This window comes from Ornithodoros turicata, chromosome 10, assembly GCF_037126465.1.
Source record: "Ornithodoros turicata isolate Travis chromosome 10, ASM3712646v1, whole genome shotgun sequence".
Classification (NCBI taxonomy): domain Eukaryota; kingdom Metazoa; phylum Arthropoda; class Arachnida; order Ixodida; family Argasidae; genus Ornithodoros; species Ornithodoros turicata.
In genome coordinates this window covers 35,233,244-35,521,601 of record NC_088210.1, presented here as the reverse complement: position 1 = coordinate 35,521,601, position 288,358 = coordinate 35,233,244, and the positions used below count along the sequence as shown (strand labels likewise).

The 288,358-nt window shown below is 45.8% G+C and overlaps 7 protein-coding genes across 14 annotated transcripts; 1 reads left to right on the top strand and 6 right to left on the bottom strand.

Annotated features, from left to right (window-relative positions):
• Positions 1-10,026: 10,026 nt before the first annotated feature.
• LOC135370045 (acetylcholine receptor subunit alpha-like 1) lies at positions 10,027-14,335 on the bottom strand. The gene is made up of 5 exons (XM_064603721.1): positions 14,005-14,335; positions 13,458-13,502; positions 13,041-13,150; positions 12,060-12,984; positions 10,027-10,871 (listed from the first exon to the last, which is right to left on the bottom strand). The coding sequence occupies exons 1-5, from the start codon at positions 14,215-14,217 to the stop codon at positions 10,686-10,688; spliced, it is 1,479 nt and encodes a 492-aa protein (XP_064459791.1). The 5' UTR covers positions 14,218-14,335; the 3' UTR covers positions 10,027-10,685.
• A 3,134-nt stretch (positions 14,336-17,469) lies between these two features.
• On the bottom strand, positions 17,470-24,244 carry LOC135370044 (acetylcholine receptor subunit beta-like 1). Its single transcript, XM_064603720.1, has 6 exons — positions 23,854-24,244; positions 21,457-21,593; positions 20,249-20,293; positions 20,066-20,175; positions 18,972-19,989; positions 17,470-18,916 (listed from the first exon to the last, which is right to left on the bottom strand). Exons 1-6 carry the CDS (start codon positions 23,918-23,920, stop codon positions 18,746-18,748), a joined length of 1,548 nt encoding a protein of 515 aa, XP_064459790.1. The 5' UTR covers positions 23,921-24,244; the 3' UTR covers positions 17,470-18,745.
• Positions 24,245-45,029: 20,785 nt separating this feature from the next.
• LOC135370043 (regulator of nonsense transcripts 1-like) lies at positions 45,030-55,990 on the bottom strand. The gene is made up of 19 exons (XM_064603719.1): positions 55,642-55,990; positions 55,080-55,210; positions 53,269-53,358; positions 51,270-51,692; positions 51,034-51,206; positions 50,882-50,980; positions 50,487-50,803; positions 50,287-50,433; positions 49,510-49,598; positions 49,341-49,455; positions 49,122-49,265; positions 48,718-49,049; positions 48,309-48,651; positions 48,128-48,259; positions 46,418-46,508; positions 46,161-46,358; positions 45,889-46,007; positions 45,599-45,833; positions 45,030-45,537 (listed from the first exon to the last, which is right to left on the bottom strand). Exons 1-18 carry the CDS (start codon positions 55,822-55,824, stop codon positions 45,630-45,632), a joined length of 3,330 nt encoding a protein of 1,109 aa, XP_064459789.1. The 5' UTR covers positions 55,825-55,990; the 3' UTR covers positions 45,030-45,537; positions 45,599-45,629.
• A 781-nt stretch (positions 55,991-56,771) lies between these two features.
• Positions 56,772-69,188, top strand: LOC135370042 (E3 ubiquitin-protein ligase RNF34-like). Its single transcript, XM_064603718.1, has 6 exons — positions 56,772-57,006; positions 58,753-58,873; positions 60,140-60,418; positions 66,293-66,370; positions 67,317-67,515; positions 68,256-69,188. Exons 2-6 carry the CDS (start codon positions 58,760-58,762, stop codon positions 68,426-68,428), a joined length of 843 nt encoding a protein of 280 aa, XP_064459788.1. The 5' UTR covers positions 56,772-57,006; positions 58,753-58,759; the 3' UTR covers positions 68,429-69,188.
• Positions 69,189-75,916: 6,728 nt separating this feature from the next.
• On the bottom strand, positions 75,917-98,874 carry LOC135370040 (uncharacterized). Of its 6 annotated transcripts, none has more exons than XM_064603712.1 (3): positions 98,355-98,874; positions 96,222-96,351; positions 75,917-77,611 (listed from the first exon to the last, which is right to left on the bottom strand). In XM_064603712.1, the coding sequence occupies exons 2-3, from the start codon at positions 96,276-96,278 to the stop codon at positions 76,808-76,810; spliced, it is 861 nt and encodes a 286-aa protein (XP_064459782.1). In that variant the 5' UTR covers positions 96,279-96,351; positions 98,355-98,874; the 3' UTR covers positions 75,917-76,807. The 6 variants fall into 6 exon arrangements, with proteins under 6 accessions (XP_064459782.1, XP_064459781.1, XP_064459786.1 ...); XM_064603711.1 differs by lacking the exon at positions 98,355-98,874 and adding an exon at positions 97,420-98,098; XM_064603716.1 differs by lacking the exon at positions 96,222-96,351 and having other exon boundaries at positions 98,355-98,871.
• A 12,175-nt stretch (positions 98,875-111,049) lies between these two features.
• Positions 111,050-262,468, bottom strand: LOC135370038 (metabotropic glutamate receptor 2-like). 3 transcript variants are annotated; one of them, XM_064603708.1, is made up of 10 exons: positions 262,380-262,468; positions 261,279-261,693; positions 179,953-180,110; positions 155,009-155,179; positions 146,042-146,186; positions 142,787-143,060; positions 135,030-135,295; positions 133,694-133,977; positions 132,200-133,151; positions 111,050-112,560 (listed from the first exon to the last, which is right to left on the bottom strand). In XM_064603708.1, the coding sequence occupies exons 1-10, from the start codon at positions 262,395-262,397 to the stop codon at positions 112,436-112,438; spliced, it is 2,808 nt and encodes a 935-aa protein (XP_064459778.1). In that variant the 5' UTR covers positions 262,398-262,468; the 3' UTR covers positions 111,050-112,435. The 3 variants fall into 3 exon arrangements, with proteins under 3 accessions (XP_064459778.1, XP_064459779.1, XP_064459777.1); XM_064603709.1 differs by having other exon boundaries at positions 262,396-262,468; XM_064603707.1 differs by lacking the exon at positions 262,380-262,468 and adding an exon at positions 261,797-261,976.
• Positions 262,469-279,382: 16,914 nt separating this feature from the next.
• LOC135370037 (myeloid differentiation primary response protein MyD88-like) lies at positions 279,383-287,352 on the bottom strand. Its single transcript, XM_064603706.1, has 7 exons — positions 287,206-287,352; positions 284,029-284,398; positions 283,489-283,536; positions 283,387-283,410; positions 282,223-282,397; positions 281,783-281,874; positions 279,383-281,424 (listed from the first exon to the last, which is right to left on the bottom strand). The coding sequence occupies exons 2-7, from the start codon at positions 284,366-284,368 to the stop codon at positions 281,075-281,077; spliced, it is 1,029 nt and encodes a 342-aa protein (XP_064459776.1). The 5' UTR covers positions 284,369-284,398; positions 287,206-287,352; the 3' UTR covers positions 279,383-281,074.
• Positions 287,353-288,358: the final 1,006 nt, after the last annotated feature.

The following is a 288,358-nucleotide window of genomic DNA, read 5'->3' as shown; positions in this document are numbered from 1 at the left end:
GTATCAGAATGTTTATCCAAAGATTTAGAGGACAAGAGAGAAGAATATTTGACGGAAAGTTTTAATTGTTAGAGTAAACTTGGTGTGTTCATTAGCAGTCGCCTCAGGGAGCATCGCAAATTATGACCCTTCCAAGAGTTGTGCCAAACAATGTTCACCTGTCACCGTATTGATGAAACCAATTATTATTTACCTTCTGGCAGTGTTGCAAGGAGACCATACCTAGTCGGTGAGCGTAAGGAGCTCTTCTGGGAATCATTGGCATCATATTTAAAGCAACAGCATGCGTGGATGGGAAAAAGCTTACGACTCAGGTGAACACACATCACACACACATAAATGGTATGATAATGTCATTCACACAGCTCCATTGCTGTTGTGGAAGGGATGAGAAAGAGATACTGATGGAAAAGTGTCCTATTAGAGCTCATCCATCAGTCCAGTGCTGGAGAGGAACTTAGCAACAACTCGTAGGCCTTGCATCTGATGTGAGGGGTCCGATCATGGCCCGAGAATTTTGGCTACGCTGAACTGGCGTTGGTGGACGCGTTGCGGAGCAGTTTCCATGAGGGCGCGCAGAGACAGATATGGTTCAGTGGTTTATCCAGAATCCCAAGCACGGAGGGGTGTTGGCAAAATTTGGGGGGTGTCATTAATGAATCATGATCTCCTTTTATGCAAGCTAGCCACATACGGTATTTGTGACTCCCTAATTCGCTTTTTTGAATCGTACTTACGTAATCGCATAAAATCTGTTTGTGTCCATGGGGTACACTCAAATGTGTACTTCCCTACATCTGGGGTTCCCCAGGGGTCCAATCTTGGACCGTTGCTCTTCAACATTTTTGTTAATGACATTGTATCATGTGTTGAGCACTCCACGCTACTGCAGTATGCTGACGATCTTAAATTGATGAAAGTGATATTTAGTCCCTCTGATTGTGTTCTGTTACGAGAGGATGTGTCTCATATCACTACTTGGTTTTCTGTCAATAAGCTTAAAATTAACAGTACAAAGACTAAGGTCGTCTCATTCACTCGTAAAAAGAACGTTAGTATCTTTTCGTACTTGTGCGATGGTGTGATATGCCGAGTGAATACAATCTGTGATCTCGGTGTGACTTTTGACTCCAAACTGCATCTCCGCGAATATGTCAATGCGGCAAGGGCTTCCGCACTACGCGTTCTGGGCCTTTTAACCTATAAATGTAAAGTTTTTGATTCACCCACTGTCTTTATAACGCTGTACAATTCTTATGTCCTCCCAAGACTCGAGTATGCGTCGGTTGTGCGGAATGCTCTGTGCATCACTGATGGATGTGAATCGCCTTGAAGCTGTCCAGAAAAGAGCTCTTTACGTCCTTCACTACTTTTTTCTACGGCGCATCCCGGCCTTCAAATTATATGACTACTATGGTTTGTTGAAGCATTTCAACTTACGCCCACTGCATGCACGACGCAATATTGCTGATGCTTTGTTTACTTATAAATGTGTACATTCATCTATTGATTCTTCATTTCTCTTAAGTCGTCTGAGTTTTTGTCTTCCTCGAGCTGCGTTCCGCAATCCGCCTTCATTTCATGTAAAGAGTTTCTGTCCTTATGATCCTATTGCACGTTGCCAAACGTTGCTGAATTCAGTTTCAATGTCATGTGACATCTTCTCTCCTTCCTTTGTGTCCTTTAAGAGAGACATTACTATGTGCCTATCGTAGCAACTACTACTTTGATAATCTTTCATGTCTGTTTTTGGCTTTCTCATATAGTTTCTATGTAGGTTTCCTTTTTATTGTTCGCATCTTCTTTAGTTTTGTTCAATTACCTTGCTTTCTTGTACAGTATTTTGTATCTCATTTTAACATGTGTGATGTTGTGTGCGCCAATACTAAGGCCTATGAGGCTGTTCTTGGGCACCAATAAAACAACAATAAATAAATAAATTATAGTTACGTCTTTACAGCTTAACATATCATTACCGACATGTGTCTAAAGCTGACAGCGCAAGGGAAGTTAGAGGGTGTCACTGAACATTTGGGGGTGTAGGGGGGGTCTGGACAAAATCACTGACGATCGTACTATCCGCAGACCAGGATGATGTGATTGAGGTCACCGCGCACACCAGACGTGGAATAGAGGTTGGATGCGCCGACACCGAAGAGATGTTTGAAAGCCGGTGTAAAAGACTGTGGCAAAGGAATGTGGCCTTCGGTGGGACAATGTGGAGTCAACGAAGTAAAGCAGATAGTGGGTGGTGATGTCATGTTGTTCACCTCAGTTGTGAAAATATGCTTGGATTTTTAACATTATACTTCGTCACTCAAGTTCTTGTTCCATTATTGAGCTGTGACCGGACAGATGGCATGTCGACTGGAAAACCCGAAGCTCCATCCTATGCACCTCATATTTTTTCTCGGATAAAAAGACTAAAATGAAGGTTACCGAATCATGGCTAATACACCAATTGAAACTAGTTTCTTGAGCTCCCCTTCTGTTCTACGGCGTGTTTCTCGTTGAACACGTAGCTTTATGCAGATTGCATTTCACGGGAACACTCGTGTACTTTACTCAAATATTGTTGTCCCACCCTTGGTAAGTTCCACTAGCGTGGCTGGAAATATGATTCCATTATTTTACTATTTTCCAAATGGGGGATTCTTGCTGCCTTTTTCTACACCCCTAAAAGCAGACACGGAAATTAAAGATGTCATTCTTGAGCAATTGGAGTGACTCTGTTCTGCATCCATTCGTTTCCCAAGAAATAACCCATTCTCGTTTTTATTAAATCTTCCGAGAAACACTAACAATCGAAAGTTTCCCGCACACGGTTGCGTGGAAGAACACGTCTCTCTCTTTTTCTTTCGAGCAAACTTCTCCACAACTGAAAACGAAAACGCTCGGATGTCTCGAAACGTACATTGATATAAAAAGTAAATATTTTTATTAGTGAAGCTACTATATCTTGAACGTTGTCTGCGAAGGCCAAAAATAATATCGTGGAAGATTCCAAGATAAACGGCAGCTGCGACAAGTCTTCCAGAGATCGGCTTTTCATACGCTTTTAATTTACAACTTCCTTTTTACAGCTTCTTGTTTAAAACTTATGAACTAAGTCCTTTTCCTCGTATGTTTTTTTTTCGTTATATTAGAGGAGCGCAGAATCGATGGGCTTCTTCTTTCATATTAAACTCGCTTCGATGTTCGTCGACTAATGCGGGTCAATCAATATCTTTGCTTACACTGGACGTCGACAGCCGCCGAAAGATGTCGGGAAAGGTGAGTAATAAAAAGAAAGGGGAAAACAACGAGGTTTCATGCTACGTCCTATCTTATATCTTAGTGACAAGAACGACCATGAGACACATGCATGACCGCAGTGCCGGTGAGCGTAGAAATGAGCGACATTCCACGAAGGCTGCCTCAGATGGAGAGTTTCAACTCGAAACAATGAGAATTTACGTGGGGAAGTCTCATGCTGCATGGGTTCACTACATGGCAAAGCGGAATCCACTTGTAATGGCATCTTTATTGCATGATGATGAAGTGATGTCTTCTTCATTGCCGCCTCGAACCGGACTCTCTCTCAAAACAACAACTTTATTACAAAATGGGGAGTTTCATCGACAGGGGCGCTGGTGGTCATGCGGGGGAATGAAATAATAAGCCCCTTTCAGAATGAGGATTCAAGTCTAGCTCGTTAATGGATCCGGAGAGGTTGGTAGTGTGGGCAATGGAGAAGAATATGCATCGCAGTGACTGCCGCGGGGAGAGTCAACTTGCCTCAATTCGATCAACTAATGCGCCATCTTGACGAGAGGTATGTCGCGAAATGCGAGCGCTGGATCAACTCTGCTCAGCATGGCTGGGGGGAGAATGTCCACAGCCCGAGGAGTCACGAGGCGTCCAAGTACGGACCGACGATTTCCTCTCAGCAGCGCCCGTCGCCGAGGTGCTGCTTCTGCGGCGCTGTCGGCCTGTTCGTTCCCTTCGACACCGCAATGGGCTCAAGATCTGCGCTGCAAGCAATTCAAAATCCTGCCATCCGAGGTGCACCGTTGGTTATGGAACCTTGTCTACGAAGCAGGGCACAGGCTGGTTCTCCAATCAAAATTGCTTCATCCCTGGCCGAATCCAGCCCACCAACGCGGTAGCTCTTTTGACACTTTTGGGCACCATAGGACTTGGAACCTTATCGTGAAGGGACTCATTATTTCATTCCTCACATCACCACCAGCAATGGGGTAGAGAACTCCCCATTCATCATCTCACAATAAAGTTGTTATTCTAAACCAAATGGGAATTTCACTCATTTAACAAATGGGGATAACCTGCGTCTATAGGCAACCTAGGCAAGTGGGCAGACCCCCCAAACGAGTCCATACACCTTGGAGTTGAACACATGGTAGTGACCGCTTCCCCCCTCCTCCAGAAACATCGAGTTTTTAAAGTGAATATTGATTTTAATGAAAGCCAATCCATCGACTTAAGTGAGCCCTGAGGTTGTGTGTATTTGTTTTCTTTCTCTTGTTTAAAGAATATAGCAAATCGGCCTACGCCTAACCAACCTTTCCTCCCTTTCCTTTTTCAATAAACATATCCCCACCCAATTGTGGGTGTAGCTTCCGTCAAATAGACATCAAAGTCGTTCAAGACGCAGAAAGGAAGGAGATTAGCCCATCATCGAAGCAGCACTCGCAAGCCCAGTGAATCTTATGCGTTCTTTGAATAGAGACCTTCTGAATGATGTCTGTTTTCAAAGGAAAGCAGTTATCTGTAAAAATGCTTCCAGTATCTCTCGCCATAACTGAGAGTGAATCCATCCATTGCCTGAAAAAGTTTCCAACAACATTTTCGTCATCAAGATCAAGATGAACGCTATAGTCGGACGTGGATTTCAACCAGCGTGCACCTTACATGCGCGGACACGATATTTGCCAAAATGATCGCTCCATAGTCTCTATTCGAAAAAAGCATAAAGATTCCGTGCTAGCACTGCGAAGCAACTGCAGCCATGAGAGAAGACCTTTAACTTGTTGGAAAACACGACCCCAACCGGAAAAGGAAAGGCATTCTCTGCTAGGAAAGAGCTTTCTTCTTCCAATCTCAACATTCTGCGCGCCTTGTAGAGAACCACATTTACCGATTCAATTAATCGACAAAATTACCCCCGTCACGTGTCCTGCTATTGGGATTGCCCTCTAGACATAGTAGAACAAGAGTGGGGGTGTCATTCAGCTGTGTCGTTTGTCCTTTCTACTCAATGCTTCACTTGGAGCTTATCATGTCACACTGTTGTCATTCTGTTGCTGCTGAACGTTTGAAAGATATTCCTTTCTTGTAGATATTTTGATACTCCGATGCTAGCCTTATGTTTTCAATCAAGTTGAGCGATGCGAGATTTCCATTCAAATTTGAAACAGAAGAAATGCACCTGTGCTGCTCGTGCTTCGAGAGAAAACAACTTGAAAAATTGTCCTCTTTTTATTAGCTTTCCATCAATGACAATTGTTTGGCCATAAGATTCATTGGTGTTCATTAGGCTCTTGAGGGAAAACGTAATTAAGATAAACGGAAAGAGTATCTGGGAATATTTCCCGCGTCACAACAAGGTGTACTCAAAGTAGTTGTCCTTCTTTCTCTTTTTTCTACTCACATGTAGGGTGAATAGATACGTTACTCCGGCCGGACAGAACATCAATCACCTCAGTTATTAATTAATTAACTCAATCAACTTTCTGAGAGAAACCCGAAAGAGAGCATTATTGAGACTCCGACCAGGGAATAACAGAAAGGGGATCGCTCTCTTCTTCTTCTCTAACTGGGCGTTTGCTGGAGCTATGTGGTGACTTCATATGTCGCCTGTCGATCGTCCTCATCGACTCCGTCAGCATCGCCATCCTCTCATTTTTGCCCAATAGCAATGGGGTAGCATTCTGCTCAATGAGCGGAAGTCATCCCCATATCATCATCATCATGTATCTCTCATATGTCGCCTCCAGCTCCATTTCTCGTAGGTGATGATATCCACAGAAATGTCTTTAGCATGTGTCACTCTTGAGTGAACGACACGTGACACTTTTGCTTTGGGTCTCATGTTTTTGAGTCCAGGTTTAGGAGCGATGCCACTTTCTTTAAGAAAAACGAACAGGGCTTTCTCCGCTTTCTTTCTCAATTTTGAGGGGGCGCGAGTCGAGCTTGCTTAGGGCAGCTTCCAGTCACTCGGTGTTGCATCGGATGATTACGTGAAGTGTACCTTCCCGCGTCTTACATGTTGGCGATGCTGATCTCCTCATTTGGTAAAGAGTCGCATGAGTTGTCCCAGGCGAATTCTGTGGACGGTTGTTTGGATTGACCTACGTTGATTTCTAGGGATGGTACCATTTAGTTCTGGATCGATGTGGAGTCAGACAGTCTGAGGTTTCTTTTCCACTGAATAACCTAGAGTGATGTACAGCGGGGTTCAGAGCACTGCATGTGTCAGTCCAATTTTTTACTGCTAATGCCTTGAGGTGTCTTGTCTTTCAGGACATCGCCCGTTCTCCTATAGCGACTCTTCTACGTTGAGCACGAAGATGCTCGAATTCTGTATCGACCCTGGAATATCTAGCAGGAATATTTACAGGCTTACTGGATTGGTTTAAATTTTTCGTCGAAATCCGTCAGGAATCCGCTGTTTTCCAGAGACTTGGTGTTAAGGTGTCTCAAGACTTTCCAGTTGAACTGTCCTCTTGGAGTTGGTTGAGAAGCTCGTTCATCTGTCACTGCCCTTTGTGTCCACTGTAGCTGATTTGATATTCCATGGGTAACTAACATCCATGCAGCTGCTGTACGTTGGGCCGCGAAGGTATGTTGGAGAACCGTCGATTTGCGAACAATTTGCGAAGAAAGGAGCGCTAACTATTTCTTACTCGTTGTGGCTGGAAAATTTCTACGTTTGCTGAGTTATACAGCATTATGCCATCAAATTGACCTAGGGCACATATTTACGTAGACTGTTGCATTCAGGAGACCATTCGCAAAGTTGAGTGACAATTGCAGTCCTGGGGAGTAAATGTCGGGACTAAATGTCGGGACTAAAATAAATGGGCAGTAATTGCAGTCTAGGGGAGTAGAAGACTCCCCGTTTTACTCCTTTTTTTCTTAGAGTGTGGGTGCTTTTGCTGGAGCCCTGGTCTTGCGAGGTCGTTCAGCCTTTGATGCTTCCGGCATAACGCATCTTTCGGGGTATCTGCTTCTGTCCTTCGGTTTATTGAGCACCCGAAGGGCAATCTGTAGGTGGTCGCTGGGGTTGTTCCTTCTGCTCAAGTCTCTTCGCTTCTGGGAACGTCACTGTGGGAGGAGAACCGGGCACAGATGGGCTGCTGTGAACGAAACCCTCACAGTGCCTCTGATCCTGCTTCTTTTCAAAGCGTCCATTCGTTTTTAGTCACACTGCATACATGGTATAGTCAAAACTTTTAATGCATCCACTATGATGCAGAAAAAAAGAAAAAGTGGTGATATTCTTCATCGGCCACCGCTGGGAGACGTTTGTCAAGGACGCATCGTTTATGTGATAACTTTCTTTCTCCCTAGTTTGACCAAAGTGTACCAACATGGACTCACATATGACAATGTATAGCAGGTTAGGACGCCCAAGTGAAATCCGTTTCAACTAAAATGCCATAAAACGGGGTCACGTAAACATCCTCGTGATTTCCTCAGCAAATGGAATTCGTTCCCCTCTGTGCTCAACTGGGACATAGAGAGACCGCCTTGTTACTCCAATATCAGAACTCACCGAAACGGCGTCCTTGTTCACTTTGTCATCACTTGCACTTTAAGGGCGACTTGATTCAAGAAAAGTCATTTTTCGTTTCTCGTGTTCGTAGATGAAATCTTGGTGAGCGCACTTTGAATGAATCATTTCAGAACACTCAATAATAAGGCAGACGCGTCATAAGTGTAATTATCGCCTTCTTCGACTGCGCCTCACTTAAAGGCCGTTTAATAAATATAGTTTCTGTTGCGTGCGACAAAGTAATTGGTGAAATGGAATCAATTGTGCGAGAAAAGACACTTTTTATTCATCTATTTCGCCTCATGGTACGAGAGACGGCCTAAAAAAACTGCCGAAATTATTTGCGATAGATAGATATAAAGCCTAGCTCCAAAGGACTTGTCCTCTTCGCGGATCATTGTGAGGCGGGCAATACACAGGTCGGAAATCCGTTTTAAAGCAACTCATCCAGAAAACATTAAGGAAGGAGAAAAAACAACATCCAAATTTAATTTTCCCCATCAAATGTCGTACTAATAAGAGGTACCCACGATGCGTGTCAAAATTCGTCTTAGATAAGGGGCATTCCACGCCGGCTGTCGGCACAGTCAAGTCGGCCGTCGTGGCGATAGTAGGCCGCCGCTTGAGGTTAGCGCAACTGTGACTGTACAGATGGAGAGAGGACTCGAACCAAGCACCTTCAGCACGACCTTGGCTACCCCCAACGAGCGGGATGTCTCTCCTACAATACAGTTTGCGTGCTGAATATAGTGTGGCGACGTTATTACAAATAACCAGCGCTCAAGGTGAAAGAGGAAAACTACGACGTTAGCTCGAGCAGGACGAGTTGTTGATGTTGATGTTGGCGAAAAAGGAGAGAACGTACCCGTAATTTTTCGAGAAAGGTCCCGACGCAGCCATCATTAAATTAAGCGGAGAAGAGAGACAGCAACTACCCTTATTTGCTGAAAATGGGAGGAGTTATGCTTGTCCCAGATGGACTCCTCCCCCTATTTTGAAGAAAACATGACGGTATGGTGGTTGGCTAAGAGTTGTGTTGTAACAGAGGGATCCCCTTTCCTTCCAAAAACATTCCTAATTTTCGGATGACAGGATCTGTAGGAATCCCCTTTTGTGAGTGTGTACGCCGCTAGCATGCTTAGCTTGAGAGCCAAATGAGCGGACAACACCTTACTGATATTTCAAAATGTGACGCAACATGCACGAAAGAAGAAACCAATTTTGACGTAAAAGAGAGAGAAATGCTCGGTCGTATAGATGACGGGGGTTTTTGAATGGAGTTTGTACTTGTGGCGCGTTCTACGTGAAAAACATTGCAAAATTCGGGTAAACACGTAGATACGATCACTGATCGAACAAATCAGTTGCAATGCGACGGATGTTTTCACCAATCCGAGCCAAGATCAGAGGGATCTGTTTGTTGGAAATGAAAGACTCACGTCTGGAAATACATACAGTGAACCCTCGTTATTATGACCATTTTGGCCATAACGCGGAATTGTCATATTAACGGGGGGATTTGCGGAGGTTTTACTGCATTGTTTCCCAGGGTCGTAAAGCGTCTATGTCAGATTATCGAGGGTTCAATGTAGATGGAGTGAAGGCAAAATCGGAAGGAATGACCACCTTCATTCTTGTGAGTGGCAATCATCACTGAAGGCCATTCATACAGGTAGGACGACAAGTTCGCAGAAGAGCCGGCCGTATGTAATGTTAACTCAACGCGATAGAGGATGAAATGTGAGCCGAGTGAATAAATAACATTCATATACGGCCCGGAATTTCAAGTATATTTTCGCTCTGCATTTGCGTTCGTCGGCGGAATCCAACTATATATCGCCTGTCGCGATGATGCCATTCGGTCTTTCATGTCTTTGATCGTCCCAGTACTACGGGTTAGGTTTTTTTGTTCTGTTTCAATTTATCGTTTAGAACTGTACTTTCGGAGAGTGTTGGTGAAGAAAGGAAGCGCAAGAATTTGGCTTATCCGTATTCGCAAGCTGTTAATACATGTACTATAGGACGTCTGCACAGAGGAGTAATTGCAATTTTAATTACGAGTCAGAGGGGGATTTAGTTCCCTCTGACGAGCACAGTTTACGGCTCGTAAAATGCATTTAACGAGAAAAACAAAAGAGCACCACAAACACCGAATTTCTTTTTTGGAACAGGTAGCGCATTATACACTGCGCATTTCTTTTATCGTCCTCGACGTAGATTTAACCGTGTAAAAGAAGCAAGTATGACTGTAAGAGACTATACATGTATTAAATGTTACACTCGATTCAATGGATAGAAAGTGTAGCTGCCTTTGAAGGGCTGTCCCCAGCTGCAAAATAAAGGACATTATATTCTGCGGAGTTGAAACCTTATATCAACCATGCTACGTTCGATGGGATAAATTTCAAAGTGCGTCACCTTTGATAATCTTCCTTTATCATACAGGAACACTTATTGTCTTTCCATGCGTATCGTCTTTCTGTCATAGTTCAAGTCGGTGAATTTGAAATGAAAGAAAGCACGCCAGGTCAGGGATCAATCCAACTTTCGGCTATTACCCACGGTGAATGACCACTCCTCCCGTTTTTAACCAATCAAGGATGGATGTCATTCGGGATGGTGACTGGCTAAGAGCGAGCCCACCTCTATGCAAGCTGTTTCACCCACCTGTGCTTTAAGAATGCAAGCTGTGCAGCAAACAATATTCCCCTGAATTATGTATAGTAAGCGCACTTTTTTTTTAACGACGGTCGGCGACTGAGAACCGTCTGGAAGTACTCTGGAAGCTAGTGTCTCGTAGTCGGGGATTTCTGCAGCAGAAGAAGAAGAAGTCAAAAACACTCTTTGAAAGTGCAGCCGATGTGACGGGAGAAGTTGCCCTGAGAAACGGTCGCGTACGGTATACCATTTAGGGCGAATGAACGAAGGATTCGCGACCGATCTGCGACATTTGGACATCGATGGGAACCCGGTCATCGTAGAGGGACGGGGCCTGAAGGATGATTCCGCAGGTTCCCACAAGGCAGGCCAGGGTGAAGATCCAGAGGAAGAGGCGATCGAGGACCATGGACACGTACTTCCAGTCCTCACAATCCTACACAGAAAGGATTCAATTCTTATAGCTGGGCGCGTGTTTTAGGAACGGCCAAAACATTTTTATTCGCTGTCCATCACGTAACATACCAAAGTGTCCCATGTACCGTAAGACTAAGGAGGATTCCGCTCTTTAAATTGGGAGACAGAATTCCGTAACATATGCAGTGAACCCTCGTTAATATGACCCCCGATAATCTGACATACGCGCTTTACGATCATACTCTTGGGGAACAATGCTGTGAAACCTCTGCAAATCCCCCCGTTAATATGACAATTCCGCATTATGACCAAAATTTTCGGGAACGACCATGGTCATAGTAACGAGGGTTCACCGTACATGGACAGATATATCGACTGGCGACGGTTTACATGAAGGCGTCATAGCGCTCTGCAGGATTCAGTTGACTGATCATCGACCTCATCTTTGCTGCCGAGATACTTTACACAAAACTTTCTCATCGCAAATGCTTTTGCCGGCACGTCATTCTTTTCCTAATCGAAACTTCTCTCACGGTGTATTATAGCCTCGGTCGGGAGTTTGCCTCCGCTGTGTGTAACTCTATTTCTAGTACTCAGTCTGATTATCTCGAAAATGTACGAAGGAAACTCGTTAAAATTATTTATGATAGGTTTTCGCGTAGGTTGTGGTACTATGAATATTACCATCTTCTGTGAAAACTTGGTACGCTATCCCTAAGCAAGCGCCGGTATCTATACTTCTTTCATAATAATGCATTCTTGATGCACCTTACTATTAGTTTTCATGTTCCATCTACTCGTTCTAGATTTCCCACCTTCTATAGGCATATCTGTACGTCTCTCACCCATAGTCCGCATGCGGTGCCTTTATAATGATTTCAAGTGTAGAGAAGTAGATATTTTTTGCGATTATCATTCTTTCACTCGCTTACTTTCCGTGGTTTGTTAGTCTCATCGTCCAATAATCTTCATTGTAGCACTATTAATAATAGGTTTAACTGTTTGCGTGTTTACTGTTTCTAGTGCAGCCCTCTGGGCGTGGAAATATGCACCGCTAGCTATTCTTCTTCTTCCTTCGTCTGAGGCGAGAGAGAATGAGGCATATGGGAAGTTTACATTACGGAGTTGAGCGGGCATTTTTCGTCTCAACTCCGAGCGACTTATCTTTTCTTCCAAGGCGATATAGACAAAGAGAAAATGAACTCACGCTTTCATCTTCGTCTTCTTTCCGAATATGTTCAGCAATGAAGAGAATACTCTCAATCGCCTTCTGCATCTCCGGCGCATATTGACGAGGAGCGCCGGATCCCAGCAGATCCCCCGTGGACACTTCAGGACGCATCCTCCCCAATTGAAGTGGATCCAACTTTGGTACTTGGTCTTCGTCCTCTGTCGTCTTGTAGGCAGGTCTCCGCATAAGCAGAAGTCTTGGCATCACATGTATGAACACTCGTCTCACCCAGGGTGCCATCTTGTGAGTGGATGGCGACCGGAAGTGAACATTCAAAACACCAACGGTCACAGATATGGACAAGGTGACTAGGATCATCGTAAAGAGGAGATACTTTCCCAGTAAGGGAACTGCCAAGGACGTAGGTGGGATAATCTCGGCGAGGAGGAGAAAGAACACGGTCAGGGACACTAGGATGGAGATGCATAAGGTGATTTTCTCTCCAGAGTCGGAGGGTAAGTAGAAGACTAGGACAGTCAGGAAGGAGATACCCACACAAGGGATGATAAGATTCACAGTGTAGAAAAGAGTCTTTCGGCGCATGGTGATGTTGAAAGTGATGTCCGGAAAGGGTTCTTCGCAGCAATCGTAGAATTCATTGTTGTACTTTGCGGGTACCAAAAGAATGTCCCACTCGACGCTCTTGTAGAATTCGCTCATGTCGATGCCCGTTTCAACAACAGTAGAACCCGGATGTTGTTTCACGTGGACCAGGTCCACTTCCATCCCGTCGTAAGTCCACGAGCCAAATTTCATGAGACAGTTTTGTTCATCAAAAGGAAAGTATTCCACGTCTATCTCGCAGGTGCTCTTGTAAAGCGCGGGCGGTTTCCAGATCACTTTGCCAGTCGAATACACGGTCGCTTTGTTCATCAGGATCACTTCGTAATTGCCGTCGGCGCTGCATAGAAAATATTCACTGGCTAGCTAGCATTTTTCAACTTGTTTCACGCTTACTTATTGAAGAGGACGATGTCTGGCAACCAGAGACTCTCTGCGGGTACATGAATCATGTCCACACCGCCATACTCTTCGGGGTTCCACTTGAGCTTGTAATCTTCCCATTCCTATCAACAGCAATTAAAACGGGCGCTTAGAATCGCTTCCTCCATAAGCACGAAATGATATGTCGTTCAGATTCCTCGCTTATGTTTCAAGATTTAGTGGAAAACGTTACATAATTGGAGTTTTGTTCCATCCACGAGAAAAAAAATGCCCAAAAACAACCGACGGCAAAGTTCTCTTCTGTGAATTGCACCGAAGGTTAACATTTTACGGGCAATATTTTCCTCGAAGCCTCGAAGCTTCGAGGAAAATATTGCGGCGGGAAATGTTTCAAAATTTTACTCCTAATTACTGTATCAGAAAACTCACTTGCTCGAGCCAGATGTTTGTAGTCATCACCTGATGCTTGAGGTTCTGAAAGAACGAAACTCGTCTTGGAATGAACGGAATTCTACAAAACTATTCAAGAACAACGTGTCTGCTGTCCCTTTTGGGCGCCATTTTAAGTCCGTCAAGAGGCCTTCGAGCAACAGAGAAAACTTTTCACTTAGACGCATTCAAGAAACGGCCCTCATCATAGTTGTTATATCCTAGTAAAGAAAACTCACAGATATAATAATTGCCCTTTGAAACATACGCTACTCTCCTCACGTGAAATTATGTATTTTTCTCGTTGGTCCATTAAAATTTCTAAATCAAAAAGTGCTCAGTGTCACAGGGGTTCTGAATACGGCATGACTCCCCTGAATGCCTATATAATGTACGACAGGACGTGGACATAAATATCTCGTTCAACTCTGTAGGCACAGCAATAAGTATCTATATTTTGGAGGTTGATATATGCGACCTATAAAACAAATCTCGTCACTCTCGATACGGTGTATTTGGAAAGAGCATTTGCATGCATGGGACTTACGATGTCGATGAGCTGGGACAGCTTGAGACCAACTACGATAGTGACCTTATGGGAGTGATTGCCCACAGGGCGAATGAGTCGGTTGTAGTCACTCAAGAGATCATCGTGGAGCCTCTTGGCATCCCGAGATGCCGTCGCCGTGCACAACGACAGCACGAGAAGCCAGAGCTCCTCCCTGCGCCTGCGCGGAAGATGTTCTTCTGACAGCGCCATCCGGAACGCTCAAGAATGGAGCCGATATGGACTTGGAATTAGGTTAGGTTACGATGGTGGTGATATGTGCATTCACAGTGAACCGATGTTGAACCGATGTTGAACCGGAGCGAACGAGTGAGTCTGGGAAGAGGATGGAGAGCGATCGCAGCGCCTCCGTCCATGCAGGGATCGAAGTTCTTTGGAGAGAAATATTCTGCAGGATGAGTCGTTGATTTACGATGCAGAAATCCCAACCGTTACGACTGTGTGACACTCTCGGAAGAGTAAACTTCAAGATTTCGTAGCAGCGATATGATAGTCCAAGTCATTCTCGTTTAACCAATGATGGCAATGAGTCCGAGGCCGTGTTATACATTATTCACTGGGCGCTTTGGAAGTGGTTATTACAGCACAGTGCAGGCAAGCTGGTGGAAAATTTTACATAGTTGAAGATGCTAAGAAGAACAATTCCTGCTCGCTCACAACTTCTTCACGGTGCAGGCTTCGTCTAGAGCGCATGCTGTCTTTCAGTTTGAGTCTCTGAACGTCTTCCAGTCCACGGTTGGGTGTCTAGCTGTCAAAAAATAGCTATAAAATTACGAGAAAAAAAAAAGGGTTCCAGTTAGCGATCACGAAAAATGATGACAAGAAAAGCTTACTTACAAAGATTTCCGCAGTTTATTTTTAATCCCAAGCGGCGATTATCGAAATACTACCGCATCTTGAAGAAACTTTATACCTATGTCTGTCTTGGCATACTATTTAATTAAGAAACTACTCTAAAATATAAGGAGGGAAAGGTCTCGGAATTTCTCTCTTTCAGGATAAATGGCGTGTCTTGAGAAATCACTCGCTCAAAATATTCGTTTCGTATGTGAAGCAGAAGTATCACTTTTGCCAAGTGACAACATTGTTCCTCTCCTCATTACAGCGTTGACTGGGAGCGGGGTAGGCCTTGAGAGAATACATGGCAGAACAAGTTTCATTTATAAATAATTGTCTGGGAAAAATTTCTTTTGGTCTGTGACTTTGATAAGAAAACGTCGCTTTGAGTCACGGCGTTATTCGAAGCTTTATAAAGGCAAAATAATTAACGTAAAGCTGTCTTCCAAGTATGGAGGTCGACAGGGATATCACTAGATATGGGGTTTTTAAAATGTTTCCTTCACCAATAACGGTATCTTCTTCCGAACAACCAAAGTCAACGGTTCTCATCAAAAAGACAAGAAGAACAGTAAATTATTCTCCGGAAAACCCGTTCACTTTGAAACCTCCCTGACCATCCATCTTGACATCGTTAGATGCACTGCGCAGCGTTCCTTCTTCTTTTTTTTTTCTTATTTACTTATCCCGTTCGGAGTACGCGCATCAGTGGACACCAATCCTCCGGAGACGCTTTTCTTCCATTTTACACTCTACGTTTTTATTTATTTACTCATCAATCGCGCAGCTAGAAAGTCAAAGTGTCCCTCCAGTTTAAAAAGTGCACGGATACGCATGAAGACAGAAAAAAGTAGCAAACGACAGAACGTCACACACGTAGCAGACGCATAACTTGTTTTTTTTTTCTTCTTCTTTTAGTTGAAAAAAAGCCAAAAGTGAGGATCCTTTTGTGTTCAGAAAGGATTGAGGGGGAGAAGGTGGTGACGCGTAAGAGCGGCTATAAATTTCAAGCTTTATGCCCGAAATGAGCGCTTGGCTAGGCTTGGCTTGGCTCAGCTTAGCGAGGTGCAGGAGGACGCGGGTCAAAGAATATCGTCGAAAGAGAAAAAGGAACGGATGAAATGGCGAGAGTTGAAAAGAGAGTCGCTCGTTTCTGCTCAAGTGTCAGGTCAAAGAGAAAAGTTTCGATAGATGTTTTAGAAACTGCGGACGAAAGAACAGTTGCAAATTTCCTATACATACAACAACTGCTGACTTTCTTGTCAAGGGAAGGCGTTCAAGACTGCGGGTAGGGATGTTTGTATCATCGTCGTTATGCAGCTCAAGTACATTACGGTCCTGATTGTCACGTGTTAACGTCACGAAGCAACTGTGACCATATACAGACTTGCAGCAGGAATAGATATCATAAACTCCTCCTAAAATATCGTGTAGGAATTTTTCGTGTTCAGCTCATATTGATGGCCTTTCTGTGATGAACAGGGGGACTCGCGCCGAAGATCTCTCAATGGAACAAATCACGGGAGGATTTCCGGCACTGTGTACAAAGCCCACGAAACACTTCCATGAATTAATCTTTCTTTCTTTCTTTCTAGTCGTCCGTTAGCCAGCGTGAGTTGGTGTTGAAGCACACGAAGAAAGGCTTTTACGTTACTCAATGTGGTTCCTCCTTTAGTATGAACCAACTAGCCACCTGGTTCTTTTTCTTCCTTCTTCTTTACTGCAATCCTCATAATTTAAGCTCAACTGCCAACATAACGGGAGAGAGAGAAACTCTACTGCATTTCATGAGATTCCTGGAAATGAGTAGTACCAGGTTCCATTCACACATTACGTAGGAAATCGGGCGGCAATTTCTGATGCGCTACTCGACGTTAAATCTTGCTCTACGTTAAGACCAAAGATGGTCGATGAAACTGAAGAAAAGAAGACCAGATATGACTTCTATCGAAAGCGCTTTTGAGCTGTGCAGCCGATAAGGTAGCAATCAAGCCTCAGAGTTTCACAGCCGGGATTTCTCGGGACGGCGATTTCATCACATAGGTGATAGCGCCGAATTTGTGAAACCACATCATTCGTCCTCGGAAGTTTATTTTACGGAAAGCAGATTGTATGAGGGATAAAACTGTCCTTGACACACTCAAAAAGCAGAACTTGACCACACAGCCAACCACCATCCCGAAGGACAACGTTCCGACCCCTGATTGGTTAGAAACGGGTTACTCATGCGTACACTTTCCACAAATCAGGAGTGATTCTATGCAATGATTGGCCTTCACCGTGCTACGTGGTGAAGACTAGGCTCTAAATATAGAGCTTCACCGCAAAACACATTCCTAGCCAACCATCATCCCGAATGACAACGTTCTCTCCCTTGATTTGATAAAAACGGGGGGCGTACGCCATTTTTGTGTCAGTTATGAACTGCACCATGCCACAAAAATGGCGTTCCCCCCGTTTTCAGCAAATCGGGGGAAAGAACGCTGGTTAAGAGCGTGCTATGTGATGAAGGTCATTTTTAAGAGTGTAGGATGATTCAGTGATGGTGGCGTAGCTGAAAGAGTTTTTAAAGCGCCTAGGATAGCTTTGATGAGAGAGGAGAACAAATGAAGATTGGCGTCAAACGCCTTTTATTGTCACGTCTTAAAAAGGAGTTGTAACCGACCCCGTACGTGCTGTGTAACAAGATTTTCAAAAGAACCTGCAGCGGTAGAAATTCACTACGTTGAGCATACCTTTCTTTTAACAAACTACCACGTTTAATATAACATCCAGATAATACCTTTGTCGACTCTTATGCGATCAGTACATTCCATTTATTGGATTTCGCTCACTACTTATTTCTTGGCGAGACCAGCTCTCTAATGATGACCCGATATGCAGTTAAGAAAATTCTCACTGGGAATTACGGGACATCGCATGAGCATCGACCAGGAGCATTTTCTTTTTGTCTCATGGAAACTCCCCAACAAAAAAACAGGATGTCACACTGCTATCTTTCGAAAAACATGTATTCGTGTATATGTTTATATATTTAGTACATAGTATACTTTTTCCTTTATTGTACCCTTTGATATTAGTTGTATTAACGCTACCATAGTTTGTGAAGACGTTCCTTTGCAGAGCAAAAAAACAAAAGAAAAACTTTTTGTGTCACCAAAGTTCGTCTCCAAGTTGGGAGTCCGTTTCTTTCTGTCTTTTGTTGAGCACTAGAAGACACTGAAACACACAAAGAATACTCCGGCTTTAGTATAGATGCTCGTGTCGTGGCCAAGAAGGAAAACCATGCACCGTCCACAGTTGAACGTGGGCTTCACCCCGGGAGTTTACTTTGACAACGGACTTGATTAACGCAGCTGTCTTTATGGAGATATTTCCAATCACGATATTGTCCTTTGCGAAATAAAACAAAAAATTCCTTTTTAAGAAGGCCTTAATTGAGGCTCCCAATGCTATTGCAATTATTGCTGCCTTTCTTTTTGGAGATAAATAACGGAAACGGGGTTCCCTGTAGCGGTGCACGGAAGAGGGAAAGGGATTTCTGCCACGCATACGATGACGTCACGAGGAGCCAGCGTACGACACGACGTCTTGATTTCGTTACCCCAGCAACGAACTTGATGAAAAGAGATCAATGTGGTCTCTCTACCCGTGTGATTATGAAGCTAGCGTATAAAAGAAAAGGTGACGAGCGCTGGCTCCTAGAGTGTTGACAAGAGGCCGTTGCCTTGCATAGGGCCTTCACGCACTGTGTGAAGCGGCCAGAAAAGCCGAAGCCCAGAAAGTGAAACAGACGACAGGAAGAGGCTTCGTGTCGTCCGTTCTCGTTGGCTGAACCATCGACCGCCGTTCGGACAAGGAAGAAGCACCATGCGGAGAGGATTCACATGTTTTTCCCTCGGTGGAAGGCAATGACCTTGTCCTGGTCCACGTACTGGAATATGTGGGGTGCATCCAGAAGGATACCAATGGTGCCCGCCGTCGTCACGGCGAAGAAGATATAAAGCTGCAGTCGGTCTATTACCATGGCAACGTACTTCCAGTCTTCTCGGATCTGCAGACAAGATAAGTTATCTGTTACAAGATAAGCCGAGAGAAAGGGGGTGTACCTGAATGTACTCATCCTCGCAGCGCAGATGCTCGGCAATGAACTCTATCGCTTCCGTGGCCCTATACGCTTCAGGGCTAAGGTAGAGGACATCCGTGCTGTCCGAGTCTCTCCGATGCTGTTGTTTCCTCGTACAGTTAGGATGATGAACATCTGCCAGTTCCAGGAACTCTGCCGGTGTCTTGGGACTTGCCTTGGGCTTATGATCCGCCGCGGGTGGCGGTGGCGGTGGTGGTGAATGGTGATGCGGGTGGTAGTGGTGAAGTCCGAGTCCCGGCATCTCCATCATCCATCGCAAGCGTGTCTTCTTGGGACGTTTCATGAGCAAGGCCGCCGGCAGGTACTTGAGGAAGAGCACCCTGATCCAGTTGGGCATTCGGTGCGTGCGCGGGCCCCGGAAGTTCCAGTTAATGATGATGACAGTCACCAGAATGGACATGGTGTTCATTAGGAAGGTGAAGAGCAGGTACTTGGCGATGAGGGGCAGCACAAGCGACGTTGGAGGAAGGATCTTGGAGACGAGTAAAAGGAAGACGACGAGTGAGAGCAAGATGGAGATGCCCAGTGTTACTTTCTCGCCAGCCTCAGCTGGGAGGTAAAAGACGAGGATGCAGAGGAAGGAGATGAGCACCGTCGGCAGGATGAGATTCACCGTGTAGAAGAGGGTCTTACGTCGGATCGTGATGTAGAAGGAGATGTCTGTCTCCGTCGGTCGGTTCTGTTTACTGTTGTTATGTACGTTGAGGAAAGCCGGCACCTCTACGATGTCCCAGGTACCGCTTTTCCAGTAGTCGGACAAATCCACCCAGGGATTCTCATTATAGAGCTTTAAGGACACTTGGTCACCGTTAAACGTCCACGAGCCGAATTTCATGACGCATTTCTGCTGATCGAAGGGAAAGTACGTCACATCGATGGTACAGGAGCTTTGGTAGATGGCCGGAGGCACCCACATCACTTGACCACTCGGGTAGATGAGCACATTTGACTTGTAACGCACCTCGTAGTTGCCATCAGCACTGCGATTCACCACACACACTTTCTTCCTTTTTATCAACTATTCATCACTCACTCGAAAAACAAAGTTATACTTACTTGTTGAAAAGTACTATATCAGGCTTCCAAACCTTGTCAGGCGGTAACCGTAATACAGAAATTCCACCATAATCTGCTTCATCCCACTTGAGCTGATAATCCGTCCATACCTGCAATTGACAAAGTTCCTTCCGAGTGGTCTTTCATCTCGGACACGTGATCATCATTTCCGGACAGACTCACCAGCTGCAACCATACATTGGACGTCATGATCTGATTTTTTTCGTTCTGAAAAAAAAAAAAAAAATCCTAATGTGGGAAACACTCATAATACTAGGGTCGGCTGTGCACGCAAACAAAAAGAGAATGAAATTACATTTTAATGGCTACGAGAGCGTAGATTTACTTTTTAAACGCGTGGTCACCATTTACGTTTATCCCACCGGCGGTCTATTCTTGAACGACGACCTCGTCTTTAAATTTTGTGTCAGTTCCAATTTCAACTGGACAAGAGCCGATGGACACATCTTGTCAAGTCCAGGTACTCAGTCGCGTGTTTGCCAAACCAGAACACTGTCAATGGCTCGTCCACCTATGCGGGCTTGTAAGCGACATTCACTTTCTCAGCCCACTGGCATTCTTGGCATGTATCATGTCTTGGTTTATACCTTTGAGCCGACCCTGTGACATCTTCCGACCATTGGATTAGGAACCATATTTCAACCGCTAATTTTAGACTTATCTATCGTTTTCGCTCTCAAGTGCACCTGTGACTCGCTCCGTTCATGATGAGCTCATTGGCCACATTGGAGTGAGCATACACAGTTCCTCCGTGACCATTCAGGACTTAAAGGGAAAAAAGCTTGACGGTTGGTTCTCCTCCTCCCTCGTGTTTGTTTGATCATTTCATTAAACACTTGACATGTGTGTAGTTTACTCCTCTCGTCCTGTCTTGCTTCCTCCTAAATATGGACATCCCACATTACCCCAGATACGTTACGTAAAAGACGGTTCTTTGCACCCATGTGAACCTGCATTGAACGTTTCACAGCGAAGAGGGAGAAAATGAAATACTGAAACTCATACGGATGTGACATCACAGCCCTTGCCGGAGACAGCGCACGAGAAGTCCAATGGGAATGGAGGTAACACTGTGACGTCTGCGGTTTGCTCGGGAGTGTGTTCCAGGGCTTGTATCTCGCTAAATACGACACGTAGAAGAATAATTGTTTTTTTCCTCGGCATTCTGGCGTGCAGTAGAACCATAATGTAATGAACCACATCTACCGAAAGTGTCCCTTCCGTTACCTCAGCCAGCGTAGTAAATATTTCGTTCTACGGGGACTTTGCATGGGGGTGTTTCCCAAATGTGAACCCCCATGACCTCAGCTTGCTCAGCTCATTGGCCACACAGAACATGCCTAGGTATGATCAAAGGACGGTGAACTTACCACGTTGATCAGCTGCACAAATGATAACCCAAATTCAACTTCTACTGTCATGTTCATTATTTCTACGGGCCGGATAAGCTTGTTGTAGTCCCGAAACAAGTCCCGCACCAGGCGTTCCTCGTCCTCGGAGGCCAATACTGAAACAAGAAAAGTCATTAATACGCAGTGGCGGTCCTCCTTGAGACGTCTGGAATAACGATTCTCCAATTCGCGATTTTGCCACCAATACTTTGGAGTAATGGTATCGATTCCTTGCAAGTGTTATTAGGCTCGTCCATTTACACTGTGATGGGAGTGCTACGAAACACCTGAACGTCTTACTCAGAAGACGTTACCGTACCTTTACAGTCTCTGGTCGAAAATCGCGTCAAGTGCTCCAACGTCAATTCTCGCCTTTCTTAATCAGCAAGTACTTTGACGGGAAGCCCTTGGTTGCTGAACAACGTTTGTTTTCGAACATTATAGGACGACTTTTCGGCTTTGCTCTCCTAGTGACGAGCTCCAACACCGGCCGACTAAGCAAGGACGGCTGGATCGTGAGTGGTGGCGATACAACTGCTTGTCGTAGTCGGCCAACGTCACGTCTATCGATGGAGGATAAACAACGCTTTCGGAGCTATCTAGACGAGCGGCCGTAGTCATGGAAACGAGACATGTTTCTTTTTTGAAATTGCCAGATGACAGACGACGCGGTTCAAGTAACCAACGAGGGTTCACCAAGAAACCTTTTTATTACAGAGCTTCTACTAATACTGTAAGAAATATTTCCCTACTGCTGTTACGGCTCTCTTTTTGCTTATGTGTGTGGGTTTTTCCTCGGTTTTCCTTAGAAGTCAGCTTGTGTGAGCCCCTTCACTCCAACAAAGATAGCAGTCACATTTGCGTGCGAGAAATGAATAAATAAAACGGTCGGAAACCCCAGTTTGTGTCGTTGCGACTTTGGTAGTTTAGAAAAAGTATCGAAAGAAGAAAGCGACGATGACGCCAAGAGTAAAGCGCCACGCTCTATTTGTGCTCTCGTAAATTGTGAGTTTGAAGGTTAACGCATTTAAATATATTTATTTATACATTTTAAGTCCATCGAATTAACGGAAAACTGTGCCACGTTGCGGAAGAAAACTTTATATTCTACTTAGCAAATACAATTAGTTTGAATGAGCTACAGCAACGTTGATCAATAGTGAATTCATTGTCAACTACGTTAACACCGTATAATAGCCGTCGTTCAAATAAACGAAAATACATTTGCTCAAGTAAACAACGAGGGTTTTTTAAGCCCATTACATCAGAAAGGAGGAATTTTGGGAGATAATCGCCAGTTCTAGTTAAAAGGGAGGTTTTTCGATTTTTTACCGCATAAATGTAGCATGATTTTGTTTAGACCATTCGAAGGCGATGACTGTTGTGGTTCAGTTATTTACTTCTCGCGTTATGTTTGCAACACAATTCGCTGTACGAGACAATCCTTCGTCAAGCATCGAAACTAAAACGACAAGAATAAAATAGCGATTAGGCGAAATATCCTGAGAGAAATACAATAGCAGTAGTTGTAAATGGTTTCATATGGCGCTCTCATCCTTGATTATCCAAGTTATATAGTCCAATATAGTTATCCACAGGCTTTCTCATTTGTTTTTCTCACGAAAATAATACGCTGCAATACAATTAAAGGTATCTTTAAAAAATGAACCTTGATTCTCGCACAAAACTCGTCACCCAGGAAAGGAAAAAAGGTGCAGCAACAACTCCTAGCAGACTCTGTTGGATGTCGAGCAAAAACAATTGGCTTTCCGCAAAAGAATGCATCCATTAAATTTATCCACGATCTTTCTGAGTTATTTATGCGATAATAAAACTATCCGCGCTGTAAAAGAAAATGTCCTCCGTTGAGCGTCCCGGACTGGCGGAAGAACGTAAACAGTACCCGCGTACTAGTAAGCGAGCAAGCAACACTGCGGGCCGACGACCATGCCGCAGAGAGCTCCCTCCACTCTACAAGGGACAAGATGGCGTCCTTGACGTAGCCCCGCTTAACCCTGTAGGACACTGGTCGAATGATCAAGACCACTGTGACTAACAGACCGTACTATTTGAAGCAGAAACACAAAACCCAATCGCGTTTGCAGCCGACAGAAATTGACGGTGGATTCAACTGAGCGAGCGGGAGACGATGTTAGGCCTAACCAACAGAGGATGAGAGCCGGCATTGCTCATACAGGCTGCTTGGGTTACACAGGCTGTGAATTGTTCTATCGTTGAATCCATATTGGGCTGTGTACGTGGGTGACAGCCATGGCTTAATTATAGTGACGAACATAGCCAAGTACGAGCAACAAGCTTATGTAGCTTTTTCCCTCTTGACGGGGAAAGACAATAAGGTCTATAAAGGAAAGTTACCTGTCTGTATGGCGACGACTAGCCAGAGGGCCAGCAGTCCGAGGCGTGTCCAGGGCCAAGCGGTCATGGCTCGCCGGGGGAGCCAGGCGTTGAGGGCATCTGTCAGGGACACTAGGCTTGTCTTCGAGGGGTTTGTCCGGGGGGTTGGCGCGGGGGGCGGCAAGGGGGCCGCCTGGCCCCCATGGCCTCAGGGCGACCGGCCGGCCCCACGCATGAGCGTACACAGCCCTTGACTTGGTCCCGGCGATGACCTCGGAGGAGTCCGCCCGCCCGCTCGGGGAGAGAGAGCCGCCAAAAAACGCGACGAAGAAGCCGCCGCCGCTGCGCGCGCAACTCCCATCGACCGGACTCAGCGCCGCGGCTCGGATGCTTCTTATCGAGACTTCGGAAGGGAAGCTTCTATCATAGGGGAAAACCTTTGTTAGAAGACGCGTTAAAATCTTTACGGTCAAGGTCTCCAGAGTCAAAATGCTACTCAGGCTGACCCACACATAATGCCACTTGTTTGTCCAAAAAGAGAGATCTACGAAACTCACATCTCCTTTCGTATATAGATTCGATGTCAGCACCGCGAAGCAACTTTGTAAGGAGGAGCTTCAGACAGCATGATCGCCCTTGGTAATTTAGTTAAACCAAAAGAAGGACTCAATTTTGAAAAGTCATTCTACTGATCACAAAAGACGTCTTTTTGACGAAAGTTTTTGTATCTTCCTTCTTCTCTTTTTCTTTATTTAATTTTTGTTTGCGCGAGGGTGTTTTAATTTCTTATCCAGTTGAGTTCGTTTTGAATGGTGGTGGCCAGAGCTGTCCCGATGTCAGAAGCTCTGTAAACAACGAAAAGAAAGTGCACTGCCGAGATCGTAAATTGAAATTCTCTTAATTCCCGCTTTATACTGTCCAACCAACCTCGGCGCCCTCTCTGGCGAGGACGCCCGGGGCGGCTGCCCCTCTCGCACCGGAACGGCTCCGGTGGTAGTGCTGAAAGAGCTCGCCGTCGTCGGCCTCGCGACTAACGCTTTCGGAGGAATGTGCGTCCTGGACTGACTTCTAAGGGCCGACATGTACGTCTGAGGAAAACCCAGGAAAAAGCCCAAACAGCACAGCCGGCGCCGCGAATTGCCAGATGATCGAACACATGACGTCTGCGAGAGAGGTCATTATGTCAATGCAGTGAAAGCACGCTTTACAGGAGACTGCCCAAGTGGCGGAGCAAGATTTTCCTCATTTCCAAAACGAGTTGTTTTTGGAAACGCTCGCCCTGTATGAGAAGGGAAATTGGCATGACTAAACGAAGAAACAATGAATGTGGGACAAACGGGCCGTTGTATCAATGAACGTCTTAGGTAGCATGAGCTGAACGCTAACAAAAGCCCTAGTGAGCTCACTTACGAGTGCAATGATTAAGTGCGCTCTCTTACGCTGAGGAGCAAATGGAAAAGTACTGTTAAACTTAGTTGGTCGGAGGAATTGTGTCAGCACACCCTCTCTCCCCTTGGAGATTTTTTTTAGATTGGTTTGCTGTCAATTAACTTTCGCTTTTCCTTCGTGTCTCTGGGATTTAATAATTAGTGGCGTCGCGACCCAAACAATGATCATGAGCGACGGGATTAATTTCGTATTTACGTCTAACATCCTCGAAGACGGCGCCAATGAGAAGGTGTCAAAATAATAGGTTGTACCTGTCCATCACAGAGACCCTTGGAATGTTTGCAGACCTCCCCAACAACTCCTGATACAGGCTTGCTATTTCATCCGTAATGACGTTCAGCTGTGATGACGTAAATGCAGTAATAACCTCGCCGCCTGTGCTTGAGATTCTAGATAAACCACTGAGTGTTAGAACCGCCGAGTGATGCCAAAATATATATACAAATATTCTCAAGTTGATTATGAAAAAGCAAGTAAGAAAGTATTATCTGAAGAAAAAAAAAAGGTGAGAAACGAAAAACAGGCTCGGAGCAAGATGGCAGCTTCATGTAACCTGTCGAGGAAGGTGTTAAAAGCGGCTATAGGAAGACGCTTTAATTCCCATCACTTTACCTAAGGTCAGTCAGTGTTGCTCTTGCTGGCTCGTAGACCGGGCATTGCATTCCATCTGCTGCAGAGGTTCGAGGCAAAGACGCTTCCTGGCCGGCTTTTGTCGATGTCGTGTGGGTGTCGAGGTCTATGGGACTCCCGTTTCCATCTATAGTTTGCGAATTTTCTGAGTAATATCTTCGGCGTCTGACTTGGAAAAAGGGATTGCAGACAACTTGCTTTTGCTTTGCTATCGTGTCAGTCAATTCATTTCGTGATATTTCGCAGTATGAGGGGACCCACTGCAGAGAGATTGAGCCGCAGAGGTGAAGGTTTTTGCAATATTGCACACGAGCAGGTCGACGGGGCTCTGTTTTCTGATTGTTGCTAGGGCTGCCTTTGAGTCTGTATAAATGACCCACTTGTTTGCAGCAGAACGGCCAATGTGCCGAGAAATTTGAGGATGTCGTGCAATTCTGCTTCGGTAGAGTTCTGCGATGTCTTCTACAATAAAGGCGCTGGATGCTCTACCATGAGCAGAGGGGCGATCCGTGTATACGTCAGGGCATTTTTCTTCGAGGTACGTGTTTTGAGGTCTCTTCTTTTTTCCCAGTCTTTAGGATATCTATGCTGGTCAGCGGTGCTGTGAGAAGCCTTGTGTTGGCTGTGAGCTGCACGCTTTGTAGAGGAACCATTTGTGACGATTCTTTCAACCTGCGGGTACGTCTAGATAGGAGCAGGTGTCTCCTGTTTTCGCAGCACATGGGAACCTCTTACAAAAGAGGAGCGCTGTCCTGGGCACATTCACAGGCTCTGAGGATACGCTCTTGGGTTTGGGAGAGGTGGTGTAGGTCATTAATCCATACTGTACGGAGCCAAGTGCTTTTCCGTTGCCTTTATGGTGACCAGCAAGCATCACGTTGTGTATCTCCTTGTGGTGTCTTTTACTTGCTCTGCACAAGTAAGACTGCTGTCCACCACGCGGACTCGTTCTATCGGCTGTCTGTAGATGGTGAGGCCAAAGTTGTTTTCCGGGTAAATAGACTGTGTCTTTTTTTTTTTTTTTTTCGATTGGCAGGTCCGTTTTTCCAGAAAGATGGCTGGCAATCGCCAGTATAGCATTGTCTGGGGTTCGTCGGCATATATCGTGAACCTGACTCGTTGCGGGAGAAATACCGCTAATTCAGCGATCAAGAGGTTAAAGGGACGGTTGCATCCACAAAGCCATCTATGAAACCACTGCCATCTAGCCACTGTGCTCGGCATCGGCCAACAGTCTACTTGGCTAATTCTTTCACCCAAAATGTGCTTAAATATTAACAAAACAAATTTTAAAGATCAGCACTGCCTCCAGCGACGTGACGTCACTCCATAAGCGAAGGAGTGAGAGGAGGAAAGACGGCATTCCTTTTCTCAAAGGCGTGTCATCATTGTCCTCCGGTTACAGAATGACGTTTTCTCGTTTTTCCAGAGAGGGAATTCCGGCACACTCTCAACATCTTGTCATGTATTCCGTCGAATAACAGTGAAACTGCACGTCACTGTTTCGCCTTAGATTTTTGATACCGTGGTCAGCGAGGAATTAAATGACATTATAGTTTCGACTGGAACCTTTAAACAAAGCATCCCTTTAGGACAGCACCTTGCTGGAGAGATACTTTCTTTGTTTGTTTCGCCGGGACATTACAGGCAGGTCCTTCTTGCACGCTGTAGATTCAACTTTGTCGTTTTCCCTTCCAGGCCGTTTGCCCCGCTGTCTCTCCTCGTTTCTGCATCGACTTGGCCTCAGAGATGTGCCGAACTCGTTACTTGGTAACGGTTACTTTTTTTGGTAACCAAGTAACGATTTAGTTACTTTTTAAAAAATGGTAATAGTAACAGAATCAGTTACAAAAATACCGACCATCACTCAATTGTGCTAATGCTACAAAAAACGCGTTTCGATTTCTAGCATTTCTTGTCTTCTGAGCGCCCTAAATTATGACGCCTCTGTTTTCGGGAACCGTTGGTGATCGGTGTCTTTTCATAATCTCCGATCACACCACTTCGGCAATAGACGTCTTCACGCGAAAGAGAACCAAGATCACTGATGTAAATTTCGAGTATCAGCTTCTTCTCAAGTGCAATTCCTCATTAATAATGAGTTGAAGGCAAGTGACGGCATGTTTGTTGGCTCCTTTAACTATGCGGCGGTAACGTAAAAGTAACTCGTTACCTGTGAGTAACGAGAACTCGTTACTTTTGCATGTTGGTAACGAGTAACGTATTTAGTTACTTTTTCTAGGGGTGTGCGAATCCGAATATTTTAAGTCGAATCGAATATCGAATCAAATGGGGGCAAAAATTCCGAATACCGAATCGAATATTCGTGCACAATTTACAATATGTGACTTTCACACTAAAAGTTTCCATTTTGTGGCCCATCGCTTGAGTGTAATTTTTCTGGCATTAACTGTCACTGAGAGACATGCAATTCTTCTGTTTAAAGCCCCTACTCTTTAATTTTACATCAGAGTGCTTCCTGCTTTTCATGTGAGCCTACACTTGCTGAAGTACTGGAGTGGTTACCTCCATTTCAAAATTTTATGTCCGGTAGTACCATGTTATACGGATGAGGCTGTAATTGTTTCAGACAACCACAGGCCATTTGTGAAACAAACGAATTGGCATCCTGCCTCAGCTTTGCCATGAACACCCATAGTTTCTTTGCTCTCACCCGAGGAAGTTGCACTGCTGAAATTTTAAACATAAAGGACATCTGTAAAACACCCTTATTGTTTGTGGGCTGTAGTCATTACTCAAGAGTAACCTCACAAACATCAAATTACAGTCCCCCGTTGGCGCCACCCCTTCCACAGACGATGTCTATAAAACTAAGTTTAGATAACGTTATCTTAAACTAAACACCGTCCGACCTGTGTTGATCTTCCAGCAAGGGCAATTTCGTAAAGGAGGCTTCACCTCATGCACGGAAGCATCAGGTGAAGCCCACTTTCGGGTTGTGTCGTTCGTATTCGTGGAATAGTCGAATATTCGAAAAATCTAATATTGGATATTCGATTCGCGAATCGAATAGTTCGAGCGTTTGATATTCGATTCGAATTCGAGAACTCGAATATTCGCACACCCCTACTTTTTTTATAAAGTAACGGGTAACGGTATTTAGTTCCTTTTTTTTTTTTTTTTTGGTAACGGCCGGGCACAAGTCTGCTTGGCCTCAATGTGGCTTTCACCCTGCACTTCAGACACAGACTAAGGTATATGCTTCAACCAGCTCGTGTTCCAACTGCGGGATGGTGGCAAGCATTCAACACGTGTCTTTACATGCTTTTGACGAAATATTGCGCAATCTCACAAAATTTTAGGGGGGTCTCCTGCAGATTTTGGGGGTGTTAAGGGGGTGTAGGGGGACATTGCATGAGTAGACAACAGGAAGCGGCATCAGCGAGCGAGCAGAGTAGCGCTCCAAAGTAGCTCGCTGTTTAGTGACCGGGCTCCGGGTGTGTCATAACCCCCCAATTTGAGTGCGCCAAAAGAGGGGGCAGTTACTTAACGCACCCAGTGGTTCCCGTTAGTACCGCTGAGAGACTCGTCAGCATGAGTGCACTAAGCGAGCTCGTGATATCTGAGTGCAGTGCGAGTGCGATCACAATAATCGCGGTCCTTCGCGTTGCCATGCCAACGTAATGGCAGATTATCGCAGAGGTGCTGCCACGGAGCGTGAAAACACGCGGGACTCACGCAATCGGCGATCGTGATTGTGCGTATATCGCGAGCTATCGCGATCATGAGTTATTTTGCCGAGCTCTGGGCCTAGAAGCCCTTTTTTTACAGCTATGAAAAATGAGTTGGTAACCTTGGAATCGAACCAGCTAAGTGGCTGCAACCAACTTACGTGGGCTTACGTAGAATTTACCTGTATGTAACGCACTAATACCCCCGAAATAGACCTCTGAGGGGGTTCCCAGGTTCCAAAGGGGAGGGGGATACATGTCTATACCAAATGAGTACGGAATGGGATTGGAGCAGACGATCATAGGTCGCCATGCAGCCTCGTGCAGAAACACGGGTTTCGCCTGCAAATGCGTTCCCTCGTACTTTGGTACGCATTTCTGAACATCTGTGTATGACGCTCATTCGACCGTACGGCGATTACGTTCCTCATTTTGGGCGCCTGCAACTCCCACCAACCACAACTGAAACCGCCGTGTTGCCAGACGACATCAAGTGAGACGTACATGCCCCCGAGTGACCGTCCTCTCGTCGCTGGTGGCCAAGGTCGTGCTCAAGACAGCACCTGAGGTTTTCCCTGGGTTTTCCGGCAAATTTTCCAGACGAATGCATGCACAGCCCCCCGAAGTCGGCCAAGGACGCACATCATCCCCCCCAAACTTCCTGCTCTGCGACAGAGGTGGGGAGTAATGCTAATCAGTGGTGTAACCAGAAAAATATTTCGGGATGTGGGACTTTACATGGGGGAGGAGGATTTGTAATGCACAAAGCAACTGTGGTGGTGTAGAGGACTCGCGAACTGCAGCAGAAAACTTTAGGCCTTGGAATCAGGGAAGGGTAACGGTAATGGTAATGGTATATTACCGAAATTGGAGATGGTAACAATAACGGGAACGGAAACGCATACCACGGTCCTCCATTACCGGAAACAGAATCGGAAACTAATTTATCGTCCGGTATTGAATTCGGGTAGTGGCTATTCCTGTTGTGCGATGACATTTGAGTGACTTTTTTTTTGTATTTTGATGACTCCATTCCCTGTAATGCTATAAATACTACACGAGAGCATAGAAAGAAAGCGCAAAATGGATCTCGAGGGTGCACCCCTCACAGTCCTCGTAACTCCATGACATCGACACGTGGATGCCAGCCTATGAGTTCTAGTTACTTATTTTGTACTTTTCTTTTCACTGTGGCCATGGCCAGGGAAAGGTTACGGAATCTTTTTCGTTCACGTTACCACCTTCGTTACTGGCCCTTATTTGTTTCTGTTTCACCTCAAAGTGTCATCGCGTCGTCGTCCGTGATGGGATGTCCGGAGGAGATCCAGAGAGTGTCATCATGGGATCTACCAGTAATAGTCATTTGCGTGCGTCCTGCGGTCGTCAGCCGGAGGAGACGTATAGGAGAAGTAAATTAGTTTAATACTGCGTTGTGCATTTCAATGCCTACACTCATTAATTAGTGTTCTGGTTTGTTTGTCATAACCAAATGTAACCGAACCAGCAGTTCACAAAACTACTACAAACCTAAACTACACACCACAAAAATACTACAAAGAGAAAATACAAAAAAATACAGAGGGGTACAAATACAAATTGAATGATTTCAATGGTTCTTCATACACTGGGTTCAATGTGCGATAAAATATAGCTTGCTAGGTCTCTCATTGTGGTCTTGTTGCCATGAACATCCGAGCAAGGTCCCTGACGGGATGCTACACGGAGCATTTCCGTGGAAGATACAGAAAAGTGATGGCATATTACAGCGCGTGCTTGACTTTCGATGGATGTTTTAAATCAACTCATGTAGGAAACACGGACGATACCTTGGTTGTAACCTAACACTCCAAGGAATTCGTCACTGCAGTATTGCTTATACATGAAATTGAATTAAACTTAGGTACCTGACCCTTCGTTTTGATTGAGATGCTACGACGACTCTCGCACATGCGGGAGTTTGCAAGACAAGCATTTTTGTCCCCAGATGCTGTCCCTAGGATCATCTCTGGAGTCTCATTCTAACACTTTTCTAACAAATTGAGGATCCAGTGGGGATATTCCCAGGATGTCATTTCTGTCCCACAGTGACATCCTCAGGATGAGTGAGGGATGTCAACGTGTTCTTGGGGCAGTTACCACAATTGTTGCTTTCGTTTCCGTTACGTTTCTGTACCGCCCCACCTCCCGTTTTGTTTTCCTTCTTTCTTTTCTTCGGGAGAGAGACCATAACAAAACTTAATCCCTCTACGTTCTCAAGTCTATTTTGAGGACTCCAGGGATACATGCATACAAACGATAACGTTTATTCAAAATACACATATAGGTACGTGATTTCTGTGAACAGCTAATATGAACATGGTTTCCAGGAATGTTACTCACGCTTGCAACTTCCAGGTCACCATAAGCGTATAAGAACTATATGTCTCTTCTATTTACTGTATACTACTTACTTATATGCTCAAGTTTGATAGTCCAATTTAGTTTTAGTTCTTCAGTTAATTTTAGTTTGCGTCATTGAGGTTTATTTCATAAATTTATCATGATACGGTGAAGAATTGCAATAATTCGGGTCCTGCAGTACGCAAATTATTACCTTAAATTATTGTCGTTTCCGTTTCAGGTATTCTACCTGTGCGATATCCGTTTCTGTTACCGTTACCTGCTATATTTCCGGTATAATACCGTTTCCGTTACCTTTCCGTGGCCATGGCAGTATTATTTACTATTGAGCGCGTCCGCTTATGAATGCGACATTGGATGAAAGTTACGCCCATCTTGAGTTGCTGGACTCCGAGTGACTGAAGACTCAAAACATGTTCCTGCATATATATATATATATGCAAGCCAGTGAATAATTCACTGGCTTGCACTGTGGCATTGAGGAGTGCTCAGTCACCCTCCCAGGTGTATATCGCTCGCTGAGCGACCCCTGGTTTGCCAATCCCGAACGATGCGCAGCTACCCAGAGCTGACAAGCCGCAACCACGGCGAAACACGTGTCCTCTGGTGCTGTCGCATCGTTCCGTGAGTATCTGTTTCTCTGCGTGCAGCCATAGAAGCCATGCCTTGTTGGGCCTCACCAACAGTACGCAGGCAGGCAACGTTTGAGTGGATGGCCTCAGAAGGTCACGTAACACGTGATTCCTCCCGTCAGGGTGAGATGACTCACTCACTGAAAGCCCAGTGCAAAGCCAGTGAAGTATAAAATGAAAAAAAAAAAAAATAGCCGGAGCTCTTTGGCTGCACGTATATCATATGTTTGTAACTCAAACGTCGCCATGCCAGTACTGGACAGCTGTTTCGGTCTTGTTGGGCCTCATCAACAGTACGCAGGCAGGCAACGTTTGAGTGGATGGCCTCAGAAGGTCTGGTAACACGTGATTCCTCCCGTCAGGGTGAGATGACTCACTCACTGAAAGCCCAGTGCAAAGCCAGTGAAGTATAAAATGAAAAAAAAAAAATAGCCGGAGCTCTTTGGCTGCACGTATATCATATGTTTGTAACTCAAACGTCGCCATGCCAGTACTGGACAGCTGTTTCGGTCTTGTTGGGCCTCATCAACAGTACGCAGGCAGGCAACGTTTGAGTGGATGGCCTCAGAAGGTCTGGTAACACGTGATTCCTCCCGTCAGGGTGAGATGACTCACTCACTGAAAGCCCAGTGCAAAGCCAGTGAAGTATAAAATGAAAAAAAAAAATAGCCGGAGCTCTTTGGCTGCACGTATATCATATGTTTGTAACTCAAACGTCGCCATGCCAGTACTGGACAGCTGTTTCGGTCTTGTTGGGCCTCATCAACAGTACGCAGGCAGGCAACGTTTGAGTGGATGGCCTCAGAAGGTCTGGTAACACGTGATTCCTCCCGTCAGGGTGAGACGACTCACTCACTGAAAACCCAGTGCAAAGCCAGTGAAGTATAAAATGAAAAAAAAATAGCCGGAGCTCTTTGGCTGCACGTATATCATATGTTTGTAACTCAAACGTCGCCATGCCAGTACTGGACAGCTGTTTCGGTCTTGTTGGGCCTCATCAACAGTACGCAGGCAGGCAACGTTTGAGTGGATGGCCTCAGAAGGTCTGGTAACACGTGATTCCTCCCGTCAGGGTGAGATGACTCACTCACTGAAAGCCCAGTGCAAAGCCAGTGAAGTATAAAATGAAAAAAATAGCCGGAGCTCTTTGGCTGCACGTATATCATATGTTTGTAACTCAAACGTCGCCATGCCAGTACTGGACAGCTGTTTCGGTCTTGTTGGGCCTCATCAACAGTACGCAGGCAGGCAACGTTTGAGTGGATGGCCTCAGAAGGTCTGGTAACACGTGATTCCTCCCGTCAGGGTGAGATGACTCACTCACTGAAAGCCCAGTGCAAAGCCAGTGAAGTATAAAATGACAAAAATAGCCGGAGCTCTTTGGCTGCACACGTGTCCTCTGGCGCTGTCGCATCGTTCCATGAGTACCTATCCAATGTGGTATCCAATAAGGATCAGAGATGGAGACAGTGCTTCTACAGGACAAGGAATAAAAGGGGAACTTTATTAAAAACTAAGAGGGAGCATTCGACGTTTCGACAGCAGCGCTGTCTTCAACAGGAATGGGATGCTATGGTGACGAGAGACACCATTGTCTTGCGTCACCATAATATACCATTCCTGTTGAAGACAGCGCTGCTGTCGAAACGTCGAAACCAGAGGTGTCTTACGAAACCCTGACGGGAGGCATCACGTGACCTTCTGACGCCATCCGCTCAAACGTTGCCTGCCTGCGTACTGCTGATGAGGCCCAAGAAGGCCGAAACAGCTGTCCAGTACTGGCATGGCAACGTTTGACTTACAAACATATGCTATACGTGCAGCCAAAGAGCTCCTGCTATTTTTTTTCCCTCTTATACACTTGACTGGCTTTGCACTGGGCTTTCAGAGGTGTCTTACGACACCCTGACGGGAGGCATCACGTGACCTTCTGACGCCATCCGCTCAAGCGTTGCCTGCTTGCGTACTGCTGATGAGGCGGAAGAAGACCTAAACAGCTGTCCAGTACTGGCATGGCAATGTTTGACTTACAAACATATGCTATACGTGCAGCCAAAGAGCTCCTGCTAATTTTTTCCCCCTCTTATACACTTGACTGGCTTTGCACTGGGCTTTCAGAGGTGTCTTACGACACTCTGACGGGAGGCATCACGTGACCTTCTGACGCCATCCGCTCAAACGTTGCCTGCCTGCGTACTGCTGATGAGGCCCAAGAAGGCCGAAACAGCTGTCCAGTACTGGCATGGCAACGTTTGACTTACAAACATATGCTATACGTGCAGCCAAAGAGCTCCTGCTATTTTTTTTCCCTCTTATACACTTGACTGGCTTTGCACTGGGCTTTCAGAGGTGTCTTACGACACCCTGACGGGAGGCATCACGTGACCTTCTGACGCCATCCGCTCAAGCGTTGCCTGCTTGCGTACTGCTGATGAGGCGGAAGAAGACCTAAACAGCTGTCCAGTACTGGCATGGCAATGTTTGACTTACAAACATATGCTATACGTGCAGCCAAAGAGCTCCTGCTAATTTTTCCCCCCTCTTATACACTTGACTGGCTTTGCACTGGGCTTTCAGAGGTGTCTTACGACACTCTGACGGGAGGCATCACGTGACCTTCTGACGCCATCCGCTCAAACGTTGCCTGCCTGCGTACTGCTGATGAGGCCCAAGAAGGCCGAAACAGCTGTCCAGTACTGGCATGGCAACGTTTGACTTACAAACATATGCTATACGTGCAGCCAAAGAGCTCCTGCTATTTTTTTTCCCTCTTATACACTTGACTGGCTTTGCACTGGGCTTTCAGAGGTGTCTTACGACACCCTGACAGGAGGCATCACGTGAGCATCTGACGCCATCCGCTCAAACGTTGCCTGCCTGCCTGCGTACTGCTGATGAGGCCCATGAAAGCCGAAACAGCTGTCCAGTACTGGCATGGCAACGTTTGACTTACAAACATATGCTATACGTGCAGCCAAAGAGCTCCTGCTAATTTATTCCCCCTCTTATACACTTGACTGGCTTTGCACTGGGCTTTCAGAGGTGTCTTACGACACCCTGACAGGAGGCATCACGTGAGCATCTGACGCCATCCGCTCAAACGTTGCCTGCCTGCCTGCGTACTGCTGATGAGGCCCATGAAGGCCGAAACAGCTGTCCAGTACTGGCATGGCAACGTTTGACTTACAAACATATGCTATACGTGCAGCCAAAGAGCTCCTGCTAATTTATTCCCCCTCTTATACACTTGACTGGCTTTGCACTGGGCTTTCAGAGGTGTCTTACGACACCCTGACAGGAGGCATCACGTGAGCATCTGACGCCATCCGCTCAAACGTTGCCTGCCTGCCTGCGTACTGCTGATGAGGCCCATGAAAGCCGAAACAGCTGTCCAGTACTGGCATGGCAACGTTTGACTTACAAACATATGCTATACGTGCAGCCAAAGAGCTCCTGCTAATTTATTCCCCCTCTTATACACTTGACTGGCTTTGCACTGGGCTTTCAGAGGTGTCTTACGACACCCTGACAGGAGGCATCACGTGAGCATCTGACGCCATCCGCTCAAACGTTGCCTGCCTGCCTGCGTACTGCTGATGAGGCCCATGAAGGCCGAAACAGCTGTCCAGTACTGGCATGGCAACGTTTGACTTACAAACATATGCTATACGTGCAGCCAAAGAGCTCCTGCTAATTTATTCCCCCTCTTATACACTTGACTGGCTTTGCACTGGGCTTTCAGAGGTGTCTTACGACACCCTGACAGGAGGCATCACGTGAGCATCTGACGCCATCCGCTCAAACGTTGCCTGCCTGCCTGCGTACTGCTGATGAGGCCCATGAAAGCCGAAACAGCTGTCCAGTACTGGCATGGCAACGTTTGACTTACAAACATATGCTATACGTGCAGCCAAAGAGCTCCTGCTAATTTATTCCCCCTCTTATACACTTGACTGGCTTTGCACTGGGATTTCAGAGGTGTCTTACGACACCCTGACAGGAGGCATCACGTGAGCATCTGACGCCATCCGCTCAAACGTTGCCTGCCTGCCTGCGTACTGCTGATGAGGCCCATGAAGGCCGAAACAGCTGTCCAGTACTGGCATGGCAACGTTTGACTTACAAACATATGCTATACGTGCAGCCAAAGAGCTCCTGCTAATTTATTCCCCCTCTTATACACTTGACTGGCTTTGCACTGGGCTTTCAGAGGTGTCTTACGACACCCTGACAGGAGGCATCACGTGAGCATCTGACGCCATCCGCTCAAACGTTGCCTGCCTGCCTGCGTACTGCTGATGAGGCCCATGAAAGCCGAAACAGCTGTCCAGTACTGGCATGGCAACGTTTGACTTACAAACATATGCTATACGTGCAGCCAAAGAGCTCCTGCTAATTTATTCCCCCTCTTATACACTTGACTGGCTTTGCACTGGGCTTTCAGAGGTGTCTTACGACACCCTGACAGGAGGCATCACGTGAGCATCTGACGCCATCCGCTCAAACGTTGCCTGCCTGCCTGCGTACTGCTGATGAGGCCCATGAAGGCCGAAACAGCTGTCCAGTACTGGCATGGCAACGTTTGACTTACAAACATATGCTATACGTGCAGCCAAAGAGCTCCTGCTAATTTATTCCCCCTCTTATACACTTGACTGGCTTTGCACTGGGCTTTCAGAGGTGTCTTACGACACCCTGACAGGAGGCATCACGTGAGCATCTGACGCCATCCGCTCAAACGTTGCCTGCCTGCCTGCGTACTGCTGATGAGGCCCATGAAGGCCGAAACAGCTGTCCAGTACTGGCATGGCAACGTTTGACTTACAAACATATGCTATACGTGCAGCCAAAGAGCTCCTGCTAATTTATTCCCCCTCTTATACACTTGACTGGCTTTGCACTGGGCTTTCAGAGGTGTCTTACGACACCCTGACAGGAGGCATCACGTGAGCATCTGACGCCATCCGCTCAAACGTTGCCTGCCTGCCTGCGTACTGCTGATGAGGCCCATGAAGGCCGAAACAGCTGTCCAGTACTGGCATGGCAACGTTTGACTTACAAACATATGCTATACGTGCAGCCAAAGAGCTCCTGCTAATTTATTCCCCCTCTTATACACTTGACTGGCTTTGCACTGGGCTTTCAGAGGTGTCTTACGACACCCTGACAGGAGGCATCACGTGAGCATCTGACGCCATCCGCTCAAACGTTGCCTGCCTGCCTGCGTACTGCTGATGAGGCCCATGAAAGCCGAAACAGCTGTCCAGTACTGGCATGGCAACGTTTGACTTACAAACATATGCTATACGTGCAGCCAAAGAGCTCCTGCTAATTTATTCCCCCTCTTATACACTTGACTGGCTTTGCACTGGGCTTTCAGAGGTGTCTTACGACACCCTGACAGGAGGCATCACGTGAGCATCTGACGCCATCCGCTCAAACGTTGCCTGCCTGCCTGCGTACTGCTGATGAGGCCCATGAAAGCCGAAACAGCTGTCCAGTACTGGCATGGCAACGTTTGACTTACAAACATATGCTATACGTGCAGCCAAAGAGCTCCTGCTAATTTATTCCCCCTCTTATACACTTGACTGGCTTTGCACTGGGCTTTCAGAGGTGTCTTACGACACCCTGACAGGAGGCATCACGTGAGCATCTGACGCCATCCGCTCAAACGTTGCCTGCCTGCCTGCGTACTGCTGATGAGGCCCATGAAAGCCGAAACAGCTGTCCAGTACTGGCATGGCAACGTTTGACTTACAAACATATGCTATACGTGCAGCCAAAGAGCTCCTGCTAATTTATTCCCCCTCTTATACACTTGACTGGCTTTGCACTGGGCTTTCAGAGGTGTCTTACGACACCCTGACAGGAGGCATCACGTGAGCATCTGACGCCATCCGCTCAAACGTTGCCTGCCTGCCTGCGTACTGCTGATGAGGCCCATGAAGGCCGAAACAGCTGTCCAGTACTGGCATGGCAACGTTTGACTTACAAACATATGCTATACGTGCAGCCAAAGAGCTCCTGCTAATTTATTCCCCCTCTTATACACTTGACTGGCTTTGCACTGGGCTTTCAGAGGTGTCTTACGACACCCTGACAGGAGGCATCACGTGAGCATCTGACGCCATCCGCTCAAACGTTGCCTGCCTGCCTGCGTACTGCTGATGAGGCCCATGAAAGCCGAAACAGCTGTCCAGTACTGGCATGGCAACGTTTGACTTACAAACATATGCTATACGTGCAGCCAAAGAGCTCCTGCTAATTTATTCCCCCTCTTATACACTTGACTGGCTTTGCACTGGGCTTTCAGAGGTGTCTTACGACACCCTGACAGGAGGCATCACGTGAGCATCTGACGCCATCCGCTCAAACGTTGCCTGCCTGCCTGCGTACTGCTGATGAGGCCCATGAAAGCCGAAACAGCTGTCCAGTACTGGCATGGCAACGTTTGACTTACAAACATATGCTATACGTGCAGCCAAAGAGCTCCTGCTAATTTATTCCCCCTCTTATACACTTGACTGGCTTTGCACTGGGCTTTCAGAGGTGTCTTACGACACCCTGACAGGAGGCATCACGTGAGCATCTGACGCCATCCGCTCAAACGTTGCCTGCCTGCCTGCGTACTGCTGATGAGGGATGAGGCCCATGAAGGCCGAAACAGCTGGCCAGTACTGGCATGGCAACGTTTGACTTACAAACATATGCTATACGTGCAGCCAAAGAGCTCCTGCTAATTTATTCCCCCTCTTATACACTTGACTGGCTTTGCACTGGGCTTTCAGAGGTGTCTTACGACACCCTGACAGGAGGCATCACGTGAGCATCTGACGCCATCCGCTCAAACGTTGCCTGCCTGCCTGCGTACTGCTGATGAGGCCCATGAAGGCCGAAACAGCTGTCCAGTACTGGCATGGCAACGTTTGACTTACAAACATATGCTATACGTGCAGCCAAAGAGCTCCTGCTAATTTATTCCCCCTCTTATACACTTGACTGGCTTTGCACTGGGCTTTCAGAGGTGTCTTACGACACCCTGACAGGAGGCATCACGTGAGCATCTGACGCCATCCGCTCAAACGTTGCCTGCCTGCCTGCGTACTGCTGATGAGGCCCATGAAGGCCGAAACAGCTGTCCAGTACTGGCATGGCAACGTTTGACTTACAAACATATGCTATACGTGCAGCCAAAGAGCTCCTGCTAATTTATTCCCCCTCTTATACACTTGACTGGCTTTGCACTGGGCTTTCAGAGGTGTCTTACGACACCCTGACAGGAGGCATCACGTGAGCATCTGACGCCATCCGCTCAAACGTTGCCTGCCTGCCTGCGTACTGCTGATGAGGCCCATGAAGGCCGAAACAGCTGTCCAGTACTGGCATGGCAACGTTTGACTTACAAACATATGCTATACGTGCAGCCAAAGAGCTCCTGCTAATTTATTCCCCCTCTTATACACTTGACTGGCTTTGCACTGGGCTTTCAGAGGTGTCTTACGACACCCTGACAGGAGGCATCACGTGAGCATCTGACGCCATCCGCTCAAACGTTGCCTGCCTGCCTGCGTACTGCTGATGAGGCCCATGAAAGCCGAAACAGCTGTCCAGTACTGGCATGGCAACGTTTGACTTACAAACATATGCTATACGTGCAGCCAAAGAGCTCCTGCTAATTTATTCCCCCTCTTATACACTTGACTGGCTTTGCACTGGGCTTTCAGAGGTGTCTTACGACACCCTGACAGGAGGCATCACGTGAGCATCTGACGCCATCCGCTCAAACGTTGCCTGCCTGCCTGCGTACTGCTGATGAGGCCCATGAAAGCCGAAACAGCTGTCCAGTACTGGCATGGCAACGTTTGACTTACAAACATATGCTATACGTGCAGCCAAAGAGCTCCTGCTAATTTATTCCCCCTCTTATACACTTGACTGGCTTTGCACTGGGCTTTCAGAGGTGTCTTACGACACCCTGACAGGAGGCATCACGTGAGCATCTGACGCCATCCGCTCAAACGTTGCCTGCCTGCCTGCGTACTGCTGATGAGGCCCATGAAAGCCGAAACAGCTGTCCAGTACTGGCATGGCAACGTTTGACTTACAAACATATGCTATACGTGCAGCCAAAGAGCTCCTGCTAATTTATTCCCCCTCTTATACACTTGACTGGCTTTGCACTGGGCTTTCAGAGGTGTCTTACGACACCCTGACAGGAGGCATCACGTGAGCATCTGACGCCATCCGCTCAAACGTTGCCTGCCTGCCTGCGTACTGCTGATGAGGCCCATGAAAGCCGAAACAGCTGTCCAGTACTGGCATGGCAACGTTTGACTTACAAACATATGCTATACGTGCAGCCAAAGAGCTCCTGCTAATTTATTCCCCCTCTTATACACTTGACTGGCTTTGCACTGGGCTTTCAGAGGTGTCTTACGACACCCTGACAGGAGGCATCACGTGAGCATCTGACGCCATCCGCTCAAACGTTGCCTGCCTGCCTGCGTACTGCTGATGAGGCCCATGAAGGCCGAAACAGCTGGCCAGTACTGGCATGGCAACGTTTGACTTACAAACATATGCTATACGTGCAGCCAAAGAGCTCCTGCTAATTTATTCCCCCTCTTATACACTTGACTGGCTTTGCACTGGGCTTTCAGAGGTGTCTTACGACACCCTGACAGGAGGCATCACGTGAGCATCTGACGCCATCCGCTCAAACGTTGCCTGCCTGCCTGCGTACTGCTGATGAGGCCCATGAAACCGAAACAGCTGTCCAGTACTGGCATGGCAACGTTTGACTTACAAACATATGCTATACGTGCAGCCAAAGAGCTCCTGCTAATTTATTCCCCCTCTTATACACTTGACTGGCTTTGCACTGGGCTTTCAGAGGTGTCTTACGACACCCTGACAGGAGGCATCACGTGAGCATCTGACGCCATCCGCTCAAACGTTGCCTGCCTGCCTGCGTACTGCTGATGAGGCCCATGAAGGCCGAAACAGCTGGCCAGTACTGGCATGGCAACGTTTGACTTACAAACATATGCTATACGTGCAGCCAAAGAGCTCCTGCTAATTTATTCCCCCTCTTATACACTTGACTGGCTTTGCACTGGGCTTTCAGAGGTGTCTTACGACACCCTGACAGGAGGCATCACGTGAGCATCTGACGCCATCCGCTCAAACGTTGCCTGCCTGCCTGCGTACTGCTGATGAGGCCCATGAAGGCCGAAACAGCTGTCCAGTACTGGCATGGCAACGTTTGACTTACAAACATATGCTATACGTGCAGCCAAAGAGCTCCTGCTAATTTATTCCCCCTCTTATACACTTGACTGGCTTTGCACTGGGCTTTCAGAGGTGTCTTACGACACCCTGACAGGAGGCATCACGTGAGCATCTGACGCCATCCGCTCAAACGTTGCCTGCCTGCCTGCGTACTGCTGATGAGGCCCATGAAGGCCGAAACAGCTGTCCAGTACTGGCATGGCAACGTTTGACTTACAAACATATGCTATACGTGCAGCCAAAGAGCTCCTGCTAATTTATTCCCCCTCTTATACACTTGACTGGCTTTGCACTGGGCTTTCAGAGGTGTCTTACGACACCCTGACAGGAGGCATCACGTGAGCATCTGACGCCATCCGCTCAAACGTTGCCTGCCTGCCTGCGTACTGCTGATGAGGCCCATGAAAGCCGAAACAGCTGTCCAGTACTGGCATGGCAACGTTTGACTTACAAACATATGCTATACGTGCAGCCAAAGAGCTCCTGCTAATTTATTCCCCCTCTTATACACTTGACTGGCTTTGCACTGGGCTTTCGAGGTGTCTTACGACACCCTGACAGGAGGCATCACGTGAGCATCTGACGCCATCCGCTCAAACGTTGCCTGCCTGCCTGCGTACTGCTGATGAGGCCCATGAAAGCCGAAACAGCTGTCCAGTACTGGCATGGCAACGTTTGACTTACAAACATATGCTATACGTGCAGCCAAAGAGCTCCTGCTAATTTATTCCCCCTCTTATACACTTGACTGGCTTTGCACTGGGCTTTCAGAGGTGTCTTACGACACCCTGACAGGAGGCATCACGTGAGCATCTGACGCCATCCGCTCAAACGTTGCCTGCCTGCCTGCGTACTGCTGATGAGGCCCATGAAGGCCGAAACAGCTGGCCAGTACTGGCATGGCAACGTTTGACTTACAAACATATGCTATACGTGCAGCCAAAGAGCTCCTGCTAATTTATTCCCCCTCTTATACACTTGACTGGCTTTGCACTGGGCTTTCAGAGGTGTCTTACGACACCCTGACAGGAGGCATCACGTGAGCATCTGACGCCATCCGCTCAAACGTTGCCTGCCTGCCTGCGTACTGCTGATGAGGCCCATGAAAACCGAAACAGCTGTCCAGTACTGGCATGGCAACGTTTGACTTACAAACATATGCTATACGTGCAGCCAAAGAGCTCCTGCTAATTTATTCCCCCTCTTATACACTTGACTGGCTTTGCACTGGGCTTTCAGAGGTGTCTTACGACACCCTGACAGGAGGCATCACGTGAGCATCTGACGCCATCCGCTCAAACGTTGCCTGCCTGCCTGCGTACTGCTGATGAGGCCCATGAAGGCCGAAACAGCTGGCCAGTACTGGCATGGCAACGTTTGACTTACAAACATATGCTATACGTGCAGCCAAAGAGCTCCTGCTAATTTATTCCCCCTCTTATACACTTGACTGGCTTTGCACTGGGCTTTCAGAGGTGTCTTACGACACCCTGACAGGAGGCATCACGTGAGCATCTGACGCCATCCGCTCAAACGTTGCCTGCCTGCCTGCGTACTGCTGATGAGGCCCATGAAAGCCGAAACAGCTGTCCAGTACTGGCATGGCAACGTTTGACTTACAAACATATGCTATACGTGCAGCCAAAGAGCTCCTGCTAATTTATTCCCCCTCTTATACACTTGACTGGCTTTGCACTGGGCTTTCAGAGGTGTCTTACGACACCCTGACAGGAGGTATCACGTGAGCATCTGACGCCATCCGCTCAAACGTTGCCTGCCTGCGTACTGCTGATGAGGCACATGAAGGCCGAAACAGCTGTCCAGTACTGGCATGGCAACGTTTGACATACATATATATATATATACATTGAGGGGAAAAGCCATTAAAGAAACAAGTAAATGACACTAGACATGTTTGAAATTCAAAATTAGATTAAGATGGCTTCTATGCCTGCACGCAGAGAAACATACTCATGGAACGATGCATCGTTCCATGAGTATCTATATTATCTTGCAAGATGTGCGCATCCCAACGACGTAGAATTACTTGTGTAGTGTGTACGCGTGACACCGAAGCAGTACTTGGGCAAAACAGGGCGCTGATAGAGCCGGATGGGCTGTCCTCCCGCAGCTCTAACAACCGTTCCATTACCGGAAACAGTAACGGAAACGAAATTGAAAGGCCGGTATCAGTAATGGATAACGGAAACGAAAATATAGCAGTAACGAAAATGGAAACTGTAATCAAAATGGTTGTCATCCTTCCCTGCTTGGAATACCAACAATACAGTGATTACAAAACAAGATGCCACTTCCACGAAAAAGATGGAAGACACAGAATTCCTAAGTAGCCAAACTACTGAAGCTTAACAAGTGCTGGAACACAAGGAGCTTTCGTTTACACATTTCTCTTTTTACTGTACGTCTACTGTTGGTGTAAGTCACACGCAATTATGGGCCAATTTGCTACACGACTAGTATTTTTATCATTGTCTCATTGATCTAAAGGCAGCCAGAAAGCCCATTATTCTGGCTAGAGCAGAGTTCACATAATCCCTACGGTGCAAATTCTCGCTTTAATCTTACGCAGAGCCCCCAGCTTTCCGCAAAATTTTGCGGAATTGCCTATGTCTAACAGAATCTCATGTTTCCCTCAGAATAGTGTTTTTCCGTGGAATACTAAATACTATTAGAGTTCTGTAAGGATTTCAATCGATGCGTAAATTTTTGTGGGTTAAACCAGTTCAATTGCAACGGATTGATACTGCAAGCACTTTTACGACCGAACGTGCAGAGACGAAAGAGAATTTAACGACAGGAACGCCCGGAGTGAAATTGTCAGTCGAGTAGTTTTCTGTGTGCACCGAAAAGTTACAAACGGCTGAAAAAGTGTGCAGAATGAGTCCGTAAACAATATTGGGAGAATGCCGCAACATTTTTTTTTGCTCGTTTTCTCTCGCGCGGATCCATCCCTCAGATTTGTAAATCCCTCTTCGTGCAATTGAATGGGAAAACCTGGTAGTGATACACGGACTACACCTTGGAAATACGGCACAACAAGGATTGCTCCGTCATCGTAGTTGGACACATGTGACAGAGGTACACATGGGAAGGAAAATTTATTACCCCAGAAGACTGTATTCACTACAGGAAATTAAGTGGTGCAACGGGAAAAAATAAAATAAAGCAAGATCCCACATGCACAGACTTGGTGCACACAACTACGCGGAGACCTTGCACATACTTTTCCTGGAAACTAAGGGTGGGAACTAAAGAGTGAAACAGCAATAGGAAGGGAGAAAAGATGGGGGTTGGACTCTGGCCAACTCGGAAAGCTGAAAGGGTTCGTCTTCCCTGACTCCCCTGTTGGATCTACCCCTCCAGCTCTCAGAGTATGGCACACCCAGAGAAAGAGTGTTAAGGGGGCACTTTTATTGGCTGTGGCCCGCCTGGGTGTGGCCGGCTGTGTGTGTGTGCGCAGCTGTTCTCTCTCCCCACAAGAGAGGTGGGGGAAGGTCGTCGTCGTCCCGCGGTGCAGCTCCTGTCCGTGCTGCTCCCCTCCGCTGCAGATCTCAGTAGTCACCATCGTGCGCTGTCTGCGCGCAGCCCTACACAGGGAACAAAATGTTATTCCACCTTCCCGGTAGGCAGCACAAATGCTTTTTTCACCTCGATGCTTGGGCCCCAGTTAAGGGCGCACTCAGTAAGGCTGCGAGAAAGGGGCAGGGGCCAGGCAGCCCAAGTAGTGTCGGTCCCCCTGATACGTAGAGTCTTGAGACAGCATCCCTTCAGCCTGGGACCGTAGTTCTTCCGCCAGGTAACTGCTGCTCTCCTGAGACAGTTGAGACAGGCAACCCTGGGACATCTGAGATAAGCCCCCTCCACTGGGTTGAGAGAACCCTTCCTGAAATTACAGTCATTTCGAGCAAGACTGCAGGAAAGCCAACAGAGTTATTTACCTGACTGTTAAACCCTGGTTGAGAGAGCAAATGCTGAGAAGGACCATTCTGGGGACCTCGACTGAAACGCTTGTTTGTAGCTGGCCTGCGACCATTGCCCCTGTTGCGCTGCCTGGCTGCTACGGAGAAAGGACATTTGCACAACATGACAGTAGCGCCCAAATCTCACTAAATGGAACAAGTGTGTTTTGTGTTTATGCAATGCCTCCGGGTAAATGCACATCTTAGTTGGAGCGAATGCCACTCGCAATTTAGACATTCAGAAAACATACCTTGAAGGGCTTGTTGGTGCTGGTTGTAAAAACGAGGAGGTATGTGAGCCATGTTCATGAACATTCCAATGGGAACGGGTAGGTTGGCCATAGGGCCCTGGGACCGTTCGGGGCCTATGTATGACAGAGGGTCGTGGGCCCTACTCAAGAAGGCAGCGTCCGCAGGGTACGTTTCTTTCATGACGGGCCACGCTGCATCTGCGAATGTACCTCCGTGTAAGCATGTACGCCCATGTACACTCTACTCGGGTACTCACTTCCGTTGAGGTGAGAGGAGCGATCGTACACACTTCCGGGAATCATGGCCTCCCTCGCATCAAACATGGTTGTGTGCATGAAGTGGCCACCCTGGATCACAATTACATAATCAAAGCTATCCAGATCATGTGCAACAAAGTCAATATCACACGTGTTATACCAGACATCCTCCTCGTAGAACGTCAATGACTGAGCACATTTGTCAGGGTCCCGTGAGATCCAATTAACGGGGTTTTACTGTACTTGTACAGGGTTCGCCAGGATAAAACAAATAAGAACTAAAGTAGATTTTAGAAGACGTATTATGCCCCAAAATTTTATGTCCATAATGCCGCTTGGTCTGTTTCTATGCGGATAAATCGCGAAAATTAAAAAAATGCCGCTGCCTAAATGGCTATACCTGTGTTTCAGCTCCTTTCCGTCAGATGGCGAAACGGTCCAACGCGGCGTTGCACAGTGCGACTCAGCATTCGACCGTTTCGCCATCTGACGGAAAGGAGCTGAAACACAGGTATAGCCGATTAGGCAGCGGCGGTTTTCTGATTTTCACGTATTATCCGTAGAGAAACAGACCAAATGGCAGTATCTACATAAAGTTTTGGGGCATAATACATCCACTAGCATCTACTTTAGCTTCCCAACACTGTTCTTTGTTTTATCTTCATTTATCTTGGCGAACCCTGTATTTGAGCCCGACATGCCATCATCGAGCTGATGACTTCTGCTCTCCAGTCATGCTGTTTCGAATCTGCATAACCTTGCACCTTACAATGATGCTTGAGTTATGCTTTTCTATGATTACCAAAATCAATGCTGTATGTGTGGCTTCAAGTACATCAGCACATGCAATCGTGGTTTGTTATCAACCTTGAATGCAGCTTTACATTATGGAGAAAGGTTGTCTTTTTTGTCCCACTCGACAAAGTCATTATGTAGCGCATTCAATCGCGTAGACGGCAAGGTTTTTACCTCCAAAATGAGCCCTAAAAATGGGGTTATATTATACGCGGTACCTACGTACTGCGCTCGCTACCACAGGTGTTCCGCATTTCCAATCTGCCTCGATTCGTCTACAAGTGGCTACTCTACGTCTACATTATTCATCTACATGTTGGCACATTGGAACATCTGTAGTTGGTGCTCTTCTATTCGTGCATACGGAAAGCTTTTCGGGGTTAAAAGTTTATCCAAAAATCCATCCTCGGTGGATACTCAACGATCCTGATGGTCAGACAAGCGATAGCTACGTCCAAAAAACATAGAAGACGTTTTGGTTCGATAGATCATCCGCAAACTGTTCGCATCCAATCCACTTCTGCCCAGCAATTGTGGTTGTAGCTATTCTCGTAGGGGAATTGAGGCTGGCTTAGTGTCTGACACCATCAGTTGCGCCAGAGTTCCTCACGCCACGCTTCGCTTTATAACGTCAAACAATAAAGTGAACAACGGCTGTCTGCATCGTGCGGTGTCCTCTTTATTCACAGGTTCACCATAGCTCTCTTCTCCTGTCTGGCAGTATAAGCTTGGCATGATACGCTGTCCATTCCATTCATATTCATTTTTCCTATTTACACAGCCCCGTTCAAAGCTTTTATGTCTTCTGGGGTTGGCTCTCATTGGAGGAGATTTCCCCACAACGGCACCCACTTTCCCGACAAATAATTTGTTGCCTTCGCTAATATAAGTAACTCGTCAAAGGGCTGTCTCACCGGGTTCACAGTATTGATGAGCTTGCGTGGCTTGCTGAACTGAATGACACTCTCCTTGAGGTTGTTGAGTGGCCCTTCAACCAGAACCTTGTTCTCTTTGTAGAATGTCAGCAGGTGGTTCCACAAGGGTTGCTGAAAAACGCAAGGGTTGAAAACAGCACAAAACTCACCTTAGACTCACCTTAGAGAGCACCTTGGGATTTCCCACGATGATGATGCCGTACCTAGCCCGAGTGAGCGCAACGTTGAGGCGTCGCGGATCGTTGAGGAACCCGATGCCTTGGTGCTCGTTTGAACGCACGCAGGACATAACTATGAGGTCTTTCTCCCTGCCTTGAAAGGCATCCACACTTGCCACCTCAATGTCCTGGTACAGCTTGGCATGCAGAGAACCCTGGTACTGCATGTGCTGCACCAAGTATGCCCTCTGGCCCTCATAAGGGGTGATGACGCCTATTTGTTCTGGCTTCACTGAACTCTTGAGGAAACGCGTCGCAATCTTCTCCACCAACGCAGCCTCAGTCCTGACAAAAGAGACCATTTTACGTGTAAAGCCAAAGCCAATGAGAGCACGGTTCGACGATTAATACCTGTTAAGGTAAGAAGTTCCGCTGCCTGCGATCTCTTCTTGGCCTTGACAGGCATAGAACAGCATGGGCTTGTCCGGCTGAGGCCAGGGAAAGTCCACACCGTGCATGCGCCGTTCATCCGCAAACACCCCGTTCTGTAGTGATCCCTCGTAGAAGAAGTTTGAAGGGAACTTGCTCAGCTGTGGGTGCATGCGGTACTGCACTTCCAGCCGCAGCGGCCGAATGCCCAGGACCACGAGTCGTTCAAACAGGGACTGAGATAGACCAGCACGGGCTGCCTTCTTGCACATGACCACTGGACCTAGTTGACAGTGGTCACCAACCAGGGCTAACTGAAACAATGTTGCCATTTTTCAGCAACAGATAACAAGTCCTGTCATGAAGCACTCCTTATATTCACTCACTTGCTTTGCTCCAAGCACAACTGGAACCATGCACTCTGGCTCCGTGGCCTGCATGCTCTCATCTATGAGGATAGAGTGAAACTTGAACCGTGCCAGACGAGGATCTCCAGCTCCCACGCAGGTGCAACAGATAACGTCTGCCGCCTGCAAGTACAAATGGCCCACTCTTTAAAGACATTCAACGGAATCCATGAGAACCAAGTAAAGCACCACTGTTACCTCTAGCAGCTCCTTTTCGCAGGTCTTCTTGAGCATGCGGTAACGCTTCTCGTCTGATGAGGACAGTTCTCCAGTTTCATCCTTCAGCTGCTGAAGCTTGTGAAGCTCGGAATGGCTAAGTGTTACAGTCAAGAGGTTACACTCTACTAACACCCTTTCTCCTACTTACCCTTCCATATTCCTGATCTGATTGTGCAGCGCTAGAAACGACACGGGGGAGTTGATGGCTTCGCGGCTTTTGGCACAAAGTCGCACAACCTGAAACATTCAGAGATTTTGCTACAGCTAATGATGTCTGCTTTCTACTGCAGTCATTAATTCAAAGTCACGCGGAAGACAAAAATTTCAATCAAACGAACCCAGACAAGTTAACTAGATCTAGCAACCACTCATTCAGGCTGGGTTGTGCTAACCCTTCTGAAAACAATACCATCCGCAGCATGGTCAGCCGCATTACAGTTTGTGCGAAGAAGTACGGCCTCCGTAACACTATGTTTGCCGCATTGCCTTCCAGTCCACCATACTCTTCAAATGACGTCAAATGTTCTTGACAGTTATCAGCAGGGCTCCTAGGATTCCACGAATTTGGGTTCCTTCAGCAGAGAAACTAGGATCTCTGGTTATCAATGTCGATGGGGACCTGTACAATAGGTTACTGCCAAAGTACACATGCTATCCAGTGCTGATGAATTTTATTGATCAGCATTAGGGGGAGTGACAGTCACAGCATGAAACGAGCGAGGAGGATATGCTGCTGGCAGAGCACCTTACGAATTAAAGGGGTTGTGAGGTGCTTAAATTATGGTGTCCCATTTCAATTTGCAAACATGGAATCCTTCAAATTACGCAAGGTATGGTGTCTTACTCTGCTCACCATTACTGGCCACACAGGAGAAAGAATGTTTTACTGTGCCTACTCCCATCGCATAAAAGGTATGTCACGCACCTTGAGACTGGTTTGATGGATCTTCTCCGTCAGTTGATCCACAGCGATGTTGCTGGGAGCACAAACGAGTACTGGACCGTTGTTCTGTTTCACAAGGTGGTACACTATGGTAGCAGACGTCACTGTCTTGCCTGTGCCAGGTGGCCCCTAGTAGATTAGAACAATGTGTAGCAGCACAAAGCCAAGAGTGGTCAACCAACCTGAATTAGGGAAAGGGGTCGCTGTAGGGAGTGCTTCACTGCGTAAACTTGGGAGCGGTTTAGCTCGGGCAGATGGGGGGCCGAAAAGTGCTTGGGGAGGGCACAACGAATCACCACGTCCTCCACCTCATGGCCCAAGAGACGGTGGTAGATGTAGGCCGAGACAGATGATTCGTCCACGGCAAACTTGCGCAGGGCTGCCTGCATTCGGTCGAAGGACGTTGATTTCCACACAAAGTCTACAACAAAGTGGGAGGTGCATTCGGATGGCACACCCAGGTTGGTCTTCATCTCAATTCCTACTTCTTCGCTGTAATCTGAAAGCTATAGTTAAGGAGACTGACAAGTTGGAGGAGAGAAAATAGATTTTTAGAGATAGATGCATTTGTGGATACTGTCTGGAATTTTGATGACGTGGCCTACACCGGACCATGGCTTGTGGAGCTCGCCCAAGTAACGAAGGCGAAGTTCGTCACCGTGCATGAGGCGCATATCTGAAATGGATCTCCACCGTATAATCCACTTTCTCTCATCTGACTCTCGTTACCTGTGTCAGACTTTGCGATGGTGAAGTAGGCAATCATCTTCTTGTTGAGACCAATGTCCCATCGCACTTCAATATTGTCCTGTGTCTGAGACTCCTTCAACTTCTTGTCATAATCTGCTTCCATCTTCACAAGGGGACCAAATATGTTCTGGTACTGATAACCGTCCTCGTACCTGCAGTTACACCACAATCACCACAACTGCCCTTTTCTTCCACATCCTTTGTGAAAGCGTTACCTGAGGAGAACCTGTTGCGGTTCTTCATCCACACCTGGCTTGTCCAAGTCCTGAAAAGAGGCATCCAGGTTGTCCTTCCAGAGCTCTTCCAGGCGACTCATCTGTTGAGCAGACACCTGGCGAGCTCTCAATTGGTCCCTCTCCTGGGGGACACGCACTAGCCACGGAAGGAATGAACGATCCTGGATCAGTGGCTTCCACTGGTCCGGATCCCAGCTGGTCTCTTTGAGAGAAGACTGGGCAGCACATGGGTGACGACATAGAAGAACCACCACAGAGTCAGCCTTGGCTGGAATGAAGCCCAAGAGGAAGACGTTCCGGCAGGCACACGAGTAACATTCCAGCACAGTCTCCCCCAGGGGACCGTCCCGATGGAGAGTCACCTCTTTATGCTTTGCCCGCACCAGGTGGTTCACCATGTGGCTGCATCGTGTCAATCAACATTCTCAAATTACGAGTCAACCCCACGTTGCTTTTTTTATAGAAGCTTCCATTGCAGAATACATTTTTTTACTACAATGGTAACAGCTGAAAAACAGTTCACAAAAAGACACACAAATTGTCGGCCAAGCTCAGTTTCCATTTCCTTTTTACTTTTGTAACCATGCTGCTGCTATCAGAAGAGAAAAGTGTGAGGACATTTCCATGGATATTTTGCGGGCCACAAAAAGACAGTTTTGCAATGGAATCGGGTAAATTCTTGTTTTAAAAATGTGAGGTTGGCTTTGGAAATTTCAGAGTTTAGTTGAGAAAATTCAATTTCTTGCTCAGAAGTCACGGCATAAGGTTCTGCGACCTAAATAGTGTTGACATTAGGTGTTGGAAAGTAGGTGTTTTGGAACAACCATCTCTCACTGTCAGAAATCAACATCATGCTCCTCTAAAGGACAGTGTTTTACGATGGCATCCACTCTGTGGAATACTCGGATAGATAATAGATAATCCTTGGTAAGCATCGTCAAATCGTGTTACAGCAAAAGGTCAATTGGCGTACAAAAATGGCCAGAGGTTGACCAGTATGAGAGTTCAAGGGTTTATGTAGCTCGCAAAGTACAATGTGAATAATTTTATTTCCATACTGTAGTGTACGATGATGTAATGAACCACATGTATCAAAGTGTGACAACCACTTGCAACAGAACTACTCAAAATAGTACCAGACTCTGCTCGTTGGTACACTGTTAAAACAACTACAACAGTGAAATCTCATAATTCAACTGACACCAAAGTCCCAGCAAAACCATGTGTATTTGAATGGGGGAAAACGACCTTCATAAGCCTCACACCTGTAGAGGGGTGCATCAAGGTCACCTTTACTTCCATTTCTCAAAAAAGCCATACTTCTGTTTGAGGAAAGGCTCAAATCACCGTAACACAAAGCCGCTTGCTCATAGTCGGCACTGTTTTATGGCCATCAATACTTCCTGTCGACTATACAGCCAAGAAAAGGGCACAATTTTCTTCTCAAATTGGTCCACGATGTTCGCGCTTGGGTTATGGCATGGATGCTGTTAACATTTATGGAGTCGTGGCTAAAGAAACAAACGCCTGGCCATTTTGATGCTTGCCCGTAAATCAATATTCTGGAATTTCTACCCTCATGTGACCACAAAAGTGGCTTAGTGATCACGAGTAGATGGCAAAGACTAGTTGAAATGCATTGTATTAGCCTCATAGACGATCTTTGATTTCAATAGCAATGCCAATGATAGAATGTCATCAGAATAGGAATAGTCCTCTCAGCAGATTGTCAATTTTTTTGTTTGCGTGGTATTTGTGGCATACAATGCCCTCCGCGATTCATCACCAATGTCAGCCTTAACTTGATGGAACAAGAAATTTAGGTGCAATACAACAAATAGTTGAGGCACCTATCTGCAGTCTTATGCAACCATGCAATATCAATTCCTTTGGTGTAATCTTTTACTGAACGTGACAAAAAAATGTTCCATATGACAGAGAATACTTTGATAAGGGGCAGTGAATAAACTTTGGTTACCTGCCAGAAGTGTTTCCTCTGCCATTGCAAAACCACCGTTTGCAGATGTTACATTGCACCACACAGCCAGGGTCATGAATTCCACAGTACCTGCAAGCATTTAACCAGTCATATGTAAAGTGGTACCATTGAAATTTTCATACCAATTATATAACCTGAATCCTCCCAATTATTCCCTCCTAAATCAGTTTCCAACTAATTCAGGTTAAATCCCATTTCTCCCCGAATTCCAATTGCATATCACAGTCAAACTCCTTTAGAACGAAGCTCAGGGGACCACGAAAAAATTTCATGGTACACTACGTAGTACATTTCGTAGTCACTTCGTTAAAAGGGATGTCCGCCATCTTGTTTGTTTACATTTCCGCTTCCATGCATGAAAGGCTCGGAGCCACCCCTGCGTTCCTTTGAATTTCTCTTCGACACCACACATGGCTGCGCACAACACGGGGCCCGATATGGGTATGTCCCGGGATCTCACCTCTAACAGTCATCGGTAAACGCACTTGTCCACTTCTTCCAAGTTAGCTGCACGAATCCTTTTTCGCGCTGCTTCTGTATCTTCAAAAAAGTCCAAAGTGTAGAAGCACTAATCCCAAATCCTTTTGCAACGTCTGATTTCTTCTGCCCGCTATCAACGGCTCTCAGCACCACGATCTCCTCCTCGACCGTAAACTGCTTCCGCTTCGAGGATGCTCTTGCAGAGGTAGCATCACCGCCCATCCCTGACATGTCTGCCATAGCACAACTGGCCGCCACAACGGACTCTTCGTGAATGCTGGTGTCCTGGTATGCACTGGACGCTGTGAACTCAAGTCAGAAAGGAGGTCGATCGGGCTTTGAACTCTAAGGCGACCAGGAATTGCCCAGGGAGGCTTTGTGACGGATCATCTGATGATGTCACCCCTTTCCCCGGACAGAGCTTGGAAACGTAGATCATAAAGGAGCTGGACGCTGTGAACTCAGGTCAGAAAGGAGGTCGAACGGGCTTCGCACTCCAAGGTGACCGGTAATTGCCCGGGAGGCTTTGTGACGGATTATCTGATGATGTCACCCCTTTCTCACGACAAAACTTGGAAACTTAGATCATAAAGAAGGGGGCCCGCACCGGGAGAAAAACTTGGTATGTACGTATAATCCTCGTAAAACCCGCCGAACTCCCCTGAAGAGCTTCGTTGTATGTGTTGGAAATTACGTTGAAGGGGCCGCATTTTTGTTCGTTATTAAGGTATTTTCATTGTAAAGAAATTCGTACTCAATGTTTGAAAAATACATTAGTCCTATGGGGCTCTGGCGGGACCGCGAAAAAAATTCGTTCTACTAGTAGTTTCGTTAAAAAGGCGTTCGCTCTAAAGGAGTTTGACTGTACTTATTTTCGAACATGTATTACACACAATATTTAGTAGTAATGCGCGCACGTGCCTGATGAAAATATTATAAACTATGCTAAGCACCTTTAATGTTACATCACGCGAGGCGTGTGACTATAAATCGCGGGGAATGCATGCTTGACAAATTTGCTGGGCAAAAAGAAAAAAAGTAACACGATCACACCAGATTCCCCACCCCGAATCCGGAAAAGACATCTAACCAGAAAAAGACAGACCCTAATGATATTGCAGCTTGTCTCTGGTGAAGAGAGTCCAACAACGCGTTGGTAATGTAGATCATGACATATATGTTAGCTTCTGGTGTAGATGACCGCTAACGAGTAAATATTTGCTCATCATCGGTCCTGTTCAAAATAAAATTTCTAGTCCACGCTCACTGTACAGGTTGGGTTCGAATGAGAGTTAGACAACCATCCTTACTTGCAAGCATATTCAGGCAAGTCTTTAGTGTAGAATTGATCCTCCTCATCCTCCTCAAAGGTGAGCTCTCCAAGGGCCTGACCAGCAGCCGTCACATCCAACCCATTGGACGAAAGCTCTCCGGTGTGTAGCTGTGTATGCACGACCAACATTTGGGACATGCGCGACAGTGACACATATACTACGTCATCTTTTATCAGTACCAAACGCATTGACAAAGTACTGTACCTCCTAGCTGACACATCTCGCCTTTGAAAGCACTTCTGAGCAGCACACTTGTACTCATATATGCAACTCGTTATCACAAAAAAAATGTAATCCAGGAAAACAGAACTTGACGTAACCAAAAAGTCACCCATGACCAACCGCCAGACAGCTTTATCGCTACGAAACTCAAGGTAGTCCTGAAGAGAACACTGCTGCACATTATTATTAACTTCACTGAAGCCAGCGGTCAAAATCGCACTTTTCCCAATGTTAGGCTTACGGTAAAGTAGGCCTAAAGATTAACGCATGCACTGAAACGCAAGTCCCTGACTACCACTGATTCGCCTTCACCTACCTGGCCTCTCGTTCCGTGCGTTGAAGCGTTTTCGAGTTGGGAGGCTTGAGTTTGAGATGGTAACGTGAAGTCAGTGAAATCAAACTCTGAACCTTGAGTATCAGCGCCCAGAAGATCTGCCCCCTCTTCTGTATCGAGGAACGTCAATGTCTGCGAACTAGGACCGTATGCGTCCACGCTCATTGTCGCAAATTTGGCGGTGAAATTATGCTTCAAGAAGTTGTCAGGCGAAAAAAAACACGCGTTAACTTCACTCCCCTCACAACGTAAACCGCGATGGAACCTTACGCCATTTTTTTCTCCTCGTGAGAAACGTCATGCAGCACGTGAGCTACTCAAAAACTGATGATGTTGCGAAGGTACAGTAGTGAATGCAATTCGGTGACAAGTACTGATGTTACTATACATATGTTATTAGGTCGCAGAAGAAGGAGCAAAGGAAGTAGTGATGAGCAATACTATCGAAACATTCGATACATCGGTAGCTTTTTATTATCATGACGATCATGACAAATAGGTGGTGCAACAGTGAAGCTGTTAAAGCTGCACAGAGCTTGAGCCGAGCCAATCCAATCTAAATTTTTTCGAAACTGCTTACTGCTTTACCACTTTTCTGCCATTACCGCATTACCGCTTTTCGTAACTTTCTGCAAGCGGGCAACACACAATCTGAATAGGTCCACCGTCTCGATCCACCTCTGTTTAGCTGTTTTGCAACGTGAAGCTCAGTGAAGTGCATGCCTGATACTATGGATAGTCCGAAAACTATCGCGATACTATCGAAATTCTGATTCACTCGATAGTTATACAATCGATAGTGTCGAATGTTTCGATGGTATCGCCCATCCTCAGTGTATTTCGAATGGGACACGGCAGTACAGTACAGTTGCATCACCCTACCGCTGGGGGTCCCACTCATGCAGAAACAAAACGAGATCTGGAACGCCTAGCGGTAGCTGGCCGCAACTATTGCCACCGGAAGCTCACGTTGTAAATACGTGCATAAATGTGGGGCTACTTTGTTTGCACCCACTATTGTAATACGAAAAAATAGTATTACTGCTGCCCACCCTTGGTAAAATGGGCATGACGCCGCCGCCAGTCAAACTTCCAACCGAACACCCCTCACCGGATGTAAGCGATTGAGTTCGCAACGCGACCATACGGCTGACTCAGCTGGCGACGAAGGAAAATCGCACGAGAATGGCAACAAGCTTCGCAGGCTGAAGTCCTCTAAGCAACTAAGCAAGGAAATTATGTGAAACAATTTCGCTTCCCACGTTTGTAGCATGCACAGTGATTGTCGCTCACAAGTGGTTTCAAGTCAGCTCTGTGAACAGATTGACGTTTTCTGGACAGGCTGTGGTAAGTCATCTGACCCAACCGATCACCAGTGCACTTCGGCAACAGTTTGTTTTGTGTAAAGCGATCGACATTGTCCAGTGAGCTCCGCACACTGCTTTCCTCTTCTGACAGCAGCGAGGGCGACGATTGTGTGCACGTCTCCGAACCGAATGCGCTCCTTTGCTAAATATCTGTTTGTTGGCGTACATTTCCTCCTTCGTGTTACCCGGATGTGAGGCGCGTAAAGTATCCACCCTTGATGTTACAGTTGCCCTTGAAACGGTTGTCCTGCGTTCGTGTGACACTTTTTGATTATTACTTGTCACCTCAAAATTATGACATCTGACACATCTCGTAGTCTCCCTTGTTGTACAAAACTGCATCAATCCAACACAGTCTGCTTTTCAGATTCCATCCTAATTTCTTAGCGAGAAAAGTGGTGCATTTAGAGACAAGCTTGTGTGTCACCACAAATTCAGCAACTTTCGTTGTAGATGAAACTAGAATATTAATTAATTTCAAGTTTTGTAGCTGAGGATAGATGAGATAGATAGGTAGATGAGGATAGCTAGTTGTCATACCAGCTGGGTCTCCTCCTGTGAATGACTACGATAAGATAATAAAGCTTTGAACAGGTCATGCGAGTGAAGAAGTGGTGCACAATGTTGCCGTAAGTTCTGGCCAGGTGCAAGGTGGAGCTACACCTTGAGTAATGGTTATTGCGCATAAAAACTCGTGAAAGATATTTTAAGATAGATAAATTTCAATAAATACCTAGAATAAAGCCTGGATAATTGGCACCTTGGTTCTGGTGGCCTCCAGGGGCGAGGAAATTTGCTTATCTAAACAGTTGTGTTCAACTCAAGAAAGAAAAGAGATCTAGTCTGCTGGCAGCATAGTGTCTGATACGGAAGCAGAGTCAGTATATTGGATTACATTATCTGCCATCCTATCTGTGGTGCAGTAATATTTTGAGAGCTGTCTGACTAGATTTCTTTTCCTTCTTAGGTTGAACGCGACTATACAACTTTATTCTTCGTACTGTCAAACAAATGGACATTTTATGTCTATCGTACTACACTTATCGTATATGGACAGAATTTGCTACTTGGCTATTGCTCACATTTTTATCCAGCTGCTTTCTTGTAAAGGTATTCAGAAACTTCATTCAACAAGAGGTCATTTCTTTAGCACAAATCAAAACCATCATCATCATATTTTTCTTTTTTCTGCGTCTTCTCGAGCTGGCACAGAATTGCTTTCAGATGTACTGGAAAGTAAAAGAACAAACACTTTAGAATTATTAAAAAAAAAACAGCAAAATAAATATTGTAACAAAGTTGATGTGGAACCGACAGAGCTCGCACGAGGCTTGGTGTCATATTTTCCAGTGTACGACACGCACCCCTGGAAATTTGAGAAATTGGAAAATGTCTGATGCATAATGTGTGCCACACAGGCCAATAGAGAAGTTGTTGATACTACGTCGCCCTTAGTGTCCACAGTAATGAAAGTGTCGAGTGTAAGTACCTTTCATGCTGCTTAACTGCACTGCACTTAAATGAATGGTCCAAGCTTGTGTCAAGCAGCTGGACAAAGGCCTGAGGTCGCTTATGCAATAGCTGAATTGGATGGACGTTTTATAATGTATACACCGGAGAATTGTGAGTGTACTGACACGAGGAAATGTGTTTATACAGCCATGATTCACTGTCGTTGTACCACCACACGCAATCGTCCTTAATGTCTGTGTCTGTTCCTTGACAGGACAGTGATGAGTGCCGCAACGTTTCTCCGTGAGGTCCGTGAGCTCATCAGCTTGCCTGGCGATGGTCCCATGCCCTGCTGCGATAGTTGCCAGACCAAATTTAACCTATTAAGACGCAAAGTATGCCTCCACTTTTGTGATAAGTGTTACATGGTGTCATGTTCAGACAGTAGCCACCGTGCGTGATTCTTGGTTGTTGCCTAGGCTTATCCAAGCTACTTAGATTTCAAGTAGTTTTAAAGAGCATATTGTGGAAGTACGTAGACATCTACAAAACTAAAATACTGAAGCTTTCCTCGATTAGGTTACAGACCGGCACAATTCTTCCTCAGAGTGACACGCCATACATTTGCCTCCCAGTTGCTTCTAGCATCTCACTCTGAGGAAGGGATGTGTGTGTTCCATAAGCAAGACTTGATGCAGTGGCAAAAAAGAGGCAAAACACACACACACTTGCATGGACAAACATATGGGGGGAGAGCTGGAGTTAATGTAAAGATATGATGGGAAGGCATATGCAAAAGGCAGACACGAGTAATTGAAAAAAAAAAGGGAGGCTAGATAATGCACACAAGATGCAGCATATTACAAGTACAAAAGAGACTCCAAGGGGATCTAACCAGACTCAGTAGACAAAACATGAAAGTCACAAGGTGCTGGAGGGGCTGCAGTGTTGTGGTGAGGACTAGCTACAGTTAGGTTGATAAAGGGAACCAGGGTTAATACTGTATGGCAGTCTGTGTTTACCCAGAACCGCAAACACCGGGGGAATTAGGGGTGTCTGGACAATGAGTCTTTATTTATTTATTTATCTATTAATCATCTCTATTGGAAAATACAGGTCTGTAAGGGTAGAGAAAATATCTAATCATTGAAATTAACGAGGCTTCTCAGTATGTATGTCAGTATGAAGTGCAGGCTCTGCAAAGAAACTTGTTCAATTTAATTGTAATAAAGTGTTTGTTCCCTACCCATTTTAGCTTCTCTCGGTGTAATCACAGTTAATAGGACTGGGGCATCACTTTTTACTTCTTGTCTTGCATTGACAGCCCAGTTCTAGTACAACAATTTTTAAATTGCTATATATGCCTATGATCCAGCAAGTGGCAATGTACTAAAATCAGGGGACGGGATTCATTTTAAATGTCAAATTTATGGCCGTAAAACCTTTCCCACATGTTGTTGGAGGTGAAGCTTGTTGAACATTGCACTTCTTACAAGAAATTATGGAGAGACTCGAAGAAATGTTGGGAGAAATGAGGATCATTAATGAAGCAATTCTTGTCTTTCTGAAGACACTGCTACAAAGTCTCTGTCTATTTTGGCATTCCTGTAATATTGTCATTGTCAGCCTTACAATGCGTGAGGTCTCACAACTCTGCGCAGCGCACCTGCACAGAGTGCCGTCTGCCATTCTGCTCTGGCTGCCTAGCCCGTGAAGCTGCACCCCTGCGCTGCAGAAGGTGCACAGTAGGGCGGGCGGTGCCCCTGCAGAGGCAAGCCCTGCAGGGACTGCGTGTGCGGGACCTGCGGTGGATGCTTCATGTCCGGGGCATCACACCACATGGTGTGAGGGAGAAGGCAGAGCTTGTTGACCTCATACTGCAGCACACGCAGGGTGCCATCAATGGTGATAGGCTCAGGACCCCTCCAAGTGAAGTACAGGTAAGGGATGCTGTACATACTGGCTGACCAATTGGGTGTTAAATGAGTCAGCTGAGCAAAAGTGCACCTTTGTGATATCCTAATGCTTTGCACTGTCACATGCCTCGCAGTTCCTGGTTAGAAAATGATGGATCCTTTTGAAAAGAAATCAGGATTGTTTTGAGGTACCATCGTGATACTCAGCCTCGAAACAACAATTTTTATTCATTTTGTTAACGCACAGTTTTTACGCCTCGGATGGACTTTTTTACATACATGCTGATCGCTCCCATTGGAAGCGACCTCAAAGTGGCTGAGGCATAACAAATTTAGTGCAGAACATCGGGTGTGAATGTTGTTACATTGTGATGGTATTCTTAAACCTGGAAGACTATGATGTCGACGTGTCATTTCCATTCCTTGTATAGGCAAAATACAAGACTTAGTTTCGGTTTCACGCTTATACGTTGGCAACCATGTTACAGGGAGAGAGAGAGAGGGTACACTTCCCCAGGAGCAACGGACTGAACATGATCACGCGCAGCAACGCTCTAAGCATACTCTAAGTTAAATCTACTTATATATGTGTGTGTAATGCAAGACAAATAAATCCAACTCGTTTGAAGCCTACAGAAATCAGAAGTGGGATCGACTCGCCATTTTCATCATCAGAACAAGGTGGGCTTTGATTGAGTTGGATTGCAAAGTATGCTCACGCGCCGTGCATCACGTAACGTGGACGCTCCGCGAACGATGGACGGGACGCTGACAGGATCCAGCACTACTGTTGACCAAAACCTGGCGAACGTAGCCGACGACAACGTACAAGTCGTTAGCAGCCACACGAATGGAGAACAGGGCGCGGACAGCGAGGCAACACCGTCAAGTGGGCTTCACGGCACGACTCGCATCGGACACCACAGCAACGTTGATGCTGGGACAAGAGCACTGAACAACGGCAACAACGCGGACGTTTTTGATATTCAGTCACTTATGCAAGCCGCAGTGCAAGCAGCGGTTAGAGAAGCTATGGACGGGGCTCGACAACTCTACGAATCACCCCGGCCACCGCAACGTACTGTTGCCAGCGATGAGTCATCACCGGTCGGGTACCTCGCTTCAGCGAGCGCGAACCTTATACCGACATATGATCCTGCTACGAACACTCAGCCGACGGTGGAAGCGTGGATCAACAAGGTGGACGGACTCGCGGCGGCCTACGGCTGGAATGATAAACAAACTTCTTGCTTTGCGCTTTCGAAGTTGGAAGGAGTTGCGAGAAGCTGGTATGACGGACTCACAACAACGCAATATACATGGGTAGAGTGGAAAAGCAAGCTTCGAGAAGCGTTTCCATCAAGTGCAAGTTTTCAACAGCTACTGCGGGAAATGGAGGCCCGAAAAAGAAAACGGGACGAAACCATCGAGATCTACTTCTATGACAAACTCGCCAAGGCCAGAAGATGCGGACTGGACGATCCCGCTTGCATCGAGTATATTATCACTGGCCTCAACGACGAAAACGCAGTTCGATCGCTAAGTGTTCGTGAATTTGCAAATCCTCAGGAACTCCTTCGTTGCCTGAAACTATTGGACGAACGACTGGACATCGTCAAGCACTCGCGTTCCGCGGGTGGCCAAGACTCCAGTAAGACTGCGAAACAGAGCACCGGTCAAACCGCATCATCCAAAGGAAAGGGAAAGCCAAAGTACAATGACAAAGGAGAACCCCTCTGCTTCAATTGCTCCGAATACGGACATCTTTCAGCCGCATGTCCACAGCCACAGAGGAAGCCACGCTGCGACAAATGCAAACGAACAGGGCATGAGACTAAAGACTGTCGTCAAGACAAAGGCAAGGGTTCGGCAACGCCAAAGTCAGCAGCTGTGCTCGCACAAAACGTGGTCACAGCGGAAGGGCCAGCGAACGCGAAGTATTTCATGACGGCTCTCCTGGACGGTAAAGAAGTCGAGGCATTTGTTGACATGGGCAGCCAGTGCGTCACGCTTCGCAAGACTAACGCAGACGAATTATCGGTTCAGTACAGCGATCTCTCAGCTCCATTTGAGATCCACGGCTACGGCTCTGGCAAAATAATTCCCATCGGCAAAGCGCGACTGGAACTGAAAGCCGACGAAGCCACAGCAACGGTGGACGTCTACGTCGTCCCAGACAATGCCCAAGTAGTTCCATTACTGATCGGACAACCCTTCACAGAGCAACCACACGTCACAGTCATACGCAGGGGTAACATGCTGCGGATCTTCGAAGAACATGCGCACCTGGACGAAGATGGCACCCTGCAGGATATTAAAATACCCGCTCTTGCGCCACGACATGTCAGCCTTTGGGCGAAGAAGAAAACGGTTATTCCTCCGAACTACGTCGGACTTGTCACACTGTACACGAAAGAAGAGAACATGGGTGACGTCTACGTCGATGCTCAGTATCGAGCTGGTCGAGGTTATGAGCACTGCATCCTTAGTTGCGTGCTTCGCGAGGATGAACAACAGGAGTACCTTCTGCCGGTCGCAAATGTATCCGAGCACGAACTTTCCATTCAAGAGGACGACAGAGTGGTAAGAGCACAGTGGTGTAAGCCAGAGGATACGCCAACGGTGGTCGAGGTGCTGTCCAACGAGGGCCATAGTAGCGAAATCAAGGCTTCCGAAATAAACGTGGGCACATCTGTAACGCCTGCCCAAACACAAGAACTCGCTAAACTCCTAAACGACTACAGGGACTGTTTTGCACAGTCGATGTCGGAGATTGGTTGTACGGCGCTCACAGAAATGCGGATCGACCTCATCGAAGACAGCGTCGTCAAGTACCGTCCGTACCGTCTCGCTCACTCGGAAAGGGAGGTGGTTCGAGGTATCGTACGAGAACTGGAGGAAGCCGGCATCGTAAAAGAGTCGAACTCTGAATTCGCAAGCCCTATTCTACTGGTGACGAAGAAAACCGGCGAAAAACGATTGTGTGTAGATTTTCGTGCGCTCAACCGTATCACAAAGAAAGAAAGCTACCCTCTTCCACTGATTGACGACCAGCTGGACAGATTGCACGACAAAAAGTATTTCACCACGTTAGACCTGGCATCGGGCTATTATCAAGTGCCGATAACTGAGTCGAGTCGGTCGAAGACAGCATTTGTAACTCCAGACGGGCATTACGAATTTACCAGAATGCCCTTCGGTCTCGTCAACGCACCAGCTGTCTTTCAAAGGATGATCAATGCCGTACTTGGTCCACTGAGACACACGATAGTTATGGCTTACATGGACGACCTACTGATCCCTACACGGACTATAGAGGAAGGACTGACTTGTCTCCGTCAGGTGTTGAGTGTCCTTAGGGACGCAAATTTGACACTACGACTGAAAAAGTGTTCGTTCTTCCAAGAGCAGACGTTATACCTGGGCTATGAAATCTCTGGATCAGGAATCAACCCAGACCCGAACAAGCTTCGTAGCATCGCGGAATTTCCAGTCCCACGTAATCAGCACGAGCTAAGACGGTTCCTCGGACTGTGCAGCTACTTCCGCAGATTCATAGCACGCTTCGCACTCATTGCAAAGCCACTCAGCCAACTGCTTTGCAAAGATCAGACGTGGTGTTGGTCGTGCGACCAAGCAAGCGCGTTCCTTGAACTTAAACGAAGGCTGATGGAGAAGCCAACACTGGCCTTATATTCACCTATGGCCAGGACCGAGCTCCACACGGATGCTTCAAGCCACGGCCTTGCAGGTATGCTTCTGCAGGAACAATCAGACGATCTCCTCCACCCGGTTATGTATGTCAGCCGCCGAACGACACGTGACGAGGAAAAGTATCACTCGTACGAACTGGAGGCATTGGCTGTCGTATGGACTGTGGAAAAGCTACGCCCTTACCTGCTTGGGTTGGACTTCACGGTGGTCACTGACTGTAATTCTCTTCGAACGGCTTTCTCGAAGAAACACATCGTTCCCCGGATCGGTAGATGGTATCTTCGGCTTCAGGAGTACCGCTTCGAGATCGAGCACAGACCAGGCGAAAGGATGGGCCACGTAGACGCGCTAAGCAGGGCTCCCGTGGGAGAACCCGAAGAAATAGATGTAGTGGACACTGTACAAATGCTAGCGACAGCTGTCACAACTGAGGACTGGTTGGCAGTGGCGCAACGTTCAGATCCGTACATCCAGAAGATAAAGGACAGCTTGGCTAGCGCAGACCGAACAAAGGAAGCGAAGAGAGTAAAGCAGGACTTTGTACTCAAAAACGGAAGAGTGTTCCGAAGGCTACAAGACGGAACAAAAGACACGCTGCTATGGGTGGTTCCAGCACGAGCACGCTGGCAAATAGTCCGCAAATACCATGACGAAGCAGGACACTTCGCCCTTGATAAAACAGTAGAACTCCTACAGCGTAGCTACTGGTTTCCTCGCATGAGACGTTACGTGAAGAGCTACATCTCAACATGCTTAGAATGCTTATACAACAAGAAACCATCGGGGAAACGGCCAGGAGAGCTACACAGCATCGAGAAGGTGGCAGAACCCTTTCATACGATACATATCGATCACCTGGGCCCCTTCGTGCGAAGCAAGCGTGGAAATGCCTACGTGATCGTCCTGGTGGACGCTTTCACTAAATTTGTGATCATTCGTGCCGTGCGTAACACAAGTGCCGTCCTCGCTACGAGATTTCTCCAAGACATTGTGGGCATGTTTGGTGCTCCGGCTAGGATCATAACGGACCGCGGAACATCATACACGAGTGCACTTTTTGAGAAGTACTGCCATGACATCAAGAGCATTCACATCAGAAATGCCACAGCGACTCCCAGGGCAAACGGCCAAGTGGAGAGATACAATCGCTTGATCACTCCGTCCATTTCTAGCCTTACCAAGGATCCCGACGGCAAGGACTGGGATGAGACCCTACCTCAAGTGCAATGGGGAATAAACGCTACATACAGCAGGTCAACTCGAACGTCCCCGTTCAGCTTACTGTTCAACTACGTGCCGCGAAACCTGACGGGCGACCCTGTACGAGAGACGCTCAAGGAAGAGCTAGATAAGGAGATGTTAGAAAGACGAGCACAAGCGGCCCAAAACATCGAGAACGACCAAAGGTATCAGCGAGGCCTCTACAACAAGAAGCGCAGCACAGCGCCCGAGTACAAAGTGGGAGACCTGGTACTGATTGAAAGAGAACCTCCCGCTACTGGAGAATCCAGGAAACTCTGCGACAAATACAGAGGACCGTATGAGGTCATTGAGAAACTGCCGCATGATCGATACCGAATTCAATCCTTGCCCGAGACTGGCCACAAAGGTCGAAGCTACAAGGGCACTGTCCCGGTAGACAAAATGAAAAGGTTCGACATTTCACACGACGACTTCGCAAGTTCGACAGAGTCGTCCGATGATGACGAGCAGGAACCAAGACGCTCTGCGAGACTGGTCCAGAAGAGGAAAACTTAAGCTTTATTTGTTCGATCGGGTCGATCGAAAGAAAAGGATGGCCGAATATAGGCAAAATACAAGACTTAGTTTCGGTTTCACGCTTATACGTTGGCAACCATGTTACAGGGAGAGAGAGAGAGGGTACACTTCCCCAGGAGCAACGGACTGAACATGATCACGCGCAGCAACGCTCTAAGCATACTCTAAGTTAAATCTACTTATATATGTGTGTGTAATGCAAGACAAATAAATCCAACTCGTTTGAAGCCTACACTTGCTTCTGTACTGTTCGCATCCCAGACTGTAGACGTTGATAGCCCCGTTGGCACTAGAGGGCCACCTAGAACGCTTTCTCGAGGCCTCAGTGCAGCTGATATATTAGATATATATAAGCCAAAGGTGTATTGCAGAGGAAACATGGATGTCTTGTTTTCCCTCATGCAGGACTTGGGTAATGGAATGCCTTCATCGAGGTTGTCAAATCTTAGCAGCAGCTGTCCTTCATTGGATAGAGCAGAAAATGTAAGTAAATACATCGAACGGGAGATTTTCCGGGGGAGGAGAGCAGCGAAATAGGGAAAGACATTGTCCGTTGCTGTGCTGTGCCATTAGGAATTTCCCAGTAAGGTCTATGGCTTGCACTGCCCACGTACAGTTCTCATCACACTTGCGGTACTAGGGTTAGTTAGGTTAGGTTTGAAGGTACCTCCAATGCTTCTATATTTGCACGCATACTTTTCTGAACCTTGCCTTTATCGGGCGTTTATCGGGTGTTTATCGGGCCTCCCTGCTAAATCTGCCGGAAGTGTTTCTTTTTTTTTTTTCTCTCTTTCGCTAGGTACATATTGAAGAGGTCATGAGCCCTTTAGAGTGGAAAAGAGGGCATGCCTTTGCAAAAAGCTGCTCCCTTTCATTGGGGTGGCATTTCTAAGAATTCTATTAATGCAGAAAGATGGGTGAGTTGGTGTATACTCAAAACGATACAGCACAACAACGAGGACAAGAATGATGATCAGACAAGCGCCGACTAACAACTGCAACTGCGGGACAATTTAAGCAGTGCTTTGCTTTGTATAACTCGAAGAATGCATTCCTGAATGCTAATACGTTCACATTGTGGAATATGAACTGAGCACCATGAAACGAGAAATATTAGGATAAGCACAATCAAGAAAAGCGACCGTTGCACAAATGATGCGAGTGACGTCAGGTGAATGCCATATGACAAGATTTGGATATATTTGAGATAAATCTCCTCCTTTAATTTAAGCGCAGTGCAGAGACATGAACGAGGGTACATGGAGTGGAAAATCAAAGACGCTATTCATTTACCGTGACACCAGGGCAAATTCCAACAGACCCCCACATTGCTCATTGTACCCTCAAAAACTGTGTTCTCTCACTAATTTAAGGTTTCAAGTCGCGATTACTGTAACAACGTTGATAAGATGGATTGCAATGAGCGCAGGGGAAACCCGATGATATCTACCTGGAAGAGCTGCCAGATGAGACTGCAGTGGAGAAGCTCTCCGTCCTCCAGATGAAACTCATCCTGGTGCGCAACTTTGTCGACTTCCGTGGCTGCTGTGAGAAGAGGGACCTCCAGGACAAAGTGCGCTGGCTATGGCAGCAACGGTGCAAGGCACGGAAAATGCTCCAAGAACAGGGTACGAATTGGGGCTTCCCTCTTTTGGGTACTAACCTGTTTGGCAGCAAACATAGCTAATCACAATTTGTACCAAACTGTACCAGTTAGTCTGAGTAACTGAGTCCGATTTCTCCCCAATTTAGAGCGCACGTTTATTTACTAGATTTTTACTCCCCGAATTTAGAGAAATATTTCCCGAAAACTTCTGGCTCTGGATAAAGCGGTAAAGGGATAAAAAAACCGCATATAATGCAACCCCATTTTCGCTTTCCGAGGTAAAAAAAACCTCACATTATATGCGGTAATTAAAGATAAAACACTTTTTCTTGTTTAGACTAGCACACCCATTGGCACAAAGTATCTTCTGGTCGGTTACATCCAGAAACCTGTCTAGGAAACAGAAGTATCGAAAAATCCGGAAATTTATTGCGTTTGGCATTAGCCGACAATCTATTTGGCTAACGCTTTTGGCAAACTTTTTTGTAAAAAGATATTGAGTAAACAACAACAAATTCAGAACACCAGGATAATAACATGACCAGGAAGAATGAAAGACTCGTGTAGGGAATGACAAGACCGGGTATACTCTACTTTTGATTCCATCGAATAGTAGTTAAACCTCACCACTATTCACGTGGCATTTTTGATCACCGAGGAATGAAATGGACTGGAAATGTCTAGCTTTTTGGAAATGTTTAGCTTGAGGCAAAGTCGGTCATCATTTTAAACGTGAGGTAAAAATGTGCTTTTTCTCCCTAGACCTGGAAATGGGCAATGAACAGCTGTGTAAAATCTGCATGGAGGGTGACGTGGATTGCGTCATCCTGGAATGTGGTCACATGTGTACGTGCACAACGTGTGGGAAGCAACTCAGCGAGTGTCCCATCTGCCGCCAGTACGTCGTGCGCGTCGTACATGTCTTCCGCGTCTGAGCGCCTGTACAAATGGACTTGGGATGGCTGACACACGTGCGTGCCCCTTACGTTAGTTCCACTATTATATGTAATTGAATTAATCTCTTCCTGTAGTGCACTACGTTGCAGACCTTGATCAGTGCTGTGATCTGTATCTGCAGTGCCACCTTCAGGCACAAAATGGCGCTGGCTAGGCGTACAATAGCTCAAGATAGCGTCGTAACCACTTCTTGTAGGAACGTGCAATTTTGTAATTGCTCAAATATGCGACTTAAATTGTACATAATATAGGTTTGCAATGCAAAATTGTCTTATGGAAATAGTGGTGTATAGTGTTGACAACAAGAAACATCACTACGTTGACTCTGTGACGAGCTAGAACAAGACGTTGCCGCTGTCTGCAAAGGCAACCAAATGTACGAGGGCATATTTCTTGCATTCAGGACAGGCGTTGTTCCAACAGAGAAGAAAAGTAGCGCGTTATTTTATGTAATGCTGAGTCTGATACAATATTTGTACGACCCTTCAGGATCGCACCCAGAGACAGTTTCGTTGCAAGCTGGTAAGTAGTATGAATTCAACAGATTTTCTCTAAGGGAGTGTTGTTGCCCTCCCTCCCCCACAGACAACTTGTGACGACAGCTAATCGTTCACAAGTGAGGCATCTTTCTCATGTAATCTAATAGCCGAGGCCAATGAAAAAGAACACCCACCCAGTTGTATATTTCATTATGGAATGGTTGTTGATGAAAAAGTCATTAAATATGGTTATCTACAAGCATTGTCTTATCTATTTTTGCTGTCTAGTGTACATTCTCTTTAAATGTGTCTAAGTTACAGTTCCCTGGTGGGTCATAGTGCCATACACCCCCACTTCTGGAGTGGGTTTTGAAACGTGTCAAGAGGGGTGATTGCAGGGTCATTTGCAAGTCCCTCTCAACAAAGGGGCTGGACTCAAGTTTGACATTTGTTCTGTATACAAATAAAAACGAAACACGGTACAGCTTCACTTAATTAGGCAGCGACGAGTATTTCCCTAAGTGAATCACATATTACCAGATTACCGTAGATTTTGAAAGTGTTTCATGTCAGGAGTGCAGTTATGTATTGATTAATGTGATCCAGCCTAAGCAGAACCAGGTACAAGAGCCGAGGTGGTGGGTGGTACTGCAGTTCCGCGAGCCAAAAATATCCGCTTCAATGCTGCCCAAATCATCGTCTTCGACCTCAGATGCTGGCCGTAATCCACCAAGGGAGGTTGGCCAAGGCGGACAAGGCTAATCTAGATCATCTTCTTCTTCCACCACTAAGCACAGTGGCCACAAGCCACACAGGCTAAACTAAGCTACGCTAAATGGTTACAAGATCGTTGAGAGTCGTTTTTGCAGGTAGGGCGAAACGAGGGTGGCACTGGCTGAGAACGCGTGCCACCGTTTCTTTCTCTTCCATGAGCAGCTCAGCTCTGCGGTACAGGTTTGTTCTTGGAAGCTGCGCACCGCTGGTCTTCGCACTGGTCTTGCCCACCGGTGCCTTCTCGTCTTTTTGGTTCCTCGCCCCGATTGCAGAAACTTCTTTCCCGACTTCTGACTGTGGTAAGGGTGATTGGCCAGGGTAGGGTGTAGTATCAGGTGATGCAGTCTACTAGCAGCGGGCCCGAGTAGGGTCCGCTTGACCTCATTTGATATCTTTAGGGCTAATGGTCTTCCGTCCATACCCGTTGCTATCCGACCGACCAGCGGCACCGCCATTCGCTCCCAGTAAACCACTAATACCCCTAGGATATCCCTGCAAGATCGTGTATGTCCTGAATATCTAGACATCCATGCGATACCTGTGGGATATCCCAGAGCAACATTCACGTTTCAGTTTTACTTAGTAAATAACTGATGTCCCAGGAACGTCTGTAGGATATCGTTCTTTGGATGTTTGAAAAGCCTGCATCCCCGAGCTATCCATGCAGGATCTTATATACCAGATTTTGGCAGTGATTGAACATCAGTGGGATGTCGCCAGGACGTCGCCTGGAGATATACCGATAAATATGTTATGTTCCCAGTAAACCAGAGACGTCTTCCGGAACATCAATGTGATATCCTGACTCGGAGGTTTGAACGTCCCAGGGAGCATGCCACAAATCCCATAGACATCATCTGTACGTCCAGGGGACAAAAAAAAAATCTTTCTGTTGCACGTTCCACGAACATCCCACAAACGTACAGTAGACGTCCGTGGGATATTGACAGCTTTGAGATTGAGATGCCGCATGGATGTTTATTGGGAGCTTAAAGTTGCTTTTATCATCTTCAAAGCTAGATGGCTTCAGAGCCTTACGCAAATACAATATATTGAAACATTGCATATTTTGAAACATTTTGCGAGAGTTATGGGTGGGCTGGGGTCACCCCATTAACGGACCCGTAACTATAGAGAGTCAAAGATGAAAGTCACTGAAAAGGTTAGCCAGCCACTTTCACCTTTGATTGTTAATTTCTTAGGCAACTTGAGGGCTTGTATGTGTCCCTTCTACGTAATTCCAGCCTCAGAACATCATGCAGTTCTCTCATATAGAGAGTGGCCACCACATAACTATTTCGTTCCCCGTTTCCCCTCTGTGCCTGTTTCTGGTATTTCCCATAAGGGACACAGAGCGAAATGGAAAAGCTCACAGTCCAAAAATCTTCGAAAGGTACTAGCATTCCGTTTCCCAGAGAAAACAAACACTATATATTGGTTGTCGCGTGAACTTCCGCGAATTCGAGGGTACTGCTCGCCTCCGAAACAAAACGGAGGGTGAGCTGTCTAAGTATAATGCGATTATGCACAAAAACAGCAGTCAAGTGAGGAGTCGCGTGGTGTATTAACTCTGCAACAATAGGTAATGTCTGTGTTTCTTACTGCTCTTCGTCTGAGACAATCGCAGTAGGTTCATCGAAAGTCAAATTTGAGGGTGCCACAGAATTCCACATCTCTGTCTCTTTCGCAATAAGTGCTCAACGTAACATAGACGGCCAGTTCTGGAATCTTGCACAGGACCGCCCTTTGTTTCCGAGAAACGTCATTCATCCCCTGTTTGCACGTACTTTTTGGTTCGTGATGCGATCGCCTCAGGATATCCAAATCTCGATGTACCCAAGATATTAATTCTCTTTGGAACGTACAGGGGATATACAAAATTGGATATCCCCAACAACTAAAATATTTTGAGGAGATATACTGGACGTTCATGTGACGTCCATGAAACATAGCGACAGTTGTGACATCTGGGACATAATTTGAATCCAATCAAGAATATCCATGGGACGTACACAGGATGTCTCCACGTCCACGACGTCTGCGACACATTTTGGACATCTCGAAGATATTCGTGGTTTACTGGGTTTGACATATGTTATTTGGACAGCAACTTTTTCCTTGCGCTGAGAACAAGCAAAAACTTGTGTGAACCTTAACTAGATATGGGGGAACAAGTAAAACCGTTACATACCTCTATCGTTCGCGTGCTGCTGGTCATGCAACGTATTTATCTGTGCGTGAAACTAGCCGAGCGCTTTTACTGCTCCACTCAGCAGTTCATCACATTATATAGACAACCAGCCTGAGTTACAAACACAGTATTAGAATGTCAGAAACGTTATTGGTTATACCTTGAATCTGCACACGAATCAACTGCAAAGGCTCACCCTCTCACCGTTACAATGCTCTTATAGTGAACGTGCCCCAACAACTTGTAACAGACGCTATTGTGGATGCTCTGGTCTCCCTTCGCGTACGCGTTGCGGTGGAGGGCGCACATTGGGGAAATGCTCTTATTTTTATTGTGCGAGCACCTTTAAACACGTTTACTTTCATTAATTAACATATGTATATGTTTTGTAAGTATGCAGGTTACTTTCCGTTAATAAAACCGTGGCGTCGTCACTTCTGATGCATCAAGTAAAATAAGTGCACATTATATTGAATTTTAACAGTCAGAACAACGGTTCATAAACGTCCCACATTTGTCCCAATATCCCGAGGTGACATCGCAGGGATATACCTGGACGTCCAAACAGTGCCCATATCCTGTTCTCCTGTATGTCGCATGGATATATATGGGATATTCAGGCTGCTCCCGGGCCCCAGGGATATTCCTTTGTCCAAGATGGGATATCCTACAGACGTCGTCAGGACGTCTGTTGTTGGAAGAACTTGAAAATGCTGCTACAGTGCCTGGAGGGTGTTACCCCTGACTTCCTCGAAATCTCTGAAGTTCGCCAGTGCGGAAAGTATAGTATAGTCTGCAAATCTGAGAATGTTATCCGCTCACTCTTGTTGACATCCTCGTTTGGAGGGCTGCCCGTCGAGGCATTCATCCCGCACCATCTTGCCTGCATTAAGGAGGTTGTTGGGGGTGTTGACATCCTCCCCCTGAAATCACGTCGTCGTATCCTGACAGTTAGCACTTTCCTCTCCTTGTGCCAGAGCCATCTGTCTTTGAGACACAATGAAGCCCCCAGGGACATGCGTTTCTTGCTGGGCAGGCGGTGGCGCAAATCAAACACCCCGCAGCTTGTCTTCGCTGAGCTCTTACTGAAACCTTTGGGTGTATCGCTGACGGAAGTCCCTCTGCCTTGCTCCTGCCCCTCAGTGAAAGTTCAGGATGTCTTTCAACCCGGTACGAGTTTCGCCGACCGCCCCCCAACAAGCTTGAGGTCCCAATCGCTTCCCCGAACACCTGGTGGTAGCCAGGGAAGGATAACGGGCGTATTTCCGTTACCGTTTCCATTTTCGTTTCCGTTACTGTTTCTGGTAATGGAACGGCTGTTCCAGAGCTGCGAGACGTGCGAGAGGACATCCCGTCTGGCTCTGTCAGCGCCCTGTTTTGCCCAAGTGCTGCTTCGGTGTCACACGTACACGGTACACAAGTAATTTTACGTCGTTGGATTGCGCAGATCTTGCAAGATTTTTAAAGAAGTGTAGGAGCATGACTTGAGTCACCGAACCCAGCAACCCCGTAACCTTCATTCATTGGCGGCCGCTCTCAGTAGTAAACAATACATGTGTTTCTGCACCACTTCCGGGTTGGTGCCAAACGACATCGCAGCAAATACGCTCTGCGCCAGCCATTGTTACAATTATCGCTTCTGATTTGAGGAGAGAAAGGGCAGTATACGCCTTTTTATGGCAATTCAAATTGCCACAAAGAGGTGTACGCCAAATGGGCAAAGTGAAAAGATATCATTCTGGCTGGTTCCAAGGGTCTTTAGTCGCAGACGGACCGGAAGTCTTCGTGACACCAGAAGTGGTGACGGCGGCTTGTTTATATTTACCCAAGAGCGTCGTGTATACTGCCATAGCCACCGTGAAATGCTATGCTGTCATTCTCGTTCTATGGTGGAGTCTCACGTCTTCATGTTACGTATGTAGGTATAGGTGATGTCACAAGTGGGTAAGCGACTGATGCACCCTCGATATCCAATATTGCGCTTTATTGCCATGCCGTCGTGTAGTATTTAGAGCATTAGAAGGAATGGAGTCATCAAAATACAAAAATAAAATGAAAAGGAACTGAAATGTCATCGCACAACAGTAATAGCCATTACCCGAATTCAATACCAGACGATAATTTTCGTTTCCGGTAATGGAGGACCGTGGTATGCGTTTCCGTTATCGTTACCATCTCCAATTTCGGTAATATACTGTTTTCGTTACCATTACCGCTACCCTTCCCTGGTGGTAGCAACTGACGCGTCTGATCAGCGCGCCGGCGTGGGCCTCGTTTTTCCCCGTCTCGACTGTCGCTTCCCCATCCGCCTCCCGGACTACACCCGACTGTTCGAGAGGGAATTCCTCGCTATAGCCCTGTCCGGCCTTCTCTACACCCTAAACCCTCCGGCCTGTTCTTGCAAAGCGTTGCTCCTATAAGACTCCCTGTCAGTCATCACGTCTCCGAAATTGTTCTCACATGAATCCCCGGACACAGGGGCCTCACGCTCAGTGAAGCAGCTGACAGCCTGGCGAAGATCTCTCTAACTGGGCCCATCATCGATATCTTGCTCCCCCAAATCATCAAATCCGGAGGTTCTTGGGACTTCCCCCTGGATACGACCACCTCCATGGCAGCCCTGCTCCTCACGCCACATCCCGGCGCGAATTTTGAACCCCCAAAGTACATACCAAGATTCCCTCCCATTCTGCTGTCACTTTTCACCGAAATCCCATAATTACAGAATTAATGCATTTTAGATAATTACTCACCTTGTAGTTACAAACCCTCTTCGAGAGAATGTCCGCCAGGCCATATAACGACATTCATGCTGCTCTCATTTTACTACGGTAAGCGAGGAAGAAGGAAATGATGGATAGAAGAAAAGTTGATTGGGACTGTCCTTGTCCTTCCCGGTGTCTTCTGGCAAGTCCGTATTGGTTATTGCGAGCAACGTGTGAGAACTGTCTTTAGAATGGCAACATACTGTAATAGTCCAACGGACAGCTCTCTGTTTCTGAGAAGCGGACTCTATGCCATGGGAACGATCCCAGAGTAGTGGTAACATCTCATTACGGCCGAAAGTCTCATGACGCCGATAATCCTTTAATCCCCAAGTGTCTCATTACGGCGGAAAAGAAAAAAAGAAGCATCTGCCGTGTTAGCAATCACTATGTCGCATGCTTCCCAAAGTAGTATATCACCCTGCTTCATGATTTGTTGCAAAAAAAAAAAAAAAAGAAGTTAATTCTCATTTGTATCTGGTATGTGTATTTCCTCCCCGTCTTCGAGGAACATGCTACGCATTGATTCTGTGAGCAAATTGTTGGAAGGACTGCTGCACAGGAATGATCCTATGACATTCTACTAGTCCCCTCTTCAGCTCAGCAATGGCAACAATGTTGGCTACGTAGCTGGCCTAGGTTCTGGTAGGGAGTGTCCATGCTGTAGCTGAATCCTCCGTCGTTGCACGTCGTTTGTGTTTTCGGGTTTTATGTTTTTTTTTTTTTAAGTCCGGGGGGTAAAGATCCGGTTTCAACTGAGTAGCCGTAAAACAGGGTAAAATCAGCTGATATCGGGTGGAAGTAGTGGAAAAAAAAAAGAGCTTCACACAGTTTAAATTGACATAAGATGCAGAACTGCTGTGCTGAAAGTAAAATGCTTAGTGTTCTTAAGGGCCGGGGGCTCAATTGGCACTTTGCAGAGTTCATTTGTGGGTTTTTGCTCCACGTGATGATGATGCAAATTGGGGGTGGGTAAAAACAGGTTTTACCCTAAAACGCAGTGCCCTATTTGTACCGGTTTCACGTGTCCTCGTCCCAGTCGTAGTGCCACACTTCTCAGGTACTGTGAGCAAACTGCCCGTTGGCATACTGGAAAGGTGGCTCCACAGGAATGTCCTCCAGTATTCTTCCAGTCCCCTCTTCAGCTCAGCAATGGCCACATTGTTCGTTTCGTAGTAAGCAGGTATGGAATTATCTGTCAATTGATTTCCCTTATCTTTTCTTCTGTCGAAGCTCTTGTCACACTTAAATGCAAGATATTTCCAGGAACTCGTTTATTGTCACTTCTATAATTTACGACACATAACAGTGAACAACATAGTATGTTAGTCCATATTTCACATTACATCGTGACATCATCAGTCCACGACGTCGGGCAGGAAAGCGTTTTACAGCAAATAAATAGAGTCGAAAGTAATTGCAGCGGGTTCAATGAAGCACCAGCACGTTGTCTCGGATATGTTCGGCGCGTCGTATTTGGAAGCGACGCACTTGCACGACAGTGCCGCTAATGAGAACGGGTCGGCTCTACCCAATGGTTTATGTCGCAGAAGCATCATTACTGCATGTCCTGGAGGTGTAATGAATGAGTGACAATTAGCTTCGTCTTGCATATTCCCATATCCGTCAGGCGCAGTACCGTTGCAGACCCATATCTAGCCAACATAGTCACGTAAGCCATAGAACGGGTCCAATGACTCACTCCATGAGTGCAGCCATATCCCCGCGTTCTTCGTGCTTTTTGTGCGTGCCTCAAACAGCGCATCAAAGAATAAACGCATTCATAATAGCTGCGTAAGGTAGATAAATAACACATTTTTCTTGCGTTTTCCACCGTGTTTCCGTTCACAAAAATACAAACACCTATAAAGCGAGTTAAATCGCGCAGCAGGCCGCTGAAGGCACAAGTACGGTATACGTATTTGGGTCGCATTACCCGTAACGACACAGTGGACCGGCACAAAGGTTCCCTCACTTGAGCGTGCGTCTGGGAACCCATCGTCAACTAGGATTTGAACGGCTGGAATTACTGGAACTATCTAGCGTTACTCGGCGGTTGTACTCATGAACAAGGAATTAGGAAGTATGAATGAATAAAAGCGTCCATTTTGCGCATCCTACCGCCACAAATGTGCCCAGAAGACAAGCCTATGCTTCTTCCTTCTTCTCAGGGGGAGATACCTCCTTCGAGTCTGCTGCTCGGTTAAACCTCTGCAGCCCGACTGCTAATCCCTCGCGTGGAACATTTCCCGGCACAAAGAGTCCGTGTGCACTGCCTGTGTACGGCACACCATTGCGGTATACCGTAGGTCTGTACGGTACGCCTCTGTGGTACAAGACTGGCGGCAAAGGCTCCCCAATGTCATTGAACGGAAGGGGTGTCCGCGACACAAAAGGAAAGCGACGAGATTCCGGCGGACCCACCGATCGTTTTGGTGAGGCTAAAGGAGTTCCGATTACACCTCCAGGTCTGACCACGTCGCCCTGATGGTAATCACCGAGGGCGTTACGGTAGTTATTGTCATCCTCATCGTCGACAGGCGCAGGAGTTGTAGGCCGGTAGCGTCCAGGAAACACTGTGGCACCAGTTTTAGCTCCCGGAGTGACTAGAACGTCTCCTGATCCCGGTTGTGGTCTCTGCCGGGGCTGCACGCCGTTCCCTGGTTGGATCGTCTGGACGGCGCGATAACCATCGCGGCCGGCGGTGTAGGTGACGATGCGCAGATTACCGTTGGGGTCGGTGAGGCCGTACCGTCCGTGAACCTCGCCGTTCTCGTCTCGCCATTCTTCATGGAAAGAGTGAGCTCCGAGGACGCCCGTGTTGTAACCGAAGTGGTAGGCGCCCGTATCGGTAGCGATGGCTTGATACTGGACGGGGTCGTGGATGTAGTCGACGGCTCCAGACCAGGGAAGAAACGGGAGGAGGAGGAGGAGGAAGAGTACCATTCTCACCTGCACAGATAATGTTTCCAATTCATACACGAGAAAGTTTCTTTAAAAATAAATATTTCAAAGAAGGTTCAATCGAGCCGCCATCCTTCAGTCTTTCGAGTGGGGCGAATCCTAGCGTCGTCTGCAGGTTCAGAAGAGTCCCACACTCGGACATATGACTGACATATGACAAAATTTTGTACCAGAGGTCTCAGGTTTTTTACTAGCTTTAGAAACAATAGCAGCAACATGTTCAAGTTTCAAGTTTTTATCAATAATAACCTCTAGATATTGCAGTCTTCAATGGTTTGAATGACCTTTCCATTCAGTTTGTAATTTAGGACATGCAGTGTGCGCGTAAAAGCAATAATATACTGAATGATTAATATTTAACGCCATGCTCCAGCTTTTCCACCGCTGAAAAGATCGCTTTGATGTACCTTGACATCATTTGCTGTCTAGCGTGCTATATCCCCAAATACCCTGACAAACGAGTCAATGGCAAGACCATTTTCCAAGTGGACGTGGACATAACATGTGGGACGCTCGAATGTCATATCAGTTGAATATTGTTCCCTACAACTCAGGTAATCTTTAGTCCAATCGAGGATCAATGGCGTTAGGTGAAGTGAAACATATTATGGCTGATAGTATCGAATGCTTCTCTGAAATCAGTCAGTGCGAAATCAAATAAGTTGTGTCATGCATGAGTGGTTGTTCTGGGCGGGGGAGAAAGCAACGCTGCTTAATTTTGACCCGAGATGAACGGTTGCTAAAACTGAATTATTATTATTTTTTTACAAACGTTAGTCAGTTACGTGACTCAGTGACTCCCTCTATTGAAGCAGAGTTTGGTTCAAATGCGGCGTTCCAGCTCGGAAGCTCGCGTAGTCGTATTTGAGTCGCAATATGGAGATTCCTCCCTTCCTTCTGTATGTCGCTTATAGCCAAAGCTGTTTCGCGGTGCTAATGTAGAATAATGAAAGCGAAATGCACAGTGTAATGTCGGCGCTGCGTTTGCTGAGAGTCGGTCATTAGTGATGAGCGTGGATAAGTAAATTTGTACCGGTAACCCGCTGCGCGTGATACCCGCTAGAGCACTGCACGGGTTGAACTTTTACAGCCGGTTCGACTAGGCCGAGTAGCCCAGAAATTCTTGGGCCGGTCATAGGTAGCCCGAGCTCAGGCCGTGCTATCCAGGGACGGGTACACCCGACTCAGAAAAGCGGTTTTTGGAGCCACTTTCACGAAGGGCTCAATAATTCCAAAACAGGTCCCTGAGACATCGGCCAACGGCTCATTTATATTCACTCATTCATTTAATGAAACTCCTCCAACTTTTAAATGTTACGTCGAATGCTCTCTGTTTTATCCAGCGGGACACTCAAAGAAAGGCCATTCCAGAAAAAAAACGGGCGTCGACACTCAGTGATTTTTTAGAGCAATTACTTAGTTTCGGTTTACGAATTTCTTGCGGGAGCTTTCGTTCAGCCAACCGGCTGCCGTGTTCATCCGCCTGGTTCACACACGGGGTGACGGAAGATAAGGAGAAGAGATGCTTCGGTGCATTCGTCGTCATCACGATAAAGACCCACTCTGCAGGGGTTTCTTAGTTTCCGTCACCCCGGGGTGAATACGTAATTGGCCGGATAGCTGAACGAAAGAGCGCAAGAAGTATGTAAACTGAAGATAATTACTCTAAAAATCACAAAGTTGGCCGACGCTAGAGGTTACGGTCGGTAAAACGAAGGTTCCGAACACGTCCGAAGTCAAACGTTAGGAGTTTAATTAATGAGCGTATGCAAGTGAGCCGCCCATGCACTTGTCGGTTCTTGGCCGGTATCCTCACTGAAAAGGAAGCTTTTCAATGGCACCAGCTGTTTACGAAGCGTTCAACTGCGGGACCTTCGTGAAACACTCGGTAGAGAAGCGTCATCAACACAACCGCCACGGATACCACTCATCATGGTGCTGGTGGTGAAGATGCGCGTCCTGGGCAGACTTGGAACGGACATATGTCTGAAAGCGTCCGTTCATTCGGCGATTACTAGCCCCGGCAAATAAACGACTGGCACAGCGGTTATCGGCCATCGTCTACCCGCTTATGCCTGACATTTGTGTCGAGGTTAGCCAGACCTTAATAAAACTCGTTATCCGAATAAAAAAAGAACACGTGAATGCTGTCATGTCCATCCTTCATCTGGTAACGGATCGCCATCTTCTGTTGAATAATAATTGTTCCTCCAAGCTAACGTGCACGACCAAAGTACTTTATTTGATAATACGTACTATGGTAAGCTTTATGAAAGGGAACACGTAAGCGCGTAGCACATAACCTCCGTTGCCACTTGTTGCTGTGCTCTGTGAACCACGCCCTTTCCACTTCACCACAGAATGCCACGCGCTCCCTTTCATAAAGCTCATGTAAGTACCTATTCACTGTACACAATAATCCCCTTACAACGTTCTAATTTTCAATTGTTTACATTACCGTCACCTCCAATTAAAACGAGAGTCGCTAATCCGAAAGGGTCCCACGTGATCCGACTGAGAACTAAAGGAGGTGTCGCTAAAAGGAAAAGACAATTTAAAAAGAATCTTTCGTTTTTAAATTTAATTTACTTATTTCTGGGGTGCAAGGTTTTGGCTAGCTTGTACAGAATAGGGAAAAGCGTCGAAAAGTACATCTCTTAAAATCAAACTTCCAGAATTTACATTTAAAATTAAATCGTGTAGGTATCCACAGCGTCAAAATACGCAGGAGAAAAACTCCGCAAAATCAACGGTTTTTACCTATTTTATTTATTATATTTACCTACCTAACAATTTACCTATATGTGATTAGTGGACAGCTGGAGCTTTCTATGTCCGCATCGGAAAATAGTACGCTCTTGACTCTTGGAATGAACATTCATTTGAAAAGAAGGATTTCGCCATACCGCAAGCAGGTTGTCTGCACATTCTCTCTGACTATGCGTACTTGGTTTCTTTTTTATTCTAAAGAACAAACGTAAGGAAGTTGTTCCGGTTTGTGGGAAAAACCTTGTTCACAGGTCAACCCAGGAACGTGAGCGTTATTGTTGTATTCATACGCGTTGTCCTCTGCACCACTTTCAACCGGATATTTTGAATTCCTCCGCTGTTATTGGAACAAGCAAACTTAATTATGGTTCGTTAATATTGTGGGCAGAACATGGACAGAAAATCCGACGTCAACTGCCCTTTCAGGTACTGTCCAGAGCGATACAGAGACAGTGGTTTCTGACGTTTATCGATCCCAAGATTGCGTAAGTGAAAGTGGGGTGGTTTAAGCTTGAGCTGCACTTGTGCCTTAATTATTATGGCTACATATAAACGCGTGGCACTTATCTGAGGCTTTTCCGGGAGACCTCCTTCAAGTTGGCACCGGAGCATATCCGTTTAGCGAACCTCGGTTTGGAAAATAACGTTCTTGGGGAAATGGCGACGCGTTACGTTTTAGCGAGAGTCGGTTTAGATGAGATGAGAAAATTACGTTTATAGCCTAAACATCGGTTTCGTTTTTGTTTCTTTCCTCCATTGAGATACACGAGAAGTTGTGTTGTTAGTGTCCGCGTGGGAAGACGAATGACTATGATATTGTGAACCGAACTCTAGTTCAGTTGAACACAGACAGATGAACTCCCACAAACGCATCCTTTTTCGCTTCACGTTCGATGTCGAGGATTTCGGTGAACACGCGAAAAAATGTCAGGTGGTTATTTCTAGCTGAAAACTGCGGAGAATGCCAGTAAAATCACTACATCAGTTATAGAATGGCGAAATTTTAGTTGAGTGGCTACGAGGAATACGGGTTTATCCGCATTTTACCCGCACCTGCAGAGACATTAGATTTGTACCCGCAAAACTGCCCAGTATATACCCGCCTCTGACGACATCTGTCCCCCAGCTTTTCGTGTTCGCTGAGCAATTCGGTTTGGCACGTTTTTTCTTCGCGTGAGAAAAGGTCGTTTTACAGACTGTATTTGAGGTGTCGTGCTCGAGCATTCGTTTCCAGTATGAAATGGTTCCTCCCGCGTGTTTGTATTCTCATCTGAGAAGCCTAAAATATGAGCTAAAAATTAAACTGCTCAATGGAAGCGCGCAGCACAAGAACTAAAAAAAAAACAAACGAAAGTGAGTAACTTGGGGAATTTTTTTCTCGCGCAGCAAGAGGTCTAATATCACACATACAACGATACAATATAACAATACGTGTCTATTTTCATCAATTAGTGAATAAACTAATTCAGGATTCCACCCGGAAACTTAATTTCCTCATCTTGTAGCCCCAATGCCAAAGAAAAGCTTGGCCCCAGGCCATGGAAAAGCTTGGAATACAAATACACTAATCGGCAAAAACTATCGATTAAAATGAATCACCCTGTATATACAGTAATAAAGAATTTCAAAGGCAATGTTTTGTCCTAGGTGGTGTCCTTGGCCCTCGTGGTCGCACCTGAGCCCCTGGCGCGCGGCGTGGAAGTGCCGAGAGAAGAGAGTATCATCATCATCGTCATCAACTTTGCATTCTAACATAAGCGCGCATTATCTACGAAATATCGGTACTCTTCTACCAGTGATAGTGCAATTGAGTCAAACAGAAATAAAAGACAAACGCGCAAACAGACAACCTTTATTTTATAGTCGAACACTGGACGTGTTCGACTATAAAATTCGTTCGAACTAATAACGTTCGAACGTTCCATCACTCTATGTTGAAACCGAAACCAAAACTTGATTCTCTAAAACATATCTCGCTAAACTGGTAGGGGAACCAGTTGGCACACAACTGCCTCGCTAGCATGAAAAAAGCAAGGAAAGAAAAGCAAGAACAGTTATGTAAACACTTTCCAAGGCCGCAGTCATCCTACTTTTACTTTCTGCCCGCAAGGTCGACCCTTCATTCGATGGACCTCATTTATTTCTGTCTGGCTCCCACGTGGTGATTGAGCGCGCACGGAAAACACACGATGGAACGGTATCTTTCGCAAACTTTTCGGGTTAGCGACTCAAGTTAGCACCGCGAAGCAACTATGGCTATAGACAAACCGAAAGGTTGTACGACAACAGCCTGTGTCCTTGAAGCTACCATCTTTCTTTCATCATCAAGATTCCTTTCACCTTGAAAGTAATCAGAGTAAGTCCCAAACACGGTGAACGAGACAGGTTTCACGGTCACGTCAGTTTGCGTCAAAAATAGAACCTGAAGGCAACCGAGCTTCGTAGGCCTAAGTAAGAATGAACACTCCATAAAACTAATAAATCTATTAAATGAATTAATCCTGCGCATTTTCCCACGAATTCCATATAGTATTGACTTTACCATGAAGTGCGGCACACTACATTAAAGCCACCAGTGGCGTAACCAGACTCGCCCGATTGCGCCAAATAATTGACTTGGACGTTCGTTACCCGTATTTCCCGGTGCAGTAAAAAAGTGTTCCGAAGCGTTATACACGGATGTATAGAAAACGGTTGCAAGTTTGGCGTCGTGCCATTCTCTCTTGGTGTTGTCTTTGCGAAATATGCCTAGTAGTGTAGATAGGCGCACTTTGGCCACGCTGGTTTATATATTATTTTCTCCTCGGATTTGCACGATTTGCGTCGGTCGGCAGGTAAACGAGAGGAGGGGCCACATACTATCGCTACATCAAACACAGACTTGTGCCCGTTGCCAAAAAAAGGAACTAAATACCATTACGCGTTACTTCACAAAAAAGTAACTAAATACGCTACTCGTTACCAACATAAAAAAGTAACGAATTCTCGTTACTCAGAGGTAACGAGTTACTTTTACGCTACCGCCGCATAGTTAAAGGAGCCAACAAACATGCCGTCACTTGCCTTCAACTCATTATTAATGAGGAATTGCACTTCACAAGAAGCTGATACTCGAAATTTACATAAGTGATCTTCGTTCTCTTTCGTGTGAAGACATCTGCTGCCGAAGTGGGGGTGGTCGGATATTATGAAAACACCGATCACCAACGGTTCCCAAAAACAGACGAGGGGCTGCGTCATAATTTAGGGCGTTCAGAAGCTTAGCAAAGACAAGAAAAGGCTAGAAGTCGAAACGCGTTTTTTGCAGCCATAGCACAATTGGTGCCCATTCTTGGGAAGGAGTGATAGTCGGAGAGCCAACAATGAGCCTCCAGCGAGGGACTGATATTCTGAGTGTGGTCGTGGGTCACGCACTGCGCCCGCCACACGGAGTGCCCAAATGTGCTCCCCCGCGCTAAAGAAAAGGAACGCCAGTAATGAGTTACCAATTTTTGTAACTGATTCCGTTACTATTACCATTTTTAAAAAGTAACTGAATCGCTATTTCGTTACAAAAAAAAAGTAACCGTTACTAAGTAACGAGTTACTTATAACGAGTTAGGCACAACTCTGATCTAACAGCGTAACTTAACTGATAACGACAGGATAGCAAGCGAGCTGCTGGTATAGATCCATCACTTAAAAACCCGAGACTATAGGGGACAAAAAACGACAACACATACAAACTGAACCTGTCCAGGAAAGGCGTCGTTGCCCACCAAAGCTACTTTTTACTCACAATTAAGATACTCCGCGAAAATGCCCCACTCTGTAGGTGGTTTCCTTGACATACTCCTAAAGAGGAATGTACATGTCGTGACATAAACACGGATCCCACAGTTTGGCGTAACGACGTCCGATGAATGCATCCATTGTTTGAGTCCTCGAGGAAAATAGTTAGCGGCTGACTTGGATCTTGAAAGTGTGCCAAGAAAAAAGTACCATTGTTAAAGGAAGAGCCGGCGATATTTCTTCTTTCTAATAGGGTTGCTATACAGCTAGGCCTATGGATATTAATGGAATGGATATAAAGGCAAACCGCTGGCCGTATAGTATACCAAACCTTCAGGAGGTAATGAAAACATTTATATTTCGCGTATTTAATGACGTTGCTTTACAGTATGAAATATCTTTTGAGCTTTAAATTTGTGGTCGTCAGCGCCATCCGACAAGAAATTAGATGTCATCCACAAGCTCATACTTTATCTATGGAGCCCATCTTTCTCGTGTAGGGAATGAACGCCTTTCATTGCCTTTATTCATAGTGTGTGTGTTAGCGCCGCGAAGCAATTGTGGCTATACAGACGTGGAAGTATGCGTCCTGGGCCGACTTCAAGGGGAACTATTCGTTTGGAAAGTCTGCCGAAAAACCCAGGGTTACCCCACGGGAGCTGGGACGATAATGTTTCTGTTCTCTGTTACTGCTACTATGCGCAACTGCACGTGGTGGTAAATAGAGCAATATCGCCGGAACGCGACTAATATTACTGCGAGAAACGGTATGTGTGTATATATATATAAAGGTCCAGTTGTTGCGAAACGAGATCACATGCGCCGGCGTTCGTTTACAGAATCATCACCGACGTAAAGTTGAATGGGTCGTCTTCGTCAGGACGCCTCGGGTCACATTGCAACAACTGGCTCTACTTGATAGCGCTCATATGTACACATTCGGAGTATTTGTCGATATAATCTTGCGCTTCTTACGTGTCTGTTTCAGCAGCTTCTAGACGGTCACAGAGAAAGATGTTTCCTATGCAAAACCCGTATCGTAAGTGCTCTATGCAAATTGAGAAAGAATTTCCCTACCCGTGCCACGAAACAGCGAAGGAAACTGATATTTTTCTTGGAAAGTTCTCGTGTAACTAGTGTGAGCCGACGTGACATCCTTTCAAAAGAATGCAAGAAGAAGAACATAATTCGAGGACACATGTGAGAAGGAAACTTTTTCCTTATTTGTCGAGCTCGAAAATAGATGGACCATCGGAATGGCTTTTTTTAATCTTTCGTCATAGAGCTTCTTTTTAGCGGCATATTACGGAGGTCACTCGATCCGGAATGTAAACAAATTTAACTTCCAAACACATGGTCCTTGGTACTCCTGCAGTGCGCACATCCTGTGTTATCAGTAGGTCATTCTTGTCGGTTCTCAGAGACCGCTCCCAATGGGGCAGCTGACAGTGATGGATGTCGGTTTTCTACTGGTAACCCCTTTGAGGCATTTGGTGAACCGAGGTATTGACGGATACTGACAGGCCAACATAAATAAAGAAGAAAACGATTACGTTGTCTCTGGAGGAATGGGAAGAAACAATATGTGTCTCGTATCCCTTACCTCCATATATCACCGCCACAACAATATGGATGAGTCTCATTCTCGCCATTATTTCGCACGGCCAATGAGTAGCCGGGAATTTATGAACATCGTCGGGTAAAGATTTCTCGGATCAGATGTTCAGGTTTCTGGATATTGGAGTTTCAAACGCAGATTGTTAACCGGGGTTCTTTTCAATTTTATTTAGTTGTTTTTATGCCAGTTGGGTGACAATGGTGACCAAGCGCAAACTATATTACACTTCATAACGAACCCTGAGACTGGAGAAAAACACACTAAATAGGAGAAAAACAATGAAACGTATTCTACGGGAAACTTTATAGATATGTACGTCTGTTATTAGCAGTCCTTCTGTTTCCTACACGGAGCGGTCGAAAATGTTTCTTTCCGCTTTTCTCCCTCCCTTTCGCCCTTGATGTATATATCTGTGTGGGATAGAATAAACTTTCAGCTGTGTTTGAGACTCCTGCCCAGTCTCAGGGTTCGTTATGAAGATCAATTATCACCAGCTCGCCCACTTTCTCGCCGCTCTTTATATTACACACCTGTTGTCCATATCCGGTTTAAAAAAGGGGTTTCAGACACCGCGTGCTTCATGTGGAGCGAGCGAGTTTTGATCCTTGTCATTGAGATGATTAAACTTATTCTCACAGTGCGGCTAGGAGTGTGTCCCTTTAATTACAGTTATTTCGTTCACCCCTACTTGAACTCTAGCACGCATGCTTAGGTTGCGCTGGTTTCCACAAAAGTAATTGCATGAGTGAGAGAGAAAAAAAATATATATATACATGGGCTTTATTTCGAATGCACATTTCCTATTATAAATGAACTCATTACGTAGTCAACCGCCAGTGAACAATCCAGGAATTTTCTAAAGGAAGCGCGAAACTTTATAGTTCTCCAACAGTATTTCACGTTGGAAGCAGCTGTAATGAGACGGTCCTTTACTGGGGAAATGCACGCAATGGTAGATATCTTTTTCGCAGAACTTGACCGCCCGCTGCTATAGCCAACCGTATGTTTTATACCGAATGACTTTCCCGTGAAAACAAGAAGCCACGTATGCTGTTCCGATAATTGGCTCGCGGTTTCAGAAGGTATAATTCTGCGCTAAGTCTCAGTACGATACCCACGTATATACGTTCGTGTTAGCGCCGCAAAGCAACTGTGGCTATACGTTAGAGATAGGCAGGTTGGTACATAATCCGTCGAACATAGGAACGGTTCGACGAGCTGTGGCTATGAGCGGCGTACAGACGCGTCCTGGGCAGACTTCGTCCGGAACGTTTGCCGGAACAGCCAGCGGGGACCCTCCCGGTCTCGGAGTGGAAAGCGATCATCCTAACCACGTACTATATGCCACCCACGTGCTGGTACCCACGTAGAAAGGAATCATTTTCTCAGCTATGACAAATTCAGTAGTTAAAGGAAAATTTTGAGCTATTTTTGCGTAAGTGCTAGGACAACAATTTCCGCTCAATATAAAAGCAACAGGGTATACATGGTCATGGGAAGGATTCCACTGAGAGAATCACGCAAAAGGGTTGACACTATGTATTCAGATATGTTTGAAAAAAATTTGGGACAGTCCCTCCTCTGTCCCTTTCTCGGGTTCCAAATTTTTTTCACCATGTACCAGCTGGCCTGCACCCTTTTGTCAGATATGTTTCTTTCAACAACGCGTCGTAGAGCCTCGAGGCTTATGGATTGGCTCTCGTAAGCGTGACACTCTTCCCGTCATCGATGTCTGCTGTCATGTAAGTCGGTATTCGCGCAGACTAGGAAAGGGAATATCCCGTGAGTGAGTGAGTGAGTGAGGGAAGAGAAAATGCCTCTAAAAATGAATCTTCAGTATAGCATCTTCGTAATGAGGGCGATCAAAGCAAAGAACGACTCAATGAGAGCAAGTTCTTATATAGTGTATCTACATAGCTGACCAATATTTTCCAGAGGAATCCCTTTCCAGGTCTTCTTGAATCCAGACCTAACAAGTTCCTCTAATCAAGTTTCTTTGCAACCTAACAAGTGATTCCGTAACGTAAGTGAAAAAGCTTACCGATCTCGGTCTAGTCTCCAAGCCTAAAGAAGTCTGTGGCATCCACATGTGTACTACGTGAGGCGCACACAGATCGATCGACGCGGTCTTTTGGCGAGAGGCAAATGGCAAGCAGTTTGAAACTTGCGAGTGGACTAAACAATCGCGGGAATTCCCGTAATCTAAGCGGGACTTCCCCGAAAAAGCGCGCCCAATTCAAAGAAAACCTGCATCGGACGGAGTTTGATCAAGTGCTGGTGTCGTTCAACTCGTTCCAACGAGTAACGTAGAGACAGTGACGTCGACGGTATTTACGTTGCGGCTCCGTATTTTTTTTCGCCGTCATTCTGCGATGATTCTCCGATATGACGTGTTTGGCTTTGATAGGCGGACGGAAATGCTGGCTTCCGCTGCGCAAGGAGGAAATGGGTGGAGCTCTTTTGTGTGTATACCAAGAGCCAATTCCACCCAAGGTTACCCCGCGTACAAACTGTAAAAAGCGGGAAGTGAACGAATCCATTTGCTGAAGGGGTTGTGACGCCCAAAGTGAAGTCTTTCATCAGTGCAGTAAAGTGAATAGCGGACGAAACTGATTCGATTATGACGAGTGAGTGGGTCCCATTGGACGTTAAGGTCTGACGTCAGAGGTCGACGTAGTACCTTCATGGAAGCGGAGTACGACTCGTGGAAAAAACAAACAAACAAAAAAACCTCGGTACTGGTTTTAGTCTTGTCGGAGAAACTGCTGTTAGTGGCAGCTAACAAACCGAGTCGCCTAGCAAAATGTGCGTAACGACACATAAGATTTGTGATAAATATTGCACATCCTTTTCTGCGCGATAAAGAAGTGTACGTACATTCGCTTCAACACCCACCCAAGGTGACGGATATGAAATGGAGACTCACGTCATGAGAGACACGTGCAATTGCACACATAAGGGGGATGTGTCGTTCCTATATGACGCAGAAGAAATGGGCTGTTTCCTGGTCCAATGATGCCTCCTTTTCCACAGTGCAATATTCCTATTTATCACGTTTGAGTCTGCTGGCACGTAAGATCCGGTTACTTTTGGGAGCTCCGGTTCAGTCGCGACATGTCAAAGTGCTCTTTCAGGTAATTTAATACAAATTTCGGCTCATGTGAAATAACCACGCGTCTGCCTTTTCCCGGAGTTTTTCTATTAGACAAGCCATATGAAGTGTGGCTAGTAGCTGGACCGCCATGTCGACGGGCAAACAGCCCTGTTTGGTTTGGTTCTTACCACGGCGATCAATAATAGTGATTGATTGGTAAAAGAAAAAAATGGAGATGTTAGTCTCGCGAGACTGGCTACTCCAGGACGCGTTATTCAGAAAAGAAAGGGAAACTACACAATATATACATTTGGAAACGGAATGGATGAAAACATCTCCACAAAACATGGCACCAAAAGCAACAGTGTACAGGAGAGTCCACGTGTGAATCTCAATGCACAGAAAACAAAGAGCCTCAAAGAGGTACGTCGAGACGTGAACTTGCACAAATGCGCGCATCGCAGGTATGAGCTGATTTGCTGGCCAGCACCCAACAACTTTTTCCGATTATTCAGGCGGGCCAGCGATGACACGAGGGTACAACGGTGTGCACTGTACCTCGGGCAGTCTCGGAGTATATGATCCACGTCCTCAACTACATCACACAGACCGCAGTTGGGGGACGGGACCATGCCGAGCTTAAACAAAAGTCGTCCACTGTATGGCACGTTGAGGCGAAGCCTGTAGATGAGCGACGTGATGGGTCGAGGAAGCGCTGACGGTATATAAAAACTGAGATCTGGGTCTACCTTGCGCAGGAACGACGTACTTCTTCGCCATGTTCACTGCACAGACGTCTCATAAGGGTACCAATTGCTTGCTTCAGGTCTGCTTGGGTGAAATGCGTAGGGTACGTCGGTACACCACGTGCCACATCAATAATAGTGGCTTTCCGCGAAATATGAACTTTATCGCGTCGAAAAGAAAAGAAAAATGGAGCAAATTTTTACAGCTTTCATGTGTTCGGTGGTCACATGCGGCCCGCGTGTTCCAGACACCACCTGAACAAGCCGTGTCACTGGCAGACCGATGCTGTGTGATGTCTTGTTGTGACAGGATTTCGAAGAAGGGCAAAGACAAGACAAGAAGAGGCGATGCTCCGTTTTTATAGTCTTTGCGCCTGTCTTCCCATCTTGTCTAATCCTTTTTAGCCAATTATCTCCACATATGGTGCCTTGTTCGTCAACCCCCAACTGCACGGGGTCCCACTTCGCCTACTGATCTCTTTCGCGTGAAGAAAGAAAGCAGTTTCACACAGGAATGACGTGAGGACTCGTCATGAAAAAGTTCATTGCTGCTAGTTACGTTGCTCTAAAGGGAAAAAACAGACAACACGCCGAAATAAACGATTTAAAAATAAAACAACGAAGTCATGCGAAAATCCATTTTTCGAAATAACTTTTCAAAAATAAGCTGTGATTATGCACGGTGGCAAAATCAACCCGTACAAATACACTCCATGAAATCAACTCTTCAAAATAAATCCTCTCTGGTTGGCTGAAGCTCCCCTACGTCGATCCGCTTCGAAAAATAGTACGGCAGGGTCTCTATATTCACGGTTGCGAAATTCCAGATTGCGAAACAGAAAATTTTGATTTCACTCGATTTGACTTTACTGGCGCAAGAATGGCACAGACGAAAAATGGTCGACTGCTTCGCAAGAAGGTATGCTGCATTTAAAACACTAATTAGCCGCTCAACTTCAAGAGTTTTCGACGTCTGTGAAAGTCGCTGCGAATAAAAGTGATACTTTAGCGACCGTTAGGCTCAGCAGGGCGGACACTTCGGAACAGCATGTTGGTTAGTTTATCCTTGGTGATGAAAGGCAGCGTAACACATAGGGATCGGGGTTCGGAAGTTAAAATGCCCCTACATATACCGACATTGAATTATTTTAACTTGAAGTTAGATCAAGTTCGTTCTGGGCATTCTCGCTCGCGGGTGTGGATTTTATGCAGCTTTTTTCAATGGAGGAGCACGAAGCATTTATTTCCAGCAGTTCATTCCCGAAAACGACTTTCAGGGACATCGCAAATTCTTAAAACTGAGCGGTTAATCAGTCCTTAGCGGTCCTTGTTATTCCCATATTCTTGTATACGCGCCTCGTCTTCCAGCTATTATTAGAAGTCAAATGAATAATAATGGTACAAGTGTCGATATAAACGTTCCAATTGTGCGTTGTATTGAAAACAACGCTGCGTTGCCCTCAAATTAATACTGCCTCCCGAAGCCTATCTATAATTTATTTTGGCAGTTTTTATCTTCGAGGCGTGGATTTTTCATCATTTATTTCGGTAGGTGGGTTTTTTAATGCGTTATATTTAAGAATTTATTTCGGCGTACACGGCACAGAATAATATGTAATAAACGACTTGAGCCTCAAAGTTAATACTCTTTGTGAAAAGTGGCAGAAACCGAAAGCGAGGAATCGGCTACCATCAGAGCACATTCTCATCGAGCCCTAATCTCCTGCGTTAGCTCTCAACATTCGTCATCATCATTCACCATCTTCAACCAATGGGACATCCCACTACATCATAATTGCCCTCAGAGCTCGTGAGAATGTATCACCGATTTTTGAACGCTAGTGCCCATAGAAATACTTCTGGCAGAGAAAATACGCCCGTTCTACGCGGCCTTGTCACACTGAAAGACAAAACATTACCGTAAGAAAAGCGTGGAATCGTGGTCTGCCCCCAACATCTGTCACCATAGATGTTGATCACTCCAGGAGCAACATGTCCTCAGTGGAGACCGAAGGCAATTCAAGCTAGGGACTCGCAGTTAGTGCGTTCGGTTAAGCGGTCCAAAGCAGGAGTCCATTATTTTTAGGGGTTCAGTTTAATGAGGCAAAGTTAATAAGCACGCCTATTGTGACAACACAACGTGGTTCTTGTTTATTTTTTACGCTCCATTCTCAAAGTCCAACACGTTTTGACTGCACCATGAATGTCCGACATGGGGAGGTTTCACCCAGTATTTCATTTCGTCTGTCACTTTATTTGCAAGTACAACTTTTGACGTCATCGCGAAATTTGTGAAAATTAATAAACACGTTTACAGTACGTTGCGTAGAAAACCTCCGTCTGTCTTTAGTAGCATCTCTGGAGCGACCAACAACGAGATTCGTCAATGGAAAGCGTGGCTTTAGTTGGAGCGCTTGAAAGCTTAGGTAAAACAGGATAAACAGTGCCAGTGAAAACTGCACTAATGCGCGCTCAGAAAGATGTGGCGAGCGTGCTCCAAGATAGAGCGCTACCGGATGACGCAAGACGTATAGTATGTAACCATGTGCGACGCATAGCGAAGGCAACTAACGCGCATCGAAACTGACAGCCGTCTTCTTGTTGTGGAACACGACCACGCATCGAACCTTCATTTTCGTTGCTCTCTTCCGGCATCAGCAGTCTGAGTGATGTTGAGGCCGTTGTGACAGCTGTTGAATATTTTGTCAGGGGCGTTGTCCCATAATGTCTGTATAGCCTTATGGAGGTGATGATGCTTATTCGTGGTCGGTATTAATGCGACAAAGAGCCCCTTAAATCGCAAATTGACATACTCGACTGAGCGCACGTCTAAGACATGATCGTTGTCTCCACCACTAATCGAAAATAATCCTTCAACGACCAGAGTCCAAACAGTTCTTTTTTTTTATCTCATCTAAGTGACACAACCAGAGACAGCAGCGTCGGATAAACTTTTATCTGATTCTTAGGCCGCTACAAAAAGGAAGATTGCTGTTGTAGATTTCCTTATCTTTATTTTCCTACGTGGCAAACAAACATACTACGAGCACGCCTAAGCCCTGGCTTGTTTTAGAGACACGATTCCCCAATTAACTTCGGTTCATCGCCTCTGCCAGACTACAGTGAACCGGTAAAATAAAAGAGATAAATACGGATACAACAAAAGGTGCCATCCTACGACTGCCCTTGAATTAAATGGCCCCTTTTTGGACAGCATGAACAGAAGACAAATGGCTGCCTATTCAGGCTTCCATGAAGTTCTTTTCATTCATTGCTTACGACACCGCGTTTTTTTCTTTAATTACGCGCTGGCGCTGCCAGAGAAAAACTTTACAGATTATTTTCGCTTGGTTTCGATTTTTTTTTCTCCAATTAGAAGCACGCTTGAGACTCGGTGACTATGTACTGATCGAAAGCAGACGACTATCCTCATCTTTAGGCAACCAAAGTCTTGTTTGTTTGTTTTCCTGTCATTTCGTATGAGTGATTATAGAGGAAAGAAGTAGAAGAGACAAACGAGAGATTTTCTCGTTTTTGATTTCATGTCGGTGTTAGAATGTCTGCGGTAGAAGCGTCGCTTCAAGCTTGGGACAAAAGTTTACGGAACACTGCACTGGCGTATTTTTTCATCGGAGAGGCCCCCTGCGACTTATAAGGGAGATATCGAATGAGAAACGAGTAACCGGTTGCCTCCCAGTATGTATCCGCTACAGTTTGCTGCTCCAATGGAGCCCCGGTGTTCCGCAAATATTTGTCCCAAACTGTAATCACTCTACATATATTGTTCAGATGTGCGGAGATTGACAGAACGAAGAAGAAACCGCAATGGCGTCATTCTGCGATCCATTGGATTTCCAATATCCACCTGCCTTCATGTTATTCTCTGTGCGAGCATTCTTCTCAGGTGCATTGCACTGAAGAGAATTGCAGTGCCGCTCAAATTTACCGCAACCTCATTAGAGTTAGCATCGGAGACCCATATAACGATTCGGCTTCACATCTCCGACTACCCATAGAGGCGCTCGCGTCGTCCTCAAGATGGCGGAGAAAAGAATGTTTCCCGATGAATTTCTTGACGCATTCTCCCACGAGACACGTTTCAAGAATTGAACAAATCACATAACCCTTTCCCACTTTCTCTTTCTCGGCATTGCATTTTCTTCTTGGCAGGAGTTTATAGCACAGTGGGGCCTTGCGGTGCTTGTTGCTGTTTGAGTTCTCAAAGCCGGGAAACTCCATCGCGTACGAAGGGAAGCTTGGGTAACGTTTCGGGGCACCGCGAAGCATCGGCTGGCTGCTGTTACTATCATTCATTGAGTGCTTCCGAGGGCGAGTTAGCCAGCTGAAGCGACCAATACAAAACAACATCGCCCTGGCTAAATAACCCTCAACAGAGTATGTTTATACCCAACGGTAAGGGAAGAAACTTCTGATCGCCGAGACTCATTCGGTGCCACCTATAACCGCATTGTTTAGTCTAGAGAAGAAATATCTCATATAAATGTCAGTCCGTATGTAATAGAAACGAAACGACGTGACCTTGCTCAGAATATGATATGCGAAAGAACCAGGTATTTCACATGCAGGCTTACGCAATATGCAGAACAGATGGCGCCATTAAGTTTTGGATGTTGTCTGTTAGCGTGTTTCTGTAAACACTCTACGAAATATCGCAGTTTTGACAAACTGCTCACGTGTGTGCATGATTTAGTCACACACACACACCTAAAAAAAGAACCCTGCGAACCCCGGGATAGAGAGAAAAGAAGAAAAGCACGAAGAACGTTCTGACTGTATCAGGAAGCGTTAAAAAAGTTGCTGACGAAAGCCGGGTCCCTTGGCTGGCGTAAACAAAGGGAGCAATTTGATAGCAACGAGGCGCAACTTATAAAAACCTCTCACTTGCAAAGATTAGTCCAACCATCTGTGGTTTTAGCTCGTTACAATGGATCTCGCTGAAGACGACTGAGTTTCTCCCGGCAGAGCCATTATAGAGCCGGATTGTACACTTCTGTTGTTGTTTGTTTTGTACACTGAATGTTACTGTCTTATCGCAATCGATGAACAACACAGTGGCTCTACTCGCAGTCAAAAGGCATAAACATTTGTACATTCCTGCACTAAATGGGATTAAAAGGCACCTGCAGTACAATACCAACACTTGGAAATTGTAAACAGTAATTTATTTTCGGTGAAGAAAACGGCTGAGTCGGCTTTAGAGAGCCGTTTAGATGGAATGCCATTCTTCCGCACGACACGGTTTCCGTCATTTTAATAACAGTTGGTTGCGGCTTTCTTTTGTTGGGACGCAAAATATTACCGTAATAAAGTGCGAGCTCACAAGGTCCGGGTCCTAAGAGAACGCAAAATTATCGGAAGAATTGGCTCTGTGTTCCGCCAACCTTGATGATACGTAAAGGGGGGCATCTCGTCCTCCTGCTGTCGTGGTGCACCGTCTACGATATGATCGACGAGAATTCTTCAGAAATAGGTGACACAGTATGACATTAATTTTGTTAGTCCACCTGGGTTCTAAAGCGGGGTAGTTGATATGTCACCCTTCAAGTATAATGGCAGCAGGAGAAATAAAAGGACAAGAGGCACACAGCAACACGATCGTGCTGGTGAGTTGACTAATGCAATATCACGGGGATTAACGTAAGATTTATGCAAATTTGACGCTCGCCGCTCTCGCTGAAAATTGCAATGCGAATGCCATAATGTACGGTAAGAGAGAGAAATGATGCAAGTTTCAAGAACGAAATACCTTGTATGTGGTCCATTAGTCTGCTAGAGTAGATGTCGTAGTCGAAGGAACGTCGACGTCTGACACATCTGACGTCAGACGCGCGCTTTCAAAACCGCCATTACCCTATTTACCACAAAACACGTCGTTTTATCTTGAGACCTGACGGTGCGTCGATTAAAGATTCCACAGGTGGAGAAAACGAAGAAACACTCGCATTGGTCTTCAGCTTTTCAAGAAAGAAATCGGGTCACCTGCCCGTAAATTTTGATCTTCTAACGCGTCTTCTAATTTGTGAATTTGTGTCTTCTAATGGCAGCGTTAAACTAAGCAGATTAGGATGGATGGAGGCGATTTAGGAGGAACTATTTTTTTTTCTATACATAGTTCTACTGGAGTAGTCAGTCCGATTTAGTCGTGACTCACCACCCCAAACCGGGGCACATCCGGGAATAGCAGTGCCGCGATCACATAACTCGGACAGTCGGACAGTCTCGGACCCGGCTTTCGTCAGCAATTTTTTTAACGCTTCCTGATACAGTGAGAACGTTCTTCGTGCTTTTCTTCTTCTCTCTCTATCCCGGGGTTCGCAGGGTTCTTTTTTTTTTGGGGGGGGGGGGGTGATTTCTTTTGTTTGTTTGTTTTCCTCTATCCGTCACCATGAGGTATAACATGCGTTACAAAGAAGACGGTAAAGATTGATCGGTCTGCCTAGCTCTGAGGTGCGGGCTAAAAGACGCATACTTTTTCCATTATTGCGTTAGCAAGGCGAAGCAAGTGTGGTGCAGAGACGGAAGAATGACTTGGAGAAACGAATCTCCTCAACTCCGCGGAAAACGAAAGTGACAACTCACCTTGGCTGTGTCTCGACGCATCATCGCTGGGACGACGTTCTTATATGCAATTCCCATTTGTCCTTGGACATCCTCCTCGCACGCCTGCTGTACAGCCTCCGCACCTTCCCAAGTTGGGGCTCTCTCCGTTCTTTTAAAGAATTCCATGCCTTTCAATTTCAATTTATTTCTATTTCATAGAAATGAAATGAGGTTATCAGGCACCAGAGGTAGAGAGTAACACGTTACAAGGTAGTGCATTACTGGTCACCCGACGAAACACGTCACAGTTGACCGAGTGTTATCCCGATTTGTTGAAATTGGGAGACAGTCTCTGTGTGTGTGTTAATGGACAATCGAATACGCTCTTAAAAATAAACGTCACCTCATAGCACGCTCCTAGCCAACCATAATCTCGAATGATATCGTTATCTGCCCTGATTTGTTGAAAACGGAAGGCGTACTCCATTTTTGCGACAATTCTGAACAGCATAAGTGTCACAAAAAGAATAAAATTAATAATTGGGTGTTTACGTCGCGAGACAACTGAGTGTCACAAAAAAGCGTACGCTAAGTTGGAATGAGGAAAGGCATACGAAGGGGCTGCTGAATTTCCCAGTGTTTCTTGCAAACCTCATCTCATCGTCATTCATGTAGTTGCTGTGCTAACAATCCTGAATTTGTTTTTCTTTGCCTTTTGAGGAATAGCAACTTTCCTCACCTTCTTTACCAACTTTATTCACCTTCGCCCACCCTTGAGAAGCTACACATAGTAGATGTGATAATTAAAAAGGAGTTAGGAAGAAATATTTGGGTGCCATTTTCCCTCGCAGATGCCAGCGAAAGCGTGACAGGTCTGGAAAATGTCAGTTACGCACGATATGGGAGATGAATCTCTTCTTTTTTGAAATTGTTCGCTGAACACAAACGCTTTTCTGCAAAACCTCCTCAGCAAAGAAGTTGCTTTTCGTAGCTTACGACTTAATTGTTCTATTTTTCTCGAGGCGAATAGCGCCAAAGGTTCACAAAACAAGGAAAAGCACAAAGGAACTTTTGGGAAGGAACGGCTAAGATTAAGGAACTTGGACGCTGCTCAAGACCCAAAGCAAGTGGACTGTTATTGGAAACATGTGTTCTCACAACACCGGAGCGTCCCACGACAAAAGAAGGCACAGCACCACAAAGTCAACAAGTAACAAAACAAGGTTTAATTCCATACCTTCGTAGCAGTGACAATCATTGCCCGTAACCAGCCAAAGAACCCCACCGGCTTTTAGTTTGGAAAAACAGTTCTTATCAGTGTTGCGTCGTCCCCCTGGCGGTGCACTCACGACCATGTCATAGGCACCCCTTCCCAGCGCCGCATTTTTGGAAGGTAGTGGTGGCGCTACTCATCATCCTCAACTTTTACAATACTTTGTACTTCAGCTTACCTTAGTATCTCTGTACAAGCGATGGATATTCCACAGATGTTTCATTCTGAGGTTGAATATCATCATCATTCTACGCGTTCTTATAGGAGCTATTGCTGTCGTCTGCTACGGTAGTCGTACGTACGCTTCTGCGCGTTCAGAATTCAAATTTCCATCGTCCAATCGTGATGAAGATCTCGCGTGCCGATAAGTAGCGCCCCTAGCGGATCGTGCGGACGGGCTCCTCATAGGGGTTGTGGATTATGACATGGTTGTTATAATCTAGTAGGTCGTCTCCCTCCATGTCCACCAAGAAGAGTTGGATCGCTCAGACATCTTCTACGTAAGCCATTGCGAAGTTATACTTCCCATTTCGGTATCCACTGGCCGCTGGAAACTGGCAGGCGAATTAGGCCACAAGGCATCCGTACGAACTCAAACGAACCCCCATATAACAGGCAAAGACGTCTTCAAGACGTCCTCCGGGGCATTTTCAAAAAAACCCCAGGGAATATATGTATATCGGTACGGGAAGGGATAACAGTTACTGCAGTAAGACGACAGAAGTGGACGTATAACCTTGCCTTACCATCACGTTTCGGAGCCAAGACGACAGGAAACGAACCTTTGAACTGAACCGGTTTGGAGCATTTCATCAATAGCACGCTTATGCACACTCAATCATCGCGGATTAATAAACGCTAGGGTTAACACCCCTGTCTATGCTATGCAGGTGACTTACCGGGTTTCTCCGTGAAGATACCGTCAAACGGCTGCAGGACCATCATGTAATGACAGTCGTGAGTCCACACGGTTCGCTGGACGCTGCCTCAGCTTGCTGTGTCGAGCAGGCGTCCGCTGCCACGGTGAAGGGAAAAAATCGTGGTGAGCTGTGGTAAACGTATCCTCCATTGGGCACGTTCAGCGCAAACTTGTGGCAGATGATGCGGGCACCGCTAGACCGGGAAGTTGAACGACGCGCTGCTTTCGTCGGCTCCCATCGAAACAACTTCAGTCTGTGCTGAAATGACGCCATTGGAAACAAGACGTAGGGCGACATCCACATGTCGTGATAGGGAGTGCTCGTAAACAAGTGTCGCCGAGAAGAGAGAGTGTTCCCCTGTCGATAAGGGCGATGTGGTTTCTACTCAAAACTTGAAGAGCGATGCTTGGTTAACTCTGTCCCGAATGTTATCCCGGACAGAAAAGGCAAAAGAAGCTACCCAAGGAGCACAATGTACTGAAAGTCGAGTGCAATAGGGGTGGACGGTATGGATCTTATCAATAGAGAGTTTTAGCAGACCGTTGATAACGTGACCGTATCAACCGGAACCAATCAGTGGATAAGATTCTGAGTCACGCACGAGTGCGATTGGTTCCGATAGAGACGATAACTTTATCAACGGTATACTAAAACTCACGAATGTCTTCAGTTTCCCGGGTCTGTTCAAGGCCTTCCACCTGCAGTCCATCCCTATTGCACTCGACTTTCAGTACATTGTGCTGCTTGCTTGAAGAGTATCCACTTTTCATTTTAATTACTTGTTGCAAAACGAGCTTTTGAATGATCAAGGTCGCGCGACCGTTCGCTCAGTCTTTCGGCAGATAGCCAACGCCGCCTGCGACCGTTCCCCGTGGTTACATTACGGGGGTTCGGTCTCCGGTGTGAGCCGTCCCGACGAAAATGTTCGGGGCTGCCGCGATTCCCACAGTCGGCGGACGGTTGTGGCTGTGGCCGCAGCAGACATCGCCAGTTGTGTTCCCACAATCCCGGGTCGTCGACAACTACGGTAACAAAACAAGGTTTTATTCTATACCTTCGGAGTAGTGACAATCCTTGCCAAAGAAAAAGAATCCCTCACGCCACCGACTTTTATCTTTGAAAAACAGTTCTTATCAGTCGAGCGTGGCCCCCTCTGGTGGTGCACTCACGACACTTTAAACGTGTGAATGGAATGCATGACCAGAAACGTCCTTTTTTTCGCTCTTCTAAATGCATTTAGAGTGGAACCTAGTCTTTTCCTGCCATATTGAGTACTTTTATTGCTACTATTTTTCCCCGCCAGATGTGCCTAGGTGGCAAACACAGCAGAGCCTCGTTGAGAATTCACTTCGAAGCACGGATTGAAAGCCCCGTCTTTTTGGGAAGCATCTCGAGATGATGTTGAGCTGCCATTATAATTAGGAAGGGATCACTCGGGTCTTTCGTAGATTCGGGGGGTAAAAATCGGTAATTGGAGAGAAATCACGCGCCTGCGTTTCTCCTCTCACACGGATATATTTATTACACGCGACAATGCCTCTTTCAATGTGTTACACAACACACAAATATCAAGTGTGCTTCGTACCATTTGTTAACCCAAAGCTGCATAAACAAGTAGTATTGACAGTAGTCAGGTAATGTAGATGATATTACGGTACTCGCATTTATCTGCATAACAATGCGCACGAGTGATATTCAACGCTAATACCCGAAGGCATAGATAGTGCTGACATATATGGGTGTATCCGTGGGAATGTAAGTGTACAAGTTCTTACACGTGGCGACCTTTGTTCGTCTTTAATGGAAATGTCACTTGATGATTTCATAGTGAATGGAATCCGGCGAGAATTGACCATGCAGAGTAGATTCGGCAGGATAAGAGTCCCTTACAGTTACTGCTGTAGGTCGACAAAAGTGACGTATAACCTTGCCTGACCACTCGTCGTAGTGATGGGCGATACCATCGATTGTCCAACTATCGAGCAACCAGGAATTTCGATAGTTTGCATAGTGGAGTAAAGAAAGCATTGATAGCTCGCATACAGGGAGCGAAACGCTAATTCGGGCTTGGCTTGAACGACGTGAATGTTCGTTTATTGGACAACTCGAATCGAGTCGACTCTCGTGACATCATCGCCCCGGTCCCCTTCTAAAACAGACGAATCCCAGAGGCGTCGCTTTGAACTGTGGGAGTTCACTAATTCTCGGTCCATTGTCCACGACGTGTGAAGGTCAGCGAAAGCGAAATGTTCCCCCGCTCAGCAAGAGCGTACGCAAAGAGCACTGGGATTTTCTGAACACTAGAGGTACTCGAGAGTCGCCTCTCGATGCGCGTCGCTGGAGTCGACGACGTAGGATGGCACCACGACTCCGAATCTTGCGCGTTGAATACGAACAGGAGGTGTCATCACGACCTACTTCAGTGAGCTTCACGTCGCCAAGTCAATCCAGCACACCTGAATTCGCATTTCGCTCCCGATGCTTTTGATTCATTCCGAAATTAAAATTTTAGCTCGTTTCTTTTGAAAACAAACCTTCGTCTATTCGCGTTTCGCTCCTGCAAACTATCACTAGTTTTCTCAATCCGATATTAAATTTTAGTTCTGCCGCTAGAAACAATCCAGAGTTTCTCCACTCCGAATTTAAAATTTGAGAAGGTTTCCTTTGAGAACGAAACTTTTTCGGAATTCGCGTTTCGCTCCTGCAAATTATCCATAGTTTGTTCACTCGAAATTTAAAATTTTACCATGTTCCTTTTAGGAACGAAATCTTCTGAATTCGGTTTTGCTCCTGCAGACTATCAATAATTTGTTCTCAACAAATTTAAAATTTGAGCAGGTTCCTTTCGAAAACTAAACTTCCTGAATTTGCGTTTTACTCCTGCATACGCTCAACAGCTTGTTGACTACGAATTAAGATATTCACTCATGCTTCTTCAAAAAACGAAACCGTCCGAGTTCGCTCTCGCTCATGCAAACTGTCATTTACCGTGTATTCACACGAGCGACATTACCCCAGAAGCGGAAGATGCGGAAAGGTTTCTGTCACTTGATCTCGAGCGCTCAACTGATAACCGTGGGGAATATCCTGCTACACAGCCACAACATACATATTCCGTATCAGACGACAGGAAAATGTCGTCTGCTAAGTGCGCAGTACACCACTCCCGATATTCCGCACTGTGTGAATGCTGAACATAACACGGGTCGGAACTTGGTCTATGTGAGCAGTGTTTTCGCTTTTTCTTTCACTAGAATATTCTGTGAGGATGTCGCTCGTGTGAATACACGGTTAGTTACTCGTTAGAGTTTGAACATATTTCCATCGGAAACAACACCTTCTGTATTCTCAATTTTCGCATGTAGTTCGACGATCGCGTTTCGTTCGTGATGTATAGTTACCTCAAAGGGGAGGGAGGCAAGAAATATGATATTGGGAAATAAAATACCAAGTTAATCAAATATGAAATATCAGCGTATACATACACTGCTATAAAGTTGGCATTTCCGAGGAGGAATTAGTGTCCCTTAATTGTCACAAACCCATATTACCGTGACTGTAACATACTTATAGTACTTATAGTTTCACGGCGTATACGGCTGCTCTGAATAGTATTAACCACACGCATAGCGCACAACAATCCAAGGAAACTCTTTCTCCGGTTTAAGCAGAACAAGTTCCCGACAGTTTTTCGGCTCCTCTTTTTATGTACCAACTGTTTTTTTTTCTTTTTTCCTGCTAACGTTGCGAAACGTTGGTATTTGATTAGACTGATAATACAACTATATAGGAGCAGAGACTTGTAGATTTTTGCAGCAAGCGGGTTTGGACTGTGTACTGCTTACCATCGATAGCTGAAACTATCGATCGCTTTGAAGAAAACTACCGAGAGCCATATCAGTAGTCATCTCAACTACCGATAGTGTTTGAATGACGATCGTACGAGAACCGGCGTATACATGGTAGACTGACTTGACTACGCGGCGATGGCTCCCTCCCCGGGCAGAAAGGGAAACCAATCCATACCAGAACGTGTGCCAGAATCAATGTAAACCCAAATGGGAATGAGGAGGAAAATGTCCAAGGACTTGGACAACCACAAAACAACTAATTTGAAACGGAAAACAACGCGGATCTTTGGACAGGAGCGCTCGTTGTGGCGGCCGATGCATAACAAAAAGGAGGAAGCGAAAGAAAAGCTTTCCTTCTCGCTCAAATGTTATCTAATCATGACCCCTTTCGACACCGTTTTCTCTGCACTTACAAAAAAAGGAGAAGAAAGAAGGAGCCACCGTTTGCAATGCATTCCGGGGGAAATTCGTCCACTTACTCAGTGGGAAAATATCAACCGTGCTTTCAACCACGTTCATCTTGTTTCCGCATGATACATCTCCTTTTTGCAGATCCGAAAAAACAACAAAAAGTCTTCTCTGTCTCGTTTCCCGAGTGGGATAAACTACCTGAATATTTTCGCACTTTGGGATCCTGGGAGAAGCGCCGGTGAGTCCTTTATTACCCTGTTACGGTGCCGATGGTAGATCCGTGGAATCCCATCACAGTTTGTACGGCGGTCTTCAAGGAGAGAGCAGTCCGCTTACTTTTAACGTCAGGTAATCTGACGTCTTTTTTCTTTCGTATCCACATAAAGGAAGGCAATTTCTTCCTATGCATCAGAATATGGCACGCCGTTTAATTCGACTCGGCCATCAGATTACGAAACAGATCAATCACTTAGTCATTTAAGGAGAGTCCAAACCTTTCAACCAATCAAGTGACAAGACGATACCATTCGCAACAAGGAGCCTATCATGGGGGTTGTTTTAGAGTGTTAGCGTCACCACGTTGGTCCGAACCCATTCCGCTGGCTTTGCCTCTAATGTGAACTATGTGTGTGTACAATGTTTACTCCAAGTGCACAAACGTGCAAGTTTTATAAACGGCACCCAAAGTTGTATAGTTTCCGGCCCGGTCGAAGAAGCTAACGATGCTGGTGAATTCCATGTCATACTCCACGATAGAGAAGGAGAAAATAAGGGCTCGTCACTGGGTATGCCCAGGGTGAAAACTCCACCGCTAGAGTACCCCTTTTTAAAACCCGATCTTCACCGTGGTTTTGAACGAAGGTCAAAAGAGCCATGGCGACGACCTAAATACAAAACCTTCACTTATTCACTAGCTTATCTGCCAATATTTTCTCCACTCTTTGATGCGTAATATCTTAATCTAGTATAGTGCACCTTTGTTGAAAGAGACGCGAAATAATATAAAAATGGCAGTCAATAACGTGCTAGAGAGAAACCGTAATTATTCTTCATTTGTCATGGCAAATAATATGTAGCCGCGACCAATGATGCGATCGAATTACGCTTCTGAATTTTCGCCCGGATCGATATTCTGTCGGAGAAGGACGAAGAAAATTGTTTTAATCTTTATGGCTGCCGAATAAGAATATGTTCCGGAAAGAAGGTATTCCGAGGCGTGATTAAATTGAGACTCTGGGAGAGAGAGAAACGTCATCTATTGCCTGGGACCCGCCACAAAAAAAGGATAAACAAAGAAACCAAGTGAACGGAAAACGAGTATTGGAAACAACGGTCCAACTGCAAAGTAAGCAAAGCCTCTACAGCAGATACAAAGATAAGTCAGCACTATTCTCCCACTACAGAGGAGGCTGTTATTCCAGACGAGCACAGATAGGCCCAAGGCGGGCTTCATAAGGACAAACACAACACATAGAATGGCACTCATTGACTCGAAACCAAAACGGAGCAAACACCAGCGACATCGTTGAGAACCAAAGCAACCTGTAACGGGAAACAGAGAGGAAAGACGAAACTGTGGTAGAAAACTCACCATGATGAGGTGCTGAAGAAATTCTCGGAAGAAGCTTGTGCCCATTTGGAAATACAAGAAGCTCTGGAATTTACCACGCTTTTGGGAGCCAAGGGGACCGAGTCAAGAAAATACCTGTAGGTGTAAAAACGGAAAGACGGCTTGACGCTGGACTAAAGCTTGCAATCAGGGTAAGGCTCAATAATGCGTGCGGAAACGCGATAAAAGCAAAGAAGGACTTGAAAGAAGATGACGCTCTATACAGAAAATGGAAGCAGAAAGTAAATGCACAAAAAATATCCTGGCAGATGTAGGCCTACAAAAGGGCGGTACCAGAGACCATTTGTTTTCAGCTCCTTTCAAGGAGACGTACGCGATCGTGAGGACACGCAGCCCAGATGGCAACGGACAGACGGAATAGTACGTTTCTTCACCTCCTTCTGTAGGAAGCGGCAGCAACTTCTCCGAAGAACGGAACAAGCAGCAAGCAGAGCTCAGGACGACACCAACGACAATGACGAAAATCGGGAAAATCCAAGTAGAAGGAAGGAGCACAAGTTGCTAAAATGGCAACCTGCCTAGACGGGGTTCCAAACCTAACTCCTAAAGGCAGTAGAAGCACTACGAAGATATGTTCTGACGAAATATCGAAAGTGTGAAAGAAAGCCAATGTGAAACTCCGAAAGATATCAACGCCTTTCCGAGAAGCCGCGAGGCACAGAACGGTGAAACGGAAGAGCCGTGAACGTATTTATTCCCAGTCATATAATACAGATCTCCTGACAGCAGAAGAAGAACCTATACATAGCATAGCATAGTGCCGTTCCCCACAAATTCACAAACTGTCTGACGTAAGCTAGGGACATCAAGAGACGCGATTAGAATGAATGTTTATTCGAGGCGCGTAGCGGCAGGAGCTAAAGATGACGATGGTGATGAGGCGCTACTACAGCCGCTAGCGGCGAAACAGGCGTGTAGAGGAAAGCAGGCTTGAGGCGATCGATAGAGACCGTTTGATGCACGCCCTCAACGTCGATGAGCAACGTTTTGGGGAAATCTGTAAGATCCGGCGCTAGGAGCTTGGAGGGAACTGCGGAAACCTGGTACTAGGAGGAGGATGGCAGTGCTAAGTCGGGAGGGACGAAACGTCGGTATGTATCAGACACCCAGGGTACATCGCGATGAAGGGTGAGGTATTCGTGGATGCCAGTGGCGGAGATATGGTGTGTGAGGAGTTCAGCCTAATTAATGGGAGTGCCAATAAACTGGAGATCCGCTGCGGAACATCCAAGAGCGCAGTCCCTGTGGTTGGGATTGGGAAGGGCTCGTAAGCACTTACCGATCAACTAGACCGTTGCACAAGTGTGGTAGGTACTTGTCCTAATGCGTTTGGTGTCCAGAAGGCGGTAAAGCTCGGCGCCATTTCTGCACCGCGGTCTGTGACAACGGCATCAGATATACCATAGCGAGAAAAGACTGTCTCGGCTCGGATGTCCGGTAAGGGAAAGGTCTCCGACCATCGGATAATCCGATCCACGATTGTAAGCAGATGCTCGAATCTATATGACGAGGGCGAGGGTCCGACCAAATCGATGCGTGAATGGTCTGGAAGCGGCGGTTAGGCAAAAGAAACTGCCCTGGGTGAACGGGTGTGACGATTGACTTTAACCCTCTGACACGTGATGCATCAGGAAACCCACGACGTAATGTCTTTTGACATGCCAAGCTACACGTAGCGTTCAGAAATGCACAGCGAGAGAAGTTGTTGAGTCCAGAAGCAACATCAACCAAGAGGCCGAAGTGCTCCAGGAAATTGGGGCCAATAATTGGCTGGGTCACAGCTGCGACAGGAAAAGCCATTGGAACCAACGGCGCTGTTCGAGGTTCAAGGTGATGGATTTTTGGCCGAATACGGGGATACCAGTGTTGTTGACGGCTTTTAGGTACCAGGCGGGTGATTGACGACGTCGGGCGTTAGTGGCGGAAAGGACGCTCACTGCAGCTCCCGTGTCAACAAGCAGCTTGATATGTGGTCGGAGATACAGAAGAGGCTGCTAGGCAAAAGCGTTGGGGAACGCGGCGCCCCCTTCGTCGTTTCTCGGCCCGTCGCAAGGAGAGGTGTATTTCCGTGCAGAGACGCCAAAGTTGAAGTGGTACAAGCAGAAGGGCACAGAAGGAGGTTGCGATGCAGGCAGCTGGGACCTGCGAGACGTCGGAGTGCGGGCATGTGGTCAGACTGGCGTCGAAGGGAACACCTTGAAGAGGAGCGGGTACTGGAGTACAGTGCATTGCAAGCGGCGCGCTGCTGAACGAGGTTTTTTGAGCTCTTGAACTCCTTGTCCAGGAAGCGAAATAGCTCCAGGCTCAGGGGGAAACGGCCGTGCATGAGTAACTCATGCAGGCGGGCGCGGAAGATGATGAGATATGTGCAACAGAGGGTTGTGCCGCTTCGAGACCTTTGTCGGCGAAGTCGGCCACGCCTTCAAGTGAAGAGTCCTGGAGAGTCGCGAGCACCATACGCGGGCTTGCTATGGCAAACGGCTGAGGAAAAACTCATTGAGGAGGGCTCTGTCGAAAGTATGGAGTCGGTTGCCCAAAAGGTCGTACATGTGCCGTAGGAGCCGAGAAGGCATTCCGACAATCTGAGTTCTTCGGCAGCTGCGCTCAGAGACCACCTTCCGAAGAGCGTCATACGGGTCGACAGCAGGAGGCAAATGACTTCCAACGCAATTTCTGGTATAATCACGCTGATGACATGATGGAACTTGGTGCTTAGCTGAGTGGAACTGACTTTCAGTCATTTGGAACAGGTGTCCGGGTGTGCGATGTAGAAGCTTGACGCCCGCTCGACCGCTGCTGTCGATGGACATTCTTGACGTTCGGGTCACCAGTTGTGCAGCCGGACGTAGTGACTAAGCAATGGACACCAAGAGAAGGGATGAGGATTTATTTATTTGAGGTGAGTAGCGCGGGAGCTAAAGATGATGATGAGGCTCTACAGCCTCTATAAAAACCTTTATATAAGGAAAGCTACATCACCTGAGTAGTTATGAAAACACTATCTGGGAACGATATCTGACGTCACAGATGACACCCTCACTATCAGTGAGCAATCTATCTGACGTCACATCCACGCCCGCACTGACGTCTGGCGGGGCCCCACAAATCAGACGGAATAAAACAAGACGTTGGCCTGCCACGAGGATGTCCTATTCAACGTTTTCATCAACGAGCTACTCCAAGACGGGGAAAGGGGAGAGTCGTCACACACGCTACTTAAAGAAAACGAAGGAGAGTAGCTGAACCATTTTCCCGCTGTTTGTTAGCGGCACGAGCAACCATGCACTAACTGAACAAAATCTTCATTGTCATAGAAAGTATGGCATCGTGCAAACAGCACAACACTTGCTTCTATCACGAGTAAGTAAAATTTTTCGTCCTCGCAATTTTCAAATTCTACACGACACACACCAAAGCTCTAAAGAACACACGAGTTTGTAATGTTTATTCCGGGACATCTATTCACGGATTTTCAGCTGAGGTAAAGTCATCCCATACGAGGCGGGGTCGCGTGCTTCAACTCGACAGTGCAAACTATATCCGCGAGAAGGTGCTTCAGTAGCTTTTTTAGTACATCTTAGAGATCGTGGAATAATTTAGTGCCGCTTTTTACATTTACAATGCAGGTCTACCAGCCAGTAATGGCTAGCTTGCATGACAGCTAGGACAGACGTGGAAATACAAAATGTAAGGCTTAAGATAATAGGTTCTTCTCTTTTTGGTTAGTTTGTTTTCCATGTGCACTTGCAGCGGTATTTCATTGGGTTCACCTCCACAAGAGAGATTATAGGAGAAAATGAAGCGCTACGGGGGACTAGCTTGACGACCTCTGCGCGAATCTATTTGATAAACTGCTTTTGGAAGCCAGCTTTAGTTTAATGTGTGCGTTGTGTAGACAAAAGATGGCGGTAAAATGCAGCGTTGGTTTCCTCAGCCTGACGAACGTACTTTCGTCACAGCAAAGTCAGAAGCAACAATTCTCACTCCTCAACAAATGGCACTGAGGAACAACTAATTACTTTTATACGTGATTCCGAAATTGACATTTTCTCTGTTGCCTGCGATGTTTTCTACGAACAACTGCAAAAGGAGACCATCCCAGTTCAGCTCTGACACAAAGTCTGAACAGACGAAAACTAAAATATTCCTGTGTGGATCTCGAAAGGGAAACCTTGCCCTGTACAAAGGACTTTAACGAGTCAAGAGGAAATGGTAGTGCGTCACATAAAAATGGTTATCCTTCATTGATCGACAGAGTCGAGCCAAAAAGCGACATCTCATTGTAAGGACGACGTTTCCAAAAGACGGAAGCACATTTCGAGAAGGTGGTCAAATCACCTCCATGTGGCCGGTCCTCGTATTAATATCGGTGGAAGCAAATTTTATCGTGGCTACAGCATATTTTGGCTTCAGTTGCAACGTACGACAAGTATTCACGGCGAACGAGCACCGGTATGTAGACGCCATTTCCTTCTGAAAAGATTGCATATAACGCCCCGTTTCCACAGTTCTGGGGCTTAGTTGACCTTGTGAATCCGTGCGTGGAATCGCTATTACAGAGTTTTAGTAGATCGCGTACGTAAGGGATAGCGTTGATTGTTCTGCGAACGCCCAGAACAGAACCACAAACGCTATCCCTTACGTACGCAAAGACGATAGCGGACGATGTACTAAAACTTTGTATTATTATCCACTCTGGACGCATCCCGAATGACATCCTTCTCTCCCCGGATTTGCTGAAAGCGGAGTCTTTCTATGACACTAATGTTAATTGTTACAAAAAGGCAGATGAACAGCAATAAAGGGGTTGGCCTCCCACGTGCTATATGTGGCACTGCCTTTGGCGCAAATATTCTATCTCCGGCCTCTCTGAAAGTGAGCCGTTGCTATAGCAATGATCCGTCGCGTCTTTTTGCTCTTTCACTGCAAGTGGTTCCCTGTGTGGCAATTCTGTCTACTCGGCTCAAACGGGACTAATTACGTATTGGGAAGCCACGAGCTGGATATCAGTGAGTACCCGGCCAAAACTTTGGCCAAAAAGAAGACAACATCGTGTCCTATGGATTCGGCGGCGGACATCTCGCTGCGCGCACATTTCGGTGCACGGACATCTCGGACAAAAATAAAAGGGGAAGCATTGAACGCAAATTGTGTATTTGACGCCAGCAATTTGGTGGCAATTGCTCAGACACGCCTGTTTCCACGAGAAACGTTAAAATATAGAGTGCATGTTTCTTTTATTTTTTTGTGTACTTTTTGAGTATCAAAGAGTTTCCCCCGAATGTCAAAATGCCGAAATCGATAGGCCCCAATGAAATTGTCTAAGCCCGTTGCAATGCCAGGTGACATCGTAACGGCAAATACGGCAACCCTGTTTCGAACAAAATCGTGCCTCGTGGCTTGGCACTTTCTGCAGCGGGGGAAAGGAACACTTTCCTTTTTTTTTCTTTTTTTTTCTAACTAATTTTGTAACTCCTTTCTCGTATAAGCACCCCCGGATTTGGGGCATTTATTTTTGGGAATCACAATTACTGCCGAAAAAGGCCGCTTTTGCCCCCCCCCTCCCCCCATGACGTATACAGACCTTCAGGTGAGACCGACCACTGTGACGTCTCAATAGTCTCGCCAAGTACAACTCCTAATTATTATTACATTACGATGCATAATTACCTAACTGGACATAATGTATTAGTTAAGTTTTGAAGCCGTCACAAACGCGCACAGTTATTAACCGACAAAATTTCATCGACAATGTTCTGGAAATACATGGCATCAGTACAGATGAGCTGAATTGGGGAAGGCGGGACTCGAGTTTCTGTCCTGACTAAAAGAAAAATTAATTCGCGAGAGCTTAAATCCGAATTCTTAATTTTTTAAGGCAGATCAGTTCACGTTTGCTTGGTGACTGATCGATTACCACCACAGTGAAGAATACAACACTTGAATCGAGAACACATTTGGAAAACAACGCGCGTGCTTAAATTCGTGTTTTTTTTTTTCCTTTTTGTACGCGAAAAAGAAGACTTGCAAATTATTTATCAAAGCTTAAATTTTCTCTACCAAGTTCAGTCTGAAAGTATCGCAGGCATCCAGTATATTGGTAACACGTTGCGCATAAAGCTTCTCAGATGCGTCGTCGTAAGGAACTGCATCTTATGTTATAGGTATAGCGTACTGCCGCGAAGTATGATAGTGAATCCCGAGCGATGAAAATCAGCCATCAGAAAGTACATTACCAATAAAGGTGCAGACAGCCGAAATGTCCACGCACCGAGATCTTCTATAGACCCCAGTGGATTAGCTTTGCCGGGTCCGACTATGGTAAAGAGAATATTTTACGAGCATTTACCACCGGACAACTGCGAGACTATTTCTCTCTCAACTATTGTCATAGTCAACGTCCGAAGACTACTACTTGTATCCTGCACTCTTAAAACAAAACTTGATCGCATAGCACGTTGAAGGCCAACCATTGCATAAAACGATTTGTGGAAAGCGTACGCCTTTTGTGACACTTACCATAACTGCATAAGTGTCACAAAAAGTCCTCCAGTTTACAACAAATCAGGTAAGAGAACGATTCTATGCGGTCAAGTTCTGTTTAAACCAAGTTGCTTTTGTACAGGGTTCGAACCGTTGGCACCGAACACCACTTGGATTCGATTGGATACAGGGAATGCCAAACGTTGCGCTTATGTTACCAAGTTCCAGTAACTTTTGCACAGTCTTGTCTGAACTTGGACGAGGGAATCTCCCCTCTCACCATTCAGTTATACTGGAGCTGGAAAAAGCAACAACTTTATTCACTCGTATATTTGCACCAACGATGAAACAGGATGGCTGTTATCGATCAAGTAATGTATATGGAATATAGATTTCTGTAGAAAGAGTAAAAGAACAGTCTTTGGGCTGCTTTCGTGGAACGGAGCAGCGGCGGACACACAAAACGTACTTGAAAAAGATACAATCACTGAGCCAAGTACCAAGCCTTATAACATTACTCTAGTCAGACGGGAGTACTTGGCGTACGTGAAAACTCAAGCTACCCATTTCGAGCAGCAAAGACACTGTCAGTGGGCTGGTTAATCGCGACGCTAAAGACAGCTTGCTCAAGTACGCCACCTTCAGATGATCTTGATTTTGCCCTTGTTAACAAGAGATGTTTTTTTTTTCTTTTTTGGCTCAAGGGTCGTTGTATTACTTACGAACTTTGTGGAAGGATACTTTTTCTTTACATGCGGTAATATAATTACAGTCTGGACGTGAGATAAGCGGAAAATAAGCGTAAATAATAGCAATTATACGCCTTTTATAACAGTGTCAACCGAACGAGTGTAAGGAACGGGAGGCTTGCTCAAATCTTACTCGCAGATCAGACATGACGAACAAAAATTCAAAAAGAATTCAAAATAAAAAGAAAAAATCTCTTTTTCGCTTTATGACGAACAAAGTACAATAAAGTAAAGAACGCGAGCTAACTGCTGTGCACGTGCAGCACGTAGACGCATCCCTAACGTCTCTGTACCTTGGGGTCTTGGTTTCTCTTACTGTCAAAAGAAAACCCACCGCAACACACGCAAACTCCCTAAACGAATGCGTTTAGCCACACGAATGAGGCAGTAGAATAGCCGTCGTTTTTTTTTCTTCTTCTTCTTCTTTCGGGACAACAGTACCGTCTTTTCAGATTTGTCAACAAAGTAAAGTAAACCATGTTCCCCGCAAACTCCTAACACCTCAGCAAATCAAAATTGGAAATTTTATTCACCAATAAGATTGGAAACTTAGGGGCATATAGAGTACCCAAGAATAGAGGTGTTGAACCTAAGAACGGTTGCTGGGGAATATACGAGTAGCAAATTGTAAGGTGACGTAGCTCTACTTCCCTCCCGAAGTTTTTGCGTGGGGTACCATTTGGCGGTGTTCTCTATCGTTATTGCACCTCGATGGATTAATAACGCAAGGAGCAAAGAGGCGCCACTGATGTGGCTAAAAATAGCGCTCCAATCGGTTCTAAAATGACTGATGAAATTGATGAGAGAAATATCCGTAAAAAAACGTTTCGCATCACCAGAGAAACGTCGAGCAAACTGTCCAGAGTAGCAGATGTGTCCGCCGCTGCCATTCTGTGCCGCCATTGATATGTGCCGGTGAGCCCGTCGAGGCCATCTTCACAGTTGGACGTCTTTGTCCCATAGGGTATCTTGGCCGTCGGTCTGTGTGCCGCAGCTTGCCTTGCTGTTGTTGGATACCAGGGAACAGGCTGAGCGCTGTTTGTCACTCATTTCGTAGTCCACTGCGTACAAGAAAAGAAGGCACATGTCCTTATAGGCATATAGGCAAACTTATTGAGGAAAAGCTGCAATCGCTAGCTGTACCTTCTTTCCTCCGTTTACCTCTAAGTTTACGATGGAACAGAGCGAGTTAGTCACGAAGGCATGAAGATGACTCGGTACGATTGTCGACAACGCTCGTCGAAAGCGTGCTTCCGAGGTCTGGAATTGGTCTTATCAAACAATGTGTGAATCGTTTATTCACATCAGTCACGATGTGGGAAGCTGCGAGCAAAATGCTGCGTAAAAACAGCATACAAATGCTAACAGTGAACATTGCGAGGAAGCATCACGCAGGCCTCCAACGTCTATACCCTGCAAAAGGCGTCGCTGGTGTGAACATACATGGAGAAGGAATATTTTCACAACGGTAGACGTCTTCAATCCTGATCTCCAGATATTCTGGCAAAGCCTGGGATATTTGAGGTAGGAAATTCCACTCTGCAAATCTTTTCGCTGGTAAACAAAAATTGTCTTAGCTAGCGCGAAAGGGAAACACAGAAAGGGACGTTGTTTGCTTTATGACGCCCATATATATATAACTGTAGTGTCTGCAAAAGGACTGGAATGTAAACTGCCAAGAAATCTAGAAATGGTTTCCCGGTAAACGTTGAAATGTATTGTACAACGTGTACGATAGTGTACTGTACGACGAAGACGGCGTTCAATAAGGATTTGACAGTAGAACGGATAATCTCCCCAATTTTGCCATAAGACAACACGGCTTGAGAGAATAAAGACATCACTCATGTCATCTCTCACCGTGACTATCACGGCTGCCAGAAAACATTGTGAAAATGAAGGGGCCAAGATAGACAACCGCTCCATTTGCAGCATTTTAAGAGTTGCTAGACGAATAAATAAAGCTGTTGTTTGATGATCCTGCAAAGCATTCTGTCGCGTAAGGTGGCAGCGATCGGGAAAAGACATAATCAATGACAATTTTGTTAGCCTCAAGCGGAGGCTTTAAACAGGGAAAGCGCGACATGAATGGTCTATCATCTGAGACCGTGTTACATAAAACGACGTTCACAGTTAGCGAATGATATAAGTTTCGTGGGCACGAACGAGAAACGGGGTTTCCCCCCGTGCACGCAGCGGACGCTATACGAACTGTAAGGTAGAAATGCTCAGCTGTCAAGCGTAATGAATTTTATGTTCCAATAAGGAAAAGGGCAAAATGTCTGGCTTACTTACTTAGAGTATACGATAGGCCGTATATACAGTGTAAATAAACATTTACCATTCCAAGTGCTATGTTCTGTACCTAACGTGTATGTTTCGAGAAGCGTGCCAGTAATATGGCAGGTATCATCCTATAAAACCACTCTCTAGCCGCTGAATGTGTAACACAAAATTCGAGCATTATAATGCTCTAGAAGACGTACTGAGAACCTACCGAGCGACACTTCATCGGTAACATACGTTTGGTCACAAAAAGTGTTAAAATTTGAAGAAAAAATCTTTACGGAACAGCACCGCAAACGGTACTGCCCCGACAGCCTTTTTATCGGACGCGCATTCAAAGACACCCTTCTCCAAAATCCCAAGCAAGGAAATCTGAAAATGTTAAAATAAAACATAGTATGACTGTCTCGAGTAATTTGTGTATATTTCTTTCTTGACAACTCACAGGATGAGTATCAATGCATTACTCGCATGATACACACAAGAAGCAGCACGTATAATTTAGAATCAAATGATTGCTCGTTAGTGTCATAATACTGCTTTTTGCAGATACGAATTCAATATCTTCCTTTCTTTTTCTATAATCAAACTCAAACTCAAACTCAACTGCTTTTTGAAAAGTATATGGTGAAGTATTTGACAAAATACTTGCCCACGGACGGACTTACGGACACTTACGGACTTTATTAAACATGAACCGTACTGAAAAAATGAAAAAAAAAAAAAAAATCCGAAATGCCGACTGTCTAAGTGGGCAATACGACTTCATACAGTGCAACAATATAGTTGGGGAAGATAATCCGGGAAATTATCGAGTGATAACAGACGTTACACACGTTGAAGAAACTCCTTCGCTGCTAATCACGTCGACAGTATCGTGCTCACACTTTTACGTAAAGGATATGAACGTAGCTGAAGAAAAACACTGCAATGAAGATCCAAGATACACGTTCGTTCTCCGACAAGCCAAATGAGCTTCTTTTCGGTCTCGTGGAGGAAATCTATAGGTGGGACGAAGATCCCCTTGGGGAAGAACGATGTCTCCACGCAGGTGAAATATTTGCACTCTCAGATTCTTTGAAGGTGTAGACTTGAATCAAATTTATTTCAAGGAAGGAGGATGGAGCCTCGAAACGACCTCTCGGTAGGAACGTAGGAAACCCCCGGTCAAGACATTGTGGCTTTGGTTCAAGTGCATTGCGTGCCTTGTCTTGTTTTACCGCTTTTCATTCGTTTTTTCGTTTGTATAGTCTTTTAACATGTACCAACTAGCCAAAGTTTTGACATTGTTTCGGAGACTATATACGTATTTACAGAGTTCATAAGGGAACAAATAAGGGAATGGACACCTTGCATACGCAGCATTAACGCGTGATGCTACAAAAATACGCAAGTAATAGAGGAGAAGGGCATTTGTTACCAGTTCGAACAAGAATTAGGTCTAGACAATTCCCGCATATTGAAATGGTCGGATAAATCCCCTTTCCCGTTTTTATTCTGTGACGCAATTGCATTCATACCATTGTGACTTTTCCTCGACGTGCCTTTCGAAATCTCCGCACACTCTCTGAAAATAATAAAGATATTTTCCACCTGCATAATAATTTTGGTCCGTCCACCGTGTGTGGACCATTTCCGCTTACGAGGGAATTGTGCTTTATGGACGGTCATGAAGCCTCGTTTTTTCTCTCTCATTTTGTTCTGCCTGACCTATATTGCCCTGGTCTGAATGGACCATATGAAACGAAAGGAAAAACGGAAGAAGATTGCAATCACGTATGATATCTGACTTCCTGGCGACCTCAGTTAATGTAGTCGCTGATAAAAAGTATCAACGAGACCGATATGCTCGGGACAAGTGTGTTTTCAAGCGACCCATTATTTAGAGGGGCTACGCGCGATCCGATAGAGGCGCTACACATCTTCATCGTGATTGGACAGTTGGAATTTGAATTTTCAACTCCTAAAAGGGCGGAAGTGCAGTCATAGCAGACGACAGTAGCGATACACGTATTTCGAAACCCATTAATACAACCTACTCTTATCTATCATTGTACTACTTAGTTGTACTACTATTGTCATTGTCATACTGAGGATGTACGGATGATGATGACTTAAAGTGACTGCGCCAAGCCGGAGTAAACGCAGTTTTTTACAAAAACGTCAGCCCACCTTTGGCTTTTTAGTCGCATTTTTAGTCGGCGTTTGTGTGGGACTGGTTTTCCGAGAAAAGAGGAAATAAGGGGGTATCAAAAACCTTCCAGTGCCCGTTATCTGCACAATGAATACTAGAAGGAAGAACACCACCTCACCACTCGACCTCACCTCACCTAACCTCAAAGCAGGACTTCTTCCTGAGATATGACGTACATAAAGACCTCTCCGAGGTTCACCTACCCAGGGAATTTCCACTCCTTGCAGAATTACACTATCGAGTCATCCGACAGAATATACGGATAACCATCCCAGCGTCTCATCATATACTAGCTGTTGCAGCATACCATTACAAAAAGAAAAGAAAAAAGATTGTAAAAGAAAAGAAAAAGAAACAAATATCGCGGCCCAAAATATTCACGAAACGACCACAGGGCTTATATGCGTGCCCACTGGATTTCGCGGAGTCAGGTTTAAAATCTGGGGCTAGATTAGTCTACTTAGCACTGAGCCCGATATAAGTTGTGTTTTACAAGTGCAAAAGCGTATAAAAATAATGCGCACCAATGCTAGTTTTACGTATACGCTAGTTTTAGTAGAAGCAATATTGATACGCATTATTTTTATACGCTTTTGCACTTGTCCGGCACTCGAAATTTTCACTAGTTAAACCAGTCTGCTTCGCTAAGATATTTGTGGAAGCAAATGAACGACCAATTAGTGCCCTCAATTATTACACTCATGCTCCGCCTCTACCGACATATCCCCACTACGAGTCCTACCAAGCTCTATTCCTGGTACCGGGTATAAACTCGTGGTGACGAGGTATAAATATGGTACGTTAGCCCTCCGTTATATCTCTTTCATGTCCTTTAGAACACTTGGAGGTATAAATAGGAAATTTGTGCCTCTTCTATACCCTCCAACGGTGTACATCTCAAGCAGAAGGTATAAAAGAGCTCATTGTTATACCTTTTTTTCTAACGGTGCATGCTTGTGCATATGTAGGAATTATTTTCCTTCTGTCATGCGCGTGGTTGGAAACATGAAGCAGAAATTTGAGCCCTGCACGATAAACATGTTTCCGAGAGCCAGGCTCGACCGGCAAGCAAAGGACATTCCCACTCCACATTGCTCCCGACTCCTCAGGTATTTCACAATCAACATTGGGAGGAGGAGTTTGTCTCCCCCACACTATTTTACCGTGTGTAAAATTCGTTGTACAAAAAAAGAAGAAGAGAGAAAGAAAAAGAAACCAAAGAGCTCTTTAAAATGTGCTCTTTTAGCACGCAATAGCGCTGAGTTCTAGATTTCGCCACAACCGTTACGAAACGTGCCTATATTTTATAATAGCGACCCACACAACAACAACGCAATTTAGTTACTCAAAACGACTGTACTGAGTAACCGCTGTTCATTCCCAGCTTACATATTTCTCTGAGATACTTTCCTCTGGTGAGGATGCTGTTTATTACTCAGGTAGGTACATCTTCGAAGCGATATCGATGGTTTCAAAATGGCGTGCGAGGTGACCGATGTCAATTACGCCTGCACAACGGAGGCATTTTTCGATGTTTAATCGGAGTTTTAGGCACCTACACCAAAATAGGCGCTAACGCCGGAATAGGCATTTATAGGCACTATCAAAACGATACAGGAGGTTCTCCAGATCCTAGTTCGTGCTCTTTTATTGAAAAGGCATTATTAGAACCACGCGAAAAAAATGGGCATTTGCCTAAGAATACGGGTTCTAATCATATCAAATGGCCCTGAAATAGTCTGAGCTCATTGGAGGGGGAGAACGTGACCTGGTGATCCGGACGAATAAAATAAAATGAATGGGACACTTGAGCAAGAAAGTGACGCCATTCACAATGTAAGAAGGTGATGCGTATGCTATATAGCGTGCATTTCTGTTACCTGAGAATAATTGTTGTATCCCAAGTGTTTGGCGACACCTCCTTGCTTTTCACATGTTCACTCAGTTGGGGACCCGCAGATTTTGCAACACGCCCACACGCTTGGGATTCTGAAAAAACCACGCAAGCAGCATGAGTGTGCAACGCAGAGGTGAAGACTTAGGAGGGGATCCGTCACTTCCCTTCCCGATTTCCTCAACTTCGCCACGACTCAGCTCAGCTTCAACCTTTATCAGGAAGAACAAAAAAGTAGCACAAGCTTGCCATTCGTGGTACGGGTTCACTCGTGCAATTTCTTGAAGCAGTCAGAATCTGTTTTTGTCAGACCTAGCAATCCCGACGCTCTTGGAGCATTCTACGAGCATTCTCTGCTACCGTACCAAGTACCGGTGAGCAGAGCTTCGTGAAGCTTCGGATTGCGTGCCGCTGGTATCACCCGAGGCGACGAGAGAAGCGGTACAGGCCTGTGGTAGGTTCTTGACTCCTCTTCAAAGGCGTCATCGTGGATCATTTCTTGTATAGCGGTGTCGAGCTCCTTGTGATTTGTCTTCAGGTCTACGATGCCGCTGAGTGCTACATCGCCGGTGGCCTGTATCCTCTGACGTGGTGATGAGCGTACGATGCCACTGGCCTGCTGAATATGATTCATCGGCTACGAAACGTGACGGCGTTGTTCTTTCGAAACGACGAGTGCGGGTGAAATCTCGGGTTTCGGCACAAAAATGTTACGAATCGAAGGAGACAACCACGCAGCCCAACGTCCAGGCGTTCCCACGAACAACCAAACAGAATGAGCTCGTGCAGATGACGTCACGCGCAGCCACGTGACATGGGGAAACGTCGCAGGAGTCTTCTTACTGCGTGGCGAATGACTCTCGTAATTGCACGCATACCGCGACAGCATGCCCTCCTACTGTGACTTCTGCGCGGCAATCATTTCTGATGTTACGTGACAAAACGTGACGTCACCGAGCAAGCCTCATTGCAGGGCGTCGAGCGCACCTTCTTCCTCACATCATAAGTTAAACCAATGGTTTACACGTAAGGTGAGTCATCCTATATTTGTGTGGTAACGTGCTGCAGGGTAGGGCTGCGGATAATTTCGACCACCTAGGCTTCTTTTGACGTGCGCCGGAAACATCTATCGTCCTGTCCTTCCGATCCGCAAACAACAACGATTAGATATTGACCACGAGATGGGATGTAAGGTCCCAAAGTCAAAGTCATCTAGCAAAGCTGCGAAAAATAGGAACACTTACATAGTTTCCTTTGTTGTGTTGGCCCTACTGAACTGATAGTAAATAGGAATCTGTGCTTTTTACATTCGCCGGCACATAAAAAATGCATGTAGACTTTTTTTTTTAATTCAGTGGATTCCGAAAAATACTGATCTCCGAAATGATGCGCTCCGAAAAAAGAAGGAAAATGCTGGCATTTTACAGTAAAATGTTCCCGGGGTCCATCGTTTAATTATGCACCGCATACATGAGATCTCGAATTATTAAGTTCTTGCCTTTTCTGCCGTCTGCTTCCCTACAATATTCTTAAATAATTGCAACGTATTAAACATTTGATTAAAATAGGAAAATAGCGCGTAAATCTTGCCCGCATAGTGTATTCGTTGGGAACGGCAAGCATTATAATCTGTTGCACACACTCCTAAACAACCGTTTAGAAGTGCTATTTATTTCGTTTTCTATTCACATAAAGTCCCAACTCTAAAACAAATAACAACATTGACGTCGACACACAATAAAATAAAATTGAAAACCCGTCAATTTTTGCTGTACAAGTCTTTATAATGCTAGCATATTCCATAGTGGGACATATATGGTAACTTTCTTCGCCATTAATTTTTAACTTCCGTCTGAATTCTTCTGGAAGTAACAGCCAACTTTTGATGGTCTAGCTGATGCACACGAACGCTGTGTGTCCTAATGCGGTTCCAATGAAAGCACAAAATTGAGTCCGATTACAATGACACACTTTGTTGGGCAACATGCTACACAAGGACAATTACAGAGGACAGGACAATCGCTCTTTCCTGTTCCTCGTCTTCTTTCCTCGTAAATCTTTGCAGTCATTCTTGTCGGTGATAGGCTGTGATACGTATTACATTTCCCTACCTTCTTTTCTTGGACTCTGGAGTTTAGCACCTTATTGTTGTGTAACACATCATGTGCATTATTCTTTTTTTTTTACTGATTACTCTGAATTTAAAAAAGTTGGTTAATTTGAACACAACATTGAGGAGAGCACTTGAAGTGTGCGCTATCACGAAAGTATCATGTAGTACACTATCAAATAATTTTACATAGCCTAAAAATATTACGCGAGGGACGTTAAATACGGGGTGGTGAGCTTTCATCGCACGTTAAAGAACCCCAGGTGGCCAAAAGCAGTCCACAGACTGACCGCTGTGACCTCGCTCGTGATCTGAGTTGTCTCGCGACATAAACCCCCCAATTACCCAAAAATATTACGTCGACCTGTTCTGATCTATTAAGACCCACTGAGAATAAACTAAAACATTACATCAACCTGTTCTGATTTGTCAAGGCCAACTGAGCTCATGGGCGCCTTGTATTAAACGACTTACTATAGTAAGCCTAAACTCACGATGTACAAGGCAATGTTGCTCAGGTAAACTTAATAAACGACGCGATTTTAGGTTCTTTATAAGTCTGCAGGCAATACACACACTACCGAAAGATAGTTACGATCGTTGCTATAACTGTTCTCCTCTACAATCTCATAAATCGAAATTCAGAAGCTGTGCTTTGCTATATACCACGCTGTTTTCAGATCTTCCAAGCAAAGTAATTTTACAGTGGTTTATCCACAATCGAAAGCACGAGAGTGTGTCATTATTGCAGCTACGTTAATGGGACGATCGCATACCTTGCAGTAGATGTCGAAACTATGCTGTCATTTTATTCCTCGTGGACTACTGACCACGGTATCGGAAAGTTGGACAGTTATCGCATGGACAAGAGCAGACGCCGGATGTTGAGAGTATCCCCTCTCTGGAGAAACCAGAAAACGTCACTCCCTAAGAACCACTGAGGACGCGACCTTGAGAAAGAAAATGGCACAGTCGCCTTTCTCCTCTGAGCGCCGCCCTCTCACCCTTACGCGTAGGGAGTGACGTCACGCCGCCGGAGCAGCTACGCCTTAAAATTAGTCTCTAAGTACTTTTCGGAAGAAAAATTAGCCATACAGACTGTTAGCCGATGCCAAACATCTGTTTCATAGATGGCTTTCCGGATGGGATCGTCCCTTTAAAGTTGTAGAAGCTTTGCGTGTTGTTACTGGTCGAAAGGTGAAATAACAAAGCTCCCCCTAGGGCCAAAGAAGTGGTGGGGGTGTCTCCAAACACCTGGGAAGACGTTGGAGGGGAGGCAAGATAAATGACCGGTTTACGACATCTTGGATATACGAGGGGCGTTCAAGTCAAACCGGGACTTTTCATTTTTCGCAAAAGTAAAATGAACTTACAGGCGAAAAATTAGTTTTATTTTTCAACGTAATCTCCAGCTGCACTAATGCACTTGTCCCAGCGTTTCACGAGGACTTGGATGCCAGCAGCGTAGAAATCCTTACCGGCGCGTAGCAGCTGATCGGACCGCATTCTTGACCTCGTCGTCGTAGCTGAAGTGGCGGTCCCCAAGGAACGCCTTCAGTGGCCCGAAGAGATGGAAATCGCTGGGGGCGAGGTCTGGACTGGAAGGGAGATGTGGCAGGAACTTCCAGCCAAGTTCCTGTAAGGTGCGTGTCGTGAGATGCGCGGTATGCGGGCGTGCATTGTCCTGTAGGAGGAGGACTCCTTTGGTGATGAGGCCCGGCCGCTTTTGCTTCAGCGCCTTATGCACTTCCCTGAGAACCTGGCAGTAATATGCACTATTGATGGTGGTTCCACTAGGGAGAAAATCAACATGAACAACGCCAGCCTTGTCCCAGAAAACCGCGGCCATGACCTTACCCGCAGACGGGGTGCTTCGGAACTACTTGGGAGCTGGCGAGCCCGGATGCTTGCACTGTTTTGATGCGCGTTTAGACTCAGGAGTGAAATGGTGCACCCACGTTTCATCGCACGTGATCATGCGACCAAGGAATTGCTGTCCTTCAGTGTCGAAACGGTACCTTAGCTCTTAGGAGATTTCCAGTGTTCTCTGCCGGTCAAACACGGAGAGCTGCCTCGGGACCCAACGGGCACTAACTTTCCGAAACTGGAGGTGTTCATGAATGACAGTGTTCAACGTTCGCACATAAAGGTCAGTCTTTCGAGCCAGTTCGAGAAATTTATCCGTCGGTCCTTGAGGATCAGGCGCTCCACAAGTTGGATGTTCTCAGGAACTGACACTGGGCTCCGGGCCGCCCCGGCAGGGATCGTCCTGCACTGACGTACGGCCATCTCGGAACACTTTGCAGCACTCAAACGCTTTGCTGCGGCTAAGTGTATCGTGGCCATACTGAGCCTGAAGTCTTCTGTGAATTTCACATGACTTTACGCCTTCATTCACGAGAAACTTCATGACAATTCGCTGTTCGATGTGCGCGCTCACCTCGTTGTCGGCCATCTTGTCCAGCACGTGTCTTCTGTTTTGCACAAACTTTGGACCACCACGTGGTGAACGCGGAGGCCTGTCGCGTGTGAAAATAACGAAAAAGAAGTAGCGCGAGCCATTTGTACACTCAGGAGACAGAAAATCCCGGTTTGACTCGAACACCCCTCGTAGTTCGGACAGTACCAATACACGCCAGTCGGTCTGTGTCAGTGTGCTTGAGCAAAAATAATGGAGAAGGTGGTGGAGAGCCGGCGACAATCAAGACGTTATTGACTCATTCTGAAATGACCATCGCATAGAAAGACCCGTCTGCAGCGATTTGAATAACAAAGCAGAGGCAGATGGTGTTCCTTCCTAGAATTGCCAAAGACTCCCGATTCAAGTTGTTAGAAAGATACACTTGATGCAAGACTCGTCTTTTCGTCTTTCACAAGACGTCTTCTTTAATTTTTTATCCAGCCGATGAAGATTAAAGCAGAATTCCTTTATAAAAACAGCTGGATTGATGGGCCAGAAAAACAGCTTACTTTATTCCGCGAAACATCTGTGACTGAGAGCAGGAAGGTGCGTCCTGGGCCTACTTCACGGGAAAGCTCGCCGTAAAGCCCACGAAAAACACTGCGTTATACCTGTGCCACAAGGGCAGATCAAATGAGATTATCGTCTAATGCCATTAGGGTCCCGAATGGCATTATATCCACGAAGGTCGTGCCACAAGTAACATAACATAACATAATAACATAAAACGCCATGATGCCCTTTGGCGCCATCATGCGTTCTTCGGAGCCTATCCGTTTAGCGAACCTCGGTTTAGGGGCTTCGTAGAGAAACACCGACACGTTACGCTTGAGCGGAAGTCAGTTTGGAGAATGGCGTTTTTCAGCGAAGTGACCTAAACTTGGCGATGACTTCGGTTTCGTTTTTGTTTCTTTCCTCTGTTGTAGTTCCTAAATGTCGTATGCTGAGCCCATGAGGAAGCGAGGTTGTAAGTGGCTGCAGCTACTTCTTAACGACTTCTTAACGAAAAGTGTATTAAAGTGAAAAAGTTTGTTTTTGCTTTCACGTTAATAGCTTACACGAGGGATTTGGATTTCCAAATCGGAGGAGATTATGCGCAATATAACTGATATGCGCTGAACGGGACACGTGTTAGGATCTTTTTTTTTTTTTTCAGTGTTGGGTAGTAATTGTTACAGGTATAACTAGTCACCGCTTTTGGTTAAAGTAACTGTAATTGAGTTAACACAAAGGCGCGACAGAAAAAAAAAATATATATATATGTTTTCCGAGCGTCCGTCATTTCGTAGTTGTAGTTGTTTTTCCCAACCAGCAATTGCACGAATTTCAACTTTCATAGCTGGAAATCCTTTTTATATATAGGTGGGTAGAAATCCAGCGAACCGGTAGAGATGTAGGAAGGGAGTTGCCTCAGGACAGAAGCCGCCGATATTTCGAACAGAGACTGTTCTTCTTCTGTTATTCTTTTATATATATAGGGTGTCGTTAAATCCCCGGCCTAAATAATTCGCGAACGGGTGCACCAATCGACGAACTCTCTTTTTTACAAGTATCTATCCGATACCACCTACAAGCTGCACACCGTGTGAATAAGTGGGAGGCGCCCATTATTTAAATAAAAATTCAAATGAATTTCGTAAAAAAACATTACTTCTAAAGCCGTCGGCATTAAAGTGGGTACTACCCCTTTTGGGACCTTCAGTGGACACCTTTTAGAGAGAAATGTGCCACCGAAGCGGGTCATTTGTTGCAGTAATTAATTGGTTTCGGTTTACATACTTTTGTCGCTCCCTTATCCAGCAATGAATGACGTCCTTCACCCGCATTTGAAAGAGTTTGGACGGATTCATACAGGCACAGCGAGAAACTGAAATTTTCATTCTTGGGAGGCGTGGTTGCCCACCAGGAAAAGGTAAGAGGCAGCAGACGAGACGAATTGAGCACGAGTCAATGCTGCTGCACATTTGAAATAAATAACCGTTGGCGTTACCTCGTTTTTTAGGACACCCGTGAGTATGGCTTATGGAGCGTGAGCTCAAAGTGAATTGCATATAGAATACGTTTACTGTGAGCTGCCAAAAGTACCAAATGTAAAACGCATTTGGAGGATGCCATTTGTCTTCTCGCAAGATAAAGTGAGAAGGTTTATAATGGGTGGTCTCTGAATTGCAAGCGCTAAAGGAATGCCAGTGACGATTTGCCTCCGTGGGGTAAGAATTACTTTTTAACGAAACTTTGCGTTGCCTGCTTCACGACTGGCACGTTGTTTAGTATTAAAGCGAAAATACGTGCCTTTTCCAGACAGATGTATATAACGAGAAAGGCGCTTTCTCTTGGTACGATGTATGCCATATATCCTTTTAGGCGATACCATTTGCGTACATCAATAAGGAGAACAGGTGGATGTTACGGAGACTCCTTAGCTCCCCCCAGCGAATAATACATTCTTCTCGCGCCTTCCACGTATATTGTATTGATGAGAGTGACCACATAATCTACAGAATATACTCGTCGCTCGTGTATTGATTAACGTTGTCCCTAATAACTATGTGTTGAACCTGGTTGCATAAACTCCTGCATTGGCACTCTGTTCGTTTCGGAAGACGTATTAGGTGGGCCTCGGTCCAACACATTTTAGCTCAGGGTGTAGAGGAGGTGGTGGTGCTCTACATGAGTCCCGACCGGCGATGATGGTATGCCACGGAGAGGCGATGACGGTGGCCTATCTCCATGGCCGCGCCTGTGGAACTGACAAGCGGGTTCTCCACGCGCGTGGCCATCGTTGTCGTCGTTGTCGTCGTCCAGCGTCCGCTACAGGGGTCCCCCGGCCGTCAGATGCGTTGCGGACGCATCGCAAGAGCTGGAGTCCAGGTAACGCGTCTGGGAAAAGCTGCAGTTGAGGGCGACCGTGGTAGACGTGCAGACGTGGTGACGTGTGGTCGAACAGGGGCACGGCACACGTTGGCGGAATTTCACAGAGGATGGAGACGGGAACAGCGATCCGTCAGGTAGATACGAGCGAGAGAGAGTGAGGTGTCGTGGTCCTGGGGTGCAGTGACCGGCACGGGAGCCGAAGCTCGAGAGTCCCAGGTGGAGTGAGTGAGGTGCCGAGACGGGCTGAAGCGTGCCAAGGCGTCGGCTGCCGCGACTGGCAGGTGAGCGCAAGGCTCGAATGTCGCGGCCGGCAGTGAGAAGAGGAGTGAAGAGTACCGAGATGCGGTAGGAGTGAAGGCGCCGGAGGTAGTGCTGCTCGATGGCGTCGTCACAAATTTGGGATGGTGAAGGGCCGAATTGCTCCGGACGTGATGTTCTTCGTCCGGGTCACCAAATGTCTTCCTCTACATGAGTGGCGATGATGGTGGCCTATCTCCATGGCCGCGCCGGTGGAACTGAGAAGCGGGTGCTCCACGCGCGTGGCCATCGTTGTCGTCGTCCGCTACAAGGGGGTCGCTGGATTACGGTCCTATATGGTGAGCTAGAAGGACTTCTTCTCAGTCCTTCTAGCTCACCATAGTCCCAATTTAGAGCGAACGCGATTTACTACGAATCGTCTTTGTCTTTCAAATTCACCGCGGAACCACATTAAAACGGCGCAAAATCACCACATACTGCAGCGGCAATATACGTGCACCATATGTGTTCCAAGTAAATTCTACTATGACAGTACAACATGTACGAGCCGCAACCGAAACATGGCAGTCGGGAATCTCGATTGCTGGTCGAGTGTGCTAACCAATTACGCTACGCTGGCATCTGCTTCCCGACACAACTAATGGGACACTCTCTTCACACATACAAATTGTGTTGTATTCGTCTGTTGTGTGTTTCAGCTTGAGAACAGTTACTTTCCAGTCAGTATCGTAAATAATGAGGGTCTATGAAAAAGACAGACTGTGAAGAAACATCCCTATACCTGAACCCCCGTAGGGCTTAAATAGACTGGCGTACCTTATTCGCTATGAGTAGGGTTCCGCGTTTTCGGTTTTAATCAAAAAACACCGAATTCCAGGACGTGACGCCCAGCAAGTTTTTCATGGAGATCAGAAAATCATACAGAAATACGATGGTTTACTTTTTCGTTAACCGTAGAACAACACCATGTTGAATGACCGTCGTGCGGAAATTAGATTGGGATTTCTATTCGCCGATAACTGTCGGGAAGACCACATACACGCCAGGGAAAGCATCGAAAAACGCCGAAACCGCCCAAAAATGAGAACTGAAAACGCGGAACCCTAGCTATGAGTCATAGAACTCAACCCGAGCAATTTCCCCAACATACGCTCGATATGCAATGTCGACGGAAGCTTCTTTTTACTTTAACCCGACAAGGTATGGTCGCGTCCATTCCAGTCGATTTCGAAAGCCTGTTGCGCTCAAGTTTCTCGCAGACAGCAGCGACCGAACTAGTTGAGCGGCCTTGGTTAACTCCCATGCGTACATTTTGTCGTAATTTTCCTGCCAGAGATCGAGGAGCGCTCGAGAATGAAAACGTCGGAATAAGGAAAACAAAGAAAGCTCATAATAACGAATCTAACAATTGGCTTAGTTGAAAGTAAATCGGGGATTTTCTTGTCTGCAGCATGCTCTCAGGTTCCCAGTGTGCTCGGTTCGGAAATGCCTGTCGAGCCAAAAACAACATTGTGTCACCAGAGTGAAAATATTATCACGCTACTTGTAATGTTCATAACATAAACACTATGCTCTCACTTGTATGACGACATCGTAACTACGGCGGTGTGCATGCGAAACGCATCTTCCATGGACTCTGTCAACATCTCCCGTATGCTGTGGAAGTGAAACAGTTTCCCTGCTTTCTTCAAAGTGGACTTTCGGAAGTGCTGGTGTAAGTCTCTCCCAGCCGCAAGAAAACACGACAATTCGGAAGCCCACTACTATAAGAACATTCGATTGGCCGCTGGAGAGCTACATGAAGTGTAGTTGGTGTCTCGGGCGCATGTGTTAGTGCAATGTAGAGGGGTAACTAAATAGGGGTACAGAGTATCGCATTCCTTTTCCGTGCCTTTCGGTGTCCCTCGGTTGCCAGGCTCCCATTGCCGCCGGACCCAAGATGTCGTCGTGTGTCGCTACTCTGCGCCCTATTTATGTACTACTGACCGAAATCCCAGGCCAAGTAGTGGCGTATCGTTTGAGTCGACGGAATTCCCTCTCTGGAAAAAGGCCCCTACACAACGAATCAGATCACCCCATTGAAGAAAGGAATGCACGGTCTGGACGTCGCCTTTTCTGCTCTGAGCGCCACCCTCTATTTATCGAGTGACGTCACGCCGCACAGCGCTTACCTTTAAAATTCCTCTATTTAATATCTAAGCACTTTTCGGACGAAAAAATTAACCGATGCCAAACATAGTGGTTTTATAGATGGGTTTCCGGATGCCCCTTTAAGACTTGGAACCTTCTACATTTGTCGGAAAGAAAAACCAATTACGGGCATCGCAGTAACTGCAAGTTGCACGTCATCCTCCGGGGTGATTTGAGCGGGTAAATCCACATCGTGAGGTTGCCAGAAGAACCACGATTACTAAGCGATTTTTTTCATCGAGAAATCACTGAACATGGCCCGCAAAATGTACGCTGCAAAAACAAGTCGTAACCATAACAACCAAGTCTACCAATGTTGCCGTCGATAAATAAATAGGGGCCCCGGGAGTTATATATGCTCACACGAGGCCTTTTATACGTGGTCATTCATTCGCGTCGAGGTAATCCCGTCTTATTGCCCTTCCTAGGGCCAAATATGAAAAGCCTAAGCTAGGTCGAGGTTATATGAAAGGCCCATCTACCATATTGCATCGTTTGAGTCGTCGATGACTATGTGTAGGCAACGACAAGAATTTTACCTTCGAGGGGAATATTTCGAGAAAAAAATTATTCCTATTGGATAGAGCGCTACTCCACTGGTTGTACCGGGTTGGAACTTCCCTCCCCCTAGTGATCATGAGCACAATTTTCATTCAATAGTTTCTCTCACCGATTCTTCCGACTCTTCTGCCGGTGCCATTAGCCAAGAACATCCGATAAATCTTGCTTTCCACCTTGCCTGAAAATAAGCTGGAAGTAACTTTCCTCAACAACACCGAATGTCCTCAGGATGTACGAATAATGTCTCAACGGCTTCGCACGTCCGATGGATATCTGAGGGATATCCATCGGACGTACGAATTCGTTAGGGCATTATTCGTACATCCAGAAGGTATTCGGTGTTGTTGGGGTTGGTGAATCCTCCCTGAGAATGAGGCGGCGGATTGTCTACCTCTCGCTACCACGGCCGCTGATGACACCAAAGTTGTCCTCGGCATGCTATTCAAGTGGTCGCCCCAAGTAGAAGCTTTATATTTCGTCTCTAGTTGTCTTGCTCCCATTAAACTCCAATTACGAGACACCACTGGGAAGCTAAATGATGAGGCGATAAACAGGACGGTAATTAGGACGGGTGTAGCGAATTTCCATTGAAGCAAAACAAAAGGGAAAGAAACATACAAAGAGATAAAGGAACGCTACGTACGTGACTGTCAATTAGAGGATTACAGTTAGCTCGCCAGGTCGTCAAGAAGGACAGACTAGGATCCGGGACACAAAATCTTGAACAAAACATGCGTCGCGAAACGAAATACAACTGACTATCCCGACTTGACCGCTCCTCGCGAAAATGTCTGGATAAGCGGAACACGATATTTTCAACTGTCTACGAGGCCTGGAGTTATTTTCTAATGCTTACGAAATTTTCCGTACTCATTTGTGCAAGATTACTATAAGCACAAAGTTCTACTAGCTCTTGGTACTAGGTTGGGTAACATTATTCTTGTGCTAAAAAAAATAGCATCACAAAAGCAGTTCTGAGTGCATTTCTGGCTTGTCACCACACGTGCTTATTCAGTGCCGTCTGATTCATGGCTGTCGTCATTGCAACCAACAATGTTCGACAACAACAATGCGACGTCTTCATCAGTAATGGTGACGCACATTTCATTATTGTCCAAAGGTTTGTCTTGAAGTACTATGACAGACAGCTTTCCCCTTTCCTTTGCTCTCCGATTATCCTACTGTTCTTGATAGATTCAAATATTATTTCAGCCAACAAGCCGCGCTGTTTATAGACAAGCTAATAAAACCATATATATATATACAAAGTGATACATGTGACAAGAGACGCCAAATATTTTTAATTTTCCAGTAAAATTGCATTAAAACCGCTCGGGCGACGTCTGACGGGAAATAATCCCCACTTTGTGAAGTAACAGTGATTCCCGACTAGCTCGCTGCTCATGATGAGCGATGACTATGCGTTGCCCACATGTAGCCGACTACTTTTGTTTCAGACCTAGTGTTATGCGCATGCAATGTAGTTTTGGCGCCGTACTTGACGTGCAAAGTTGAGTTGGCAGGGGGCGACCTCTGCACAGTGTTGCCCGTAATTTTCATTTTCTAAAAACCTATTAGCGCAGTTTGGACAGAAATTGTGACGTAATAGTACTGAGGGCCCAGGTATTTATTGAGATTGGTGCTTTATAGTGTTTTAAAAGATTTTTTTCCTCGTACTCGTTCGATTAGCGAACATTCTTTGAAGCTCCTGCCATTGCCAGAATGGCCGCAGTACGTATACTAAATGGTTTTCTGCAGCTCACCCCGAGGAATTTCATTTCCTTCCAAGACGGTACAATAAGCGTTGTTGTGTAACGAGGCATTGTTTGAACGGGAATGCCAGCGGTAATCCTGCAAATATTTGCGGCCTTATCGACCACCACGCAGGCAACTTCTTCCGACTGAGCCGTCGCTGAAAAATGGTTGTCTCTTGCTTGCCTTTCTGACTTCTTTCGGGAGTATAATTGGAGGGTTCCTATTTGTGGCTCATGAACATTTTCCCCGTTACTTGCAGGGCCATCCACCACGACGCATTTCTTTGAAATGTCCACGGGGCATTCAGAAGCTCGTCTACGAAACAGATACCACTATGTTCGGCATTAGCCGACGATCTACTAGGCTAGTTTCTTTTTAAGAAAAGAATGCTTGGATTCTTTTATTTTCGTCTAAAAGTGCTTAGATATTACACAAGCGGATGTTAAAGATCAGCGCTGCTGCCGAGGCTACGGCGACGACGAGATCAGCGTGACGTCACTCCCTCACAGGGGGAGTGAGAGGGCACCGTGCTCTCATTAGTGGTGTAGGGAATGACGTTTTCGCTTTTTTCCAGAGAGGGAATTCCGGCATACCCTCAACATGCGGCGTTTGCTCTTGTCATGTATTCCGTCGAATAACTGCGCCACTATTTCGCGTGCGATTTCCGATACCGTGGTCAGTGGTCTAGAAGGAATAGTTTCGTCCCTTTAAAGGTGCTTCGTGTGACAGACGTTGCCGTACAGAAATGAGCACTCTCAAGTTGTCAATACTATGAGACATAATCATCACGATCATCATCATCATCATCATCATCATCACGATCTTATGCTTTCATAAAAGGCCCTCCCGCTGTCACAAACATTAGGTGATGAGAAGTGAACGGCAGCCGTCTCCTCGTGCCACCCAAAAAGCCCACTTATTTCGAGTATCTGTTACAAGCACGTAATTTATAATTCTAGCCGAAACCGTGCGCTACTTATGTATCGACTAAAAGCAAAAAGAAGCCTTTGGTAGACCCCACGTACAATAGGAATGGAGGACCGGATAGCGGGGGATAAATGAAATTCCACAGGAGAAGCCCACGCTTATTTCGGAGGGAGAATGTGAGCTCCGTAGTGTGGCTCCTGAAAATTCTAATCAAAAATACCGATGCCGTTCTCTGTGCCCCTCGTGCATCCTCCAGAGTAACAGCACCGATAGCTTCATGTATAAGCTCTCTTGTTTCCTTTTCATCTGTTAATAAACATATCCCCCCCCCCCCCCATCTTTCTTCTTCTTGCGTAGTAAAGCTTTGCTTGCTACGCTAATTGTTATTATCGACGCTTTGACCAAAAAGAGGCGTGTATGGTCTAAGACATCGCCAAAAGCTACAGAATCACCTTTCCGAACGGCGTCAAATGAATAAATTGGTCAACGTGTACGATGGGAAAGGACAAAAGAAAAAAAAAACCCTCAAAGTTCTCAGCTTGACGAAATGTAGGTCGCACACAACAAAAAACACGCCCAATCCGTCCAGATAAGTGTACCTTCCTCAGCGGTTCCTGCAAATTGTTGTCGTGAAACTGGATTACATGTCCCCACGCTTTCTGTCCGGATGGCGCGGGATAACTGATAAACGGGGGCCGACTGAAAACTGCCTTTTGTGTGAGGTGCAGTTCCACTTGTCTAGAAGTCCACTCATCGTGCTGTACAACCATAGTTGGGCTCTCAGACTTGTACAATTACTACAAACAGAAACCAAAACTTATTGGTTAGATGACGAGCGGCCGAGTGAATCTGCCACGACTCTGTGTAGCTACCGTCGGCCCCGGGTTACTTGCTATATAGGCACCGTCATCGTCGGTCACGGGCGAACGTCATCCGGCTCGTGCACGAAAGCCAACAAAACTGAGGAGCACGAGAGCTTGTGTTTTGGGCACTCTTCTTGTCTGCCGGAGTTGGGCCTTTCAGTTCTGGACCTAACTGACTCGTCAATTTGGGGGAAAGAATGCATCAATAGTGAAGGTTCGAACCCGGCCTTTTTCCCACTGTCGCCCCCTGTATATATCTTCCCAACAGCAACAGCTTCTTCGCGGTGCTAACAAACACATAAAGGTAACAACTGAAAGTTATCATACCATCGGATTGTGTGGCCGACTCTACCCTATTGGTTGCAGTCGCCTTGAGTGTCCCATACTTGGGCATCATGGAACTCCTAACGTTCTTTTCGGGATGCAGCAGAATTATATACAACTTGGGCACAAAGAGGCATGCCAGAGTGACACTCGCACTGAGGCTGACGGCCACCGCCGTACTCGTCAAGTTCAACACCACGTGCTTCCACGTGGTCAGGTAGATGGGCAAGAACGCCAACCAGATGACGCAAGTCGTGTACATTGCGAAGCCGATGTACTTGGACTCGTTGAAGGCCTCTGGAATCTTCCTGGTCAGCACGGCGTACAACGTGCACACAGCGACCAGGCACAACGGGTACCCGAATGCGGGTCCGTAGCTCGAGTGACACACCAGCATGTTCTCCTCGCGCGTGGGATGGTAGTAGATAGCTCGTGGTGGACGCACCACCAGCCACGCTGCAGTCACTAACCCTTGCACGCTCACCAAAGCGCCACAGATTAGAAGCTGAGACCTGGGCGAGATGCAGCCTGGTCTCCGGGCGCTACGACGACCCGCGCGGAAAATCCGCGCGATTCGGTTGTTCTTGGTGAGGATCGCCGAGTAGACGACGGCGAAACAGAGACCGAGCCCGGCCTTCTGTGCGCCGCACACAATGGTCGATGGTCTTTGCACCAGGACGAAAGTCATGGCGTAACAAAGAAGTATACCACCCAGAAGAACGTAGCTCAGTTCACGGCTCGACGCTCGGACCACGGGGGTGTCGTTATGACGGAGAAACACTGCGGCTACGGCGAGCGTAGCGGCGATACCGGCGGTGGAGAAGGCCATCGCACCTGTGGCCCAAGGGGAAGCGGGGCTCATGGCCACTTCGGGGATGGGCAAACAGCCTTCTTGGTCGCTAGTGGGTAGGGTCCCGGCAGGACATTCCTCGCAGTGGGTTTCCGAAGCGAGATACTGCAAAGAGACATCATCGTGACCCTCACAAGTCACTCCAATCACAAACACGCTTTCTGTCTTTCGTCTGTGGCGATTCACTAAAGTAGACGACTCTCTAGGTCCAAGGACCATATGGAACTAGATTGGGCTGCCGTTCATGATAAATCCACGTAAGTGGTGTTCTGTTGGTACAGACGCTTGAAATTCCATGCGGTTTTACGTTACATTCGCAAACTACGCGACTAACAGAATACTGTTTTTTCTTATGGTAGAAGTTGTTAACGATTCCCCCACTCTGCATTTTCTATTGTTTGTTCTACATATTATATCTTTAAACTCATTCCCCTCATTTTTTAGGCTGCTCCAATGTAAGCAGCCACATGTTGCGCAGTCTGTCTGTCAGTGACATTGAAATGACTCCTGAAGAAGGTGCTAGCGGACCGCTTGATTGCCGAGTGCCCCTTCTGTTGGTTCATAACGTTCGTTAATCCTACGCAACTCGGCGTGTGCTAACTGAGCTTCGAAATACTTGTCTGACAGCCAACACTTTATAAACTTGCCTGATATCGTGCACAAGGATTACAATGCCAACAGCAGGTTTCCCCTTCCACCAAATTCTTGGCCCATCCTCTGGGACAGGGGGCGCTGCAAGCAGACGCGGGCCACGATGGGGATCCTAGCTGGAACTGCAGTTGAGACATATTTAGCCTCAAGATGCCTTCGCGATAATCTCCGACTTGTTCCCATCGATAATCGCCCTGGCGCACTTGCTTAAAGTGGAGGATGTTGTAGCGGGCAGGACCATCACCCTGCTTCGAGAACTGGAACGAGTCATTCGTCAGGCCTGAAACGAAAGGTCCTCTGGATGTCTCATGGAAGTAGTCCACACGCCGCTTTCAGGCGATGCGACATACATGCAACCATATACAATAGAGCTTGTTGACTGACGTAATAGCCGGTAGATCAGTCACGCCACGTCGACCATCGTAACACGTATTTATCAAAAGAGCTGTTGCGATAAATACGCATAGAGCCGTATTTTTGCCTGCTCTTAACATCTTACGATCGTGTTGTCCTTAAAGCGCAAATGAGAGCTGCGACGAGGTTTGGTTCCTTGTCACAAGTTCTTGGACATAACACGGTCGACGAAGAGAATCTTTCGCCGTGGACTATCTATATGGGAAGTGTCCTGAGCCTAGACGATATCATACAAGTGGAACAAACCAGTAAAGAAAGCCACCCATGTCGCTCGAATGTATTCTTGGCCGAAATTCTGTTATTTATGCACACAAGTCGTGCTTAGTCAAAAGTACATGCTTATGTAAGATTAGAAATTGTCAAGCGCGGCTTGCGGGAAGTCCATGTTTAGAACCTCCCTTCAAGTCCGACCAGCATGAAGCTGAGCGTAGCAACTTTATGTCGGATAATATTGTGCAGCTAGGAACAAACTCGCCCTTCGTTTATCATTCATGGCCGGACGTTTTTCCCCCTTTGATTCCGCCAACTAGCATCGCGATGCAAGTGTCGCTATGACAGGTGTACAGACGTTTGGGCAGATGGAAAAGGTCCTGGGCTCTGCCTACAATCTCCTTTGGCTCAGTGTAGGTGACTCTCCGGATGTACGAAAGGCAGGGGACCGTTTGTCTGCAAGAGTCCAATTTCACATATGGACTCACCAGGAGGGCGCGAAGAAATGGATTTGGTATGAAACGCCTTGTCTAGTCCACCATAACTTGTTTACTTGAGAGGAGTGTCTTGACAGCAGATCATGTTGGCTTATTTTTCGGGCTCTTTCTGTAAACTGAATCGATACGCTCGCCCGAAATATTTTTCACGGTCTCTCCCATAACGGACATTAATTAAGCAGTGTCGGAGCAATCCCATGTTTCCTCTCACCTGTAAACTTGACGTTCTGCAGAAAGGGTAGCAGCTTCGCCCCGTGCACTGGGATCATGTCCTTGCAGAGGCCGATGTACTTTGGTCCGCACACCGCTTTGTGCATATCTCGAAGAGCGTACGCGAAGGCAAGTACGGCGTCGCTGACGAACTGCAGCTGACGCTCCATCTCGAAGCCGTTCCGCTTGGAGAGCCTCTCGTCGCCGGTGCACGGACGGTCGTACTTGCCGTTGTAGGGGGTGGGAAGGCTGTTCGGCCACCGGCACCTTAAACAACATTGCGTCAAAAGCTATTGTTGTATTTCGACATGCGCGTTCTGTTTCTGACAAAAGAAAAATGATTCACTTGTCCCATTTCAGAGTTAATTCAACTAGAATTTCATCAAAAATTACTCGTGGCAAAAGTTCCTACCCCCGTCACACAAACACTTTCGCATACAGCCAATGCGCGGACACGTTCGAGCACGATCGAACTGCGATCCTGCTTAACCCGATCCAGTTCGTTAAACGGGATTGCTTGGAGACCGCCGTTGGCGTCCTCCAACTCGGGGAATTTATAGGTAGTAAACAAAAGCGTTACATTAATTTGCAAATGTTCCTATACAAGCCCATGGAATTTCACGGTTACGGTTTCAGTCTAGGTATGACGGGCGACGGCGGTTTCTCAATTGTTTAATCTCGACCCCTCTCGACACCGCGCCCCGGCTTAGTAAACAGTACGACGCGGGTTCGACTATTCTATACTTTTTAGGAATATCCCAGCGTACTGCCTCGGGGCTGTTAGCGCCACCTGTCGACAAGCCAGCCTTTCAGGTGGGATTTAGGTGCAACTCACTCACTCACTTTCAATACGCATTGAATTGGACCGTGTAGCAGCATCACGCACCGAACGCTTTTGAGAAACTCGATGCGGATCGGATTCAATCCGCATTGAAAGCGTCGTGGATTGCATATAATTCTGAAGCTTTCAAATGTTTCTTACATGGGTCCTGAAACATATTCCGGGGACACGATCGCCATAACCAAGAAACGGAACCCTTATCAGCGCGGTTATCAGAGAAGGACGCTTATCGCTGTTTAATCCAGTCATACCAAGCGGAGCAGTCTTCACTTTGCCGTCGTTAGTGGTGATAACGTCGGGGACGTTTAACACAGGAAGCCGTGAATGCAGATTCGGATTCTCGGAAATCCAAGCGGAGTTTAGAAGGATGATAGGGGGACGTTGCTGGAGAAAAGTGGAAGAAACCATGCAGATGGGGGAAGATTGTCTAACGAGTGATTTTCATCGACAGTGCTTGATTTCACCGACAACACTTGGCATTAAGATTACAGGGTCATTTTTATTTATTTGGATAATACTGCCGGCCATCAGTTGAGGGCCAAGGCAGAGAGAGCACAAGTAGCAACACAAGGACACAGCATCAATTTGGCTCAGACAGAGCCTAACATAACGAAAATAGTACAAAAAAACAAGTGATCGCCTAATTCAACATGCTTAGTTGGTCAGTAACTGCCTTAGAAAAAGCTGCGGAGCCAGGAATGTTCGTCAGTTGTGGTGGTAGCTTGTTCCATTCGCGAGTAGTGCGAAGAAAAAAAGAACAATTGAACAACTGCTTTCTGCAACGAAACTCACTGATTAGGTTAACGTGTTTCTGCCTGGTGGTACGACTTTCGTCGAATTTAAGACCGCTTTTACCATGTACAATACTATGAAAAAAATGCCTTACTTGTCTGCGGCAGGCTAAAGGTAACAGGCCTTCATACAACGATGTGACCGAGGTATCTCTCCCGTACGAATTATATACAAAATGGGAGGCTTTTTTCTGGGCAGATTCCAGACAATCAATTAGGACGTGGGTCCCACATAATGTCGCCATATTCTAGAAGTGGACGTATTTAAGTTTTGTATGCTGTCAGTTTAGTCCCAGAAGTACAATGACACATATTTCTTTTGAGGAACCATATATGAGCTTGCGTGACGCTTTGGCAATCATCTATCCTGCTACATCTTTAGTTTGCACCATGGTACGTAATTAATGTAATAACCGTTTTCCTGCAGACTTTCCAGACGAATGTCGACCTCTGAAGTCGTCCCAGGACGCATCATGTCTCTTCTTCCTTCTGTTTTTTTTTCTTACGGGAATAGCAAGTCGGCCTACACCTGACTAACCTTTCTTTTTCAATAAACATATCCCCTCTCCATCTGTCCGCGTCTGTACGCCGCTCATAGCTACAGTTGCTCCGCTGCGCTAATACAAAATCAATTATCGAACCCTTACTAGCATTCCTTGCGGAATTTTAGACCACGTACTATGTTCACGCATGGTTTTCGTAAAACGCAGCTCTCCTTCACTCACATCGTATACTCATATGCTCGCTGCATTTTTCCAAAGCCTTCGACAACTAAATATAGATTTCCAATCGTTCGTCACATTCACGACTCTTCGCTCAGCCTTCACTCAGGGGTCTGTCATTCGTCCTCTTCTTCTTCTTAATATACACGAGAAGCGAAACTTGTTCTTGAATCAAGTACAGTCCAATCTTCTAAGAAGTTAGACGATATCGATCTACCGTGTTATGTGCAACATGCATTTATTTGCCGACGACTGCGAAATGTTATTCTGTTACATAAGTGACCGCAATTTCTGTTGGTGCAATCGTTAATGGTATTACCACGTGCAAAGCCTTACGTGTATCAATCACGGACTTGTGCATCTTCCTATTACTTGAACCAGTTTCATCCTACCGGTAGCTTGGTGTTCATATAACTTGTTCTCTTACTTGGTCACTAAATATTGATGGCATAATTAGCGACATGGTTACTTTCGACGAAATTTCTGAAACGCTACCTAACGCCGTCAAATTGTTAAGAGTCCGATCGATCAAAACTGGAATATGCTACGTCTATATGGGTTCTCCATTACTCTAATCAATCCAATTGAACTTATTCTACTTCCGTTATTTCACAAAACTCATCTACCAGTGGGTGTCACCTTTGCGTACGTAAGGAATAGCGTTCGTGGTTTAGCACAAAGAGAGCTTACAGCGTGCGATGCACTCAAACTCACTATCACTTGATGAGCAGCATAAGGCTGGAATAATGATATACAACTTGCTTTCAATCATTTATTCATTGTACTTGAGAAGATTGGAACCAACCCCCGTTTTAACTCTGCTTTAGCTACAATATTCGATGCAATAACTAATGTTCCATTCTCCCCGAAATTCTATCCGAGTAATGGCAGAAGGGCGAGCTGGTACATAATTACAAAAGTGAAACCCGAGACACGACCTATCTATATATCTGAGTAACGTTTGTTCATACTGCACTTTTTATATCTATTATAATACTTATTAATTTCTGTTTTATATAATATGCACATCCACTCCCCTCTGTCATATGCCCACGGACCCGAGTGTAAATAAATAATGTAAACTTTCTGGCCCTAAACGACAAGTAATCGTATTTCCACTCTTAGTGCAAAAAATGTATAGTAAAGTAGTAAAAATTGATAATATATTTCAATGTGGAAAGTAACCTAACTCGACAACACCACTCAATCGCCAGAAACTTGTCTGGTTTAAAAAACTGTAGTCGACTGTTTATTTTGATCTTGCGATGCGCTCATACTCTAGGTGCTTGGATATTTTCGGAAAACCCTCCTCCCCCGTGCGTCGTGTTGTCTCTCTCTTCTTCTGTTTGTGGAATGGGTGAATCTAGTCAGGATGGGAAGTTCCGAGGCGTACGTTGCCTGCACAACAAGCTGCCTCCAAAGAACGACGCCCAGCCAAGCAACGAGAATGGATGCTACGGTGAAACCTGCGGCGTCCAATTGCGACGTCCAGTTGCCACAATCTACTTCTGAACTTGATAGTTCCCGCACTCACAGCACATCGACATAAACCAAGTATTCTGCCGGGTACTAATTTCAACGCATTCCCGGCCAAGCTCAGATGGAATTGTATCTGTGCAACAAACTGACCACCAACTTCTTCGAGAATCGAACATTGGTGCGTCAACTCACAAAGCTCTCGTCGTCACTCTACGTGAGGAACAATGACACCCAGTAGAAACTCTGTTCTAAAATTCTTTAATCACCATTTTTCAACAAAGTAGCGACGAAGGTGTCTACACCACCCCTAACAAACGTCTCCCTGTTTACAATCAAATGACGTCAGATGGTACAGCAGCGCCGACAACAATAAGTCACAAGAAAGCCACGTTTCAACGTGGAACATTTTCTTTACAACAATTCCTTACATATTATTAGGCCTTATTGTTCTGGGCAATTCTACTGGTAGCCCCATCTTTTCGGTAGCCCTTTCTAAATATGCCTGAAGGGCACGACTTTTTCTCGAACTACACTCGGTGTCTCCATGCAAAACAAGCGCAAATTAAGTCGCACAGGATTACGACATTGACTTTCAGACGATGACACTCTTGGGTTGAAGCCTTCGTTCGAAGACACGACCACTAATACAAAGAAGCCACTCGTTCTTTCGTTCTCCACCCGCGCTGTTTCGGTACCAACGTCATAATTACGTCACAGTGACGTTTCTTCGGTAGCGGTTCATTCGTGTTAAATCCGAGCATTAACCGTCCCTGAATTTTTACCCTTCCGATTATGCCAGCGCGCATAGACAAAAAAAAGGGGGGGATATGTTTATTAAGAAAAAAAGAAAGGAAAGGCTAGCCAGGCAAAGAGCCGGCTTGCTATTCCGAAAAAAAAAGAAAAAGGGGGAAGGGGGAAAACGAAAAAGAAAAGGAAGGAGAAAAACAAAACAAAAAGGGGAATCAAAAAAGACAAGGATCTACTACAAAAAGGATCTACTATAGCAGTACCTTATTCAACGTGTCTGGTGGAAATCAGTTTTACTATTGCTGTACGACACTATAGACGACGCTCTGTTTACAAACATGTGACGTCACGAGAAGACTTATATCTTGCTGTGGTGGGCAAGAACAACAGCACCTAGATAGAGAAAGCGACGTGACGGAACAACTAATAGTCAGCCAATGAGGATCGTGTTTTCAACGGCGGCAGCCAATCACGAACGTGCTTTCACCGGTCGTGGCCATGAAGACGAACCACCGTCGCCTGCGAGTGGTGATTGTACGTCCCCGCGTACTGAATGGGAAAAAAAGATTTTCTGGAAAGCGTGTTGCACTTTTTGTCTAAATACTCATGTCTGCAGGTTCCAAGTAAGCTGCAATCATTTGCGGGTTCTTCAATTCGCAGAACGGCGAACGAACGGAGGGAGAGGAGGCAATAAGCTGTATTTGCAAGAAGCGGCTTAGGCTGATAGCGGCCACCATCATGCTTTGCGCGGCAGCGTTACGTAATCAATGAGGTACAATGACGACGCAGGTCGTCTATACAAGTTGCAGCGTTACAAGAACACACGAGATCTGTAGAAAGGCACATGTCGCATTTAACTCCAAATTAGGGTAAAAAAAAAGGAGTTTTGCGAACCCTATTAGGTGCACAATAGTAAAAAGTAAAAATAAAGCCGCAACAACGAAAGATCAATTAATGAGGGTGAATGGAGTAATTCGCTACATGAAATGCGGCCCACTATCCCGAGGTAACACAGGGCTTTCCGGTGAAAACTTTTGAACGGTTTAAAGTACAATCCAACCCTAGTGATGGACCGTATGATAGACAGCGTTTACGGCCAGCCGTTGTCATCGTGTGCCATATTTACGCAGTATGACGCTGAGTTTATGACTAGCCATGTACGTGCTATGGTGGCTTTCATTGCCTGCAGAGATGCACGCCACAACCGTATAAGCACCGCGAAATAACTGTGGCTGTACGAACCGTGTGTAAAGACAGCAAGTAGGATAGAAAAATGGTATCCCTTAGATTGTGGGCTACATATCCGTCTGAGGGCATGGTTCCACTATTCGCGGCACACCATTTAGCCATTCATTGCAGAAATTTTTCATGCATAATGTTTTGTCAACACAGCCGTTTTGGACAGGCATGTAGATAAGACGGAGCGCGAAATCATTGAGGCTCACTACATTCATAAACTGAAAGGTGTATGCGTCAGCACTGCTTCCTTATCGTTATCGAAATTACAGCAAGAGATTCCTGACGATAGTCAAACGGAAGCGTGTGTCTTTATCGGCTTGAACGAAGCATACCTAGTGAATGTTTTCTGTTTGTATATAAATCCTATTACTTGAGAGTCTGCAGGTGTTGTATCTGTTCTAACCTTCATTCAGATATTACTTTATTCCACACAGGCTCCGCCATGGCATCAGTGTCATGAGCAGTTAAACAAGTGTTTAGGAAATATGAGATGGAAAGCAAAAATGCTGTGTACGACAGAGACGAGGATGAATTACATAAATTACGTAAGATTCCGAATCTTCTGTGGCATATACGCAGAAAAACACGAGACACAAGGACACTGGATCTCTTTTGTGTCTCTGGGGTTTTTCCCGCCTCTGTGGCATCATGATCGTCTTCTGTTAAGAGAAGTGAAAACCGCGTTAATTCACTTACTGTGAGCATCTTTTCCTGGTGAAGGTCATCGCATCTATTCCAGGTGGAATATTCCCATTAGGCGCTCGCTTTTCTTCCTCAAGCAGAAATGTACAATACAGCGGACGTAATCAAATATGCAGATGGATCTTCCGCTTATTTGCATAACTCACGAGAAATTGGAGAATCGTTAAAAACTCTCTCTTTTGTTCCCCCTTTTTAAGGGCCAACGAAGAACAGTCCGGGCGATTTGCAAGGGCTTAACATTTTCGTCATTTTTCTGCCGACGTAGTTTGTTCGGCGGAAGAACTCCTCTTTCAAAAAGGGAGCATAATATTTGCTGCTCAAGGTAGTAATAAACCAATTAAGTGAAGATGCCTCCAGTCTGGACGTCGGGGGAGTTCAGTGCATTCCCTACATGGAGGAGGGTATTTCGACAGGGAGATTTTCAGTCATTGGAATGAATTTTGCTCAGGACAGCCTTTTCCTTTCAGTAGTAAATAAAATCTATTACCGTATTTTTCGATGCGTAGCGCGCACGCGCATTGAAAATACCGACGCTGACAGTCAACAGGAACTTTAACCTATACATCGACGGTCAATATCCACAGCATTCAGTGCCAACTATGATTACTTTCTATTACATTCATCACTGAAGGGCCGACGCAATCAGAGACACTTTTTCCCATTTTTCTATTATTCTTCCGAACAACGCGGTCTCGTCAAATATGTTGAAGATAACCTCTGTGTACGAGGTTTCTGTCCGTGTGTCTTCGACGACATGTGCTCAGGTAAAAAACTGCTTTTTCGGGAAAAACGCTTTTTATAACGCGCACGTTATCACACCTGAAAAACTTTGCATAAACACGTTCCACCAACAAAACCAAAATGCATCTCAGGCTTACTGAGGACGCCGTGAGTGAAAGCTGCATGTTTAGCATATTTCTCTCCGGAAAGTTTTGAGGAACGCCCCCCTGGGGCATCGTTTAAACGCGCGCATCAACGTAGGACGATGGAGCTGTGCCCGGTTTCTTACCATGTTTAAAATCCTCCCGCAGAATATTTCGATAAATTTACTCGTTTTGCCGCCGTCACTGGTAGGAGTTTTCGGGTCGAATCGATATACCGAGTCAAATAAGTGTTCCATTTCACATTAGCTGCCGACTCGCTCGCCTCCAGCTTGATCGCCTACTTTTATGCTGGCTCTGACTATCACGAGAGCACTGTGGAACGGCTGAGTGCCTTCAACAGAGAATTCACTCACTGGAAATAGTCTTCCCAGAATTCCGTGAACCACGGGTTTCGGTCATTGTTGGCAACGGTGAGGCTGAGAAAATATTCCTGGAACCCTGGCACGGGGCGCGCACGAGGCTGAACGGAGAGTGTCCCTTCCACCTGGGCTTCGTTGCCGTTGAAGACCAAAGAGCGGGCGCTCCAACCGTCGCTTCCGATCCAGGCAAAGTGACCCGTGGCGTTGTTGCGGCGGACAGCTCGCATGACGCCCGCAACTTCTTGGTCGGACCCGAAGACGATGACACCTATGAACATCGTAATGGCATAACATGGTAAAACATTACACGTCATGCCAGTTGCGTGACCAATGAAAGGATAGCCAGTGCGTTTTATTCATCCAAAGTCTACCAGTGGAGCTACAGCTTGGGACAAAAGTTTACGGAACACCGGGGTGTCGCATTTCTCCATCTGAGCGAAAGCCTCGCGGCAAACGGGAGCAGAGACACATATTGAGGGATGGAATGAGTTCTTATTCAATCTCTTCCTGATACATAGCAGGGGGCCGCTCCGATGAAGTAATACGCCAGTGCTATGTTCCGTAAACTTTTGTCCCAAGCCGTACCATGTAGCTTCCTTTCATGTTGTTCAGAGGATGAATCCAAACAAGCAGGGGCGGCGGTGGATCCCAAACCGGTGCACCCTTCCATGCCCAAAAATTCCAGGCAGCTCATGGCACACATGAGACTGAAAGTTGTGTAAAACATCCTGGAACCCGTCAACACTTTCAGGTCGTCGTGAGTTCTACCGCATCAATCGACAAAGCCTTGACTATGCTGGCAGTTTGATCGATTCAGGAAAAGGGGCATTTTATTCACATGTGGCACCTGAGATAACACTTTGGCGCCTCATCTCAATGGGAATTTTGCGCCTCCTTCATAAATTCAGAGTGTCTACAGTAACCCCTGTACCCCCGCGCAAACAAGGACTGTCCGATAATGCACGAAAACGGACTGGTGTTTCGTCATATACAGCTGAAGGCAGAATACTGATCATTTTTTAGATGGGTAGAAATCCAGCGAACCGGTAGAGATGTAGGAAGGGAGTTGCCTCAGGACAGAAACGGCTTCTGTCCTGAGGCAACTCCCTTCCTGATCATTTTTTAGTTCTGTTTCTGGATAGCGGCAGCCCCGGATAAAAAGCTAATGCCATGAAGCTTGAAAACATTCGGGGACCACAATATGATGTGTAGACATCGTGGGAGACAGCTCTTCCCGTTCATTTACTTTTACCGTCATGGACGTTGTGAGCAGTCGGTAGATACACTATATTAATTGGCATCGCTTATACGAGACATCATGTAAATAAGCAAAAATCACACGTCAATTTGTGCAAAGTGCAATCATGTGTGAATACACATTACACAGCTATTTACTTCATACCCACATATTAACATAATCAATTCACCTACATCAATTTTAGTGTACACGCGAGAAGTAAGGTGAAGTGTTCTTGGGCTAAGCCGTTCCAAGCAGACAGAATATTATCAACCACACAAGTTTGAGTCGTAATTCCACAATAGAGTGACATTAGGCGAAACAACTCGGTCGGCGAGAGAACCTGTACCATGAAATAATTCAACTCTGAACCGATTACCAAACTACGGAAGCATAGAGTCGAAAACTGAGCGTGAATGAAATGAAATATTGTGTGTATCATCATCATTAAAATTTGTTGCTATGTAACCGGCTGAAACAAGAGCAAACTGTGACAGTTTCCCTAATTCCAGCCCAAATCCTGCATAAAGGTAACTCCAAAATACGATGGGCATTCGCAGTAACTAACCTTAATAGTTAATTTAAAATATTCTGTTCACTATTCTTGCTGTTGCTGATAGGTCAAGTATATTGTTTTTGGAAGCCCCAGCATCCTATAGGTAGACACTTATGCATAAATGGATGGATCCCAAGAAGTCCAGTCATTCATTTCCTTTGAAACCCACCATCGTAATGGCAACCACAGTATATGGTAAATGCCTGTATATCACTGCAGCAAATGCGTAACGAGCTGCGCTGCTGTAAGGGCCGAAGCTATCGAACCCCCTTCTAGTTACTAGAGTGTTGAACATCAAATGGGCCAAACAGCGAACAACGAAACACATTGTGACGAAGAAAGCCCAGCTCATCTTCGCCTGACTACCAGCACATATCCAGCAATCTCGACGAAGACGCTAAGCAAGGGTTGGCTGAATGCACACCAAGACCAAAAAAGCTCCGCTGGAAGCGCTTCCCAAACGATTACACACCTTCAGCAGTGAGAGTTTCATTAACTGCTGTCAATAAAATGTACGACGTTACTTATTGAACCACCCTGGTATTTATGACTCGGTTCATTGCAGCAAAATTAGAATCGCGGGTGAGTCGTCACGTTCACTTTTACCCTTATTTATTTCATTTCCAAACGATCGCACTGCGTTTAATGCTGATTGCAAATCTTTCTGATTCTCCGTCCATGACATATCCTGACGTGACACACAATCGTCATTAGATAGCTTTATTTTGCCGGTGATATGCTGTCGTTAATGAAGGTCATTATGAAGTGTATAGTGGCCCTAAAACTGAGCCGACCCCTGTAGTGATCACAACTCACAAAATGGAAGAATGTAGGCACTTGCACAGTTCTCAAACTTTTAGCAACTTTGAGAGTGACCCCCTATGAAAGGATTGATTGATGTACTCTACTTGTATGTACATTGGAGGTCTCACGAAGACTCTTAATATGATGAAGAGTACCTGAGGGAAAATAAGTCTTTTTCTGCTGCTTCGCATATGGACGGAATGGAATTTGACGGATCAAGTTTTCGGTGCGACGGTCGTGGCTCCAAATTTTGTCTTCGCATTTTTGACGGGATATTTTTTTCCTGAAAATCGATGAATGAACGACGCCAGGCTTTAGAGGAGTTCCGCTGGCGAGGACTGCAAAAGTACAACGGCGTTATTATTTTTCCAAGGATAACACGGCGCCAGGACAACACAGAGCCACGCAGATCGGATTGACTGACAATACCGCCACTATTTTAACCGTTAACTTTAGCGGCTGAGACTCGTAGGGTAGTGGTCTTTGCTATGATTCCGACGTTGGATGAGGATGTTGATGATAGGAAAAAAATAAATAAATAAAAGGGTACTCTCTCCCTTTCATTATTATATTACTTAGATTAGCTAACCTCAATTGATGTCGCAAAATAAGCCATATAATGACAATTTTTCCGCGAGAGACGAAGGATTACCTCGTGCTCTCTGCTTGGACAGGAGCTTGATAATGATGGCATCATAAGAGCCCTCAGCTGCCACGCCAGAATCCTTGGTCAGCTTCTCTTTGATGGCAATGCAAATGTTTTCACGCTTCAGTTGGTCTTCCAGCTCGTTGAAGGCCTGCAAGAGAAGGTCTTATACACTATTCAGTTCCTGGGGCGCTTTCCACTGTCATCTCATTTCTGAGGCCCAACAGTTTTGGGAGACTAAATTGGGCTAATCACAGTCAACGACAGCACGTGACCCGTCAATGTTTGAATGATATAACTGCCTCCGCAGCACCCTAATAGCATATTTCCTTCCTTGTGCGATGCGACCTGTGCATTGCGTAGCACCTTTGAGGGGTATCGTCGGAGTGTGTGGGGTCGTGCTCATGAACAACTGAAACACGGGGTCGGTTTAAGCTTGGACGATGAGTACACGACAGAAGCCAACCAGGTCCCAGATGAAATGAACGCTAAGTGCAGGACGAAAGGTCTACACAACACGTCTCCTTCAACGTCGCTCACTTGACAGCTTTTTCTTCAACGTTAAGCAGCCGGGGCATTTCTTTCCAGTTGCTTGTCAGGTTTTCATGCTTCGATCAATCAGCTTTGTATGTCGAAGCCTGGTTTCGTCAAGTATTAAATAAATCGAATGGCAGTACATGTAACGACTGCGCGTAAAGCTACTGAGCCTCTTATTTGAGAAGAACGTTAAAAAGAGTACCACGAGCTTTTCTTTTAATAAAAAGCGCTGCATATACTGAAACACAATGGAAAACATTAAGTTATGACAGATGTCTTGATTGACACAACGCTGTGGAGAGACGCATACAGGAAAGGTCAGAGCTACTGCACAAATGCTGTCCATGCCGCTCGGTTTTATCTGAATCCCGGGATTGAAAAAGTGGGGTACAAACTATTCACATCAACGCACTTGCGCGGCACTCGTTTATGAAACTACCATCGGCCAAGGGCCGTCGAAATAAAAACATGTAGCCTCGTCTTCGGGAGAGCTTGTGTATGGCACACCACCGCAACTACGAAAAGAATTAATTGCGCCTTCAGCTACAAAAGAACCCCAAGGTCCTCGCCATTCGACTGGACGCATTCTTCTGTCATGAGTTAAGTGCATCAAGGAGGGAGATCCTCGAGAAAGATGATCTTGGACGAACATCGGACGCTTCAGACGCTCTTGACCGGTTCAACATATTTTCCAGGCCTTCTCCCAACTGAGTATTTTAGTGTAGCCATCGGCATAAGAGCGCACGCGGCAACGCAGATGCATCCAGCGTACGAGCTCGTCTCTTGTTACTGCCAACGGCCGACTGTTTCCTGCACTGCCTTCAGAAAGTTCAGCAGGTCTTTCTGTACGGATTCGCGGCGCTGGAGGTTGCCGCGTAGATGGACGGTCTCCTCAATCTGTAGCTCTGATGTTCCAGGGTGCTGCACTGCTTTCTGGAGTTCCCGTCTGGCGTCGGATGTAGCCGGACACACCATTATAATGTGTTCCTCACCGCATTGGCGACAATTTGGACTGGAAGTGCGGCCGAGTTTGAAAGTGTGGGGCACTACAGATCGGATGCGAAGCAGGAGGGAAACCTCACCCTTGGAGAGGCCACTCACAGGGTGGGGGTGCAGACCCGTCTCCCGTTCGCGTTTCAGGATGTAGCCTCCATACATGTCTTCTCCATAGAGCTCTGGAGCAGGCGAAACTATTTGAAGGCGCCTGGCCTTTCGGTTCGATTTTTATAGCTGCTTTGGCCAGCTCATCAGCTCGGTCATTCCCTGAAATTACCTTATGATAAGGTATCCACTGCAGCGATACCGCGGTACCGCGGGATGTAAGCATTGTCAGCTGGTGCCGGGCCTCTCCTGCGAAACAGCATGTCTCAGAGTGGCGGTCGATGAGTGTGATAGCGCCTCGTGAATCCGTGAGTACAATGATGTCTGGCAACTTGGCTGTCCCTGCAGCAATAAGCGCTTCAGCTATTGCCATCAATTCTGTGCGTCAGTAGATGTTAGCTCTCCTTCCAAGCTTTCTGCCCACTCTAGCTTCAGTGATGGTATGCAGTACGCTATGCCTTATTTGCCCATTCTTTTGTCAACGCAGTGTAAATGTGGGTGCCATAGACGTCGTGAACACACTCGGCGGCAAGTACTGAACAACGGCGTCAGAGAGCTCATTTTCCTTCCGAAGTCCAGCTAGGTATAGTTGGCTGTGATTTTCGGAAATTGTCCAAGGCGGCTTCTTATGGGTCATTGCACTACCTCGGTGAAAGTGCGGATGGTGGCTGCGATTTCGTGCGCTTTTTCAGTCTCCCGATGAGGGCCTTGCCAGCGGTTGTTCTGCTGAGTGACGAGCTGAAGAAGAGGCATAGTGCTGGTGACTCCGCATACACGGCCTCGTTACGCGCAAAACCAGAAAGGCCGTTTCGTAGGCCTTTGCTCTGAACCTGCTCCATGGGCGAGCGAATGAGAAACCATGTACTTGGCAACGGTCGTAGCCTTATGAATGGCCACCATTGTGCGCTGAGGGCATACAAGCCGTCGGACGAGGTTCTGAGTCGAATGACATCTAGATTTCATTTCTTTTGTGAAAGGCCTCCACGATAAGCGGCTGTCGATCACAATGCCAAGGAACTGCTGGTTGGTCCTAACTCTTGGTAAGGATGTACCGTGCAAAGGAGGCAGTGGAGGCCACCTTTTTCCACGCCCTAGAAGCATATAGCGTGTTTTCAGCGGGGAAAGCTTTAGCCCGCGTGCAGTGACCACCGTTCTCCACCGCAGTAATGCCATCTTGAATGGCTTGGCTGAGCTGTCCAGGGTTCTCGCTTGAAACCCATACGCAGATGCTATCGGCATAAGTGGAGCAGTGTAGTTGCGGAATAGATACCCCGGCCGATTGAAATATGAATATGTCGGTCCTATCCTACGGCACGTGCAACACGTCGCTACACGTACGGGCAGACAAACCTTATATGTAATACAGACTACCATTACCATAAGAACATATTCTGCATGCAGTGTCTACGCCCGGTCTTACCACTTTTCAGATTGCGGACAGGAAGCAAGTTTAACTTAACTATACGTATAAGGAAATAATACAGTATCGGGCGTTATTTTAATCAAAACTCTATCTGTCGCCGAAGCGGTAGAAGTAATATAAAATTGGTGGGATTGCAGTGCCTTTGAAGCACGACCTTCTGGAATTAGGTTATAGCGACCATGTCATTTGCACCTCTTCCCAGCGCCGGGAACCCCAACAACACCGAATATCGAGTGGATGTACGATTAATGTCCTAACGTCCGTGGTCGGATTCGTCTGTGTGATGGATATCACTCCGATATCCAGCGTGGATGAAGAAAATAAAGCACGGAAGCGATATCCTCAGGATATCCAGAAATAGACGTATGCGGTGATCTATGCCCCAATAACACGTGGCAGTCCTAAGGATATCCGATGTACGTCTGAAGCTGGGTGTTGGAATATCCTGGGACAAGTTTCGTCCGGCATATATGTACGCTCACAAGTCCAAGTGGAGAAAGGACTCCTCAGGGACGTCCGACAGACATCCAATGTTCTGCGCTGCTTGCCCGTGACATTGTTTTTTTTTTCTCTGAGATTCAAGCGTTTGATGTGACATATTTAATGAAAGTATATTTTTTTTGCATCCTTAATGTGGATAGACAGTTAAGAATTAAGGGACAACATGCCGTGACTGAAACTGGAAATTTCATCATTTTCGAAACATAACCGACAAGAAAACATGAGTGGGTGAAATTCCCCTTTCCTTTTTCGGAAACACCAAAGAACTGGTGTTTCTTGGAATATTCGAAATTGCGCACAACACGTCAGCGTATCGACACAAAGCGAACAATCGATGAGAGCCGAGAAATTGAGGGGCTCTCCCATTGGAGAAATTCTGGGCGTAGCATTTACTGTGTTAACCTTTAATTTAATGTAGTTCAACAATGTCGTTAGATAAATTAAATTACTCACATTAGTAATATAGCGTGTGTGCTTTAATATTAAGAATATATTATGCCTGCTTTATTAGGAGCTTTAGCTGGAAGACATGTCCATAAAATGTCCCTCCCTCGTTCGCTTAACGTCCCTATGGATATCTTTCGGACGTCTCAGAGGACTCCTTCTTTCTCTCACTTGAACATGTGCTCGTACATATATTGGATGAAACTCGTTATCCCCAGGATATACCAACATCCAACTTCTGACGTACATCGGATATCCATAGGACAGCCTTGTGTTGTTGGGGAAGATAGCGGTGGCTCCGCGCATCCGCTAGTTTATTGCTTCCTCAATTGCTATAATACCTTGTACTTGATTTTACCTCAGGATTTTTGGCGTTAACGTGTTGACATGCTGAGCACGCGTTCGATCCTGTCCATGGACGGTAGCAATCTGGAGGACATTGCTTCCAGCACCGTACGTGTGTAGGAGATTTCCGGCACACGTCAAAAGAACCCCAGGTGGTCGAAATTATACGCAGTCCTACCCTGCGGCACGTGTTGCCACAATAATAGGCTGACTCGATCACCTTATCTGCCTGTACATTTCCATCGTTTCCCTGCGCTGGGGCTGGGACTAACCTTTCTTTTCTTTTTTTCTTAATAAAGAAAAAGAAGGAAAGAGAGGAAAAGGAAAGAAGAAAAGAGACACTAGAACAACGGTCACGTGCACTTCACCAGTCCTGAGACTCGGACAAACCCGAGGAGCGCGGCAGTGACAGCCCACTGGTTGGAGTGCAAGACGGGGCCAAGGAGAACGGCCAACGAAAAGTCGTCACACCCAATCTGGAGTAGACGGCAGCGGCGGGTGTCCTTATGGTGAAGGTGCTGCTGACAATGCAGGAGCTCATGTGGGATGTCAGACATTGCAGTTTTGTGAATTTAGCCGACCCATTTTGAAGAGAAGTGAGGCTGTGTGGGCAACATTGAGTCGAAGGCGGTGGAGAAGGGATTCTTCTTTACGACTGCGGTTCCAAGCGACAACAGACTCCATCAATGGGTCGATAGACCGTAGGCATGGGTTGTAAGTCGTAGTCGGCCCGGAACATATGTGGCACGGTGACGGCAAATATGTAGACGGCATGTACGCGGGACAGGGCCCAAGTGTCATCAGACCCACTGCGTCTGCTCGAAACATTAAGCACCCTGAAACCAAAGTGCAGTGATAGCTCCCTGCACTAAACATATTTCTGTGATCAGCACTCACTGCTAGCAGTTGACACGTCTTTGGTGAGGGCAACTGTGCTTTACAGCCTTCCTATCCTGCACAGGATTTCAACATCATCATTAAATACCAATCTGACCGTGTTTGCTCGAAGCCTTCGTCGCTGCCTTGGGGTTCCAAGGATGGCTGAAATACGGCAAGTCCTGGCTGGAGCTGGTCCACTCTCGATTGAGGTTCTACGCGAACGTGAAACGGCTCGGCACTTCCTATGTTTGCGTGCTCACATTCCCCGTCACCCGCTCCTCAGGAAAATTCGATACCGCCCTGAAAGCGACTTGTATCGAGTAGCGCAGAGGACTCGCCACAGTCTCACAGGCTTCGTAGCTAAGAACGTAACATCGCCGGAAGCCCTCTGGTCTCCGCCGGTACCACCAACCTTCGTAAGCCTTCCGAACCTTCTGGAAAGAAGATATCATGTCCCTCCTCAAGCCCTTCGAGCCCATTTTTATGCTCTGGTAGACGAGAAGTTTTCTACGTCTACAGCAGCACATACTGCATCCAGAAACGGCAACTCCGCGTTCGTCATACACGACGCCTTTCACATCCCATCTCATAGAACACATTCTTCTTTATTGCCCACACTCTCCGGGTCTCTTCGTCAGCTGCACTCTCGCCCTCTCTCAAAATTGCTTTGTCCAAATCCAGCCCACCAACGCTCTGCCCTCGAAGCTCTCTTCACCTTTTTGGACACCTTATAGGACTTGGATCCTTATTGTGAAGGGATTTCATTCCCCACATCACCACCAGCGATGGGGTAGAGTATCGCCCTAGAGGCCAATATAAGAGTTACAGACTCTGACATGGTCGGTATCATCCAGTAGGTCGGAAAGTGAACAACGAGACAAACATGGACGACACACACACATAAGCCAAGGATCAATGATAATTCAAATAAACCAGGAGAAAGCTACTGACGCCAGGACTCCAAGCCAGACTCTACCGACCCTGACCTATGAATTTCGTGGCGTTCCGTGTTATCGCCGCGAAGCAACAGTGGCTATGAGCGGCGTACAGCCGTTGAAAGATGGAGAGACGTTGACAATAGGAAGGAGTGGGGGGGTTAGTATGCGTCCTGTGCAGACTTCAAGGGGAAGTGTGCCGGCATTGGTCTGGAAAGTATGCAGGAAAAAATCGCTAAAACTGTGCTAAAAACAAGAAGGACGCACTGCACTTTCAACAAATGTTTAATGATCCGCCACCGTACACACCTTACTCAGCACTGTGGTTGTCCTTATGTTTTATGCACTGTTTTAGCGATTTTATCCAACAGGCCCAAACTGGTACTGGGATTCGAACCCTCGTCACCTCCCAGCCTCGCTGTGGAAACCCTAACCACTATGCCACGGGAGCTCGTAAAATTTCGTGCCCGTAGCTAGGGGGCCGCGACTTTTGTAACGCGGCTAGACCATACCAGCTCCGAAAGTAAGAAATCAGTAAGTAAGTGAAATCGTAAGAAAAATTAGAAATTCTGTACCACGCGGCGCAATTTGACCTGCCTGTAAAGCGTGCCTTTTTATAACGAATACTGCGGCAGAGCTAACTTTACGCTGCCTCTTTTTTTCTGTCTTTTTTTGGAACGTCACTCGTAATCGCTGCAGTATTAAAGAACGCAAGTCATACGAGCTGTCGAGAGCCGTTGATTGAGGTGACGTCCGACTAGAAAGCCACCTGCAGCCACGGGAAGAGAGAAAGTCTAATACCGTCTCCAAAGACTGACAGAATCGCCACATTCTATTTGACCTTCGATGTGAGATGGACTCTCTGCGCCGTTGCCATGCCAACCAGGAGGTTCCGCTGGTGATGCCCCTCTGGCTGTTTTTCGCCAGGTTATAATTCCCTCATTATCATTATCGTAGAAATGCACGTGTATCGCACTGCTGGTCGCTCGTACCATTTAGTGAGGGATGATAAACCGTGACACTAGAACCATATGTGCCATTAATGCTTCCTCTACATGAGTCCTGACCAGCGATGATGGAATGTCCCAGCGGGCAGATGTTCGTGGCCTCACGCTAGGACTGTGCGGGTAGAACTGGCTGGCTGGCGCAGTGGCGTGCGGCAGCAGAGGCAGGCCCCCACAGCTCCCCATAGAGCCCATAGTTTGAGATAATTCAGGCAACACTGGGCATGCAGCCAATGAAAATGCACGGTGATGCCTAGCATTCAGCCAATCAGGAGTCTCTCAGTTTGGCTCGCCTTTCGGCCGGTCTTGGCTACCATCGACTTGTACTGGTTTTCATGTCTGACGCTTGTTATTCCTTATTTCAAAACAACCGACAAATTTTGAACAATACACATTTATTTGGTGCATCGTATTGACTGAAAAGTCTCTCACAAATATTTACTATACGTACAGAGCCCAAAGCGTTGCGTTCGTTGACAAACTGCAATCAAACCAAGTTCGGACTCGCAAAAGACACACAGTCTACTCCTAGAAGCGAGCAACATTACATGGGTGTATGCGATTTCGCGGTGAGCATCTTTTTTCGTTGCTTGCAGTGCACCAAAGGTTACGACGAAACGGGAAATGCCACACCGACACAGAGTCACTGCATTTGAAAATGCGACGGCGCTCAAAAGTGTTCCTTAGGCGTCAGCTCATAACTGCATTCCAGTTCTGAACTGCAGACATTGTTTGTAGGATACTTGTGTCGGGAAATATCACAAAATACGCAGAGTCACTTTCACACATGAACAAATCTGCGAACATACTTCTCTTTGAACGGTGCTGTCACTCTTCCCTTCTCGTAACTGCCCGCCAGACGAGCTGGCCGCGAAAGAATGCTACTTCGACACTTTGGCAACCTATCGCGGTGCGCGCAATCTCCTTCGGCCAATTGAACTAATGATGATGCCTGACGCAGCAATACCACGTGGTTATGACGTGGAAACGTTTTTTTATAGCCGTGAAGGAGGGCAGCTGTGGGGCAGAGACACATCTCCGTCGTCGTCCACGGGTTGAACATCGGTTGACATCGGTTGAACGACACACAGTCGAAATGAAGTTATTAGAAATACGAGCCGATTATAGTAGGAGGAGATCACAGCGGAACGTTGCGTAGACCCTTCGAGAATCGGGTAGATGGTTCCATGAGAAGGTGCTTTGACAAGAAAATGAAACAACGATCTGAGGAGCAACGTTTTCCTCAGCATATTTTTCCACTGACAGCTCTTGTATTCTATTCATATGGGTAGGACGGTTCTCTTACTACATCTATTGATCCACCCACTCTATGGGACCTTCTGTGTTCGCCTTCCTGAGCCTTTGTCGTATCTTTGTGCAACGAATGGAATGGTTTATGCAAGCGACGCATACAGTTGATTATAAATCTATAGTATTATGAATGGGCAGGACAAATATATGCTACCATAAATGGGCAGTAAATATATCAAACAAAGTGTACTGGGCTTGGTCGTGTGTGCGGCTGCTGCTTTTAGGTTTTACGATCTCGATGTATTTGAGCGGCGACTTCTGGTAAATTGGCTACCACTAACATTAGGCACGTGGCGTATCGACGCACCCTACGTATTTCACCCAAGCGGACGCGAAACAAGCAATTGGTACTCTTATGAGACGTCTGTGCTGACGACTACCACTAGACGACTGCCACAGACATGTGTCTGTGGCAGTTTCTAATGTCCTCCCAGGGGGTTTTCGCCGGGTCTCTGTTATCGTGAAACGTGACATGAGCAAAGCAAGACGTTACCTTGAGGCCGTAGTTTGACTCCTCGTATAGGATAGACACGTAGGTCCACTTGAGCAATTTGATGATTTCCACCATGGCGTGCGCTTGATTCTTGTCGGAAGGCACTGTGCGCAGGAAATACTCGAATCTCTGTTTGTTGCTCAGCTCGGGGCTCGTTGAAAAATAGCTCACCTGAAAGCGAAAATGGGTTTAATGCATGCTATGGGACGTAACGAGATAGTGGCATTCATATTTCTTGGCAGTGCTCAAAATCATCGTCTACCGTAGTAGTACAAGAGATTACCACTCCAGCCAAGCAATGGAAATGACGTCATCAAGGTCGTATGACGTCACTCAAAGCCGCAGCCGCTCCGCCCTCATATCAGTGAGGTCATCATGACGTCACTGGATAAGATTAATCAGTGATATCATGTCATAGTTAATCCAGTGATATCATATCATTGATAAGATTATTAAGCAACAATAATGACGTCATGGTTGAAACAAGCTCATAAAATGGCTATCTTCCTACATGTATATAACCATAACTACGGCTTGCGACAATGCAATATGGACGCCTCCTGTTTGATCGAAACACGTCATATACATTGTTTCGGAATCAATCGATAGTCTGACACGACGCAAGAGCTTGATTAATAAAGAAGAGAGTCGTTTCTTGAGCAACGAAATATCCGCCTTAATAGATTAACTTTGTAGACTCTCTAAGATCCCTTATGCGAGACGCTCTCGGAAAGAATTCATTCGATGTGCGTGGAACGGACAAGACGTGCATCTAGTCCTTCACTCGGACCGGGACGCTCTAAACTATATCATTGTGACGTCATGCGTTTTTTTACGTGACGTAACGACCATAGCCGGGATTAACATAACTGGTGAAAAAATGATCTTCTCTGAGCACTGTGACATTCGCTCTGCGCAGTAATTAATCCTCGTTTTGGCCGCATATATATTTCCGTACGTGGATGACACGGACAGTTTCATTAACGGTGTCATTTGCTGATTATTCCTTATCGTGTCAATGCATAGAAAGAGGGCAATTTGACGTGGTCCACGATTATCTGCAGAAACAATAGAACTTGTCTTACGTGCAGTTCACTTTCATATATCGAATATCGAATGGAAGCCAAGTTATGGCCTTGGTCTAATCGCTGGCAGGTCCGCGTTACAACCGCGAATCAATTATGGCAAACACTTGGAAGAGGGGGTTCTTCTGCCGACGTCTCAACAGTCGCCTTTTCGTTTCATCCTCGTCAGCGTAAGATATGTGCATAGCTCATTCGTGTTCTGAACATTTGTCCAAAAATTGGTTGGAATTGGTCCACGAAATAGTTGCAAACGACCTCTTTTAGCTGCAAAACGACGTCGCGAAAGGTATAGAAAATGAAACATGCCCACATTTTTCCCAGATAGAAGGTAAATGATAAAATTGTGACAATTTTGTGCCAATATGCCATTGAGATTCGTTGAAGCAAATGGGGAGTTCTCGTTTAGAGATTGGATCATCGTCCTCTATATTTAGGGAAACAGAGTACAGAACGCAGCCGCCATTTTGAGTCCAGAGCGCCGACCTTCCCTCACCCGTGCGGAGTTCAAAGAGTCTACCCTCGTAAGATGCAATAGTTTCCTTACCAAATATGCAATACATCAAATGAATTAATTCATCTGTCTGTTATGTCAAAACATGCATGCTTTATTCTCACAGCATTTTATTAATTTTGTTACGGCGAAACATCATTTTACCCATTGACCACCTGTAGACGTGTTGGCTCAAAGTGCACGTCTCGAGACATCCCGTCAAACATCAACTTCCAGGATAGCGCATAACTTTGGAGAGACAGCCTTTGCATAAACTATTGGCTAAAACTCCCATGTGAACACTTTTGCCCCCTGCTTTCAAAGATGGCTTGCTTTTCACTGTGGCATCGAGTAAAAGTTGACGAGTTTCGGAGGAAGACAATCAAGAATTGTGAACGAAAGTGTATCTCATTTGTGTCACAGTAAGGAAAATAATATCTGCCTTATTTGCGTTGAAACCTTTGTGAGCATGCTGCAATAGTTAGAACACGTGCTTCGATGGTGTTCTTTTCTCTGGGGTAACGGCATAACTTTACACGACCATGCTCTTGAGAAAACTTGGACGAGTTTTCCAAAGCCTCGCATAACTCCCGCATTGCACGGCTCACTAGCTTCTCTAGGTGCCTTCTTTATAGTGCGTCAAGTCGATTCCATCACCAACAGAGTAATCGCGAACTTGGACAGAAGACTTGAGGATAAGCCGCAATGTTGCTTTCAGTTCTGACAGTGGAGAAGAAATTCTCCAGGTGAGTCCTTATGTGCTACTTCCAGCAGAGTCTCATGACGAGTCATAATTGAGATTATTGTTCTGTGAGCTGGACATGCCATTTAATATCCACCACTACCATGCGTGGTTCAAGTGCCTGTTATAGAATTGATTACAACAGCCACACTTAAGTACACCCGGAAGGTACCCATGGTAAGTACCTTCATCGACCGATTGTTTCGTAGTACCTAGACAGACATATTTCATACTTCCCTACCTCCCCAGGTTTCTACTAGACAGACATTGTGTTTGTCCCCTTTTTTCCGCGCCCCTCGTCTCGGGGTTCTTCAGTACAGACATTGTAAATGTTGCATTACAGTACAATTCAATAGCTATAAGAGATTCACAGTGCATTGGAGCGATTTCATCAAGCCACGGAGATGGCTCCGGCAAAAGTAAGATAACAGCTCCCAACGTACATTTACATAGCTAAGTGTAAGTCAACATTTACCCGCTAAGGATAACTGTCCGCTCCGTTTCGTCTGGTTGTTTGAACGGCATTCCACTTGAGCACTCTTGCTTCTCCAAGTGTTTCAGTCTGAGATGGAAGCTTGAATCAGACCCTGTTAGGCTTATACGCATTGCGACATGCTTTTCCACAACTTAGCATCCAGAAAATAACAGCGGCAATACAGTTAAGTCTTCCTCGTGGACGATTTCAATCTGCTGTAATCGAATCCTTTCCTCTGTGCGACTTGTACAGCGAGCTACGGAGACATTGGGAATCATCCGTCCTATGCGTCACAAGCCAGAACAAAGATAAAATGCCGCAAAACAACGCTTGCAAACCCGGACTGAACATGTCTCTGGGGGGTTTTTGGAAGGGGGAAAAAGAAGAAGAAAAACATGTGACTCGTTTGCTCCAATCACGGGCCTCGAAAGGCAGCCCTGGCGGTACTACTGATAAATTCACACGAAAGTGTAATCGCTCTTCGTCCATCATGTCACAGCAGAAGGCCAACAATATCCTTTCATCAACACAGAGCTCCGCCGGTTGTGGGTTTTTGCTAGTTTCCAGTGCAGAGCTTAAACAAAGCAAAGAATCTCCCTTTCATTAATGAAGCTAATTAACCATGACGTCAGGAGGCTCCTTGCGGATAACTCTCTTAGGGTTGAGTGACTGCATTTTGTTCTTAGGTTGAACACGACATCCTAGCGACTTTTCTTTTCCCGGGTTGCCTTTTTAGAGTGATACGAGCGTGTGTTTATTGCAGGCCCCCCCTACATATAGTCACCGCCCACAAACTGCCGCTCCAGAAAAGTAGTTGTAGCTTAGAATCACCGGTGCCCTCGGTGCTGGGAATGTTTATCATCATAATTCTTTGAGGCAAAAGCCGATTATTCTATCTCCCCACATTAGTGACGTGGAAGGCCTGCGTTCGACGTGCTTTATTGCGGTCATTATGTCTGTTCCTCGGGGAAAACTTTAATGCATGACAGCGGCACTAATAGCTTATGCGTGAACAATACGCAGGCACAGATGGACTCAGTTGTATCGAATGTAGTGAGCACTGTACATTGCCATTTCTTTTTTACCCTTGTTTGGAAACGAGAACCTGCGTATTCAGCATGGTATGGCAGCATGGTAGCTCAGTCGGTAACGTGCTGAGCTCAAGATCGCAGGTTCGATCCCGGCCGAGGTAAACACCGCGGAGAAAAGAACCCCAGGTCAGCTAGAAAACCCGACACGGGTCTCAAACACTACGTCTCTGCGCATGAGAGAAAGAAAAGGTTGGACGTGACAAAGCGTCTGTCCACAGACGGGCCACAACACTATGGTGAAAACAACGTGAACCTCACATGCCGTTGTTGTGGTACTACCTTATTTGAGACCGTTCTACGTGCACGAGGGAAAAGCTGAGGGACTGCGCGAATGGCTGCATAGCGTTTTCAACGTCCATTTAGAAAAGGAATAATTTCTTTCCTTCGACCGCGTTTCAATACGTACGTCCATCAGCGGTCACGGACGCATTGGTACGTCCGCACTTTTGCGTTACGAGAAACAGCCAAACTGCAGTTACCGGGACAACGACAGGCATTTCTTGCGTCGTTCCGTCCAAAAATTCAACTCCATGCGTCCGTCGCTTTCGAAGGGGCAATCCCCTTCGAAAGTGACGGAAGCAATTGTTACGCAATAGTGTGGACCCTTATCTGTCTGCATTATCAGCCATACGTTGATATTGGAGATTTAGTTTTCCCGTCCATTCCAGTGTTTGAGAGTTTCAGTAGATCTGAAGGTGTTCACAATAGTGGATGGGAAAACATGCAGGGCCGTCTATCACCGACGTAGCGTCATCTGATCGGCAATCAGAGAGGTGTGGGTTCGAGTCCCAGCACAGGTACTCGTCTGCCAGATCACTGCTCCCGCGTTGGTGACGCTCAAATGTTTGCTCAGCCTCTGTAATTCATGTAAGGGAGAACCTCCATGAGTGATCTCTTCCAACGGCAGCCTCGACACAGCACGAGGTCATCGCGTTATCTCTCCCTTGCAGCTGCAAAGATGCGGTGGCAGGGACATTCTTAAGCACACCGTGAAAAATTTCCAATGGGCTCTCACAGCCTCGTACGGGATATATTCACTAAATTTAGTCACCGGAGCCGGCAACGAGGTTAATGGCGGAACTCGGCGATTAGTCGTCAAGTGTTCTAACACCGAGCTTTTTCTTGTCTATATTACCCGTATCCCCGATTTTGACGTTGTCACCTACATTGTGTCCACGCACTCTGCAATGTTTCCCCGACTTTGAACCCCGCGTCAACCTCAAATCGAGCCTCAAATCGCCTTAAACCGTTCGCCTACATCATGAAACGTCGCAGAGAAACGACTGCAATAGACATAAAATACCACCAACGCTAAGAACATAGTGAACGGAGCTTTTCGCTCTCCGTTCAGACAACCCAACTGTCCAGTCTAAGCTAAGAACTGGAGCGATGGTATTATTGTAAGTTTTCACGTACGTTTGCGAACATGCCTTTGTAATTCCCTGTGTGTGTGCGTGCAAACCTGAAATATCTGCGGCTTACACGCTATTGCTTACGATTGGAAGTTGGAAAAACATTTAGGAAAATCAGAGAGAGAAGGACTGGACTTACACTGTGTTTTGGAGACATTACTATGACGGATAAATAGATAAAATAAAGCGGACCTTGTGCATCACTGTTCATTTCTAAATTCGTGACACCTGGGGGGTCTTCCACAAGTCACGTTTTAGTTTACAGTTAGTAACCTATTCTTTACGTTCGAATTACTCCCCCCTGTTTTTCATGTTAACTAAACTCTCTACTTTCTCGTATTATTAAAAGGACGTTTCTTTGTCAAATACTCATACACTGAAATGACCGTGCAATGTGCATACTGATTCAAAATTTTCATTTATTCCTTTGCATGTCCCCCGTCAAGGAGAACGGAGGATGCGTTGTATCGTGTATAGAAGGGGGTGCCCCTGGAAGTTCTCAAAGTCCCCGTTGCAAAATAAACACGTGGTCCCCGATTGTCGCGCGCGCGGGATAATACCAACAGCAGACTCAGACTAAGCTATTGGAAAATGCAAACACTGACGCAGACTCAGACGCAAGACGAGCCCACACGAGGACCGGGATCCGAACATGCTGCGCATGCTTTACTAAAGCTGACGAAGCTGAAGAGAACCATTTGTACCCTTGTGGAAAGTGTATGTTATGAACCACTGGGGAAGAAGCATTCCACATGCCTGACAGAGTTGATCGTGAGGCTGAGCTCAAATCTGGAATGCCATCAGAACTGCCACTTGCATCCATCATCTATCGGCTGCGCCTCAATGTTCCCTACAACGGTCGTCTACGGTTTAAGCTCGGAAAGGTTCCTTCGCCGAATTGTAGAACGCTGCACACGTCATTCAAGACTGCGCTAGATACAGAGATTATCGCCGTATCTTAGAATCGTATCTTGACCAACTGGATTATAACCAGCATTTCAGTACCGAGAAAGTTATTTGATGTTTAAAAAGTTTCGCCTGTGGGTCACCAAGTACCGGCCATACACGCTGATATGGAATTTTTAAAATCCTTCTGACACCCTCTGATGTCTCCGTGTTTTTCGGTTACTGTCTTAAGGACAGCGTACATTGTGCAGTGTGATGAGGGCCATTGGTGTCTACGTTCATTTCAACTCTTATTTCATTTACTCGACTCGTTCCACAGGTGGACCCTGCTTGTTCTGTTTTATTTGTGTGTGTGTGTGGTTTTCCTTCTTCTTTTCTTTTTTTTTTTTATGCCTCTTGGTCATCTTGAGATTGTTTTTTCTATTTTCTTTTCTATTCACGAATACTGAAGTAGCCTGAACCGACTTTGTCGGGTCTCACATCTCCACATTTTTTATATCTCACTCAATCAACCAATCAATCCATCAATGACATATACTCGCTGCGCTTTCTTGGTGCTGGATAGATATTTTCGCTGCACTTGTACCGCAGCAGTAGATCGCACTTGAAAGAGACAAGATCTTTTGAGTTTTTTTACGATATTTGCTCTTGTTGGCGGATTTGTATGGTAAATATTGGATAATCAAATTAAACTCGTTTGGTGGTTCGCCGCCGCTGATATGGTTTTTGAGTTTCAATAGATTGTCGTACATGTAACTTTGTTCGGGTGTGACCGTTGAGCGAGGAGTATTTGCGATAATGAGAGTGTACATAGGCCAGTTGAAAATAAAATATACGACATCGGCTTTGCTATGCTGATTCTTACGATTAAGTTAATCACAAGGCTGACAAAAGAAGCCATACTCATTCTTTCAATTACACAATTGTTTATTTTGATATACTGCAATTGCCATTCAAGTAGTCTTCCAAACCTGAAATCTTTCGCCGGCTACTGAACAATGTATTCGGAATATTGCATAATATTTCCTTCCAATTGGACGCTTGAAGTAGAGATGTCTCCTGCGTATCTGTATAGCGTTGCAGTGGATCGCACTTTTGCACTTTGACCTAAAAAACATTATTGTAGGGTAATGAAATAAACATACTGTCTCCGTAATATCCGTTGAAAGCTGCAGCGCTGTGTGCATGTCCTTGCTGCTACCAGGAGATGTCTTCTCAAAGTGAAATCATAAACCCAAAACGACCGTCACATGACTTCCCTTCGAGGCATCGTTCCGAAACGAGACATATACTTGGCAGCTGAAACCAGAAGGTACATCCTGCGGATGTTGTCCGGAGGTTCCTCATTCTTTATTCATGCCGACAGAGCCGGATGTAAGAGATCTCCGTGACCCGCGTTCGATATTCCCTATTTTGGAAGTCATTGAGTGTTGACTTGTTGAAGTCTCTTTCTTTTATGAAAGGAATAGCAAGTCGGTCTATGCCTGCCTACCTAACCTTTCCTCGTTTTCTGGCTCGAAAAATGAAGGATAAAGAAGAACTTTAACGATCCGCGTTCGTTTGTCTCTAGACAAGAAAGCAAATATAAGATGATAAAGCGCAAACGGGTCGGGCGACGACATTAATGGTGAATTTACGTTGTGCCATTGTCACCCCTTCAATATTCATGGATATTCATAACACAGAAGAGGATCGACTCCATAGTCCCATTGTACTACAGTTTGTCTACTCACTCATCTGATAAGAATTCTTCGTCCTGCCTCCTTTAGCGGTACAAGTGTACAATAATTCACATATTTACTTGTTTGTTTGTTTCCATGACACAGATTGTGCAAGTGGAAGCTAAAAGCTACACAGCAAGTGAGCTGGACTCCACAGTCTCCATATTATTAATGCGTCAGCATTAAAAGCGGCGTTTTAAGGAAAAGTGTCGGCTTCGATCCGTAGTCCAAACGTGGAGAGGAGGAGGGCATGTGTAAGAGAATGTAGGTCACGGAGCGGAAGCCAATGTACGCGGCGGGTGACGTCACGGAGAGGAGCACGTCTGCTATGACGTCTGCGGAAGCGGTCTTGGCGGCACGCCAGATACATGGGTGAGTCCGAACTTGTGGCTGTGCAAGGCGGGCTGAATTCAAGTACACAATGGAGTGTGAACCGAGTAAGAGTGCTGGGGCCAAGTTGGCGCCAAAAGAAGACGGATTCTGAGCGAAGGCGATGAGGTGCCGAAACCGAGGAACACCGCAAGCAACGTCAGGCAGCGGATGCCGCTGCTCGGCGGGCGAACGAGACGAAGGAAGAGCGAAAGTAGCGTTTCAAAACACGCCGCTGTTGTGGCTGTGTAGTTAGTAACAGTTACTGATAATTAGGGGTACATAGTGCTAGTGGGTGGGTCGGTTGAATGCTAACGCACTTCCGCCGCATTAATTACATTAATCGTCCTTCATTTTTTTTTTCAATTGAAAGTCAATCCAGAAATAACGCGTCGTAGAATGATTATGATAAGATCGTGACTTATAAAATTCCCGATATTTTTGTCAATGAGTTCATTTCAGTGATTTTTTTCGCGTCATTCCGCGTCAAAAAGAATTCTCTCCCGAAAAATGCGACAAAGAACGGCTTTTCATCTGCATCAACGCCGATGTAAATCGTATTTTTGAACACATGCCCAAGTTGCTAACAAAGGAGAAAAAAAAAGTCTCTAAAGCGAATGGGAAAAGAGGCATTTTAAGGGAACGCGGCAAAAGAGAATTGTCAAGGTGCGTCTTATTCAAGGTAGCATTTTGGGGTTGACTCTTCAGCTGAAGCCGCTGAAAGCCTCCCATCGTGGAGAACAATTATTAGATTGTCGAGCGACATAAGTGCTTTTCTCCATCGCTTTATCACCCTGACGTGTCGTGCTCCACTGTTGCCAACATCTTCGGCTTTTACGGCGAAATCAAGTCCAGCTTACTGCGCTATGCAGGAAAAATATATATGCCTCAAAGTTCCCTTCTAGTGTTTTTGTGAGTACGTAATTTATTATGAAGCAAGTATTCGCTGCTAATGATAGGGAGGACGGATGATAAGTTCTTGATGTTAGGGCAGTGGAAGTGAGTTCTGGAATGTTATGGGACTTGTGGAAGATCATGCCACAAGAGAGCACAGTTCGCGTGGCGTCGCCTTCCAAGTCGGAGGTGACGCGGGTCCGGCTGTGCTGTCTCAGGTTTTCTCTGGAGTTCCCCCAGGAGGTCCCCCACTCCTTCCTTCTGTCCTCTCTCCACATGTCCACGTCTGTACGGCGCCCATAGCCACAGTTGCTTCGCGGCGCTAACACGCAATAAAAACAAAATACTAAGACGATCAATCGTCCATTGTAGCGTCGAAACGGACGGCCCCACTTGTGGTCTCTTTTAATACCGGACTCCGTTAGCAAAGCGAGGCGAGCTTCCGCGTGGAGCAAAATTACGCTAAGCGCCACCCCCCAATTAGACGCTCTGGAAACAAGAAGAAAAATTATCTTGATTCTCGTTTTATTGTCCAACCTAGCTCTCGGAACCTGCCGCTCGGCGTCCCCCCCCCCCCCCCCCCCCCATAGAAACGGCCCGGTGCGTTAGCATCCAAGTGGAGATTCAGTTCAGTTCTGAAACTAAAATTGTGGTACAGCGATAATAGGATTAAGGTCCACGAATTTTTTCACGGGGGTTTTAATCTGGAAAGATAATTGGATCAAACTGGGCTACATATCGATCGTACCGTTCAAATTTGCATTCATCCCTCACTTTGTATTGGCAACTGTAAGATGGGACAAGAGGTAATGCTTGCCCACATCGCATTTCAAAAATATTTGCATTCGTTCCTCACTTTTCTCTCGTTTCAGAATGTCATTATAGCTTCCGAGCGAATAATGAAGCGCTTCCAAAGTGCAGCCATTCTATATCTCCTCCCATTTCATTTTAACGGTCGTCGTTGATGGTGTCCTTTAGAGAGGGAGTCTCATCTCGAAAATGGCCACGCAAGGCATACATTTTATGTAAGCGCAAGGCGGAGGTTATTGTTATGGCTAATCCGTGGCCTGACTTCTCTCTCAGACCGAAGACTGCAACAGGAGACCAGGATGGCTCTCGGCTGTCACATATAAGGCATGATGGTGTCGTAAAGGCAGACCAGGAAGGGTGAAAACCCACGTTCCCATTTGAGAGATCAACTGTCATTAGCCCCAGCCTCAGCTACGTTGACAGTAGACTGCTTACGACGGTCGGTCTGGATTCCATCTTGCAATCACAGTCTTCTAGAACCATCTTGGAGAGAAAGTCGGTTTTCTTGTTGGGGAGGATGCCTCGGTGGATCACCTATGGTCCTCGACGGTATAAGAAACGCCAGGGACGTATATGGTCAAAAATTCATCCGCCGCTCGCCATAACATAATGGTTGTCTTTCGGACCTTAGTACCTTAATGCACTTGCGTAAGAACATTTCGGGCCCTTAACGTCTCTGCTTTGTTTCTAAGGAGCAGTGAAGCGACGCTCCAGGCTAAACGAATTACACGCGTGTACATTGAGCAAACAGAAAGGCTCATATTTTTCTGCTCCACCTTTGTTTCCCTCTGTAAATTACTTCCGAATTCGAGATTACTTTTTAGCGGGCCCAATAGCGCTAAACTTCATTACCTCTCTGTTGCTTCAAACACAGTATTCCAGATCGGCTCGATTATATTTTTTGAAAATTATCCGCTGGAGCAAACAAAAATTTCGTCGATAATATTTGCATAGGGCTGCCTGTACCTTCTGCAGATTGTACTCGTATATTATCATTATTCTTTCTTGCCACGCACGACGCTTTCTTGTAAAAGAAAAAGAAGGAAAGGTTTTCTATGGCGCAAGAGCAGCCCAGTAATATCCGTGATCTAATTTCACAAACTTGGCACTCGGAATTGTTTTAAAGGATTCTTTTCTCGTTCTTCTTGTGTTTCATCCAACTTTTCTTTTCGTCTGGCTCAAAACCTTTTTGCTTCCCTCCAGGGGTTTTTGGCCCAACGAAACCAAAAGTGGGGACACTAAATAATCGTCCAAATGTATTCTTTAATTTTTCCACAAAGAAGGATTGTTGGAAAACTCGTCATTTTTGAGAAAATAATGGATGCCATTACCCCCTCCCCCTTCTAGTCTGCGTCCAATCACATCATGTCTGTCCCCCTGATACCCTCCCTCATAGCCATAGCTTCCTCGCGGTGCTTATTGTGTCATGTGGTTGCAGCATCATGAGACGCCATTTTCTTCTGCCACCGATTGGCGATCGATGTACCTCACCATCATAAGTGCTAGGGTGCAGGCGAGCTGATACATTGCAAGTACAGAAAACCCGAAACAGGGAGCAAACAAACTCGTTCTTGAGAACGTGTTCCTTTGGTTTTATTCTCTATTTGCCTCACTGTGCCTCGTTTCAGTTGGATCACCTTAACAAGCCCCCCAATGAATGAACTTCAATGAACTTCAAGTTCTTATTTATGTCGTCACTTGATCGCGACTCACATCCCCCTTTCTTTCTCACCTCACCATCCTATTTATGAAGGTGCAGTGACGTTTCCCGGAATGATCGACCAAGGAGGTGAGTTATAAAAGTTATTGTGCTTCAGTCTTCATGTCGAAAGAAGTGACCTTTATATAAATATTGCTCGTCCACACCCACAGAAGGAAAGGAATTCGTCTAATTGAAATAGACAACCGTTCCAAACGTTATAAAATGAACAACTGCAACGTCTCATGTTCACACTAATTTATGTCGTTGAAACGTTGCATTCTCGATGTGAAAATAATCAGGTAAAAGCAATTGATGCTTTTAAGAAATATCTCCCGGTTGGCAACATCGTTACTCCACGAATGTCCAACCAATTGGAGGCGCATCAGTACCTCTTGGTGGTTCCTTAGAAAATAAAAGTTTTAGTAATGACACTCTGAGCGGCGTAGTTTTATAAGAGTAAATAAACATCAGTGCTTTCTTGACTAATGAAGGCATAACCTACGCGTTATAAACGAAAAGTTATCTACCGTCCGAGTTTTTCCCGAAACAGCTAAGATTAAAGCAGTAGAACAACAAGTTTGGCTTGATGAAAGATGAAAGTCACTGAAAAGGTTAGCCAGCTGTAGGGATCGAACCCACATCTTCTGGATTACCGGTCCAGGGCTCTACCAATTGAGCTAAGCTAACACGCCTCTCCAGCGACTTTCGGGGTGCGTCATCTGACGACAAACCAGCCACTCACTCTCACTCACCCTCCTTTCACTCTTACATTTTTGCTCACTCATACGCACATTCATACGACGGAAATCGACGACTTAGGCAATTGAGGCTTTGTATGTATCTGTCCCTTCTATGTGTTCCAGCCTCAGAACATCAGTTTCTCTCTTGTTCAAGTTTGGCTTGTTTGGCTAGTGCTCTAGCTAAGATGATGTCGTGCAGCCCTCGCGCGGGGCTTGGTCCAAGAGCTTAAAAAAAAAAGAAAAAGAGAAATCATTCCAGCTTTCCAAGAATCGTGTGTTCCATCAACCTAGAGAAGGCCTCCAGTTAGCAAAGTGTAATAAATACTAACGGCGATATATGTGTGTATGTATACACCAGCGTTGGGGATTTGAAATCTCGCATTTTATTTAAACTCTGCAAAAGAGGCTGCAGATTTAATTTGGATTTCATTGGCGGCTTCATTATGAGTAGGATTTGGATTTGGATTGAATCACACTTTTGCTCAGGGATTTGGAATGAATCACGTTTTTGCTCTGTTGAGTATGCCGGAAGGGAGCGAGTGAGCTGCTTGGCACGCGCAAATGAAAAAAAAAAAAAAACAGTTCTCTCGTCTGTGTCAGCCCTCTCTATCCTTAACAATTTAGTGCCGAAAGGCTGACCTGTCACATATTCACCCATGAAGAAGCTTCTGCGTAGCCGAGCCGTCGTGACCCCGTGACACGGTGCCTGTCATCCGCTACCGAACTCCTGCAACAGCCGTCACCGGCCCCGTCTGACTTGCAGGTAACACTGGATAAACTTTACGACAAGGACAGGGCTCGTACCGCTCTGAACGATAAAGTCGCGGAGCTCATCGACGACGACGACACCTACGAGCGAGAAATCAGCACCGCTCTCGATTACCACGAGAAAATTTGCCGTTGCGTGAGACGGCTTCGGTTCCTTCGGAGTTGTCAACCCGGATCTAGCGCTGTAACGGCCCAAGACCAATCAGGAGAGCACTCAGGCGAAGAGTCGGGTACCGTCGATGCCGCCCAGAATACCACTGCGAGCAGCTCGCGCTCAGGAGCGCAACGGGTTAATCTCTCCAAGTGGCCGTCTTCTTTTGCATGAATGGCAGGGGTTTGGGGAACACTTCGAAGCAACTATCCACAGACGTCAAGATCTCCCCGACATAGAGAAATTCCAATACCTACTTGAGTGAGTCTGCAAGGTGGCGGCCCGTGGAAGACGATGAAGAGGTACCTCTGCTGGCGTCTCCAATTCTGTGGTCAGGACGAGACTGTTGAGCACTTAATTATCTACTGCCACCGCTTCGATCGCCTTCGTCAAGAATACCTGGCTCGCCCTCTGGCCAGAGCCGGCGCCCCCCTCTACCCATCCTATCATTTGGGGCTTCTCACTTGGGGAGGTGGAGCTGGGCCATAGCGTCCAATGTGGCTGCTTTTGTCATCCTATCTGATCGTACCTGATATCTGAGGTCGCTCCGCACGTTACATCATGACTAGCCCTGGCCAATCGCCCTCAGTGGCTAACGGCCATTGCTCTGAGGTGGAAGAAGTAGTAGTTCTACCATGGTATGACGGAGGCGGAAGAAGAACGCGGACGCTTGCGTCCGGAGTCTGCTCCTCCCGCACCGTTACCGAGAGACTGGATAACCGAAACCATGCCGTTTGACGTCGTTGGAATTGACTTTTGTGGACCACTGTACTGCCGCGCGTCACAAAACACTGCCAGAAAGTTTTACATCGTTGTGTTCTCGTGTGCAGTGACAAGAGCGATCCACCTCGAGTGAACGACTGATATGACGGCAACAAACATTCCTCCTTGCCATTCGCCGCTTCACTTCGCGGCGGGGTGTGCCGTCCACCAACTATTCGGACAGCGCAAGGACATTTCGATACTGCTTCAGGGTGCTGCCCGCGCTCTTCGATGACTCTGTCCAAGACCACGCCAGTTCTCTCCGCATCTAGTGGAAATTTATCGCTGCATGTGCGCTCTGGTGGGGCGGTTTTTGGGAACGATCAAGGATGCGCTGAAACGTTGTCTAGGGCGCAGTATATAGTCTCTGCTATGAGGGTCTTCTCACCGTGCTACTCTTAAAAATGAACTTGACCGCATAGCACGCTCCTAGCCAACCATCATCTTTAATGATATCGTTATTTGCCCTGATTTCTTGAAAATGGGAGGTGTACGCCTTTTTTGTGACGCTTATCCTGTTCATAATTGTCACAGAAAAGACGTACGCCTGCCGTTTGCAACAGATCACAGCAGATAACGATATGATTAAAGCTGATGGTTCACTAGGAGCGGGCTATGCGGTTCATTTTTAAGAGTGTAGTTCCACTCCCGCAGACCTTCGTCGCCGAGTCTTCTGCAGTTATGGACTCGTTGGAAGGATTATCTCCTGCGTTCTGCATACCACAGTCAACCGAGTGCACAGCCGCCCATACGCATCGGCGATGTCGTGATAGTGGAGGACAATACAGTGCCACCTCTGGTTTGGAATGTTGGTTGGTTCCTTCCCAGGAAGAGATGGGGTCGAACGCTGTTTCAGAGTACTCCTCCCGAATGGTCAACAGCTCACTTTTGTACGAAGCAGACTCTTCCAACGCGGCCGCGGGAGAATATTGAGTATGCCGGAAGGGGGCGGCACGGGATGAAGCGAAGCAGTGCCGTGTATGCCAAAGGGCCATTAGGAGGAGCCTAAAAAAGAGGCTCGACCTGTCAATCAAACTTAGGCGCATTTCATTGGTTACCGTTTCCGTATCCGTGCAGTATACCGCCAAAGACCAACCGTTTATACTAGTATAAACGGTTCTTCGGTCGCCGAGAGTCGCCGAGGTTTTCTCAGCGGCATATTTGTCATAATACTGAAGTATATTGGATTTACTGTGAGCATTACACTTCAGTAATCTGACAAATATGCCGCTGAGAAAACCGCAGCGACCGAAGAACAGCCTTTTATACTATTATAAACGATTGTTCTTCGGCGGTACTGCACGGACACTGAAACAACATTTTTGCGCGCTGCTTACATCTATTTACGGCCTATACTTCATGTGCGGAAAAAAAAAAGGAGAAGAAGAAGCGCTAGGCCCCCTCTTATCCTTCCAACTCTCCACCGATTTCTGCAGTGCTGTATCATTATGCTGCCCTCTCCCGTCTCTTTATTTCACATAGTTCTTTGCATTTGTTCGTACATACTGCACAGCAAGAAATGCATAACGTTGCAGTGTGTATACTGTACCAAGGCCATTCACAAGGAAGTAATAAACACGGCGTTTCCCGCAGCACAATTTTTGTCCTGCAATCAGGTTCTCATTTCTTTTTGACGCAGTATACATGTGCTCACGGCGCTCCACTCAAGATGTCTTTCATGTTTCGCCTCTGTTTCTTAGTTACGCATTCGGTATTCTGTGTAAAAATCCGAGCTTCGAAAACTGCGGCCGATTCTGAAACCATTCCACAGCAGTATGAGTTTCTCTTCCGGATTTGTGATAGATTTGAAAAATCCGAATTTAGAAGGGGATTTCATTTGGTGTGCCGAAAATAAATCCGGATTTAAAGTGATTTGACATACTCAAATAAATTTAAATCCTGACTTGATTAGGATTTGATTTAGCGTCTTCTGCAAAATTTGGTTTCAATCCGACTTGTTTCAAGTCCCCAACACTGATATAGTACAGCGGAAAATACGTCTTCGATAAGAGGCGAAGTACGAAGAGTATTGCGACTAGGCATTGTGAGGCTTGTGTTGTGTTGGTCCTTGTATGTTTAGTTGCTTCATCTACGGTCTTTCAAGGCTGATCGATACTTTTATTTATTTAAATACAATAGAAAATTAGGGAAGCACCAAACTACGTTGGTTTTTCAAAGTATTCACCGTGCGCATCTGGACACCGGCGCCATCGCTATGTCAACTCTTTAAGCCTTCGGCATAGAAAGAAGTGGGCTGCTGTCGTAGCCACATCTTTCTGGACATCTGTGTGGGGCTTTAAAAGGCATGGGGAAAAACCTCGTAGCGCATTTTTGTCAGGGCTGCTACCGTCAAATTCTTCCGTGTGAAGTCGGGCATTGAAGAAGAATGACCATTCCGGACAACATCCAAGGCCTTTGCTCGCGAACTGCGCTTCGCACGGCACCATTTATCATGGAGTAGTACTGGGCATTAATCGTGGCCACTTGCTCCAAGATGTCCGCATGTCCCAGAAGACAGTTCCCAGCAGACGACTGCTTCTTGCTTTTCTTTTTCGGCGGGGAAAGCCTTAATGCCGCCATTATCTTTTTGTCTCTGTGGTGATCATCACGCGATGTGATGATTGATTGAAACAGGTTCAGCAGCTGCTCAGAGACTGTCATGCGCGCTCCCTTCTGGTGAGGTGTCGGCGAACAGACTTTGCGGAACAGTAAAGGCTCGTGAATGATTATCTCCACATTGCCGACACTAATATTACGCTGTCCCGTACTGGATAGTTTGCTGAACGCCTGCGATGTTCACTGTCGTGACAGCAGTCCGTTCATTCGTCGCCATGTGCCGTCCAAACTGTCTGCACCACTCTTCCCATTGACATCGTTTGTACTGTGCCTGTAGTCTTTGTCAACGGGTTTGACGTTCTCCTTTGCAATTGGTCCTCCGATTTAGTTACATTTACTCACTGACCAGTTTTCTCGAGCAAAAATCTCGGTCAACCTTGACCGACCCTTGTACTAAGGGGCTTTCATATCGTTGGCCTTTTGGGACACGAATAACATAGTGCGGCTGAATGGACCCCCATGGAGTGCTCTCACGTCCTCTTTGTCGCTCATCCATTTCATGACAACCACGTGTGGGTTATATTATCCAAGTAGAGCAAGACGCCGCAGTTGCCTTTGAAAGTGTCTTGTCGAACCTAAGTATCCTGAAAACGTCCTGTCGAAAGGCGTGTGTAACTACTGGATGTCTAATTACCTAAAATTCATTAGTTAACTTGTTGAAAGTATCGATGATCCCTTCGGCGGTCAGTGCTCTTTCCACTATAAAGGGCTCTTGCGTGTTTCGGACGGTGTTCCCACAGACATCCTCGTAGGACAAGCGAGCTGGTGAAGATGGGTTTTACATTATGCATCCTCGTAGGCATCCTGCATTTCTTTCAGTCATTGTCAGTCCTAAATCGGCTTATGTATCTAAATACGACATCCTCGATGCAAACTATACGTGTTTAAGCTGGATACGAAGCCATTGAACTGCATGGGGAGGATCGTTAAGAGGATCGTTCCGAGAAAATGATCCGTTCCTAAAGATCAGACGAATGTGACGGTTTTCATGTTGGTGTCTTCAATGACCATTGAACATGGCTCCACGATTGGTGGCGCCAAACAGCTCCGCTTTCAATCATCTTCGATGAAGAGATAAGCGGACATGTCTCGCAAGTGGATCACTGGACCTTTATTGATTACACACTGTGGGGACTAATCGACGGGGCGCTCGGAATCCCTCCTTTAGTCGCTTCCTGGTCTTGTTTATATAACCTAGTTGGAGCTACTGTTCATGTTTATCCCTTTCAATATTACAAGACACAGATGCCGAATATGGACATCCTGTCGAAAGGTGTGTGTAACTACTGGATGACTAATTAACTAAAACTCATTAGTTAACTTCTTGATGGCATGTTTTCGGGAAAATGCGAGGCAGCAGTCATTATTTAAATCCGCCTCCTTTTTTAAATATCCTAAAACGAGAGCGTACCTTGAGGTATAAATCGCTAAATTTTGCTGTGCCAGTGAACCGAAACCGAAACCACGCATTTGGCGAGCGCAAAAGGAGGGTCACGTGTTTTGTAGCGATGGAGCTGATTGGAGTAGAAGCTGACCTGATGGCCAGACACGTGCATAGTTCTGGTTTCGGCATCTCAAAGTACGCGCTCGTTTCACGAATTTTTTTACAAATATAAAATAATGATTGCCTCCAATTCTGCTGTCTCGCATTTTACCGAAACCATGTAATTGAAAATTTTATTAATTAATTTTCGAGTGATTACTCGTCCAGTAGCTATGCATGCGTTTTCTCACAGGGCGACCGCCTGGCCGGATCACCCATCTGCATAAATGGCATCTATGCAGCTTTCAAATACTTTTTTTTAGATAAAAATACCTAACACTTTCTCTCATAGCCAGTTAAGTGGACTTTTTCTCTGTCGTTTCCTTTCCAGGTAAATACGTCCATCTTCCTTGATCAAGCGCCGGGGTAATCAACGAGTGTTATTTCGTATCTGCAACTCAATGGTGCGGGAGAAGTCGATTTCAACTGGATGCCATTGGAGCTGTCCCCTATACAATCTGTAGAGACACTGGCAGCTTGTTCTTTTTTTTTTCGCAACTTGGGTTCTCTGGACCGCCCAAGTGGGTCTATAAATCTGTGTGGACTGGCGAGAAGGCATTTTTCCATGACAGATGACGATTTATGAAGCAACTCGAGAGCTGAACATATATCATTGATTTACTGCAGGTTGCTACCAGAGAAAGAGGGAAAGGCTGCGAAATAATTGAAAGGTGGAGCTCATCGAGCAATAATGTACGAACCTTCGAGCGCAAAACAAGCGAGATTGCCATTTCGTCTTTATATCAACATTTACAGTTGGGACAGGCGACTGAATTTAAAACTCTCCATAAAATAATTTTCTTTTTTCCTTTTCCGTGGAGAAGCATCCCATGTCATCATCGCTTTTCCTTCATTCATTTATTGTTGTTGTTCATTTTTCGTACGAGTGGGGCATAACGATCAGACAATAAAAGAGAAACACATCCCTGTCAGAGAGGCAGAACACACCCAACCACTAAGCCTCGGCCTCTGTTTCCTCAGCTGGGTTTCAAGGATGATGATGATGATGGAGTTTTTATGGTGCACAAGCAACTGAGGCCATAGTGCGCCAACACTATGATGAGGGGTGTGGCTAACTAAGTGTAAACGACTTAATTAAAAGCGGTGCATTTTAAAACGTAGAGCTTGATACGTTATAATTTTAAAAAATGTACTAAGTTACGACGCATCGAAATATCCAATGTCTCTAAAAAAAGTTTGAAACTCGTGTAAACGGTAAAAGGGCCCCATCACACAGCAGTTTAAAGGAGGCGGAATTACCGTCGAAGCGTACAGCAAGGCCTACGACGATGTTTACGACTCCAAAGAATGGAACCCTTCAAAGTGTCAAGGTAGGACGCATCGGGAAGTAAACACGGCGAGCTGTTGAATGAGGTTGTTGCATCGGTCCACCCCGGTGGTTGAGATGGCAGCCATCCAACGCTTAATTAGTTTCCTTTTAAGCTCGAATGGGTGGCTCCTGGGGGACTGACGATTTGTCTCGCTTCATCTTTCGCTTCCTTGGGGCTCAGCCAAATACGAGACCGTTATTATTATTTATTTTTTCGGTCAAGCGACAGTGGGGAATATCACACACTGTGAGTCAATCATTGTATTCTAATTACATTTCGTTCAGGCCGCGCAAACTTGCGTTAACTTCCGCTATCGACAGACAGGCTTGTCTCGGCAATTCATTCATCAGGATAACATTGTGGCTAATCAGGAGCAGAACGTACGATCAAACAACCTCGTGACAAAGTCAGACCACGTAAGCTTCGCAATAAGGATGAGCGTCCGTCAGGGTTGCCAGCCCTGACTACTTTCCGCTTCCAAATGTGTTTGGTGGCCACTTTTTTGCTAATTTTCCTCTCACTAGTTAGGCAGGAAAATTCGTCAGGCAATCAAGTTCGTCTTTAGAAAAGAGAGTGTTTCCTAAAAAATGCAATAATCGAGGCAGAGAGGGCGGCCTTAACAACAAACCTGATGAAGCGTGATCCACCACACGAAAGCTTGTACGAAATAAACTTGGAAAGCTTCAGTGTCATTGTTTGAGTGCTCTACAATTGGACTTGACTCTCCTCGTGTACATGCTCTTGCTACAAACAAAAATAAAACAGTCGATTTTTTGCGCTCAATTTTGGAAGTGAAGTTGGACCCACCGGGTTAACATAACTGACACTCAAGTTGAAAGTTTTGAGGGTTATCCTAAGAATCGCGTGTTTCGTGCGAGTGGTCATGAAAATCCTGTAAAAATTTGTCTCACAACGTCACAACGCGGAATTCCCGACACCCTGCCCGACCTCTGCGCATGAAAGGGGGGGACGTTATGCCCCGGCCCCCTCCGGCAGATTCTCCGCCTATGAACCCTATAGGCGGTGTATTGGCGGAAGCTTCGCAAAATATCGCTTTATAGATCGTAGGTCGCCCCCTTCGAAAAGCGTAATAAGCAATACATAGAGTTTGACGTTGTCTGATTGGGCGCGCTAAGCAGGCGCCCCGGAGAGCGACTGTTTTTCATGCTCCACTCGCTCAACGCGACACATGCGCCATCGGCACACCCGGGAGTGTCAGACGCCAACGGTTTTTCGTGCTCCCATCTCAAATAGGTGCACCCAAGCAGACGACAAGCGCTTGAAACGTTTAGCATCAGCTATTTCCAGTTGAGCGCGCGATCCACAAGCGGCTGGCGCTGGTAGAAATGGAAGCAAAACACAGACGTGCTATGTTACCAAATTCTCACATTTCGGGAAACAATCACTTTCCTAACCTATTACTTCCAAGGAATGTCAGCGGTTATTTGCGGCTCACATGCCCAAGCAGTCACCTTCATTGAAACTTGCTCCTATGGCGTCTATTACAAATATCCGTCGTTTACGTCTCGCCACCGCTTCCTCAGTCTGTGCACTGCATGAGCTGGAAGCAGCATCACCGAGAGAACAGTGTAATGCTCCTTTTTTTTTTTTTTTTTTTGTCGTTAAGTAGAGGCTCCGGGTGTCTCATACTCCCTGTTTGGGTGCGCCAGAAGAGGGGCGCCTACTTAACCATCCGTTGCACACCGCGAATCAACAAGTATCTCAAATCACGCGAAACACATTTCAAAGCGGAAGGATTAATGGACAGTTTGTCACACATGATATTCCACGATGCCATCCGTCGTCTGCGGTACATTGCTTGAAATTTCTACAAAATTACTCTTCTGTTGCGAATGCTATGCTTCTATATTGTCTATAATTCCTTACGAATAAAATTCCAGACTAGTTTCGATCGGACCAGACGCAAACAAATAGATCCCCTTCATAGTAAATCTGTATTTACCGAGCTGTTTGCATTTGGCATTGTGGGATCATGCGCCCGATTTCAGAGGAAACTGTCTTTTGTGAAAACGCCCACGGAAAAACACTAGCACAGACGCCGAATGCGCAGCCAATTTTCTTAGGCACCGATGTTATCTGAAACGGCTGTGCGTCTGTCGCTAAACGAACATGGGGGGGGGGTATATATTTATTAAGAAAGAAAAAGAAAGGAAAGGTTAGCCAGGCAAAGAGCCGGCTTGCTATTCCAAAACAAAAGAAAAAGGGGGAAAAGAAAAAGAAGGAAGGAAAGAAAGAAGAAAAGAGACACTAGAACAACGTCACATGCAGTTCATGGGTCCTGAGACTCAGAGAAAACCGAGAAGGGGAGCGGCAGTGACAGCCCACTGGTTGGGGTGCAAGACGGGGCCAAGGAGAGCGGCCAACGAAAGGTCGTTACTGCCAATCTGGAGCAGACTGCAACGGAGGGTATTCCTATGATGAAGGTACTGCTCACAATGCAGGAGCTGGTGTGGGATGTCAGCTTCCACGCTACAGACATTGCAGTTTGGTGAATTTAGCCTATGGTGAATTTTGAAGAGACGTGAGGGCGTGTACGGGCAATATTGAGTCGCAGGCGGTGGAGAAGAGATTCTTCTTTACGACTGCGGTTCCAAGCGACAACAGACTCCATCAATGGGTCGATAGACCGTATGAATGGGTTGTAAGTCGTAGTTTCGGCCCGGAACTGCCAAGTACATGTGGCACACACGAATATGTAGACGGCATGTGGAGGCTGTAAGCGGCAGAGGTGCCAGGGCCGAAGTGTCATCAGACCGTCTGGCTCCTGCGTATGCTCTGGCATTTTCATACAGGCCTATGTGGCCAGGGACCCATTGAAACGTGATGTTGTGACCAGTGGCTAAGAGTTGATTGAATTTGTGTGCAAATCGCTTATTATGCTGGGGCGAGATGACTGTGAGGAAGATCCCGATCACGCTCATCGCCATCGCTTTGACCATCGCGCCGAACTGCGCGCAATTCAGGTTTCGGCAGTTATCCTAACGGCCCTCATTAAATCGCTCCGCCTGTGACTGTGGACGTCTCTACTTTCTGATTAACAATATATATATAATGATGCCTTGCTCTCGGTAAGAATTACCCACGTTTCATGCCCTGATCCGATAATATGCTCCAGTGCTGCCAGGATACCGAATAGTTCGGCTTCTGTCGAGGACACTGCATAGGGGAGTTTGAAGCCATAGCCCAGGTCTTCATCCGAGACGTAGAAAGCCGCGCTCGGACTATGATGTGTTACTGAGCCATCAGTGTATATATGGTGACTTAGTCGGTGTGTTGAGGCGAGATGCTTCAGTGTGAGCTGGTGTGCCACGGCTGTGGGGACGTCTTTCTTTCGTTGGATACCAGGGATGGTAGAGTAAATACGGGGTCTTTCAAGAGTCCAAGTCGCCGGTGCATAGGATGACGTAGACGCGGGAAATGGAATGCTCCCTTTCAGACGAGCAATGGCACTGCAAAAAGCAGACGCCAGGCAGTCCTCATCAATGCGACAAAGATAGTGGAGCGGGTGCCATGTAATGCAGCGTGTGTAAGCGCGAAGGGTAAAACAGAATGTGAACAGGCTGTTCTCGCGCCCCAGCCAAGACGTCTCCGTTGTCCTGGGGGCTCGCAAAACGGACGCGGAAACTACGGACCTGGATGTTGAGTACTTCCTGTTCATGGATTCGACTGAGAACATGCAGAATGGGTAAGCTATACCACAATGTCCCCAACACCAGGGCCTGGTGGACGCGATGAAGGTCACAGCATGATGGGCCCCTGGATGCACCAGCAATACGTCTGAGTACATTTACGAAACAGTTTGCCTTGGTAGCACGTCAGTCCACGATCAACTGTAATACCCAGGTATCGACAGGTCGTGGTCAGGGGTGAGTCATCAATGAAAGGCGGGTATCCCCCCCCCCCCCTTGTGGTTCGCAGAAGGAACCACAAGGGCCACCTTCAAGGACACGGCATATCATCCCTGATACACTTGCTTCAGCATAGCTTCTTTCACCGCGTTTAATGCTCAACAATATAAATTCCATAAATTTTGCACTGGGCGGCTAATCTCATAGCACACGCGTTGCCAGACCACCTATAGTCGCGCCTCGTTAATATGGACACTTTCGACCCCGACCAAAATCGTCCATAAAGCGAATCGTCCATATTATCGAATACCAAGAAAATAACAAAAAACAATGCGGAAGGTTTATTGGAAAAATTCCCGTATTAGTGTCTGCTTGAAGGCATGCTTTGCTGCGCATTCCTAAAACGTCGGCAACACGTATAGCCTGCTGATTGTTGTCCTCCAGAAATTGAAGAGACGTCTGTAGCCCCACTTGAGCCACAGCAGACGTGACCGTTCGCCCGGCGTTGCTGAAGCCGTCGACGCCAGAGCCTGACGACTTGCCTTGACAACTGTACGGCCTCTGTTCTCGTAAGCTGCCGAGTGACTCCACTATATTTAACTAAAGGCAAAACTCTTTGCCAATCGCCCGTGGACGTGTTCTGAACAATCATGACGTCATACAGGATTTTCCAGGCTCTTATAGTTCTTGTGGGCGAAGGAGAGGGCATAGCTCCCTACGCAACGGAACGCCCTACTTTCAAAAGATCTCCTGTGGAATGTGTGGAGGGGTTTGCCCTCCATACCGATACCGTACATAATAACGAGACAAAAATAAATGGACTGCGTGTGGTTGCTGGACCGTGCACTGTCTGAAAAGCGAGTTTCCATAGTAACCAGACAAAAATGCATTGAAAAAGTATGTTTGGTCCTCACAAAAATCGTCCACCATTCGAGTTGCCCGTATTAACGTCGCTCTGCCCCCGTACCTCCCAGCGGGTAGTGCTCTTCTCACAGTAAGGCATGCCAACCTCGTTCACCGAATTTTATTGTTAAAGGTTGTACATTTGAAGAATTGCGTTAATCACGTTTCCGCGGAAATTGCTTGAACCTGGGAAGATCCCATTCCTTTGAAACGCCCCTCTCGTGATTTCCGGGCACAAAACGATTGTCGTCTTCTTGGGTGGGAGATGTTGGTCCAGGAAAAAACGGCGCTCATCACCACAGTTACTATTACAATGTAGAAAAATGTTGCTTCTGTACAGTAACTCGGGAAGCTTCACATTTCAAGAATTATTAGCATGCACGTCCTAGTCCTTGCGCAGTTGATGAGTATTTCAAACGGGAGATTTTACCGGCTGATCAATTGACTCCAAAAGCGATTGGAAATCACTAAATCTGGCGTACATACTTGCATGGTGTATATTGGAAGGGCATAAACACAGAAGCCTGTGTTGACTTAATATATATGGAGGATGAAAATATGTACTTGCGGTATCTTGAATAGGCGCAGAAGATTGGCCACCTGAATGGAAGTGACCGAGGAAGCAGCGCCGAGGACGCCAGATATGACGGCCTGCTTCTCGTGACGGGGACTAGAACCATCGGGGCAGCGGTACGTGCCGTCGCCGATGTTACCGATGGAACCTGCAAAGAGATTTTCATTAGGCATATTCCGTCTCTGCGCTATGGAATGCTTAGTATATCAGAGGAGCCTTATGTTCGTGGTCTGTCTAAAAATTGTTTCATCTTTACTTTTCCGTTATGTTTGTCCCCTGAATCGACCAAAAGGCGTGCATCCACCGCAGCAATTGTCGACGACTCGGCAGCGGGGATGGGGGGCTCCAACCTTCTCTACCTGCCCATCCACGCAAGTCGTGTAAATCCGAGAATATGTACATGGAGCAAGGGACCAATGTGACAATCGTGAAAGTTCTTGCAGTTCCTGGCGTCTATCTAAGCAGCATTCTTCAATGGTTGTGAAATTATCATCATTTCAAACTACTTCCGATCTCATGACGTGACAGCCCGTTCAGATATCACACGTATTTTCACCTGTAACCTCGCTCGGGTATGTCTGGATGAGCGGAGGGTTCCAGCACCTACCTTGCAGGTCTGGCTACGCCACTGACGCTACACGCCAGACCTCCTAGTCAGACCGCCAAGGCTGGGGGGCTGCGTTTAATAGCAACGTCTTCTGGTTTCTTCACAATGGCCCTTGTTCTGCTAAACTGTCCATCCAACCAACTTGTTGCATCTCTGAGACGCAGATATTAGATAAACTAATCATCAACGATCCTATTTATGTTTCTCTTTTTATCCACGTAACTTTGACCGTTAGCAAAGAACAGTTCAATTTTTGCCCGGAAGGCGTTGCTAATTTTTCTCTATCGCTAAAAGGAATTCTTCTTCTATAGCCAGTAATGAACGCAACGAAGACGAAAGAAACTTTCAATTAGTTGGCATTAGACGCTGCTCGAAAATCGATCGAGCTCCCCCTCATCCCTCGACATCAATAAGTTCCCATGTTTTCACTTCTCAGCACTCAGGCACTCAGCGCCGCTATTGTATCCGTTTTTCTTTCTTTCGCCCAAACACTGGTTGTTGATATTCTTGTTGATTTACTGAGCTGCGTCTCTCGGCGAGTTATTGCAGCGAAAGCTTAATTAGATTTTGCTGGTCGACTCAACTAATTATAGATTTTTACAGACCCAATCAGTTTAATTAATTTATAAAATGAGTTTTTCTTTTGTGACGAAGAGTAATGACGGCAAGTGATACTTCCATTCAAAAAACGCTTCATTGTCGTGTCTTGTTAGCCATCAACACGTTAGTGGGACGGGTTATCTTTCTTTCTTTTCGTTCGTAGAAGCATTCGGACGAGAGCAACATACAAGAAAAACGAAACCCTACACAAGGCACGGTTATAGAAGGCACTCAAAATACCAATACCTGAAAAAGGATGAAAGGACATACTGAAGCGAACAGCTTTCCGGTTAGGGGCACCACGACAGCAGGACCTTTTTCTGAGTTGGAGTGCCTCAAGTACACCTTCTTCCTATTCTTATTTTTATTTTTCGCAACCACCGTATTTCTGTGTGGTTTTCTGATCTGCATCAACAACTTGCTGGGCGTGTGCAGCAATTTATCTCTGTCATGTCCTGGAATGTCTCTCTGGATTCGGTGTTTTTAGATTAAAACCGAATGAGGGAAAATTTACCCGGCGTATGTTTTTCGGCGTTTTTCGATTAAAACCGAAAACACGGAACCCTAATTTCTTACTCATTCAGACACGTTGTAAGAGAGAATGTGTACCCTGCCGTAACGGTAGCATCTCTGACCAGAAATCAGCGGAGATTTTTTCACTTATTCTGGGCGTTGGAGGCTTACGTGCCTCGGCTATTTCAAGTCACTCTATGTGCAGATGAAATGTCCTTGGTGCTGTTATTGGTTATCTTCTTGATTATTGATTGCGCTCATTGATTATTATCCCAAGTTTGCCACAAATTTTGTTTTATTAATTTTTTCCCGCTATTGCCTAGAACTGCATAAATTGTGAATTTTAGGTATCCTGCGCTTTTCAAAGAGACCCTGAGTCGTAGAGTCGCCGGGAGGCATATTCTATAGAAGAGGATGGACTATACTAGCTAGCTGCTACCAACGGCGAGCGGAGCAGTACAGGTCAGATTGCAGATACGTGCGCATTGGGACCGTTATAATAGCGCTGTTGTGTGATTATCAAGCCCATCTGATTGTATGTGCTACAAGGCTGACAAAAATTCGGTTTCAAGTGGACCATCCTCATTGGCAGATGCGTGTCATTCATTCTCCTCGTCATAGTCGGAGCGCATCGAGAATTGCGGGTAATGGTTCCTGCGTTGCAGTACGAGTGTATTCGAACTGAGTACAGAATATACCTGAACATGCTGGAAGAACGCAGGGACAAGGACGTTCTTCCACCATGTTCCGTCCACATTTCTATAGCGCATTCTTGCAGAATATACCTGCTCTGAGTGACATAAACCCCTTTAGTGCCCCCTTAAATACACAAGTGGAAAGGGCTATTGTGACGCAATCAACTATCCTTGGTATCAAATATGCGCACACAAAGCTGCATTCCTCTCAGTAAAAGATAGCTCGTTAATAGAGGATTGGTCAGGTACAGAGAATTGAAAGTGTCAATTGCAATCTCACTGGAAAATCGCGAGCCGTAATTCATCCAGGCGGGAATTAAAAATCTTTTCGGGTTTTCCAGAGCACCATTGTTGAAGGATAACGGGGCCGTCGAATGGAGCTCAAATTGCGCGTCTTGACAAAATATCCGCCTTTGTTACGGTTGGTTCAATGAAGAACATTCTGTTAGAGTAATGGAATTAGGATATCCTCCCCAAGCGGACCTTATAATCTCTTGTGACGGGCGCAATACTAGCTTAACAGGGATACGGTGTATCAGGATACGTGAGGCCTGCGCAGTGTAAGAAGCAAGAAATGGCTCTTTTCTGTTTGGCGCAAGACGGGTGGGCCAAAAATTAGGTTTTCCTCCTCCAGCAGGAGCACCACCGGGCCTGCAGTATCATATGAATAAATAAATACGTATAAGTTATGCTACCTTAAAAATTAAACCTAGTTGAACTATTGAAAGTGAATGTAATCTTCTGAAATACAATAATATCAGGTGAGCCTTCATTTGGAGCAGTTCAAATTTGAATAACATGGTCAGTTAACTTATTTGCAATCCGGTGCCGATGTCCATGGAAATTTCTAATAATGTGAACTTGTTTCGTCTAAAGATGCTTGAGAAACTCAAATGTATCAAATCACATTGTGCTGTACAGTAGAAAGGGTTTTACGCAAATTAAATTTGTTGCACTCTGCGCTTTGGGATCGAGAGTAGGCATTTCATGGGTGAATGCGTTTTGGCGAACTCAGTAAGCAGAAAATGGCATTAAAGAAAATGCCATTAAAACTCTGTGTGGCACCGCACGAATGATATCACAACTTAACTCACTAAGCACTTAATGTAATTTTTCGTGCGTCGGCAGGGGTATCATAACCCCGTCACACGGACACGGAAAATAACTGTAATGAATAACTGTAAAATAAAAGTGTTGACATCTCAAGTGGCGGTTCCGTGTTGTAGCGGATGCCGAGACGCTAGGATGTGACGTCACGCAGTGGGCCTCGGTGTATTACTCCCCCGGTCCTTTCACTGATTCACTGCTGCCTTCCCTCTGTTACTCTGTTTGTCATCAGGAGCCTTTGATTTGGTGCAGCAGCGGTAACAGTCACGATCAAAGGAACGAACGTGGCTGCAGAGAAAGCCCACTCAATGCGTTTATGCAGCTTCGCACAGCCGATATCACATTGCTCTCCTTCCATTTTTTTTTTTTTTTTGTCTCATTGCTCTTGGTGTTATCAGCATTTAGAGCGTGAAATACTATATGGACATGGTTGTTTTCATGACCGGTGAAAAACAATATCGTTGCGTTGGTCTCAATTGTTATATTCTCTTTGAGTCCTGGAAAATATTGTCATTATTTTTGGTGATGTCGCAGTGACCGAAGATTAGTAGTGTGTCTTCGAGCGTAGATCGAGAGACGGTAGATCAATTACAATCTTTCTTTGAAATGGCTGAAATCACATTTCTGAGACAGGAGCTTCTTTTGTCGTGCCGCTTCCCAATCTAGTAAAGTCGACACCACGGGTACGTGCCCAAGCAATCTCCCGAACCCGCAACCTCGAGGTAGATAGGCGGTCTCTTTAGTGGCCTCATTTCAAATTTATTCACGTTCTACGTGACTTCGAAAGCAGCACAGCCGAGAGAGAGGTGATATTCAGCCACGCGGTTCTCCATTCTTTAGCATAATCTGAGGGTCGCAACCACCGGACAGATCAACTGGGCTGTAGCTAAATGACTAAAGTGCAAAATTCATTTATAACCTGCAAATAATACAAAACACCGGACTCGTTTTGAAATTGTCCATAGCAAGCACCTGGTGTCGATCCGTTTACGTGACGCGCAGAAATGGCTATTACCGGCCCAGAACATATATTCCTGTTCCTCTGTTCACGTCTGTCTGCCACAACTTTTAGGCCTAGGTCTTGTCAAACCTGCGAACACACGCGAAAGGGAAATGTTCTCGCTCACTTTCAATGGAGAGCATATGACGTACGGAAACAGTTTCAGTCGCGTAAAATATTGGTTCGCAATGACAGAAGCCAGACGAGTACTGTTTATCAGCACGCGTTTTGAATCCGATCGATTCCCGGAACTTTTTTCCCGGAATTCTGGAAGGAATAACTGCATTTGACTGTTCCCCAAAAACGGTTGCCTTCTCTTGTGCTGTTCATTTTTGTTTTGTCTTTTATCCTTCCCCCAGCTTAGGGACATGTTACCAACAACAGTTGCATACGTTTGGTGTGCGGCGCCGATTGCATAGAAACCACTTTTAAACATACGTTGGCTGGAGTTTTGTGAGCTCCTGAGGGTACCGTGCCCTCGTCCAATCACAGTTCTCCATTCTTTCTCTCGCTTTAGAAATACGTATTCTCTGTCGGGGAAGCCCACTTCTGTTCCCAATGTATACGACTCGCATTTGCTTTCAGTTATCAGTTTCCATCATCTTTGAAGGCTTTCTATACAATCTCACTGATGTCAAGGGTATTCTGTATGCGATGATTTTAACACCTCCCTGTTAAAAGCGTGAAATTGTTACTTGACGCGGTTTCGCTCACTTTTCTAACATTTCTATCAATCGCTGCGAAGAAAAAATGAGTGGACGCTCTTTTTTATAAGTCTTTGAGTCAAGTACTGTCAACACAAGTAAAGAAAAGATAAAAACACTGAAGCTACCGTTTATTAGCGAACAAGCTTTTATGCAGTGGACTGTATTTCATCAGGTACCAGCAAGCAACCGAAGAGTAAAGTTGGCTCTGCCGTTGTGTTACTCATAAGCAGGCGAAGCACGCTTTACAGGCGGGTCATAGTGTTCAGAAAATAGCGTCCAGAGAGACAAAATGGTGGAATACAAGTCCAACAGTCCGTTAATAGCTGTTACTTCCTTTCTTTTAACTTGGCCGAATTTCTTACTTTCTGACTGAAAACAACTTAAGCGGGTAACAGAATTATCTAATACAAAGCTGCAGGAATCAGTTCGATCAGCCACCTTTCCTCGATACCGTTAGGTGACAAAGGCGTCTGGGGGTTTTCCTCAGACTCGATCGACGTCATTCCACCACCATCCCAGCTTTCTACGACGTCGGTCGTGCACAGCGGAAGGGTAACCTCGAAAGTTTCAAGCAACACACACACACAAAACGAATGCTTCTTTGAATGACAGCTTTCCCACTTTAAGCACGTCGAAAACCTATGATACCAGAATGGATTTCTTCTTCTACGTCGAGCGCGCAAACCTTTTCGCTTCCGAGCACTGGATGGGATTTGTGCCTTCGTTCGGAACAACGGCCTGATATCTAATCCGGTCATTATATTCTGTATCCGCATCGCTCGAACAACGACCCTTCTCACAAATGTCAGAGCATTATTGAAGGCTCCTCTGTTTTTCGAGAGACCTCTCCACGGTGCATTTTACGCACGACGACACTGAGATAAAAATAAGTCTCGTGAACGGACCGAAAAAAAAAATCACAGCACGGTTACGATTGTGTAATGCGAATTTCAGCGGTAGCTGTTGTGTGTGCATGTTGACACTTTTATTCCTGATACATGCACAACTACTTTAGAGTGATGAGTACTGCCTTGTGATCTGTGAAGTGAGTGGATTAGCGGGACAAAAATATTACTAATATCGGGATAAAAGCGGGACACTTTCCGGAACACCGTATACCCATCTCTGAGAATGACAAAGTTGTCTTGATTAGCTCTAGATTATTTCAAGCGAGCGTTTTGTGATACAGCCATTTCCCAAAACATTTCCGTTAACAGCTCCCCCGGTAAAAAAGAAAAAAAAGGGAATCACATGGACGTGCGAGAACCAAGAGGGAGAAGCATCGCGAAGCAGCTCTGTCTACGGGTGATGAACAGGTGAAATGAGTGGCTCTGGCCGACTTCATGGTCGACTGTGCCTACAGTTGGAAAGCTCAACATATCGGGAACAAAAATATGCAGCAACTCTTTCGAAGGGAAAATGAGCCAGAAATGTAAGACAATATTGGTCAGTTTCTTATGGACGCGCCCTGTATATGAAAAATAACGCCATATTTTTACCTGCCGAATTTGTGAAAACTATTTAAACCGAAAATGCATACATAAGTGGAATTGGATAGCAGACGGGGCTTCGCTATGAGATAACCATCTTGTCCAGTTTTCCGTGGGCATGCTTCCCTAAGAATTGCATTCAGTGGGGCTGTCGTACACGAACGCGTATGAAAGACCTCTGGGATTCGTCCCGGGCGATGGAAACTCGATCGATACTTGCATCAGACAACGGTGTTAGAGAAGGCCATCCACCAATTAGGGTGATTCACTTACAAGAAGGGTGCGATACTATGCGTTGTCTTTGGCTGCTCACTAATACAGGGAAGCTCTAAAAAGTAAGAAGAAGTAAACAACTTTATTTTGAGATCATCAATGGGGGTGAATTCGTAACGCTTGAATACGTTTCGTGGGGATTGGTAACGAGTCCGCTTTACGTGACATTCTCATTAGATATTGCACCCTTGGTAAATCGATAACCAAAAGTGTTCTTCTTTTGGTGCTGCCGTTCCAACGTTGCACCTTTCACTATTGTTATATATTGTTTTATTGACCTATATACAGGCACACGTATACAAAATATCACAAAAAATACCTAACAGGTAAAAAATACTTGAAAGGAAAGTAATTAGAGAAGAGTATAGTATAGTACGTATTTGCTACGTTTAAGATACTTCGTCAGTAAAGACATGTGTGTGTTTTTTTTTTTTGTGTTTTTTTTTTCATTTAAGCATACACACTGTTGTACGATTGGGTGTCCGTCAGTCAGCCATTCTCAAGCCACGAAAGCAGCTTGTTCGGGTGAATGTGAACATGGCATGCAGATACATCGACAAACGAAAAGTAATTACAATATTGGGCAGAAAATCACAAAAAAAAGTGCTTTAAATCGAGTACAAATACCTTTCGGAAAATGTACTCAGTAAGATACTGAAATACGAACTAAAGGATTTACAATACAGTACTTTGAGTACGGTACTCAATATGCGTACAAGTCCTCCGAGAGGGCATCGATTTTTACTTCCCCCCCCCCCTTGAAATGTTTTTCTTTTCCTTCTCTCTTATGACAACAGAGCGTTGTTACAGTTACTACTTTCTCAACAGACTAACGAAAGAATACGTCGTTGCGATCCAAGGTACGCAGGAGGGGTAATTGGTGACGATTCATACTGAGTGAACAAGCAGCAAGAAAGACAAGGACGAGAGGCGATGACCTTGATGATCTCTCGGCGATTATTCAAGGCGTTGCAAGCGGCTGTTGAAATCATTGCATTTAGAAGAGCACTTAGCTGAACAAAGCGGCGAGGAGATTCGCATTCATTTATAGTTTTCATTTGCTTAACAATCTAAAAAAGCTTCTGTGAGCAATAATTAGCCTAAAAGGCTCGTCAAATCAATCCGGCCTAATGGAAGTATATTCCCTTGAAACTTGTGCAGTGAATTGAACGCATATGAATGCACCAACACCGGCTCGAGTGTTGGTGTACGTACGTTGCCAGAAAGAAGTTTGAGAGGGGAAAAATAAGTTGTACACCGCGAAGCAACTGTGGCTATGAGCGCTTATTATGCGGCTGCTACCCAGGGAAAAGGCAGCGTACAGTCGATGACGTCATACGGCTTTAGCTTTAAAACAACAGCAAGTAACAGCAAGGTGTGTCAGCAGGTACTACTTTTCCATGAAACACGCGTGTTTTGAACGAACACAATTTAGAAAAAGGTGCTCCGAAGCTCGTGTTGGATTCCAGAAATTTTACATTAGGCAAGAAACTACATGGCAGAGCACGAATAATGAATGCAGCTGTGGCTTTTCCATCCTCTCTAACATGCAAATAGCGTGCATGCGTATGAGCAATAATTAGCGTAAAAGCGGCGCTCCAATCTAACCAACCTAATGAATGCAACATTTTTCTTCGCACTGCGCAGAAGAAGAGCGCGTGCTTTGTTGACCCGCACAGTGGAAATGGAAGAACCGTGTTCAGTCGCTTGTTCTGTTTTAGGAACTCCGGAAGCCTCGTAAATATCCTGTATGTTTGTCCGGGGGATATTTCATAGTAATGAATGCAGCGCTGGTTTCGTCGTGTTTTGCTCTGCCTACAGGTAGAAAATTTCGCAAGCCCTATAAGCTGAACAGAAGCCGCGGAAACTTGAGGGCTTTCTATAGGTTTTCCTGCGTCGTTCTAAGGCCAATGGCGGACACCATGTCGCGGCGAGAAAACACGTTACCAGCTCCGTTCGTCCAGAGTAGTCAAGACTGGTCAACCTTATGTTTCGTTTTATCTTAACGATGCACTGGGAAGATTTCCTTGGAAGCATTACAAGGCTCATTTCAAAGGGAAAACGGCGGTGTCCATCTGCGGACACGAGAAGGAAGGAGATGAGCTTTAATCAATTTGTTGAAATTACACCGGATACTTTATTAATGACAAAAAAGAACCTCACTAGTTTCATTCTAAACATGGACTAATCACTTCATTCTCATTGTGCATTTATTTCGTTACTTTGTATTTTGTTACTTTGTCATTTTGTACTGCTGCTGTACGGTGTACATTGGGAGGCCTTAGTCAAGCATCCTCGGCTTTTTGCTACACTGACGGATCCCCGACAGTGACCTTCAGCAAGGCTTTGCCCTCCTTTGCCCAATGCTTCCGATGGAAGCAGAGCTCCTCGGCATCTTGTCCGCTCTAAAGCACTTGCTCGGTCTGCACAGTGGGTTGGCTTCTCCTGCTCTCATTCTCCACGGTCAATGGTGATTCTGTGACGCTTCAATGGGTCCCGGAACACGTAGTTATCCTTGTTAACACCCACGCAAACCCAATGGCGAGACGCGCTACACCTACCGGAGCCATCCCATTCTACCACATCCGCCGTTGGCGCTGTGTCCCGACACTACCTCATAGGATCCTCATTGAACCTCTGCAGGACTTTATACTATTGCGCGTTGTTGCAATGGCCTTCGAATGAATCTTGCGCGCACACCCTCACTCTTGTATCCAACTCTCCGAACTGCGTGGAAGAAAACACCCACAACTACCCACTTGCGCTTCCTCTCAACCAGCTTCTAAGTCCCCCCTCTTTTTAAAGGAACAGCAAGTCGACCTGTGACTGTCTATCATTTCCTCTCTTTCTGTTTTCAATAAACATATTACATTTCTTTTTTTGCCTCTGACGTTCTGATCGTTTTCCTTTATTTGTTTTTTTTTTCCGACAAGTGAGAATAATACCACCAAAGCCATCAGAAGAACCTTTGTCACGCACGACTGCAGCACAGGCCGGACGATGAATAACAGTCCACCGGTGGGGCCCACACTCGACTTCAATTCACAAGGCGATGAAAGACACTGAAGGCACTGATCAAGGACGTGGTACTTTCCAGGGAAATCCATTTCCCGTCGTGAGACCCGCGTATGACGATGAGTTTTTTTTTTTTTCTTTTTTTTTTTTTTGAGGCATCTAAATGAAACGCGCCCACCTGCATGATATCAACAAAGTTGAGTTATATATTATGCCATATATTGCTTCCTGTCGGTCGAAGGCACAAAATTATCCCTAGGAATCGCCCACTTCTTGCATAGCAATTGATCTTTTGGACACGAGAAGACGTGCACTTTGTTCCTCACTTTTGTAGCTGCTTGAACACGCTTTGCACTAAACAGATACAAGCCACAGAACGGACGGGAGAAAAAAAAGAGTGGAAAAACAACTTGCTCGACAGACACCGTGCGTGCATCAAAGAAATAATAGACGGCGTGGAGAGTGGCAAGATCGGATGTATCGAACGGCCGGAAATGACGTCACGGGATGAGGGCGCAGGCCTGGAGGTATCTCGGAGATGTTGGAATAACATTCCACCAAGCAATCAAAGAACGGGTCGTCATGATCGTGGCTATTGTGCAAATACCTAGCGAATGGCGAAAGTGCTCTTTCTGCGCTGTGGCTTAAGTAGTAAGGCCCAGAGCAACCATTATTCACAGTGCGAGTGCTGGGCTCTTGGCGTGGCTTCGTCTCATCCGAGCTTTCCCTCGCATTTTCCGGTGGCGATGTCATGTCTGTATATACCGCTCATGGCCACAGCTGCCTCGCGGTGTTAATATCAAAATCAAAAGGATCGATAAAGCGCTTCCCTTCCAGTCATGTGTTGAAAGGAACAAAAAAAAACATCCTGGCGATCGATATGAAATTTGCGGTGTGTGTGATTCCTGCACTATCGCGGAGTAATGATAATAAAGTGTATCTTTCTCAGTAACGACGAGGTGTTGTGCTCGTTTAAATTCCGCGAAGCAACTGTGGCTATGAGCGGCGTGCAGACGTGGACAGGAATGGGGTTAGTATGTATCCTGGGCCGACTTCAGAGGGAACTGTGCCGACGCCGGAAAACCCAGGGAAAATCTCGAACCCGGTCTCGGCGTGGAAAGCGATCTTCCTAACCATGCACTACGCCGCGCGAGCTTTTTTTATTTTCTAGCAATTTCTAGCAAGAAGACTTCATTTAAAATTTCACAATATTTACACTGTGCACGGACACGAATTGCACTACAGTGTGTTGAGACTGAGATGCTTAACAGACAGATGGTGCAGGTGATGTGTGCGAAACACGATTGTTATCTGATTTCTTCCCATGTATTCCGTTCAGAGGCATGTGTTTGCTGGGCGACGCATAATACTCAGCCCCCATTATTTCCCTTTTTTACCCAATGAGTTTCCGTCTTCACTCTCCCAGCTGTGTTCCACTCTTTTTTACTGGTGTTTTTGTTGTTTTTCAAATTCAAATTGTTTCTCTTTCTGTTGTTGGGTTTGTACGAAGAAATAAGTAAATGAATAAACGTGTTTTGGTGAAAATTTGAGCCGTCGGACGGCTGAGCACACAACTTTGATGATCATCAAAGCTCACCCTGTGTGCTCAGCCACATCAAAAATATTATCGCATATTATGCGTCAAACCCGTAAACCTAGAAATGCAAAATTTTGCAAATGTTATCACACACAGCACAGACGCGTGCGTTGTCCTGAGATGTCGTGTCTTCCGATATAGAACGCGCGCGTGGTGAAGAAACACTCTCACCAAGAGCGACATCCAAGCCTCTCCTCGAGCGCCCTTCCTAAAAGCAGACGCAGCCTTTTGGAAGTTGCGCGTTTACGGCAGAACATAGGATAATCCCCTCTGCGAAGGCTTTGCATGTCGCGTAGTTTATGCGGTCAAAGGAACGACACGAACTTCCATAACTTTTTACCCTGAGATAGTCTGCTCTGGACGCGAATGACGGATGAAACGAAATTGAGTAATTATGAACGTCAACCCCAACATGTCCTTTCAAACAGCCTTTGATGCAGGGCCAACGTCGCCGCATTTTTCCAAGAATTTTTTTCTTTTTTAATGCCGATGCCAATGAATACTTAGACAGCAACATTTTATCCCCCCCCCCTTTCCCTAAAATATAGGTTTCTCATTTTCGGCAGTTATATTTCCCGAGATATTAGGCAGGGCGAATATAAAAAGAAGACCTCCCGTTATTTTATGATGCCAATTTAAACCTGTAGTTTGATCGGAAGGTCTCAAAAAGCATAATGGCAGAAACCCTGATTATAATCCAACGTTTGTGCGAGGCGAGCTTCAGGTCAAGACTTGATGCGCGGCCCGATCTTCAACTAGTCGTTATCCCATAACGCTTGTTGTGTTGTTGTGCTTCTGAAAGGCCTCGCCGCTGTCGGCCTCACGGAGGTTGGCAACGTCACGACTAACGGGAATGTGCGTCCTGGGCCGACTTCTAAGGCAACCGTGCCGACATATGTCTGATCCCGCGTTAAATGTATCACCCCTTGATTCGCCTCTCGCGTGAGCCTATCAAAGCGATTTTGGAGCTATCAAACTTGAGATATAACGACGCTATGTAAGTGTGTATGATGTTGTTGTGTTGGAAACAAACGGCGCAAGCCGGATGACCTACCGTGAACGAAACCGGTTAACGCGCATTTCGTACCCTGGATCTTTGCAAACAACAGACAGTGAACCGGCGGGGCGCACATCCAAAACGGTCTACAGTTGCTCCTCCAAATTTTAGACGACAAGGATCCGTAGGTGGTCGTCATCACGCCCAATTGGCGGCTGCGGAGAGAAACGGCGCTAAGATGATGATACTGCGCATTTCTTTAGCGGCGCGCGTTTGTAGGAGTTGTCCCGTTGATACGTCACGCACGCACTATATAGACCTTGTCGCGTTACTCTCAAACCTCTGTGCGCTCCATAGTCTCACCCCCCCAGCGACGACACAATAGGGGTACACTGCCAACTGGGATGAATACTGGTGGCCGCCGTCTTTAATGGGTATGACTGACGATAACGCCAACATTCCATATAACTAGTCATCCGGAAATGATCTGAGTATTCGAAAGACCAAGGAAAAAGAAGATTGCTTACTTTAGCGTGCGATATCAACTATTGTCCATGTGCTGGCAGATATCATTTCGACACCGACACGAAAATGACGGGAAAATGAAGGAAATCCGCAAACGTTCCTGTGACTACCACAGAGTGTCAGCACTATTTTCGCCAATTCCGAGTACTCTGCAGGAAACCGCTCTCATGATCCCTCACTATCGTACACACATCGACTTTTAACCGTATTCAGTACAACGGGGGAGCAGTTTTCAGACAAAAATAGCAGGGCGTGACCGCTGGATATATGCCTTTGAAGCGGGCTTACGTCATCGCCATCAAATTCTCTCAGCCAACTGTGAACGACGAGGAAAACACACCCCGCGGGACCATGTGGGTGCATGGTTTCGGTTTGAACAACAACGACGTCGTATATCTGCCGTCGAAATTACTCGAAATATGGCGAAAGGCAAATTGTCAGCAATGGAGGAAGAGATTATGCGACACACACAGCGTCTATGGAGCGTTCGGTACTCAGCAGCTCGTAAAATGTCACCAACGGAGGCATGTTCTGACGAAGAACAAGTTCAAAGAAGAAAACGTGCTCCGGTAACCATGCTGACAGTCAACGGCTATATTAAATTTCTCGTGGGATTCTGTGTCAACGATTAGATACAATCTTGTTCTCCAGGTCAAATTAAAACATGTTTCATGGTCAAGTATGCAAGCTTGTTTGTAAATTCGCAAAAGCCCGTTCACGAATCGGCAACAGGTTCTGTGTGTGATGTCACGGCCAGTTCGCCTCGGAGGCGGGCCGTACCAGCTGCCGTTCACGCCCGTGGTTACTATAGAATATCTTCGCTATCTGAACCATTTTCAACTTGATATTTCACAGAGTGAATGCTTTAGTATGGGGAAAGAAATTAAAAATGATCGTGGGCTTGTCAAATATCCTTTCATGGTCCCTTTAAATCGCGTTTTTGTATATAGACAATAAGATATAGAAAACAACTGTCTTTTCTCTCCTATAAACCAGAAAGCTCTCTCCTATGTCACGTGACAACCACACAACAACCTGGCACAAACATATAGGTCAAGGTAAATTCAGAAGAGCCCGTCAAGCACTCACCACTAGGACGTGATGGGTACTTTACACTACAAGTGGCATTCAAGTGAGGACAGCTTCAAAGCCCCGTCCGACTGAGATGAGCGGATTTCCGACGAAACCTGCGTCTGTACACAGTTGCTTCGCGGTGCTAACACGGTCAGCTTCGTCGTCTTATCGGCATAAATGGAACACTATACTTGTCGTAACTTCCCCAAGTGATGTTCTCCACGAGGCATTTTCTAAGTCCATTTGGCAATTAGCCGACGGAGGCGATCAGCCGGACGCGGGTCGTTTGTTCAGATCACCAAGAGAGCAATCTTGGACGGAAAAAGAGCTAGAAACGACTATGTTGGATAATTAGGCAGAGCTGGGCCACTCATAGCTGCCATAATGAACTTTCGATTAAGTGGCGCTGCAGACATCTCACCCGGAATGAGCAGATTAATTTCTTTCTACTTTCCTAGCTCGTCTTCTATATATATAGTTGGAACTTGAGTTGTAACAGACATTTTATTTAGCTTAATATATTTAACAAAATTACGGTGTGTGTAACGAAACGAAGGATTAATAATAATGAGTGGAATGACAATCACGATCATGAGCGACGGACCGTCGACTCTTAAGAACCTCAGGGTTCTTTTATGTGCCATCAAATGCAGATCGGAGCGCCCAGTTTTTAACACGCGTTTAAGCTATTAGCAGCAACGTCACCAAGTTGCTCGGCGGGTCACAGCCCAGTCCAGCGAACGAAGCTAAGCGCATTACCTGTGAGTGGGATGGTCAACCTCTTTCGGCAAGCTGTGAGAGGACACAAGGTCCAGGCCGACTGAGTAAGCAGATCAAGACGAGAGCTCTCAGTGATCTCACCGTGGCATCGTCAAGAAGGCTCTGTTTCCGCGGGTGACGTCACAAGGCCGGTGTGGGCAAAACAAATTAACAGAGAGTCAGGGACAATGAGAATAATGTCACACAGTTTGCCAGAGATTACAATTCCACAACAGGAATTGACTGTTCCTGTCCCCGGAACTTACGTTCCTGTCCCCGGAACGAGTTACTTTTCTTCTTAGTTACTTTTGTTTGTAAACGGAAAGACAGAGCCCTCAAGAAACAGCGACCAATGTGCTATAAAACGGTGCTGCGGAGTTGCCATTTATGTGTGTGTGACCTGAGCCATTGGCCATGAGTTGCCATTGTGCGTGTGGCCAGAGCCATTTATGTTCACACATAAATGGGATCATTCCCCGCGTTATGGCGGTGCACTGCCCCATTGCGCTTGTGATGGAAAGGTGTCCTATTAGAGTTGATCCATTAGTCCAGTGCTGAGGAGGAACTCAGCAACAACTCGTAGGCCTTGCATCAGATGTGAGGGGTCCGACTATGGCCCGAGAATCTGCAACAGTGTATGTTGCTACCGATAACTAAGAGCACAGGACAGGAGCAGGACTTGCACCAGTTCTGCCTTCTCTATCATGTTCCCGTCTTTCACCACGCGCAAGTTATCGGTATGCAGTACCAACAAGTCCGACTCTCCACCTTGTGGTCCTAGGTTGTGCGGCCTTATGGCAACACGACGTAGCCCACTCTGTTCTTTCGTTTGTCGAGGCCGACGGAACGGGGTGGTACAGCAGCCGTCGTTCAGTTTAGAGTTGGGCGGTATGAAGCGAAACATGCTAGTCTGCGTCAGCCGTCGTCCAACGAGAAGAGCACGTCTCTACTTATAGCGTCGGCCGAGGGTAGGTTCGACTACAATGCACTGCTCTTGCCTTTCCAAGTCGCAAATGATCATCAGAGCCTGTACGTCGAGTGGATGACAGAAATTAAAAAAGAGAACAAGTGCAGAAAAAATGCTAACTTGAGAGCCGTACGCTCTGTGACCCCACCTTCACTTGCGTTATAATTGTCATTCGTCGCTGTTCAAGTAACAATGTTTCGTCTCATGAACTACGGATGCAACAAGTATTAGAAGGCTGTTCGGGACATGTTTGACAAAGATTTTAAAGACGCATTGACAAATAAAGTGACACGGATCATGCCGTCGCTTCGCCCTATCACGTCGGGCTGTGATCAAGTGACGACGTCGAAGCGTGGTATGGGGAACTCGGGTGGGCGGCGACTGACGAAACTTTGCGTCGGACTGTAAACCAGCCTTTACAACACTCTTCCAGCGCATGAAGTTGAGCGTTACCTTTTTTCCTGCCTTCAAACACCGTCTCTTCTCTTTGCACCTCCTGTGGAGTGAACGGCGACGTCGACCACAACATGCTGGTCTGTGGCAGCATCACCAAGAGCGTACGCTAATAGAAATTGGTCTGCAACGTATTGACCAACGGCCGTTCGACTTCGCGAACATTCTCGGACCGTGGTTGAACCTGAACGCTACCCACCCAAGGCTTTCGTATTCAAGCGGAATTCTTGCGTTCCACTGGTCTGGCGACCTTCTTCGTTCCCAAAAAGCAATGTGGCAATGTACCGCCACAACGGCGCCACAACGGCGGTGAATCGCCGACCTCATCATCATCTACCGTATGTGTGTGTTCACTTCGAAATAAGATGAGAAAAAGTCATCTTCCAGCTTCTATTTTATTTCTAAACACTCGGGTTCATTAAGATTTCACAGCAGATGATCAACACTTTATTCCGGGATCTTATTTGCCTATAATAAGGATTTGCTTCTTAGCGATCAAGATAGTCACTCGCTCAAAGTAGACAAAGTAGAACACGCCCTAGAAGACGAAGACGAAGATGGTGACGTATGCGTCGTAGAGAGGGGGAGAGTAAAGCTCGGGAGTGGCGGCTCGGTACACCCAGGGGAGGGGAAAGATGATGAAAGGGTGTGCAGCTCCCTCTTGTTCTGGGAATGGGGTAGTCGCAGAACAGACGCGCATCCCTCAGTAGCCTTCATTCGGATGCTCTCTGTACCACAGTAACTGCCAGGATGATTGACGAAGTTACCCACTTTTGCGTCGTCGGAGGGGTACTACAAGGATGCTCCACCGTCATCGTGCTGGTACACCGGGATCCTCCAAAGGCAAGATCAAGAGGTTCCTTCGAGCCAAACTCTTTAGTTACTGTGCAAGCATCACCTTCGCGTAAACCTTGAAGGAACACAATGCCCATGATCGTTGTGGAATATTTCACTTACATAAAGAAGCCCCGGAACAACGGGTTCGCGCACTTCATGAAGGAAGTCTACGATTTGCATCTGGCCAGTGACGACAAAATCCCCACAACTCACACGGGAAGTCTGTATGTTCAGGTGCATAGACGAGCTAGTGGTTTCCAAGTATATGTCATCACACACCTTACTGTCCATAGTCGGAGAATGCCCGCGATGAGCTCATACTATCATACCCCAATGACAATCTTGTACAGCGATTTCCGCCGCAGTCTTTGTTTGTATGGAGTTATTGCCCTAGCTATCCTAATTTTATGCAATCTTATGCAATCTTTATGCAACCACTGTTAGCATGTAAAACTCGCGCCGTCACCACCATGCCAAAAACACTCGGAGAAGCATTTCTTCCGTCAACCATAGTATTTCTTCGGACTGTTCCCTCTACTAAAAACAGCTGTCGGGATGTTTTCCTCTCGAGCTTGTTCGTCGAAGCGTGACCTCGCTTTCAGCTCAACATATTAGGTCCATCGTACACACTGTTGTGCTGTTTTCTGATGTGGATTCTCATCCTGCAATACGCCAGTCGGATAATAGCGTTTTCTCCTAGGGTTTATGTATTGCGTTTTATCTATTTCATTTCCTGCCCCGTGGTCCTATTTTTCTCGAGATTCGTAAATGTAGAAGCTTCACGTGGACGGCAACGAACGTCTTCTTTTCTGCGAGAGAATGGTATTTTATCACCGAGGAAGATATATCGTGTACCACGGTAGGTTGTGTCCGGCCCAAACAAAATGTCTATAGCCGTGCAAGTCAAGCGATGGAACGAAACAAACACTAAAACATATGTCGTTTCTTATAATACTCCGAGTCACCGAGTAAAGTATTTTTTTAATCGAAGTTGGTTATTTATAAGTGAAATTTACCGCAGGCACCACGATGCCACTGACAGACAACGAATTGCAGACAAAACTCACTGGTTGAAGTAGAATTAGCCGAGGCAGGCTACAAACATGATGGACGACAGGCAAACACGCAACTGCAGAAGAATCAATTCTCGTAGATTTCGGTTGCATTTCCTAGTTTACCGAACCATTATTTCACTTTTCGAAGATATAATTTATTATCGTCGTCATAAATCACTGGAACATACAGTGAGTGAAATAGCAGCACAGAAAGACGAACGCGCAACGTCAGTGTAGGACGACATGAAGACGTTCCACTTTCTTACTATTAACGTCAATTTCACGTGACCTCAACCGTGATTTCCTTCGCTGTCTCCGTCCTGCTGCGGAGACTACGTGAGGGCGACTTTCACACGCTGACATAACGTCACTCTGACTAGACCTGCTCATGGCACGACAAATTAACGAGAGAACTGATGTTCTGAGGCTGGAATAACATAGAAAGGACAATTACGTACATACAGAGCCTTCCTCTTCTACGACAAATTACTTTGTCAACATGTCGAGTTGGAGTGAATGTAAGATTTTCCCTTTAAGGGAACTACCCTACTGGCGTCAGTGACCTCAAAAAATAGGAGGCTCTGCAACACTGCTAACCCTGTTGTCGGCATATTATTGCAAACAATTTGTTTCCAGTGCACACTGCACAGCTCCCGTAAGCGAGAAGAGAGCCAATTTCATTAAAGGGATGTTGTTAAGAGAAAATTTATTATGAACGAAATACACAAGCGGTCCTCAGCACACAGTAATTTGATGGCTACACTAAAGATGTTTAACTGCGAAAACACAGTCCGGAATTGTGCAGTGATTTTCTGCAGCATATAGGTTATGGCACATATGCCGTCATTACACACGGTTACCAGTCACTTGTGCAGTAAAGTTATGGATATTTTTCGTTCAGTGTGTTAAATAAATTTCGCAGCACTTATATAACGAACAAACCCAAACCCAGATGGGTAGAAATCCAGCGAACCGGTAGAGCCAAACCCAAACCCAGACTCTCCCAATTGGTCTTCTTTTTCTTAGATTTTGAGTAATTCGCACAGCCGCGTGTTTCATAAACAAACCTCCAGGATGATTTTTCTCTGCGTTCGTTGGTAAAACTAACAAAACAAAGACACGCGTTTCGTTGTTATTTACGGCTGACCTTCGCCTATTCACAAAACAAATCTCCAACTGTTCGCTTCATCGCGCATCACGATCAGGTAGCGTACTACGACATTTGTGGACACACAATATAGCAGCCGTTGCGCCATCTGGGACGGTGCTATTTCCATTTTCATTAAGCAAGCGACACTAATTAAATGATAACCGCATTACCTCGGCGGCTGCTTGAGCTTAAACTCCTGAGCATTTCTCGCCGTTACTAGGACTTTATTGCCCGTAAGAAAATATTAAATTCCGAGTTAAAAAAGTGCATTTTCTCTGCGGGTCTCCTTTGAAAACGTGATTATGAAGAAGCGTCTAGAACGGAACTGGACGTGTTTGTCTGGACCTGGCCAAGCACACACGTAGTGACAATTATTATCACGAGCGACTGGAATTAACTTTGCCCACCTTCTTGCACAGAGACAGGGATATTGGACAGGTTAGTCCCTAAGGTAATTAAGGAATGGTACTGGAGAGGCTATAGCAGACGAGAGTTTCATGCAGATGAAGCGGCAGACAGGGGAGATGTTTATCCGTCTCCAAACACGGAAAGGTGCTACAGGATCAATTCGGAACGTCGTCAGAGGGTCATGAGATTCATCTGAGGGTTCGCTCGTCCGTTCAAATTACACCATAAATGGAAGCTGTATGCGAAAGTTGTTTGGCAGGCAGAAGGCGTTCTCGTTCGTTCAAGGCAGACCACGTCATGTTCCGCGTCATTGTACAAAATAGATTAGAAATCAATCAATCAAAAGCTTTGTTTCACTGAAATACAGTGTGGCACTTGGAGCAAAAAGCTACATTATGCCGAGGGCTCCAAACCCGTGAATAAGTTTGACAGTGGCGAAAACGAAAGTATGGATATGCGCGAAGAATGGATGAAATAACAACACATCCTCGCAAGCAATAACAGTTTTCAAAAAATCTCATCATACCGGGGAAAGAGCCGATTCCCAATTTTAATTGTCTTTCTTACGCCCTTTTACCGATACAAGATGTCCGATAGAGTCGTAAAGTCCGAGAGGAAAACGCGATTGCTAAACAAAAGATCCGTCTTGCATGGCGATCGATTGCCGCAACGCGATTCCGTAGTTGTGTTCCTTCCTTTGAAGTCCGACATCCCGACTCATGTTTCAACATTCCGATTCCACGTTCGCCGGCCGCGATAGATGTTGCTCTTTCTTATCGTCCACTGTTCATTCGAAAGAAACTTCTCTATACGTTCATTCGCAAACGAACGCTAAAATTTAGCTCAACAACCTAGTCCCAATATTACTGACGTTTCCTTTCGAGTGCAAGAGATTTGGATGATGGAGTTGTTTAGGTGACAGCGCGTGTGTGGAATAGCTGGAACTGCGCGAGCGATGATGTTGGAGGTGCCAAATCATTCCTATTGGTTCTCAGAGCACGTGATCACCATGTATGGAGGCAAACAGGCAAACGTAGGAAAGCTTTCTCACTAGAGGTCGGCAAGCAACGCTCGTCTGTGCACGCAACGAGCCAGGGAAGGTAACCAAGCCGTGGCTAGGGATACAACTAACCCGTTAATTATTCAGGAACGGAGTAACGACTTAGTTACTTTTCTAAACTTTGTAACTCGTAACGGATTTCGTTACACAACTATCGTTACTGCAAGTTACTTTTCTCCGTTTCCCTTCAGTGGGGACGACCTTCTCGGACTCGGATGTGGAGCTACCAATGGATATCATAGAGCCACTTCCTGACTCCGTCTTATGAGACGCACTTGGAAAAGTAGAGACCCGACATTTCGATGCGGATCTAATGTATTACATTTTGCGGAGGAGTAATGTAATGCCATTACGTGTTGGTCGGGTAATGCGTAGTGACATTACCCATTACTTTGGCTGAAAATTTAGACGTTTTGCAGCAAGTCGAATTATCATTACCGGTAACGAAGTGAAATACGTCCGCGTTTACTGTACGCCCTTTAAACGTGACATAGCACTCCGTTAGAGACTTGTGAGAAAAATGTAATGCCAAAGTAATGTCATTAGTTGATGAGAATGGCATTAGTAATGCAATACATTACTTCCCAAAACTGTAATGAGCAGTGGTAATCTCACAAACTGTGATTAAACATAAGGCAACGTTGTCCATGAATCCTCTGTCCTCTGTCAATGTCTTTTTTTGCGAAGCCATGGCTTACGATTAACAAGACCAGGAGAATTATGGCTATAGTAGCCTAACAGTGATCAAGAAGGGTGAGGTTATTCTCACTCGCAGCTTATATATGCTTTACACTTCTTTACTTAGCATGTAGATATTCATGATAAGCTTAACGACGGAGTGATTACAAATTGATCGATCGATAAAAATCCATTATAGTTCCGTTTGTCTACCTTTGCGAACGGCGGAATCTTTCGTGTTCCGGTCGACAAAGCCTTATTCCAATTATAGCTGAAATGGGAACGGGATTATAAGGGGGACGTTCTACGTGCCTGAGGAATCCTGTACAAAAGGATGTTTTCTCGGACATTTATTTCTCGATACAGTCGTAAAATACGCTCTTCTGAACCCAAGGAGCTTTTATGAACATACTTGAGATGGCTTACTTTCATGACTCTCCCGGACGCAGCTTTTAAGTCTTTGCCCGGGGCAACATATTTGCGGTTTCTTGTTTGCCATTCGGTAGTAATGTGTATCGGAGACTCCATCGCAGACGACTTCGCGAGGGAGCAGAAATATGTCTCTCGAGGATTTTCGTTAAATTTTCCCGAAAAAAAATAGTGCGTTCAGAGAAAGAACCCCCAAGTAGCACCGTCCAGACCGCGTAAGACCGCGCTAAACACAATATCCGATCAAATGACCGTCCCGGATGGCACGAAACAACTTCGATAATGAGCGATGTTTAACTATGTCCAGCTGACCGTTCGTGATTCAACCTAAGCCAGCGGATTGGAGAAATGCGCCCGATCGAATACGCATTTCTTTTCTGAGGAGCTGAAAGATGGGGATCCGAATAAAATGTCCGCTACCGGCGCTTTAGTAAACGCGGGAATTTACACCGAGAAAGTTGGGCTATATAGTTGGTGCATAACGGCAAACACGGAACATGAACACACCGAGCGCTACTTACAACTAGTCTGTAAAGTGTGTAACCCGGCTTTTGAAAGAACTCAGGTAATAGGAAAAGCAAAAAGTCAGCTCGAAAGAGAGATAGTTGAAGCGGCGGAAATAACGAGCGACTCTTCTAGCTGGATTAGATGGATAAGATGGATTTTTTTCGTTATAAAAATCATAGGAATCGTTTGTGTCACCTCTTATCACTTCCATTAGAGCTTCTTTTCACGTGTCTCCCACTCGTACTTGTTGTTTTGTCAAGGTGGGATGGCAATGCACATGAACGTATGAGGTTTTCCTATCATTAAAGTTTAGTTGTAAATAGCGCTTCGGATGAGTGTGCTTCCTCTCCTTTGTCCCGTCTGTATGGGCTTATTCCTTTTTGCAATAATGTACACCCGTTGCACTGCGAGCAGCTTCAATTCAGAAGTATATCGTGTTGTACGTGGTTAATGAGACTTGTTTCGAACATACCAGATGCATGTCGCAGATGGCGCTGTTAGCTACGATGTTTTACGTGCGCCTGTGGTGCGGCGGAATTGCAAAATCGAAACTTAATTCGCAGAAAGATTGGGCTTAACACAAATATTTCTCCGCAGCGCGTGCGTCGAACTGAGTCGGTACTTATTCTTGAAAATGAATCTGTCGTTTGGCGCATTTCTGGAGAATGAGTTAAATATAGTAAAAGGCAATTTGAAAGAAACGACAGTCTTTTTTACGGCTCATGCCTCGAGTACGAGATGGTCACCGGAATAATTACTCGTTTCTGTCCCTCCCCCGTGTGGAACGTTCACGACGCTACTGCAGGAACAAAGCTAACAAGTAAGCCAACATCGTTTATCGTTACTGTTAAGTAACAACCACTTGGCAACGTGAAACCGACTATTCAAGAGCGTCCAGCTTCGCGAGAACTGTTTAGGCTTGGAATCAGCAGTCGGTGTCTGCCACGCGCAAACAAAAGTTCATAAAACTTATTCCAGATATGTGGCGAAAACTCGCGGCTGGGCACATTCAGACAAGGTTATGGAGCATCTGTGTACAAGGACCACAAAAAAAACGGTATTTCCGAGACATCGGCTGCACAATCTGCTTTTAATACATAAAGCAGAAACGTGTGAAGGCAAGTGAACGAAACGAAGAGTGTCACTGGTAATTAAAGCGAGTGCAATTACTCTTGCATATTTCTATCCTTCAACCTCCATGCGCTCCATATTCAGATTTCTCACGACGCACTAGTTGAGAAGCGCCTCAACACGCATGCGTAGAAGGCGGCTATTGGTTCCCGCCTGCGGCTCGATGCGTGCGTCGGAAAAAGAAGCGAGCTGCTTGCGTTCTGCTGCGAAGGGCCTCGCTAGCGTTTGGTGCAACATTAAAAACAAGGTTCGGACGCAATCAAACGCAGTAGAGTGAACCACGCCTAGCATCATCCTACCTACGTACTGATTGATCCTGAGCGTGCTAACCGATGATGCTCTATTCATGAAACATCCAATGACAAAGCACCACCACCAACTGCTCAAGATGAGCACAACCAGCACCTGAGTATATAGAAAGCTACGACTACGTTGTTCACATGTTCCGAGCCGGTGATCACTAACCATGATATTTTTCAGTACTGATTTTTTGAAAACCTGAGGGCGTACGCCTTTATGTAAAACTCTGAATGCTTGTGAGGAGTGACAAAGGTGGTGCTTCACTGGTATATACGCTGGTGACTGGCGTTCTGAGGAAAAGGGGGGTTCTTAGGCTGGACTTAACAGGGAACTGTGCACACATCTGTCCGAAAACGGCAGCGGAACCGTTCTCAGGAGACTGCGCGATATCATTGGAAATTATAGTTGTCTCCAATCGTGCTACCATTCTATCACGCTGCCATAATGAACTTGCTGCGGTTCTGTGCACGTGAAATCAATCGAAAGAGAATATATAGAGAGTCAAAGTTACAATCAATAAATGCGGTCTGTTTCCGACAACAACTATAAACGACTCAAATTAATCGCCTTCCTCACCAACGACTTCCAGCGAACAGCACATAACCACCCTGCTGTCCTTCTATTTGGAGCATCGCCAAATCTGACTTTCGACAACGCTCAGTTCGCTAGATCTTGGCAGCTGATGCACAAAAGGAAGGACGTGTGAAAAACAAGTGGAAGACTCGCTGCTGCAGAAACGCAACACTTGAGCTGCGGAAACGATGCATCATTTACTTATTTCAAATTATTATGAAAACAGAGCTTCACCGCATAGCACGTTCTGCGACGACCATTGCCACGAATGATAGGGTTATCGCTTCTGATTGTAGGAGGTGGTGTTCCCCTACATGAGTCCTGAACGGCGATGATGGAATGTCCTAGCGGGCACATGAGCGTGGCCTAACACTAGGACGGTGCCGGTAGAACTGGCTGGCAGGCGCAGTGGCGCGCGCCAGCACAGGCACGTCTTCATCGTCGTCCACGGGCTGCCACATCACTCCCCCTCAGACGCGGAGCGCTGTTGAGCTAGCGGTTGAGGTCTGCGTCAATACGTGGCCGCCACATCATTCGAAGAGGCGTACGTCCTCTTGTGTCAAAATGTACTTCATTTTCTTCAAATGTTCTTAGAGCGCATGTGAAATTCACTAGGAAGTTTTCACATTTCCTCCGACCGAAACGACCGACTCGAGCGCCGCGCATGCGTTGAGTGACTCGTAAGAAGCGCCATTTCTTACTAACGTATTCATTCGCTCTGAGTCGTTTCGTTGTATTCGGTGAGCACGACCGACTCACGTCGCGAAGATGGCGGCTGTTTGGAGTTGCAGTGAGACTGCCACATACTGCTATTCCGATGGTATATACCATCGGCGGTAAGTTGTTGGATGTAACGACGTACCCAGGCACCAGTTGTGTCGCTGGGACATGGTATGTCCGTGTGGTAAAGTTTCTTCGTATAAGCAAGGCGCATCAAAGTTATCTGTCTCGTTCCCTGTTTGGTCGAACTATCGAGCGAAACTTTCAAGCGAAACTGCCTCCTAAACATCCTGATTCATCAACATGAGATCGAGACTCCCAAATGTGTCTGCTTCACTGCACGGTGACAACACAGTGACCGAGGTAGTTGGTCTCAGGTCCACCACTCCACACATGGAAAGTCGGGCTGTCATATTTACTACACGAAAACGTGTGAATGGTACAGAACGATCCAGTTGCTGCTGAAATCCATCTGGAATGCAATTGGGGATGAAAGATTCTCTATAAGCTTTTCGACTGGTTCGACTCGTTTAAACTTCTTATAATATCTTGGGTCTATCTCATTAGCGAGTTTTAGCGCATCGGAAGAACTTTCGGAAAATGATACGGTCAAAGCAAATTGCCAATGCGATGTGGCTCGCTTCGAAGAAACAGGCTTATCATATTTTTGGAACCGTAATCGTCAACACTCGCTATTGACTATCCGTTAAAACGTGTATATACTATTCCAAACAACAACAACAAATAAGTTAATGATAATGAATGGGGAAATTCGCCAAGTAAGGTGCGGCCCACTACCCCAAGGCACAATGGGACAGGATGTGATGTGTCCTGATGATGAGGTGATGAACGATGCTAAATAGGGATAGTCAGTGGAGTCAGTATGACATCAGAACGGTAGGCAAAACCACAGCACACAAAAACACACACACAGCACACAGGTACGCAGGCAGATCATAGGGTAGAGAGGAGAGCAGTGTCCCGGAGAAAAACCTTGAAATACTCAAGAACTTGACGATGGTCAGTCTGGTTAGACCAAGGGCCGAGAATGGTTGCCAATGTGAATGGTGCGGCCGTGATCGACTGCAGGCGACACTGTAGAGCTGCTCATTGGGAGGTGTATAGATGGCAGTCGAGGAGCACATGCTTGGTGTCCGCCAAAACAGCACAGCGAGAGCAGAGCATAGAGTCAGAGCGGCCGATCAGATGCTTGAAATGGGGGGTGAATGCAACCCCAAGACGAAGCCTGTGTATCAGCGACGCAAAATGGCGAGGCACACGAGAAGGCATGGTGAAGCCAAAGTCAGGGTCCACTTCACGCATCAGAACTCTTGATGGAACGTCTCGAGACAATTGCGCATGCGCGAGAGGCCTCACCACATCATTTAGGAAGGTTCGCCTGTCGCCTTTGGGGAGGGTAATCCGCACGTTTGATCGGGAATGATACGCAGCTGCTGCAGCCTCGTCAGCCTCTTCATTGCCGCGGATGCCGCAGTGTGCAGGAACCCACTGGAAGTAGATAGAGTGCCCGCTGATCTCAAGACGGCTTAGTTCCTCCAGTACGTCCACCACCACAGGCGTAAGTGATCCACGAATACCCATGTTCGCTATACACTGGAGAGCTGCCTTGGAGTCGCAGTATATCACCCAGCTGCTGATAGCGGCTGATGCAATGTGCTTGAGGAAGAACAAAATGGCATGCAACTCTGCGACCCTCGACAAGAGCGCGCCAGGTGACCAAAACGTTGGCCCTTGTAACACTGGACGGGGCCTTCAACGTACTCAGAGACTTGGTAAGTATTAAAACCCAGCCGAAGAGTCTTCGGCAGCTTCATGTTGGATTTGAACGTAAGAATTACTGACTTGAGTGGCGTATAGTACTCTAAACCCCCCTCCACATAGACATGACGTCGTTGCCGGCGAGCCCAAGTGACACCTTCCTCTGCCAGGCAATATCCTCGTCCTCGTAGTCAAGTGGTACATCATAAATTTTACCCATGTTGTTCAGACACGATGACGGAATGATGTCCGTTTTAAGGCCCATCAGGTTTGCTCCTTCAGAAGATACACACATATGCTTCCGTCACGGTTAAAACGGTGACTCAGGATTTCCTCTTGGGCTGCAGAACATATATCTTTGGCCACAGTGTTGGGATTCACCTTCCAGAATGACAGAATTTCCTGAAGGGGCTTGAAAACAATTGGTATCCCCTTTGCTCTATTCTTGCGGTATGTTACAAGAGTGAAAGGGTCCTTCCCATCTTCGACACCCTCCAGATTACCTTGTTGTGACTGCAACCTGCATCTGATAACAGCGTTTCTATCTTGTTTACAATCTTTTAAATGCAAACTTGTCTCAGTTGAGGGTTCCTCTGTCGGGTCCATGAGACCTTCAATTAGTCAAGAGCCTTTCATGTATCACTTGGGCCATCGCGAACATTCCAGCTTCAGTCCACCGACGCATAGTAATAGACCACGCTTCGTCTTCAATCTTTAATCGTTTCCAATCCAGTTGGTGCGCTGCATCAGCCTGGATACGCTCACAAATTATTCCGGAAAAAGAAATACGGAGGAAAGGAAATAAATCCTGCCGGCAAAGAGTCTCAATAACAGACTCATATATGCTAGAAAGGATATGGAGGAAAGATATGCGAGAAGAAAAATAGAATCTCTCTTTGCAGAGGAAGCAATATATAGTGATAATAAATAAGGGCGTGCGTCTCCGATTCAGGAATCTCCAGCACAAAACGGCAAATTCCGAAACAGGCTCACATACATATCTACCCTCGAGAGCGTAGCAATTTTTATTGGCACAGCGCGATACGGGGAGGATCTGTTTTGTTCAAGCAGGAATGCGACCGTAGAAGCGAGAATCACTTTGTGCAAATGGAAATGCATAATATAAGAGAGCATAGGCACCGTTTCAGGGTAACCGATGTCATGGCGAATCATCTTCGCTGCTATGTACCAATATATGCGTCTACTCAACTCTGTCATGAGCGAGAGACTTTGGCGTCGAAGCAACTTTCACTAAGCACCAAATTGGAAGCTGCCGAAACCTTGTTACCGCCAAAGGTTCCAGGCAGCTCTTCATGTCGATGAACCATGCGGACAGGAGGTCCCATTTCGATAGGAAAACATCCTATGCAGAAAGAAGAAAGTCACTGAAAAGGTTAGCCGGTTGCAGGACTCTGACCTGCAGACTTTGTGTGTTTGTCCTTTCTTCTGTGTTCCAGCCTCAGAACATGAATTTCCATCGTGATCTCATGCAGGTCTGCCATATTGTATCATATTACGACGCATATTGTGAGGGACGAAGTGTATTGAAGTAAGTGAATTCAAGGGTAGCTCCAGAGTATACCCAGAACCAGGAGATTTCCACCGCACGGAGATGCTGCCACTTGGGAATCTCACCGGCGCGTTCGTTATCATCTGCTATGGCAAACGACATGAGTGCAGGTGTAACACCTACACAAGACGTCGGCTTATTTTTCACGCTCGCTGCGAAACCATCCCTCATTGCATATCTCTTACGGAACATGCAACAGACAGAGGTTCCCCTGCCCATTTTGAGAAGATAGGCGCTGTAAATAACGACTGCATGCCGTAACAAACTTACAGTAAAGCACCAAATGACTGATATCGTGAACGCTCCAGCACTGGAATAAAAAGCACAAATATAGTCTTTGCCGCTGGACCCAACATCGACACAGTGAAATTCCCCAAAGAGAGCAGATTCTAGAAACAGTGTTACGTTTTCGGACTGACGAAATAAAATTGGAGAACATTCTGCCTAAAGCATTAAAAAAATGATTCCAATGTCGAAGAACTAAAGAACCAAAGAGCTGATCCACGAAAAATCCATTGATTGTTGTTTGAAGCCTAGTCAATGTATGTCGCTGCGTGGTTATTGATTAGTTAAACAAAAATATTGACGATAACATGGCACTGCAAATGGCGCAGCCGAAGAAAAGGGTTCAGTACCTGCGTGCGAAAATTTTCCTCAGACAGATGAGTAGCACGGATATTACAGATTTAAAAATAAATGAATCTGGACTATTTTGTGTGTGTGTGTGTGTCACAACTACTCAGAGATATCAGTGATATTAAGTATTGATTTTATGTGACTATTAGGGCCGAAATGCAACCGAGTGACAAAAGGACAGTACTCGACATATTTATAGGCTTAACAAAAAAAAGCTCGCAGTTCTACACCGAAAACCGCAATGTGGCCTTGCCTTCACATTGCTCCTTCCATGAGGTTTGTATCCATGCAGTTACAAATATACGTATAGTTCCAGGAAGTACAGTTGCGCGCAACCTTAACTAGAACGCCGTTTCGTGTGGCGGAGGAGGAGGAGATGCACCCTAGTGGGATTCGGCTGTTTCACTCGCGTGTAGTAGTGTTTGGTTGTTGCGCGTTAGTTTCGCACCATACGTGGAATACCATTAGCATAGGGTTGGAATATCCGTAATGCTTTTTGTACAACAGATCCTACGTGTACACTTCAAGAAAGGGTTCAAGTGACTTTGTTTAGTACAACGTCATTAAGGTCAAGTGTTACATGCATGAGTTACGTAAAGTTACCGGCATGTTGGTATGACATCTTGGACGGATCGAGTGGAAACTGCACAGGGACAGAGTAGACAAACACACGGCACTCGCTATATACCAACACCAATAGGTCAGAGCTCCAAGATCCTATCTTAACGCCCGCGGAACGAATGTATGACTCTATTCATTTGGAGTCGAAAGCTTTTGCAAAGTCAATCAATATACTATCCGCCAGGCCAATCGCCATGTCAGAAACTATGCTGGCGAGAATTAATTATGTCGTTTTCTTCTAAATACATGATGACATGTTTGTACCGTACAGCACGTACGCCGACTGACACTTCCAGGTCTTTAATGTGGAAACCGACGACGGCCACGGGATTGTTGTCACTGGTTGACACGGATGACCCTTTCAAGTCACGTGCCTTAACTGATACAAAATAAAGAAGTCAAGTCGGGAGGAAGTTAGATCTTTGAGAAAGAACTCTCGTTTCCGATGTGTCGCCCGTGTTTATTTTGTTTGACTTCCTCATTGCGAGCACCTATCTCCCTTAAAAAAAAAAGAAAAGACGAAGGAAGCCAAAAGGAAGGGCGGTAGAAGCGAAAGTCGAAAGGCAGGACTCCGAGTCGTCGCGTGCGGCGAAAATTTTCGCACGCCGAGCGAATCCCTGATGATGGGGCTTTTGGTCTCTGGTCGCCACGCGCTGCCTTTTTTTTATTATCATTATTCTTTTTTTTTCTTTTCTCTGTTCCCCTCTCTCTTTGGCGCAGAGAAGTGGAAAGTTTCTGCTTCCAGTCCTTCAATGTTTTATCGCTCCCACACGCCACCGAAAGAGAAAGAAATGAGGAATACGGAGGAGAACAAAAAATGTCATCGACAAAGGCGGTTTGTCGCTGTTTCCTTTTCTCTTTCCTGTTGAGATGTTTTTCGCGATATGAAGAGGTTTTATGACCCGGAGAGCTTAACGGAGCACAAGTTGGAGTGAGCTACCGCCAGCGGAGGAATGTTTGGAGAAGAGAAAGAAAGATCGTAGTACCAAGGAAAAGAAGAAACTCGGCCATCTCATGTAGGAAATGCAGATGCACGCTGCATGGTACATAGAAGGAACTGAGGCCCATTTATTTCCCCGAGGGTGACGCGGGACGAATGCTGAACGAGCTCAAGCAACAAATGTGCAACATCTCCTGGTTAACAGGATCGGGATTCGCTTCTGTACAAGGTCAACCCAGAGTTACGTTTTCGAGTACTTCACGCGACAAACGACGACTGTCCTACATAGGCTACGGCTCAATCTACCGCACGGCGCACGCCTTCTCTTCAAACTGGAAAAGCGAGACTCTCCGAACTGTAGTGATCGAGTGTGGCCTTGTAGAGGACGTAGAACACATCCTTCTCAGGTGTCGGAAATACGTTGATGCTCGAAGGGTATTAGAGAGAAGCCTATCTCGTGTGGACTCCCGAGCCTTCGACATCGCGAAACTGTTAGGTCCTCCCGGTCGTCCAACAAGGCGCTGAGGGCACTTGAGGACTCTCTGCATACAACCGTACTTATGGACATACTATGACACGCTGAATGTGTGCTGTGTGTGCCCCCAGCGATTCCGACAGTTTACACTCACTACTGCGCCCTCGTCAAGCTGCATGATGCTGTTTTTTTTTTGTTTGTTTTTTTTGCCACCCCGATGTAACTCTGACTTGCATTGCAATAAAGTTGAATTGAATTGAATTTGTTGAAACTTTTGAACTACATGTTGAACTCCATTATCATCTCTGTTCTTCTCTGGTCATCATCTCTTTGCTTTCAAATCATCATTTTGTACTGTGTACTGTGTGTAAGTGTACTGGGGTAGCCTGTTCGACTTCGTCGAAACTCACATCCCCATTCTTTTCTTTATCACATCACAGGCTAGTATGTTTTGGGTGCAGGAAATAATGTCTATACCAGTACCCGATTTACAGTAGTGGGAACCAGGGGCAGCGTACATGGCAGGGGCCATACGCCTGGTAAAGTTCTTTACAATGATAAATTATGGCCAACTCCATAGAGATAATAAGCTGTTCGGTAGTCCATGATAGGAGCGATCAAAATACCCCAGTGCATGGGACAACAACAACAACAACAAAAAGAAAAGAGGAACACAGACAACAGGGAACACAGAGGAACAACTATGTTGTTCCAGCCTCAGAACATCAGTTATCTCTTATTCAACAGTTGCCGCTTGCGTCGATCCCGTCGTATGAATGTGTGTATGAGTGAGCAAAAATGTAAGAGTGAAAGGAGGATGAGTGAGAAAGAGTGGCTGGTTTGTCTCTTCAGATGACGCACCCTTGGAAGTCGCTGAGGAGGTGTGTTAGCTTAGCTCAATTGGTAGAGCCCTGGACCGGCAATCCAGAAGATGTGGGTTCGGAGATGCATAACAGTGCAGACAGGGTATTAAGTCTGTCGTGCGTCATGGTTGCCCAATGACAGTTCTTTATGAGCTTCAGTTTCGAAAATGAGCGCCATACGAACTGTTGCTAACCATCATTGTGAGACATACAAGAGCTTTATTCATTCCCTTCTCTATAAGTAGTGTTCTCGGCTGCCGCCACGCAAAGATGTCTTGGCAAAGTGACTCAAGTGCAGCACCTCGTCAGGAAAACGTTCATCGAAATCTTCTTTGTAGACTTCTGTCAGGCATCTTCTTCGGTGCCGAGGATGCAGATTTCTCCGAAGAGACAAAACGCCGCCAACCGTTGGTCTTCTTCCCGTGAGAAAATTCTTTATCTAAATCGTTTACGGTCGTGGCAATTATTCCGTAATGGATCGTCGATTGCTCTTTCTTACTGGAATAAATTCCCTCGTTCCAGTTCCATGTTCCCCCAGCCATCGAATGTTTCGCGCTTTGCGGCAATAAAGCCTTTGAGCCATCCCAATAAGGAAGCTTGCGCTGTTCACGTCGATCTTTGGACCTCGTGACGCTTTGCTGATCTTGTCCATTCTGTCTAAAATAGCATGAATTCCCATTTCAAGTTCAGTCAATGAGACTGCCGGCTTCAAATCGCACTTGAGCGATTTTATACCGATCGTTAGCGATGACTTCCAGCACTTTTAAGAAAAAAGCAACTATGGCTCCCACAGCAGCCGCTCTGCAGGACCATCGTGTGCTGGATCGTGTCTTCTCTTATCAGTACAGGAACGATTTTGGGGGGTCTACGCTGCAAAGAACTCAGAACCTGCTCGAGGAAATCGAAAAAGGCTATAGCAGCGGGGCAGAACTCGGCAGCTGATTTTGTCACGAGATTCAAAGAGTGCGCTCAACAATGAACCCACGTGGTTAGGAGATTTTTCTGACGCACTAGTGCTTGCAGCATTGTCGCAAGACCGCCCACGACGAACCTTTTGTTTATGCGTCGAGGAAACGCATTAAAGCTTTCAACATGCCCTCAGCCTTATGCCCCTCATCAGGCATGAACCGCACGAATTTTTCAACCGGCGTAGCATTTTCCAAGTGCACGAATGTTCTTTACTGCACATGTTTTCCTTTCTTTCTTTTTTTCCCGAGAAGGTGTATCGTTTACAGAAGAAATAGTGACAATTGCAGTGGTGGGGTGCCCCTCTGGATGAGGACCCGAGGGCATACGCCCCGTCTGCCCCCCTTAAATCCGTCACTGTGGTCGAGGAAGATAGATAGATTGGCATAGTTGTTACGGAATCATAGCTAAACAGCGCGCAAGCAAGACGAGGACAAGCACCGACTTCCAACAGCGAAAATTATATTTAGAACAATTACAACGAGTTAGTCACCCACCCGCACAATACGCCACGTTCTTCGTGAACGTGGTTCTGTGCGAGTGGATGACTAACTTGTTTATGGCGACAAAAAGGGCAGGAAGAAGCTGGTTAGTTTCGACCAAAAAAAAAAAAAGTCTTCTCTTAATACAATGAGGCTTTTTCGAGAGCAGCCCAAAGGAACGAGACGAGGGTATAAAACGCTCCATGGAAGTGCCCATTTAGTACCCGAAAGAAACGACCCACTGACGTCCCAGAAAGTCGTTCAAGTGGACGTTCAATAGAGATACATTTGGATGCGAATCCATTTGAGATGCAACCCCCAAGATGAAAGTCAACTTTTTCTGTGTCTATCGCAAAAGCTATAACATTTAGAATAAGAAAACTTTTTGATCGAATCGATGGAACGGCAATTCTGAGTATGCAAACCCGAACCTCTCCGCTTTGTTGTAGTTGCGCCATCCTCTCCGCAATGCCAGCCTTCCGGGAGTATCACCTCATCAAGATCGATTGCATTTCGATGGAGCCAACTTTTCCCTCGGTCAACCACGCCGTTGTACTATCGTTCCACTACCGAACTCTCCGTCAGTATTACACAACAAAGAAGATACGGTGGGTGCGCGGTCGGTAAAGTCGCGATAAAAGTAATTCTTTAGAACTCATCGGGATAAAGTTTATGGAGCTCACCACCTCTGTGGAGGGAATGTTTTTTAGAAAATCCGGCTATAGCCCAGTCCTAGTTTACGAAACTCGCGTCCCAATTCAACTTTAGATTACTAAATGAAGCACAATTTCGCATTCAAACGTTTCGCTCTCAAAACATAAAAGTGCTTCAGTCATTTTAATAAAAAGCACACAGCGGAAACAAAAATGCAATCAATTATACTTCCCTGTTTCACTTTTTAGAGAACTTTTGCCACCTACCAAAGCAATTTTATCAAATACGAATGGAATAAATTTAATTTATTGAACTGAACTTTGTCAACGTCACCATATCGCGGCTTACTGCGTCAATAGACGCGGACAAGGAGTTAGAACAAAAGTTGTCCTATTTATGTCCGCGTCTATCGCTGCAGAAAGCATAAACAGGTTGCGCGTGTGATTCCATTACAAAATACATTCCCTACTACAATATAGTAATAGCTGAAAAAGAATTGCAAAAGTCGTCGTTTAGAGACGCGCCGGCAGAGCGCTCAGTTCGCCTTGAAGTTCATGCAAGAAACGGCAGAAGAAAACGGTTACCCGGATCGTTACAGTTATTCTCTCGCTGTTGTTTCAGAAACGAACCACGAACCTTGCAGAGCATGAACCTTATGAGCAGAAGCTTTTGAAGGGAATCCGAGTGGCAAGTTCCCCGTGTCTCGCTTCTTGACGGGGAACTCAAGTCTGCTCGCATTTTACGCGTCTGGAAAGGACGTAAACTTGGAAAGTTTTTCTAATAATGTTTTCAGAATTAACTTTTCAGAAGCCCTTGCCACTGTAGTGAGGAATGAGTAGGGTAAATCCGACATGCTCTTTTTGGTTCTGACAAAAACGTTACGATGACTAGGCAAATTTCCAAGTTCGATTCTGGAAATTAGATTAAATTTATTTCAATTATAATTTGATAAAATTACTTTCAGTACGTGGCAAAAGCTCCCCATAGAGAAATAGTCAGTTTTAGTGTGCTGTACGCTATCGCCTTTGCGTACGTAAAGGATAGCGTGGTAGTTCTGCGCACTGCGCGAAGCTGTCTCTGTTTCGCTCGGGCGCAGAACGCTATCCCTTCCATATACACAAAGGCGATAACAGAATGCTGGCGGTAATTTGGTGAAATGGAATAATCGATCGCCGTACTGGAACTCACTATGTCGCATTTCACTCCGTAACGCACTTTGTTTAAATTAAATTTGTTTAAAAATTAAAAATAGTTAATTAAACAGCCTGCATACCCGCTCAACCCCAAAGACGATATTTTAATTTCTTTATTTATTTTCTGATTATTTACTCGCGGAATAGCAAGCCGACGCTCCGTTTGATTGGCCTTCGCCCTTTTTCTTTCCTTTTCTGTTTCTTCTAATAAATACCCCAAACGTCGTGCTCAACATCTCTCCATTTACTCCTGTTGTCAGTGGCCGCGTCTGAAACACCGCGCTGCTTCACGCCAGCTGCACTTGTTTCCGCGTCAACCCTCCTCGGACTGCGGGCGCAGCGCTTCCGAGCGAGCCTCGGGACAAAATGTCACGCTGACGCAGCGAGATGTGTGACGTCAGGACGCGTCGGGCAATATTCCAGACTATATGCTTCTGAAAGAACTGGCCGTTGTCAGCCTCACAGATGTGGGCAAAGTCGCGAATTACGCTCTGGGAGAATGTGCGTCCTGGGCCGACTTCTAAGGGAACTGTCTATGTCTGTGCCTGAGGAAAACCAAGGAAAAATACCATGTACCAGGATTCCAACCCGGGTACCTCCCAGCACGCTAACCACTCAGCCACGCGAGCTGGTCGGGAGCCAAAAATTGCACCCAAGCTGCAAGGATACTCTCAGGGATACCCTCAAGGATACCCTCAGCGCCGAACACGGTTTCACTTCAAGAATAATAAGACGCGTTTGCAAACAATGCGTTTAAGGAAATTGCCCTCCACATTTATGGACTTGCATTCGAATGAAAAGATGACCAGTGGAGGAGAACTGTTTGAAATAAATGTTAGACATCTACTACACAACGCAGCGCCACTATGACATACCGTCGATGAACCATGACATCTATATTCTGTCGATATTCCGTTCGTCGTCTCATTCTTCGTCGGATGTATTGAGTTGTGAGTGGTCTATTTCTAGAATTCAAATCAAGCGTAAAGAACCGTGACGAGCCCTTTGTGGGTTCTTGGAGTATCGGGAAGCCCGAAAGCACACAATAGCTTGTTGCTCGAGTCTTCCCCAACTTTTTCAAGCACCTGGTGCCTCCATGAAAAGCCCTTTCCCTTGGCTGGATAATGTGGTGCGGAAGCCACAGACTGGAAATCGTTCTTTACGTCTTCCATTGTCTCGAAGAGAACAAAGACCTGCTCTGAAGGGTTGGTTAGCTCTACGAATGAATCAAAGCTATGATCGTTGCTGTGGGGTTTTCTGGGTGATCTTATCGTCGCATGTAAACCCGGGACAAACACCTGGACACAGAAAATGAAACGTACGCTTTCTTGTGACACGCACAGTCACCAATTTTCTAGTCAATCGTTCGGCTGTCAGAAGTTTCCAGTTCACAAAGCACCAGATTCTACTTGTAAATGCTATAAGTATATGTACCACACTCCGCTAACCTTAGCTTTGTAGATCATCCGACATTAGTGAGTTTTGGTGAATCTTACGCCACCGCCTTTAGGAACGTAACGGATAGCGTTGATGGTCCTGCGCACGCGCAAAGCATAAAGAGAGCTCAGCGACACTACCCCTTACATAAACCCCATATCGTACGATGCACTAGAACTCGCGGTTTTAGTAAATCGCAAGGTGTTCACGACAACGGTTTCGAAAATATGATAAATCAATCGCAGCGTTTCTTTGGAGTGGGTGACATCACATTAGAGAGTTTTTGCAGACCGTTGATAAGGTGGCTTGCGTCGAACCGTATCAACCGGAATCAATCAGTGGATAAGATTCTGAGTCATGCACGACTGCGATTGGTTCCGATAGACACGATAACCTTGTCCACGGTATACTAAAACTCTAAACTTGGATCTGATAACTTACTTTATGGTATCGTTTTCGTACAATTCTTCCGATGCACTAAAGCTCGGTACTGCGCCGCCCTTCTTACAAATATTTTTCTTCGATAGCTGCTGTGTCCACTGTGGTTCATTCAGCAGCACATAGTTTGACGTGCAGAATAAATGTTCCCGAACTCAATGGAGCGGACTTCCCAAGAGGGAGTCCTGGGAGTGACAAGGAGAAACGTGACACTGTTGTGCCCGATTACGTCACGCAATGACTTTCTGCGAGCGGTGTGCAAAACCAACGTAAGGAGACCCCCGGGAGAGAGGAGAAAAATATCGTGTCTATCAGTTTTTGGACGAAACAACTCTACGTGGTCCGTTTATTTCGTATTTATCCACATTTAAGTACGGAGGAACTTCACGAGAATTATGTGAATGGTACTCGTAGATATGTAATTAGGTTGACTCACTCCATTCGTATACATGAACAGGATGCTCACTCAGATTAGCTGAACGCATCAACTCCATTTATCCGAGCGGGCGCTCAGATTAGCCTTAATGTACTGGATTAGTAACTCCGTGGATGATTAATGGCTGTAATCCGTGGGTTATTATACTGCGGTACACTAATCACAGTGTTACGAGGCGCATGTAATTCTTCGATGCGCCTCTGCATTAACGGCCGCAGACTTTTGCCTCGTTGTCGGCGTCGCTGAAGCATCCAACGGAGTTAATACGCTTCTTGCAGCGCATATGTAGCTTCGACATTGTATATAAAATGAAGAAAATCGAGCCCACGCCTTTTAGGTAGCTTCTTATTCGTTTTTCCTCTTCTTTTTTTAGTGCGATCCCCAGGATTTTCTTGTGCGATGTAAGCGAGGACTCAGGGCGAGACTGCAGCAGCCGCGTCGCAGGCACAGCAGAGCCAGGGCAGCCTTATATGCCTCCGCGGCTTTAACCACGTGACCCTGGGTGCGGGATATGTGTGCTGCGCGAAAGGTGCAAAATGGGACGACTGAGAAAAGACTCCAAGATGGAGCAAAAGAGAAAACGGCGCAGCGAAAGCCACGTCTTGCTGCTTTGCGTGCCTATATTGATAAGGGCGCTCCAAGCATGTTGCTGTACGACGAAAGCGATCTTCTGTTTCAACGGCAATTCTTGTATTTAGCATTTACGTCTGTGGCCACTAAAGCGTTTCCAGGAGAAGATGCTCCACGCGTCGTTACAGCATCGTAACCGATACAACTAAATCCCATTACCCCGGATGTAACCTCGGATCCCGTTGATTGGTTCACACCCCCTCTACAACCTAACCTAATGATACATTAAACTGGTGTAATAATGACTCCCTCCAACTTTTTGCTACCCCTGGGATTCTGGGCAAACCACTGCCGTTGATGCAAGTGAGAAGGTCAACTTGGCCAAATTATGAACGTCGACGTTAACGAGCTCATGTACAACCACGGCGTTGCATGACGATACGCAATTAATATCAACCAAAGGCGACTGTCGATGAACAATATTTATCGGAATATGTGAACACTGCTGATTTAAGGCGTGTATTGTGTGAAAGCACTTTGTACAATCACTCCAAGATCAATATTTTTTTGGAGGGCACTCGATGATAAAGCTCATGGTGCAATGTACGGGACACGTGACTCAACCTTTTCCTGGAATCAGACGTCGATGCATTTCTTTGTGGCTCTCAAGTAAGACGCCCACCCATGAGTCGTGTCTTTGACAGCAGAAGCTATCGCTCGTACAGAGTTTATATTCTTGGGAAACACACTTGGTGTACCTGGACCTAACCAGAAAGACATGCTGAGAGAAGGTCGCTTATCCCAGACGCACTCATATAGATATTGACCAAGTCAGGTCAACAGGCGATCCGTTGATTATGCCAGAGTGGCCTTTCGTGTTTTCGCAGGGCCCGTGTATGCATTACTTCTAGTCACCAGTGCGACGATATTTCTTTTCTCCACGAGAGACGCGATTTTCAGATGGGGAACATACATGCAAAAGCGCTTCAGTCGATTTTACTTGAGTGGTTGAAGCGAAAGTGTTGTAGCAAGGAGAGCTTCTGACGCCCAGGGTCACACGTTGGTTGCGCGTGGAGGCTATTCCACAAATGCTACAGGAGACGTGGTGGCAACAGAACGGATTCAGATTGATTCAGAGAATTTGATAAAGTTGTATTATTTCAGTTTTAAGAAATAATCGAAAACCCACATTTTGAAATATGTCGCGAGAAATAATCGATAGCCTTTACGTAGCAATCCTTCCCCGCCTAATGACCGCACAGTCCTTCAGGTCCTCCAGCCGTCTATACAACTATACGTGACAACTTTACCCTCCCGTGATAGATGTAAATATTACGTCCACGGCCAAAATGTAAGTTGAAATAAAAAGAAAACTTCAATCACCTCTAAACCACCCACACCAGTTGGAAAAATGAGTTCCTCGACATTCCATATGTAACACGATTCGGCAAAATTGCTTGACACTTGTGAAAATTTTGTGACATTTCTCAAGTTTGCTGCAACGAAGCGCTACGAAATTTCTACAAATTCTCCCAATAAAATTCATTTCTTACTTAGAATCTAGCTGCCTGCCCAGCCACCAACTACGTCCAGCGGTCAATACAGCCCAGACTTTTTAAAATTTTTGCAACACACTGTTGTCCGTTTCTTTCTTGTTCGCACTCACGGAAGATCGTAGTCCTGCGCCGAAGCGTTGAAATAGACAACATTCTCCACCATTGGCATTTTTTTTAATGTATGTTTCGTCGTGCTTCCTAATCGTGCATGACGTTACAGATCTCGAAATTGACATTTTACGGGCGTCCATTTCCCTTCCAGAGGGCGTTTCTAAGCAGATACAAAACTAGCCTCGCATTTTATGGTCAGGCCGATTTTCCGCTCTTGGAATAAGCGGGTCGACGTGAATTCTAGAAAGATGCGAAACATTTAAACTGCCGTTTTGTTTCTCTGTGTGCAGCACGGAAATTACGAGTGCGCATAATATCGTGGTCGCTCTAAGGGATGTCTGCCTTCTTAAAATTCGTAGAGGAACCGACCATTTTGCAGAATCCGTGGCCGATATTCCAAGTCACCCTCGAGTACTCAAAACCCGTCTTGTGGTCAAGATGTTGTTTATGGTGTCGTGTATAATAAAACTGTAATGCTCAAGCAGGGTGTCAAACCGGCGGTTCAAACCGGTTTCTTCGGGCTCATAACGGTTCAGCGCACTGCAGAAAAACTCTCCAGGAATACGATGGAGTGTGCGGATTTCCGACGTTCACATCATTTCGTTTAAGATATGCATGATGACAACGCAAGCATAATTAATAGGTCTTTATTACATTTTTTTTATTCCGTGTTAGCACCGCGAAGCAACTGTGGCTATGAGCTGCGCACACAGATTGAGAGAGGAGGGAGTGGGGGTTAGTATGCGTCCTGGGTCGACTTCAGGGGGAACTGTGCCGTCTGGAAAACCTGAGACAGCACGGCCGGTGACAGAATTGGAACCCGTGTCACCTCCCAGTCTCGGCGTGAAAAGCGATGATGCCACGGGAGCTGGTCTTTTATGAGTGTAGTACGTACTTTTTGTTGTGCTCAGATCTCCACAGACCGGAGAATCAAGGTCTCCAAGAAACGTAAATAAGTTTTGTACTACCAAGTTCAACTCACAGCTGGGGTCTGACCCAAACACAAAGACACAACGCACGTGGCGAAAATGATTCCGAGCATCATGTACCACATTCGCATGTAGATAGGGTTTTGAATAACATTCGCAACATGTGAGGCTCGACTATAGGGTGTCCTTCGTATCATCCTTGTCCATACGCCTTACGATAACAACGCTCGTTTTATAACGCTTTGTTTCATTTACACCCGATCTTGAGTTGCTCGCTTGATCATCTGTAATGACTCAAGGTGTGCGTTACAGACTCTGGCTTTCATGCTCACTACCGGATCTCCTGCACGAGCAGTACAAGATGTCTTGCACACATACCACGCTGCAGTTTTAAAAAGGTAATAACATCCGATTGCAGTGGATCCCGATTCCCGAGTGACTGTAGTATTGCAGGCAACGAGGCTGCGAACACTGCTCTATACGCGGTGCTCTTCAATTCAGGCACGTCCAACTGATTCTCATTTACAATAACAAGGGCGACGCGCGACGAATGCTGAGCCAACTGAAGCAACAAGTGTGCTTCTTTACAAGGTGGACCCAAAGTTACGCTTTCGAGCAACACATCCCATCACGCGACAAAGGACGACTGTCTCACTCTTGAAAACAGAGCAGAGCATGCTCTCGCTTCATTTGGTGAAAACAAGGGGGCGTACGTCATTTTTGTGGCAATTATGAACTGCATAACACGACGTACGCCCCCCGTTTTCAGCAAGGAAAAGAACACACGGGATTATGGTTGGCTATAGGGGCGTGCTATGTGCTCAAGTTCACAACAGCGCACGTCTTCCCTTCAAACTGCAGTGAAAGCGTTGTAGAGGAACACATGATTCTCAAGTGTCGAAAATATGTTCACACTCGAAGGGTCCCCTATGGTCTCCCGAGTCTGTTATGTCCTCAGTCGTCCGACAAGGCGCTGAGGGCAACTGGGTGGACGCGCTTATTGCGACTCGCATCCCCATTTATTTTTTATTTTTTTCTTTGATCGCATCACCATCACTAACGCCGAACCGGATCGGAACAGTACTTTTCATTAGTTCCGGTTCAGGTTCAGTTCAAAGATGGCAAAAAAAATTAGTGGTCCAGTTCCGGTTTTCGGTTCGGGTTCGACACCCTGTTTTCAAGCATGGTTCACAGACCATGCAGGTCCAAATCCCGGAAAGTCGCGCCCTAAGAAAGTAGCCAATGTTTTGTGTATAGCCTATTGGGCATGATATTAGATGAAATGAGCTGAGCTCTTGGAATGCGGAACTGCCATTTCTACTAAAACGCATGCGATACACAATTAGTAAAATTTTCAGCTCCAGTTCCTGGGGCACGCGATGTTTTCAACATGGTCATGTCGACAGGATTCAAGTTCCAAGTTAAGTGCGAAACACGACCAGATTACGAAACGACCAGCCACTATACCTATAACCAAAGAGAAAGCTTGCGATAATTTGTGTAATGATAGGCCGCGTCGTGAGAGAACTATATATATGATCATGAGGACACGATATAGTGCAGGGCCAGTGGATTCCACCAACACGCAAACAAAGCATACCGACTGAGAGAAGGCCAATCACCAAGGGATTGTGGAACGTTGGTAATAAGCTTCCATGAGCTTCCTTGTCTTCCGTCTCCTTTGCACTCTCCCTCATGGATGCACTGGCATCAGATGAGTCGCCACGATGAAAACTACCCTGTCTTAGGTGCACACTAGTCTGAGATATAAATTCATCCGCTTCGATTCGTCTCTAATTTTGTCCACCCCTAATTAAAGAATTTGCCCGCGTCTTTGGTCATTAAATGTGCAACCAATCTTCGTACTGACACAGCTGTCGACCTTGGTCTGAACTGAAGAAATTAATTTTTCTCGGAGCTACTTCTTCTACATCAGCCTTGCTTCTTTCCGTTTCACTAACTAACTTCGCGAGATGAGCTTGAGGCATTTTCAATTAGGAGCGCCTCGCTTCATTATCAGGATCGAACCAATCTCCTTACATAGTCTCCTAGTGGGTTGCAATTGGAATGCAGAAGGGATAGAACGCTTTGTATGCAGATAGGCCTATAGCCTCATCATCTCCGTGACACATGTTCCGGAATTTGTGGACAGAAAGGAGAATTTCCTTTCAACATTTGTTTGCTCGAGTCCCCATATTTATTCTCGGACGCATCGCTATCGGACTTGCTTAGTAATGTTAAATTTTCCAAATTCGGAACGAGGAAAACTAAATTAAAGGGCTCCAAAATGTTAATTAAAACGGAAGCGAAAATAAGCTGCAAAGCTGTTTGTCTCATATTGCGATGTGTACCAAAACAATCCGGAATTCGACTTCGATTTACGTATATTAGTTGAAATGCCGCCACAATCGCCATATAAAAATCGGCCGCGGAGCACTCGGAGCCCCTGGCGAGCGTCGCTGCGCCGCAGTAGCAGACCACGGAAGTGATGTCTCTCCTGTTGGAGTTCCTCACTTTCATTTCGCGGTTCGGAGGTTGATTTTCGCGACACGAAAAATTGTACATGCTTGTGAAGTCTTTCCTGGCTGTGCTACTGCATGTTGTCGGCTTCCTTTCGGCAACCGGACGACATAGTGTTCCTTGCACGAACGACACACGGATAGACATCAAAAACACAGCGTCAAACATCGAGTGACGTTTATTACAAAGACAACACTACCGAGGCTGGCCCCCAAAATCCATCGGAAGGAAGGTGATCTCATTCTCTCTAGGGGTGAGAGTCTTGCTGCTTACATTGCTGGATGTCTTACCTTGCGTTCGGCCAGGATATGTTTCACGACAAACACGCTCTACCAGTCTGTGGTTGTTTCCGTGGCCGTATTGGCCATTGGCGCTCGACTAGCAATCCAGAGATGCGATGTTCAAATTCTGCCGATGTCTGACTTTTTTTATGACTGTCATATTTCAATTGTTTCCGAAGGACAGGAATCTTATTCTCGCCGCGAATCCGTCTAATCCTACTTGCAGACAGGTGAAACAAGACAAGTAGTGCGCAGACATATTGTTGACGAATGGTTCAAAACAAATCCAGAGGTGCTCATAGGCCTTGACTTGTCAACGAAGTACATCAGACTGAAAGAAGGAGCGGCCCCCACTTTCCCACTTCTGCAGCAGTATACACTTCCAGAAATGGCAAGTCTGCCTCGGTCCGAGCGGTCTACCTGCCTCGGCATTCGTAATACCTTCCGAAGGCGCAGTGCAAGTACGACGCCTTTCGCATCCAACCTCATCAACAGCTTTATACAACTATGCCATTCTATTTTTTCTGTAGCACATCGTTAATTTTACCCCCCGAGAATGAACAGTGTTTATTGACTCAAAATCTGCACTGCAGGCTATTGAAAAAACAGGCATACGAGGCTCGTTCGCACTCCTAGTGACGGATGTGTTAATGGCTTACCAGCTTGTGTACGAAGCAGAGCATAGGCTGGTTCTCCAATGGGTTCCAACCCATTGTGGTGTCGTGGGGAATGAACAGCGCCGCAGAAACGGCTTTCTCATATCGGAGACGTATATGAGAATTGCACTGCTGAGAGGCTAGCTTCCCGTAAATGGACAAATGACATTCTCCTCCAATCTATGCATAGAAAAGTAGGTTGATCCAACGCTCACTTTCCGGATGCCATGAAGCATCTCTCGTCAATACCAATTCATCGAATGCGACTCAATGTGGCCTTTACGTCTCAATGGCGTTACCGTTTGAGACTGTAGAGGAGATGGCGTTCCTCTAGACGAGTCCTAACCGGTGGTGATGGAATGTCCCAGGGGGAAGATGTTCGTGGTCGCACGCTAGGGCGGTGCCGGTAGAATTGGCACAGTGGAGCGCGGCAACTGAGGCACACCTTTGGCGTTGTCCACGGGCTGCCGCATCATTCAGACGCGGGGCGGGAATAATATTGAAGACAACTACGTCGTAACAGCAGGAAGGGAGGACTCACAGCACGGCAGTCGTTGGCGACACGTCACAATGGATTTCACTGAGCTTGAAGATGATGAAATTTAAGGCGGTACCGCGACGGGAGAGAAAGCTCGGAGAGTCCCAGGTGTGCGTAACGAGTGCCGAGACGCCGGCTGAAGAAATGGTGTCGTAATGACCGCAACCGGTAGCCAGGGAGGGGGGCGTGGAATGTGAAATTGCGCCGGAGCGATGTGCTTCGCAATACGGCATCGATAGCACAGCGCTGCTCTTTCCGAGTTCCGGAAGCGGTCGAAAATGTGTCGAGGTGGTGTGTGAATGGTTCGAAGGAGTCGAGTCGCAGTTGGATCGTCGAGTCGTTGCGCGGGCGTACGGCGGCGTTGTGTTGGGAGGCTTCCAGGAGGCATGCAGTCGAAGCTGTTACAAAATTGCGGATGGCTAAAGCCCAAATTACGGTTCGGGTCACCAAATGTAGAGGAGATGGTGTTCCTCTGACCAGCGGTGATGGAATGTCGCAGCGAGCGGATGGCCCCAGGCTAGTACGATGCCAGAGAGAGTGCCAAGAGAAAGTGGCACATAGTACGGTACCAGTATAGAACTGGCTGAAGCACATCTTCATCGTTGTACACGGTCTGCTCCCAGATGCCGTCACTGCGGTGATCATTCTCTTCGTATTTCTCCCACTACCAACCTCCTCGAACCACAATTTCTCTCTTTCTCCATATAGCCGAGTCTAGCCCACCAACGCTCTGCCCTAAAAGCACTCGTAAACTTTACCGGACAATGTAGGACCATCATTCAAGTTGTTTGCGTGCCAAAATAACGGGGTTGTCTAAATCCACGTGGTGGCCTGTCTTGTGGGCATGTTCACACAGTTCGGAGTGCTTATCTGTGCTCTTGTAGATATCAGCGTAGTGTTCCTTCATCCCCGTCTCGCCTACATACACGTTCTGGCAATCGCCGCATGAGATCTGATATACGACGCCACGTTTGTCGCTGGTTGTGGTCCTGTCTTTGGGGTGACATACAAGATTTCGAATTGTAGACTGGGGGCGGAAGGCTGTTCGTATTCCAACTTGCATCAAGGCCCGCCTGATCTGTTCCGAGATACCTTTGATGTACGCTAATGATAATGCTTTGAACAAGCACCCAGGACCACTACCCGACTGCTAATAGTACCGGGTAACCGCCGTAGTGTACCCCCAGGCTAACCTCACTCTCCTTTCCCATCTAATCGACATTCCACCTCCTGCTTCATTCCGATGAGGGGGTCTGCAACGTCAATGTCTGTTGTTAATTCGTTGTGTACGTCGTGTGTATTTTTATCGCTTTTATAAACATGTGTGGCGTTTGATCAGACACTGTAGGACTTGGGTCGTCACTATGAGGCGACTTATTATTCCATTTCACCGCCAACAATGGGGCAGGCAACGATGAAACTCCCCAATCATCATCAACAACAACAACTTTATTTAGTGATGGTGAAAGTTGTTGTTGTTGCAGAAACGCGTCTTATGTAACATGGTAGAAAAAAAGACAGCCCCCAGTGGTTCCCCGCTCAGATGAGCACCTTCAACCTTCGCAGTAGTAGCCTCACCTGGTGCTTTTCAGCGTACGGTTCTTTGTTCGAAAAACAGGACGTTCGAGATGTTCATAAGGCGCATAAGGCAGAGACAATGAAAGAGCATACTAGCGTGAAACTGCGAAAGGCAGTGCCGGATTTAGGGGAGGGCAGACGGGGCACTTGCCCCGGGGTGAAAATGACGAAAAAGAAGTAGCGGGCGCCATTTGTACACTCAGGAGACAGAAGGTCCCGGTTTGACTTGAACACCCCTCGTAGAATGCACGAGGGAGCCCTACAGCACAGTGCCCCGGGGCCCCTACCACTGTAAATCCGATGAAAGGGGAGCCCCCTTTAAGGCCAACCAATGGGACTGTGTAATACTAGCTGAAATATCACCGTCCGGCATTAAAGCATTTAGGAGATGGGTGTTTGTATTGGCGCGCGTGCGGGAGGAACACGCAAGCGGCTTAGTATCCAATGTTTAGACGGGTATTTTCTCCCGGGCACGGAAGACGAGCTCAAGGACCGCCAATCGAGAGATGCCTGGAAAGAGGCTCGCTATTCCCGACGCTTGTCTGCCGTTTTCCACGACTGATATATGTCCTTCGATTGCTTTTTATCGACCGTGTAGTTAAGGTTCAAGTGCTCCATGTGCGCCTAACGAGTACGTGCTACGTTGGTGCTTTTCACAGATGGTACGTAAACTAAGTGGATAACAAAAATACGGGGAAAGTAACAAATAATTAAAGTATATTTATAGAAATACTATAGTCACGTCGATGGCGGAAGCTTTGCTTTCATCGAGACGATTGCGAGTGTTCGGTCCACCAGGCATTTTAATTTTTACTCGAGCGAAAATATTTTTCATGGTCGATCTTGATAGATGGGTGATCTTAAACGTCATTCTCATTTAAACGTTCCATTACACGTGCAAGTCTCTCAACGTATAAGCAGCGGACTACTCCACTGACTCAAGGGGACATGACAGTTTCTCCATTTCAGCTATACACTGGAATTTTCCTCCGCTCAACCCGGAGCTGCTTGGGTTGCAGAAGCCATTTTCATATTTTCGCCGGCCTGATCGGGGGGAATATAGGTTTATTGCAAAGAGAAAAAAGAGGGGAAAGGTTAGCCTGATCGTTATTATATTATTCGGTGGGTTACATAACAACTGCGCTCCTTATCAAATGGGTTCTATTTCGTCGAAAATTAGGAAGGAAGGAAGAGCCTTTGTTGTCACCATCAAGGGCGGCTTTATGTGATCCCTCTGGAAGGAAATAAAAGGCGCCCATTTGGCGAAAATGGGGATCAAAAACCACTCGAGGAAAGAACGCGACGGCTCCAATTAGTGTCAATTACGATTCAGAGGAACTGTGGATGGAAGACACTATATAAGATCGGAATCCGTTTTTCTAATTGGGTTTTCCTGCAGACTTTCGAGCTCCTCATGAAGTTGGCCCTATACATACAAACCTCGTCACGCAAACAAACCCGTACGGACGTGATGAGGTGGAGACCTGATGACGTCCGTACACGGTCATGGTTGTTACGCGGTGTTAACGCGAAACTAAAAGAAGATTCCCACTGTTCGAGTCGATGAAGCGTATTTCAACCAGTAATGAGCCCGACAGCAAAGAAGACCTGAACAGTTGAACTGAACTGAACTGAAGGTGGAGAACTGAATTGAATTAATTTACAGTATACGTCGATGGACTATGGGACGAAGCCATTGAATCTGACGAGGCCCTAAGTAAAAAATAAAAAAGAAACGCAGCAGTTCCAGCGGTAAGTTTAATAATCTTGACAAAGATTTACATATACAGGTTAAACATGTAAAAATTAGTACGCTAGTACACTCTTTAAAAAGGTGTACTTTAACTCTTTTTTCTTGTCACATATATCACTCCCTTTTGGAGAGTACAATTGCTCTCAAAAATGAGTGTCCTCACTCCCTCAAGGGAGTAACAACCCTCTTTCCCCTGTAATATTACACTCTCCAGTAGGGGGTTAGAGTATAGACTCCTTTTTTTAGAGTAATTGTACTCTCCAAAGGGGAGTTATGTATGTGGCAAGGAAAGGAGTTAAAGTACACCCTTTTAAGAGTGTAGCGCCCATTTTGTAGGAGCCACCATCGCCATATTTTTCTTTCCAGTAGCGCACATAACAAAAAAGGAAAAAAATCTGGATGATTATGTACATACGCAAACTCAATTCCAAATAGCAGGAAAATTTTACACAAAGCAAGGCATATGCAATGCAACAAAGCAATGCATTTATCACAGGTTCAAATATGATTCCCATTCTTGTTCATTTAATTGTAAATAGGCTGAGCTGACTTTGTAGCGCAAGTTTTACGATTTCTCCGCTGTATTCATTTTGTAACTGTATACTGAATCAACTTGCTCCACAGTTTTTAAGTTTCCGTTATTCCCGCGACAATAGAGGAGGACAGAAATTTCCTCCGAGACTAATTTTACGCCGCCTCCGTCCATTACCGTTCCTGGCATATTAAATCGTCGCCTTAAACCCCCCGAGAAATTTGCTCAGAGTTTCTCTAACGAATTTGCAAAGACATTCCAGCTGCTCCTATCTTGTTTCTGTGCCGTTCGATTAGCGCGTCGTTGTGTATGGCCCGTTCTTAGCATGCAAGGCGCTGTCGCATTGTGCTCGAGTCGTAAAGATAGAAATTTCACTTGAGCTTAAGTGAGTTTCGTAAAGCCGGTCCTAAAAGGAGTTTTGAATTGCAGACAAGTGTGACTACGTCGTAAACTTTATTAAGACGTAAAAAGGCAAAAAATACGCGAGAAATTGTCTTCCCTATGCCATGCCTCGTTGTTCACCAGGGTTTGCTACCAGAAAGGGCAAAGGAATTCCGCGAAAACCGAAAAGAGGAACAGACACGAAAACATTTTTGTTTCCGTTACCAGAAACCGAGACGGAAACAAAATTCAAGGGCGCTAACGATAACGGAAACAGAATTTACACATTTTGTGTCTAATACTTGTACATTATCCGGCGCCCAGCCAAACCATACACGAGACAGAACTTATGAAGGCGCAATGGTGGGGTACAAATTGTGCTTTACAATTAACAAAAATAAAACGAAGCGACTGCGAAAATTCCACACAAGATATATCCAATGGCTATTCTTCACTTAATTTATGTAGCGAGGCATGAAGCTGGCGCTGTATCGATAATTTACCATACGGTGAGCAAAGATCATGGTTATGCATGCCTATGACTTTCACATATCTCGTTTTTAATCTTGAAAACAAAAAGGGCAACATAACACCTAATCCGATATTTTTATTAAAACCCGATGATTTCATACGTTGTGGGGCCTCGCAGGCCTTGCACGCAACCTACTAAAAAAAGGAGTGAGGCCTGCGCGTATCGCACTCGGGTGCGGGTAGGACTTTGAGGGTAGAAGATGTCTTCCCCGATGTGGCACAGGGGACTGGAACTTCCCCTGCCACCTGGTGCTCAGGGTATTCCATGACGATGTGCCCCAATTCGCCGTAGGAGAAACAAGGCTTGGCTCCAGTCCAATCTTGGAACGGAGGCAGGTGTCAGTGCAAGCCTCGCATCTCAGTCTGTGGGTCCTTGACGCATTTCTGGAAATGGTTTGTTCCGGATGGTGTCGATCTCCGGGGAGAGCAGCTGTTGGCGATGCTTCTTCGTTGTTCCAACACGTCAAGGAATCCATTGGACACTGAAGTTGCTTCCGGGATTGCATGATTGTGAAATCGTCTCGTCGAGCCGAGGAGTTTTAATGCGTCGGAGTGCACATTTGGAGTCAGTCAGTAAACATATGCGCTGTACTGTAAGGCTGGGCACGGGCTCCAAGGCTTGTTGGATGCCGACGAGTTGAGCCAACGTCGAGAAATTTGATTGACGATGCGACTACCCCGGGAGAGTTCCACTGAACAAACAGCGTTGGTGGACCCATCGGTGTAGATTTGCAATGCATTTCCATGCTTATCGAGGATGGCTTCTTCGGCAAGTACCTTGGCCACAATGCGTGGCACTTTCCACGTAGCTAGCAAGCGCAGTCAGGATGTTGAAGCAGAAAGGGAGTGACTTGGGCAAATCATTTGCTGCCCGCTACTGGATTTGTGCAGTATGTCGTATTGCCTTAGTTCAGTAGCGAGAAGACAAGCAATCCAATCCGGTCCAATCCAGACAGACAACTGCCGAGCACGCGTTAACACCGGTGTCGAAAATAGCTCGTTAACGGGCATAGAAAGAAAATACAGCGATAGATTGGAAGCGAAAACGGAAACAAACAGCTTTTCATGTACCAGAAATTGAAGAATTCTATTCGCCTCGCCAGCTGGCTACTCGCCACCAAGCGGACCCAAGCAGAAGCACTCAATGAATGATAGTAACAGCAGACGACAGGTATATTTCGCGCTGACCCGAAACTGCTTCCCTTTGTGTGCGATGCAGTTTCCCGGCTTCCAGAACTCAAACAGTACTGTCCGATTCCGCAGTGCAAAACTACTGCGGAGAAGAATATTCAATGCCGAGAAGGGGAAAAACTATCACATACATCACACCATACATACACTATCCATACATCACATATTCACAAATATACTATCACAGGAGCGGCGTGAACGAAGACAGCAGGAAACGTTTGAAGCGTGTCTCGCGGCATGAAGCAGGGTGATTTATTCATCGGCATTCACAAAAAAAGTCGTTTTCACCAGAGTTTTCACGGGAGAGGATGATGTCATTCGATATTATGGTTGGGCTACTGGTGAAGTTTCCGTTCTACGGCCTTCAATTGGCCGTATGTCGAGGGTATAAGACTAATGAGCAGCACAAATGGGGCACGATTCTCCGAACACAAATAAAATGTCAAGCGCGTGAAATACGTTTTGAAATGTTTTCTCAGGAATGAAATGTGCAATGCACTGACGAAAGTCGTCTGGGCTTCGACGCAAAAGATTAAAAAAGAGCAAATGCCGACGGTGGGATGTTTTTGTCTACGGCGAAAGTTTTCAATTGACTCGTTATGTTCCTAGCTGTTTCTTTTTTTTTGCATTCACAGCAGTAGGAATTTTTAAGGACTTGAAGACACTGTCTGTTAAGTCATTACGTATTTATGGTCGGCATTATTCACGCGTACGTCTTCCGATTTGACATCATTGGTAGTTGAGTTATACAGGCTCGACGACGACGGACGGAATGAAAGAGCAAAAACATGGAAGGCTGAGCAACCTTTCATGTTTTTACTCCTTCATTCTGTCCGAGTGAGTAATGCCGACCATAAATACGTAATGATTTCTGACAGTGTCGTAAAGTGCTTAAAAATTCCTAGTGCAGTGAGGATTTACCCTCATATATTCTAGTTACCAGCTCGCTCGCTATTTAGCAATTGTTTCAGCACTGAAACAAGTGCTAAATAGCGAGCGAGCTGGTAACTGGAATATATTAGGGTAAAACCTCGAGACTATGAGCAACGAGAACAGTTCCCGTCGTCCCTCATGTATTGAAGGTTGCTTGGTTTGCCGAGCTGAAGAAAAATACGTATATTCTCGCGAATAATCACGCTCTGCATGGATGAGGCAAAAATCCGGCTTGTTTGATGCAAATATAAATTTCTCTCGTGTTGTCAAACATTTGAAATGTAAAGCCGCCTTTGGCCACTATAGTGACAAAGAGTTCCCTCGTCGTGTCTAAACGAGATTCAGATCTCAACGAAATAAAAGTTCTTCTACCACGAGGAATGGCCGAATGTAAATACTTACATAGAGAAATTTTTAAATAAAGGAAATATTAGCCCCTCGCACGACTGGATATGAGAAAAATTCGCTTTAAAAAAGGACACGTTTTAGACGCTGTGGTGTGAAATACAGCCTTGCACCGGCCGACCCCGCCCGTGCGCATCGAAAAATGGCCCGGCCCGGGCCTTCTTGTTTTTATGCGGCCGGCCCTGGCCCGGCCCCATGCCTCTGTAAGCAGAGCCCGGCCCGGCCCGGTGACTCAGCGAATAGAGCCCGGCCTAATATTTCCAGCCGTGACTTACGCGTTTCTAGAGCTTATCAAACAAATTTATAAGAGAGGACAATGCCACAAACATACAAGAACTGGCGGCTTAACATCGCAACAGCACGAGTCCAAATTAAATAGAGGGTCCAATCACTCGCATAATGCAGTGTCTTCTTCTTTTCTATTTTTTTGGCAAATATGCGCACAGAAATGACGCAAGCACGTGCGCATATGAACTAATAGTCTTCCCTTGTGCGGAATTAGCTGCGTGACCCGGCCGAGCAAGAACCTCAAAAATATATTTGTCTGCCGAGGCCCGTGCAGGGCTCTAATGCGAAACTCCACTTGACAGTTGGACAGAAAAAGTTTTCTTTGTCGTGAAAGCCACTCTATGAATGTTTGAGCGCTTAGGATAATCAATACTGAACCGAGTTCGAATCTCGACGGTCCAGCCCCGGCCATCAAGTCGGAAGTAAAGGGAAATTGAAAAGGTGGCTCTTCTGGCTGCGCAATGACTAAGCTACTGTTTGTCAACCATTGAAACAGGGAACAGCACAACTTGTCACGCCTAAGGGTCTGAGAATGACACTTGTAATTGCTCGTTGCACCACTCGCCGCGGTTATTGTGTCGTAAAACGGATGCAAAGGGAACTCACAGGCGGCGCCTGAACTTGACACAATGAGTAGACCGCACCTATTTTCCACAGCCCACAGAATGCAGTTGAAAGCAACATGGTTTGGCTACGAGGACCCTAATTACCCAACTGTTGGGGAAAATATTCGACATAACTCAACGCAAAAGCACTGCCGTTGCCGCACGTCGGATGGTGCTAGAAGTGGACAGCCATGCGTGCTTTCTTCGGCTCCAAATGATCCCACTTTATTCCAAGAGCTCGCGACCAGCTGTACGTTTTGTCGTGATTACGACTCGGCACCGATTGACTTAGGAATCGGCATCGAGCTAGGGTGGCACCCTGCAAAGCCGAGCAACACGAAGGCTGTCACTCAAACTGTGAATCGGAGTAATCTCTCATCTCTGGAAAGTTGAAATCGATAACGAAAACGGCCTTGACCTAAAGTCACTGAATGTCCTCCCCGCATATCAAGCTGGCTGTCAGATCCATGGGTGATTCCGTCTTACTGAGCGTCTCGTTTGCGTTGCCAAAAGTGGGAACAGTAAAGTGCAGGATGTATCCAAGAGTACATACCTGTTGGAGCATATATGAAGAGAGGGTTAGGTTCGAGATACGTAGAGAACCCGCCGACTGCGCTTGGAAATACTCAAACAGATTTGATATTTGTCAGGTATTTGAATATAAGCAGAATGCCTACGTAAGTTACTTTCAGAGTTAACATCGCCCAATGCTACACAAAGTGTTTGAGGGATAAGTGAGTATGTAGCGCGCAACTCCTTCACAGATGTGTGATTGTTACGCGTTCTGTGAGTGTTTAATATAGCAGTGCTTTTTAAGAGATAATCTTAATATACCTGCTAGATAAATACACTTTTAAAGCTGATGTCTGTCGTTTTAGTGTCCCATGAGTAATCATGAGAGACGTATTCGAGAAAACTTCTAGCGACCAACTACTATCTACATTGAGTTTTTTATTAGTGCTGTGCCAGCATGAAACATCAGTAATGTTGACATTATACATCTCAAGAAAGCGGTCCACGAAATCAGGTTACAGATTCCCGACAGAGCAAATGCGCGCTACTTTCAGTTTTCTACAATCTATTTCTTTGTGAACGCCGAAGAAGACGTAATCGACACTGGCATTTCGATTACTCTGCAGTCGGGACGAAATGCAGTTCTTCGTTTGTTATCTGTATTTTTAATCGAGTCCGTAGTAAGGGGCCCTATATCGGCAAATATGATTAGGAAGACCGAACACCTTTTCTTAATTTGCGCTAGCGAGGCAGTCCTTGCCTTGTATGGGAGGCTCGTTTAACTCGTGGGAGCGTAAAATGTTGCGACAGCCTTCGATTACGTACCACATTTGCTTAACGAGTAACGGGAGGAACACGAAACGAAAGACTCAAAAAATACGGGGCAAGATGATGACGATGATATTCCGCTCATTGAGCAGAATGCTACCCCATTGCTATTGGGGGAAAATGAGAGGATGAATACGGGGCAAATTGAGTTCGATGTGACACGCACACAAGGAAACAGTTACGCTGGGTGTCCGCCTACAGTATCTATTACTTGGAACAAAATCGCGTCATTTCAGCACAAAGTGAAGCCACCTGTGGTGAAGATAACTCAACGGTTGTGCAACCTATAGAGCACTGCACGGATCGCATTCTTAGGCCCGACCCAATGTGGCGGGCTGTAAAAGTTATTTGTGGTTTACTAACAGGCTCCAGCCCGACATAGGCACAGCAATGTACGGGCCCATAATCGTCAAACACGAGCCCAGCCCAGGCAGATCGGGCTTGCTCGTGCAGTGCAGCCTTTCAGATAAGGCACCATTTGGTAAGCCGAGATAGGCTAAGATATCGTTAAATAAGGTAAGATAATTTTCTTAAGGACTAGCTTGTTTGCAGGCATGACTTCGGTGGTTGGAAAGACGACAAACGTGGCTGGTAAAATAGGATTCTTGTTTTGAGGTCGAATGGATGTCTTGCGCTGCTCTTCCGGCCAGCACTCCATTGGACTACCTGTGCCTTCGTCGCTGTAAAGTCTCACGAAGGCAAACTTAGCCCAACGGAGTTCTGCCTCAAAGTGCTTTCGCATCACGGACCTCGGACTTGAAATAGAACCATTGAAAACGGCAAGCAGGAAGCGGAACCTGGTGGTGACTCTCGCTACCTTCAGGTGTAGATATGGCCATGGTTTTCCTCCAGTTTCTCTCAACCCTCCATCTGCCCATCATTCGTGGCCACAGCAACGATAAATTTCCTTGGAAAAAGCTCTTCTATCGGTCGAAGGTCGCATGCACTCTCCTTAAATGAGACAAAAAGGAAATTTGACTTTGTTTCAGCAATGCTTCCAGCTACTGGATCGTCGATGTAATCCTTTGAGACGGAATTTTTTTCATCGCATTTAGTTGTTGCGCAGGAAAAAGGCAAAAGGATCCACGTGCCGCATTTTTTTATGCTCTCTTCCGGAAGGATAGAGCCAACTTCCTCCTTTGTCATGAATAGAAACAGCGCACGATTCCCACCATAGGTCCCCGAGTGGTCCTCATCGATTCGCTACCTGGTGACGATTTACTTTTCGGCAATCAAGTAACGACTTACTATAGTCATTTTGCAGAAATGTGGCGGATTTCGATCGTTACAAAAATTGGTACCCAAGTTACTCAATCCTTTTTTTTTTTTTTTCGATTTGTTTCAATATGAAGGAGTAGTGTGAACTGTGTCAATTGTTTGAACATTCCAAGTGCCTGTAAAACATGGTGACCTGACCTGGATCCTCAGATCGCCAGTCGTGTAATTCATGACGCTTAGTCACCGTATAGTCACCACGTAGTCATGTTGCGGCCCTGTCTGTCCCAATTCTTTTTCGTCGATCTTCTTGGATCGATTCAATAGTGACCCGATGATCAGTAACCCGGTCTTCGTTTGTTCTTCCCGATCAGTAACGTCCAGTTCCGTTTGGTGACGTAAGGCTGTTACCGGGAAGACAGACACACCAGCTTCAAGGCCAACCGACGGTGAGTTCTTCTTGGACTCTTTGCAGCCGATCGTCGCCGCTGTGTAGTGATAAACGACCTCTGACAGGCCGCTATCAAATAGCGCTCTGATCCTGGGCTTCCGATGGCCATTACTGTCGCTGTAGGCAGTAGAACTGTTTTCTTGTGTTCAGGTTCGCTGGAGCATTAGTTACGTTGTCAGTGCAGACACCGGTGTACTCCGGATCACACACATAACGGTGGCATGCGTGTCTTCCGATACACTTTTCGCAGTTTATCCTGCTTCGATATGCCCTTGCTTGGTGGTACACCTTCCTACACCGGAAGCAACGCCTCGCAGAATGTTGGCGCTTCTTCATATCCTCCTTCACTGTGGAGTTACTTTAATAGACCTCCCCCTGTTTGTAAACAAATGACGTAGTGTTCGACAGCGCCACGAATTTGGTAGAGTTGAACTACGATCGATGCTAGGGGCGAACAACATCGCGTCCGAAAGCCACGGTCTTGAGGGGATTACCATGGTCCCTGAAAGGTCCGCACAGACATATTCGCCGCTAGTGTGGCACTCGGAGGAAGAAATGAGCGTGTTCCGTAAACTTATTCTAAACCTATAGTGTTTCTATGCAATAAAAATCTACATCGAATTAGAATGAGTTGATATGATTTCCCCAATCCAATTTCAACATAACCCCATGTACTTGAAATGGACTATATTATCAGTACCGTAACGAAACGGAAGCAATTTTTTTTTTCGTTTATTGTACCTTAACATGCTGTGCTCTTGTACATAATTAATATCCATGCCCTACTTATTCCACCAGTCAACGGGCGAGTTAAATGCATTATTCAGTATTGTCCGATCTCTGTCATTCGTCAAACAGTCATCAGCAAATAGTTCTGGAGTGTGCTCGGTCATACCATTTACATATAATAAGAATAACAATGGACCAAAAAGAGACACTTGTGGTACACCGGAGGACACTAGAGAATAGAGAATGGGATTTTATATCAACGTATTGTGTGCGAACCCATAGGAACATAGTTTTTGCGAAAGTTTATGCTGTGACACTTTATCAAATTCCTTTTTTCCAAATCAGTACATCATCAGTTAGCCCTTTATTGTTGATTATGCTATACACCGTCCCTAGAAGGTGTCCCTAGAAAAATCCATGTTGAAATTTGTAAATCAGTACCTTACAAGAAATGCAAATTCGTGTTTATAAATAATGTGCTCCAATAGGTTGCAACGTCACAAATATTGGCAGGTAATTTGTTATATCTCTTTTAGATCCGGATTTGAAAAGAACCCGAGCACCTGGCATCCTGAAACCCATCAATGAAACCCATCAATGAAACCAATACCACTATGTCCGGAATCGGCCGACAATTTTCTGGGCTAATTTTTTTCGTCTGAAAAGTCACGTGACCGGCGACATGTAATCCGCGTATTTTGGCAACCTATACGAAAGGCAACCTGTCCGCGATCCGAAAAAAAGGACTGGACACCGTCAACTGACGATCGTGTCTGCAGCGCCCATTTCATTCGAGGTGAGTTAAGACAATAACGATTTCACGCGTTGTGCTTTTCCGGTGAAATCTCGCTACCACGCCGTCGTTTGCACGGTTTCCTTCCAACGCCGAAAATCACCCGGAGAAAAGAAGTGTTCGAGAGAGTAGCCAAAAACAGTTTGAAAGTTACTCAATGATGATCCACGACGATACAATTAACAGACTGCTTATCGTCTGCAACCTTCATGAAACATTCGATCAATCCTCTGACGTCATTTGAAGATGAGTCATATGCGTCCTCTTCACCGGAGCATCTTGAGGTGAGGGGCAGACTGCTGTCTCCAGGAGTTCCTTTCCTGTTGCTTGTCAGCCTACACTAGGTTTCACCCAGCACGTGACGACTGTGCAGATTTAGAGGCGTCAGTTTTATATATAAAACGCCGCACACTGAAACACAATGGAAATCATAAAGTTATCCCCAATGTTTTACACGTAGAGACCGAACGCTGAGCAGGCACGTATAGGAAATGTGAGAGTTTGGTTTCGGTTTCATCTCAATCCCGAAATCCCGGCAATGAAAGAAAAAAGAGTCACAGGATTCCCAACACTATGATGACGTCAGATGCTTCGGATATGGTCTCAGTTGTTGAACGTTAAAATTACTCGTTTGCGTTGCCAGGCATTACAAAGAACTGAAATTAACTGGACGTCGTTCGACATGCGGCTCTCTCTGGTGTCTTCTTCGGTTAAATGTTGCCGATCGAATGTTCGCTCAGTTTCCTGCAACGAGTAACGCCTTTCCTTAGGTGACGTGTCTGGTATCGGGAATGAATAAGCCCGCTATGTTCCGTGATTCCCGCAACGGTTAGCAATAGGAAGTTAACATGCTCACTATACGGTATCTAACGGGGAGGTTTCCAATCGTCCACCAAGTAAAATAAATGAGTTCTCCTTTCTACGCTCAGCCGTTTCGCATTCAGCGTCAGGGGAATTGATGCGGCACATCTAGTGTAAAACAAGAATAAGGAAGGAACGTCCTTCGGAGCACAATGTATTCCGAAAACGACTTCTGGGACTCCAGACTCGGTCGGGGAAAACGAATGGAACCTCACACGTCATTGCGATGTTTGTCTCGCCACCCCTATCTCGATATGCAACACGTAAAAGCCCAAGTCAAACTCCGTATGCGTTTCTGCGCGAAACACTCCAGTAGTTCATTGCGTAACAACATCACTTTATTTTTGTGATGGTGCGCGATAATGCGCGCGCTAATGTGATGAAGCGGTTTTGCAGGGTAGTATATTTTTAACGGCGATGATTATAAGACGATGCTTTTGTCGCAGATTCTGTGGCACCATTGCTCTATATAGTTCGGAGAAAATATAACGATGAGCCTGAATAAAGTGAGCTGGATTTCGTCCTTTCGTCGTAATTGTGGTCCTGAAAGGTTCAGTACGGGCAATGGAGAAGGATGTGTTCCAACCACGACCTACCAGATTATAGAAACCATGTCATAATCCGCACCTCATATGCAGGACCTCGTTCGCACTGCCCGCTATGCGCTACGCATCGGACCGCGGGATCTCCATCATGATTGGATCATTGAAATTTCAAGTTCCCACGTGCAGAAGCGAACATACGACCGTAGCAGACGACAGCGACAGTTTCCATAAAAACCCGTAGAATGGTGATGATAATCAATTTACAACCCGAGTGGCTCGAGACTACCATCTCCATTTTTTTCTTTTAAAATCAATCAATCAATCAATCAATTTACAACTTAGTAAGAACGCATCTCCCGTCCGACGTGCACCGCTTGTACAAAAATCTTTAGCTAAGCTGAAGTACAAGGTATTATAGCAATTGAGGCCGATGAGCAGCGCCACCGCTAGCCTCCAAATGCGGCGCTGGGAAGGGATGCAAATGACATGGTCGCTATAACCTCAGGGTAGGTCGTGGTTCCAACTGACCACAGTGGTGGGAGCTTGGGGAGTCCACTTGTCATTAGCAATAACGCGCGGTAAAAGCGGCATCGAGTCGCACCCCATTAATTAACGCACGCAGCATCCTGAAGAGAGATATTTCGGAGAAAACGAGCGTTTCATAAACAGCTGCCGTTCCATTTTTCGCGGATCTTGTCCATCTGGTAGAGGAGAACACTGCCATCAACGCCGGTTCGAGAGACGACTCCAAAGCCATTTGTGTTCCTGCCAACTTTTCAGATACCTTCTGTACAACACGGGGTAAAAGAAATAACGCGGCTGCTTTGATCCAAACAGTCGAGACGGATCGCCTTCCACTACTAGAGTGTGTTTTTCTTTTTCAACCTCAGCCTTTGATGTCTTCTATAGCCAATAAAATGCGATTGTGCGCCAGTTACATCTGACTGTATACATTACTCGTCCATTGAAACAGTAGACAACCCTTGTCCCTCTCTGGGGCGTCCAATTGAACCCTCCGTCGTTCATTCCGCCCAGGATGATTCAGAAAAAGAAAACGTCTTGGACCGTTTCCCGAGGCAATAAGTCATCTGTTGCAGAGTCTCAGCGTGGCTGCAGTAAAGCCGATCGATAAGCTTTGTTTTTCTTCTGGAGTCAACAAACGCTGCTTTGGTTCCATTGTTGCGACCGCATTGAAGCTCTTTCAGCCGAGAGCTGTCAGACACGTTTGGTGGGACCAGATTTTGTCAGAACATGGCAGTCACTTTTTGAGTTTGAGTTTGAGTCCACGATGGCGGTTATTGTTGAGAACGGTTTAGTAGCACCACTGACCTAAGGAGATACCTTAAATGAGGTTCCTTGCTCTGTATCGGCCCACACAGCACTCTTCTAGAAATGCATTCAACATTACAGCCCTTCAACTTCAAAGTCCATCATTGAATGGTACTTTAAGTCGTCACTGCACGCCATTTAGAAAAGCAGAGAATTGAGGCACATAGATTTCTTGTCAAAGTAGAAAGCTATTGTTCGAACCACGACCTACATAGATTATAACGAGCATGGCATAATCGGCAACCTCTTCGAGGAGCCCGCTGGAGAAGCCCGTCTGCACGATCCAGTAGGAGCGCTACATATCGGCCCGCGAGATCTGCAGCATGGTTGGACAATGGAAATTTGAATTTTGAACGCGCGGAAGCGGACGTACGACTAACGTAACAGACGACAGCAACAGCTCATATGAAACCCTGGCACGCCATATTTATCAATCTACTTGAAGTTCAATGTTGGGGTTTGAAGTTCAAGTCGACTGATGGGTTTTAAACTTGAAGTTGTTTCTAAAGATGGGTTGTGCTATTGATGTTGGTTCATCGTGTGCTGACACCATAACTCACCAGCTAGCTCTGTTCTCCGTTTCCTTCATAGCTGCTCTTCATTTTTGCGAAGAAATTTCGCCAATAAGCGACGTTTCAGTTCTCCACCTGCTTTTGTTAGCGACGCGCATAATCCGTGCTGTTACCGTACAATTTGTTAATAACATCACTGCTGAAAATTGTTAATGACCCCGCCAGCCGATGTCGGCAAGGATCACTGGCGGATCTACAGTGTGTCACAGCTAAATGTGACCATATTTTTTTAAAATATATCTATCACTTTTTCCGAGATGAAATCAATTGCAATATAGCCTATGCTGAAGGGCACTCCCTAGGAGGGCATTAGCAGACTCCTAAAGCAATGTAATTAACTTTTTAATTATAAAAGCTACGAAGTTGTTTCAATGAGAACATCTGATCTCTTCGGTCACCAGATACCAAAGCCGTTTTCAGAACAAAAATCCGTTGATAGATCGTCCGCAAAAAATTCGTGAAGGAACACCATTTTTTCTTTATTTTGTTCATTGAGCATCTTCGAAGACGCGTCTTTCCTTCACCCCCAATACGAAAGGATGAAAGAGCGCACTATCGCCTCTTGCGTCTTGAAACAAGATTAAAAGAAAACAGAAAATGGCAGCCCAAGATACGGGCAGTTGCGATAGGGTCACCAGATACATTTGTTTTGTTTCCGCAAATTAAAGCTAATCTTCGACGCATGAGGCGGCACTGTGCTCTTTCACTCTCTCACTTTGGGGATGAAGGAAAGACGCGTCTTCGAAGATGTGCAATTAAAAAGAAAATAAAGAAAAAAAAAATAAAGGGTGTTCCTTCACGAATTTTTTGCGGACGAGCTATCGAACGGATTTTTGTTCTGAAAACGGCTTTGGTATCTGTTGACCGAAGAGATCAGATGTTCTCACTGGAACAAGTTCGTAGCTTTTATAGTTAAAAAGTTAATTAAGACATTGCCTTAGGAGTCTGCTAATGCCCCCCATAGGGAGTGCTCTTCAGTATATGCTATATTGCAATTGATTTCATCTCGGAAAAAGTGATATATTTTTAAAAACTATGGTCACAATTAGCTGGGACACCCTGTAGAGGGGGGATCAGGATTTCCAGATCCCCTTCTTAATTTCTGTCTTCACATAGTGTTTAATTGACTTAGATCGTGTATCTACCATGCTGGCCAAGGCTGGACACCCCCTCTCAGAAAAAAATCCTGGATCCGGTTACTGCCTTTGCGTTTGTCGGCCGACAAATATGTGCTGCCAGATGAAATGAAGCTTGGTTTCCCAACGTTCTCTTTCGGACATCCATCATTTCAAAGCGGCGGCAGGACAAAGAGACAGGACCAACTTCGGAGAGACGGAAACTAATGGAGCACGCGATATGCGCGCCACGATTAATGGCTTTGACGTTAACGGCATGTAATTTAGAACGAATAAGGAAGCCTTTCAGTGGAACCACGGGTTGCCGACGCCTGTAACATATAGATATAGGCACGACTGTTGACCAGGCGTTTTCATGCGTGGCTCTTTATCTAAGCAGGGCATAAAAGTCTTATCAGTAGGTGGCACGTATCTGATGGTTCTGATGGGTCAAAAAATGCACGAGTGGCGGTGTGATGCAAGAAGCCCAATTATTGATGATTAGTTTGCCCGGTTATGTGACCAAATTATGTGTTCTTTTGGACAAATTCAAAACATGATAAGAAGCTTAACTACAAAGAGTTGGTTGGCATCATCAGTTTATAATGTTCGCTCAGATTCTCGTCAGAAAACTACCCAAGATGAGATGTTCTACTGACGAAGAGTCTAGAGTACTTTGACGAGCTCTGAGCGTGACCCTCCTCTATATTCCGCAGTGGATCCCCCGCTGTATGAGACTGGTTTTAAAGAACACGGCTGTTAGCCTAGAGTCATAAATTCTTCCAGCGTATACATGACCAAAGCTGTGGGCTTACTGTACAGGCGGGACAACCGGACTTGTGATCCGCAAAAAGCAAATTTGTCACGTCGCAGCACGTCAAATAAATGTGCCGTCGAGTAACGAAGATGCAATAAAAGTTTCTTCTCTGAACAATGGAAGGCATGGCTGAGAGAACAGAAGAGGCATATCCCATGTGAAGGATGTGACGGCTGCCAGAGATTACCAAAACAGCTGCATTCCTTGTTATGGATCGAGAGATTTATCCCGTCACCTGATGTGTGAAAGGTTACGTGTTACACAATATCTTATCTTGGACGAGGATAATGACGTAAGCGATATCAGCGAATCAGACTTTTAAATAAGGCACTTTTTGAGGCCACGGTATCGGTTTCTTTCGCCTCGGCTGATAGGAAACGTGGGATAGCAGATTGGATGATCTTTGATTTGACAGCTTCCGCCGCGAAGCAACTGTGGCTATGAACGTCGTTGGTGGTAGCCGAGGTCGTGTGTTGGAATCCTACCGCCGGCTGTGCTGTCTTCCAGACGAATGTCGGCACAGTTCCCCCATCTGTACGCCGCTCATAGCCACAGCTGCTTCGCGGCGCTAACACGCAATCTGAATCTGAATCTGGCAGCAAGAAGAAGTAAACCCACGGAATGTCGTTTAGTCTAGCAGAAAGGAGTCCTGGGACGACTTCAGGAGGAACTGTGCCTGGAAAACCCAGGCACATACAGCACGACCTTGGCTACCACCAAGGAACGGACGCCCAGCCCCTCAAGTGGTCTGACAACAGGGCCGCCGCGAATTTACAGCATAGGCCGTATGCTGCGGATGAGATGCAGACGCGATTAGAACGTTCCGCAAATGAGGAACGTATAATGCGTACACTCGCCCCACAAGTATGTGTTCCTATGGTCACGTTTGCCGCTGCATCGCACACAAATCATGTACGGTGAGAGACCGTCTGCTGCAATGCTATCGAATTTCGTATTTCAGAGTTCAGTTGGTGGTTGAAATCAGGACGAGTTCGTGGATAAACTGCTTAGCGTACTCCGCGAAGGATCATGTTATCCACAGTGGGACGCCGACAAAATGAAAAGTCCACTGTCTTATTTTCAAAGGGGATCATCGGAGAAGCGTTGTTTTGATTTTTCCGACCGACACAACACGTGTGTTTCGTAATTATGCTATAACAGCACCGCCCAAGATTATCCATTATGTGAAGGCGAGGACCTCGCTGTTATAACGAGCGATGCTCGCGAAATGACATTTCTTAAAACGGTCGTAATTCTTGGCCCGCTCAATGCATGAAAAGCAGTCGATGAAAAGGCAGGTTCAAGATGTTACATCCTCCGACGTCATAGCTCGACGCGTGTTTGCCAAGTGTTCCAGGCAGTAATGGGGAAACGGAGCAAAAGTGGCGACAACGAAAGGCCATAATAAGTTCATATTTTTATGTAATAACTAAACATCGGATAGTTAGGCTCGAAAACCGGCCATTAAACGGTGAAAGACGACAAAAAGTGAAAAAGAGAAAATAAAATAAAAGTGAACAAATCTGAATTGTCAACTGTAGGTAAACTACTACAACTTTATTTTAAAACGATGAATGGGGTGAACTCTAGGTAAGAATAAAATAAGTGGCTGTCTTGTCGAGAGAGTACTGTGGAGGTAGGTTATTTCAACAGAGTTAATCAAATGTTTATGAAGCGAGTGAAGAAATTGGGTGAAAAGATGGAGATGGTACTGTGGGGGACGGTAGAGTCAGGATTTATTTGTTGTTGTTGTTGTTGTTGTTCAACAAGACAGCCACTTATGTTATTCTTACCTAGAGCTCACCGCATTTATCATCTTAAAATAAAGTAGTAGACAGAGAGACAATTCAACGTTCTTCGTTGATTTCCTGATTTTTTATTGTCTTTCATCCTTGTGTTGTATATGCACTATTATAATCACTTAGTATCCCCCCCCCCCCCCCCCATGTAATGCATGGTTCTACCTTTCGGTAAATAAGTAAAATGAAAAAAAGTCCATGTTAGGCGCCTATCACCAAAATTTGCTTTTTTGTTTTAGGCACTGAAGCTGGGGTTATGGGCCCTATAAACTACTGGGTTTGTGTGTGTGTGTGTGTTTGACACTATGCGGAAAATACAGAAGACAGAATGAGTTAGATCGCAAAAAAAGGAGATATAAATAAAGGAAAGCTTTGTTATTTTCCTCGAATGGTACGTGAATTACAATTCAGTTATCTCTTAACAGTAGCAGGGCGGTTGTTACCAGCCCTACGGGAAACAGTGTAAGTCAGTCGTTACCTGACATTTGTCGAAAGGACACGTACAGCAGTATGCCGCTTGACCCCAACGAACAGAAAAAAAAAAAAAAAAAAAAACTTGCATTCCGATTGACTGGACGGAAGAACACCTCATTGAAATCAAATTTATTGACTCCGAGGAGACTACAGAAAAAATACAGAAAGATAGAAAACATTTATGAAATAATGATATATATATATATAAGCAGGAAAAATCAGAAGACGACAAAGAGCTTACAGGAAAACACGAAGGGGAGTTTATTAACACATATAGGGATAGGGGTCGACGTTTCGGCAGTCAGCGCTGCCTTCGACCGTCGAAGGCAGCGCTGACTGCCGAAACGTCGACCCCTATATGTGCTAATAAACTCCCCTTTGTGTTTTCCTGTAAGTTCTTTGTCGTCTTCTGATTTTTCCTGCTTATTTCATTCTCGTGGTCAACCGCCCTCCTAAGCTTCTAATCTCTCTATATATATATGTGTGTGTGTGTGTGTGTGTGTGTGTGCGTATAGTGATTTATGGAATAATAAATTTTATTAGTCCGCTTTCCTCTTTCTTCTTTTTTCTTTTCTATTTTTTATTGCGTATGCCTTGATAATGGAATGGCAGTAATGGACTGTTTCCACTTTTTTACACTTCATTATTACTCTTTTTTTTTTTGCTTTTAACTTTGCCTTTACCGTTTTTGCAAGCGTTAGGGAGGAACATTGACATCATGAACTAGCCTCGTACCCGGGAAGCCGTTTTTAGGAGGGCATAAAAAAAGAGTGAGGGGGGGGCTCTTCACACGTGATGACAATTGTCTAAATAAGTATATCGTAATTGCATGAACTGCACGATTTGTTTTAATTTTTTCACATTAAAGATCACAGCTGAACATACCTCTTGATCTCTTGGCTCAGTTCATCTGACGTAAGAGAAGAGAGAAATTTCAGTAACGTAAAAAACTCCTAGACCCACAAGCCTTATGAGACTTCAATGACGTCAGAGGCTTTTCTGCATGGCTGACGAGAGCGGTTGAAACACTCTGTCCAATCCTTTCGCACCGTTGGATGCGACTCGCTTTGACTTCTCACGTCCCCAATTAATTAAGCCACTTCCTTCTTGACATCCTTCTCCCCCTCAGCTAGATCATCAACGCCGTGCACCTTTGTGAAAGCTGTAGGACTTGGGCCGTCGCCAAACTACGAGGAACAAGTTTTTCCCTTCAATATATAACTACGTTGGGCTAGAAGAGAAGAGAGCTTTTTCCGATTATTGTGGCAGTCGCGAGTGTGATCGTTGACTAGCGCGCGTTTTCTATCGCTGCCGAAGCTAGGAAGAAAGGAGGGAATGAGGCGATGCTCTTTAAAGGAACGCTTTGATGGGCAGTCATTGAAGCAACAACACTTTATGTGAGTCAGGCCGCTCTGTGTCGTAAAGGGGAGCTCATTTTCGTCCTAAGTGGATGTTCCGCAAGGCTAAGGTTATTGCGGCTCCAGTTTGATGCAGCTGAGTCGTACTCTAAATTATGAGCACATTCTCAAGGTGGTAAGATGGAGGGACACAGGCATTTTTTCCAGGGGGGGGGGGAGGCCATGGCTCAGAAACCCCACGCTTCTGAAAGAGTGACGGCGCCCATGGACACAGGGGGAGCTAATATTGAGACACCCTAACTCTTATATGTGACGTGTTCGCTCACCATCGTCTGGTGTGCAAATTATTGTAGCCTCGTAGTTGGACCTTAACCGCAGATAGCTATACTATTCAAAACTGAGCTATATAGGAACGGAATACTGAGAAAGCATGAGCGTGGGCAAACGGGAAAACGACACAACACAGACAACGAAACTTCAAAATCTGTCCAAAAAGTATAGCACATATGTAGTCCTAAAAACAATATACGGTAGTCCGAAACGAAGCAGTGAGTTTATAGAGGAGATGTTCTTCCTCTATACATGAGTCCTGATCGGCGATGATGGCTTCTCAACCAGCGGTTTCACTCCAGGACGTTGCCGACAGAACAAACTGGCTTGTGCCATGACGCGCGGTCGTCGTCCACGGTCAGCTACATCACTCCCCCTCAGACGTGGAGCCGTACGTGTGTCGCTTCCGCGAGGTGGAGAATGATGACGGACGACACGTGGGACGGAGTACGGCTGCGCCCAAGGCTCGTGGTTATGGCAATGAGCAGAGCTGCGATGTAAACCGGGCGGGTTCCAGTGAAGGGCTGAAGAGGGCGACACTACCACGGCCTGTACGGAGAGGTGAGCTCAAAGGGTTGTCGCAGAGGGAGTGCCGGGAAGGACCAACGCAAAGCAGATGGTCTTTCTCTTTAGATTGGCGGCACGTTACTCGAGGCTTACTTCAGGGCCTGTTTACAAGGTCTCAATTTCAATAGCTTCAGCACCGGCAGCAAGCGCGTGCTCAATGCACTACCAAGGCTATTGAGACTGATGTATGCAAACGGCACGGTAGAACTTGTTCCTCTAACTGCCATGGCGCGCGGTAGTAGAGACGCGACGTCGTCGTCCACGGGCTGCTACATTTGTTACGGCTCAGGATTCTACCTATTCTACCCATCTGGATCTGAAACTCATATGAAACCGGATCGTGCGTATCCTGATATTACGCAGCATCGGCACTCATATTGAGAGTATGAGTACCTCGATATTAGTAGGATTGAATGTTTAAGACTCCTATCGTATCATCGGGTTCATTAGGACGAGTTCACCGTTCGCTTAGCCCAAAAAATACTCTTCCATGAGATTCATCTTTGGCTTCACGAATGAGCCTCGTATGTTTCGTCACATCATAATCTTCATTACGAAGAAAATGTTTCTTCCAACGCACTTTCAAATGAAAAAAATAAGCGAGGAAATGCTTCGTTCAACGTAATTCCGGCCCATTTTCTTCTTTTTATACGAAGATGATCGGGACGGAGACGACGTTCTAACGTTGCCAGCGTATTTCACTAATGAACAATTCAACGCAGAACGAACTGCGTGCGTGCGTTATAGCACCGCGAAGCAACTGTGGACATAAGTGGGGGAACTGTGCTGACATCCGGAAAAATGAGGAAAAACCTGAGTAACATGATTTTGGAGCCAGCATAGAGGTTGCTTTAAAGGAGCGATGCTCGCACAATGTATTTCGTGAATCGGCGTATTGAAACGCTATGTGAGTTGGACGGAAACATAAGTCGAACAACTGACTCAAACCGCTTTCTGACGAGATGGCGCCGCTTCCCATAAAATTGGTCAAGCCGTAAACGCCCATTTCTACCTTGGTGAAAGTCAAGTTGAGCTCTGGGAAAGGCCGTGCGTACCCAGAACCCAATAATCATTGACTCGCTGTGGCCGAACCGATATGGCTTCGATAACTGCGTCATCTCTCGAAGGTAATTCCAAGAAAATATCCAGTTTACCACGATTCGGATGAATATCGATTAAAGGGTGAAATCGGGTCTTAATCCCTGCAATCTAAAACTATATACCCGACATTCCCTGGCGAATTCCCCATCATGAACCTCATCGGCTTGAAGCAGAACTCATACATAGCGGGGTCCGTAATTTCATCCACGATGTTTCGTTCCGAAGTTGCCATCTGAGTCCAGGACAATCAAGTTTCGGCCGTTTCCACCGTCAAGATAGATCAGCGAGGTAGTTCCTCCCAAGTTCTGGAGATTAGATTTGGAAGGTGGCGCCTCTCGTGAGAAGGGTTTCACGACATATTTCCATGGCACTACGGATGATCTTACATGAGAGATACGGCTCCATGAGGGAAAGCGAGCGTAAGTATTATTCAACCGGTTCTCGCCACATCACAATGAGACGAAAGATGTGGGCCTTCTCGAATGGCCCTTGAGAATCCATTTATGATAAGATATACGTCATCCTCCAATTGGAATATGGAGGCAAAGCGCTTAAAGATTTATGAATGAATCTCAGGTCATCTTGTAGTTAATATCATCTGGTCGAGAGGATGTCCGTATAACTCAACTGCAAAAATGGCATCCATATGCTCCTCTCATAGCTTCTGTTAAGGAAAACCTGTTGCAGATATAAAGAAAACACCCGCTATATTCCATGTTTTGTAAAACAGGTGTCACAGCAAGTTTTCTCTTGGCCTCTCTAACAAAAGAGAGTGTCAAACTAGGTTGCTCTCCATGACTGGCTTATAAACTTATCACAAACATCCAATTCAACTGTTAAACAACGGCCCTTTTTTTTAATATGAACATCACCAAGGCTCCTGAGGCAGAGACAGTTTCCTCTAGTGGAACGTTGTAATGGCAATTAAACATAGAAGGCTGCCATCATTCTATTGTTTTTCTCTTTTATCACCTCGGAATTTCAAAACAGGGTAGCGGTGAGTAGATTACAAGCTCGACTGCCTTTTGCCTGGAGATTTCATCCAAGCCACATGTGAGCAGGCAAGATCACTCATCAATAACCAATTCTATAAACTTATTAATTCTGGAGTGACACTTCGTCACGACCCGGGGCGCACAGATGCATGCAAATATCGCACTCCAAGTATCGACCGCCACAAGTTTTCATATCGCAGGGATCGAAGGGATGTAGATCAATATTAGGACAAAAGACGTTTAGAAGTGATGTTTGCCTCATGAATGCGCACAAAAGACGGTGCTGTATGATGGCTGCAGAATAATAATCACCTTTTTCTCTGAGAGGTGCTGTTAATAGTCACTTGTGCATCATATATGAGTGGAAAGAAAACAAACGAACAAAAATGAAGTAAAACATGGAGCGGCATGAAACTGAACCCAAAATCTAGCGCATATACTGCGTTCCGTTTGACCCGCATATATTAAGTTGATTGTTGCGCTTATTTCCTGTAATTCTCGGTGGGCTACCCCTAACTGCAGTGGGGAATTATCGTCCCGTATTGATACTTCCTTCTATTAGTAAGATGTTCGAAAAATTAATACTCAATCGATTAGAAAAATTATTTGAAATGTTTAACTTACTAAATCCTTCTCAGTTTGGTTTCCGCTGAGATAAGTCAACGTCTTTAGCCTTGGTGAACGCAACTGAAAAAATGAAAAAGAATATAGAATCTAAACTCCTTACTATGGGCATTTTTGTAGATTTGACCGAGGCATTCGATTTAATAAATTATGAAATCCTCCTTGGAAAGTTAGAAGGATATGGAATCCTGGGCGTACCACTTAGGTTATTACAAAGTTATTTGCATAATCGGAAGCAATTTGTGTCTATATTGAGATATTACTCCAGCGTTAAGCACTTGACAAATGGTGTCCCCCAGGGCTCTATTCGGGGACCTTTTTTATTCCTTGTTTACGTTAATGACCCGTGCCTGACTATTTGTCAGAAAATTGCTTTCTTAACGCTGACGACACTAACATTTTTGTTGATGCCGTTAGCACTTCCGTTCTATTTGCAAAAACCAACAATATTTTAAGTAAGTTCTCCCTTTGGCTCTCACATAATAAATTGGTCCCCAGTATTCAAAAAACCTCATATGTAATTTTGCGTCCACGCCCTCTTGGATTTCGAACAAGAGACTTCTTTTCTGGCTGAGCTCTCGAAAGGGTTCCCTCTGCAATGTTCCTAGGGATCATTCTCGAAGAAAATTAATGTTGGGATGATCATATTAGTTTTGTTCGATCCGAGACCCTCTCTGGTCTATATGCTCTTTCTAGGCTTAGACTACGTACTTCTCCCTGTTCATATTCTTCTTATGGTATACTATGCTCTAATTGATTCACATATTTCTTATGCCATGGAGGTATACGGTCTTACTTATTCCTCTAATCTCAATCCCCTTTTAATTGTCCAGAAGAGAGCCCTGCGGATTATTTTGTCTACGCCCCTCCGTGATTCTAATCTTTCGCTTTCCATTATCTGTCTATTGTAGATATTCACATTCTTGCGAGATATATGGTTGCGCTCCTAATCTACAAGTTTTATCATGGTATATGTTCTCAGACCATTCGATCTCTCCATATTTCGCTGGATTAGTTTGCTTTGCACTAAGCCCGATGTTAGCCTCGCAGTATTTCGTAAAAGCAGCATTAATAAGCATTATCTTTATATGCTTTGCACTTGTCAGGCACGCGAAATTTTCACTATAGTCGCCTAGTCGGTCAGCCCTGAAAATCTTACTGCGCCGCAGAGAGGTCACGCTCTCTCGCTGTGTCATGGTCACTCTGCTTCCGTATTGGCTGTTAAGACTTGCCGCGTGACACTACGCTGCAGCAGAATGATGGTGGCGCTGCAGTCTGTTTATCTCTAATGTATCGTATGTATAGTTGGCGGACTAGATTTCCTTTCCTTCTTAAGTTGAGCACGACTATAGAAAAATCAGTCTGCTTTGCAACTATTAAAGATATTTTTTGAAGTAAATGAACGTCCAATAAATTCCCACGATTATTATACTGGCGGCCCGCTTTTACCGACATAACCCGCTACCACGTGAGTCCTTTTCTATGCTTCTACGCTTGTGCTCGTGTACGAATTATTTTACTATCAAGGAGTCAGTATTTATCAGTCAGTCAGCAGTCATAATTTTTCTATTATCAGTCGTGCGCGTGGCTGAAAACGTGACGCCAAAATTTTCTGTTTCCCACCAGTGACCCCCCAGCCACAACAAAGTACATTCTCCGGTGACAGATGACATTTTTCTATTACTCTGTGCTACCAAACACGACACATAACTTGCGAAACCAACAGGCACGCAAAAAACTTTGTGAGCATTTGTCCGTCTTGAGCTTTCGGGCGGTGAGCAAATGTCCTGGATCCGCCTGGAGCAACCCAGTACACACCAGAAACTCCATGAATACCTCGACTTTTTGCAGGTTGCTCCAGTTCAAGCGGAAAGAAAACTGAAGACATGCGGGTTGTAGAACCTGATGTGCAACCCCACGCTTTGACTTGTACTTCAAACGAGGTATTTTTTTTATGCAGAATTCCTGTTTTGTGCAACGTCTTTGTCTCTCTCTCTTTCCTTTCCTTTTCTTTTTCCTTTTTTTTTCCATTTTGCGCTACATTGTCACTAAACGCCAGTTCTGTCTGCCAAACTGCAATCCCCCGCGACCTCGAGTAGATCATCCTACAAGGTGTGAGTGCTCCCTAGCTACAAATCGACTTCCTCTCTGATTGGACGGAGGAAATTCACTCCTAACGGGGTTCGCGGAGAAAAAAAATAGCCACAGAGGAATCCTTGTCGTATTTAAGAGCATCCCGGAAGGTAGGACCCAATCCACGACGCCCACACAAGAAAAAAACTCCCACCCAATGAAGAAGATATACCAGCGTAACCCTCAATTAAGAACCTTGTTCAGGCCACCATGACAGTTATTTGCTCGTTCTGCCGGTCGAAAGGTAATGTCGGCAGCCATTTGCCGGTATTTGTGGTTCAAAGGCCTTTCATAGAGGCTTTTCGGAGGCTTTTCCTTCAACATTTCAGAGCTGGAAGAAATCTAGAGCGTAGATCCAACTCTGCAGTCACCCGATAAGGTGACCGTGATAACCGTGAACACAGTGCCGACAAGCTTGGTAGTTTCTGTACCCGCACTGATTGGTCAACTCGTGTCCGCGTCCCAGTTTCTGAGAACGTTTTCAGAACGCAGGTATGATGAACCCCCGGATTGTTTTTATTTTTCTCCATATATGAATTACATGTTTCGGTTTGGAAGGACAGCCGCAGGACATCCTGAATGCGCCTGAGACTGGAAGGTGGCACGGGTTCGAATCCTGTCTGAGCTGTGTTTTCCGAAGACACTCCCGACGAATGTGGGCACAGTTCCCCCTGAAGTCGGCAGGGATGCATATTAACTCCGCTGTCCACCACTCCTTCCTGCTGTCCTCTCTGCACCTGTCCACGTCTGTATGCAGCTCATAGCCACAGTTGCTTCGCGTCACTAATGCGGAATTATATTAAAAAAAACATCCAGAATTATGTCGTTATCCGCCTTGATTTGTTGAAAACGGGAGGCGTGCGCCTTTTTTGTGACAATTATGATCAGCATAAGTGTCACAAAGTCCCGTTTTCAACAAATCATTGCAGGTAACGATATCATTCGCAATGATGGTTGGCTAGGAGGGTGATATGCTGTGAAGTTCATTTAAAAGAGTGTAGAGCGATGTGAGAAGAGATTTTCTGAGCACGCTTCTTATGGCGAATTCGTGTGGTCATTTCGCTTGGTAAAAGTGAAGAAGTCTTGCATGTTCGCGTAGCGCTTTCCGAGCGCCCGGAATTTGCCAGCTAGGACTTTTTGCGCCCGGACTCGATACGACCGGGCAGCGGGTTACCCAACTACATCCTCACTCCAAGGGTGGCGAGGGCCCGCATTGGCCCGCGTGTCCAAGTTCACGTGGGTTAGCAGACGACGAAACACGAAGACGAGCGACCGCGATGTCCCTAGCTTGATACAAGCGGCTAAAATCGCTCGATTCCTGGCACTCAAGTTCGGGTGGTCACATGATCCAGCGTGGGCAATTTCCCAGCGCTAGGCCGCGTTGCCATGAAATGTCCACCCGAATTCGCCGTTAGTCGCTCGTCAAGCGAAAAGATGCAACACGTAGTGTGCAGGTGCATGCTCGAAGCCTCGCCGTTGTTAGTATCTACGCAACCCCCTTGAGTTCAGATGACGGAGGACCAGTTTATCGTTCTTCAAAGAATCGCGGGGTAACCTACATGACGGTTTCTACTTGAGTACATAGAGGACTTGACGCGGCTGCTCGTGGACCATCGTGTTCAAGCTGCTTAAATATCACAGTTCTTCGGTGGTTGCGTTGAATACGAATTTAAAAGAAAGGACAAATATAGTGTGAATGTAACCCGAACGCTGGTTTTGCCATTCGGGTCTATCACAGCATTATTATAAGTAACCGCTTCCCTTTCGCGAACCTTTTATGACAGTTCCATCCATTGCCATGGAATAGCCTCTCGTAATAGCTGATATAGTGCAAGTAAGGTTCGGCAAAGGCAACCATAATAACAGCTACCAGGTGCTCCTTCGGTTGCATTCCACTTGCGCGAATGTCACAGGCGACAGTCCCCTTCACAGATTAATAGAGCGTCGAAATAACAGTCTTGAAATATCATCGGTACGCTCGCAACTTCATACAGAAATTCTTCCTACGCTGCCTCAGTTTCATAAGTGCAAAAGTGTTAAGCATTTTCCTCCACATCTTCAGGAAGGGTTATATACGGGGTATTTTCCCTTTCTTTCTTTTCATTCCACGCAGAATTTCTATTTTTAAAAAATCTGCGAAAGCAGGCGGACATCCCATGGGACAGTGAATGCAACTACTGAACGACTAATTAGCTTAAATTCATTAATTACGTTATTAATTAGATGTTTTCTGGGAAATGTGGGACAACAGAATTGGAGCCAGTCATTGTTCAAATCCGTCGTTCTTATTAAACACCCTGAGAAGCGAACGTACTTTGAGATGTAAATTGCCAAATTTCGCTACGCAAATTAACCCAAACCAGAACTACGCACTACTCGAACTTCACTTTGAAATTTCCAGAAGGAAGGGTTGTCGACTCTGCTGTTTTCGCCATTGTATCTCTATCCACTGTAGTAAGACTCCCATGATGTGTCGCCAGTGCAACAATACGCTTATTCCGGAAGAGCAGACACTGGGTAGAAGCTCCCTTACCACCCTTATCATGTCTACCATGTGCGCATTAACAGATATCAAACGGCCACACGCTTGATAAGAAAACTATCGGAAAACCATTTCGTGTGTGATCTCCTGCATGACATCTTCATGAATTATGCTTCGTAATGCTATTGTACTCGCAGAGACATCCATCCTAATTTCAAAGAAAGCCTTAGGAATGTCTTTCCCGCCTCAGGGCAGGCTAGAAATACCCTCGACGAAAGTGTAAATTTATTCCACACGTTGAGACAACCGTCGCCCTCTTACACTATCTCCTCTGCTCGAAAAATGTACAGTTTCGCGGCAACTTCCTTTTTTAAAACGAGAAAAAACCTATTTCGTCGGACACAAAAGAATATATTTGAAATCAAAAGCTTCGACAAAGAAGCCCTGTCTGTCGTCTCTGTCCAACGTATCTGCTTAAGTGCTCACACAAACCTAAGGAATCCTACAAACATTCAAAGTTGGCGATAGCTGACCCATGTTTGCGGAACGATTCAGCATTTCCCGTTAGGCCTAAGTATACCCGGCTGCTCCCTGGAAGATAACAACATACCGGGAGGAACAGCTTCTTTTCTTTCTTTCTTTCCGTAAGGCCTTTTTGCTTCTTACAATAATTGTTGTCCCTTTTTTCTACGGGTCCTGGAGGGGAGGAATTAGCCGCGGCAGAAGGTGCACATCACTCGACTCACCAAGTGAAAACGGACTAATGAGTCCCAACGAAGGACGTGATATTTTTGTCAGTTCCGCGCGTGCAACGCTACAGGAACGGCGATTCTTAAACGAATTACTCCTCCTGTTGCTCTACTTTCGACGTAGCCACGATAACATGCTTGTTATCGGAAAGAAAAATTCGAGAGAAGACAAAGCGTACCCATATTGGAGTCATAAATACTATACTGTCCCGGGAGCAGAAAATGGCTGCTGCTATTCCGAGCGGAGTGTTGCTAGGCGTGCGGCGACGTTAATGCGTTTGGCTTGTGCATAGTGATTCCGTATCATGTACTTGTGGCTCTTTGCATGGTAGACGTTTTGTGTTTAGCAAGATCGTCGTTTGGGTGGCGTCCATTTTTTCTTATTTTAGGTACAGACTGCGAGTGAGGCTTACTGAATGTGCGCGTAAACATTCTCTCAGCCTGACGTGGATTACTCTATAAGTGATCAACGGCACGTCTACCTTTGTTTTCCTCGCATCGTTTTTTGCACATGAAACTTGGATTGAATATTTTCTTCTCAACCGCTCTCAGTTTGTCTCGCGATGTGGCTTTCACTCCAACTTTACACATCTGCAATCTGGTGTACCCCAGGGATCCGTGCTTGGTCCCCTTCTTTTTCTAATTTATATTAACGACATGCCTAACAGCATAACGTCCTCTATCCACTTATTCGCTGACGACTGCGTCATCTTTCGGGAAATACCTGACACTTCTGACACCATCCTCTTAGAGTCCGACCTTAACAGCGTTGCCGATTGGTGCAGCAAATGGTTGATGGTTCTGAACACTAATATATGCAAAGTCATGCGAGTCTCACATACTAATTCAACTCCGCCTAATTATATACTAAACAACGCAACCTTATCAACTGTTCAATCTTATAAGTACCTTGGTGTGCATATAACTTCTGACCTTAGTTGGAGGTGCCATGTGGACTACGTCACTGGTAAGTCTTACCGTTCATTAGGTTATTTGCGGCGTAATTTCTCAAAGGCCCCTGCCAATATTAAGCTAACTATGTACAATACTTTAATTCGTCCGAAAGTGGAATACGCATCAGCCATTTGGGATCCTAATTCTTCCACACTAACCTCTGCCATTGAAATGATACAAAACCATTATACACGTTTTATACTATCAAACTACCATCGCACTAGCAGCATCACATCAATGAAAGAATCTCTGGGTTTGCCACCACTTCAGATACGCAGGAAAATATCTCGGCTTTGTCTCTTTCATAAAATTTATCAGCACGCCGAATTGAGCACACAATTTATCACTCGCCCCTTTTACATCTCGTCCCGCAATGATCATTGTTGCAAAGTTCCCATTCCTTCATGTAACACTAATTCTTACTTTCATACTTTCTTCCCGCATACGGCAACTGAGTGGAACCACCTTCCACGTAACATAGTTCAGATAACTAACCCAGATTCATTTCGTAAAGCAGTCTATCAGCTCCTGTTGTTATAACATTGTTCTTTGTTACAGTATTGTTATTTTCATACTATTTTATATGTGTATTCTATTTCCTCACTCCCCTCTGTAATGCAATTGCGCTTGAGGGTAATAAAATGAAATGAAATAAAATGAAACGAAATGGGTAATGGGCAAATGGAATAAATATAATAATGGATACAATGCAGCTTTTGGTTATGTATTTTACGGATCCTTTTCAAAATGTAACCAAGTAGAAGCCATAATATTCAATAAAATTTAATAACATTCAATTCAATAACATCAAATTTATACAAAAAGAAGCCCCAGACAGGAATATTTTGGGACTATTCTATGATTTTGCATACTTTTCACTTGGAGTCTCTGTTCAAAATATTGGCAGATTTGAGCTTTTTCCTTTCATCTTCCCCTACCGTATCACTGGGTTTCCTACTTTTCGATAAGAAAATCAAATCCTGAAAGTCAATACGGCTTTAGCAAGATGGACAAACGTCAAAATCCGTGACATTGAGTGAGCTTCCCTGCGGCGTTTCTGTGATACGCAGGCAAAGCACGCTTTACAGGAACCTCAACACGACAAAAAAATATGCGCTTGGTGAAGGCACGTTGCAAGTTATGAAAATTACTGGGTAATCAATAAGACGGCTACGCAAAAGCGCGTGACAACCTGTCCGATGAAGGATGAATATTCGAGATGTCGTAGGAAATAATTAATCTTAGAGATGCGCTAGACGCAATCTCCAAGTTTAATTAGGCATAGATTCCGATTCAGCTCCCGTTGAAGCTCTTTTACGAAGTGTGCAAGTTGGTCAGAGATGATGGGCTTCGTTCCATCAAGCGCAACTAATTTGCGCAGCGAACCGAGCTGGCCCTGCACGGATGCGCTTCCAAATATTCGTTTATCTCTCGCGTGTTGTGTGCACACCCATTTCAAATGATTAGGCGCAACGTAACGTGAGAAGAAACAGCTTCCAGCAGGAAGAGCTTGCGCTGTGAAAACGTCACAGGTGGACTGGAATTCCAGTCGAAAAGGGCGGTTAATTAGGCAGAGGTTTCTTCCGTGAGAGGCTGGGTTTCGTATCGTGGTGTCAGACGGGCAACTACTTTAAAATGTTGAAAAAATCTGCCTGCTCTCCTCGTTCCGACGCTCCTCAGCATGCGTCTCTACATATGTAATGTTCCTTACCCACCACAAAGACTGTGAATATTTCATGCAGCTGCTGATGTACTGACATTTTTACAAACTACTTTTTTACGAATGTCACTGAAATGAGCTGCTCCATTGGTATTTAACGCGACATAATAAAGCACTTTAATTACGGGGTAATATTAAATTTATTTCCGTAGTCGGAGCACACTCAGGTACGGATAAGAAGCGTCCTCGTTTACGTGAGTGACCGCTTAGAACGAAACCCTTGGCGATTTGAGCTCCGTTCTTCTTCTAAACCAACCTTAATCCATGATGAAAGATCATCATTAATTTCTTATGGGCTTTGTAAGTATTTGTCTTTTCTATATGTTCCCGCCTCAGAACATGAATTGTCTCATGTTCAATCCTTAAATCCGTTCGTGGTTAAATTTCCGCCACCTTTTTTAACGAAATCTCAGCACCCTGTACTGAACCGAATGCTGGGTATTAACTGTTTTGGCGCACCCATACAGGAAAAATAAGATCGAAGCAACCGCCATATTGCTGGTGGTCGTGTTCGAACACGCAACCTTGCAATCAGTAAGGCAACGGTGGTTTTCAAAAATTATGATATCAAGTTGGCTTCGACGCTCTCTGACATTGCCTGTCGGATCTATAATAGCTAGGCCTACATCCATTATACCATGCCTGAAATCTCCCGAGAAAAAGCTGTGCCACGCTTAGTTCTCTTACCTGCCACATTGGCGCTCTGGCCGTTAAGCATCGGCACGATCCGTTACGGGAAATAGTTATAGTGCGCCTGCCTACACCCTGGCAATTGCACGCTGCACCTTCTCTCTGCTTTCAAATAAACATCATTTGCGCTGAAATCTGAGAAACAATGCTAATTCAAAGTAAATGTAAATTCAACGTAATTTTTTTTTTTCTATTATGGGCGCGTATGAGCATTCACATATACGGCAATGAAATCCTAGAAGGTTTTATATCGAATTTTGTTGATAATTTGCTCTTTGCGGAGCGACTGACTTTGTGGTACCAACCTGACTCTGTCCGTCAGGCAGTACAGTTTCTGGACCGACTCCTCGGTAAAAAATGGATAGGCCATTTGGGGCCTGTGTCATGGCCACCGGACTTGACTCCCATGAATTTTTATTTGTGGGGACGCATCGAGGAGGAGGCATGCAAAGGAACCCGCTTCACTTGCAGGGGAAAATAACTTCTTTCTGCAGGTCACTTCGCTCAAGGGAAATTAAAAGAACAACGCGGGACATTGTCCGCAGATCACGACTATGCAATTATGGTGGCGGGCACTTTGAACATTTTTAGTTGGGGCGGCTCGCGCGACGATACACTTGGATGTCGCTGCTCTAGCACGATGTTCACAACTCCCCCACCACACTCTAAAAACAGAGCTTCACCGCATAACACCGCTTTTCACGAGTCAATATGTCCATTGATAGTATTGTATGTCACCTCATTTGTTGAAAACGGTAGGTGTATAAGCCTTTTTGGTACATTTAACGTGTGTGCATAAGTGTCCCAGAAAGGCGTACACCCACTGTTTTCTGCAAATCACGAAACTGAGCCATATCATTCAGCATAAAACGGTTGGTTCTCGGTATGTTGTGGGGTGAAGCTTCGTTTTTAGCGTGCAGACCACAAAAAAACATGAAAACCGGGTAAACCAAAGTTGTGTGATTCACATTCGTGTACTCTTTTTGTAACGGGTGTTTGTGGAAAACGACGGGATGTTCAAGAGGGGCGGGCATATGTCAAAGCAAGCAGGAGGCGTTCCGACCACGACAGAGCGGTGTATTACGTACACGTACGATCAGGCATTTACGCTAAAGAGTCGCACCTTCCAACAGCATGGAAGAAATGCACCACTTAGCTTTCTTTTTAATGCCTTCGCATCTCCCAAAGCCGCTTATCTGCCTTTCTTTCATCCTTTTCTGCAGCCGGCGCTCTGTCAGATAGCGAGTGATATGCTCTCCTCACGCCGCTGTGTTGCGGCCGACTTAGTGCGTCGCCCAAATATACGCAACTAAACCTCAATTTTCGGGACAACTTTTCTGGACATAACCACCGTACTACGAATCGTATTTTGCGGCGGGTTTGGCTAATTCAACCACGGTCTATCCGATTTAGCGAGAAAAACGTTACATTGACTAGACAAATTTCTGAGTTCAATTAAAAAATTCGATTTATATCATTTAAAATTCGTCGAAAGTAATTTTAGTCGGTGGCAAATTAAATGTCCGGAAGGTAGCCGCTTACCCCATATTTTCCTGTTGAGCCGTTTTTTTTTTCTTTTTTACAAAGGTCAAATGACACGTTACGTGACGCACCCTGTATATATACATATATATATATATATATATTATTGTGTGATACTAACACATAATATTAGTGTGGAGCCAAGAAGGAGCTGTCATTAAGGAAATAATAACTTTCTCCGTCATTTCTGTAGAAAATAGAAAGCTTTCGAGCATTTTTAACCCAGTAGCCATTTTAGAACCGAAATTAATGCGAGGGTATGAAGCAAAACACATTCTTGGTAAGTAAACTATTTCCATATACTCTGCTTGAAAGGTACGACGTTCCTTGCATTACAAGTTCCAATGTACAGTTATTCACTCGGAAAAAATCCGATTTTTTGCGTCACCCTATTTTCTTCCTTGTCTTCATCCTCAACTTCCTCATCCTTACCTAATCTTCATAATCTTCAGCCTCAATTTCGATGTCCGCTACTCGGGAATTTTGACTTTTCTTTTTTTTTTTCGAAGCACCGGGGTCTTTCCCTGGCTGCATAATAAATCTCCAGATATAATTGATAGCGCTACAAGAGATCAATAACACCCAGAAACTACATCAACCGGATTCAACTTCCATACTTCGGTGCGAGTGATCACCTGTAGCTGGTAGTTTTATCAACTCTGTGCTCTGAAAAAAATGAGGAAAGCAACTCCTTCTCATGAATGAATCCACAAGGAGGTAGATAATGTTCTTTTGTCTCTATGCCGTAGCACATGCCGTAGTCTATTTCAGCTTAATGTCCGCTTGAGAGAACCGTATCGTTACCATACCGGTCGATCGGAGACGTGGGAAGGAAATACTGCTCTTCGTGTTGCTCCCCATGTTGTTGTCTAAACATTTTGCTTTTGTGTTACATCATATACGTTAGCAGGAAAAAAATATTTCGCTTCAAATGTGATTTTAAAAAGAGCCATACCTTTGATGAAGTCGACCGCCTGCTCGAGGCCGTACGTGTCCTTATCGCAATCATCGAGCACATAAGTGCCAAGTGAAATCCCTGGCAGGAAATCCTTGTTATTGTTGACCCAGTCCAACGTAAAGAGGAGACACTCGAGCGCCTGGACGCCACCTTGTGGCATGATAGGTCCGCACGTGAGTTTGTCCTCGCGCTCATGCACCATCATGAGGGCACCAAGCACGACGTCACCGTCGATCTTCGCTGCTCGCTTTATGGGCCATGTGTAGTTTCGGGGCTCAGCGGGGGTCAAGAGGTGCGCGAGCAGCAGCAGCGCAGAGGGCACCGCCGGGGAACGCCGCCGCATCGCTGAGGGGGGCCCCGGCTCTGCACGGTCGTCGACGCCGAGGCACTCCAGCGCCTCTAGCGGTGGCGGCTGCACAGAAAGGGAGCAGACGGGAGAAATGGATTTTTTTTATATGTGGAAGAAAGGAAGAGCTGACCTCGCCTTAGATAACCCTTTGAAAATTGTTCCTTACCAAAATATAGAGATTACACTCATGCCGTCCCGTGTTTAGGCGAACGCTGGACCGTAATGGTCCAGCGTTAGGTGACAAACAAATAATATTCGTGGGATGCGGTGCACATCCTGGAGCCACCAGAATACGCCTAGGACATCTTCCTGCTAACCGGCAATGTCTCATGTTTGCGCGTGCAGGGAAGACGCAGCGTCCTCAATACAGTACCGCTTCGAGTAGTCTCTATAGCAACTGTTCCTAAATCTACGGTATGTCCTGTTACTTGATCACGTGTCCGCTCCTATTTTCTTCGCCTCGCAACAAGTTGCAACTGCAACAAGTTTCGCCGCCACATACGGCCCATGGGTGGAGACAATAATAATTTCGACGCAGCGTCGGATCATCGACACATGGTGGGGTAAGCAATGTTTACCTCCTCCAAAGGGTAATGACGGCAACACAAGCGTCCACTATGGCGCACGTGGATTCAAAACACAAAGTCGAATGTGTAGCACGAAAAGGTGCACCGTCAGAGGTAGTATCAACTTAAGAAAACCTGTCCAGGGAAAATATGCCTCGCGAGATCATTGGAGTAATTTCTTACTGCCATGCCTGCATACATGATTGCCTGTGAGTCGTACTGTGGTCTTTATGAAAGCCAGTCGGGCTCAAAGGCCATGCTCAAGACTGATCCCACCACTGGGTTTGCCGGCTGCAAAAGGATATGTTTACGCCGCCGATAAGCACAGTGGCGCCAATGCATTAAAAAAAGACCATGCACGTGTCACTTGTGACAGGAACTGGTTACTACAGCTACTCCCGGCGTTATCGCAACGGTTCGTGTGTGTCACGGAATTGTCCTCCTATAGCCTTGTATACAGCTGAAGCCAGAACGATGATGACGTAGTTGTGATTCGATCATTTTCCAGTTCAAAGTAGGGGAGGACGATGGCTTCGACTTGAAGATGGAAACCAGTTCTGTGGAAGTATCGAATATAACACTGCCTGGAACCGGGTAAGCTACGAACGGGAGGTCTGGAAGGTGAGCTCGCTTCTCGCAGCCTGGTACAAAGTGATCCGTTTCTTCCATGCCGCTGTGATGTCGGATCCTAAGGACGCACGTGAGTACGAATTTTAAAATCCTCTAAGGGTTCCAAAGGCAAGGTGTATTCCTCCAGAGTTGAAGCATTGGTGCATGGCTGTTGCTCTCGGGCTGTCTTAGTGCGTACACCGCGGAGTAACTACCGCGATGAAAGCAGATGAAGACAAACCGTGGAACTGTTCCTAGAAGGGGAGAAAACCGCGATTGGAACCCTTTGGATCTCACCTTGTAGCAACCACTAATGATGTGTCCACTCGACCTGGTCTAAACAAACTCACATCAAATGACTGTGTGAAATGTGTTTTAGATCGGCAGTCGCTCTAGTTATTTATGAACATTTTGTTTCCGCTCTAGAACGTGACTAGAAAGTAATATGATTAGGTATCACTGTGGTGGCTTAGAAACAGGACTGTCATGTGGGTGTCTTTTCCAGTATTTCTGCACCAGTTTTCTTCCGGTACTGACATGTTCGACGCCATGGACCTGCTAAGAGAGGAGGTGTTCTTCGACGCTTCTTTTGTGATTTGGTTGTATATAATTGTCGCTTTATGAAGATAAGCTGGCCTGGCTATGCGTACGTCACTACAAAGACGCATTTTTCTCGATGAAAGATGAAAGTCACTGAAAAGGTTAGCCAGCTGTAGGACTCGTTCCAGACTCGTCCCGCACTTGTTCCAGCCCCAGAACATGAGTTCTCTCACGCATTGTTCTCGTTCATCTGAACGCTCCTCCGAGCGAAGCACAGCCTGCTCTGTCTGCAGACTTTCTAGACGAGAATTCCCTCTTACATCTGCCCAGGACGCGTACTACTCCTTCCTGCTGTTCTCTCTCCATCTGTCAATACGCCGCTCATGGTCCCAGTTGCTTCGCGGAGCTAATACGAAATTAATAAACTTACGCAATCGCAATAAGGCGATGCTTTAATCGGGCTACTCTGGACATTTCCTCTTTTTTTTCTTTTTTTCAATGGTACGCAAAACGCTGTCGGTGAACGTCGATCATGACACGTTTGTAATGACGATATCTTTGAAACGTTGCAGTGGATGAGACGTAGACACAACACAAACCTCACAATGCATGCTTCAGTTGAATGATGGCAGCCGAAAGAAAGTCACCAGCAGGTTCTAGCCCCACTGCTGGTGTCAATTATGTCTTTGGTCTGTCCTGGCCGCGATGGTCAACGGTTCTGGTTTGGAGACTCTCTGGTAGTAACAATGTAGCCAGGCATAATTCATATCTCGGTACGTGATGTACGTTCCGCGCCTGAGTAAAGCTACTAGGACATATTCGGCAGTGTCCAACAGTTCTTTCAGTTCGAACCGAAAATGTGCTTGATGTGCTTCTGTGGCTTGGCCTATTTGCTGTCTGGCCAGGTGTTCACTGTGGCCTACGTCCAACCGCGTCGTCGCAAGCGCTGTGGTGGTGATCCAACTCAGGACCTCTCTGAGAACACGCGATGTACCCTCCAACTGTACGCATTCTCTTTCATCGTCATCTTTGCTCTTATCTTGTAAGTATACGCCATTTCTATAAGTAATTCGAGTCGAACGCCGAGAATCTGTTTTTGCAGAGTAGGAATTGTTCTGATAGTGTTCAGCATTGGGCAGGTGCGCGATGCCTTCGAGGCCTCTGGCGGTGGCTACGCCCATTACCTGCAAGAGGTCGTCCAATACATCAGAAGTGATTCGGAGGCAGGTCACACATCGGTATTTTGGTTCGGACACGCATGACGTCAGCATCTAACGATTTACCGCAATTTTCCTAAACACTTTTTACTTGTCGAAGGAGCACGAAAGGATGAGAGGTAGTTTTCTTGTTTGCCCTCCTTCAATCCTCTCAGCAAGTAAAAACGAAAGAAGGGTACATATAGGCAACAGTTGGTCTGAACGCACAACTAGGACTTTTTTGAGGGAGGGCCGTTCCTATGTAAATGCCTTCCTTCGACCTTTGACCTTGGAATGCTGTAATAGACTAAGCACTGTGTAACTCCTCCACTGATGTACGCGTTATTAAGCAGAAATTCGACGACCCATACAGTAGAAGCCAGGGTCGGGTCCCTACCCTCACATTGAGAGAGTGAGGAGGTTTCTTTGTCGAAGAACTGAGGAGAGAGAAAACTAATATTTAACCTATTGTTTTGTCCCCCTCGATCCGCCACTTGAACATGTCATCAGCCTCGTGTCACTACACGAAGTGTTCGAATACGCCTTCCCATACGTGACACTCTGTACTTGCGCGTCTCATCATGTTCTCGCGTCGCATAGCTTAAAGAGAAATCAGAATGGCGGCTTCATTAAAGAAACCCGTTTACGTTTTCAGGAAACCAGAGAAGTGAGCGTTATACGCAGAGCAGTTTTGACAAAAACTCAACACGATTGTGATAAGAGGAGCTGTGTTATTTCCCGTGATCAGGTATAGTCTGCCGTTCTACAGTACATATATTGGCTGTCGCGGATCAGGCTATTTCCCCTAATTAATTTATTGATATGAAATTTTTGGATTTATAGCGCAGACGAAATCCCCGAGCAGATGACTCTATTAAGAGTGCAGATTTGGAAGTCAGCTTGTACAACTATTCAATGAAGATAGTACAGTACAGGACGCAGCACTTAGCCTTTACAAGTAGCACGTAAGTACTTCTTCGCAGAGCAGAACAGAACAGAGTAGTTATCCTTCTATAGCTCAACAGGTAAGAGAATGTACGCTTCCTATCATATTCTCAGGACGACCCTGCTATCCAATCTCGCCGTTTTTAGTCATAAGGATGTGTATTGTGCGTTGTACTTGGGAGAACACACGCCAGATGATGATGCAAACGTTCCTCGTGTAATGAATGACAGCTATAATCGTAGTCTATTACCTAAGGATGTAGCCATGCGCAGTAAATAAATTACGTTCTCTTTTGACGAGCAAAAATGTCTGTATAATAATGTCTTCTCCAACCTGGAAGTCAGCCGCCGCCAGTCATTGGCCAAGAAGAAAGATGGAGTAAGAACGAACAATGAAAGATTATTACTTTCGTCGACCTGAGTGGCTGTCACGTAAACTGAAACGTTATTCGAGTTTTAAACCTCACTAAGCGATTAGGAAGGAGCGCAAGTAAATTGAATTTCAGGTGCAAGACTATACATAAGCAGGCACATAGCGCAACGCGTGGCTCCGATTTACGAACAAATCTGTACCATTATAACCCCTTTAAGCGTCTTATACTTTCATTTTACGAAGCCAATTTTGGTGGGTGCGGAAATGGCGGCCGCTTCCTACTGGCGAACATAACACCAAACTAGGGCTCCCTACAACAAACAGGAGTGTGCTGCCACCTGTCGCTGCTCGTGGCAACACTTGGTAGGAACCGGGAACTTGTGAGAATGATTTGTCATATAGTCAGACAGAGCGAAAAATAAAATGAACTCATGAGAAAAGCGACAGGGTCTTTTCTCCTGATAAGGCGTGAAAAGCCGATACAAAGCCACGTGAGGTAGTTTTCCGGCTTCGCAGTTGTCTTTGCTTGAAGGTTAGTTTCAGAATTCCTGAATAGATTGTGCCCGTCAAAATGACCCCCAGATGCAAACCCTGCACTACCGGTAACTGCATGCAATAGACACGACAATAACCGTCTCTCATAAAATCCGGCTAACGGCAAAAAGTGCCTTTGTACTGCGTCTTTTTCTTTTTAAGCTTTACTTCCTGTCACTTTTGCACAAAGCAGGCCATTCTCTGCTTCTTAGTAGCTAGCGATACCGCTATATGTATTTTGAACTGGTATCGTAGAAAGCATTTGTAGCGTAGAAATAGATCTCCGCTACCGCTACTGTGCATCAAGTGGAAAAAAATAAAGAAAGCTAGGATCATATTTATGCCTCAGCCTCAGAACATCAGTTCTCTCATATTTATACCCGCTTATTTTAGGGAGAGATGTTCGATTCCGTCATTAATATAGGTAGACTGCAGATAGAGAGAGAAGCCTCAGGTATGCCCGAGATTGTGCCACCTTTATGCTGGTTGTGGAGGAACCTCCTTGGATATATTGAGCAACGACATGCATAGTGAGAAAAGATAGCGATACCGCTACCGGTTTCATTTCATACCGGTTGATTTGATTTGATAGGGGCGCTACCTTTGAGTTGCGTAGTGAGAAGCGCACTGATTCAGCGGCGGATACGCAACGTGTCATCTCCATGATGGCCGAATCTTGACGCAAGTACAACGTGCTAGCAAAAAGATCATGAAAGAACTGATGTTCTGAGGCTGGAACAACATAGAAGGGACAAATACATACAAAGCCTCAATTTGCCTAAGAAATTAACGATGAAAGATGAAAGTGACTGATAAGGTTAGCCAGCTGTAGGACTCGAAACCACATCTTCTGGATTGCAAAGAAAAAGATGTTTGCTCATTTTTATATATCCATAGACACGCATAAAGAACCTGGATAAGGAGCTTCAGTGAAGCCCCATTGTTCTTTCAGCGCGTCTTGCACGGGCTTCGCTCGACCAATTGAATAGCTTTCTGCTGCACCTGAAACTGGACACTGAAAAGGTACAAAAATAAAACTCATTACTACCCCTATTGAAATGTCGCATTGTATTTCCGCACAATGTAGACACGTGACGCTCTGCTACGCCGTGATTGCGCCAGTTAGTACGCTTCAAGTGTTCATTCCACTGATTACTTTACAGTTTTGGAAGTATCCATAGTGCCATTTACTCCCCAACATCAGGCTAGGATAAACCTCTCATGTCGAATGCTTCCAGTGTAAGTATGTGCCAGAGTTGTCGACACTCCCTTTACACGACTCTTACATTCACGTTCCTCACACCCATTCCTCAAACAAACTGGTATAGTTTATATTCCGTGTATATCGACATTTTGATTGATCACCTCCACAGAGGCGTGCGTCTACAAAAGCGGTTTGATGACTGATCCAAGGGCTTGGACAGATCAATACCCATATACTGGAAGCTGACAAGCATAATTTCATAACGACGCTGAGAAGAGCCATTTTATGGAGTCACAGAGAAGTTGAGTGAATGATATTCACAAAATAGCTTTCTTACAGTGCCATCTATGATTGGGATTTCGTTGATTCTCCTCCTATATTGGAAGCTTTACTACGGGTATGATGAAATACGACGAATCCCTCCACCCACAAAGCGCTCCGATGCTGGCCATGGTCGCCTAAGTAAACAAACAAAGTCCAGTCAGTGTGACCATCCATTAAGACCCATTAGATCTTTGATCTTTGCGATCACTTTGCGACTGAACGCAGTGTCGGAAGATGTTTCTCATCGAGAAGCATCTGGGCCGCTAAATGGGATTCCCTTGGACACCCTCTGCTATCAGTAGGGATTTTCCCAAAATCCTCCTGAAACTATTGAGCCGCCCTCGATCTACACAATGTCAAAGATTACGAAGAACACGACGCCGATTTACTTACGTGCCTCGCCTTTGTTTTGCTAGAGAGACCGAGAGAAAAGAAAGTAACGACGGGAAAGCCAAGCCCAAGGAAGTGGAACCTGCCGCGGTGCCATCTCAGGCAGGGGCGGATCCAGACCCTCGCTTTTCTTTGTCGAAGCGTGTACTGGGAGAGAGGGAAATCCAATGTATAAACTGACCGATCGCCCCCCTTGGATCCGCCACAGATCTCAGGTTGCTGCAGCGAACACTGCGTCCGCACCGGCTCCTCCGGAAGCTGCACCTGCGGGGGCTGCACCATAACCCGCGTAACTCCATATATTTGCACTATCTTCGTAAGAGTTAGGGACTAACCGTGATTACCTTTTCCAGTACACCTGACAAGCTTCCTAAGTGGCTGTAAGTATAAAAGCCTCCGTCGTTATATACTCACAGATTGGCCCTTACAGGCAAAAGGGTCACAGGTATCCTTTTCATATAACCCTGCAGGAGCCAGCCGAAAGAACTTTTTTCGGGAAGAGTCCCATCGCGTAAGGAATCTCTTTTCATGACATCGCTATCTTCTACGGGCGATGGGGCCTATGATGCGACCGGGCATTGATCCGGGAATGGGAGGGTAAACAATGTACAGGGCCTCCTTAACCGAGGCTGCTTTTCATTCGAGTGAATGTAGCCAATCAATAACAGTCAACATACAGCTACGATGTCGTGGAATAGAAATGCGTTAGGGGTTGTGACGTTTTGATAGATGTCGTTCGTTACATCATTCACACTAGAGTATTGAGGTCATCTAGTACTTGGTGAGATAGAAATCCTTGAACATACGTACTGGCCACTCCCATTGGTAGTCGTAAGCACATGACCACTCCCGCGCTTCTTTCTTCGCGGGAACGCCTGTGGTGACGTCAAAGTGCGTGCACGCTATGTGTATTACCCCCTTTGCTGTAAAACCTGGGGTCACATCGATGCTAATAATTTCGTATATATCCGAAATAACTGTATCTGGACCAAGTGTCGCATCCGGAGAGCCATCTATGAAACCGATATCGGACGATAATCTCCCTGGATAATTTCTTTCGTCTGAAAAGTGCTGCTTCCGCTCCAGAGGGGGAATTCCGGCACACTCTCAACATCCGGCGTCTGTTCTTGTCATGGATTCCATCGGATAACAGACTCAATACTCCGCTGCTCTTTCGCGTGGGATTTTCGATACACTGATCAGCAGTGATCAACGAGAAATAAAACGAGAGAATCATTTCGAACACGGCCGGAACAGCTGGAACCGTCCCTTCAAAGATAAGCGGTTGTTTCACTGTGCTAATACGAACCTGCTTACAGGGCGAGCCAGTCACGGATGCATACATCGTAAGTAAATCATACTCAGAGTAGAAAAGCTGTTTGAGCTCTGTTCGACTCATTAGATGCCATCGTCTACAGCTAGTGACCGTTTTTGCGAGCGCATGCAGAAAGCGCTGGCAAGGCAGGGGCGGATCCAGATACTGACTTTGTCGAAAGGCGTAATAAGGAAGGGAGGGAAACCCGATGCTTAACTAACGTTATTCTTTGTTTGTTTTTTGGGTCGGCCTTTCAGCACGCCCTCGTACATACGGTTCAAACTCCAACTGACCGATTATAAAGCCAGCCTTCATGACACACAGGACAATGCTCAGGCGGATGGACCATGCATTGCCCCGCTTGGCAGTCGATAAGTTTTTCCTGTGTGCCCATCAAAGCCAGAGGACCCTAATGCTAGTATGGCTAGGTACATCTACCACGCATAAGGATCGGTCACTGGATAGGCAGTGTAAAGTTCTTTTGTGCCCGTGGATACCAGCTGACCTTACTCCACCTGTCAAATATGCTGAGCTTGCGAGTAAGGCTCAATCTACCAGGCAAAAGGATCGGTCGCCCACTATTCTGCCTAGACGCTTTTTTTTCCCTTTGTACCAATTGAAACCAGCTGACCTTACTCCGCCTGTCAAATATGTTGAGCGTGCGAGTAAGGGTCAATCTACCAGGCAAAAGGATCGGTCGCCCACTAGTCTGCCTAGACGGTTTTTTTTTTCTTTTGTACCAATTGAAACCAGCTGACCTTACTCCGCCTGTCAAATATGCTGAGCGTGCGAGTAAGGGTCAATCTACCAGGCAAAAGGATCGGTCACCCACTAGTCTGCCTAGACGTTTTTCCCTTTGTACCTGTTGAAACCAGTGACCTTTCTCCGCCTGTCAAATATGCTGAGCGTGCGACTAAGGGTCAATCAACCAGGCAAAAGGATCGGTCGCCCACTAGTCTGCCTAGACGTTTTTTTTCCCTTTGTGCCAATTGAAACCAGCTGACCTTACTCCGCCTGTCAAATATGCAGAGCGTGCGAGTAAGGGTCAATCTACCAGGCAAAAGGATCGGTCGCCCACATGTCTGCCTAGACGTTTTTTTACCAATTGAAACCAGCTGACCTTACTCCGCCTGTCAAATATGCTGAGCGTGCGAGTAAGGGTCAATCTACCAGGCAAAAGGATCGGTCGCCCACTAGTCTGCCTAGACGTTTTTTTCCCCTTTGTACCAACTGAAACCAGCTGACCTTACTCCGCCTGTCAAATATGCTGAGCGTGCGAGTAAGGGTCAATCTACCAGGCAAAAGGATCGGTCGCCCACTATTCTGCCTAGACGCTTTTTTTTTCCTTTGTACCAACTGAAACCAGCTGACCTTACTCCGCCTGTCAAATATGCTGAGCGTGCGAGTAAGGGTCAATCTACCCGGCAAAAGGATCGGTCGCCCACTATTCTGCCTAGACGCTTTTTTTTCCCTTTGTACCAATTGAAACCAGCTGACCTTACTCCGCCTGTCGAATATGCTGAGCGTGCGAGTAAGGGTCAATCTACCCGGCAAAAGGATCGGTCGCCCACTATTCTGCCTAGACGCTTTTTTTTCCCTTTGTACCAATTGAAACCAGCTGACCTTACTCCGCCTGTCAAATATGCTGAGCGTGCGAGTAAGGGTCAATCTACCAGGCAAAAGGATCGGTCGCCCACTATTCTGCCTAGACGCTTTTTTTTCCCTTTGTACCAATTGAAACCAGCTGACCTTACTCCGCCTGTCGAATATGCTGAGCGTGCGAGTAAGGGTCAATCTACCCGGCAAAAGGATCGGTCGCCCACTATTCTGCCTAGACGCTTTTTTTTCCCTTTGTACCAACTGAAACCAGCTGACCTTACTCCGCCTGTCAAATATGCTGAGCGTGCGAGTAAGGGTCAATCTACCAGGCAAAAGGATCGGTCGCCCACTATTCTGCCTAGACGCTTTTTTTTCCCTTTGTACCAATTGAAACCAGCTGACCTTACTCCGCCTGTCAAATATGCTGAGCGTGCGAGTAAGGGTCAATCTACCAGGCAAAAGGATCGGTCGCCCACTATTCTGCCTAGACGCTTTTTTTTTCCCTTTGTACCAATTGAAACCAGCTGACCTTACTCCGCCTGTCAAATATGCTGAGCGTGCGAGTAAGGGTCAATCTACCAGGCAAAAGGATCGGTCGCCCACTATTCTGCCTAGACGCTTTTTTTTCCCTTTGTACCAATTGAAACCAGCTGACCTTACTCCGCCTGTCAAATATGCTGAGCGTGCGAGTAAGGGTCAATCTACCAGGCAAAAGGATCGGTCGCCCACTATTCTGCCTAGACGCTTTTTTTTTCCCTTTGTACCAACTGAAACCAGCTGACCTTACTCCGCCTGTCAAATATGCTGAGCGTGCGAGTAAGGGTCAATCTACCAGGCAAAAGGATCGGTCGCCCACTATTCTGCCTAGACGCTTTTTTTTTCCTTTGTACCAATTGAAACCAGCTGACCTTACTCCGCCTGTCGAATATGCTGAGCGTGCGAGTAAGGGTCAATCTACCAGGCAAAAGGATCGGTCGCCCACTAGTCTGCCTAGACGTTTTTTTCCCCTTTGTACCAACTGAAACCAGCTGACCTTACTCCGCCTGTCAAATATGCTGAGCGTGCGAGTAAGGGTCAATCTACCAGGCAAAAGGATCGGTCACCCACTAGTCTGCCTAGACGTTTTTTTTCCCCTTTGTACCAACTGAAACCAGCTGACCTTACTCCGCCTGTCAAATATGCTGAGCGTGCGAGTAAGGGTCAATCTACCAGGCAAAAGGATCGGTCGCCCACTAGTCTGCCTAGACGTTTTTTTTCCCTTTGTACCAACTGAAACCAGCTGACCTTACTCCGCCTGTCAAATATGCTGAGCGTGCGAGTAAGGGTCAATCTACCAGGCAAAAGGATCGGTCGCCCACTAGTCTGCCTAGACGTTTTTTTCCCCTTTGTACCAACTGAAACCAGCTGACCTTACTCCGCCTGTCAAATATGCTGAGCGTGCGAGTAAGGGTCAATCTACCAGGCAAAAGGATCGGTCGCCCACTAGTCTGCATAGACGTTTTTTTCCCCTTTGTACCAACTGAAACCAGCTGACCTTACTCCGCCTGTCAAATATGCTGAGCGTGCGAGTAAGGGTCAATCTACCAGGCAAAAGGATCGGTCGCCCACTAGTCTGCCTAGACGTTTTTTTTTTCCTTTGTACCAACTGAAACCAGCTGACCTTACTCCGCCTGTCAAATATGCTGAGCGTGCGAGTAAGGGTCAATCTACCAGGCAAAAGGATCGGTCGCCCACTAGTCTGCCTAGACTTTTTTTTCCTTTGTACCAATTGAAACCAGCTGACCTTACTCCGCCTGTCAAATATGCTGAGCGTGCGAGTAAGGGTCAATCTACCAGGCAAAAGGATCGGTCTCCCACTAGTCTGCCTAGACGTTTTTTTTCTTTGTACCAACTGAAACCAGCTGACCTTACTCCGCCTGTCAAATATGCTGAGCGTGCGAGTAAGGGTCAATCTACCAGGCAAAAGGATCGGTCGCCCACTAGTCTGCCTAGACGTTTTTTTCCCCTTTGTACCAACTGAAACCAGCTGACCTTACTCCGCCTGTCAAATATGCTGAGCGTGCGAGTAAGGGTCAATCTACCAGGCAAAAGGATCGGTCGCCCACTATTCTGCCTAGACGCTTTTTTTTTCCTTTGTACCAATTGAAACCAGCTGACCTTACTCCGCCTGTCGAATATGCTGAGCGTGCGAGTAAGGGTCAATCTACCAGGCAAAAGGATCGGTCGCCCACTAGTCTGCCTAGACGTTTTTTCCCCCTTTGTACCAACTGAAACCAGCTGACCTTACTCCGCCTGTCAAATATGCTGAGCGTGCGAGTAAGGGTCAATCTACCAGGCAAAAGGATCGGTCGCCCACTAGTCTGCCTAGACGTTTTTTTTCCCTTTGTACCAACTGAAACCAGCTGACCTTACTCCGCCTGTCAAATATGCTGAGCGTGCGAGTAAGGGTCAATCTACCAGGCAAAAGGATCGGTCGCCCACTAGTCTGCCTAGACGTTTTTTTCCCCTTTGTACCAACTGAAACCAGCTGACCTTACTCCGCCTGTCAAATATGCTGAGCGTGCGAGTAAGGGTCAATCTACCAGGCAAAAGGATCGGTCGCCCACTAGTCTGCATAGACGTTTTTTTCCCCTTTGTACCAACTGAAACCAGCTGACCTTACTCCGCCTGTCAAATATGCTGAGCGTGCGAGTAAGGGTCAATCTACCAGGCAAAAGGATCGGTCGCCCACTAGTCTGCCTAGACGTTTTTTTTTTCCTTTGTACCAACTGAAACCAGCTGACCTTACTCCGCCTGTCAAATATGCTGAGCGTGCGAGTAAGGGTCAATCTACCAGGCAAAAGGATCGGTCGCCCACTAGTCTGCCTAGACTTTTTTTTCCTTTGTACCAATTGAAACCAGCTGACCTTACTCCGCCTGTCAAATATGCTGAGCGTGCGAGTAAGGGTCAATCTACCAGGCAAAAGGATCGGTCTCCCACTAGTCTGCCTAGACGTTTTTTTTCTTTGTACCAACTGAAACCAGCTGACCTTACTCCGCCTGTCAAATATGCTGAGCGTGCGAGTAAGGGTCAATCTACCAGGCAAAAGGATCGGTCGCCCACTAGTCTGCCTAGACGTTTTTTTCCCCTTTGTACCAACTGAAACCAGCTGACCTTACTCCGCCTGTCAAATATGCTGAGCGTGCGAGTAAGGGTCAATCTACCAGGCAAAAGGATCGGTCGCCCACTAGTCTGCCTAGACGTTTTTTTTTTCTTTGTACCAATTGAAACCAGCTGACCTTACTCCGCCTGTCAAATATGCTGAGCGTGCGAGTAAGGGTCAATCTACCTCGCAAAAGGATCGATCGCCCACTAGTCTGCCTAGACATTTTTCCTTTTGTACCTGTTGGAACCAGCTGACCTTACTCCACCTTTCTAATATGCTGAGCGTGTGAGTAAGGGTCAATCTACCAGGCAAAAGGATCGATCAGCCACTAGTCTGCCTAGGCATTTTTCCTTTTGGAACCAGCTGACCTTACTCCACCTTTCTAATATGCTGAGCGTATGAGTAAGGGTCAATCTACCAGGCAAAAGGATCGGTCGCCCACTAGTCTGCCTAGGCATTTTTCCTTTTGTACCTGTTGGAACCAGCTGACCTTACTCCACCTTTCTAATATGCTGAGCGTGTGAGTAAGGGTCAATCTACCAGGCAAAAGGATCGGTCGCCCACTAGTCTGCCTAGGCATTTTTCCTTTTGTACCTGTTGGAACCAGCTGACCTTACTCCGCCTGTCAAATATGCTGAGCGTGCGAGTAAGGGTCAATCTACCAGGCAAAAGGATCGGTCGCCCACTAGTCTGCCTAGACGTTTTTTTTTCTTTGTACCAATTGAAACCAGCTGACCTTACTCCGCCTGTCAAATATGCTGAGCGTGCGAGTAAGGGTCAATCTACCTCGCAAAAGGATCGATCGCCCACTAGTCTGCCTAGACATTTTTCCTTTTGTACCTGTTGGAACCAGCTGACCTTACTCCACCTTTCTAATATGCTGAGCGTGTGAGTAAGGGTCAATCTACCAGGCAAAAGGATCGATCAGCCACTAGTCTGCCTAGGCATTTTTCCTTTTGGAACCAGCTGACCTTACTCCACCTTTCTAATATGCTGAGCGTATGAGTAAGGGTCAATCTACCAGGCAAAAGGATCGGGCGCCCACTAGTCTGGCTAGGCATTTTTCCTTTTGTACCTGTTGGAACCAGCTGACCTTACTCCACCTTTCTAATATGCTGAGCGTGTGAGTAAGGGTCAATCTACCAGGCAAAAGGATCGGTCGCCCACTAGTCTGCCTAGGCATTTTTCCTTTTGTACCTGTTGGAACCAGCTGACCTTACTCCGCCTTTCTAATATGCTGAGCGTATGAGTAAGGGTCAATCTACCTCGCAAAAGGATCGATCGCCCACTAGTCTGCCTAGACATTTTTCCTTTTGTACCTGTTGGGACCAGCTGACCTTACTCTACCTTTCTAATATGCTGAGCGTGTGAGTAAGCGTCAATCTACCTCGCAAAAGGATCGATTGCCCACTAGTCTGCCTAGGCATTTTTCCTTTTGTACCTGTTGGAACCAGCTGACCTTACTCTACCTTTCTAATATGCTGAGCGTGTGAGTAAGGGTCAATCTTCCTCTCAAAGGGATCGATTGCCCACTAGTCTGCCTAGGCATTTTTCCTTTTGTACCTGTTGGAACCAGCTGACCTTACTCTACCTTTCTAATATGCTGAGCGTGTGAGTAAGGGTCAATCTTCCTCTCAAAGGGATCGATTGCCCACTAGTCTGCCTAGGCATTTTTCCTTTTGTACCTGTTGGAACCAGCTGACCTTACTCTACCTTTCTAATATGCTGAGCGTGTGAGTAAGGGTCAATCTTCCTCGCAAAGGGATCGATTGCCCACTAGTCTGCCTAGGCATTTTTCCTTTTGTACCTGTTGGAACCAGCTGACCTTACTCTACCTTTCTAATATGCTGAGCGTGTGAGTAAGGGTCAATCTACCAGGCAAAAGGATCGGTCGCCCACTAGTCTGCCTAGGCATTTTTCCTTTTGTACCTGTTGGAACCAGCTGACCTTACTCCGCCTTTCTAATATGCTGAGCGTATGAGTAAGGGTCAATCTACCAGGCAAAAGGATCGGTCGCCCACTAGTCTGCCTAGGCATTTTTCCTTTTGTACCTGTTGGAACCAGCTGACCTTACTCCACCTTTCTAATATGCTGAGCGTGTGAGTAAGGGTCAATCTACCAGGCAAAAGGATCGGTCGCCCACTAGTCTGCCTAGGCATTTTTCCTTTTGTACCTGTTGGAACCAGCTGACCTTACTCCACCTTTCTAATATGCTGAGCGTGTGAGTAAGGGTCAATCTACCAGGCAAAAGGATCGGTCGCCCACTAGTCTCCCTAGACGTTTTTTTTTCTTTGTACCAATTGAAACCAGCTGACCTTACTCCGCCTGTCAAATATGCTGAGCGTGCGAGTAAGGGTCAATCTACCTCGCAAAAGGATCGATCGCCCACTAGTCTGCCTAGACATTTTTCCTTTTGTACCTGTTGGAACCAGCTGACCTTACTCCGCCTTTCTAATATGCTGAGCGTATGAGTAAGGGTCAATCTACCAGGCAAAAGGATCGGTCGCCCACTAGTCTGCCTAGGCATTTTTCCTTTTGTACCTGTTGGAACCAGCTGACCTTACTCCACCTTTCTAATATGCTGAGCGTGTGAGTAAGGGTCAATCTACCAGGCAAAAGGATCGGTCGCCCACTAGTCTGCCTAGGCATTTTTCCTTTTGGAACCAGCTGACCTTACTCCACCTTTCTAATATGCTGAGCGTGTGAGTAAGGGTCAATCTACCAGGCAAAAGGATCGGTCGCCCACTAGTCTGCCTAGGCATTTTTCCTTTTGTACCTGTTGGAACCAGCTGACCTTACTCCGCCTTTCTAATATGCTGAGCGTATGAGTAAGGGCCAATCTACCAGGCAAAAGGATCGGTCGCCCACTAGTCTGCCTAGGCATTTTTCCTTTTGGAACCAGCTGACCTTACTCCACCTTTCTAATATGCTGAGCGTGTGAGTAAGGGTCAATCTACCTCGCAAAAGGATCGATCAGCCACTAGTCTGCCTAGGCATTTTTCCTTTTGGAACCAGCTGACCTTACTCCACCTTTCTAATATGCTGAGCGTGTGAGTAAGGGTCAATCTACCAGGCAAAAGGATCGGTCGCCCACTAGTCTGCCTAGGCATTTTTCCTTTTGTACCTGTTGGAACCAGCTGACCTTACTCCACCTTTCTAATATGCTGAGCGTATGAGTAAGGGTCAATCTACCTCACAAAAGGATCGATCAGCCACTAGTCTGCCTAGGCATTTTTCCTTTTGTACCTGTTGGAACCAGCTGACCTTACTCCACCTTTCTAATATGCTGAGCGTATGAGTAAGGGTCAATCTACCTCGCAAAAGGATCGATCAGCCACTAGTCTGCCTAGGCATTTTTCCTTTTGCAACCAGCTGACCTTACTCCACCTTTCTAATATGCTGAGCGTGTGAGTAAGGGTCAATCTACCAGGCAAAAGGATCGGTCGCCCACTAGTCTGCCTAGGCATTTTTCCTTTTGTACCTGTTGGAACCAGCTGACCTTACTCCACCTTTCTAATATGCTGAGCGTATGAGTAAGGGTCAATCTACCAGGCAAAAGGATCGGTCGCCCACTAGTCTGCCTAGGCATTTTTCCTTTTGGAACCAGCTGACCTTACTCCACCTTTCTAATATGCTGAGCGTGTGAGTAAGGGTCAATCTACCAGGCAAAAGGATCGGTCGCCCACTAGTCTGCCTAGGCATTTTTCCTTTTGTACCTGTTGGAACCAGCTGACCTTACTCCACCTTTCTAATATGCTGAGCGTATGAGTAAGGGTCAATCTACCTCACAAAAGGATCGATCAGCCACTAGTCTGCCTAGGCATTTTTCCTTTTGTACCTGTTGGAACCAGCTGACCTTACTCTACCTTTCTAATATGCTGAGCGTGTGAGTAAGGGTCAATCTACCAGGCAAAGGATCGGTCGCCCACTAGTCTGCCTAGGCATTTTTCCTTTTGTACCTGTTGGAACCAGCTGACCTTACTCCGCCTTTCTAATATGCTGAGCGTATGAGTAAGGGTCAATCTACCAGGCAAAAGGATCGGTCGCCCACTAGTCTGCCTAGGCATTTTTCCTTTTGGAACCAGCTGACCTTACTCCACCTTTCTAATATGCTGAGCGTGTGAGTAAGGGTCAATCTACCAGGCAAAAGGATCGGTCGCCCACTAGTCTGCCTAGGCATTTTTCCTTTTGTACCTGTTGGAACCAGCTGACCTTACTCCACCTTTCTAATATGCTGAGCGTATGAGTAAGGGTCAATCTACCTCGCAAAAGGATCGATCAGCCACTAGTCTGCCTAGGCATTTTTCCTTTTGGAACCAGCTGACCTTACTCCACCTTTCTAATATGCTGAGCGTGTGAGTAAGGGTCAATCTACCAGGCAAAAGGATCGGTCGCCCACTAGTCTGCCTAGGCATTTTTCCTTTTGTACCTGTTGGAACCAGCTGACCTTACTCCGCCTTTCTAATATGCTGAGCGTGTGAGTAAGGGTCAATCTACCAGGCAAAAGGATCGGTCGCCCACTAGTCTGCCTAGACATTTTTCCTTTTGTACCTGTTGGAACCAGCTGACCTTACTCCACCTTTCTAATATGCTGAGCGTATGAGTAAGGGTCAATCTACCTCGCAAAAGGTTCGATCAGCCACTAGTCTGCCTAGGCATTTTTCCTTTTGGAACCAGCTGACCTTACTCCACCTTTCAAATATGCTGAGCGTGTGAGTAAGGGTCAATCTACAAGGCAAAAGGATCGGTCGCAAGCTAGGCTTTTTTTTCCCCCTTTGTTCTTTTGCAAACTAGCTGAACTTAATCCACCGGTCAGGTGCCACGGCTTACTGAAGCCCACAAAGCTTGCTTGCTTGCTTTGGTGTATTTGTAGTATAATATTATAGCCTTGAAGATGTCTCAGGGGCAAATGAATGCATATGATTCTCTTACAGGTCACATACATGTAAGTTGGCCATTGCTACTGAATGTTGGGTCTGCTATTTTCAGTGCTTATACAAGATACCAAAACCTAGATCCGCCATCAATTTATGTAAAATAGATGCAATTAAACATTGAGAAAACCCATCATCGTATGGTAGTTGCTATACATACTTGTGAAGCAACCATGGAAGAGAAAAGAGTGACTTAAATAAGGTCCTTCCGAGTCTCGTAAGGGTCACATTACCAGAGAAGGCCAAAGGGAAGACTTTGTGTATGGCACATTCAATTCAGTTTTGACACGCTATGAGTACATCTATCCAGCCTTCAAACAGATGAATTGGCATGTAATGTAAAATGCTAACATAAAAGTATTTGGCAGTTCCATTTATAAGTTTCTTTACAAAGTTACTTTTATTTGATAAGCAGCATCACAGACCTGAGGAGGCAGAAAGTAGATTACCGCATTGAGAACCGCCGAAAGTTATTTGATTGTTCTTTGTGTGTACCAATCATTAGTAGAAAGCATGCTGGGATACGGCATTTCACTGTTTAGAAATTGCTCGGAATATCAAGCTAGGTGGATAGAGAAAATAGTTAGCAATGTATAAAAACAAATGGATATAACAAGATACAAGATTTTGTCCTTTAAAAGCCTGTTCGAACGTGTAGCTGCTTCAAAATATTATTTTAATCAGCAATTCAGGACAAAGGTAGACCGAATTCGATTGGCCCGCACCAGTCTTCCATGATACAATGTAATTTATGGTAAATATCAAAAGAAGCACTACATTGCAATAGTTTTCAATGCTATCTCTGGACACATGCTCCACAAAACCTCAAAACTCAGTGCAAAGAAATTAAGAAATGGCTGCTGTACAAATAATGACAGTCGCATAATGCAAGTGTTGTATTTTTAGGCACATCTGTTGAATGATACATTGTTCTATCGCATACAGAATTACGGTACATTGGCATTAGTACGCTTCCTCAACTTGTGTTTAGTGCATGTGGTATGTAATGAATTTTGTGTGTGTGTTTTGTTTTGTTAATTCTCTTCTATGTAAGTATATAGATTCATGACAACACTGCAGATGGTAAGGACGGCCCGCATAGGCCATTCTGTTGTTCATGAAATAAATAATTATTAATATTAATAACAATTATTGCTATTATTGTTACGTGCTTGATTCCAACGCACCCAAACTAACTACAAGTTGATTCTACCGCATGGATCACACGTGTCTCGGGGACATTTAAAGCATGCGACAACGCTCTATTCACCTCCTCTTCCACCAGCACAATCACCTTCCGAAACCTCTTAGTTCTGGGATGTACTACGTCATGAACCAGTGCAACAGAGGGCTGTTATGCAATGTCAAGAGTATAGTATGCTTAACTCTGGCACCAAGTAGACTGCAACTGTAGAGTAAAATCAGCAGAAAGCAGGCTTGTTGCAACACATCATGGCTATACCATGTCATCCGTTCAGAGCCAATATAACCAAAGTGATGCGAGCCAAATATAAGACATCAGGTTTCTTTTGTGTGCACAGTCACGGTAATTTATCATTTGTAGGGTTACGCTGCGAGACAACTACGATCATCTTAGATTAACGATGGGATGTGCGGACAACTTGTGCCCTGCCAGAATGAAACAAGCAACCTTGGGTTCCACTTAGGCCGGCAGTCCTGGCAGTCTGCCACGGGTGGACAATTGGTAGTAGTCGGACAGTTTGTATCTATTTCCTCGACGTCCTCAAACAGTTTTCATGGTGCCTACGTTACGTTGTACTAGCCATACTCTGGAAGCCACTGGAAGCTGTCGATGAGCTTCTTCTACGGTTGAATAGTCCACGGTACCACTTTGCCTTCTGCTTCGTTGAGGTGCACAGCTCTGGAATGGGCAGCTCTTCTGGGACGTTGGGTGCCTTGATGGAGGTCAATTGGGGTGATTGTCCGACGAAAGAGCTCTGACCGGTGCTTTTGATGGAGCAAATAAGAGTATTCCAGCCCCAGTCCTGCAGTTCCGGTTTGCAGAAATTAATCTTGGAGATCATGTTGAGGAGGCCATCAGAGCTGTCCAAGGTACAGGGCTTGTAGATGACTGGGATTAGTTTCTGAGAGGCTTTCTCTAAGAGAGAAAGTACAGGATGCACGTAGAGAATGGCTATATAATGTGTATTTCAAGATCCAAAGACCTTCCTTTTCTTACAATATTGTATTCTCAATGAAAAGCTCACTCATTTAGTGCACGACTTATCCAAAGTGAGATAATATTCAAACTGGGCTTCTTGCAAATATTCCAAATTGAACGAAATTTGCAGTGTGTACGTAATATTTATAATGGATTCAATTTGAAAATTTAGCTATTTGCACAGCTCTATCATTAAGAGACAATTGTGTGATTTCACTAAATTAAGATAAACACCAAGGCAGTCACACTGAAGTTTACCACTCATGAGATAAACACAGTGCTTGGAGAAACTCACGTATCTCAATAGTCTCGGCAAACTTCTGTTGCATACAGCACTCTCGTGACTTGCGGAATTCCGGAGAAAGGACAATAATAGTCTTGCGGCACCTGCACAAAAATCACGTATTAGTCGAGCAAACGGACAATGTCATGCCAACTGTGGCTTTACATATTCGAGGGCCCCTTCATCATTATTGTCATTATGAGTTTGGAAGACCCCAATTTACGTACCAAATTTTTTTCTTTTTTCGCTAAAAATCTAAGCAGAGACGTAACCTGCTTTCCATCTGACGGTATCGTTAGAGATACTCACAACCCTCAGTGAAATGCACACAAAAAACACCCCAAAACTGTGTGTCCACTCTCACGTTTATAGTAGTACTATGTGGCCTATCAACCAGCTGGCCTGCAGTGCACAATCCATACAAAAATGTGGCACAAAAAAAAAGAACGAACCATTTTTCCATGAGCTGATAGAAGGTGGTATATTTTAAAACTCCAGCTTGAAGATCCCGTTCCCGGACAAAAAGGCGAATGCCAAGCTCCGGCGTCTCCAAGCGTTGAATCAGAGTCTTCACAAATGGTCGATCTTCCTCCGTATAGCACACGTAGGCATCATACACAGGACCATCTGCAAAATTGATGTGGAGTGGCATTTACAACAACATTCTCTCATGATTGCATAAACACATCGCCCACACGATTGGGTGCCCTGGAATGCAGTGACCCGCATCCGCTAACCTCAACAAAGGGGGAAGTCCCATTGGAGAATTGCATCTCCAGGAAGGATGCATAGAATGTGCAACGGTCCTATGGGCATCTGACAAGATCACAAAAAAGTGTTGTTGTTTCTTCGTTAAAAAGGTGTTTGTTCTAAAGGAGTTTGACGCAATATTGCACGAGTCAGCGAGCAAAATAAGGTGTACAACGTGGATAGAAAGATGTTGCTAGTGCAATCCCATTCATTCGAATCCTCATAATTGGAACTGGCGCTCAGATTCTGTCAAAGTCAAGTCCCAGTAATTGGAACGTACCAACGTTGCACAACATTGCCCGGCCGCATGAGACTGTGGACTACGGATTGGCCAAAAGTGCATGGCTGCACACTGTAACTGTGTTGCACACCAACTGGCTCACAAGGTGAGGAGTCTCAATTAACGGGGGTCGACTTAACATGCAAAGGCTTGCCTGCAGTGCAAGACAAGTTTGTCTTTGTTTATTTATTTACGTGTTCGGATTTATTCTTGAAATTTACTGAAATGTTGGTTAATGCATTATTTTCTGTCTATAGTAGACGTCTTGGAATATGATTGAGCTTCTTGACTGCAGACACTGAGTGCAGACTGATGTGTGTCTCATGCAGTTAGTATGTGCTACCAGTGCCGGAGTGACGCTTTTTAGTTCAAACTCTGCTTCATTCGAACAGTCCCCTCCAAGTTCCAATTAATAGGATTGCACTGCATTCACTTTGTCATAACAGAGCCTCGTGTTTTTGTGAAATTAATGCTCGTGTGCCAACATTAATGTCACAATGAGGGGGGGGGCATAGCTTGCCCATGAAAAACCTCTAGCCTGTACGAGCTACTCGTCATACACTGCACAGCAACAAAAGTGGCTTACCTTCAATGCTTGGAAGAAGGGGTTCTTCAAAAGCAAGAAAAAGAATACACATTACATTACCATAAAGTAAGATCCAAAACTATCGGGCAGGGAACAGCTTACCGAGGGGAGATTCATTCTGTCTCCTCGTGAAGGATTCAACGTCGGACACTGCGAGAAATATTTCAATTTACACGATCAATCTGCCCAATACAGGATGTCAAACATTTAGATTGTTGTTACAATTTATGGTATAACAGCAATTGTACTGTACAACAGCTGCCTAACCTTTTCAGCTTTCCTTTGTATGTGTTCCAGCCTCAGAACATCAATTCCCATCAAGTGTCTACCATGAGCAAGATATGAGCCAGACGAGCTAGACTGCTGGTGTCAACTGTCATCATTCAATTGAGACTTGGTTTTGTGTTTGTCCTCGTGCATATATGCACATATATAACAACGAGCCAAACTCAGCAACGAGGAAAACTAGCTGTAATGGACATTTTTAACCTGTCTCAGCTTGTCAAAATGGGACACACCCCTGGAATGTTACAAAACCCAAATATGGGTTGCTCACAAATATGCTCACAGCAGTACACCAAAGAGCCCATCCAGTAATTCACAAATGAGTTTACATAAACTTGCAACAATGCAAGCACTCACCAAGAAGTGACCAAATGTCGTCGATGACGTCGAAACGCTCCAACAACTCAAGGTGCTGCAGTAGGAGCCTTACGTTTCCTGGTTTCCGTCTTCCAAAGGCACCCCACGCATCTAGAAACGCCTCCGTTGGACTTCCGTCACGCTCTTCCAGCAGCTGGATGTTGTCTCTATCGAAGCCTGCAAGTGCTGCTACTCCCCTCCAGTCTCTGTGGCCATAAGGTCCAACCAGAAGTTGGGTCACATCAAGGCGCTGTGCCAAGACTGCTCTGCATCGTAGTCCAACAGCGGCCAAGGAGGCGTCTTCCCAGGCCTCAGACTCAGATGGCAAGGAATTGGTCATTTGTTGCCCAACAGTACTCCAGATGAATTGCTGAAGAGAAACCCCTTTTTACACTTGCGAGGCACCGCATTTATATTAACTATGCGTGTCAAGAAAAGTTATTCATTCTTCATTTCATATTTCATCCATTCGTGCGAAAAATTCATTCATTTTCATTCAAATATATTTACGAGAATTAATAATTTGAGACATCCTGAGACAAAAGGAAAAACTAACGATTCACCAAAGTAATGCTTAGTGGCAGTGACAAATTAACCTCTCTCGTATTTTCAGATAAATTTCTTGGAAAAAACGTTTGTATGGTAATGAGAGCAGTGGCGCTACAGAAGCAACGTTATCTCTCACTGTTTAGTGACAAGACGTGACTGCAATATTACTGACGGTTTTCCACCTTGCTTTTAGATTATGTGGGATTCATGTGGTGCAGGGGGTGTCACTGGGGATTCTCGTTAAATTCAATAAGGAAAGTCATATGTACAAAACAGTCGACAAAATTCCGAGAACACAAATTATAAATTAAAAGAAATATATAAAATACCGCAATATGACAACTAAGCTATTACAAATAGCAAAGAAGAATTATTTCTATCAGAAATTTCATGAAACATTTGGGGGAGTGGGCAAGTCATGAAATCTTTCAACTTGTGAACTTCTTAAAAGTAATATTGAAAGAAAACTATGGAGATATTCGTGGATTTGTGAAAGGCCTTCGATGTCTTAAACCGCTCAATATTATGCAAGAAACTTGAACGCGACAGTATTAGAGGTAAAATCCTCAATCTGCTCACTAATTATTTACAAAATTGAAAACAGCTTGTGCAAGTTGCTGACACCTCCTGTTATCTAGGTAATGTTTCCACAGGCATTCCACAAGGATCAATTCTTGGGCCATTTCTTATTTCTGGTTTTTACAGACCACTTGGTAGCTCTTCTTGATGTGCCGACAATTTTATACGCCTATGACACTTTATTATTTCTTCAAAGGTGAACAACACTAATACATTGTAATGCAAAGCAGAGTGCTTGGCTTAATTATAGTAAACTGATAGTGGGTTCATCTCAGCTACGTTATGTTATATTTAGACCACCTCAGATTCCCACAAGAACATACATTCAGGATGTACAGGGCCTTACCCTATAAAAATCGCGCCGGATTACTCAATGCAGGTGGCACATTGTGTTGCCTACGTCATAAGGACATTCAATCATGGTAAATATGGAAGTGACTGAGCACTGCGCCACGCAAAGTTATAGTGCAAATAGTGAAAACAGCTAAGGTTGCAGTGTTGCGCAGCTGTGACGCAGCGCCCCAGACCGAGGTGTGTCGCTTTGCCAGGCACGTAATGTTATTTCACTGCCTTTCGGTATAAGCAGACGATATCCCTTTCGGTTGTCGTATGCTAATTATGTCGGCGATTTCGTTCCTTACGTTGCTCATTTCAGGAGCAAAGTTTGTACGACAGTTACACAAAAGCGAAATGAAAACCGCAATTCCATCCGGCTGGCAGGATGTGTAATACGTCGCCATCTGGAGAGCAGCATGTCAACTGCTCCTCGCAACACCGCCATCTTGATTGTTTTGAGTACGGAAATTGCACGTTTTCCTTTATAACCTCGTACTGCGGTGCTCAATCACTTCGAAATTTACCACGATTGAATGTCCTGAGGAGCTTTATATGCAGACCACACAATGTGCCCACTGCATTGAGTAATAGACGAGTTCAGAAAATCCCAGTGCTCTTTGCACATGCATTGCATCCTGGGGACTTGCTGAGCGGGGGAACGAAGAATAACCCTTCACATTTCGCTTTCGTTGACCTTGACACGTCGTGGACAGTGGACCAGTAGGGGAGAAATCGGAACAGTTTGGAGGCCACCCGTTTCTTTCGTAATAGTAAACTCCCAGAGTTCAAAGCGACGCTAATCACTCTGGGATTTTCTGAACTCGTCTATTGTCAAGCACGGCATGCCAGTGCGGGTAGATTTTTATAGGATAAGACACTGTCCTTCTTGGTTCTGACGTCATTAATGGATGTTCATTCGTAAAAATATTAAAAGTTCTACTTGATGAGCACTTGCAGTAGCATGAACATATTTCTTATTTGTAAAAAAATTATTTTGGCTTGAGTATTTACTTATCATTTATTTAGTATTTACCAAGTATTTATTAAGTATTATAGTATTTACTTGAGTACTTGGTACTTCAATTACTGCCCATCACTGACTACGTGCTATGTGTTATCACTGCAGAACTATGAGTGTGTTATCTTTGCATTTCCACTTGTGAATATTCCTACAGTCTCACAATTATTTTGGTCCATGTTATGTACAGTTGTATTTAAGTTAACAAATAAATTATGTACCGACAACGGAAGCTGTCAGTGAATGTTTATACGGTGACATTTTGATGTATAGTCTCTATGACCTCAGCCCGTAGTCACTAGTAGCCTCACACGTAGTGTTTAAATTTTGTTTGTCGAATCCATTTTTTGTGTGCCAGTTATCGTCATTATTGTCACTGAGGGTATAGGTTGTCTGAAGAAACAAGTTTTCTCTTTGCTCTTTCCTTTTGTGAGTGAGTGCGCCTGAGTGAGGGAGGGAGTGCGTGTGTGTATACTACTTTCATGAAACTGCAGTTTACACAAGTAACAAAGTTTGAAAGTAGAACAGCTACATCACGGCACGAATCTTAAACAAGGTTTCGCTCAAACAGAGTTTCGATATTGGCTTTCTCCAAAGAAACTACAAACTTTTAGCACATGCTAAACAACTAGCAAAACAACTTGCCAAGTCTTGACGTCGGACAAAATGAGATGAGAGACTCTAGCAGTACTTACGGTCAACAGTCTTTCAAATGGTTGCCGGTCTCACATTTCGGCCTCGACAACGAAAAGAAATCAAATCAAACTTTCCGAATATCACCTTTCCCACCTCACTAACTTCCGCCGTCATGGCTGGTGGAACCTGTGGAAATGGAACCTGGAAAGCCCAATTCGTGACGTCACGCATCGATCTCATTAGCGAGAACGAAACGAAAGTTGCTAGTTCGAACTTTAAAAATAAAAACAAAACAATCATCAAAAGCGATCAAGCAAGACAACAGGAACTTTTCGCACACGCTAGGGTGTAAAATATGTGAACGAGTGGAGGGTAGATACCGAAAACGAAACCAAGTCTGAAGAACGTTTGCAGGTTTCCTGGTACGATGCACGACGGTATAAAATAACGCCACAAAAAGCCCCATGGAAAAGCACAAAAGCACCAACCAAGAAAGTCGCGAAAGATACAATCGCATAAGCGAGAATCCTATTTGTTTTACTGGCCGTTTGTGGCCATCAGACATGCTATTGAGAGGATTATTATTAGAGAGGAGGAATTATTTCTAATGTGTATTCTCTTGTTCTACATACCATAGATTGAGAAGTTACCCGTCAAAAAGAACTCGTTACAGGTTAAGTTATCGTGTGAAAAATGTAACTAAGTTCTTCAGCCTGAAATGTAACACGCTGTTCCAGAGTTACTTAAAAAAAAATAAAGAATGAGTTATTTGCAGGTTACATATCAGACACAAAATGGCATATTACGCAGGTGCAGTGCACGTGAGCAGTTTAGACCTTGAGTTGCCTGCGTAGGAGTGCAACACGCTTAGATCGTAACGCTTTTCATAATCTTACTCCCTGTGGGCGCACAACGGTTCAGCATCATTTCAATGGCAGCGGTTCTTACTTCCCGAATAAAACACTGTCATTGATTGAATATCAAGTTTTAAGGCAAAAAAAAAAAAAAAATCGAACTCTGCTTTACTATTCCCCAGAGCTTTTCCTCGCAACAAGCCTCAGCTCGTGGAACATTTTTGTGGAGTCTTTCTGGAAACTCATCCTTGCTTTCGTCATCCTGGTCATAGTTGGAATAATGAGAGGGAAGGTCAAAGAAGGAATTGTCTTATGTTTCCAGAGGCCATGTCGCTGTCGGTCTTCATTAGTCACCCAG

Excerpts from the sequence above, each read along its gene's own strand:
- LOC135370045 (XM_064603721.1), bottom strand. The coding sequence starts at position 14,217 with ATGGCGCTGTCAGAAGAACATCTTCCGCGCAGGCGCAGGGAGGAGCTC. Across the intron at positions 13,503-14,004 it reads TGTCCCAGCTCATCGACATC|AACCTCAAGCATCAGGTGAT; the intron begins GTAAGTCCCATG and ends TCGTTCTTTCAG. Across the intron at positions 12,985-13,040 it reads GACATCGTCCTCTTCAATAA|CGCCGACGGCAATTACGAAG; the intron begins GTAAGCGTGAAA and ends TTTTCTATGCAG.
- LOC135370044 (XM_064603720.1), bottom strand. The coding sequence starts at position 23,920 with ATGACCGCTTGGCCCTGGACACGCCTCGGACTGCTGGCCCTCTGGCTA. Across the intron at positions 21,594-23,853 it reads AGTCGTCGCCATACAGACAG|TATTGGCCTCCGAGGACGAG; the intron begins GTAACTTTCCTT and ends TTCTTGTTTCAG. Across the intron at positions 20,294-21,456 it reads TTGTGCAGCTGATCAACGTG|AACGAAAAAAATCAGATCAT; the intron begins GTAAGTTCACCG and ends TTTTTTTTTCAG.
- LOC135370043 (XM_064603719.1), bottom strand. The coding sequence starts at position 55,824 with ATGAGCGTGGACGCATACGGTCCTAGTTCGCAGACATTGACGTTCCTC. Across the intron at positions 51,207-51,269 it reads CCGCAACAGGTTCTCCTCAG|GTACGAGGACGGTTATCAGT; the intron begins GTAACGCTTTCA and ends GTGTAACTGCAG. Across the intron at positions 50,981-51,033 it reads CATCGCAAAGTCTGACACAG|ATATGCGCCTCATGCACGGT; the intron begins GTAACGAGAGTC and ends GATCCATTTCAG.
- LOC135370042 (XM_064603718.1), top strand. The coding sequence starts at position 58,760 with ATGAGTGCCGCAACGTTTCTCCGTGAGGTCCGTGAGCTCATCAGCTTG. Across the intron at positions 58,874-60,139 it reads TTAACCTATTAAGACGCAAA|CGCACCTGCACAGAGTGCCG; the intron begins GTATGCCTCCAC and ends AACTCTGCGCAG. Across the intron at positions 66,371-67,316 it reads CATTGGATAGAGCAGAAAAT|GGGAAACCCGATGATATCTA; the intron begins GTAAGTAAATAC and ends CAATGAGCGCAG.
- LOC135370040 (XM_064603710.1), bottom strand. The coding sequence starts at position 96,368 with ATGGAATTCTTTAAAAGAACGGAGAGAGCCCCAACTTGGGAAGGTGCG. Across the intron at positions 77,612-96,221 it reads TGCGTCGAGACACAGCCAAG|GTGAGAATGGTACTCTTCCT; the intron begins GTGAGTTGTCAC and ends TTATCTGTGCAG.
- LOC135370038 (XM_064603707.1), bottom strand. The coding sequence starts at position 261,961 with ATGAGACATTGCCGGTTAGCAGGAAGATGTCCTAGGCGTATTCTGGTG. Across the intron at positions 135,296-142,786 it reads TTCTGGGAAGACTATTTCCA|GTGCCGGTGGCCGAACAGCC; the intron begins GTGAGTGAATTC and ends ATGTTGTTTAAG. Across the intron at positions 133,978-135,029 it reads GCAGAACGTCAAGTTTACAG|GCCTGACGAATGACTCGTTC; the intron begins GTGAGAGGAAAC and ends CTTTCGTTTCAG.
- LOC135370037 (XM_064603706.1), bottom strand. The coding sequence starts at position 284,368 with ATGACCAATTCCTTGCCATCTGAGTCTGAGGCCTGGGAAGACGCCTCC. Across the intron at positions 283,537-284,028 it reads CGACATTTGGTCACTTCTTG|TGTCCGACGTTGAATCCTTC; the intron begins GTGAGTGCTTGC and ends TATTTCTCGCAG. Across the intron at positions 282,398-283,386 it reads CCTTCTTCCAAGCATTGAAG|ATGGTCCTGTGTATGATGCC; the intron begins GTAAGCCACTTT and ends TCAATTTTGCAG.